This window comes from Myiozetetes cayanensis, unplaced genomic scaffold (assembly GCF_022539395.1).
Source record: "Myiozetetes cayanensis isolate MyiCay16 unplaced genomic scaffold, myiCay2020 scf1, whole genome shotgun sequence".
Classification (NCBI taxonomy): domain Eukaryota; kingdom Metazoa; phylum Chordata; class Aves; order Passeriformes; family Tyrannidae; genus Myiozetetes; species Myiozetetes cayanensis.
In genome coordinates this window covers 102,586,433-102,874,790 of record NW_026086604.1, presented here as the reverse complement: position 1 = coordinate 102,874,790, position 288,358 = coordinate 102,586,433, and the positions used below count along the sequence as shown (strand labels likewise).

Below are 288,358 nucleotides of genomic sequence, written 5' to 3'. Positions count from 1 at the left end.
ACATTCCCATTTCTACAATTGTATAATTATCATCATTTTAGTTACTATAAATCCATAATCCATTACTGTATTTTCTAAATTACTCTTGTTACTTGGAATTGATACACCCAAGACTGTGAAAGAAAAGGGAAGTGACAAAGTAATTGTCTAGCATGGCACTCATGTAAAAGAGTGCCAACTCATATAAAAGAGTGCCAGTAGGAAGGATGGAAAGAAGTAAATGCTTAGACACTCAATTTGCATGTGTAGTAACTCACTACATATGTTGTAACCCTACAAATAACATGAAGACTCTTTATATGGCAAAACGTTGACCCAATTTTTCTTCTTATCCTCCTGTTTTACAAATGTATTTGGAAAGAAGATATTTTAAAATTACATAATATTGCTTTTCAACAATATTTAGTTTCTCATACATGAGAGTATATTATTCCACACCAGAGTAGCTGTAGAAAAACCCTTCAGTTCATCCTTCAGAAACACAGCATGTATTATTTCCACATTGTGTATAGTGGTCAAGTAATACTGCTGGCCAGCAGCAGGAGAGTTGTGGCAGCCTGTGATTTGCATTTCACAGAGCAATAAAGAGGAAAACTAAGGGTTTCCTCACAGATTGAAGGAATGCATCACTCAGGCATAGCTAATACATCACCAGGTTTTATAGCTGGAGCAATGCACTGAGCAGCAACATGTTACTAGTCATATCAAAAGTGAAATTTGAAAGCAAATTTCCAAGATTTTTTTAAAAATTGTGATGCATTTCACGTGATTTTCCCAGGTTTTACAGGAGATACTGGTCTGTTGCTTCAACAACCATGCATTTTATTACTGACACTGTCCTTAAAAATCTCCTAGGATTAGTGGTGATACTTAAAAGAAGTAGTCTCCAGAAAGCAAAAAGCACCAGTGAGTATCAGAAGCTTGTATCATACAAATCTGAAGGCTTTTCAAACCACCACTATTGTCAGGAAGTAAACCGGATATTCAACACATACCACTAAAATTATCAAGGGCACTTCCACAGAAGAAAAAAAATGCAGCTTTAAGCCTTCTTCATTATACATTAAAATCAGGGGGTTTTCAGCAGGAGAAAAGATTAAAGCAACCACAGGCACCTGGTTTATTACTCAGTGATCCCCAAAGTGGCAGCCATGATGGTAACCAAAAGAAAAGAGCCTTGAACACTGACATCACAGATATTAAAAAATTAGAGACAGTCTATAAGTAAGTACAAGTCAAAACCTGAGAAGTTGTTTCCCCAGTCACTGCCAGTATAGTCAGATTCCCAATAAGAACAATACAGCCACTGAACTAATTTTGTGATTCAATGTTAACTAATAGAATTGCACAGTTTTTCTTTTACTCGTAGCAGGTTTTCATCTGTATAATTCTTAATGGTATAAGAGGGTTTGGTGGGTCTGTGTGCAGAGGAAAAACTGAGCAATTCAACTACTAAGAGATTAATGACTAAACAGAAAAAAACCCACTTAATATCTGATGAAATGCTTTCAGGTAATTTTTGTAAAAAGTATCCTCTGATCTTTTCAGCCACTATAAACCTTAGTTTTCTTTATATTGAGGCTAGTAAGGTCCAGGTACTGTTCCTAAGAAAGTGGGTTTCCATGGTATGGAGTATTTGTACATAATTTGTGCTCCCACATTACTTCCAGGGCTCAGGCTAGAGAAAAACAGACCAGCAAACAAGTTAATTTAAAATAGCAGCTTTAGCTTTAGTAAGGAAATCAATCTCTATTAAACAAGTGTGATATTTACATCCCTATTTGTTTATGGCAGCACCTATGACCTGATATATCTTATCGAGAGCTTCAAAGTCTATGTTGACTTTCACAAAGAATGTCAAGGTTTTTCTGAAATTCTCAGTTAAACTACACAGCAGAAAACTTCAAAAACCATGACTAATTTTAATGTCACACAGCTTTAAATCATCTATCCCTTTAACTGACAAATACCAATTTTTCAGCTCTTTCTGCATGATGCAAATTACAAAATAGAGTGCAGTTTTTATATGCACAAGAAATGGGATTTAGCAGGGGCTGCTCCTATCTTTCAGAGATGAAATTTCCTAAACATATGTTTTCATCTCTCTTCCTCTTGTGATCTGGATATATCTTTCAAGGAATAGGTGTTCGGGTCAAATTCTAAAAACACCCAAACTGGAACACCACCACAGTTATTTTTAGAAATGTTCTCCCTAACTCAGAAAGCCAGTGCCTAGGCTTTATAATCACAGTGACAGTATCACTGTAGTAAAAAAGATGTAGTTTGAGGACAGACCATACATTTTCCCTTCCCCCCACCTTCCCCCTCTCTTTCCCTTCCCCCTCTCCCTTCCCCTTCCCTTCCCTTTCCCTTTCTTTCCCCCTTCCCTCCCCCTTCCCTTCCCCCTTCCCTTTCCCCTTCCCCTTCCCTCTCCCTTTTCCCTTTGCTTTCCCCCTTCCCTTCTCCCTTCCCCTTCCCCTTCCCTTTCCCTTCCCCCTTCCCCTTCCCCTTCCCCTTCCCTCTTGCATTTGTAACTTCTTTTTTGTAATCAGTAAAGTGTTATGGGTCATGTGTTATTTTTATTGTGCCCCCAAATGTTCCTAATCATGCATATTTGACACAAATTTTGCACAACTCTTCTAACGCTTCTTATCACATCTGCACTAGAACATATGTTTTGGTGCTGCCTGCTGCACACCATAAAACTGAACATAAAAGATGCATTAGAACTCTGCTCAAGAGCTGTTTGGTGCTAGACATTGAAATTCATAAACACAGACTATCAAAACTTTCCCAGCAGTCTTACTGCTATTTCAGCTTGTCATACTCCAGATTTTTACTACTTTGAAAGAAAATCAACATCTTAATTTGTTTGAAAATTACAACAGAGCCGACAAGCTATTAGTGAAGGTTTTTTACTCAAGTGAGCCAATTTTGACACCTTTTTTTAAAAGCTCTAAAAAGCAACACATTGTGTGTTGGTTACACAATGCATGGTGGTTTACAGTGGGAGTGCTATTTCCAGAAACCTGCCACTCATTTTGTTTACGTGTGTGAACTGTACCTGTGGCTCACGTGGAGAGACTTATAATTAACTTGTATTGACCAATTTCAATTATGTTTGCTCAAAGTGGGTTGACATACTAAAAAAAAAAAAAAAATGCCAGCATTAAACTGCTTGATTCAAAGACAACAGAGCAAGAAAGACGAAAGTGAACATATAAAATAGGAAGGTAAGTACATACTGAATGCAGACACAATTGTTAATTAAACCAAAACTCTCCCTATGGCCCTAATCTAAACCAAAGCTCTGTCAGCAGGAACACACTTCCCTGTTAATTCTTAATCCATAAGGTCTCCCAGTTTTGCTTTCAATTCTCCATTCACAAAATGCTCTTTTGTTGCTTCCCAAGGTTTGCTTGCTCTGACATCTTCTCACCCTCAGATAGTTAGGACCACTCTCAGCCCCTCAAGGGAAATTCCTTCTTAATCTAATGATTTACCTTTCCTCTTTAGATTTCTGAAGTTGTTCCCCCCTGGACAGATGTTTCAGATGGCTGCTACCTGTCTAAGGCAGCACCAGGCAAACCCTCCTTTGCTAAAACTCCGTAGGGTTGCCTTCTCCCTGATGCTCACCTGTGAGCTTCCAGGGTTCTCTGGTCCCCACTCTGCAAGCCCCCTTTGCACACCATCTTGCTCAAGAAATCCTGGCCTCTCCAGACTCTTACTGTCCTAGGCGATAGCAGAAATGGATCCTTCCTTAGTAAGGGGCACCTCTCATGTGGGCTCACCCATTATTGCTGACCTCAAACTTCAAAGCCCCAACCTCAGAGGTTCAAAACTCCATTGAATAATTTATGGTGGCCACAGTACTTGTGCAATACCACAGACTGTACTACTGCACTCAAAGATAAAGCAAAATCCAACGACTCATCTGCTCAGTGCGGTCTGATGTTGGATACCATTCTCTTTGCTCAGAACAGCACCCATCATCAGCACAGCATCTTCCCATGGCACCAAGCAGATACTCTGAGCACTTGCAGGAAGAGCCTCTGCTGCTGCCTGTGTGATCAATAAAGTCATTGTGCAGCAAGCAAAGGCCACACATCACATGTGCATGCTGCAAGTCTGCTCTCAGTGTGTGTTCAGGGCACAGCTGATATGCCAAAGAAATGGCTGGTCCAACTTGCTATACATGCTGCTGAGGTTAATTTGTCACATAGCTTCACTCATCTCCACAGCTGAGTCAATTAATGAAGCTCTGTATTCACCAAAATGTTTATGTTGCTAATCACACTGACACTCTTATTGAGTTTCTTGATGGTTTCAGATCAACATACTCCATTTTAAATTTTTGTGATGTGTACTTACAAGCTTCTGGGTTGCTCTTGTTTGTTTGTTTCTTCAGAATAATTCCCCTAAATTCTTCCCTGTAGATTTTTACTCTCTCCAAGACAGCAGAGAACTCAAGAAGGAACACGGCTACATAGAACCTCAAAACTTCTTAAAATCCTATCTCTTCCACGTGTCAATGCCTGTGTTTGTACCTTGCACCTGTGTCTTCTTCTGAAAGGAAGGAGCCACACACTTATGTCCCATACTTCTTAAATCTTCCATTTGATACACTTCCCACCAACAAAATAAAGAGGAAGGGAAAGAGGCATTGTGCACATAAGGATTTTCAAGTGTCTGCCAAATGCAAAATATCTATCCTGGGTCCCATGTGAAGCAGCGAAAGTGGGTCAAACTTAATTTGTGGAGGAGGGAAAAAAGTAATCTTGGATGTCTTAGCTTTTCTAACTAGATCCTTACAGTTCTCCAATTTAGTGTAATTGGCCATAAATATTTGTTCCACTGCCAAACAAGTCTCCGAGTAAATCAGTTACAAGGTATTTTGGCTAGTATTACTTGCAGGTATTAGACTACCTAGAAGAAAATACAGAATTTAAAGCACTGTTTTGATCAGTTTCCATAAGCAACACCTAAGATGTGCCCATGCCTGGCTCCTGGATCAGTCAGATGAGAGATGAAAATCCCCTCTGACAAGCCAAGGCAGAGGAAAACAGCAACAGTGCCTGGTGCTCTGCTTTGAACAGGCCATCTCAGTGGATGTACTCAGAAGGCACTCAGACCATCCAGCTGTGCAAGAGGTGTAAAAGGAAAATGCAGATTGGAGCTTAACTGCCAGAGATGTGACTTCTTAGAGGCACAACCTCAACCACTGCCCTTTAGAAAAGTGTGAGTTTTGGTACCACCAAACTGAGCTTGAGTCTAAGAGGGGATCCTCAGGATTTACCCTGAACATTTAGGTAGGATTTGTGGAACCACATACCAAAACACCTGGTGGTGGTTGCAAGACCTTCAGTTCCTCTGCATCTCAGGGGGAACTAGAAATGGTCTTTCAGGGAATTCAATGCAGATGTGCAGTTAGCATTCAATAAGTTTCATATAAGGCTATTAACTCTTGAGCATTCTTCCTGCCTTCGGCAGAGACAGTCCTCAAAAAGACAGCAACAGAACACTTTCATCTCTTATGAAAAGTTATTAGACAAAAGATTAAACAAAATCAAGTACTTTCTCTATTCTGTTCCTTTGGACTGAGTGGAGATTCACAACTGCAGGTGATCCCAAGTTTAAGGAGAGAGGCTCTGCCAGAATGGCAAGGCTTTTTTAATTGCCTCTGTTAAGAAAAGGCTTAGATAATATCTGTCAGCCTCATTTCCTAGAGACAGATTAGGAGACTCACATTCAGCCAAAAGACTTTTTCCACTGCCAGGTTGCACAGTGCATTTGTCAAGACTAATTCCATTTTGTTTTGACTATTTATGTTTGCTATAAAATGACAATTTGTGTCTGAAAGAACTGTACTGAACATTTACTTTCTGAATAACAGAGACCAGGTCACTTATTAATCATTACTGCAATGGAACTTCTATGTATTTCTTATCCTCATTTTTTTCTTTAACTCTAGGGAGCTGTGCACCTGCTCTAAGCACAAACCCTTGTAGCCTTACTGGAAGCTTCATATATGGACTAAAGTCAGATCTGAATTCCTAACTAATTATTTTTAAGGCAATTCCTCTTATATCCCTGTTTTGCCTTTGAGCAGAGTCACAACTATATCTTCTGAAACAGTGTCTTCTGATATTTTCTATTAAGCTTCTGCTTTTTAAAAATAGGTATGCCAATATCTTGGTTCCCAGAAGAGACTAGGAGGCTAGTCTTGCCTCCCTCACAAATGCAGACAAGGAATATCCCAGCATCTGTGGAAGAGTCTCTCTATCAGGCATCCTTCCATAATCAATCAGCATAACCCACTGAAACAAGGAAGCAAAACCCAAAAGATTTCTTTTAAAACCTCACACCCTTCTGCTCTTAATACATTTTGAAAATTATCTGAAGGAGATAAAGCTATCCTCACCTGGTCTCACTGTCTGAGACTCAAATATTTCTCTTCAAGAACTTGATTTTCAGTCCCATCCCACTCTTTCTGGCATATACTTCAGTATAAGTTTTCCAGTAAATCACACCCAGGGATGACTTTCAACAACACTGTATATTTATATTTAATAACAAAGAAGGACCAGCTGGTTCTCCAGGGTCTTACAGGTTACAGAAGTTCTCCTGCAGAGGTCAGCCCAACATTTCATGTTTGCAGAGATAATTTGATTTCTATCCTGTTTATTCTTTCCCCTGAGGATCCAGAGTATAGCAGAGAGTTTTCAGAACATGGAAGTATTAACTGTCGCTATTAATCTTCAAAATGCCTTGCCTTCTTGCTGAGGGTTGTAGTGGGCTCTGGCTACACAGACTATGTGATGGCTCACTTCCCAGAGCTGTGCTTTTTGGCATTTGACAGCCAGAAGAGAGTCGCAAGATTGGAGGGTGACAAGAACAATCCACACATCACTGAACACACCCTCTATAAAAGAAACTACTTGGGGAAAGGGTAAGAATCTTGTTTTTTATCTCTTTGAGAGCATCAATTTATCTATATTTTAAAGAGAAACAAATGGAGCAAAGTGAAGGGATAATTAAATGAAGACAAGTAGGAGGCAGAAAACCAAAGAAAACCTGAAATATCTGATTAGTACATGATAAAATTGGACAGCATTTACATAGAACTTTAAGGAAAGCATATCTATGTTTCTTCCAAAAAATTTTGAGATTAATGTTCTTTTCTTCACAAAAAACTTTATACTCAGGCTTAAATTGTCAGTTATTATTTAAATGAAATTCTGCCTTTTTTTTGCTTTTTGTTTTGGTTTGGGTTCTTTTAAACCATAAACTGGATTGCTTCTACATGAAAATTTTTCGCACCTATTCTATAAAACCTGAAACTGAATGGTGGGGTGTTCCAAACTCCTCAGGACACTGCATTTCAGAACCATTTTCTGAAATCATTTAGTACTCCTTTTAGGGTTTCACCCCAAAATGGCTTCAAATCTAGAATCCAGCAAAAGATAGGTCTGGGCTCATTTTTAGCCAGTGTGCCAAGCTCTTACAGAGGATGGCTGGCAGGCTTCTGGTCCTGCTCTGATACTGGGTCACAGTGAGACACGGGCAAGCTCCTGAACCCAGAAACTCAGTATTGCTTTCAGTTATGATAGTTCAGATGTATTTTTTAATCTCAGAGGTAACTGGCTTCACAATTTATTAGATAAATTGTGTAAGGGTTTCAAGGTATAACTAGACACACGCATAACTACAGACCTTAATGTCTTTCTTTTACTAGAAGCTTGTGGTGCTATTTCTATCCTATCAGGCATATTACATCTGAGTCCTGTTTATATTTTTTGGCCCTTACATTAATAATAATAAAATGTAAGAGGAAATCAACAGTAAATATTTTATGTTTTGTGTACCATCACAGATGTAGATGGTACGTATTTAAGATCTTAGTCAGAAAAACAGATTATGTTTTAAGGCTCTATTTTTATTACTTTGGAAAGAATGTATCTTTCCCATTAAAAACGGCAAACTAATAGACTTTTTTGCTACAGGACATACTGTCATAATTTTTCTTTGCTACTTTCATTGGTCTGCAGCTTATACATTTAACAGTGATTTGGCAAACTGCTTTTTGAGCTCAAATTATTAAGAATCGATTTACCTTCAGCACCTCACTAACAAGAGTAACTTAAAATTCCAACTTCAATATCTGCTTAGACATAAAAGTTGCCCTGAAAATTTGTAATCATGGCAAAGTTCAAACCGTGACTCTGAAAAATATTTCTCTGCTAGGTAGCAGCTTTTCTTTATATTTTCTTAATCCCCTTTCTATTCCTTTTCAATGAGCAAAGGTACAAGATGCCTTTACTGCTCTCTGTAGCACAGGAAATACACATCACACTTACACGTGAATATTTGTGGAAGAAACAGTGTATTTTCTCCGTCAAGGTGTTTGTGCAGGAACAGCACAAAATTCCCCAAATACTTTCACAGTAGCCAGACCAGACAAAACTAGCTATATCTTTTGGATGTGGGACAACATAAGGAATATGGAACACCTCTGTGTCAAGATAAAGTTTAAACTGAAACTAGATACTGATCCAGTTAATTTTGCTTTAGTCTTTCACATGATTAGTGGTTTGGTTTTTTTTTTTTTTTTTTTTGGTTGAAAGGATGCTTCTGGCAAGGTCTGCATGCCCTAGAAAATCAAAACATGAACAAGTTCTAAGGTTTCTAACCTCTTTTTACCACTGATGCTCCCTAAGTGATTACATGCTCCAGAATTTTCTTTCTGACTACTAATTTCAAAAAATAAACTCATTTGAAAATAGGAGCACATCATGAATTCTTTGGCCTACTGCTTGAAGTCTGTATGAGGAAGGCTTTCAGACCTTTTTTGGAGCTAACACTGAGAATTAATTTAAGTTAGACTCTAAAAAAAAAAAAAAGTGAAATAAATGAGAGCAGGCAATATGACTGTGGAAACTTCACTACCTACAGCCCTTCTTTATCAGGACAAGAGACTTTCCATTACAAGATGTGTCTTCTTTGCATTAATTATTCTGATACCTCTAAGAGGGGCAAGGGTAATAGAAAGTTCAGTAATCAGTTATGAAATCTGTGCTCAGATACTGCATTGCTCCCACATGCTACAGTTGTTTTCCTAACTTCTATCTCACAAAATTAAAATGTCTACCAAGAGGTTGGACAGCCAGCCCCTGGGCCTTAACTGTTTTTTTCCCCTGGTGTCTCTCAACAATGAAGCAGCATATTTGCTAAAATACAATCTCTTACAGAATGAGCAAAATGGAAGTGACTGATTGACTAAGAAGATGATTGTGCAGGTTAATATTTGAGCCTTCTCCAATTTTCCTGTGTGACCTTGTTTAAATTACTTAATTCACTTCAGTTTTCCATAATTTAAAACATAACCAAAGCAAATCAACCAACCAAAAACCCACAAAACCCTCCAAAACAAACAATAACAAAAAAACTCAACAACAACAAAAAAACCCAGCAATAAAATAGTTCCCTACCCCACTCTCTGTGTATCTTGCCTGAAAGACATTGTAGTTTTAGGTGTGTAGACAGATATGGCCTTGGTTATCATTAAGTTTTCTATGAGATACTGCATACATAGCCCCCCCCCAAAATCCAGAATAAAAGTGTATCATATTAACATGTAGCTGTACACTAAGGCCAGAAGATGTACACGCCAATTTCTGCTTTGTCTTCACAGTTCCACAAAGCTTAAGAGCCTACCTACTGCAGGAAAGCCTTCATAAAAATTTGCCAAAACTTTATCATTAAAAGATACAATTGTTATTAAAAACAAGGTCTTCTCTAAGTGTCAGTATTTTTTGTTAGTACAGCTTTCATCACATCAAAATTGCTATGTTGCACATAGTCCAAACCTTCTAACACTGCACAGCACTAGAGGCAGAAACAGCGAGAAGTCAAAATTTGGGGTACACAAGGGCAGGGAGAGGGAGTCCTGCAGGGCAGGGAAACTCCCAGGATTTCCACTCAAGCTACCTGCACTTCTGCTACCGCTGCTGAATGGGTGCTTTTAATAGCTAACCCGGGGTAATGTGTGTGTAAATACACTGCTAATTATTCTCAGCCTTTTCATGCCTTAAACAAAACCTTCACATCTGAGAAGAAGATCCTTGAGATAACGACTTCATTTGAAATTAGTGTGACCCTCAAGCTTTCGAGAGTTTATGTTGAATATTCTGCACCCACAGACAATTTAGCACAGATAGTTTGGTCACAGAGCACAGTTTCTCTTTAGTGTTTATTGCTTCCCTTTTAACTTACCAGGTACTTAAAATATTTCTTTTAGCAAGGTAAAAGAAAAAAATCACACAAACAATTTAGAAATAACAGCCCAATTAATCTTGGTTCAGATGAAGGATTCTGTAAAATACGATAGTCAGACAACTTTAATGGGTTCTGAAAGAATTAAGCTTCAGGGGAAAAAAACCCAAAACCTATTTTAGTCCTTATTTTTCCAGTGGAGCAGTTATTTTCTCACTGCAGAGACCCAAAAATTTAGGGGATAGTTTTTAAGGAGGCATCCAGGGATTTAGCAATGCTATTTTGTCAAGGCTAAATCTCCCAAAACCTGCTGCCTAGCTGAGGGGATCAGCTAATGTATACCATAATTTTACACAGACAGCCCCGGAGTCTCTTGCTGCTGAATTATTTATCAGTGAGACTAGTTGTTTGTCAAGGCAGATAATGGGGAAAATGTTCCCTGGGAAAAGATAGATTATAGTCATGCTTTTAGATAAAAAAAAAATCTCTCTTCATACATTCCATGATATTTTTATGCTCTAAAGTTGAAAAACATTTAATAGCAGGTCTTAATAGTTTAAAGAACACTTTAAGGACTGAAAGATCTCAAAAGATGTATTTAAACTGAGGAATAGTCTGCTTTGGTAAAGAATTCTGAAATTATATGCTTTTGAAAACCTACCTAAGCACATCATTTTACTGAAGAAGTAATGATTTCTGATGAAACAAATGTAATATACTAACGCCAAAAAGATTTCGGCTTTTGTTACTGAGAGCAATTACATAAAAAAAAAAAAAAAAGAACATGTGACCGATCAATGAACTTATATATTAGGGAAGAGAAACCTTATATATAAGGAAGACAAACTTTAGTAAGATGTGTTGCAGTTCACGGTCAGGCATCTCTGAAGCAGCCATCTTTCCCAGCAATCCCCTTGACAATGCCTCAACCTTTGCTCCAAATAAATCCTCAAATGGGCAGTTAAACCCACTGTTACTTTAGAGACACACCTTTCACTGTACCACAAAGGGTATCCCAATACTACTGAGAGAAGAATACCAAATTGCAAACCCTGCTCAGACAGAAATTTGTGCATGTATTGACCAATGCCTGTGGTAACATCCAGCTTATGAATGTAATATATCATTTGCTCTCCTGTGGCCTGATCTGGTTTTGGATGAAGCCAGTGGAAAAACTCCTGCCAACTCCATTGGCAGCTAAATCAGGCTATAGATGGAAAGATACAGAATTTCTAACAAATTTCAAAATCATGAGGAAACAAGTAGGCAAAGACAAGATTATTCCTGACTACCAGTTAGAAACATCAGAAAGACCCTTAAAAGTTACCTTTTTAATCAAATGTGTGAAGTCAAAATGAAACTTCAAGCATTAGGAGCATATTTATTATAGTAGATCACAAATCAGGGATAAGCTTTAGCTACATAAACTTTTAATTAGGTCAAATCTACACATAGGCCAGAGCTGGATATACACTGAACAACAGAATTGTCAAGTGTATTTTTGGTTTGCTTCTGTATGCCAGTGTCAAGAAAACACGGTTACAACAAGATTGAAAGTGGAAACCATCACTAACTTTCAGCTGGGCTCAGGGAACTAGTGAGTGAGGTCCCCCTGGGAAAAAGCTTCTGAAGGCACTGAGGTCCATCAGTACTGGTCACTTTTTTAAGTACCACCTCCTAAGGGTACAGGAGCAGAAAATTTCTAGATGTCAGTAGTCCAGCAGACAAGGCAGAAATCCAGCTTGGCTGACCAGGAATCTTCTTTTGGAGACAAAACAAAAAAGAAAGGTGAATGCTCAATGGAAAGAAGGTCAGGTGATATGGGAGGGATAAAGAGATGCTGCTCATCAGTCTAGGTAAAATATCCGTGTGGGCAGCAAAGAGTTTTTTAAAATACACTAACGACAGAAAGGCAGTAACAAACTGATATCGGCTCATTACAGGATAAGGATGGTCACCTCACAAACAGGGACATAGACAAAGCAGTGATGTTTAAGCTTTCTTTGCCTCTATCTTCAATATTGATGTGGACTGAGAGAATCGCAGTGCTTTGAGCTGCAGCACCGTGGCTGCAAGAATAATATACTCCTAGCTTGACCATGAAGCTGTGAGAGATCTGTGGCTCCAGCTGCATCCCTAGAAGTCTGTAGGCCCTGATGGGATTCATCCAAGAATATTTAAAGAGCTGGCTGATGTCATCACAAGTTCTCTCTTGATTTCTGAATGATCTTGGGAATCCGGAGTGGTCCTAGTTGACTGGAAGCTGGCTAACTTTGTCCCAGTTTTGAAAAAGGAGGGCCCCAGAAACTACAGACCTGTTAGTCTCATTTCAATGCCTGGTAAAATTATGGAGAAAATTATTCTGGAAGATATTGAAAATCACCTGAAAGACAGTGCAGTTGATCACAGCCAGCATGGCTTCATGAGAAAGTCTTGCTTATCAAATTTGATTTCCTTTTATGACAAGGTAACCCACCTAGATGATAAGGGTAGCTAGTAGATGTAATTTTTTTTTTTTTATTTCAGCAAAGCTTTTGATACTCATAGCACCCCCTGGACAAAATGTGTAGCCCACAGCTGGATAAAGACATCATGTGGTGGGTGAGCAACTGGCTCATGGGCCAAGCTCAGAGGGTAATAGTGACTAGGGGAACATCAGACTGGCAACCCAACACTAGTGGGGTTCCACAGGGCTCCATCTTATGTCCAGTGCTCTTCAACATCTTCATTAACTACTTTCGTGCAGGACTCAAAGGGATACTAAGTAAGTTTGCAGATGGTACAAAATTGGGAGCAGCTGTTGACTGCCTTGAAGGCAGGGAGACTGCACAGAAACCTCAACAAATAAGAGGACTGGGCAATCAGCAACTGTATGAAGTTTAAAAAGGGTAAGTGGGGGTTTTGACACCTGGGATGCGGCAACTCTGGCAGCGTATACAAACTGGGGAATGAGATGCTGGAAAGCAGTGGTGTGGAGAGGGACCTGGGGGTTGTGGTCAATGGCAAGTTGAATGTGAGTCAGCAGTGCTCTGGCAGCCAGGAGGGCCAACTCTGTGCTGAGGGATACTAGGTAAAGCATCATCAGCTGGCTGAAGGAGGGGATTGTCCTGTTCTACTCTGCACTGATGTGGCCTCACCTTGAATATTGTGTGCAGTTTTGGGCAGCACAATATAGGAAAGATATTAAGCTATTAGAGATTGTCCAAAGGAGGGCAAGGAAGATGATGAAAGGCTTTTAGAGGAAGCTGTAAGAGAAGAGGCTGAGGTGACCTAGTCTGTTCAACTTGGAGAAGAGGAGACTGAGAGGAGACCTCATTGCAGTCTACAACTTCTTCATGAGGGGAGGAGGAGGGGTAGGCACTGATCTCTTCTCTCTGGCAACCAGTGGCAGGACCCAAGAGAAAAGCCTGAAGTTGTGTCAGGGGAGGTTTAAATTGAATACTAGAAGAAGGTCCTGGACCTGGAGGGTGGTTGGTCTCTGGAACAGGCCTCCCAGAGCCGTGTTCACAGCACCAAGCCTGATAGAGTTCAAGAAACATTTGGACAATACTCTTGGGCACATGGTATGATTCCTGGGGCTGTCCTGTGCAGAGCCAGGAGTGGGCCCTGATGATCCTTGTGGATCCATTGCAACTCAGAATATTCTATGATTCTGTTTTAATTTCGGTGATTCTGTGACATACAAACAGAGCTCTAATACTGATTTTGAAGAAAATAATCTCTCCAGAAAAAAAATGGAGCAGGGGGGGTTTAGGGGAAGTGGATGACATTGTTCTACTCAATAACTATCTCTCAGGCACAGGGAAATTTACCAGTTGCCTGAGGCAGGAGACTGCCAGAAACCAACAAGAAATAATGGGAAAACTTAGATGGTGGATCCTGCTAATTTGACAGAACAAGAAATGATGGAAAATACTAGGTAGCGCTTCTGACATTGGTAAGGATAAGGATCTAAGGATCGCTGGCCCTCCTACAAGGTAGGAACAGTAACCCTAACTCCCTCTAGATACCCCTTCTGTGTCCTCTATTTCTACCTCATGCTACTAAGAGACTTCAGCAGCCTCTGATGTATCCTTTACTTGGTGGCTAATAAGTACCATTTTCAACTGGAAAAAAATTTGAGTATCTGCTGATCTTCAGACTGAGCAGCAGCCTTTGAAAATACACTTGTTCAACACCTAGAGTGTAATAACTGGAGACAGAGTATAGCTGTTTAAAATGGGCTACAACAGAACAATCAATTTAGTTATTAATCTATTCTTGGAAATAGAGAAGTACCATCATATCTTTTACTTTCCAGATGACTGCTCTATTCAGACCCTGTAAGTCAGAAAGAGATCCATTTTTCCCTATGATCCTTACATTCTTCATTAAGCTGACAATCAGCATGAATTAATCAACACTTAATTTGTTCCTTCTAGGAGAAAAAAAATATTTAATATAAAAGTTTTTCTATTTTCCCTATATTCTCTAATTCTAATTCCATATTAGGCCTTAAGAGGTAGGGGAGCTTCACAGAAAGCTCTGTTCTCACACTCGGGCAAACTCTTCCCCTAATCCGACAGCTGCTTGCTGTGCCACACACAGTCAGCTTTAGCAAGGTCCTTGGTATATACTTCACTTCCAGCATATGATCTGTCTTTAATAAAGTCAGTGCTTCACTGTAATCTCAGAGACTGAGAATCTCCAGTTGGCTTTTTTCTTGTCACCCAGAAATCAAAACATGCTGATTTAGGCAAGGAAGTTCTAAACCACAGCAGAGAGGGAGGATACTCACGGAGAAGGGAAAGAGGTAGAGCAGGTGTAGAGCAGGTATAGAGTGCTTCTCTCCCTCATGTGACCTCCAAGCCCCCATCAATCAGTAATTTAGGGTTTTTCTAAAACAGAGGTTGCATCCATGTTTAATAGCAACTGATAAAGATGTGAACAACTCTTCAAGTCCTCTCTTGTACAGATCACAACAAGTTATAATATAAACTAAGTACTCTAATTCAGCACGCCCCTTCTAGTATTAACTACATATTTTGATATTCTAGGGTTGAATTAGCTCATTTTGATTGTGCTTGCAAAATCTATAACCATTTGAAAGCAGCAGCCATTTGGATTCAAAAGAATCTGTATTTGTCTCTAATACCTGAAATTGAGATGTCAACAATAAAAAGTATTATGACCACAGATTTGGTCTCAACTCCTATTTGCTCAAACCACCACCACCACCAATGGCATTGCACAAGACTTCCAAACAGAGAAATCTGAAAAACTTTGTGTAGCCTACTAGAGTGTGCTCAGTGGAGCTGCAAAATTCAGGGTTGCTGGGGTTTTTTTAAGCTTTTAGGAAATCACACTATAGAATGAATATGTAGATCATTTGCACAAGAGCACTGTGAATACCAGTGCATATATCAAATTCATCTCTTCCTACAGCTTGACACTATTAGTGTTTAGATGACGATGGCATGATGCAGTTGACACATCTGAAGGATGGGATGCCATCCAGAGGGACCTGGACAAGCTCAAAAAGTGGGCCCATGGGAATACCTCGAGGTTAACAAGACCAAGTACAAGGTGCTGCATCTGGGTCAGGGCAACCCCCAGCACAGGCTGGGGTATGAACAGAATGAGAGCAGCCTTGCAGAGAAGGACTTGGGGGTGGTGGTGAATGAGAGGCTGGACATGACCCAGCAATGTGCACTTGCAGCCCAGAAATCCACTTGTATCCTGGGCTGCATCAAAAGCAGCGTGAGCAGCAGGGTGAGGGAGGTGATTCTGCACCTCTACTGTGCTCTGAGTTCCTGCCTGGAGTACTGCATCCAACTCTGGGGTCCCCAGCACAAGGACATCAACCTGTTGAACAAGTCCAGAGGAGAGTCATCAAGATGATTAGAGGGATGGAGGACCTGTCCTATTAGGAAAGCCTGAGACAACTGGGATTGTTCAGCCTGGAGAAGAGAAGGCTTAGGGGTGACCTCATTGCAACCTTCCCGTACTTGAAGGGAGCCTACAAGAAAGGTTGGAAGAGACTTTTTACAAGAGCATGTAGTGACAGGACAAGGGGGAATGGCTTCAAACTGAAAGAGAGATATTTCCATCATTTTAGATTAAATATTAGGAAAAAAACCTGTACTGTGAGGGTGGTGAGGAACAAGCTGTCCAGAGAAGTTCTGGATGCCCCGTCCCTGGAAGTGTTCAAGGCCAGGCTGGATGGGTCTCTGAACAACCTGTTCTAGTGAAAGGTGTCTCTGCCCACAGCAGGGGGTTGGACTAGATGATCTTTAAGGTCTCTTCCAAACCAAACCATTCAATGATTAACTCTCTCTCAGCTGCAAAATAAATTCAAGTAATTTAAGAGAGAAATTGTTTCCAATTATGTATTTGTTTTGCCAATAAAGTCAGCTTTCCTTCTCTGGCCAAAATGTAAAGCATTACATGCAGATTGCATGTATTTCTACCATGCATATTCTGAGTATTGGGTATTTCTACCATGCATATTCTGAGTATTGGGTTAACATTCCTTAGCACTTAGCTTGCACAGGCTGCTTTCATTAACCCAGTGTTACACTTTCTTATCTGCCTAAAAATAGCCATTTGATTTAATTGTCAGATTTTTCAAAAGAAAAGCACAGAGAAATTCTCCTATTTGATCCAGCTATTTTTCTTTCACTTACCTTTCAGAGGGCTGTTGGCTGCCTCTGACCCCAGCCTGTATAAACATATTTATGAACCCATTTTATATGGAAACAATCTGAGCACTGGAAGTGGTTCCTCTGTAAGTTTTAGGGGAGTTGGCATTTCAGTCACAAGCAACCCTGCATGTAAAACACTTTGAATCACTGAATGCATGATTACATCTTTCTAGAGGCCTTCCTCTAATGGCAAATTGGTGTTCCATTTACAGCAGAAGGGCTAAAATGGTTTAAAATTTAAAGAGCTACCATGACTTACACCACAATAACACAAATAAACAACAAAATTTACTTTCCAGCACCTTCCTTATCTCCAGTGCTAACGTACCAAAAAATTACCAAAAACTTTACAAGAGAAGGTGCCCTACAAAAATCTTCTGAAGATATGTGTGAAAAATATAAGTAATTTTCAGCAAGAACAAGATTGTAATAGGTGCGGTAAACAAAAAAACATTCACATAGGTGGGTGGTGTGCGGGAAAGGAGGAGGTAGGGAGTAAGTTTTAAAACCCTGCCACTTGTCCTTTATCTTGTACAGCTTGCATAAGGACCTTTTGTAATTCTACTTCCAGTACACGTATGGAGGAAGAAAGAGGAGGAAAAAAAGGAAAGAAAAGGACACATCTCTGCGTCACTTTTAAATATTATGGTATTTAAGAAATTTTGTAGGAAGGAACAAGTACTATCTGTACCTGACTTTGTAGAACTTGAAGTAAAACCTGTGCAGAAAAACTTTTTATTCAGAACAAAAGCACTTAAATTTTCAAGGGCAGCCCTCAATCGTTTTAATTTATTTAACAAAGATAACTTGTGAGCAAGCAGGTGACACAACTACAGAGATGTCCTTGGGCTGGAACATTTCAGCACAGAAAGTGTCTGAAATGCTGTAAGCAAGAGGGACAAAAGAAGAGCTGTTATACTTCCTTCCTCCCATTTAATTCTTTTCATCAAAACCAGCACCACCTGTGCTGTATTATTTATTTTGACAGACCTTAACTTGTTTTTTTTCTGTGCTCTCATTTACACTGCCACATGCTCTACACACACACACACACTCCCTCTGATTCAACTTTCACTTGTTATGCTGAAACTAAGCCACTCTACATGATATTTGAAAAGTCATGGAACTCAGGTGAACACCTGGGTGACTGGAAAAAGGGAATCATTGCACACACTTTTAAAAAGGATGGAAAGACAGATCCTGGGAACTACCAGCCTGTCAGCCTCACCACTGTGCCAGGGAAGATCATGGAAAAGATCCTCCCAGAAGCTAAGGAACGTGGAAGACAGTGGAGTGATCCAAGACAGCCAGCATGGCTTCTCCAAGGGCAAATCCCACCTGACCAACCTAGTGGCCTCCTACGATGGAGTGACTACATCAGTGGACCGGGGAAGAGCTTTGGATATTGTCTATTTAGACTTTTGTATGGCCTCTGACATTATCCCTCGCAACATCCTTCTCTCTAAATTGGAGAGGAATGGATTTGACGTGTGGACAATTCAGTGGATGAGGAATTGCTTGGGTAGTCACATCCAGAGGGTAGTGGTCAATGCCTCAATGTCCAAATGAAGATCAGTGACAAGTGGTGTCCTCCAGGGGTCCATACTGGGACGAGCGCTGTTTAATATCTTCACTGATGATATAGACACTGATATTGAGTGCACCCTCAGCAAGCTGGCAGACGACACCAAAGTTGAGTGGTACAACTGACAAGCCTGAAGGCTGGGATGTCATCCAGAAGCACATGGACAAGCTCAAGAAGTGAGGCCATGGGAACATATGAGGTTCGACAAGACCAAGTGCAGGGTCTTGCACCTGGGTTGGAGCCACCTCCAGTATCAATACAGGCTGGGGGATGAAGGAATTGGGGAGCCCTGTGGAGAAGGACTTGGTGGTGCTGGTGAATGAGAACTTTGACATGACCCAGGAAAACATGCTTATAGACCAGGAAGTCAATTGTTTCCTGCATCAAAACCTGGGTGGCCAGCAGGTTGACAGAGGTAATTCTGCTCAGATCTGCTCTTGTGAGACACCCACCTGGAGTGCTTTGTCCAGCTCTGGCACCCTCAGCACAGGAAAGACATTAACCTGTTGGAACAAGTCCACCTGATCTAGTTGAAGATGTCCCTTCTCACTGCAGAAAGGTTGAACTAGATGATCTTTAAAGCTCCCTTTCAACCCAGTCATTGTATAATTCTATGAAACAGATGACAATAAACACTTACAGCACTACCCTATTCTTCGTGTTCTGATAACTAAATTAATTAGGTAGAAATAGAAGCTATATTAAAAAAAAACTAACCCTCACTAAAAAAACCCCACCAACAGCACAAATTATGTATGCATGTAAACGGACTCCATACCCTCCCTATATGTTTCAGTTTTACTTCCTTTAGCTTTGCCTGAAATTAGATTTGCACTATCAACTGTTTGTTTCACACTTGGAGACCATTTTCCCTTTCAGCTATCTGACCTCGCTCTGAGCTCCTACCATATTTCTCTATCCAACTAAGATTCCCTCATTACTATCACTAGAAAGCTGTCAGTGTACCTGCTTTTTAAAAAGAGAGGATACCACGACTTTCTTACACACACAGTGCCCTCTCTTAATTTTTTTGCAGGAGTGGTGTAGGATAATGGGGGATGATTAGCTACAGATGGTTTTCAGCAAGGGGATGGTAACGGATGAGCATCCCCAGGATGGGCAGAAGGGTAGATTTGAAGTATTAGCTGTTTACAGCTGAAGTCTAGGTCTAAAACACAAAAGTCACATTTGCTTGTACAGAGGAATACTTATAAATATATGTGAATGCCTGCAGTGCCTGGTGAAACTGGGCCTTACTTGAAAATAAACTCTTCACAGGCACAATCTACTGTAAAATGTAACAACTCTCTTAATATTTTGTCTTTGCTCAGGAAGAAAACAAATGCATGTTCTCAAGTAAAGGACTGCTACCTTGATCAGCCTCAGAAATCTATTTTTTACATAGCAATGGACTGATTGAACTTGAATAAAATCTATAAGGCTTATTCATTATCTTACACCAGATCTATGCTACCACAGCACTGCCATTTCACACCCAGCACAGAAACTGGGAATTAGGTTTTCTCTATTAAAATCATCTGAAGCTTTTGGTTTTTACAGTTATACAGGCTTGCAATGCTGGTGGTTCCATTTAGGTGAAAAGCTTTTCTCTCCAAAACCAAATTAACCTATATTGTCAGAAATGTACACAGCAGGTGTTACCTAGTGCATATTCTGCCACATTTTTGTATGGCTAAATAGTTCCCACTGTAATTGTAAGAAGCTATTATTCTCCTATTTCCCTCAATCCCTCAGTGCACTTTTGTTTTTCCAGCTTTATGTGTAGCTTAAAGGCTTTAACTCTGCTAGAAACCTGAGGAAAGTGCTAAAACATAAGAGATTCCTCAAATCAACTTTGATGGAATTAAATATTAAAGCAGCACAGTGGACATACACCTAAGACCCACTTATACTTCTGTATAGAACAGCACTGCAGAGAGAAAATGTGTTTTTCAACTTGTCTTTAAACATAGGAGATGCAGTTATGTTACTAATGTAACATTACAAATCTCAAAGGCAAAAAAATAGTGAGAGAAGTCAAGATGTGAAAGAAAAAAAAGTGTGGTTTTCTTTTAAAATACAGTTCACAAAATCACTTCAGAAAAATAGAAGAGAGAAAATACTCAGAAAGCATTAACATCATTTGATACAAAATCCTTACTGGGTTCACGTAAAGACTAGGTTTCTTTCTATGAAAATTAACTATAGCCCTCACGTAGCATTTTGTTCTTGCAAATATCCGCTCTAGCTTAATGAAAAGGAGAAACGTTAGAATAATAACTGGATGGTGCCAACTTCCCTCTTCCCCCATAGGTATTGAAGTGAAGCTCCTATGAGATGCAGATGTTTCCCACATCATAGAGCAGGTCATTAATGTGAAGATCATCATGAAAAAAAAGACTCGAATAGTGACATAAAGAAAAGTAATCTTGACTTACACTGAGGAACTAAATGTTTTGGGATAGCCTAATTATTACATTTTGGTCTCCACTTGCTGTTACTGGTCACTAAGCTATGATAAATATGAGGAACAGCTGCGACATTTGCCAAATAATGGGATTGTTTGGAAGTAGCAAACCCAGGAGACGTAAAATTGCACAGATGATGAAAGCTTTAAACAAAGTGAGTTATTTCAGCTGACTCTGTTTCCAGGAAATTCACATAATTAAATTTGTTTCCAGGAAATGGAAATAAAGGAAATGGTCCAGCTTTGTTTTAAGCTGTGTACATTTCTCCTCCCAGCCTTCAAGGAGTATTGAATGAGTTTCATTGGTCTCTGAACTAACCCACAACTCACACACCACAAAGAAATAAAATACCAAGTTAATTATGTAGCCCAGAGACATCTCTTTTTCACAGACCCTTGGCTCCTCAATAAGCTATCAATCTTTTTCTCCAGATGGTGTTGCCTCCATTCGGTTGCTCCATTGTTTCCTTTGTTATGCAAGTGGTTTCTTGATTAAAATTTGTCAACTGCTCTTCCCCTAAGCATTCTCCAAATTCAAATAATATCTGCAATTGTTAAATGTAAAAAAACCCCAAACACACACACTCACATACACAAACCCCCAAACCAAACACAAACAAGGTCACTCGCTAAAAATATTAAATGGAGAGCGGAAACATTTTCTCTCTATGTTCTCTGAAAAGAGAGAGATGTAGAAGAGCTTATCAGTAATATGCCAAAGGCCAGATGCTTATCTGGCTATCCTCTCTTTGTCTCCCTACACCTGCCTGCTCTCTGCTGTTAGCAAAGTAGATTGAGTTATCTTTTTTTTCCAGCTTTTACACATATGCATACAGTTTTAATCCTTAGATATACCTGAAACAAGCTACTGTCAAATGAAGAATTTCATTCTGCATTGTCCCCCTAATAAAAGGGGACTATTTTCACCGCTGTGCCATTCAGGGTAGTTCTCATCGAAGTGTTTTACTGGTAACCAGTAAAAGGTGACCTTCAGAAGATTTGTAGTTTTAAGTATTAGAAAGAAAACCCTTGAAATGCAGAGGGTTCTCCAATTTGTATTGAAATGTCCAGCATCTAAAATGCTGGAATGAAACTCTCCCAATAACAAGTTTCATAAGAAGTCTTTGAGAATGTTGTGGCTCTGCTTAGGGAGGAAGTCTCAGGAGGACAGCTCTTATAATATTGTGTCAGTACTGTCTCTAGTCTTGGCCAGACTGTACCAAGAACCACAACCATGTAGAGATCAATAGCAGATGAAAAAAGAACACATTTTAAACATTTTAAAATTTGAGAAAATACACAGCTGGATACTGGGGAAATGCTCAGCATTTTTTATTTATCTACTTCAAACCTATCCATTCCTCTCTGTGTGTCTATTTTCACATTCCACTCTGAAGTGAAGAAGTCATGCCACTATAACTTGCCTCTAAAATTGAGAGCTCTAGAAAAACTAAAGAAAAAAATGACGCAAATATTTGCTTCAAGACACATTTCAGATACATTTTACAAGATCTGTGTTACTAAAACTGGATGAACAAATATTTTTCATTGAGGTTCCCAACTTGGAGTTAAAGGAATGGTAATAATTTCCTTTTTGTCACTGGGAATAAAATAGAACTATGAAAGTCTCTCAAGATTTTATTATTACTGTACATATCAAGGAATTACAGCTTTTTAAGCAGACTTACTAAAGTTACTTATCTTTTCCTGTCTGTATGATTTATATATAATGCTGCATAACTGTCAAAAATAGAGCTTGGCAGAAAGGTAAAATATTTTACTTTTCAAATGCCAGGCTTATGATTTTTTTTTTGAAAATGCCACTCCCATAGTTTAATGAACATTTAAGTGACAGATTTTCAGTCCTTAAAATCAGTGGTAAAAGCCTGATTGACTTCTTTCAGTGAGAAGCTCTCTTTTCTCTTCAAGACCTCTGTGAAACACTTTACCTTCAATGTCTTATAAGTGGTCCTAAATTCACCAAATCAAAACCACTTGTTCAGTCAGGTAAGTTTTTCTCATATCCCAGGATTCACCTGTGCAACAGGCATACAGGCCAGAGCCAGAAATCTGATTTTTCAAAGGTGACTAAAGACTTAAATTTAACTTCTGATCAAAGAATATCAAACTTTTGTCTGTATTTGGAAGTGGGGAAAAAGAACTTAAAGTCCTTAAAACGGTTATGTACTTCCAAAGTCTTAGTTTGGCTCTTCTGCATTGCTAGAAACTTGTGGAAAAAAACCTGGACATTTTATGAACGCTTCTTGCTCAGACATAGTACTGGAACTGCACCGACACACTGTGCCATACGTTGATGTATCAGCCATGAACAGGGAGAAGACTGGAGGTCACAGGAACTCAGTGAACCTGAAGGGCATGATGCTGTGTGTGCTGTAGTACAGCTGGGAGCTTCTGTGGGAAGTCTGCTTCTTGGATACTGCTTCAGAAAAAGAGATGCAGACCTTTATTTCTTTTATCCCAGTTCAGCCATACTTCTAGAACTGCAAATCATTATCTGCTGTCCTTTTTAAAAAAATTACCTTTTATGGTGTTCCCAGTTTTTCAAGGTTTCACTATCAAGTCAATCCTTTCCCAGAAAGTATCTGTAATATTTCATTATGTGATTTATTTTGACAGTCAATATGTAACAACAGCATGTGCTAGCTCAAATATATTTTGAGGTGTTTTGAGGGGTTTGAACTAGCTTGTTCAGTTCAACTCATGAAGGTCTGATTTTCTTTACACTAGCTGAGTACCAGTTACAGTCTGACAAGGGAAAGGCAAAACTCTTGTCAAAAAGGCAAATTAACTCAAAGTGCACTAAGCCTCATCTGTGACACTGGTACTGAAAACAAATAATGCAAAGAAAAGTTGGGAATGTATACAGTACTACTATCACTTCAGAAAGTCTGTACCTTTATCTCTTCCCCTTCCAGAGGCTAGGAATAATTTCACTTCTAAACCCAAATTTCAGGCTTATTCCCAGCTTTTGTCTTGTGTTAAAGTAAGGGACACAGTTTACCCTTCTGTGTCCTTCTCATACATCCCTAAGCCATTTATTCCATAGGATACTAGACAGCGCCAAAGATTGTGATGCTCAAAATAGCAGTTTATGCAATTGTTAGCCCTTTAAACAAACAGAGGACTAAAAGCTTAAAAGCTTGTAAAGCCTGATTGCAGTCTGTGCCTTGAATTTGCAAAGCAGCATTAATAAAGGATATGAGAACACAGTAGAAAAATGGATCCCAAGAGGCCCTGACATGTTTGTTTCCAGGCAAATTTTCAAAAGCTCCTATGTGGGGATGTAGGATGGAAGACATGGTCTGAAATATCTAAGGTGACAAGATGCAATATGAAATCATAGGAACTAGAACAGCATTGTGTGAAAGTCCAACCATCATGGAAAGCATTAGGCTTTTAAACGAAACAAACACAACCAGAAGCATATTATTCCATCCCTAAAGTTCTGGCAGGATACACACTTGACAAAGATCTATCTAGTGAAGTACATCATCCAGTCCCAAAAATGGATTTATTTTACTGTTTCTATGGAAACTGTTTGCCTTTCAGAGCAACCAAATGAAATGAATGGTGAAAAACTACTTTGTATGGTAAATTGATTCCCTGTTCTTTATCCCATATATACAGCGCTACTTCACTTAAAGGTGCTTAGTGATTTAAGCTGTATCATATTTCTGAATAGATACTTGTACTGCTTTCATATAGAACACTAATCCTAAACCACAAACATCAGAGGCCTTAGTGAAAAGCTTTTTACCTGTATTAGATTTATGTCTGTAACACAGTCTTAATTTTGATCACATCATAAAACAGATTGTCTTTGCAGACCATCACTATCAAATGGCCTGATTTTAAAAAGTATTCTAATATCCTGGGTGGGGCTGTATATTGTCCTCCTCTGATCATATATTAAAATAAACTATTTATTCCATATAGGACTATACAAATGGAATATTGCCATGGCTGTCATGGTCTAAAGTCACGGGAGAAAAAAGTAATACAAACAATGTCTTTTTTTTTTTTTTTTTTTTAACTTGGAAAAGCTGGAAGGTATACAACACTTCCTCTTGTCTGAAACAGAGCTTGCAAATTCAATAGTTCAACTTGGTTATATAATTAACTATTTCTTTGAAGTGGATGTGATTTTTATTTGTGCTTTCTATGGGCTCCTATTTAAGCTACTTTGAGCTTCTTTTTCATTTGTCACATAATTTAACACAGAAATGCCCTCGTGGTGGTTATTCTTCTCTTTCTGCATTTGTTGAGTGCTTCATGATCCTATTATTTTCTACAGGTTCAGCTTAACAGTTGGACTAAACTTCCTTGTCTTGTATTCCTGTTCCATTCTTATAGTGAAAGACCAAGTATACTTCAGATCTTGGCAGGTCCATTAAATAAAAGAAAGAGTTCAGGCAAATAGGTTTTTGTTGAAAACTGCCATATGAAGGGACTGAGAAAACTGACTCACAGTTTCTTCATTTTTCTCTTAAAAAATAGCCAATATTCAAGTCTTCAGCTGTGTGACATTTGAGGGAAGATGAATGACATAACAAGCTTGTATGAAGAACAGCTCATAGTGGAGAAAGGAACCCTTCTTGCACACTTGCAAACTGATAAAATGATACATCAGAATGCCATTGTGCAAGCATTTTTCAATGCATAGTCAAACATAAATAGGCAAGAATCCTTACATCAGAAGTGAGCACCTCACTGAAGTTAGCTCTCACACCTTTACATGTGCCATAGAATCATTAGTCAGGACCTAAGAAGCCCAGCCTTAAATAGGCAAAAGACATCAGAGTTTCAGGTCTAAGTCCTCAATGGATGAGCAGAATGAACTTGAACTTAAATTTCCAATATCCCAGGCCACTGCTCTGCCTATTGACTTTCACATTGGAAGTATCACCTAGTCTGAAGAAACTATCCCTTCCCCTCATGAAACAAATGTAAAAGTGAAAGCACATTCCTTCCTACAAGAGGTTTGAACTTCAAGAAATTATGTTTTTTCCAAAGAGAATAAGTAATGCTTATGCTTAGAAAATCAGTCTATTTGGATTTCCTTCTCTTACAATAAATAACAGGGTACTTAGGATAGAATGTGTAGTTGCAACAACATATCATCATATTATGATCTCTTGTGGATATAAAAAAACCCCTGGATTCTTGATTTATGATCTATGTGAGCGAAGGAAAGCCACATTGTACTTACATATGTGTGTGCAAAGACCATCTTTTTTGGCAAGGCCAAACAATAAAGGACTGCATAAAAAAATGTTATTACTACAGTTTACCTAGAATCTATACCTTCTCAATGAAACCACACTACTAAACTTTTAAGTCTCGCACATATTCCCTTTACAAACAGGAATAATGGTGAGGAGTTTGTTAGGAACACTACCTGGCTCATTAAACAGAAATTAAGGGGTTTTTCACCGCTCTTGCTATGGGCCACTCCTCTGTGCTGTTTCACAAAACACTTTTAGGATGCAGCCCTTGGGACATTGCCCTGAAAAATACACTGCTTCAAACATTCATGCATCAGCAGGGACTGCTGAATTAACTCAGGCAATAGCCAATAAAACCATTAACCACAAAAAGCTGATTTATATTGAAAAATAAACTTCAGAACTCTACAGGGGAAAACACACTCCATGAACAATGAGATATTGCAGAGTGGGCTGTAAATGCTCTGTAACCGCCCCATCTGCTGGTGCAGGCTCAGGCTGCACACAGAGACCCTGGAAACTTCTGGCTAACACTGCAACAGATCAGTACTTTGGCTTGTGTTTGGGTCACAAAATATCTGGATTCAAGCATGGCTCAAGAACAGCCCTAGACAGGTGAGCCCTGGATCACTGGGCAAAAGTGCAGGGGGAGAAACCAAGCTGACTGCCTGGTTTGTTCTCAAAACCTGGCAATAATACTGACTGCTTATTAGTAAGTGATTTCATCTGTATGCATAAACAACTGCGGCATCTCCACCTTCTAAAGGAAGCAGCATGTGGTGAGTATGATGCAAGCAAATACCAGCAGTTGATCAGCCCCAGCCCACTGATATGTCAGCCAAGTCACTCATGATCTATTCGAGATGTATCGTGACTATAATCAGTACTGCTAATAGCTGTATTACTATTAGAATTATTATAGCATTTGTTAATAACCACTGCTAAATAAATTTATAAGGCATATTGTTATATAATAATTGTTCTAAAGTATAGAGAGGTGATGGGAGTTGAGTAAAAACTTATCCATATACTACCTTTGGGGGAAAAATCATGATGTTTAGGTGTTTATAATTTTGTCTGACTACTGTCAACTAAAGTGAGAGATAAGGACACATATAAGACCATGCTCATGTTTCTTCTCTGCTTAATTCTGGCCAAAGTTCCCTAGCACAAACCCAACTTTTATTTAGTATGCTTCCCAGGACGAAAGTCCCACAACGGTAGTTCACATGCTACTGATTATAAGCACTGAAAAGTTATAAGCCAGTTCTTCATGTTTATGTTACGAATGTGTTCCCCTTCTTTGTAAACACATAACAGTATGGCACAAGTAACATGAAAGCATAGTATCATACTCCTTAGAACTTGAAATTCTCAGTTGCAGAATTTCATTTTATTCAAACAAAAATAAAAGTAAAGGTGTTGATTGTTTGGGTTTCCCCCTTTCCCCCTTCCCTGAGTTGCTCATAAAATTGAATTATCTGAAATTTAATGTTGGAGAATGCACTCTTTGGAACATTAAGGCTGTGATATCTTTTCATTCTTGACAAAAATGTCAGAACAACTCTCTTCAGGCCTTCAGGTTAAAATAGGAACTTTTTTCCCTTTGAATTTCCTTATTCTACTCTGCAGCACCTTTAATGCATCAAAAAAAACCAATTTAGTCTAAAATGCAAAATTTTTGCCTTGCTTGTAGTACTCTTTGTTAGGGAAGACTCATCTATAGCTCCTTCCACTCCCCCAAACATGTGACTGCTCATCTGACTTTTTCTCAGTTCCCTCATGTTTTGTGAGGATAGTATGTGATGATGTAGCTTTTTCCATTATGTTCAGCAACCTGAAAAGTCCCAGCTTTGTAAATCTGACTAAGCTGCTGTTCACTGGAGAATCCTCAGAGTTTCTAAGGTACCTTTGGGGAGGAGATGTCTGGGACACATGGAATGAGACATGCATGCAGAATATACCAGGATTACTGTGTACACCCTGTATGGTTGTTTGTCCTCCAGCATCCAGTTGTCATGAATTGTTGCTTGGATATGCCATTTGAGCATATCAACAGTACAATGTGCCCCGAAACCACTGGACTGACTGTGGATCAGGTATAACATAGTGTGTTATAGAATCATAGAATGGTTTGTGTTGGAAGGGGCTTTAAAGATCATCTAGTTCCAATCCCCCTGCCATGGACAGGGACACCTTCCACTAGACCAGGTTGCTCAGAGCCCTGTCCAACCTGCCCTTAAACACTTCCAGAGCTGGGGCATCCACAAATTCTCTAGGCAAACTGTTACAGTACCTTATATATATTTCTCACTGGAAAATCCCACTCAAGCTCAATGATGCTTTACTAATGGTGGAAAGGAGAAGTATGGTTAGAATCATCTGATTCTAATTCTAATTGTTCCATTCTCTTGGACCAAAGACAAACAAATGGATAGGTGTCTTGTTATTGCAGTTTCCACCTGCAGGACTTGTTATTGATAAGTCAGCAAACTGCTCCCATCAGACCAAATATCTGTGCTTCCTCTGTTGCTGCTAGGAGCTAAGGGCTGGTCACAGGCACCCATGAAGACTTTGCTGCATGGACCAGCTCCAAGGGAACAGAGAACCAGTGCAGGTACCTGACCCATTTGTTAAAAATGGCTTGAGGTCTCCCTTGCCCTTTGAGGAAAAAAAAGTCTTCTCTCCACCACTGGGTGTCCTGCCTTCCTAGACAGCTATAAGTTTATCCGATCCAAAACATGAACTTGTGAAGTTGGTGGGGGAGTACTGCTGATTTCAATGGGGTTTGGAGCAGGACTGTTGGAGGACTAGGAAAAACCTAAGCCAAAAAATTCAGGAGGTGTTGTGCAGGTGAGCAGTGACCCTTTTTGGTTGCTTTCGTTTTCCAGATGAACAAAGGATGGACAAGATGATTTAAAAATGTTACTTAACTAGGCTTATTCTCTGAATTTTTTCTTCATTTTCTTTCTTTTCTCATGGTATATTTTTGTTATTGTATAACCTTGATCCTCCAAGTGCAACAAAACAATATGTGAAACATCATTCAAAAAAACACCAAAGAAGAAATAATAGAAATCCCACAGAGTGTGTTAATATGGTAACAGAACTTGTACTTATGCGTGAAGTTGGTCTGTAAAGAAGACTTCAGCTGCCTTATAAGAGTGAGAAAATGCATTTTAAGGTGTCCCTTTCTCACTCTCCATATACGCATTCTCTAGTTACATGTGTAGAAAAATGTAGAGGAAATGCTTACATTTGAGACAGCTGAGTAAAGCTTCCAGAGATGAACATCTTACAAGTGAGACCTATTTACATATGAAAAAAACAATACCAACAAACAGTATCCACCCTGCATGAAATACAAACTCTGAGTTCAGCACAACTTAGAACTATTAGAAATTCTTTTTTGAGAGGTACACCAAGGGATTAAAACTTGATCCAAAGCACACTAAAATTGATTAGGCCCATGTTCACTGCAATGGGCTTTCAATTAAGTACTGTTGGAATTGGATTCCAGAGAATGGATTCCTCTCACCATGGTCCTCTGTAGCTGTCTTTAGGTGCAGCTGTGCAACAATTCAGACTTTTGTCTTACACAAATCTACACTAATTTCCAGCTTAAATTTATCTTGTCCCCAGTTCCCACCCTGTATCCTAGATCATATTCACTGTACAGCAACATCTTCCAGGACTTTGAGTTTAGCAAAGCTGAACTCAACACAGTAAAGAATTCAGCCTGAGTTCCAGAACGGCATTCTCTAAATTGGACAATTTATTCTGTATCCCCCTCCACAAGGAAGTGTATCAAATTTTTAACAGTAAATAGCTGGTATATCATACAGTCTCTTCAACCAAATGCTAGATTTCTCATGTTTATTGGGAATCTTTATCCCCCTGTGTAGTGACTTGCTTCACCTCAATTCAGACTGTCCAACTTGTGCTACCTCCAAAATTTTCCCCTTCTCACGGAACCTGCTTCCTACTGCTCTTCTGCAATAAATCCTTCATCCCTGCATTCTCACCGCTGTTTCTCTGCAAGAAGTCAAATGAGTTTATTAACATCCTAACAACCTGCCCCTTGTTTTGTGGATGTTAACAAGGAGCCTGTAGCAGCAGGTTGGCTCGGTTTTGGTAATGGGAGGAGCTACGGGGGTGGCTTCTGTTAGAGGCTGCTAGAAGCTTCTCCTGTCTGGTGGAGCCAATGCCAGCCAGCTCCAGGATAGGCTTCCTGCCGCTGGCCAAAGATGAGCCAGTTAGGGGTAATGGTAATGCCGCTGTAATAACGTATTTAAGAACAGAAGGTTGTTAAGCAGATGAAAATTCCAACCAGGGAAGAGCAGAGTGAGAACGTGAACAGCAATGTAGACACCCATGTCAGTGCAGAAGGAGGGGCAGGAGGTGCTCCAGGAGCCGGAGCTGAGGCCCTGCAGCCCGTGGTGCAGACCATGGTGGGGCAGCTGTGCCCCTGCAGCCCATGGAGGACCATCGGGGTGCAGAGACCCCCCTGCAGCCCATGGAGGAGCCCATGATGGAGCAGGTGGATGCAGGAAGGAGGCTGTGACCCCATGGGAGGCCCAAGATGGAACAGGGCCCTGCCAGAGACCTAAAGCCCATGGAGAGAGGAGCGTACACTGGAGCAGGTTTTTCCTGGGTAGGACTTGTGGTTCCTGGGCAGGACCCACACTGGTACAGCTCATCCATGAAGGACTGCACCCCATGGAGAAGTGACCCATAGGACAGCAACTTCATGAAGAACTGTTGCCTGTGGGATGAACTCACACCGGAGAGGTCCATCAAGGACTGTCTCCCATGGGAGGGACCCCACAGGAGCAGGGAAGGACTCCTCTCTCTGAGCAGTGGCAGAAACAACAACTGACCATAATCCCTATTTCCCATCCTCCTACACTGCTGGAGGGGAGAAGGGAGAACATGGAAGGAAAGAGTGGTGGGGGAAAGGATTTTTAAAGATTATTTTACTTATCACTCTTTTGCTCTGACCCTGTTAGTAATAAATCAGTTAATATCCCCACTTTGAGTCTGTTTTGCCCATGATGCTGATAAGTAAGTGACCTCTCCCAGCTCTTAACTCATGAATCCTTTGCCATTTTTTTTTCCTCTCCTCTGTTCAGTTGCAGAGGGGAGTGAGAGGGTGGCTGTAGTGAGTACCTGGCATCCAGCCAGGGTCAACCCGCTACAGTTGTCATTTGCACAGGTGAGCTGTTCTTCACCACTTAGATCAACTGCTGCCAAGTTGCACAAGTCAAGCGGCAGTGCTTGTGAGTTGTGCTAGCTACAAGAGGAAATAGGAAGTCTTTGAGCAAATTCGATCTGGAGGTTAGCCTGAGGGGAGGGCAGCATTTTGATTTTCTGAACAGTTGCAGGGTTCTGAGATTCAGCTTTCATGGGAAGAAAACCTGAACCATTGTATTTCTAAGTGAATGAGTCCTACTCACACTAACATCAGGCTTTCTGTTAGATAGATGTCTGACTCCCTCAGCAATGGTGCTTCAAGATTCAGTCCTGCCCAAAGCAGGAATAGCTAAATGTAATCCCCATCCTTTCTGTCTGAACTCGATTATATACTTTTATATATATATATATATACACACTTATATTTTATATATATATATTATATACTTGATTATATAATTTGCTTGACCTTGAATTTTGGATTTGGGAAGTTCATCTATAGTTTAGGAGATTTGTATTCTTTGTCTTGACTGATTCAGACTGAATCTCACCTATTTGAATTGCTTGAGATTTTCTGGACCCAAACAATTTCACTTTTTTGTTTAAATAACAGTGATCAGCCAAATCCTTTTTGTCTGTTTAACCAAGTGGCTAACACTGAACAGAAATAAAGCAAGCCATCCTCAAGGAGAGAGCTTACACTTGCACCAGTTCTGTTAAGTAAAACCATGTATTTGTGCAAACAGTCATTCCTGAAATATACATAGGAAATTAAATTGTTCACCCAAGCTACTAATAATTGTGGAGGAACTACAAAGGGCAGTCTGGTCAACTGTTGAATATGGGACTATGTGAAGTGGTCATTATCTGTCCTGAGATAAAATTGATGGAGCCACCTATAGCATAACTCTCAAAGAGAGCCAGCCTAGCCACTGCATTCTGCAGTACTACCTCAGCTTCAGTTGTGATGGTGTTCTCTAAAACCTAGTAGTAGTCTGTAACCCAGGTAATTATGCCTGTCTGAGAGCAAATGTATGCTCTCTTTTCCTGGTTCTGCTGCATGCTTCACTTGTTATAGCCCATTTTAACAGCCCTTTCGGCTGCATTTAGTCTTTTGAGAAGTCAGATTGATTTTTCATTCTGGTTACTAGACAATTGCTCAGGATCCCACATTATGGACAGTTCCTCATTGTCATCTAAGCCACTGCTGTGGTGGTGGCTGTTTTGTAATGTAAAAGCCCAGCTGTCTGCTGCTATGTGATAAGTGCTAAAAATGGTACATTGCAATCCAAGCTACTGTAGCGTCGTAGCCAAAAGAGGATTACAAATGGGATGGCTGCTGTAAGGAAGGGCTATATACACTTGCACATATGCACTCCAGTGATTCTTATCAGGGGGGTGGAGAATGGCATTTTCACTTTTAAGAAATATTTCTCTCCAGAGTGTACTACTGCTACCTTGCTGCCAGTTATTGTTTCCTGGCAATGAACAGAGACCATATGCTTTGAGGCCATGACATTTTATTAATGACTCTAATACAGAGTCACCTGAGGAAAGAGTGGTGTCATTAACACGACCAAAAAGGAGTCAGTTGCTGTAGCATTGTCTCTCCACAATATTTTGTGGGAAAGTGAGGGAAGGAAGTGAAATAAAATAGAAAGGAATTAGAGCAGGAGAATAATGATCATGGCTGTCTTTACATAGCTCCCCAGAGGTGAGGCATTTGATAGCTTTTGCATGGATAGGGCTATTCCCTTCCCCCATGCAACAGCCTCCATCTGCTTATATATCACTGAAGTAGACTGAATTGCTGCAAAGAGAAGATGACATCCACACGCAAACCTAGGGACATCTGAACAGAAACTTTTGTAGCCTTGTAACTTGAACCTCAGAAAAGGCTGTAAATGCAGTTCTGCTCATGGGAGACACTGAGAGCATCATGATAGTCTTGGAGGGCTTGGGCCTGATGTGCAGCCCTGCTGCTAGCTCATGACCTAATCTTTCTGGTAGTTTTAACAACTCAGCTTTAACAACCCAACAAGCTGAAGAAGTAAATAGCAGCAAGAGAATTATTAGCATCTTTATGTAGCAGAATAATGTATGTAAAATAAGAAACATGCAAGCATGAATGTAGAAGCTTGACTTATTAACTGAGTTTGATAAACACAGATCTGTTCAGCCTGGGGAAGAGAAGACTGAGGGGACACCTCATTGCAGTCTACAACTTCCTTGTGAGAGCAAGAGGAGGGGCAGACACTGATCTGTTCTCTGTGGTGATCAGTGATAGAACCTGAGGGAATGGCCTGAAGTTGTGTCAGAGAAAGTTTAGGTTGGATATTAGAAAAAGGTTCTCCAACCAGAGGGTGGTTGGGCACTGGAACAGGCTCCCCAGGGCAGTGGTCACAACATCAAGCCTGACAGACTACAAGAAGCACTTGGACAATAATCTCAGGCACATGATGTGACTCTGGGGTATGGTCTTGTGCAGTGGTAAGAGAGAGACTTGATGATCCTTGTGGGTCCTTTCCAACTCAGCATATTCTGTGGGTATGTAATTTTACTAACCCTTGTTCATCCAGCTTCCATTGAAGCCAAAGACAGACAAAAGGCACTACCTCAAGTCAAAACAGATCTGCAAAACTACAAAAAAGTTACTTTTTTTTTTTTTTTAAATCCAGCATTTTCCCATTCACTATGGAGTACAGCTTACAAAAATATTTGGATCAGTGTATCTCATCTGAGCCCCAGTAGTATCTTATTTTCTGCAAGATGTGAGAAGCTTGTGTGAAGTTTACAGCGTGAGTCATGACAGATTCCTGAGGGCCAAGTTTTAACTCTAAGACTTCTTTATTTACTTGTTGCTATAAATAGTACAAGTTTTTTGTTTAAATTCAGACTTCTCTTTGAATGTGCTGTGCCTTTTGACCCCAAATTGCTTATCAATTCAGAATGCAAAGGACCAAGGAAGAAGAGGAAAGGACACAGTTACTTTTTAATTCTCAGCTTTTTGCTATTACAGCTCCATTCCATAGACAAACTATGAATAACAAATACAACATCAACCTGAACATTTCATGCTTCCCAAATAGAAAAATGCCATATAAAATCATTAAAGGGCACATAAAAGACCAAGGAACCTCTCAAAAACCCTGACCAACAGCAATAACCAACATCAAAGAGTTGAACTGATAAAGAAAAAGTCTTCAAAGGAGCATAACCCAGACATTGTAACAGAAACGAGCCCAGAACAAAACTCAAGGTTTGCATTTTTGCCCTCCTAGCTTGGATGACATTTTGAAAAAGGTGTCTCTAAGACAACAAAGATTTAGGACCAATACTCGCAAGACCAACAATCAATCTTCCTCCTCCCTGAACATTGCCCAAGGACTTGCTGGTCAAAATGTCCACGACCCAATTGTACCCAATTCTAGAGTCTGGAAAAGTAAAAAATCTGATGGCACAATTTGATTGTGACAATATGATCTTCTTGGAAATACAATAAAATGCAATAAAATAATTACAGATTACAAAACAAATGTCAGCTGGTTAGTGTGACACAAGGGCATTTAAGTAGCTCCAACTGCCCAAGTCCTGTTATTGCCTTACAAGTTAAAATTAATTGAAGAAAAAAACAAGAAAGAAAATAATAAGGTTTGTAGTCTGGTTATGAAATGTGTTTGGGGGCAACAGAAATTTAAGGACCGAGTTGTATTACTTAACTGAATTCAGGAGGAAGTAAAGCGAAGGAAGCAGAGCACCATTAAAAACTCTCTTGGTGCAGCTCTTCAAAACAAAATCCCTTGATGCTAGAAAGCAGAATTGAGCCAGGCAACTTGGTGGGAAGCCCTGCCAAGGTACTCAAGGATCTCATTAGAGGGAGAGAGATTAAGCACTGGGTGCACTATAATTTGGAGAAATATAAACTATGCTTTATTTTGAAGATACCCATGCTATAGACAAGCCTTTTAAATTGGGCAGTCACAAATGATAACACAGAAAATATTCTAGAAGGATGACATCAGGGAGAACTCTGAAGTGTGAGGACCTGATCTGCCCCACTGCATCATCTCCTAAGACTATGTTGTCTTGGTGCAGTGTCTCTCTCTGGCTGTGTAAACCCCACTAAACAGAATAAAAGAGAACAATTTAATTCTTTTATAGGTGCCCCCATGCAGAAAAATATGTGTAACCAGGTTGAACCGCAGGATCTCCTCACAAGCAACATGATGCACATCTCATTTTATCACTGCCTTTCCTGCAGTGACGAGGGGATCTCAGGCAGGCCATCCACTAGAATATCATAATGATAGGAATTTTGTAAAATGTCACAGACTCTCCAGCACAGCCAGGAAGAACAAAATATTTTTTGCCACGTTTTGTTCTATCAAATGATGTGTTTATTTCCAAGAGCTACAGTGGTGTAGCTGTCCATGTGTGCTAACAGCGATGCAATCCTCTCAGGCATTCAGGCAGTGCATGGAGATTTTAGCTATCAGGGGAAAGTACTTCTCAAGCTGCATAATGTATCAAAGGTTTGTTGCACTCTTTATTTCACTCTAGGATGACATAATGGGATTTTTTTTCCCTAAAGCACACACTGAGGTCAATGGTTGATATGTAGATCAGACCCTGTAAATATTCACAATATTTAGCCCTTTAAAATGAGATCCAGCTAATGATACGTTCTGAGGCATGAAGTTAATTGTTTTCACTATCTAGAGATGCAGAAACTGCCATTATTTCCTGAAAATGGCTTTTATACTTCAGATATTATACACAGTGTCAAATAGACTGTGATTTATGTCAGACATGCCGTATGTTCACCTCAGTGCTCTCTGCCCACAAAACAAAGCCCTCAGGCAGCAAAAGAAAGTAACCAGAAAGGATGTGCACAGCTGCCTTCCTGCCCTTGACAGAAAGACACACAGGTAACGACGCTTGCCAAAAAGTGATTGCCGTTATGGGGCAATGGAAAAAAATGGAATTTTCCAACTTTTTCCAGAAAAAAAGCAATTTTCCAACTCTACTGTCTCCTTTACAAACTTCAAAGCCTCATTTACCCTTTTCCCATTTTATATGAAAGAAAATTCGTGAGGTTCATGAGACTTTAATAATAAGTTACTTATGATGAAAAATAAGACTGAAAAGCTTTGCAGACTTGGTTCAGACTGTTTTTCTATCTCTAATTTGTCTAACCACCTTTGTTCAAGAAGCAGAACTAAAATTTTCCTGGGATCAGTTATTTTACTATCTGGGTCAAAAGACAGGGCAATCACTGTTTTATTGTTTCCCTTCCTCCTCCTCTATTCACTCAGGGCTTAATACTCTGAAACAACAAAAATCAAAACAAAATCCATTCAGTGTTTTTTGAACCTAAAAGACTGAAATCTCATGTAACTTCAAAGCCAATTCATGTTAAAGTAAGATAAAATACAGCCCTTAAACCTGGAGCAAAATACTAAACACACTGAACTCTGAGTGTTTATAGAATCAGAGGAAGGCAGCTCAGCTGCCATACAAATTCCAAAACTTCATATTTTTGGGAGGGTGGGTTGGAAGCCTTCAGATCTAATGAAGGATCACTAGAGTCAACGAAGTGATTGAGTTCTGATGGAAGTGAAAAAAATTATCATCAGTGGCAAAACAAAAACAAACATAAACCCCTAAAAGTACTGCTTTGTAAAACACTCTGAATTATTTAGTCGCATGAAATAGGAATGAACTTCACAATCCCAATTGGACATCAAGATTCTGGGTTTTGTTCAGATAAGGGACAAAAGACTGGAGCGCAAGACGTCTTTTCCTTGTAGAAACCCTGTGCATACCTGATAAAGAGATGGTGAGCACTACACCTAAGAAAGATCACCAGTATTTAAAACCATGTGAAGCAGAATGTTCTGTAAAACTCAGTTATCAAATGTCTCCCTCCTGTCGTTTATGCTGACATCTTTATTTTGATCCTCCCTGGCTTCCTACAAAATATATGTAGGGCCAGTGTAGATTCTGGTCTATAAGACATCTAACTTTATCCCTAACCAGACAGCCCATCTCAGAATACATTTAAATAATCTAATAAGTAAATTACAGTAATAGTCATTTGGAAGTTGTAACATGCCAACAGCTATTACAGAGAAGACCTTGATACTGTACAGTTTTCTCTTTCTAAGACGGCATAGGAAATAATTAGCTCTGTGTAGTGTGGGCTGAGATATGTGAGACATCTACTGTCAGCGACTTTACTTGCTTTGGTATTCATTAGATCTGTGAGGTACCTCTGATCTGACTAGTCTTTCCTTTGGCATCTGTGAAAATCTGACTCCAGATTCATATTGATAAATCTTTAGTAAACTTTGCTAAGGTTTTATCAGTACAGAGTCAGATTCAGGACTTCATAACAAATATTTTGATAGAGTATTACAACTTGGAGGTCTCCCGCTCACTTCTGCTGTCATTTTTACCACTGGTCATGAAATGAGAGCCCTTGGGGATGTGAGAAAAGCCCATTATCAGTTGTATTGCAGTCCCACTGTACATTAGCCTAAATACAGCTTATGTATCATGACAAGTCAATGAGACAAATCTAACAAATCTAACTCAATCTCCTGGCCTTGGCTGGGTGATCACTGCAGAACTGGATTAGCCATGTTACATTTAGATACAGGTTTCTCACCACATACTCTTTTACTATCTTTCCCTTTGCTAAAGATTAACGTCCCTATGTAGAAGACAGATAACGTGAGCATCCTTTATCAACCCCAAATCCAGCCTTGACTGAAACTGCCACAGATGACTGTGTTTTTATAAGTTAAAGGAGCATGAACCCTGAAAATAAAGCAAAACAAAACCAAACCAGAAAACAAACAACCCTTTCCCAAAAAAACACAATCACTTTGGATCACTCTATCCACATTTACTGTGTATTTGTTTTGAAAATATTCCAAAAGGGACATCGTTACTTATGCCAACATTGCTAAATGCTTAATTGCACAAATGCTTCCATCTGGAGGAAGGAGAGATTTAGAGGCTGTTTAGCCAAAACAAATTATATTTTAACTCTGAGATATGAATGCATGTGCCTGGGAGGTCTCAGCTGCAGAGTCCGATGAGTTTTTCAAATGTGGGAGTTCCTACAGCTTCTGAAGCTGACTGATGGGTTGACTGCTGCAGCAATTACCAGAAACAGTGGGCCAAATCTTCTTCAGTTCATTTGCTCTGAATGAATTGAATCTGCTCTGGATTCCTGGCACAAGAACTTCCACTCCCTTGCGTGGGGCTGTGATAGTCTCCAAAGAGTTCTGGGGCCTCAAATAGAAAACATTTTCATCTTCACAGCTGGCCATTGACATGTAGTGCTTTGTATTTTAAAGAACCTCTATTTATTTTAGATAGTATCACACTCTACACAGCCAAAAATCATTTGCTGTAACATTCTGATGTATTATGTAGACAGAACGCTTCTTAGTTTAGATATTTCTAGCACCGAGTTTAGGCAAAATGCTAAGCATTTCTTCTGAAATATTTCAAAACAAGTATGAGAGTTCACAGAACTAAAAAAAAAATCTGCTGCAGAATGTTACAATATTTAGGCATCAGGCATATTGCAGCTAACTATATACTTTTGATGCAAAGCAGACTTAAACAAGAGAAAAGGCTGCCAACACTGTTCATCTTGAAACAACCTCATCCCAAAAAAAGGATACAGTGGAGATGTACTTCCCTTTGTACATGTAGGGAGGTCAAGACACAAGCACGTACACAACATAAAATATAAATTATATACCAACAGCAGATTCAAAAACAGAATGCATGTGTCCTGATAACCATTCCTACAATATTCTCTCAAACAACAAAACCCAAATTAACCAATGCAAGAATATACATCTGTATACAGAATAAATATTTTCTAGCTGGCATAAATCAGTATCCTTCAAATGAGCAACACTACTTTGTCCAGCAGGTCCCTCATTTGGATTAAACTGCTTTTAGTGGCACTACTGGAAGGGTGACACCCAAGCTGATGTCTCCAGCTAAGGATCTGACCAGCATGTGTGCTTAAGCACTAAAGAATCAGAGCCAGAGGAGAGGAAATGAGTCAGTGAATACAAATGCTATGGTAATATAGACTGCTAGGAAGAGTGTATTTTAGTGAATTTTAGATGAACTCATATCTTCACTCTCACATTAGCCCAGGTCATTGCAAAGGACGAACAAAACCTTTAGACTTCAGATACTGTGTCTTTGCCACTCATTTTTATTTTGTTTACAACTTGATTTTATTTTTTTTTTAATTCTCCAGCTCATTCCAGATTTTGAAGTCTTTGTTGCTATGGAAACAGTTACAATGTTGGTATACTCGTAGCCTAGTGATACCTCAGAGCAGAAAAAAATAATAAGGGAAGAGTTTGGGGCAAAAATTCTTAGACTTGAAATCATAAAGCAGTATAGGACAGTTTACTGCCACCTCTTTAGCTCTCTAATTCACTGCTGACAAAAGCAGAAAGGTTAGTTTACCCAGTTTAAATAGGTGGTTTTGCCTGAAGTGAATTAGGGGAGTACTAACACAAACACTTAAACACAAACAGGGCTGTGTGCTAAGGGTTGTGCCACCTCAGCAGATGGAAATAACCAGCAGCTGGGCATGGCAGAGCTGTCTGATGGAGAAAGACCATCATGGACTTTGAGGCGTGCAAATATGCTATGTGTAACTAGCAAAGCAAATTTTCTCTGGACTGGTCTTTGATATTCATGCCAACAATCAAGAAATGGCTCACGTCCATGCTACAAAACTTTCTTAACCTTCACAATAATTCTTACTGCTTATTAAGGATAGTTTCCAGACCATGTGACTTCCAAAACCAATGCACTGGACCTTTTTGGAGAAGTACCAGTTGACCCAGGATGAAGTCAACCAGGGCCATTCATACAGTTAAACAAAACAGTGGTTTGTACCTCAAAACATATCATTGTTTGTTCTTTTTTGGTTTTGTTTTTTTTTTATCATAGCCATATGGCACTTAGCCATAGAGCACAACTATCCTGATAAGTATCCTGAAAAGAACAAAGGACCACACTGAAGAGCTAGCCCCTAATTCTCTGCACCATTTTACTGCTAGCTTGCTTACCAGCTTCAAATTCTGCATATATGATCCAGTCAATTCACGTGATTTTTGGGTCAGGGATTTATCTGTGGCCCTCCTTCCTTCAGTGAAGTAGATATAGCCATACCTTTTATATCACAGGAGCCATTAGAACATCTGTGTATACAAGTACTTGGTTTTTCCCCAGGGCACAAACAAGCTGCTGCTTATATCCTAAAGAATAGCAACCACTGAAAAACCTGGTCACAGACAAGAATTCAAATCTATCTCCTAAATGAACCTGAGGTGCACCCTGGGGAGCCACAGGCTTAGAGAGAAAAATGGAAAGGTATTTGCAAGAGGAGCTGGTTTTGCCTAGTAACAACCACAGCTATGGAGAACAAAAGGATAAGTTCAGTGTATGAAACCCTGTGGTACTATTGCAGTACACCTACTATATAAGAGGTTTAATTCAATGAGAAGATATTACTCGATGTTAGGTGGCTATGAAATCAGATTCGTTTGATAAGAACAGGAAACACATAAATTATTCACTGTCAGTTGATTATTTCAGAGAGTTTTTTAGACGGGCTCTCTGTACTTGTTTATTTGTAATATATGGAATGACACTTAAGAAGACAAATGTATCAAATCCTGTTTTCCCTCTATCTTAGTATTTTTCTCCACTAAGATTTCTCTTGGTTCAGCATTAAAATAGGCACCTTTTTCAAAGGTACCTTTCTGCACAGAAACACTTTCAAATCTGTCTGTTCAAGGGCAATGGATTTTAAGGTGTATTTATTATCTTCCACTGTATATGTCACTTTTGTTAAAGTTTTCATTCACTTTACTAACTTCTAGTCAGGAGGAAATCCCTTGAGCTTTCCTGCAGTACTCTAATATACCTAATCTTATTAACAAGTGATACTTTTTTTCTCCCAGGAAAAGAACTGATTCATTAAATCCCCTTTGACTTCATTGTGAGTTTGGACTGAAGAAGAAATATAGATATAAGTGCTGGTAAAATCTGGAAACACTGTGGAAGTTAATTCCTCTGTGACTTTAGAAGTTCTCCATCAGAAGGGAGTAACTTGGTTTGGTTGCTTATATTTGGTGTTTGACTGTCCAAATATAGGAATGATGCCTTGGACAGCAGGCAGGAGCAATTCCAGCATGCCTCTCAAAAATGTAAACATGCACTGAAGGACATGGGTCCTCTTCACATAATTCCTTTCTTTGGACTGATAGAGGGAGGAACAACTCCAGAAAAAAAGTTTCAGGAATCAGCTTGAGATACAAGCTGAACTTCTCACTGCCTGTAAGGATCCAATCATAGTAGCCTACAGAGGCTTTCTCACAGCCAGTGGTAGGTTTATTGCCATGTACAAAACACAGTTCATTGCCATGTACAAAAACCACAGAGCCATATGCACTTTCCTCATTGGACATCCACAGCAACAATCAGTTGCTTTGGAAATAGTCCTAATAGAGACAGATCCTTCTTGTTGAGTGTGAGATATCAGTGTCAGTATTTTAAAGAGAACACAACTCATAAATATCTAGAAAGCTCCATCAGTCCAAACAAAGTCTGTTCTGGTAGGGGAGGCGAGCATCTTTCAGTATCAGTTTCAAACTTATCAAAAGTACTTTCTGTGATTAGATTCTATATAACACTGAACGGTCCTGATTTTATTTTATTTTATAGTGAATGAAAATGTAACAATTATGAAAAAAGTCAAATTTGTACATTTACATATTTCATGTAATCAGGAGAAGTAGAGACTCTGTGTGACTTGTATTATGCTTGTGTGACTTTTCAGCACGCTTTCCCTGAATTAAATTAAAAGTCAAGAGCTCAATGAACTTCATACACAGGAAACACACTTATGCATGGAAACATATATTTTGCTTGAGAAGTGATTCTCATCTTGATAAGTAACACTTTGGGTATAGCATAAGTCCTCTTACAGCATCTGTCCCCTCCCAATAGACTACAGCAGGTGCCTGAATGAACATGCTAGGCTAGATAACTAGTTTTTAGTGGCTAAAATTAAGATTAATCTCACTTCAGAGGCAGAAGGCGTAAAAAATGTGAGGTTCAATTTAGGAGCCCAAAGTTGGCAGGCAAGACCTGAGAAACAGGAGACTGAAAGCCTGAGTGGCTTTGAATGTTGAAAAAAAACATCTTGCAGACCCTTTTTAAAAGTAAACTGGTTTGGACACTGAGTTATTGTGTAAAAATAAACAGAAGCCTCCCAGCCTTCTTACTAAATTAGGTTCACAAATGCTGACATGAGCAAGTTTGAAGTCTAAGAACAAGAGGAAGCACGGAAAACAGGACTTGGTGAGTCCTTGAAAGGACATTTAAGTTATTTCTTGCTTCAGAAAAGAATCATATCCTGTTTTAAATCCAGGTCGTGCTTTGCTGGACACTGGCTCTGCTTTTAACACCTTCACTATTAAAATTCCTGTAGCCTCCCTAGGCAAGTTATCCCTGATCTTCTCCAACTTTCTTGAATGCCAGGAAGATTTTCATACTGTCAAATCTGAACCCTGCTTACTGAAATTTACTTCTCATCTCTTTAATCATCTGAATACTGTATTCTCCTCTCTTTTGCAACACCCTTGTATGTGTTTAAGGAGTTATGGCACATGTTTCTTTAATCACTCCTCCTCTGGAAGAAGCAATCCTAGTTCTGTCAATCAGTTCTTGTCAAGACTAGAAAACAGGGCTCTCCTCTTGGAGCTCTCCAGTGTATGTTGCAGTCTGCTGTAAATGTGTGTTCTGATTAAGGAAATTTCATCTAAACCAAATTGCTATTCAAATAACCTATTAAGATTATTTTGTGCTATCAACTCTGAAGTATTCACTACTGATTAAAGTGACCTTTTCCATGAAGAGGAATGGAAATGCAGAGTGCTTCAAAGTCAATGAAACAATAATAGGTCTCATTCATCTCTTACTTTGTCTGGCTTGAAATTCCATTAACTTCGAAATACTAAGAAAGAAAACAGCTCTTCATGATCATAGGGGGACATAGAAAAAAGATGAAGGATAAAGGTCACATCATATCACAGGCATATGTGTCAACTCCCATTTGAAAATTTTAACAACTATGTTAAAGTTCAGTGGTATTATACAAATTTACAGTGGTCTATAAAATTGTGAAAGCAGAAATTATAATAGCAGGTTTTCAAAAGCCAGAGGGAACTGGTTTTCAATTTCTAATTGTTAACAAAGAGAAAATGTCTGAAACAATTCTGCCACCTCTCCTGAAATGGAGCTGGAGGAAATACAACTGCATCTTTAATCTGATTATAACTAGTGTAAACAAAAGAAAAAGATGAAATCAGCTACTCAATTCAGATATGTAGCGAGAAAAAAATCATTTATTGAATCCATTTGAAATCAGAAAATTGTTAGTGAAGGACGCGTTTTAAAGTCAGGAAAAGAATGGACACAACACATCAAGGGAAAGAGATGATTTCAAAACTCGTACAACCAAAGTTCAAAACATTGTACTGAGCCTCAGAACTGGAAAAAAGAGAAGTGAGAACCACAAATATTTCCAGTCTGGTTGAAACAGAGACATTTAAAGTAGATTCACTTTAGTAGAGCGATTCGCCTTTTTCTCAAGAAGCAAATAATGGAACAAATAAAGACTTAAGTGAAGAGTTAAATAAATTTTCTGAATAAATTTAGTAGCAATTGATTTCCCTTAAGAAAGCAAGCAATAGGAGAACACATATCTGATTTCATTGACATCCTTAATAAACTGTCCAAGTTAAATTTGTTCATCATTTAATGAATCATTGCATTTCCAAAATTAATTACAGCTAATTAATATGCATAACAGGCTTATTTGACTCAAAAAGGTTGATACATAAAGCCAACAAAAAAAAAATCACTGTAGTAAACAAAATTACATAGTCATCCACTGTATTTTCTTCAAGCCTAGAACACAGAATCATAGAATCATAGTATTAACTGGGTTGGAAGAGACCTCCGAGATCATCAAGTCCAACCCTTGATCCAACCCCACTGTGATTACTAGATCATGGCACTCAGTGCCACATCCAGCCTCGTCTTAAAAACCTCCAGGGACGGTGAATCCACCACCTCTCTGGGCAGGCCACTCCAATGCCTGATCACTCTCTCTGTAAAGAACTTCTTTCTAATATCCAACCTAAACCTCCCCTGGCAGAGCTTAAGCCCGTGCCCTCTTGTCCTGCTGCCAATTGCCTGGGAGAAGAGACCAATCCCCATCTGGCTACAGCCTCCTCTCAGGTAGCTGTAGAGAGTGATGAGGTCACCCCTGAGCCTCCTCTTCTCCAGACTAAACAACCCCAGCTCCCTCAGCCTCTCCTCATAGGACTTGTGCTCAAGTCCCTTCACCATCCTCGTTGTTCTTCTCTGGACCTGCTCCAGCACCTCAATGTCCTTCCTGAACTGAGGGGCCCAGAGCTGAACACAATACTCAAGGTGTGGCCTCACCAGCGCTGAGTACAGGGGAAGGATCACTTCCCTGCTCCTGCTGGCCACATTGTTCTTGATGCAGGCCAGGATGCCATTGGCCTTCTTGGCCACCTGGGCACACTGCTGGCTCATGTTCAGCTTCCTGTCAATTCCTCTTGTTCAGATGCCCATGCTCCTCCTAATGCAGCCAAACATATTGCTTGCCTGATTCATGTTGAGAGCACAGTGCTATCTCCTGCCCATTGGGCATCCACTGCAACACACAGGTTCTTTTCAGCAGCTTTTTTAGCCCATCAATTCTTTGCCTGAGTGGGACTTTTTTCAACTCATTCATGTTAATTGAACCCTGTAGCAGTCATCAGTCGGACAAAAAATTACACTGAATTGCCAGGGTCCTTTATGATCCATATAAAGTTAATGCAAAAAGAGAAGAAAGCAGATTACATCTCTGAGATATAGATATCATACTGACACACACTGATTACGTTATGCTGCTATTCTAAAGCTATGTAATTCCCTTCCAAAGCATCAACATTATGAGATCAGATAAGATCCTGGAAACCTTTAGTTTTCACGCTATGTTGAGACATCATCATTAGCTGCCACAGATAAAAAATTAAAAGTACTTACTTAAAATGTATTCAATACAACAAGGTACAAGAGAAGTTGAAATCCCACAGATTCTGGATGATGTTTTCCATTATTTCCACCTTTTCCTTTAAAGTGTGCACAAGTAGGTCCAGGCATACAGCCTACACATTAGCTTTCCAATGTTACTCTGAGAGTGTCCTGGTTAAATGCCTCCCATATCCTGTCCTTGTCCCACAAGCCATTAAAGTGGAGAGAAACATTTTTTTCCCAAGAAAAAAATTAATCTTCTTAGCAAGAAAATATTTCAAATATTGACCTGTACTCTTTTCTGCCTATGGAGAGAATGTAAAGTTTTTTCGTCACATTCTGTGTGTGTGAAGCCAAGCTTTCCAAATAAATGAAACCTGTGGATAGCTAGTAGTATTATTACTTAACAAGTAGTAAAAGACTAGGATGAAAAAAGAAGGTCTATAATGATAAAAATCTAATAACACCTGTATAAGAGATCAAGATTTGAAAAAAGCAATAGGATACAACATTTTGAAGAATTATTCCAGACAGCTATAATTTTTTAATTCATGTTTTCAATTTCACTTTGGAAGAATGGAAATATCCTTCAACTGTGCTGGTTAAAAGTAAAACCAAAATATTTGTGTGAAAAAAATGTTGTTATGGTTTAACCCCAGCCAGCAAACAAACCCCATGAAGCCACTTGCTCACTCCCTCACCAGTAGGATCAGGGAGACAATCAGAAAGGTAAAAGCTAGAAAATTCATGGGTTGAGATAAAAGTGGTTTAATAAGGAAAGCAAAAGCCACCCATATAAGCAAAGCAAAACAAGGAATTCATTCACTTCTTCCCATGGGCAGGCAGGTGTTCAGCCATCTCCAGGAGAGCAAGACCGTGTCACACCTAATGGTGACTTGGGAAGACAAACATGATTACTGCAACAGTCCTCTTCCTTCTTCTTCCCCCCGCTTTATATAGTGAGCAGGATGCCACATGGTCTGGAATATCTCTTTGGTCAGTTTGTGGCACCTGTCCCAGCTGTGTCTCCTTCCAGCTTCCCATGCACCATCAATTTCCTTGCCAGTGTGGCAGTACAAAAAATAGAAAAGACCTTGGCTCTGTGTAAGCCCTGCTCAGCAATAACAAAAATATCACTATATTATAAACCCTGTGTTCAGCACAAATCCAAAATATAGCCTTGTACTAGCCACTGTGAAGAAAATTAACCCTACTCCAGCCATAACCAGCACAAATGTATAATTTAAAAAGGAAGCTAACCTACATTGTGCATCTTGCAGTGAAAACAAAGTGGAAGTTTCACATTTTCATCTAAAACATCTTTGTATTTTCTATCATCACTAGTAAGAAATGAAGTAAAAATGTATAAAATTATCTTTAAAATATTAACAAACCAGTGGAGCAGAACCAGTAGAAGATATAAACTTTACATTTCTTTGGTATAAAGAAGATATCAGAAGTTGAAGAATAAAATTCTTGGAACCTGTAATATATGTCAGTGTGGTGTTTGTTTGCCTGACACTAGAAGTCTTACAAATGATTAGACAGGATAATGAAAGTATGCTGTAAAAAGAATTACAAAGACTTATGTAGCGTTTTCATTTGGAAAAAACATTTTATAGATCTGACAAGGAGTGTTAATTACTCTTTTTTATTAAGAACTTTTTAGGAAATACATGTGCTTAACAGTGCACTGTCTTGTTGATTGTTAAACATTCCACTGCTCAGAAAGGATTCCTCACTCCTGCCACAGAACCTAAATCTGGGTGCTGGGAAAATGCATCAAGCTAACGGAGAGACTGAAATTATCCCCAGGTTGTAATATAGACCAGAGTGAGACAAAACTACTCTCTTGAAATTAGATCCTGTAACTTTTTTCAGGAAGGTAACATCAAGAAGTGTGTGGTGTTGACTGAAGAAGGACCTAGTTCCAACAGAGCATAAGACAAGTAGCTCAACACAAGCCCAAAAGCAGAGGAGTAATTAATATGTGGGCACAGAAATACACCCTAAAACCTGAGGTAATTTCTAAGGCTTTGCTTCCTGTCTGGATAGGCGAAGCTGGAGTGAACAACAGGGTTTCTAATTTTCACAGGACTTAAACTAAAATGTCAGTATATCCTGGAGTAAGGCATACTGCCCTGCAGTTCCTGCCCAAGGGCAAAACACAAGCTTGCACTGATAGCGGTCCTCCCCTTGTCCTACCTCATAGACATCTGGTATGATGGTGGGGATGTTTTGTATATTAATGATCAAGAAATTCATCAGGAGCCGATTTTGACTACAGAAAATAAACCAGTGTCAGAATATTTTACTTCCTGCCAACAATTAACTGGTTAATGAATACACGCTTGAACTGAAAACAAAAATTAGCATTTGTCAAGACATAAACAAATAACTAAAGTAAAACATTTAGTTTTAAATTAATAGCAGTATCTTCTTGGGTAGTAGTCAAAAGCAGGGGAAAGTTGCTTTTCGAGTAAATAAAACGCTAAGGAAGGAATTTAATGAAAAAGAGGACCTAATAGAATATTACCCATCAGAACAGCTGAAGATTTGAAGACTAATGCTCTTAGTAAGCGATGCCAGAGCATTCCAGATGTATGCAGAGAGAACAGATTGTTACAAGTCAAATTAATGCCACACAAAGTTGAGTTGCTAACACTGAAAAATGATGAGTCATTAATGATTTGTAGGCAAAAATAAAAGTATGAGTGTTAACAGAAAAAAAAAACAAGCAACTTCGAGGGCTTTTTTAATGAGAGATAAAGTTAAAAAATGCAGGTGAACAAGACTTGAATCACAGTAAATGTGTGAATGAATGCATTTTAATGCTTTAGAAGAATGGTTGAGAACACATCACAAGTCTAGTAGAAGATGAAGCTAATTACAGCAACTGAGTGTGAAAAGTCTCATTGTATTATAGGAGCATAAGAAGCAGAAACCTCAAGAGCCACACGTATGAACAGTCATTTGCTAGCCTCAGCCATATCATGTGATGGCTGCTAATTCCAGTCTCAAATTAACCACTACACTTTAAACTCAGCTATTACAGCTGTCTATAAATTATAGTCCTTCAAATGCCATTAATTATGTACTTGAGATTGTGGTAAAATTCAGACTGAACAGAAGTTGGTGTATTATATGAAAAAAGCCCCAAAAACACAAGATAAAAAATAGTTAAAAATTTGTTGCTTTCATCTGCTAGAAAAGAGAATAGTGTTCAGTTTAAGTGTTCTAAACCCAAAATTAGTTTTCAGTTTTTCATAAAAAATGGACTGTTTCAGAACAAAGGGGCAATCCACAAAAATTTCTTTTCAGTTAAAGAGGCTATTTTCAGTGAAAACAATTGCTATATGAAAAAACTTTTCACATAAAAAGTATGCCCTTAAAAATATTTAAACATGGTTTTAAAAAGGAAAAGTAAACACAAGAGATTAAAAAAGCCTCTAATATTAAATATTGTTATCGTGTACAGGTGCCTAAAAATTTTTGACCAGTAGCTTCTTAACCTCTTTTGATAAGCTAAGCAGCTTGAGTTCATGGGATTCTTCATGGTTACACAAGCAAGAAATCATTCTTATTGCTTCTTTATTTAATACTTTCCAACTTTTTTCTGTAAGCTTTCAATTGTAGAGGCACTTTCTGGGAAGAAAAGCTGTACCCAAATGTTTCTCAAAAATGAGGTGGATGAAAGAAGGGTAAAAATTAATGAGTGGAAAAACAGAAAAAAAAAGTTAATAAAAGAAAGAAGTATTTCCCTCTGTGGCAAATCTCTCATTTGTCTGGCTTTACTTTATTCCACCATATTGAAGGGACCATGCATGGCTAACTGTTTTTTAGCATTCATCTGGACAAATGTAACAACTAGCAAAGCTGCATAGAAGCTGAAAGGGAAACGCCTTACCTTCTTTCCACATACTGCAGAAAGCACTAGAATACACGTTTGACAGACTAAAACTCCAGGGTTTGAAGAAAAAGGGTATTTCCCTCCCAAAATGTCAGGAAATTCTCCAAGGGCCTGCATGACCATAAAGGATTCAGATTGCATTAAACTACAGTAGGGAGCTGGGCTATCAGCTGTCATTTGGATTTAAAATCTCCCATGTGATCAGAAGGCTCTTATTCAAATAAGTGTATACATATTTACCTCACAAAGTCCAAAGATACTCAGACTAACTCCCAAAGTAGCTCTGCAATACACAAATTCATGAGCACACTCTGATGTTTAGAAAAACAACCACGATAGACTGGAGTTCTTGCCATTATGTGCAGGAGCAGATCCAGGCGCTGCTGAACGATTAGTTTGAAAAAAAGATGGAAAGAATACATTTAGAAAACACTGAAGAAAATCTTGCCTGTTGAGAAGCAACCTGGGATTCAGCTCCTGAAGAGTTATTCTCAGGTGAAAATATACATCTTGTCAGTTCCAGAACTGCCAAGTAAATGTGGTTTGTTCAGACATGCAGATTTTCCTCTAGTGCATCAGTAATATTCTTTTAGAAATTTATGTGGTGACAACTGAACTTTAATCACCCAATTTAAAATTGAGGTAATGCATTTCCATAGATTTTTAGCGAGAGAGAAAGAAATATCATTCCAGACAAATCCCTATTGCTCAGTGTCCAGTACTAAAAATTGTACACACACATCACCCCATCATTTTGTCCCTGGAGCAGATTATGCAGGTGACCTTGACCTCTACCACCAGGCACCCTGCAAGGGGTTATCTCTTTCCATGATAGCATCTTCAGTTCCAGCCAACAGCAAGCTGGCCCAGCTGGTGCAACATAGTTATGTCTACAGTGCAGCCTTCAGATAAATCTTGTCAACTTGGTATTACCAAGCATAGGGTCTGAGTGCAGACTGCCCTCCAATTCAGACTATTCATGAAGAGGTACTCAACTTCTCATGTGCCCAACTTGGCCACCCCATGTTCCCACTGCCCTGGCAGTCAGTGTTCATCAGACAAGATAGCAGATGGTCACCCTTGCAAATAGGCTAGGCAACATCTATGGGCAGTAAACAGAGATGCACAGAGCCTGAATCTAGGAGCACTCCTTGGCCTCAGGGTACAACTGGACCGTGTTAACTAATGAAAACTGTTGATAAAATCTATGAAGTTCCTGGTGATTTGTGCTATTTATTTATGAAAACTTATGTTTTAATTTCTGTTGTCCTTGGAGGAGAAATGCTGACTTGTTTGTTACATTTTCCATTATTAAATGTATGCTGGTGGGCCATCATATTTTTTGTAGTATCGTACCGTATTAAAGTATATAGGACTTGCAAAGAAAGTTGTCCACATGAAGCGTAAGGCCTTGTTTTCCTTCAGAAGCTTGCCAGAGATCAATATTTCATTTACCACAACCATGAAAATGGCAGAGCAGAGAAAGCAGAGGAGAACAACATGAAGTGAGGGTGAAGAGGAAAGAGCTCTCTGTATTGACCTGAAAGCCCCAAAGAGGGAGAAGGGAAAGTTTAGCTATTCTGGGAATTCTTAGAGCACAGGAGGCAGGTCTCCAGGCTACAGGAGCTGCAGAATGCAAAGGTCTCTGAGCTTGAACACCATTGATAGGGGATATTGTCCACACAGCAAACACTGATGATCCATAAAGGCTTTAAATACAAAATCTTGCAGAGACTTTCTGGGCTGAGCAGCCAGTCTGTACTATGAATTCTTACAGCCAGAGACATGTTGTTTGTCCCTGCAAGCATAGAACACCCATGGCATCATGCTCTATACACAGCTTAAAACTCAACTGCTTCATTTTTACCTTTCTAAGAGACAGTGTGCTTGAATTTTACCTGTGCACATTTTTTAGACATATCCATTGAAAAAAATGAAAACACAGATATGTGCAGAACATATTCTCTGATCTGCAGTGTCACTGCTAACAGAAGAGAGATGTGAAGTCGTCTGGGTCAGGCTATTCCTGGAGTCAAACCTTATTTCTGCTCAAGAATCTGATTTCCTTCCATTTCACAAATGCTCTTTCAGAATAGAATTGGATTTTGCTTTGTTGCAAATGACTGTGTACCAAAGCACATAGAGGTGTCTCCTATGAATATCTCAGAGATCTATTAGGCAGTAATAAGTTAGGCCAGGTTAGGACTTGACATCAAGAGCCATTTTCTGAAAATACTTTCTCTTCGTTTATGTCTCCATATTGCTTCTACCTTTTTAAGAGAACTTACAGGAGCACACTGGATTCTTGGGAGATACCTATCAGTGTTAAGAAAAGAAAAGTTTATTGTATTTGTGGATGACAATCCTTACTACTGCACAAATCTCCTTTTTGTCTCTCTGCCCACCCTAAAGTTTCATGTAATATTTCATTTGTAAGGAAACACAAGACTAATACGTAAGAAATAAGAGCACAACAACAAAACAAGAGATTTCATACAAATCCAGCTGAAATATTTTCATGGATGTTATTGCATAGGTTTACAAATTAAGAAATAAAGAGCTGGCAACCAGGAATAAGCTACTAATTCTCATTTCATTCCACCTTCAAGTCCTCCTAGAGTAAGACCAACCAGTAAGACAGAGGAACAGCTGATTGCCTAGAGGGGAAAAATTGCTATTTTGCATCTATGACCTTTCTTTGATAGCAGGTACTTTGTTCAATATTAACTTTTTACTGTCTAAGAGCACTGGAAACAGCAGACTCTGTAGGACTGAACAAGCTATTTGAATCCTTTTTCTGTTGAGAAATTCTGGGGGAGAAAAGAAAAAGAATTTGCCAATTAAGATTTGTATGCAGAACATACTAAAAAAAAAAAAGACAGTTTTCCACTGCTACGAATCTATCTCCAAGAGACCAAGGAAGAGCAGAGGATACACATTTCATTAGTGTAGTCTTGCATTCTTCATCATATTCCATTAAAAATTAAGACAAGGAAATAGCAGCTTCATAACAAGATCATGAGGCTATGGCCATCCATATACATTCTCATGGTCATTAAGAGATGAGTTTGTTAAAAATAAGGTAAAAATAGTTGGTCTGTAATTCTGGCAATGCCACCCATCTAACTGTTTCAAAGCAAAACTTTCAAAAGTTTCTATCTTTGCAAGGAGATGAAGGGAAAACTGAGGGAGAGCTATGCCAAAAAACTGTATGAATTGATTTTTAGGAAGGGGTGGGGGGGAGAGGGAGAACAGGAAAGGAACAGCTTAATGTTTCTAACCTTTCCATAAGTATATAGTAGAAAGGGCTGTCTGGGTGAGTCACTGTGTGGGTGACTGGCAGAGTGCTGCTGAGTGGAGGAACAGCGGGGGTGGAGGGAGATTACGCGAGCTCATTGATGACTGCTTACACAAAGAGGAATTACTACACAGCAATCGCTCTCTCGGTGGTACTACTGTCTTTCTGGAAAATTACACAAAGGCAGCTCTAGACCCTGAGCTTTTGTTCTCCTGAAATTTGTCTGCAACTGGGGTACACTGAGCAAATGTCACACAGAGGTTTAAATGAGTCAAAAAACAAACTCTTACACACTGTACCCTTTTTCCTCAGTTTCCTATATTCTGTGCAATGTCCATCAGTAGAAATGTTCCAGAAAAAATGTAGCCATTGTCCATACTACAGCCACCTTTCTAGTGACAATTTTGAAATACATTGCTTTCCAATGATAAAAGCCTTGTTTACTCTTCTTTTAAAGCTCCAGTGCATTTTGGAAGTATTTCTCTTTTTGCAAACCTCTTTTCTCCAATAAGGTTTCTATAATTCTATGATATATAGAAACCTGCAGATTAAAAAATTCAGGACTCTTTTTTGGACAAAGTTCCAGTAAAATAACATATGCCAATTTGCTTGTTCTTTTCATCCTTTCTCTTCAATCCCAGACAACTATTTGGCAATTCGATGTGAACTCAGAAGCCCCTTCTTTTTTGAGGTTTTGGTTTGGTTTTGTTTGTTTGTTTTGTTGTGGTTTTTTTTCATTTTCCAACTCATTGGTGTTGGTAAAGATTAACAAAAATGGGAATTACAGTACTCTACTGTGTAGCTGTGAGAAGATGTTCCTCAGCGTATATTACAAAAAGCATGTTATTAATTCCCAAGGTACAGAATTATTGGAACATTTCTTATTTTATGGATATAAAATATATTCTGATAATTTCCAGGTTTAAACAGGAATTGCAGGATTTATCTGCATGTACTCCAAGCTCAAAGTAAAATATAGACCTAAATATATTGGCATAATTTCTAAACCCATGAAAGTCTATTCATTCTTGCCACACTTTCTTGGTGAATTTACTCCTTGCTATGAGGAGAAAAGAACCATAAAATTAACAGAAAATTAAATATTCCGCTGTAGATACTCAGGCAAAATAGATTCATAACTTTTAAATGAAGTAGCACCTGGGGAAGCCACATTTAATTTTGGAAATAGCGCTATCTAGTACCACTTTTGTTGTTCTGACTGCTCTGCTACTTCCCTGGAGTTTGCAGCTTCCTGTGATGAGGGAAGGTCCCAAGAACTATGCCAAAGCCTGGCCAGGAAGGCAGGTCAAATGAAATGACAGCTCTATTCTGTGTGCTGGTGGAAGTAAACTAAAACTGAAGCAGTTCTAGCAGAATAAGATACCAAAAATTATCTGGGTGAAAATTCTGATGAAAATCATTAGAAATTTTGAGCTCTGGGAAAATTCTTTCTTAAGATCCAACAAATATTGAAACAAAGTTTATAGAAAATTAGAATAGTATCTGACTCAAGTCGATGAAAGAAATGGGATAAATATAATTTCAAAGGCTGTGGGATATGTAGAGCTGTTCTTGGTGCCAAAATCTCAGAGCTGCTCAGTCTGCCACTGAAAGTCCCTGCCCCGTTCCCTCCAAACTCCACCCACAAAGTCTTAAATCCTTCCCTGTTTCCTCTAATTCTTTTGGTTTTTCTGGAAGCACTTTGAAATCCTTCTCAAGGCACTTTTGAAGAGCTATACTCAGACACACAGACAAATGACTCACATCTACAATGCAGTACTAACTTGGGGGGAAAAAGCACATGTTTCATATTAAAGAGAAGAGTTCTTCCATGCACCTATCTGTAAAAGGGAATGAATAAAGCATGGAGTGCTGGGCCCTGAATTATATAATTAGTATTGTTCAGTGATAAAGGTAATTTAATTCTTAAACAGCCAAGCTTAATCCCACAATTTAATCCACTAAAGAACTAGTATCATTACTATGAAAGCATAATTTCCAGTTAATAGACCATTTTTTTCCAATTAACTTGAATCATCTCATGTAAATATATGGAATTCATATCTTCCTCATGTTGCTATGTTTATGACTCTTTAAATGACAGAAAGTTAGTAAAACAATTTTACTTCCAGAAGTGTTTCTTTTGTAAATTTCATCCCCTTTCTCAAAAGCTTTGTTTTTTCTGTTTTACACATGAACAAGCTTAGATATTGAAAAATTGAATGATCTGCCTCAAAATCACACAGAAAGTTGATGGCAGAGTCAGACTTCCTGATTCTTAGTTGACCAGGTTGTGCCTCTTCTGAATATAAGGCATTTAATAATACAACAGTCATATTGATTACCTATTACACTCAAAATGTAAATGTCTGCTGTTCCAGATGGCAACCTCACTAATCTGTTCAAAAATGTCTCAGGAGAGAAAAATGTTTGCCAGTGCTCTCTATTCCATTACTTTAGTAACAGAACTATAAAAATAAAAGCTTCCCTTCTCTTTGAGAAACATCATCATAGCCACATATCATAGAAGACTAAGTTTGCAATCTGTTGCATCCTCAATGAGTAGTGGGGAATTTGGGGTCTGTGGAGGACTGCTGGGTGTTTGTTGGTGGCTTGTAAGGGAAAGTAATTAATAAAACCGGGTGATACTTGTTGCACTGAGACATGAATTGTCCATAGGAAAAAATATTAAGAAAAATGAAAAATGAAGAAAATAATTTACCCAAAAAATATTAAATTCAACCCTCAGAAAAGTAAAGACCTTCCAGGTTTTTTTATAATATGTCTGAAAGACAAAAAAACCCTAAAAGCCTTGAAAAAAAAATTACAGAAAGACTGAACCAATACATTAAAACACTACACACAGAAGTCAGTGTCCATGATATCTTACTGCATAAAGTTTTTTCTTGCTGTCTGTGAAAAAGACCTGACTTTCTGGCTGGACAAATTTAAGTCACAGTACACTACTTTAGAGTCTAGACTGGGCTATAGGAGAGAACTGTAATTTCTTTATTGTAGTTCATCCTGATGAGGGAAGAGAACAGAGAATTGATTTGGCAGAAGAGAAAGCTCAGTACAGTTTCTGTGAGCAGCCTGTGTAACACAAATTAGTGCTATAACTAAAAGCAGTGCAGGACAGAGATGAGTTTTAGAGGCCATAGAAAGGTTTCATAGCAACTTTCTCATAGCTGACCTGTTCAGGTGGGATCAAATTCTGGAGTTACATACACTATCCCCAGGATTTCCCCAAAGGTTTGTGCCCTGGGACATCTTTTCCTTTTCCTTTTCTGCCTCTGGCTCTGAGCTGCCAGAACCTTCCTCCAATGTGCTTGGGCTACTCTTCTCTACCCCAAGGGAGGGAAACACCTTTCTTTTCCTTCCTCTGCCAAAACGGCCAGAGCAGCTTGGATAGAGTCATCCTTTAAAAACATAGTTCCTTATCAAAGGTGTTTGATGGCAGCCCTGGTATGTTTACCTGGTCTCTAAAACACAACCTAGCAAACACATCTTCAAAAGACATGGATGAAATTAGTTCATTTGATAAGGTTAGAGACTAAGGTGACAGCCTGCCCAGGCTGTCGATGTACAGGAAGGGAGCAACAGATCTAGCTGTCCAGTGAAGGTGCTGACCTTCCTGCCAGAGAGGTTTCTCATTGCTAGAATACAGAAAGGCAGCCTCAGCTGGGTTCTTCACACCAACAGTCAGGTCAGCTCCCTGGCACTCAGTGGGCACGCTGCCTACTCTAACTTGTCTGAGCTCTATGAATCTGTCTATCTTTAATCACCTAGGTTGCCAACTGAATGTATTAAAAACCAAACCAAACCAAACCCAGAACTTTGGATCTCATACACATAACAGTGCATAGAGAAAAGGAAGGAATAAAAAAAAAAAAATCTTAGGATAGAGAAAAAAAAAAAACAACAAAAACATGTAAAGATTAAAGACAAAAGAAACATCCCATCAGAAGTCACCAAGACATCACCAAATATAAGGAAATTTATTTAGTAAGAAAAAGAATGATAATTTTCAAAATACAAGGCCACTTCCAATAAGTTCAGTAAATTTTAGAAATCTCTAACAATAATTACCAATTTAACTTGCTTAGGTGACTCAAGGAAAGAGAAAGTAGCAGCAGGGTAATTTAAATCATACCTTATCAAAGTCACAGCATCAAACATAGTATGTATGCTAACAGCCTGTCACTTCTTTCTAATACACAGTCATTATTAAACTAAGGAATATTTAATTTTAGCTACAGGATATAAAAGTTCTTTCATATGCGTTTGCTCCTCCAACAAGTTTAAAGATTTCACCTGAGCATTTAAAGTGGTTCCCATCATCTCTTAAGGCTTTTTGTAAAATTTCAATGTATCACTCAACTGTGTGTTTTTATTTTTGAGTGTTTACAGCATCTTCAATTTGAAGAAAGAGTACACAGTAAAAATATAGACTAAGAACATTCAGATCATTATTCACACAGCAAACCAATACGATACATTCTGTGGGATGCTACTGTCAAAATTGAATCATGTAAGTAAATTATTTTAACCCCTCTTTCCAAGACCAGGAAAGGAGGATTACAGCTTAGTAAACAAATGATTCCTAAGAGAAAAATGAAGAAGGAGAACAACCTGTTATCAATCACAGGATGACTACAAGCCAGTGATTGGATTTACTGTGGAAAATGACAGATAAGTTCCTTGATGTAACTGGAAAGGTATTTTCAGCTAAAAGAGAGAAAAATTAGCCAGCATCCTGAGACATCTGGCATACCAAGTGTCATTAATATTCAAGAAGAAAAACAAAAGGGAATGTACAGTGAAGAAGTAGTGGAGAAGGGCAATCAGAAATTCAGACAAAAAGACAAGAAGACAAGTTTTCCTGCAAGAGGAGACTGCTAATGCTCAATTTTATCACATGGGAACTCAGATGAAATATTACTGCTTGCTCTGTATGTCTATGAAATTACGAGATAAAAGTCAGGTGCATAAAGGGGTGGTAAAATTGTGTAACCATCAACAACTGACTTTCAGACTAGTGGGTTACATCAAGAGGATTCTGGTCTACTCTGGGCCCAAGGCTTGTCAGATTTACCTCTGTGATTTGGAAAGGATATGTAAAAAGTACTCATTTAATCTGCAAGTTAAAGAGGTGACAAGAATATTGCAGAAGAGGAAGAAAATTCAAAGCTATCTTGAAAATGGAAGAATTGGCCTGGGATAAGAGGATTGTAATTCAGTAAGGGAAATACAAAGCTCTGCACATAGGCAGGGATTATCGGCTGTTTAAGCACCATAGAGTGGTGGTGCCATGACTGGCAGTGATATTGCAGATAGGAACTAAGATATCATTGACAATCACAAGCTACACATAGGACTAGAAATTGTTTAAAAAGTCCATATGGGAATGTAGCAGGAGTATTTTCTGTGAAATGAAGTTCTTTACCAGTAAGGCCTCAGAAGGAGTACAGTTAATATGATTCAGGAAGGACACAGTTCAATTAAAGGGAGTCTGAAAGACACTAAACAGAATTTTTAGACACCTAGAAAAAATATTGTATGAGGAATAGCTGAAGAATTCAGGTTGTTTAGTTTAGAGAGAATTTATGAGAGACATGACAATATTCCCTAATGTTTGAAATGTAGCTCTAGTCAGAATAGGATAAATATTTCCTACTTTCATTAAAGGTGGAAAAAGAAGAATGGAATTTAAGAAAAAGAAAGATATTTAGCACAGATATTGAGAAAAATGTCTAGACTAGAATAGGGAAGTATAACGACAAAAGGAGTTTATGGGTACTGATACTCTGTTGCTGGACTGCAAATTTGAGAATCAACTGTCAAGAAGAATGTAGATAATATTGCTATCTCCAGGTATGGGGATGAATTCCCCCTCCTTCCCTTCTGCATTCAGCCTGTTGTCTCAGGAGACTGCAGCTCTGCACCCTTCAGCATTGACTCATCACCAACCAAATTCAATCACTATGGAGTAGAAACATGTGGAAGTCATGCTTGGGTTTGGGAAAGATCTGTATTAATTGTATTAGTTCTGCAGACTGCTGGCAGGTAGAGAAGAAAGATTTCCTCTGGACTCTTCAACACCATCCTTGTTATATTTATTTGGCTTTTCCCTCATCTACCAACACCTCAGCCTCTGCCAGAGCTCTGGATGAAACAGCCCTTCTTGAGAGCTCAGAGCCCAGGAGCACTGGTCCTCTAGGCATTAGTGCTTGCTGCCCCCACTCTTTCTGTGCCACTGATTTCCCCCCCAATGACAAATCCTGTCACACCAGCTGTGTCAGCATGTGAACCTAACTGCTTAGCACCATCAGGAACTCTTTTGAGGGCACTGACAGAGTGCAGTGACACAGGACACACTTTTCCAAAACAGTGAGGCTGGTTAGTACTCCAGAAAGCCCCTGAGGTGACAGTGCATGAGCATGCTTATAGCTGTAATTAGCCTTCTTTCTAAGACCTTCATTATTGCTGTGGGGACAAACTCCAATTCCATTAGCAATAGATTTTTTGGTTTCTCTCCAGTTCTCACTGTGATATCTGGTCTAGCAGATCAGTGTCTTTTGATCTTTTTGTCTGGCAAAACAGTCCTGTCATCACCCTGTGGGGAGTAGAATCCTCTCCTACAGCAATAAACCTGGCTATCGGAAGGGATTTGAGCAACTGTTTTGGTTTTCCTGACCCCCTGCTAGAAACTCCCTTTCAATGCATCTCATTTGCACATAACCCTTTATGAAAACGCCCACGCAGTGGCATGCCTCACAGTCATCCAAACAATATTGATGTTGCTTAGTTCTCCACACACCCGTTTTCTGAATTGATTGGGCCAGCCACCATGGAGCCAAAGCCAGTTAACAGCAAGGATCGGAACAAGAAAATTAGAAACGTTTTCCGGGTTCTTGCAATGCATATTTTATTTCTTCAACGTCTTTGGTTTTGACATGCAGGGACAAATTTTCAGCTGGGAAAAACAGTGGTAATGTGCTGTCCTCAGAGGAACAATAGTGATTTATATCAGCTGAGGACCGGACTAGAATTAATAGAAGAAGAAATAGAATCAAATTCTAGTAAGTCTGCACACTGAACACTAAATCTAGGCAAGTTTAATACCGGCTAGTTACAACAGTACTAGAGACTTTTTACTCTACCAATCCAGTCAACTGTTTCCCAGCCTGGATGGGCCACCTGCAGTAGGTGTCTGTGCTGAGAGAGAGCCTAGGTGGAAGGCGATGCCTCCCCAGCATTCAGGTTAAGCACTGCCCCAGTCCAGAACAAGAAAACCCCAAGGAACACAAATGAAGGCATCCAACAGGACTCATTCATTTTTTCCCAGGCATCTGTCAGCAAACACCACTGCAGCTCTGCTAGCATGGATAGACCCAGTGGTGTCATATATCCCTTTTACATGCGCTATTCTTTCAGCCACAAGTGCTGAAGAGCTTCTTTGGAATATTCAATTATGTTTCTCTGTCCACGATTTAAAGAACTTGTGCAGGAGACCCATAATGCATAGGAGGTGTAGTCAGAGACTTCGTTTAGAAGACAGATTCCCTACCACGAATGAGTTAAATGGTCTGCAAATCTCTGATTATCTCCAGATCATCAGAAAGGCTGATACTCTGTTTAGGTCTCTTTCCTATGACTTCAGGATTCCCTTTATTTTGCCACATGATTTATAATTATTTGCAGAAGTATCTCATCTCCAAATGGATAATGTTACAGTTTTGTGCTAATGGCATCCACCTTCCAGAGCAAACAAGATTACATGGACAAACTCTCTATTCAAATGCATTCTTTGTCATGGTTGGATCTACCTTGAACTTCATTTACAAACTAGATCACCATACTAATAATCACTGCTAAGAAAATTTTCTCATTACTATGAACTTTCTACCCATCTGGGTGAATTATGTTTTTTCTCAAGGACAAAGCATTTTACAGCAGATATTTTAGCAGGTCAGAGATTTCCAGTAAAACTCCCAGGGTTTGAAATCCCTGATAGTAGCCTGGGGAAACACTTGCATCAATATTTTTTATCAGATAGCTAAGTATTTCAAAATGAACTCATCCAAACATCCCTGAAAGGTTAATAACAGTATAATTAAGCTAGTGAAACATGTCAATCTGCTTAGCTGGTGTGAAAATGAACTACACTTGACTGACATATATCGTGCAAAAGAAACTGAAATAGGAAAGGGAGGCACTGACACTTTAGCTGCAGTGAATGAGAGTAAAGCCTGTTGATATGTTGATATAGCTACATGGAACACTCAGAAGGAATTCAAGACTTCTTACAGAAAATAATGAATTAATGGAAAAGGCATTGTAGGGTGTCCAAAAGAACACAAAGCAAAGTTAGACTGTCATGTGTTTAGCAACAGATGTACGGCTAACAGCTAAAACTGCAACTTTACCTGCAAATAACGCACAAAGGGCGCTTCTATAATGTTGTCTGCCTCTGTATGTTGAGCTTTTGTGTCAGAAGTGCCAGTTAAGGGTCCATCCTGCCAACCCTTTGGCAGAGAAAAAGAATTAACGAACAGCAGCCTCCTCTGTTTCTCTTACTCCTATAAAAGAGAAAGTAACAGCATCCACTTAAGCAAAGCCTTTTTTTCTTGCGGTGAGGATAGACACAGAGACCACTGTTCTCCTTATTTTTTCCTTCGAATGAACAGTGGGAAAGTTCTTCCCACTGTTCCCATTACCGTAGGCCTAGGTGGATGTCAGACAAAAAAAAGAAAAAAACGGTGACTATGACTCCCTGGTGGGTGGTACAGCAAGGAACAGTGTTGTTCAGCCTACAAAGGAATAGGTCCATGTCTGTGGTCGAAGGCCAGCACTGCTGTTCAGGTTTGACATACTCTTGCCAAATTGCTTTTGTTGCGGAGTACATTTGGTACAGGTAGCTCGGGTGCAGCCACAGTGCCAGCCGCAGGTTGAACTCTGGGTGGCCAGAACCTGAGGCAAGAGCACGTGAACTGGTGCAGACCCTTTGCACAACAAAGGGGACCTGTGGCACAAGGAGACACAGCAGGAGCCAGTGACTCAGGAGAAAGACCTCAGACATTGGTATGCATAGACTGTGAGCGTATAAAAGCCTGGGCTTTCCTTAGTTCAGAGTCCCTCTTCAGAGGCACCAGCTCAAGCTATTATTCAGTTGTGGCACCAAGATAAAATTTCTTGAAAGAACCAAAGTCTGAGACTGCCACGGGAAACCTGGTATCAAACCACAAAGGAAACAGTGGTGACAGTCTGACAGTGTGAGAGTGGTATGCGTAGGGAGTCAAGTGGGGCACCCACTGGCTCACAGAAGCCACCTGCTGCAAAGGGACTTCAGTCACAGCAGTGAAAGTCTCAGATGGTTGGGAGTGTGACTGCCAGAGTTAATGGACACACAGGAAAGTTACTTTAATAGCTTTGCTTGGTGGAAAACACAGAAATAATTTATTTGGAATGTGTAATACCAAGAGCTACCATGCAGTCAGGCAGTGATTGATACTATGCTCTGCAATACTCTTGCACTTATGTCTAGACACCTGGGACTATTAGTCTTTACCTAGTGACAGTTTTCCTTATGCTAACTGAGGCTAGGGAGCAAGGATCTGACTATTAGTGTAACAAATGTCCTCTGCACAGCATGTCTTCTCAATCCCAAGTTAAACTCCACATAGGTAAAACTTGGGAGTCAAAAATTTTGGAGAGCTATATTCCTAGCCTTTTTAGTGGAGTTTTGCTGCACAGTACTCATTTAATCAGGGGAATAAATTCCACCTTCCTCTCCCGTCCTTCATTCAGATTTCTCACCTACAGTCTCTGGAGCAAAGCTTGCTGTTTCCCCTTGTGCACAAATGCTACTTTCTGTTGAAGGCACCTCTTCCCCTCTCGTGGAGTCAGCTTGCAGGGTTTAAAAAGCAAAATAGGACAAAATATTTTTATGTTTAAACTGTGAGACAAACTTCTGCTACCAAATAATCAATTGTACCTAGTCAGAGAAGGTTAGCTTGTTTCATAATGATTCCATTCTCTGGAAAAGCACTACCCATCAAGGTATCCTGAAAGTCACCTGGCAGTAACTAATATCTTCTTATTACAGTTACGTGTTAATCACAGTAGTTTAGCACTTTGCCATCTATCTATTTGTTCTGTACACATTTCATGTCTTTTTCTGTTTGCTCTTCTCCTCTAGAATCTTCAGTACAATCTTCAATTTCATTGAAGAGGTTGCACTCCTTTTTCTTTCACCATGTAACAGTGGCATTCAAATTGCAGCTGGGAAAAAGTAGTATGCAAAAAGAGTTATTACTGAAAAAGTTCTGCCAGCACTCTCAACTAGCTCTAACATTAACTAGATAATGCATTGTTTTTGAAGAAAAAAGTATCACAAGAGTCTAAAAAGTATATAGAGAGTTTTAACAGATCACTAGAATTCAGGTGGTGTTTTACCAGTCTGGCTTCTCAAACACTGCAAAATAGTTAACTGCTACAAAATCAGTAGAACTATGCAGATTTACATCAGGTGAAAGTTGGCCTTCCCACATCCAGAAAGCTGTAGGTTTTTTTCATACAGGTAGGGAGGGAGTGTAAGTCTAAAAATAACAGAAAAAGGGACCAAATACAGATGCAACTATTCCACTTTTATATCTTCTATATCAGCAGATTTCTTTAATAACAACAGTTAGCATTCAAGAAAAGATTAGGAACTGTCCACTCAGTGGGCAATCAAAACCAAACAAAATGCAAGCCAGACTTGTAGTTTATCTACAGTATCATTGATAATTTCTTCTGAGGTTCATGACCAGAGAAAAAGTCCGAAACACAATCTTTAGTATTTGCTGCAAAAGTGGAAATAGAAATGCTGCAGAAGAGAAGACACTGTGTAGTAGAGAATGAACCCCTGCACTCTGCAGAGGCTGGTTAAATTTTTACTCTTACTATATGCTCCCATTTCAGCAATTCATGGTATTATTAGCTGAACAACACATAAACAGATATATAGATTTATAAATTAATTTTTTTTAGCTAAGGTGTCTGTCATTTGTAATCAGTTGTTTATAACAGTGAATCTAAGAAATAATAAATTGACTGAATTCTTGGGCCACTGGAGCCGTACACTTTGGTCATATCTGATATTAAGGTGACTTTCACCTCACAATCACTTATTTCTTTGTTGCTGAGCTCCACTGGCAAAAGTACAGGTCCCGATTATGTGTTCAATAAATGCTGCTCATGACTTTGCCTAGTAACTATCCTCCTGACCTAAGTAGTAATAGGAAAGAGACCCTCAATAGCTATGCCTCTCTCTCCATGTGGCAGCTTACATGACACAGATTTTTTTAAGCAAATACTTTTCCATTTTCTTGTTTCTCACTTTACGATCTCCCTTTATGAACATACACCTAAATTTGGTACTTTACTCCCTCAGTGGCTACTTGAGACAGACACACTTAAGAAACATTGCATCTGTGAATTACATGCAAGTTGCAGCTATTAGTATGTGATTTGGGAAGCAAGGAAATCACTGCTGTCTACAGCAGAGAAGGTCCCTTTCTAGCTAATGTCAGCATCTTGAAATTGACTTGGTTGCTGCCCAGTGGGCAAAGAATTTATTTTTCAGACCTTTGATCAAATTGCACGGTATCCATTGGAATTAATTTCCGGATGTCAGTAGCACATTCAGGTATTCCTCAGCTTCCACTTATGTAGGAGATTCAGGCAAACGTATCTGGCTTCACACTTAGCCAGCCAGCCATCAAGACCTCATGTCCCCCTCCCTTCAGGAAGTACCCTCTGCCCACACTGCATGCAGGTTACATCTATTTGCTCTCCCTGCCCACACTGCTAAGGCAGCTGTGTCTGTCCAGGAACTGGTAATCACTGCGCAAAGGAAAAGAGCAAGTCCAGGGTTCCACTGCTCCTTGTGTTTTCCTGTGGTGCATAACAAGGTAGAGACCTGGCCAGGCTAAGAATGGAGACCTTCCCAGAGTTGTTAGATGGTCTGGGAAGGAAAATCTCTAAGTTTAAATATTCCATGCAAGATTACCATCTCTACACAATACAGCTAAAGAGTTACTGGAACCAGAAGGCACAGATAATGAGAAGCAATATAGAACCTGAATTTACTGGCTTATTCTCTGTATTCAGCTGGCGTCCTGTCAGATCAAATACTCTCCTCTATACCAAGTGCTAATACTCAAAAGTCACAGCACAGGCACATCTTTAGCAGCTCTTGTTCCATGATTTCACTTAACTAAAAACTGCCGTTGGACCCCACAGGCCATCTAATTCATCCCTTCATCCTAAAACTGAATAAATTCTTTTTTATTCACAACAGATGTTTACACAACTTGTTTCTAAAAATAAAAAATTTACAGTAAAGTATAGTTTCCTGAGATTTACTATTTGTAGTAAAAAATGATCCCTGAGATTAACCATTAGTAGATTTGAATGATTACTGAATCTACAGTTGGCTGGTTGAGACTTTTGTACCTCCATTAAGACCAAAAATTTTCAAATATTTTTTATCTTCAGCTTAGAAAGTTGGGGGAAAAAGCTGAATGCTTCACCTTAGCTTCACACTTCCTTTCTCATCAGTTACTCTGTTGCATTTTCCACTTTCACATCCACATTCCATAAACGTTATTTTAAGGGAGTTATCTGCCATTAGGATCAAGAGAAGGGGTGAGTACAGTTTTTAATTAATGTATTTAGACATTAGAAAATTATCTTTCTGGCCACTCCCTACTGTTGTCATGGTTTCCAAGCACAGTGGTGTTATTAATGTTCAGTTTAACACTTCTAATAAGTACCTGCTGTTCCCTGTTGGTCAGTGTTTTCTGGATTTATTTTTTTCCCTAGCAAAACATTAACCGAACCACAGATTGCAATTAGAGTTAAGAACTATTCAAAATGCGACCTACCTTTTGCACTTCATTTAACATTTAATTTTATTTTCAAGAAAAAATCCACTAATAGTAGATAAGAATCAAAACAATCTCTTAAGCCACAGTTCTGAGCATACATATTTCTCATAGGGGAGACTAACTAGTAAGAGGGTAAAAAAACCCCACAAAACAAACAAAAAAAACTCTGCCCCAAATTGAAAAAACAAGTTAAAAACAATACAGGCAGAGTTATTATTTCATAACAATGAAATGAGACAGACCTCTCTGAGTATGAAGAAAAACATTCTCTTCCCCGTGGAAACAACAGGAATTGGAGAGGGACAGAATAAGGATATGAGAGCATTTTTTCAAGCCCTGCCTCAATGGATTTCAGGCTACTAGATTTACTCACTAACTTCTTCCTTCATGACAGCATTGCCAACTTAAGACAAAAGTTGTCTATAAAAAAGAATCTTGGACCACCCTTCTCTAAATGAGCGTCATCTTAGCCTGATGAAAAGTATTATAAAGATCAAAACTGGACATTTCCTAATAAATTACTTTTTCATTGGAAAATGATGGTTCAGTGACACTGAACTGTGTTGCAAGGAAAGATTTGTTTGACAATTTTGTGTAAGAATCAATTTAAATGCCCTATTTAAACAAATCATTCCAGCAAATACAAGGAAACCATGCTTTTTTCTTGTGTTAGAAAACTCTGATTTCTTTTGGGATCACTCCATCCCTCACAATGAAATATTTTGGATTCACTGGGGCCACAGTTTCCAGTCACTGGGTAGAGTAATTTTGGCCAGTTCTGATCTTTGTGCTAGTTTAAATTTTTGAGGTCTTCTTTAAAGGACACTTCTGCCAGGCTTACATAATGAAAGGCTTTGTTACGAGCATTTCCACTAGTGGTAACTATTCTCAATTACCCTCACTGCTTGCACACTGCATTACCCATCCTGTGACATGAAGCACAGCGAGCATAAATGAAAGCTGCTAACCCCGGATAAAAAAAGTACTTATTCAGAAACAGACTCAGTAAGACTTGGGGTTTTTTTCATATTCTCTCTCTCTTTTTTTTTTTTTTTAATTGTACTTCACTGTCTGTTCTTTGTTATCAACTTTTGAACCTACTGCAAAATTCAAGAAAATATGAGCAAGGAGAATGACTCAACCTTATTGAATTCTTCCATTTCTCATATAAACAAATAGGTAGATTAAAAAGAGGTTATTTTAGTCCTGCAGTCAAGGAAATTGTTGGAGTGTGAGGGTGCACCTCATGAGGCAGCAGAGAATCCTTCAGGCATTGTCATATGCATTTAACCACAGGAAAAACTTAAAAACTTCAGTCTGAGCTTCTACCTTCTTGTTTGACACCTCAACTCAATGAGCTTTGGGATATAAGACTTTGTCCATAGGATTCTACCTCCATAACTCCACTGTTCATGAGAGAATTCATAAGGGCTATTAAACATTTTGCTTTCAGTTATTAGAAAACAGTGCTTGAAGTTACTGGAAAACAAGCTCTTCTTACATAGAAAAGCATTCTCCTCTGACAAACAGATAAACGGGGAAGGGAAAAACATCAGCATAATGCTGATGTGAATAACTTCTGGTGACTTTTAAAGCTATAATGATTCCTCCTTTATTTGCCTCCCTCCCAGAAATAGAAGGAAATTACAGCTTTATAGCTGCAGTAAACCAAGCAACAGATGAAGCTGTGCTAGAAATGGTAACAAGTGAGCTGTTCCTGTGTGGGGACTGGGAGAGCAGATTCAGATTGCTGACGTGTGTTCACAAAGTGAGCGTGGAGGGTCCTGGCATGCTCCTACCCATGGAACAAGCCCTGGCCACATCATCTGGACAGGAAGGAGCAGGTGCTGGAGCTGACTCTTGCTCACAGACACCAAAGCTGAGGAGATGGAACATTGCTTCTGCTGGCAGCAAAATAAAAGACAGAGCTTGGTACTTAAAAAAAAAAAAAAAAATAAAAAGGTGGTGACAGTTAATTTATTGCTCCACTGAAGAAATCTACCCCCGCATGATCAAGACCACATATCAGGATGAATGTTATGGACTTCAGGACAGGCTGCTCAAGTCCAATGAGATTTTGTGACCTGTGCTGACTTGTTTTCATTTTCTGAGATATATCTGTCTATATATTTTATATTAAAACATGTATATTCATAAAACTCATACATTATATAAATTATGCATATACATAAATATATATATATATATAAAATGTATACAAAAGAACGTGTTAAAAAGTGTTTATCTTCTTGTTCCTTGGATAGTGAACTTTCAAAGCACAGAAAACCTACCTGGCAGAAGAAAAAAAATCATAGCTTCCTCTATGGCCCCGTATATTCGTATAACCAAATAAAACACCTTTGTATGGATGTGCATCCAAGGAGTTCTCCTCACTAGAAACCTTGTGTTTATCTCAAGTCTCTGAACCAGATTGTTCTGTTCATCACTTTGAGAACTGTCAGGAGTTAGACACCTGGATTATTTATGTGGGGTTATTTAAAGTCTCTTGTAGAAAACCAAATATATTCTTTCCCTTTCATAATCCTCAGTTGAAGAATAGTTCACAGAAGGTGAACTAAGTCTGTCACAACTGTTGTATTCTAATTACATCCTGGACAGCATTTACCCTAGCACATTTTCTTCAAAATTTAAAAATTAAATGACTAATTGAAATTTACTAAATGCTTAGGTGATATTTCATGACACGAAGTGGAATTCAGCTAAGTCTCTTGTCTGAACTGTTCCACAGAGCTGAACAAAGTGAAAATCAGTAAGCATTATTTTCATTGCTAAAGCTAGCAGAGCTGACAATGCATTGTGTGAACTTGTCTTCCCAGCAAGAATTTGCTATTTTTCCAAAGGTTCTAGATGGACTGTGATATAAAAAAATACTCTTACAGATTCAAGTACAAGTGAATAGAAAAGTGTGCACCAGTTAAGCTTTTTGTCAATTTTTGTCAATTTTTGCAGTTGGCTTTTTGTAAATAGTTGCATTATACCAAGATGAAGATGTACACTCCGACCATAATGTCCCTCTTTTAGCATGCATCTCCACTTGTCCTGATTACATGAAATATGTAAATGTATGTTAATTATGTTTCACTGTGAAAGAGAATGCAACTGTTATAAAAAAAAAAAAAAGTCTAGGCTTTTTCCAAAGAGATCATTGGTTTTTAGCCTTCAATACAGGCTATTACTGCTGAAAGCTGATAAAGTGATAACTATAATCCTGGTCCCAAGAAATGCTGAGTCACCTCAACATAGAGGGGGGCTACACCCCACAGCAGCTCATCTTTAGAGATTTCTGAATAAAGAACAAACAATCCAATTCCCTCCTTGACAAGATGGATCTGCTTCTCCCTGTTAAAGCTATATCTGACACAAATATTTGTTGTTGAGGTTTGTTTTGACAAGGAAAGCTTGCATGACATCACAGATGATGCCTGTGTTTCTGTAAATCTATCAGGAGCTATAGTGGAGGGCCTTAAAATACAACCTCTGCTACAGCAGTATAATCAGGATCTTGAATAAAGTGATGAGTTCAGTTTATATCTCAAGTTTCAATTTTTTTAAACTTTTTCCTGGATTTGTTACTTCTCTTACCACAATAAAGGTTAGAATAATCTGAAGAGCACACAGGCATGTTTGTGTGTACGCACACTTGAGAGGCCTAATTAAAATAGCTCTGCCTTCTGTGCATGAACATTAGAGAATAATTTCACACCTAAAAACCTAATTAAGCAGTTCAGCCAAGAGTTTCTCCCTTCAGATGGATAATTTCAGTTAGATTCCAAAGTCACAGAAGAACCTGCTTGAGTGTGTTCAGATTTGACATGCATCTTGTGCCTAACTATGTATTTCTAACTTAATACAAACCCTCAGTCTCAGAGAAGATAAATATGATATGGTTATGCAGACTATAGGTTGAAACATATTCTGCTTGGAACTAATTATGAGCAGAAAAGTGACACTGGCTAAGTGAGGAAAAAACCCAATTTTAACAGAAAGCACTCATATCATATGCTCAGCATCATTAGGGGGAAAAAATTGCCACAAAGCTTTGTTATCTTTCTAGAAAATTAAGGGACACCAAACACATTCACCAACCCCAGACTTTCTGAAAGGTATGGGTAATTTGATTGTCACATAATTTCTTTCCACTTCTCTAAATTACAACATAATAGAATAATACAGAGGTAGAAAGCATTGTATCCCTTAGAGTTGGCTTCCATGCTAAACATTCCACCTTTAAGACCACATTTTGAGACAAGGGCACACAAGAACTGTCCAAGGTCAACAACTGATTGCAGTAGTTCTATGAGAGGAATCTTTACACCTACTACCTGTGTGAAGTATTTTTAAACAGTTTGGCTTAAGATGCTTTCAACTGTGACTCAAGAGAGAACTGAAATCCCATTCTGAGTAGGAAGGAACCCACAGGGATCATCGAAGTCCAACTCCTGGCTCTGCACAGGACAGCCCCAAGAATCACACCATGAGCCTGAAAGTATTGTCCAAACACTTCTTGAATTCTGTCAGGTTTGGTGCTGTGACCACTGCCCTGGGGAGCCTGTTCCAGCACCCAATCACCCTCTGGGTAGAGAACCTTTTCCTAATATCTAAACTAAATCTCCTCTGATACAACTTCATGCCATTCCCTTGAGGCCTGTCACTAGTCACTGCAGACTGTCTGGTTCCAGTCCACACCAGTGCAACTAACAATTCAAGAGCAGACATAGCTCATTAGCGATGGTGGAAAGGTAGAGCTATGTTGAGTGAAACAAGTCTGAAAGAGGTCTGGGCAGTCCTTCACATGTATAAAACTGCAGTCAAACAACAACACCTTCAATAGTGTCCTTCACACTGGACCAATACAATCAGTTTGACAGGGCAGAGCATCATGCATGGGAAGTTGCATGACTTTGGGATCAAGAGAGTAAAAAAATAAGGTTAGATATCATCAAAAATTTCTGATTAAAAGTCCTCCATTTCTAACCACAACCTCCAAAATTATCAGTAACTTTTCTTTCTGGAAAACTTTATGGAAAGCCAAACCTGACAGCATATTCCTGTAATGGAATATGATGAAAAGTCAAAATCCGAATAAAATTTCACTCGAGCTGATCAAAGTGTACAAATTCCTTAGGAATATTTCAAGTAACTTAGTTTCACATGGAAACTTTTTGGGGTTCTTTTTAAATTAGGACATTAATAAATTCCAGTCTTTCTAGGAAAATAGAAATTAGGGAACATGTGTTACACCCCTATGACTGATATTTAAGCTGTCATTTCTGATATCTTTGTGAGTTCAACTGTAAGAAACGAGAAATATAATACCTAGTCTTTACCAAATTCTTTATGTTAAGCAGGAAATAATGTTGTCACACAGGCTCTTTGCATAATTTTAAAATTAGAGAATACATGCAGTACAAACGCAATATGTTTGACAAAAATATTGTAACATTTTGTTGCAGCTATATTCCCCCCACTATGATTTCTCACACATGGTATTTTGGAGGAAACAGGAAGGAGTGTTTTTTCATTCAGCTTGCTGCTGCAATTCAGCAGCCCAGATCTTCTCTGAGATTACACTTTTGAGCAAGTCTGTGCAAAATGGCCTCAAAATAGAATTCTTCTCTTCCATATTTTACAAGTGGTTTTCAAAATTACAAATTACAGCACTGCTGACAGAGGAAAGAGGTAAATACAGGTTGACTCAAATATCTCGTCAATGAATTTGGAGACCCCAAGTCTTCATTAGGACTGTCTTGAATGTAACCATCTGCTAAACCAACAACAACCCTGCCAGCTCTTGCCTGTATAAAATGTAGGTACAACAAACTCTATTTGCTTATGAGAAATGGTAGAACTTTACTTGATATAAAACCTTCATGTCACTGAAGAAATGTGTAGTACAGTACAGACTGTTACTACGTGTTCAATACATGGCCAGTGGATTCTCAACACGTTTGCCAGGTGTTTACAATGATTGATCAACAAACTTGGATCTAATTCACAGCTACAGTTATAGCATAATCATATAAGAGCACTTATTTCACAGGAACCCTCCCCCAGAGTGCAAAGAACAACTAATACTCAATATGCAAGTTCTCCCCATTAAATCTATTATTTCATGTTATACCCTCAGGAAAAGAGTTTGAAACTCTTACTGAAAGTTTCTCCTTTTGAATTGTCCAAGAGATAACTGTAAAAGCAGTGTTTCATAACTACTATTTAACATACATACATAATTCTAGACAATGCAAGATACTATTTTAAATTCCTATGTTAAAGGAAGGATCTGAGAAGGAAAAATAAAAGTCCTGACTTGCCAGGAATACAAGACACGCTGAGACATTAAATATCCAGATATTATTTTTTAAAAAGGTAAAAGGAAATTACCACATATTTTACAATTGCAAACAAACTGATAGCTGTGAGGGAAATACTTAGGGAACATGCAAATTATAAAATCAAACCTTTTTTAATGCTTATTGGTTTTATCTTACTGTGTTTAATAGAGCAATGTTCTCTATCAAGATTCAAAGCTGTCTGCCTCACTGTTCAAAAATACACTTTCCTTAATTTCCTTGCTTTCCAAAATCTGTAAGAACATTGTCTTTAGTACATAAAATAAATAGCTAACGCTTATCACACTCTGATGGCTTTTTTAGTTTGCAGCTGAATGAATATTAAGCCAGTGTTTCTATTATGCCAGTGTATTTTTTTAGATGTTTTTATAGTTATCTTATATTGGATTTTTTTTTCCCAAGACTGTAACATAATTTAAGATATCTAATCCTGACAAGATCATGCCAGCTCCTTTGAAGATGGAAGAGGATACTTTTCTAGATTCCAATTATAAGATTGACTGACTGTAATAAGGTTTCCTAGTGAGATTTATACACAATGGTAAACAAGGATTGATTATTCTGCCATATTAGCATGGTGATATAACTACTCAAGCGCTGAAACTAATTTGCTTACTTTGTTGATTTTGACACAGATAGTATTTCACTATTAGTTATTATAAATTTTGCTAGTTCAGTTAAATAATGTGAACTACTTAGTTTTAGTGACAAGTTTTCTTGTTTTAGTGAAGATTTATAACCTGAAAGTTATAAATGGAAGCTGATGTTCACTTGTTTTTTGGAAGGCAGCATGCAACCACATCTTCTGCCTAAGAATACCCAGGATAGATAGAAAGCCATTGGCCTGACAGCCTGAGCTCTGCTAACAAGTTTGTTTCTCACTCCACGCTAACAGGAAAGCATCCAGCACACTAAACACACTTTTTTTTTTCAGTAGTAGCTATTTTTTCCACAGTCCTACCTCTGGCTTTTATTTGAGTGTTTCTGAAGGGAAAGAGGCAAGAAAGAAATAACACAAAGAACATTTTCTCCTCAAAAAGCCCATCCAAGTTATTCTGAGGAGCAGCATTGTTTTTGAAGGGAAAAAAGCCCTCCAAAACAAAATGTGAGCTACAGCATGTGATATCACAGTTGCCCATTATATTTTTTCTACCAAAAATGTCACAGGACTGACCAATACTAGCATAAAATAAATTCAGTTGAAAGAACAACAGGAATAACATTTACCCCCAGGTGATGTCAATTGACTGTGGAATACAGCCCAAACAACAATACTTGTATGCACACATAGATGTTTTAATTTCTGTGTAACAGTTCCATCATCTCCCTTAATAGCATTAGTTACCATTCAGCTAAAACTTGTATTTTCAAGGACTAACACTAGTATCTAGGCTACACCAGTGCCACACCTATACCAATAATCCCTGGTAGAGTTGCCCTGTTGAGTAGGGAGTAGAGGAGAAGTAAAACCTCTGAACAGAAAACCTGCAGCTTGGGAACTCCATTGTGTTTCACTCAAGGTGATGGTGGAGAGTGATCATTTTTCTGTGGCACTTGCACACATTCAAGCAATTCCACTACACTGGATGCATCTGTTTATTGTCTGAAACATTGGGCATTTTTTGTGTATTATTTTTGTGTAACATACATAACCCTGCTCAGGCCCTCACCCTTATACATCCTTGGCAGGATCTGAGGTATGCCACTTCCCAGAGCATCATTACACCTTTCAGACAGTCTGGAGATCAGGTTTGTCTCGTGATAAGCTCTGAGAGAAACCAGCTCTGCACAAGGATTACCTCTCAGGTGAAAATGTTCGCTATAGCTGTAAGAAGCTGACAAAGGAAATGGATCTAATCTCTTCCTGCTAGCAAAGGCATATCAGGAATCACAAAAAGGAAATTAGCCACTGTTCAAAATCTCAAAATATCGTCTGCTCCATGGCACCCACATGATGCAAATGTGTGATTATGATTGCCTCCCTCAATTGTGAGGAGGACAGCAGTGCAAGGAATACTCTGGGAACTTACTTTCACATCTCTGCTAATTGGCACATTGTAACCTAATTAAGGATCTTTTTATAGGAAAAGCCTTAAAATTTTCATTCAAGCCTTAAGAACATGAAAAACACAGAAAGTACCACTAAGATGTCCTTTAACAATAAATACGAACTAATTAAGCAACTTACTGAGGCAGTCAATCTGCTGTTAGGATAAGTCCAGTTAGAATAATTGTGACACAGAAGTGTCTGGTGTCACAGCAAGTTCTTTAAGACATGACTGCATTCACCACCAAAACAGTAGGGATTATTTCTTCACATATATTTAGGGATAGATTTGGTCCTTATTAACAGTACCTCAATCTAAGGAAATGAGGGAACATAACATTTTACAACCTGGAAGAGTTGTAAACTTGCTTTTTTCAGGACAAATCCTACAGTATTTCCCTTTGCTCTGTGTCTGCACCTACAGCAAGAAGGGCATGAAGTCAGCTACATCTCTGGCACTTGATGGGAGAGCAGGACAGAGACCAAAGAAGGAGACTCTTTCCTCACCTATCATGCAATTGCTACTTGACAGGCTAACATCATGGTGTTTTGTGTCCCAGGTACATACTGTGGTTATTAATACCTAAAATTATCATTTGAGTGAGAAAGAGGAAAGATCACTAGCTGAATATGAAGACTGAGTAGTTTTCATGTGCAACTCCTTCCTTTCCTACATCCATGTATCTCTCCCTCTAAACATACCAGTCTGCTTTCATTACCAGCATCTTTCAAAAGCAAGAGAGTGAATATTAGGTAACAGAAGGGTGGAAAACATGTATTAACATGTCAGTTTTAGCTAGCTCTGGAGTATGAATGCTCTGTAGAAGTCTTAAATTGGTTTAATGAAAACAGGTCGTCCTTAGCAAGTCAGAGATCCTCCTGTGGTATCCCCAGTGGGAAAGATCTCTACATATGCCCCTGATACACACACACTTTTTAGACACCAGAGAATCAACTCTAGGAGTTCTGTGGGAGGTGGCAGGGGAAACTGAAATTTGAAATACTGTGAATCAAATGCTGGCACTGGGAAAAAGGTCACTACTGAGTATTGCATTAGTGAAGACAAATAACTTCAAATGAACTCATAGTTCACAAATGCATTTTCGCCTGTTTTACTTCAACTAAACTGATTTTCTGAAGTATCAGAGGAAAACAAGCCTTGAAGGACATCCATGCAAGGATGGTGTGCTGCAACATTCAAACACAACCCCTACTAAAGAAGGGAAGAATGGTTACATGCCACCATCCACACTGGAAGTGAAGACCTTTAAATTCAAAACTGATTACTGTTACCTGTCTTTGACATGCTGTTGTATTATAGAGAAAAAATAGTCAGCTTTCTGAAGGCAAATTGACTCCGTATCTAAAGAAATCTTCCAAAAATTAGGCAGGTTAATTTTTTACTCAACAGAGAACTTCAAAAGACTCCCTCCTGACTCAGATACCTCATCCCAGAGCCTTTTTTGTGGACTTTTAACTTCCTCTAAGTTGCAGAGCCACAGAGTCTCTCCCTGTGAAAGCCACTCAGATTAAATCATAGCACCAGGCAGTAAATGGTCCTTCAGTGAAAAGCCCTCTCAGGCTAGTCCCAAGAATAAAGCAGACTTAAGAACACTACATTGTGTTTGTTGGGGTTTTTTAACAGTACTAGATGTAGATGAAGAAATTATAGTGCTGAATTATGTGAGAAAGCACTGTGGATTTCCTGCAGCATTCATTTGCTGCGTGACTCACAGTTCATATATAATGGGGGGGGGGAGGGTGTGCAAGGAGGAGGTGGAAAGTGGGGAAACCACTAACTAATGAAATATTTGTGGCTGTGACAGGTAGCAGGAAAAGCCATAAAGATAACTATCAGCCAGGGAATAGTGCTACCCATACTAACAGCTATCTTACTACCAAATGAGACAGTAATTATAAAACAGGCATTGCAAAAAGCTTAAAGGGTAGAAACACAGACAGGATGATAAGCGTAAAAGACAGTTCATCTTAAAAGGAGAGGGAGTTTAATTAATAACAAGAGGAAGCACAGCTCAATTTAATTTGTGAGTAGGTGGAAGTAGTACAGAAGTGTGCTGAGGAAGTAATTTGATCCAAGTTACAGAGACTTTAAAGATGTATGCCATATTTGAATATGGAGGTATTAATTGGAAGCAAACAGTGGCCTCTTCCTTCAATGTAACACTTTGGGAAAAATAATCTGAAATGTTGTATCAGAAGACATGAAAACAGAGATTAGGTCAAGTTTATATACCACTTGGCAGAACTAAATACTACTCTACTAGGTTGTCAGGCAAATACAATGAAATAGTAAAAACCACTCTCATAAACTGAGTTTATTGGAGACATACAGCAAAAACTTCTGTTGATCTGTCTTCGAGGAGAGAAACATCAACTCACAGTAAAAGTTTTCAAAATAAGGATTAAATAACAATCATTTTAAGAATCAGAATCTACAGATCCTAAATAAAATAACATTGCTTATTATTCATTATTTGAATACGGAACCCATAATAAACCCCACACAGCACTACTGGCATTCTCAGAGGCCACTAGGGAACATATTTGAACTTTTTATAGCTACAAATTTTGTTATTAAAAGTGAAATTTGCATTTAAACATGTTGGGTTCATTTGTTGTTCCTCCTCCTTCGCTGTATCTTTGTACTGATCTTTTTTAGAGGAACACATTAATCTAGTGAATTTAATTTTTATACAGCTTGTTTTTTAAACAGAACAGTTTTCCTAAATAGCATGACTCAAAACTACTAACTGAAAACCAATACTCTCTACTGATATCTTTATCTCACACTACCAATAAAGGAAATAATATGGCTTATGTACACAGTACTAAATTATTTTAGTTTGGTGTCCACACTGGAGAAGACAGTGGAAATACAAAAGAGAGAAAAAGAGGACTGCAGAAATGTTACTTTGTGATTAAGAAACTTAATCTATTCAGTCTATCAAAGTGAAGATGGAGAAGTAATTTGATCCCTGTGTGCCAATGCTTTCACATGGTGAAAATGTTTAATGGCAGGGGACTTGCTGACTGTGTTAATGAGAAGGCAAGAAAGTTAAATTTGCTATATGCTAGAGCTACACTGAGACTTAAAAGATGATGCAGCCACCCAGCAGCCAGGGCAATTGAACATTTCAGTCACAAATTTTGAGTTCAGCTACAGTGCATCGGTGAAGTTTTCATATTTTGTCCCATTTGATTTCATGACTTGAAATATCAGTTTGATGTCAATAATTACTCAAACCAATTTTAATCTTGAGCTATAGGAATGTCACTGATTAAAGGCTACATGTTGTCAATAGGGCAGATTTACCATCACAGTGGGAGAAAGGTTATTCTGCTTTAAGAAATGAAGAAAACATACTAGAACTAAGCTTTTGTGGTAAACTAGGCTGAGATCATGAGGTGAAGAAATCTGCATCACCTCACTCCTACTCTTGTGTCCACATTAGGACCATAACTTCAGTAAAACATTAAGCTTTTGTGCTTTAGCCTGACAACTCTAAGATTCAGGGGAAAAAGTTTACTTCAGGGAAGATGGCTGGCTTCTTGGAGAGTTACATGATCTCTCTCAATTTGGGCTTATTTATGCGGTCTGAGCAGAAGCAGACCTCTGTCTGTCATCAATCCTTTAGTCACAAAGTTCAGTTGTCTTGAGAAATAATGTATTTGCCAAAACAGAAATCTGATCAAAAAGAGGACCAGCTAAGGAGAGAGAAACAACAACAACAACAAAAGCTTAACACTATAAAGTCCAAATTTGACAGTTCCGCATCTTCCAGCTTTCACGACCTCCTTCCCCACCAACAACACAATCATCCTGGCAGCTTTTTCTGTTCTATGCTTCCAGAACACGTGACCACCTGCTGTTTCCTTCTCTCCTGTGCCCACTGTACAAGTTCAGACTGTTTCTAATGTCTATCTGCTCTTACACAGTTCAGTAACAGCAGGAAGAGCTCTGCTCTCCATCAGACATTTTCTTGCATTTGTGGAGCAGGCAAGTTGGAGACCTTCACACTTGGTAACGTGGATGATCAACAGGGTCTTTTCTATTTTGGCTAGCTGAGATACTCTTTCATCTTTGAGTATGGAAAGAAGAACAAGTGACCTCCAAATATCCTGAAAGTACATGCTCTCTCTCTTACTACAGGATACCACTTGTAAGGATTTCATGTGTCAAAGTACGTTGAATTACCTGGTGAATATTTCCAAAATATGAGTGCATCTGTCAGCATCTTTGCTGGTGGAAGCAAGGACTGAAAATACTTTTCTGGGAGAAAAGTAAGGCTTGTACTCTCTTTGCTGTTTGCTCTTATTACGTAATATCCACTGAGTTCGCAAGAAAACATGTATTCATCATCTCTTTAAATATTCCTCACAGTTAACTGAACTAACTCTAATGAATAATGTTGAAACTGTTCTTGTTCTGCTACTCAAACTGATTTCAGATGGCTTTTCTTAAAATTACCCTCATATTGAGGATTGTTTCCCAAGTTAATGCTTCATTAACTCAAGACATAAAAAACCCAACAACAACTCCCAAACTCATGGTAAATGCAAGATCCATAATTGCATGGATTTCATACCCTACATTTAACTGATCTGTGAGAAAATACAGCCTTAGAAGTGCCATGAACCTGTATCTAGTAGTGATCCTGGGCAGTAAGCTTGCTCTGCACCCCTTAGCTAAGCCCTGAAACAGCCAGGTTGGTAGTGGTGAAACCAGTCTGCTGAGGGTACAGGTGAGTCGAGAGCCCCAGGTGATGGTGACAGAGGCAGGGCAATGTCCCCATGTCTCATCAGAAAGGTGATCTAATCAGACTAATTAAGTGCAGCCACACTGTCTTGTGCAGTAACATGAAGCGGTCAACCAGTGCACTGCCTGTTTGAACAATGAATTCCTGTAACCAAGGACAACTCCACATGAATTCTACCCACTGCATTCATGAGTACAGTAAACAGAACAAGAGTAACACCAGTTCTCCCCCCTCTGGCCCGGAGGAATTTATAAGCAGTCCAACCACAAGAAAATTTGCTGTATAAATATATAATGTATAAGCAAGATAAGGAAATCAGTGAAAGGACCTCTCCAAAATATGATGACGATAGGGACTACAACCCAAACAAAGATTTTTTCCAAGCCCAGCAATGCTTTCCTGGACTATTCTTTCCCTCTAGCTGTTCTTCATCATAATTGGCACATTAAATTAGTTTAGCGTTGAAAAGGTAGTTATCTGGAGCTCAGGATAAACAAGCATTGAATGTAAGTTATATTATAATCAATGTATTTTAAATAGCCCCTTGTTTGCCAAACTTCATACCAAAATATCTCATTTGTCTCCACCACAAATTGAATAAGAAAGCCTCCAGTAATGTTTTGTAGACTGGTCTTTAGTTTAATGACACTGAAGTTTATAGGATATGAAAAGACTGCTTCTTATTAGGTTAAATGAGATGTGAACTACTCTTGTTGCATTTGTCAAATGTTTGGAGTATTGTAGCAAGAATCAATTAATGGCAGAAAATATATGAATTAAAATCATTCTGCTAAAATTAGACCCATGTAATAATTGGTGAGAAAATAGCCTGTAGGAAATATCAAAGATGGACTGCCTCTTTCCATTAATAAACAAAGGAAAGAGCATCCAAAAGAAACAGAAGATTTCTAACTTATACGTGGATGAGATGATCACATGGAGAGAGCAGCAACATTTCTACAATAGAGAAAATAAGAAATTACAATTGAACTTTGCTTGGCATTTTTCTTCATGCTATTCTGCCACACCCTATGAGGTAAATACTCTTTCTCTCATCTCTTGCTCGGCTCCACAGAAGGAGGCAGCGCACTTCCTTACCTAACAAGGCTGATCTTCTCTAGCAGATGGAGAAATTTGCCTATCTGTAGCACTTCCTTTGGCCATATCTCATATGCCTCAAACCTATAGGTCTTTGCATTACTGAGTAAAAGCATGCTCAGGGCAGGTACCAGTATTGTGCTATTCACGGTGTGCCTTGGGATGGCAGTTACAAAGCAGAGTAGCGATGCCAAGAGACATCTCCATGTCTGACAAGAACAATGAGTACCCTGCAGCAAAACACAAAGACAGCAAGAAAAGAAAAATAAACTCACGCTAGACATTGCTGTTCTTTTGTTCATAGATCAGGTAAAGCCCACAGGGACTTTGGAAGAAGGGAGAAAGATAACCTAAGAAATTATTTCAGTGTCTGTGCATCTGGTTCCAGGAATAACAGAGAGGGGATAGGATGTTAACAGATCCTCTTTCTTCTTAGGCTTTTCTGCTTCCAGGCAATCTGGAAATTACATTCTCTCTTTATACTACTCTTGTTTCCATTTCCTGCCAGAACCAGGAAGTGGAGTGCATGATTTATTTCTTTGGCACATCTTCCAAGCAAACAACAAAAAAAACCCCAACCTGCCAAGTTAACTATTGATTCTGTTTCAGCTTATTCTCCCAGAACAGCCTTACAACTCTTAGCATAAAATATATTTACTTCACTTGTTTTTTATGCCTTGAGTGAAAATAAACAAACAAAAAGCATTCCAGGAACAGCAAAATCAGTGAAGTCGGTATTCTAAGAGGTGAATATTTCTGAGTGGATTTTCTCATTTGGTGACGGATGAATGCTGACTCTTCCTCCTCCATAAGAAGGTTTACAGGGTTTTTCTCCATCACCCAGCTCTGAATTTTTGTGCCATTTGCAGGATTGTAATTGTTTTTAAGACCTCTGCCCCTCTGCCAAATGCCACTAGAACTGACCAGTGGTTCAAAAATTAATTGCAACAGTCTGACAGACACATACATAGGTAATGACTCCAAAAACCTCATTTCCTTAGGAAACTGAACTAAAAAATAGTTAAATTTAATTTAGATACCTGTCAATAAGTATACGACTTAGTGGAAGAGAAGACTAGAAACAAAATAGGAAAAGATTTCAAGAGTAATTCATGATTTGCCTGGTGGCTGAAATGGACATACATCTGTGAGCCTTGCAAATAACCTCTTTCACCTCAAAACAAGCAGTTGACACCTCTGAGAGCTGCATATCCCAGCTTCTTACCTTGACATAAGCAAAGGATTGCTGGCTATTGATTCCATTAATCACAAATCCAGATTATGAATAAAATGTCATCTTGATGTGCTGACAGCTTCCACTGAGCTTTGAAAAAGAGGGATTAGAGTGGGACTGCAATCATGACAATGTAAGAACTGTATCAAGGACAACATGCAACATTGCCAGTGCTTAACTGAACTGCAAAATATGTTTCATGCTAGGAAATAGCTCCATCTCCTGTTCTGCACACAGAAGTCCTCAAAATCCTAATTTTAAATAATAAGTAAGAAAAACCCACTTCACAGCTGCTCTTGCAGAGTCTGAAAAGAGAAAATAAAATTCAAGCTTATGTCTACAAAATTAATTCTCTCACATGTGCACATTTAAATACCCCCTTTATCTGCTGGGATGGAACATAAGCAAAAAATATTCAAGTAGCTGCCAAGAGAAAGATGTTCCTATTTGTTAAAGCATCATATGAAATGATGATGTGGGATATTCTGAGCTCCCCCCTAAAACGTGTCATATGTTTGGAATATAAATCTGTCCTATGTACTACAGTGCAGGCTTTGTTCACAATTTTGGAGAGTGCTTTAAAGCTTTTGCTCCATAATGTGGCCAACCTTGGGTGCTTTTCCAGTCTCTTCAGTGACACAGTTATCCCACTGGATACTTAGACGAAGTGAATAGCATTTTTCTCATTAATCTTATGATAAAGGAAAACTTGCAGTCAAGCAAAAACAATTAGGAAACTAGGGTGTGGTACTACGCTCCTTCCAACAGAAAAACATGTTCTCATTCCATCTTCTGCTGCACTACTTGCCCTAACACAAACTGGAAAAAAAAAACCCAAAACAACCTGTATGGGAGATACATCTTTGAAAGGATGTACTTTCAGCAGAGGCATAGTACACAACTTCTTGTGAATCATTACTTTGAAGACTGCAATCACTAGTGATACTACCCTGCAAAAGCAGGGTAAAAATCACCTGTGACATTAGGATGAAGGCAATAGAAACAATCTGATTTAATCAGATTGCAGGAAATATTCTTTTAAAGTAGCAAATAGGAACAGCTCTGCTGCCCATCAAGCAGCCTGTGCTATATCAGTAACTAGAGTGACACAGACAGCCATGCAGGACAGCATCATTTCATTCTCCTACCAATTCACCTGCAAGAGAGGACTTTTCCTATCACTGAGAGAAGTGGATAAATTCTCCTTCTCCCCATTCAGGATGGCAGAAAGGAGCCTCTATCCACAGCTCTGGCAGGGAAGACAAAGTAAGCATTTGCAGACAAGACTAATTGACAGTCTGCTTCCATGACTGGGAAGGTGAAAGCTAAACCACATGCAGAATTCAAGACACTGATAGGAAAATGCAGTTGTAGTAAAGAACAAAGGGACTCAACTGTGTATTACAGAATGGAACATCAATGGATTTGGCTCAGGAGGATTCAGATAATCCCTTTCAAACCCATCAAGAAATTTTAAAGCTGCACCCCTCCTCTTGAACAAGGCAGTTTCTTGGTTCGTAAAGCGGTGCTGCAAATGCAAAGAGAGAAGGAAAACTCAACCTTTCCCATATTGCTGGGCTGTGAAACCACCAGATTCATCATTCTTTGTAGTGTAGGGGTTCGTACGGAACTGTGACCCCATTTCCATTCATACAAACTCCCCACTGCTCTGGTACCCGTAAGACATCTATACTTTCAGAGCATTAGCTGACAACCAAAACGTGTGTTTCAAATATTGACAGAGGTAAATTTACCACAGCAGATACTTGACTTCTAAGATCACAGTGAAAGGTTTCACAGCTGTTGAGTGGCTCCTTTTGCTATTTCTGTGCTAACTACCTTTATCATTTGCCTTTTACAGCCTCCTTTTTTAATATTTGCATTTAACCTATACCAGAATAACACAGCATTCAAATAGAAGGCAGCTGATTTATGAATGGGAGAAGCTGGAGTATTACAGAGGTTAGAAGAAAGAAAAAAGACCCTAAAGGCTTAATGTATTTGTCCATAAATTGCAATGGAGTGAGAGGCATGCCAGTCATTCTATACTTCTCCTTCAGCCTGCTGGCAAAGGGAAGATAACTTATGCTGAGCATCTTAAATCTTTCAAGACAGGCAAGTGGTGCATTACTTGTACCTGGAAACCAAGTACCCCCTGCTGGGAGTTCATATCCTCTTTAGGAATTGTATCTCAAGATACAGTCTGCTTACTGGACAGAGATAGACTTCGCAACTGCTCCTGGGAGTAATGTGGGCTGAAATCCTGCTTTGACCCCTTACAACACTCATACTAAAGTTCTGTAGTAGCATGGGAGCATGAACAGGGGATGCAACATGAGTCTGTTCTATACTTTTTTGTAGAGCTCAGTGTGGTTGTTGGTCTATTTCACATTAGATGAGTTAGCATGATAAAAATTTAACTCTGAAAAGCTAGGAGGTGTGTGATTCTGGTGTCACACAATGCATTCAGACTTTGACATTGAAAATAGCTAAGATTGTTTCACAGACTTCTTTTAAGTGCCCAGCACACAGCATGAGGCTGGTGGATCTGTAGGGAGTATTTGTCAAGTAGGTGCCCTCTGAAAATGAATGAAAACCCAGCAGCTTTGATCACCCACTTGTAAAACTGCAGTATTGGTTGATTGTATTCCACTGCATAAAGTAACATTTCTCCTTGCTTTCTTTTCACTTTAAGTATCAGTCTTCTCAGCTAAGAGCTCCTCAGCAAGGAAATCAAAGCAGCACAACAGCAATTTATGAGCAATTACCTATTCTTATAGGCCTGTGAAGGAGGACCTTGATATGTGTTGCTTACCTTTGCCTGTGTCATTTCAGATGTTACAAGGCAAGCAGAATGGCTCTGCAGTGGGAGATAGTCTCCATTCAAATACCACTGCCCAAGGTCTCTGGCAGCAAATCAGTTTTGAGTGCTGCCTTTATAGAGGATTAAAGGAGAAGGAAAATGTTTTTTGCAGCTCCTGACAACCTTCTCTAAGAGTTGAGTGCTACAATAAAACAAACAGTTTTATGAGAATTTCCTCAAAGCAAAAATCATTGCATCACATAAAGCAAAAGAATATATAAAATTTAGCATCTTTAGAATAGCAGCATGGTCTGTCTGGACTCCTTTCTGTTGAGACGTTGGGTTTTGATGTCTCTCTTTGAGGAAAGCAAGGACATACAAAGGCCAGTTGGGGATAAATCAAGAGAGCTGGGAAAGAAAAGGACTGCAGTTGCATTGCTTATTAGTATTTCCCAGAGGAGTACAATAGAGCTGTATTGCCAACCTGTGTGCTCCAGGACAAAGAGGTCTGTCACATATGTCAAGGCAGAGCAGGGCAATTTCAAACTGAGCATATCACCACATTTGAAATCAAACTAGCATTCTTCTAGTGCCTCCAGAGCATACCAGACTCAAGCTCTGATCCCAGGGGCTCACCCCACCTCTCCCATGTTGATTGTACTGCAGTCTATTTTGCTGTTCCCGAAGGAATGACCATCTTTTGTCTGAGACACTGATCCAAGATTCAACAGCTTGAGCTATAATTCCTATCCCAGATGATCTCTAAGAGGTTTTGGGTAAATCACTTTATGCCTTTAGTTTAATCCTCCACTGCGATTATTTGCACTTACTTTCTCTGCCCGAGAGCTGGCCAAGCAGCGTGAAGACCCGATCTCTGTGACTACTGATACCTCAGAGCATGCACAACACCAAAGTGACAGTCCACAAAACTCCCCCAAAGTGACAGGGTGCTCCTTAGATCAATCCTGTAACAGTACCCTTGCTGATTATCTATGGCTCTCCCTGGGTAGATCACTCAATTCCACCAGGTGAAACCTACACTATATAACAGTTTTTCTTCTGCAGGTGAGATTTTGAAAGAGCTGCTATTAAGAGATGGTGTATGAAACAGAGCAAAAGAACGGATCACTTTGAATGACAGATCAGAATACACATGGGTATAGCCCTATCCTGTAAGTGTGGTGAAAATGTTCTCACCTACAGAAATAACAATTCTTTCAGCTCCAGGTTTTTAACTATGAAAAATATATCTTACAAGTAGAGTTGGTTAAGTAGTTCAAATAGCTAAACTCTCCAGTGTACAAGGCTATCATTTTAGATAATGAGACATTTCTCCATTTTCCAAAAGGTTAAAGACAGGCTCTATAAATTCTGCATCTAGCAGCCCAGGGAGGTTTCTCCTAATAGCCCCAACAGCCATCATTTCATGGTCTGGAATGCATCAGGATCAGTTAATACTGACGAAGTGCAAGGCTTTGTGTTTAGAACAAAAGTAGGAGCAGGTAAGGCTTCCTGACTTAAAACTGCAAAACAGCTTGTTGCAAATAAGCTACAGGAGGGAAAAAGAAAAAGGAATTGACTTCCACCAACTACAACGACACCAGTAAATAACTACTACAAAACAGTTACTGAGAGAGTAATGTCCAAGGTCATTTTTATACCATACATTGCATAAAAGGTTCACCTCTGCAAACTAGACCCTATGGGCCGACCTGTGTTTCTCAGAGCAGGTGGCAATGCTGCCCTTTAGGTGCCGGCAAGCCAGAAGACATGTGCCTCGGCCATCTGGAGCTCCGTCAGCATGCACTCATGCTGGAAAAAAAAATGCACAAAAATTTGCATGGCTGATTTTCTGCTCCATGCTTTGGCAAGGACAGCAGAGATGAGCAGCCTTGCCCTGCTGACCATTTGTGACAAGAATTTACTTGGCAACAGAGACCCTCAGGTGGCCAGATGAAACCAGCCATCTGTCAGCTGTGAGTCTGTGGCCAGCCACTGTATGAGAAGGTAAAAATCAAAACGGGAAAAAAAAAAAAAAAAAGGAAAGAAAAAAAAAACACAAAAGAAAAGAAGTCGAAGAAAGGACAGAGAAAGAACAGTACTATCTGTGCTGCAGATATTTATTTTTCCTTATAACAACAGAGGGCGGTAGTCCTCCATGCTGTCCACAGGCAGTCCTGGCCCACTGCAATTCCAGCATGACACCTGGAGGTGCTCAGTTCTCCCAGCAACAAGAAGTAGCAATTGTATTTCTAGGGAGTAACACATTTTTATATGTACTACCTTACCAGAAGCAAAAGAGGCAAGAGGACTAATGGTGGCTCCAGGCAGTTAAACAGACACCACTTCTCCCTTTTTAAATGATGAATTTTTTTTCAGGTGGAAATGCAGAACTATTTTTACACAAGCATACATTCACAGAAAAGCCATTAAAAAATACACCAGCCCTCTAAGCAAACTTTGAGGTCTGATGCAGTAGCAATCTTCCACCATGGGACACAAAGGCTCTTTCGACTCCCCTTCCTCTAGCCTTTGAGCCCACTAAGAGGGCTGTGCATATTACGTGGCTGAGAGACCATGCTACTGCCCAGAGCACCAGGTAAATTGTCAGCTGTGGACAACAGAAACTCCACATTGGTCTAGCTGATCACATTTTTCTTGAATCCAGTTCCCTCTGGGGAACCCAAGCATTGGACTCAAAATGCCATCAGGATTGAATTAAGGAAAGGACACCGCATCCTGAAAGGCTTTAGGCTTTATGAAAGGAGGAGGTAGGACTTCATGACTTAGTCTTTGACACATAGCCCACCCTGAAGAAAGCCTCTCAAGCATTTAATTTCATTTCTTGATCTGCAGACAAAAGCGACATCAGGTCATGTGCTAGAAGTTGTGTCCGTTGTTGATGTAAGAAAAAAAAAAAGAGGAAGGGCAATAAATCCAGGCAGATCTCCTGCAGCCCCTCTGACACCAGTGTCAGTGCCTCCTGCACTGCAGATCAAGCTTTCTGTCCTTTATAAGATACCAGGGAGCAGGAAAGCACAACCCTATGAAATGCAGCAGGGCAGAGTGTATTCCCACATCTGCCATGTAAAAAGGTAAGCCAGAGTGAAACGTTCAGTGCATCACAATTGCTGTGTTGGGCAGGCTGTATTTGAGAGGAGAGTCTTTATATTAGTTACATAAAGGATCCCAGGGCTGTGGAGATGATCTGCCTTATCCAAAGCTACAGGGTAAGTCCAGGACAACAGCAGGAACAAAACTCGCACCTCCAGAGTCCCTAGTACCAATGCCATACTGCCACATCCACTGGTACTCTGTCCAAGAACTTCATTTCCGAGCCATGACAGAATAATCAAGCATTTCCTGCTCACAGTATAGGCCGTATTTCAGAGAATCTGTGTGGCTCAGGTCTCCATGTGGCAATTTCTGCTCCAGTGAGACTGACTCTGAATGGTAGATCCATAAAAAAAATATTTTACCTTAGTTCAAGTTAGCCCCCAGCTCTGATATTCAGGAAAACATTAAGTGACACAATTCTGGTCTCGGTTTCAGCAACATTGACATTTTCCCTGTTAGCTCCAGAAAGTCACAAAGGCAGTCAAGCCCTGTCACTGCCAGGTGCTCAGGTTCTAGCTCAAGGGAAACAGGTAAAACACTCCCTGGAAAAGAAGAAATTTTGATTCAAAGTGGCAGAGGGACTGAGGCTCACAACAAGCTCAGAAGACAAAAAAACAACTTGTGATCCCATGTTGCATAAAGAGATCAGTAGCTACTACATATATAATTTATGCTGCTGAATCAGCTGTGTCCCAAATTTGCAGTTTTAACTATTAATGCAAATAGAAAAAACCCACATTAAAACAAAACACCTATATTTAGAAACAGTACCAGTCACTGAGTAAACAGATCATTTGGGCAAAGCTTTGAAGTGGTCAAAATTATTAGGTCCTATATTTTTAATGGACAGGAGTCGTATTTGAAATCAACCAAAGTTTTGTTGAAATAATTGGCATAGCTCTTTTCATTTTCAGTAAGCATGCTAGTTATCAATAAATAATCAAGGTGCCATTTATTTAAAAACGTATTCAACGTCTCTTCCTTGGAAGCCCCATAGGTTAAACAAGCAGCTCTACTTGCCTGTTTGCTTCACACTCAAAAACCTTGTGTCAAAGTTTAAAGACTAGAGTGGTGACCAAAGTACATCTATACCTTCCCTCCCCATCTTCCCCTGCCAAAGAAGTACCGTGCCAATAGAAACTGTAATTTATTCATGCTTTCTTCAGAAGATTAGAAGTGCACTGAAAACTTTCTGTGTTGAAACTAAGTAACCACATTGAAAACACTATTTTTCCCCCAGTCAAGTCTATACTTTCAGATTTTGTTGAATCTAGGTTTTCAATGAAAGCTCCAAGAAATGCTTTTTTAAGGAAAGAGTATGCATTTGTTATGGAATTTTATTTTTCTTAATTGCATGAAGAGAAAAATTCTATCTCTGCCAGACAAGGGGTGCTTACCCAGTACAGTGTGCTTACATTTGCAGCTGGACAGTCTGTTTGCACAGTACGGCAGCCATGCCCAAAATGCTTCCTTTCTTGCTATTTCAAGACAATAGAAGAAAATCATCATTATGGTTGTTCATAACCAGGGGCTGATCTGAGAACTCTATACTCTGTTTATGACGGGAGGGAACAGATAGGTGCAAGAGAGTACCAGGATTTTTCTGTAATCCATAGAAGGGCCTAAGCAAATAGTCTGCCACATCTACAGAATCAGATATGGGATCTTTTTGTTTCCATTCCCCATATCAGTTGGTGATAAAGCTTAGTTTGACTGTTGTATCAATACAGAACTGCAAAATCTAGACTCCTCAAGTTCAACCTCACTTCCTGTCATGAATGACCATACAGCATTGATTAGAACAGCAAAATACTATTTCCAGAAATGATACCCATATTTACTATAAAGAGAAAAATATTTTGAAGAGACTGTATTCTCATCTAGAGGACATAAACAACCTGATAATTAAGGTTGAGATTTTCCCTTGTAAACAAAGTTTAAAACCAGCTATTTGAAGATGTTGCACCGTTTAATTCTGGAGATCAGAATCTGGTCCTCCTATAGAAAGTTCAGGGCAGTTTTTCAAGCTGTCTGTCTGCTTCTGTACACCTCACAGGCCAGATCAGTGAGTACCCCAGCACTCAGCTTCCACAACCTGAGGGCTTTGCAAGAGCTTGTTGTGGTAGTCTGTCAAAACTCTATAGCAACTATTCTGATCAAAAGGTAGACTGAGACTGACTGAGCACAACATCCAAATCGAGGCCCAGTTCTTTATGTCAAGGGAAGATATTCATATATTAAGAAAAGAAATAGGAGGGGTCAGGAAAGGCCGCCTAGTTATGTCATCAGATAGGAGGACTTAAAGTTTAGCTTAAGGAAGTACTATTATTATTATTACCACAGTATCAGATTAATTTGTGGCCTTGTCACATACAATGGAGAGTGCCAAAACAGTCATGGGGGACAAAATAAATTACATCCATAGCTTTTAAAATAAAACTGGTGTAACTGAAAGAGAAAAACCCCTCAGTGCATGGGTGGAAGGCAGGACATCTCTGGTAGCAGAAGGATCACTAGTGTTGCCCTACACATAATGTGCAGTGGTTGCTGTTGGAAGCCAGGGGGGAGATTGAATGGATCCACAGTGCTGACCTCAGACAGCAGCGCTAAGGGCCTTTTGCTCCACAATATCATACACAGGAATCGCTCAGGCTGCAGTGGAGATCTTTGCACTGGATGCCATCCCTGACCTTTTCACAACCATCATTCCTGCAGCACTCTGTCTGCTAAGGATCAACAATGGAGGAGGGGACAACTTAGTCAGGGACACAGCAAAGCTATGCCCTGACAGTGTACCTGTTAACTGCAGGGACAAACAGAGATGGGCAAAAGCCTCAACCCATTCTAATTATGGGAAATGTTCATTTTTCTAAACAAGCAGCTGTGTGAAACTGATGAAAGTCTCTTTTTAAGAGGGAAAAGATGAGACATTTCATTTCAAGATACAATACTAAACATATCTTTACAGATTAACATCTTTGTTGCCATATGATTTTTCAATGGCTTTTCTTCTATTTATTTTAAATTTGAGATTTTGTTTCTTAAGGTCAAAAGCACTCAGTTTACACAGTTATTTTTAGCCATGCTAGGCAGATTCACTGAATTATTCCATGAATTATTCATAGCACCAAGAAACAGCTTGGGCATTCCTATGATATTTGAAGACAATGACAGCTTCTCACATTTTTGCTGTGCAACTGCAAATCCAGGCTCCAGCAGGAGTCTCCCAGGTTTGTCAAGGGAGGCCAGAAACGAGCCTGTCTGTTTTCCTCTGTGTTCAAGTGCTAGAAACAGTGAAAATCAGTACGATCTACTACAGAGAAGACAAAATATCCTGTCGCAGGGATTGTTTTATTTTATTATGATTTATTGTGTCACTCTTACCTGATATAAGTTTTTATATTTGTGTTTTCTGGGCTTAAAATAAGGCCACAGCTACCAAAGCAGACAAAAGGTCCTCAGAGCAGAGAAAGGAACAGCAGAAAGGAAATTGCTGCTGATTGTTCTGGAAATATCCTTCACCCAACTTACTAATTACACACTCCGTTGATCATGTATAATTATGATCTGAAAGGAAATTCTACACCCTAGCAATTTAGCTGGTGTTTCTTTTCTAAAGTCAACCATTTCCACTCTAATGAATCTCAGTATGAAGCAGCAAAACCTTGGAGGGAAAGGCTACAGACACAAAAATGAGTGCTTGCTGTCTCATTAACATTTTACTTGCTTGGCTAGGAGTCCTTTTGTTACAGGAAGCTAAGTGGTTTTATGGCCAGCTCTCCTGAATCTGTAATAATATCCAATATGAGTGTAAGTGATTTCTGCTTTTAAGCCACTGAGCCTCTAAATAATCTCCACTAAAGCTAATGTATCCACAGTCAATGTGCAGCACTAGCTAAAATACAAGTAATTGCTGCCTTGGCCAACTCCATAGCACAACTCTAAACCTGACATTTGGCAGCTGTTAATATTTATATCTGGATGGATCCAACCTGTCAGATATGGTCTTCCTGAAAGCAAATGTGTGTCTGGAGCTAAAGTTTTCTTTCCAGTCAGTAAAAAGTTAATGCCAGACTGAGGTGCCCAACGCAGGTCTAAGCCCACAGGAAACACAGAAGAGAGTTTCCTTGCACAGATAGAATGAAACATACCCACGACACATAGATATTCCTGGTCTTTTTTTTAAGAAACCTAAAACCTAGGTTTATCACAAGCTTTAAGAGTTTTAGAGAACCACCAGGAGTACAAAGCACTAAAACCTACACTTACAACAATTCTGAGAAATTAATATAGCAGATATTTAAGTGACATAAATTACTGTTAAAATTCCTAGTGTAGTGGATTCTTCATGACTGTAACCATCCGAAACTGCTGCCTCATAGCTCCAGAAATAATTCATGTTATAAAACCAGGTCAAATATGAAAATGAAAAGAGAGTCACCTCTAAGTGAATGGATCTGTGTGACAAATGTTCTTGTCCTGAACCCTGCTCTCACCTTCTTAGTGGACAATTAGTTCTAAACAAGAAACAGATCAGATGAGGGTGAAAAGTGTGGAAGAAAAGATGGGGCTGTAGATCCTCTTCCACTGGCGATGTAGGCTGTAATGGAGGTGGATAAGGAAAAGACAGCAGTAGAAAGGTCTAAAGGGAGAGGACTAGAATGCAAAGACAAGCACAGAAGTTAAAACAATACAAGTCAGTAATTAATATTTCCAAATAGGACTGTTAGTTGTTCTCTTCATCTTTCCACAGAAACAAAAGCCAGTTTGGTTTTTAAAAGCTCTCTCAGATACACATTATTTCAATTCAAAGACAAAAGCAACATGGGACGCAGGCCAAGAAGCCAGTAGCCTTAGAGAGGTGAAGCATCAGTGCTCTTCAAACGCCTAAGTACCAAGGAGAGACCTCTCCTGCACCCAAGGGTAATTCCTATTTGCCCAGAAAGCACCTCTCAGGGAAATGTGCCTCCTGCTCAGGACTTTATTTAACCCATCCCTACAACAGATGCCTTTGGGCCATCTCCTTAAAGGACAGGGCCAGGCATGCGCAGAGCTCCTAAGGGGATCAGTGCTGTCCACTACAAGAACCTCATATAAAATTTCCTACTACCTTCAATGGTACTGGAACACAACCTCTCCTTAGAGAATTTAACTTCTGTGAGCTGACTTATTCCAAGACAGGAGAAAACTGATTTTTAGTAGAGAACAGTTTCTGCTCACACTAGTGTACATTAGTTTAACTCATTTTCACCATTCATTATGTTGCTATCCCTTGGAGATCTTATTTCCTCTCCAACTGTATTTATACTTCGTGGTCTCAAGTCTCCTCTGTCTGAAAGTGTGAAGTTTTGTGGAAAATCAACGGAAGACTGCCTGTCATCATGGATTCTTAACAGCTCAATTCAAACTTGCCTTATGAGCTTTGGGTTGAAGTGAATACTGCTAGGTTACTAGCACAAAAGTATTGTCACTGTGAGAACTTATTTTACTCAATAAATCATTACTCGAACAGCAGAGACTAAGTGCCAGCTTGGTCCCATGTACCTTTCCTATCAATCACACAGGCCAGGTGTTTGAAACACTGAATGACCTTGTGTGCTTTAGTTCCAACAACAGCTGGGAAAACAAATAGTCTCACAGAGACCAAAGAAAAATCTGACTAGTAGCCTGGGATTGTTTCCAGCAGTAGCAAGTAACAGAAGATTGCACAGATAGGTAAGGTAGGAGAAAAGGTAAAAGATCGGCAAACTTCTTTCTCAATTTAGCTCCATTTTGTCAATCTGTGGCAGGATTTTGTGAGCATGGGATACTCAGAAGGGTTGAAAGATTTGGTATAGAAAGCAAATTTAATTTTCACTGTTTGAAAATTGAGTGTCAAAGTTTTAGTTTCATTTATTATCAGATTTTCACTTTACCTTGTTTTATAAAAGTAGAAAATCAATGAAAAGCATTTTTTAAAATGATGAGATATTAAGAGCGAGACATGTCTTGTTGCTAGAATGGGACAAAGTGTCTCTGTACATCTGCCATACTTAGACTACAGTTTTGAATTTTTTGCCAGGTTATCCAGACCTTGTATTGCAATTCAGGCAACAAGACAGAAGTCCTAGAAGAGTCCAGCATTACAGGGCAAGAATGGAAAACATATTCAGTGTGTAGAATGTAGTCTTTCTTATTTGATTTCAGGTATTTTCCTGACACAATAAGCAGCATCACATGAATAAGACCTTACAAAACACTGCCTGAGACATATACACTGAGAATACAATTCTGATTCACCCTTTTGTTTATTGAGGGCTAGAAACCTCAATTTCAAAAGCCTGACTGCATAAAATTGTGCAGAAACCAATAAACACATCCATAGCAGGTCTGATATGAGGTTTTATCAGACACCAAGAATTTGTCACCCACAGTTTATCATCTCAAAAATATCATCTGGTAGGACTCCCAATGATAAATTTAAAGACCTTCTACCACAGACATCCTACTACAGCATCCCAAATTGTTCCAGCAGTTACACGTTCTCACAGAAACAGTTGTGCCATTATTTGCTACTGATATTGACTAGTTTCAGATTTCAGTTTTTGGTCTATCTTTCAGAAAACTTCCTTAATTACCCTGTTGTGGGTCAAACCACAAAAAGGTTGCAAAACTTAACCCTTCCCAGAGTGAAATCCATAACTGAGAGTAAAATGCATTAGCTTTCCTAATTACCCCTACAATAGGTAGGGGTAGTCTCGTGACCCAAAATGATACATACTTCTGGTATACAATAGAAGACCAGTCAAGAGTAAATTTCTGAGGAGCCACATCTGCATCTCTGATAGCTAGGAATTAGCCAACACTGGCTTTTGAGGATCTGTCACCCCACACATACCAGGAGAGATTCCTACCCCTAAAAGTCAGTGTCTTTCCTGACATAGAAAGAGCTATGGAAGACTCAGCCTTTTTCCAAAATGTTTGCAAGAGTGGTGGTGACTGGCTTTTCAATCAGTTGACGAGGCGTTCATATGGGAATCTGAAAACTCGAGTTTAAAGCCATCCTCACAGCAGAGAACAGAGGAAGTTCACATTCACAACACCATCTTCATTTTCAAAAAATGTGCCCAGCACTCATATGTATTGAGATCTATATTCCAATTTTTTTTCTCACTCCCTGGTCTCTCCATTCTTGAATTGTTTCCTGCGAAGTGACACAATTTCAGGAACTGGGCAGAAAGTGCTTCCCACCACCAGATAGCCTTGTAGTTATAGAACTGTCCTAGGAAATTAAATCATAGTGACCTTCAGTCCTGCACTTCCCAAGCAAGTGCACAACTTGATTGCAAGTTACACTAATGCAAACATCCCTGTATTTAACATGGAGCCCAGTGCTGGGTACTTTCATTGGTCATTCTTACAGCTCTCGACAGTGATATCTCTGGGGCACAGATATGGAGGGGATCAGATGACGAGGATGTTAGTCAGACCAAGACACAGGCTAAGCATCGTTCCCTTGCCAAGAGAGAGACAATTCCTATCTAGAGTCCTGAGAAGAGCTTAGAAGCCAAAGAGGGAAAGTGTCTGTGAAATACAGGCATCTGCAGGCACTACAGCAGATAAAAGGAGGTTTTAGAAGAATGCAGGTTTAGATGTAGAGATCTGAATTCCACATGCATGCTATATATCAAGCATTTTAGTAGCTAGAGACTTTATAGGTTCATGATCAAGTCATCCCTTAACTTTCCTCTCGGATTACCTAAACAGGCTGACTTCAGGTTTAGTCTTCTTTCCTATGCCCTGTTCTTGCAGCTGTCTTTGAAAATTTAAAATGTGTGAATTTACTGGGGAAATAGAGGCACATTAGTGCCCCTGTAAAATACGTAGCACCAAAATCCCCAGTGGACACATTATTATCCTTCCAGCTTTTTTTTTTTTTTTTTTTTAATTAATTCTGTGTATAGCAAGATTTTCAAGGCTGGAAAGGGAGCTTGCATGTATTTTGGTGACTTTTTTCCTCCCTTTGCATAAAACTTTTTTTTTTTGTCAGAAATGAAGAAACCATGAAGTAACAGATATCACTTCCTCTCAAAGTGTATGAAAGGACATATGTGGAGTTTTCTAGCTAAAAAAACAAATGGGAGCTCCTAAATACATTCAGTGATGAGAAATTCATTAAGTGTGTTATTTTCTCTGAAGTATTTTAGCATTAACTTTGGCAAGCTTTGCTATTTCTATCCCTTTTGTGGCATATGCAAATAAAATGTGATGATCCACAAGAGAAACCAAGCCTACTTTTCTGCTAAGACAATCAACTTAATGTGCATAATTAGTGGGAGAATATTAGTAACATTAATGCTTAATGACTTAAATCTTCTTTGTATCATATTCTCTAGTTTCCCCAGCTTGCTAAATAGAAGTTTATTTATTGTCTTAAATTGTCTTTAAATTAAAGGACATTTCTGAAATGAAATATAATAAGATTGCAAAGAAGGAAAAACCAATCAAGATAATTAAAATGAAAAATTGTTAGAATCATTCACTTTCACCTGCATTTGCAGTAGAGTTGAACTAAGAGTTTCTAATTAAACGAGAAAGTATGTGAAGTGTGGTTCAGCTGATTTGCATTTATGGAACTAGAAGAAAATATTACCTTATTAAAGTGAGTTTCAGAGGAAATGTCATAGCACAGAGGTTGGCCTTACTTGACTTTCTAGTAGATTATGCAGTCATTTATAAATTTGACTGCTTCACAGAGCCAGCTCCTCTGTGGCTCTAAATCAGCATAGTCTCACTGAAGTTAATGAAACCACATCAATTTATACCAGGTAAGCATCTGCCCACTAACCCTTTGAATGTATATATTGCTGCACAGAGCAAAATTCAGCTGCATCTGCCACTCTGTACACCTGAAAAAGATGCCAGTGAAAGATGGTTTAATGCTGCTGTGCCCGAATAATCAATTTAACAAAATTCTGCTGCTTGGACAAGGGCTGTAGCACACTGCCTGCCTCTGCTGATATACTCCTGCAGATACATGCATGAAAACAAGCTAGGTGATATTTGCTGGCCACGAATACTGCTGCTCTCAGTGCTGTACACAGCAATTGTTAAAACTACCACAGTTACCCCAATTCATGGCAGACCTGAATCTGCATTAGCCCCATATGTTCACAGGCAGGAAGGAGAAGGGCTTTTGCTGCCCCTCACTGGTGTGATGCGCATTCCCCTTCATGGTCAGATCTCTCTGCTTTGCTACCTGCAGTCCCAGCAGTGAGATTAACACAGCTACATGGTTGCAGTAAAAACAGGGAAACCAAACCCTCTTTCACTGTGAGGAAGCAGCTGCTTGTTCTTGCTTTATAAACATGGGCTAGCCAATGGTTAACCCTATATTGCCCAACCGCCTGTGTACATATTCCTGATACAATATTATTGAGGGTATTCAAGGTATTTCATCCTGATTAGGCTAACCTAGGACAAATCTCATATTTTAAACTCCTGAGGCAGGAGGAAAGATTCTAAGATTCAGATACCGTATTTCATCTCACAGATGGAGTTAAGCAGAACTCTGTGAGCATCTGCTGCAACATCATAACTACATCAAGATTATAAAAATGTAATACTTGATGTTGGCAGAGTGTTCAGTATGTCTCTTTAAGAAACCAGGGTTCAGTCTACTGAAGAAGCAAATGCTATTGCAGTTATTTACGCTTATATTCCCTATAAAAAAAATTACCACTTCTATCATGCCTTTGCTAGGAAAAGCACAGCTGGTTTTGGGATGCATTCTGTGGTCAGTGATGCAGTTGTCAAAGTTGTCTTACATCAGAGACAAAAACAACCTGCTGGCAGAGACAAGAAGTCAACCCAGTAGAAGATAATCAGAGAGAGAAGGCTCATTTCCAGCACTGCTTCACTCATTGCAGCTACAGGCCTTGCAAAACTGTCAGGAAAACTTACCCGATCAAGTATAAACTTTACTCTACAACTCACTACCGGTGATGATCACTAACAGTGATGACAAAAAATATTAATGATATTTAGTTCACCCGTCAAGTTGATCACTCAGGCCAGATAAACAGCAACAGTTTTGTGGTGTTGTTTCAGCCAGCAAACCCAAATCACAGCCTCATCATAGCATCATATCAAATAATGTAGGGGGTCATTAGGAGCTGTTCAGCCCAGTCTTTTTCTCAGCTGCCACGGGCCAGCAGGTAGCTAAATAGCTCAGAAGAGCTTTTCTATTAAGCACATGTGTCACCAGGTTAAATGACCTTCTGGTCCTATTTGTTTCAAAGTGCAGTAGGCTGGCTTCCTCTTGTTTGTGTTTTAAATCCTTTCAGTTTATTGTTAACTGTGGAATTACAAGTGTGTTTGAAAAATCCATTTTACAAAAAAAACATTTCTTTAATATAAAGTATGCAAGAGTTATGTTGATTTTCTGTGCTACTTGCCACAGGAACTCTTCTACATGCTTTAAGCAACCTTTGTTAAGATTAATTATAATATTCAATTCTACCAAACAGGTTAATTACAAATAACATGCAGCAACTATCGCAGCACTGATTTATTAAAGTGAGGAAGGCAAGAAAACTCGTGAGGCATGTCACTTAAAAGCCATCCCCCCAAAGAAAATTGAGGAAGTGGTGCAGGTACTCCTCCTTTTGTCACTGTCATTCAGCAGTGCTGCAAGGCTGTGGAAAGGAGGAAAGACAGATAAACAAGGAGAAGGAAGGAAAAAAGGACAAGGAAGAGACAGGCTTCCAAGCATGTTTCTTGCTTGGGCTGGGAACATGCATCTTCTAGACTATTTTCTCTTAGTCTCTCATGGTGTTACAGATTGCCAGTGACACAGGTCAGTGTACCAGCACACAGAAATTCTTACTGGAGGAGATCAGTACAGGACACTTTTGGAGCCTTGTCCCGGATGTTGGTGGTGAGGTGCCTGGTAAAGCAAGGAGGGAAAAAGTGATAGAAGACAGCCCTGTGAGCTTGGAGGAGGTGCTAGAAGCCCAGCGCTTGCTGAAGACTTGTCACCTGGCCAACACAGGCTTGACACATCTGTGGATGCCAGAAGTACATGATACAAGTCTCCATGCAGTGCAATGTGTGCTTGGGCATGGAGGTCATTTGTCATCTGGTCTAGAGAAGGTTTTTGTCAAGTGGCAGATTTTTTAAAGTATGTAGGTTTTCACAGGTGGCATTAAAGCTGTGATTACAGCCCTTGGACAGCATCTTTATGTACACCCTTAGTGTCTATCAAAGCCACACGGAATGACTAGAATTACCATTGCTAAAAAAGTAAAAAGCACCAAAAAACCCAGCTTTCCAAAGCTCCCAGTACCTGAAGTACTCAAACATCTTGTTGCTCTAGGAAAATAGACACCATCTCAAAATCATTTGAAACCTAGAAAACACACTGGAAATTGCTATTACTATAGATATGTATGTGTATACTGAAATGAAATTATACCCACAGGAAGATGTTGAAGGAAGAGGATGCCTTCAAGAGAAAAAAAAAAAAAGAGGAAAAATAAGAAAATTCTGTATACACAGAAAAAGGTATAGCTTTACCAAAAATTGAGGCCACCTATTTAAACTACAATGTATTATCCTTCTTTCTCAAGTTTCAAAGGAGATGTTAGAGGAAAAGATATCTTGAAGCCCTTTCTAGCATCATTTTCTGTGAAGCAAAGAGCATTCTTTAAAAATCCAAATTATCTGGGATGCGTGTTCAGTCTGTGGAGATGTTGTAAGGTAGTGAGCTTGCTTTGGGTGCAAGTTGATTCCATGTGTCCTTGGAGAGTAGGAAGGTATACAGAGAGAAGTCAAGATGGCCAAGTTCAGCCTGTAGTGTTTCACCATACAACCTTCCATCTGGCATCACCTGACAAGATATACTGCTCCAACCATTTGATCATATCTACTTACTCTTCTAGCTGCATCTCTACTGGTTTCCTACCGGCTTTGCACAGCAGCATGATTCTTTAAAATTTATAATACATTTCCACGTAACCTGCTATGAAATGGAGGAGGTGGAAGAGGGAGGGGGTATAAATATAAACATATTATCCCCTTAGATTTTCTGTACTTCGATAATCTATGATGATCACAAAACATTATAGGAATCTCTAAAAAGACTTACTACTGAAAGACCATCATATTAAAATGGGTGTTATATTCACAGCTGTGAGCTCATTAGTTTGGTTTGAGTTTTTTTGTTGTTGTTTTTTTTTTTTCCAAATCTCCTAAAGCATCAAGCAAACTGTACATTAGAACAGATTTAGTGAACTTCTAATTTTGTACTGGAATGGTTATTACATAGTTTAATCCTAAATGAAAGATTAGGGAAATCTGCAGTGAATTACTTAGCGTCAGGATTACATGAATCAGTAGAATGCTGCAGCACTTAAATAACTACACTTAGTTGTACTCTTGTTTTTTATTTCTCCTAGCCAGACTCTGCTTTGGTTTCTCAGGGAGTGTATCTAAATGTGCATGGAATACATTGAACTTCTGTCTTCCAGAGAATCAGATGTTGATTCTCATTCCTATCCCTTCTCCGTAACTCAGCATTACGTGCTTGATCTTTCTCTTTTTTTGTTACAAGTACTATAGCAATAAAGACAAACCAGAAACTCAAATAGGAAATACCTTGTTCTACTTTTAGTGTCTGAAGTTTCAGCAGGATTCCTTTGAATGCACTCTTGAATGTAACTGTCAAGGAAAAGTGTTGTTGACAGCGTGGTATCTCTAGTCTTTTTTGAGCATTATCTGTTCAGGTTCAGGTTCAGCAGGACAAAAAATAGACTTGATTCTATAGCTATGAATACAAGGAATGAGAAAGCAAGAAGAGTGGATCATTATATACATGAGGGAAATGCTATTAAGAGAACTTCTTCGTGTATGTATCAGAAATAGCTTCCTGTTGGAAAGAGATGTAGATATAGAACAGAGAGGTGGTTAAAGAATATCATTATAATGGAATGCCTAGATACAAACACACTATCAAAATCTGTTTTTGAAAGCCTAGCTTGGGACAATACTGCACTGATTTGGCTGGCTGGATCATCAAGGTAACTAGAAGATTAGACATTTCTAACCTTTATTTAAGAGAGTTTGTACCCTATTGCTACTAAAAGCAACAGAAGAACCTGCAGTGATTTCTTCCATGTGAGTCAGGTTGGCTGACTCTGAAAGGAAGAAGTAGGGGTAGGGGAGAGAAAAAATTCCAGGTGTAACACAACACTGGGACTTGCAAAGTCCAAGCCTTTGCACTGCAGTTCCGTGATCCCCTCAGCTCTGCTGATGCCTCTGTTTATGGGATCATGCTGTGAAATCAGGTGAGGAAGCCAGGCTGTTCCTGGAGAGTAAAGAAAGAAAATCTATATTTTGCTGGCATTGCTCAGGGTATCCAGCTGCTACATCAGGGATAGATGCAACTGCAGGGCTAAAAATGGCGATGAATGTCAGGGTAAAAAAAAAAAAGGCAGGGAAAGATGGAAACTATGAAAGATGGCTCTGTCACCAAAGGCAGCCACATGGAAACTGGAAAAATAGGAGGAGAGCAGAGAGAAAAGAAGCCTTTTGAGGAGGTGAGATGGATGCGTGGATGGATATTCAAGGAGACAAAGATAAAATGATAACTGGAATAAAAGCTTTTTAAAAAGGAACTTGGGACCATAACAAGTAGAGGTGAATGACATGAATGGATAAAGGAATGTCCATGTACCTAGAAAAATGCTGGCCAGAGATGAAATGAAGCAGCAAAATTAAATTCTGGAAGTGATTGGAGTAAATTATACATTATATATATCTGCGTTTTTGCACCAGGACATATCTTACATGTACTACTAGTTATGAACATGAAAGTGTTAAAAGTCCTCATTCTTCTAACTGTTCCCTCTTTCCTCCGATACCCTCTTTTCCTTCTGGTTAGTTCTTTAAGACTATCTGTTCTTTGTTCTGCTCCAAGTCTTAGCTTTAAATCTCATGCTTAGCCCTAAATCCTCTTATTTGATATGGTCATCTGTGAAGTTCTGACTTGTGGCTTTAAGGTTTTAATATGAAGCTATTTTGTGAAATACATTCTCCCTGTATATCAAATTTATCAACACTGCTAGGAAATTCTTCAAAATTTAATGTTTGTGACTACATACTGGTGGAAAAAGTACTGGCTAGAACTTCCCTCTCCATGTTTTTGATATCTACTACTCCCTGGTGGATTTCATCTTTAGGAATGTCCACGGATAAAGTGTCATAACTGTCCAGTCAAAAGGGAGATTACACTGTCAGAATACATTGTGTTGGCTAGAGTGCTGTAATCAGGAAATTGAATCAATACATGACCTCTTGCTCACCATGAAGATGTCATTGCATCCACCGTAGCAGAAAACACCTAACAGGTTAAAATATGCTCAGATAAACAACTTGTTAAATAACTTTGAATACTGTTATCTTAAACTAGAAGCATATGTATCCTCCAGACAATGGAAAGAAAAAGGAAGAAGGATAAAAAGAAAAAAAGAAAAAGGAAGAAAACTTATTGAACTAAAGTTTCCCTGAATTTTTCATTTAAGTACTATATGTTTCAGCTATGGCTTCAGCATTAGCACTGCTGCTGTCATCAAGACATTAATGGTCTAGCTCATGGAGGTTTCCTTATGCTGCAGGCTTACAGATCTAGAAAGATGCTAAAACTTCTTGAAGCAATGCCTCATTCTTTCTGTATGTCCATGAATCCTAAAAGGGGAGACGTGAAACAAACTTGGAAATTTGGCTATTACACGCTAATTAGAATATAATGATGGAGGGAGGTTAACTCTGAAAGTTTTATTTAATTCATAACTTTGCTTCCAGCTCTGTACTCGGGAGTAAATTTGCTTTAATAAAAATACCTTGCAGTGTTCTGAAGAACTACAGGAGTTTAGATGAGGCTACCTGATACTTTCTCAGAGAAAAGAAGTCTGGTAGAAATAACATGTGGGTACAATACTCCTGCAAGTTCAGGTGAGTTTGAAGGTGTCAGGAATTAGCCTTTGCACCTTTATAAGATGAAAATATGCAGGGAAGTTTGATGTTGCAAATTCCAAGTTCTTAAGAAAAGCCTTTTTCAGACCCAGCTAGGAGGAAACGGGCAACTAAGAAACACAGTTCACAACTTATCTCCCAGATCCCTGCTCCAGTACCTAGTATTTACTTTGATTGTGGAAAGAAACCTATCACTTCAAATATACTGCAAAGATCTTGAGTTAAAAGATCACCTGTCCTAAAAATCAAACTTTATTACTAGTACACAGTCTAGGATCCCAGGTAGGGATGAATTTATAGAATCTTGTCAGTTGAGCTATTGATTTTCCTTGTTCACCTTTTTAAATAAAAGATTTTGTCAAGTTGGACAAAAACATTTACATTTCACCTAAATAAGCCCCTTCTGCAGTGACTGATAATCCATGTGACACTAGACCTTACCTAAAATTAATACTGTCCCTACATGACCCTATAACCTAGTAAATTTGGTTGACTTCATATCCCTTGTCCAAATTACTTTACTCATTCTGAAGTTTAATACCTATTGAGGTGGTGTTATCAACTGAAATTGCAGGGAAACATAATTAGCCAGGCTTTTCATGGTAATGTTTTATTGCCTTTAGAGATAGTGTTTCATTCTATTTATGACCACGAACACAACAAATCTTACAGGACTGCCCTATTTTGGTAATTGTTTGAGCACATTGATTTCTCACTAGTAATATTGCTCAAATGATATAGTTCTGAAGAACACTGAACAACAACAAAACAAATCAAGACAGTTATTACAGCAGCAGTGTTATTTATTCACTACTCTCCCCACTTCCCCAGTAAAAATAACATTCTTTTTGTTACAGACCAGTATGACTGCAGAAGTGATTTTACATGCCCATCGATTAATTTCATTTCTTTGTACCAATGTAAATGCAGAGTAAAAGCTTTGATTATAAAGACAGACCATGAACAGAATTTGGTTCACAGTATAAAAGGGGTCATACATGACAAAAGGTGCCAGATAACTGACACTTAAGTTCCAGTTTACTGAACAAACAAAAAGCTGTTAACATAGTCCACGATAAACAGCAAGCAAAAGTACAAGGGCATCTACGTTTAAAAGCAAGGTCATACTTGAGGTGAAAGAATTTGGTTAATTCTCAGGTTTTTAAATATCTAGATAATCCCCAAAGATCTTTAAACTGGTTAATTCAATTGGTTGCATGGTGCCTGAAATATATAACCTTGCACACTGTCTCTAGTACATGACTACAAATATGGCTAATGAATAATTCCAAAAACTATTTCTGAAAATGAATGCATTTCTTCACCACTGAGGTTTTTTTCTTCACCACTGATGGAAATACGTTGGGAAGTCTGGACAGTATCTTAAATGTTTCATAATCTGTATTTTTTTCTGAAAGAAGCAGTTCCTAGGCAGTCACTCAGGGACTTCACAATGTACCATCAGATGAGCTATATAAATCAAGGAAAGTTTAAGATCTAAAACCATGGAAATAAAATACAGTTCAAATCATAAGAAGTGGCAGGACATCTTTCAAGTACCGATACATTGTGTCTCAGTTGTACAGAAGGATGATAACACATGCAGAAATAACATAATTCATTAGCATCAATACACAGTAGTAGGTAGTAAAATTATTCAGAGCTGTGGTGTCATTAATCTCTGCCAAGTCATGCAAATGAAACCGAACCAAAATGAAACCAAAGACAATATCGCAGGAAAAATCTAACTGGAGAACATGCCAAAGAATATGAGCTGTATGAAAAGCACATTGTTGTTAGTCTCCTGAGCCAAGTAATACTGTCATTTTAATCATGGCATAACATAGGTTTGTAAGGCCATTTTATGCAGGACATGGTATAATCTCACATTCAACCTCTTTCCATTTGAATTCCCCAAGAGGAAGGAAGGTTCAAATGTGGTCAGATAGGCAGAGAGCAAAAGGTCACATTTCTCAGGTACACTGATGCAATATTTGGAGCTGCAGTTGACCCTGGACAAAATGCTGCTTAGGAGGTGTCTGCTGGTAGTCAAGACAGGACAAGATCTGGGGCATGAGGTAGATTTTGCCATAGAAAGGTGGACCCATACAGAAACAGGGTTTGGTGTAAACCAGAAACTTCAAAACAAGTTGGAAATTGAGAGTTGGTAAGTTGAAGTGGATCCATAGTGATTTGCCAAGTGAAACAAAGGTGGTGGAAAAACAGCACAAAAAGCAAAAAACCATACTAATGTTCAGCTTAAGGTACCCAGAGAAGTAAAAGAGCAAGCAACTGTACAGAGTTGGGACCTCAAAGGGTGAATGGGCTTCTATTTCAACATACTGAAAATTAATCTGCTGGCAGCAGAGAAGAGATTAGCAACACAAAAGATAAATGTTAGACTGTCATCAGACTTTTGAAACTCGTTGCACACATTCCTGCTGTCATATTTCAGCATCCCATTAGAAATCACTGGTATTAAAGGCCATTTCAAAGCGAGACCTTCCTGAAAGTATTTTAGAGCAGTACTGATCTTTCATGATGACAGGGGGAAAACCTCGATTCACTCATGAGACTGCTCCTGCTTCAGCTTCTAAATTAATCTGGGACCAAATGCCCAGACAGACACACACTGCTAATGACAGAAGCCTTTTGCTTGTAAGAAACAGCATTTTTTTCTAATTAAAAAGAAACCCTGTGCATGATATAAGGAAGAGTCTGATTACCTAAGAGACTGATTCAATAGTTAGAGCTGTTGTTGTAGCAGCCATGGTATTCCCAGAAGTGGTATTGCAAAGAACACCAGTTCAGCATTGATTACTGTACACAGACATACTGGATACTACCATCCATCCCATAAATAGGAGCCTGGTTTCTTAGTCAAGGAGATCTCAGAAAGATGATTATCACTCTTATTTTTAGTAAAAAGGGAAAAATTGAACCCTGACTCCCTCTGGTTAGTTCCAAAGAGAGCATTTTGCTTTAGTAGGAAAAAAGTGATTAAAGACTTCCTGCATCTTGACAATCTGTGAACTCAAAAGTGATGGTACAGAATTTGGGTGTCATATGTTTTTCTTCAGGGTTTTACCTATAAATACAATCTAACACCCTTGCTATGAAAATTAGAAGAGGGCTTTGATTTGAAAAAGAGTATGATCCAATGATTTAAAGAGTCACACTGATTGGGTCTTCTAGGCCTTGCCACCTGAAGTTTCTGATCCCTATGTGACTGTAGATCTGCCTTGTGCTGGTGTTTATCCCATAGCACAGGGAGGCAGAGTAAAAACACCTCTATGCATGTGAACAATGCATGAAGCCATTTCTTAACCTCAGTATGCTTCCATGGAGATGCAGAAATCCAGCAAGCATGGAGCCACCAGAGAAGAAACATTAGTCTCTTAGTTTGATTCCATAGTAATATCCTGCCATTAAAAATGCCTTTTTTTTTTTTTTAGTGTGCTCCTAGCTGAAATATCTTTTAGAGCTTTTATTGTTATGGGGTAATCCCACTTTAACCTCCTTGTAACTCTTCCCAGTGTGGGGAAGGGGGAAATAACAATAACAATCAAAATTTAAAAGGAAAAAAAAAAATCAGTTGTCTGGCTTTCTTGTCTCCCTGGATTCCCACTGTCATGGATGAAGACTGAGAGACTCTTCCAATTGTTCATGCAGAATTGGAAGCTGATTTAGCTACACAGTGTGACTTTATTAGTTTTTTTGGATGTTATCCCACTAAACATTCTATTTTATTTCCAAGAATGCTGTCCTTGCTTACTCCCACATGTTTTATATGCCTCCTTAGGTGCTGCTTTTAGGAGGAATTTCAATTCCAGCCTGTGTGCAGATGTAGCACCAGCTCATGCACAGCACAAGTTTTACTTTATAGGCAACCAAGGAGATTTGCTTGCAGGAAGCTCTCTGTCCTGCCAAAGCTGAATTGTTCTCTTCTTCCTCCTTGGCAGCAAGAGGCTGTTCCCATTTTTTACATTCATTTTAGCCTTTTAAATCCATTCATTAGGGCACTAGTACACTTTCTAGGAAAGCACACTGGGCTCAGTGCTTCATGGAATTCTTTACTCAAGTATTCAACTACATAATCAGTCTTGCTTAATAAAAACTGACATATTAAATCCTGTTTCTGCTGAAGTGCACTGCACTGATTATTTGATTGTAATGTCAATAAATCAGTCACCAAGTTAAAGAACAAAACAAAACAAAAAACCCCAAAACAGCAACAAAACATGAACAAAATAATTAAGTGGTGAAGTATAAAAATTCTAACATGGGGAGGAAAGAAGCACATTAAAAGGCCTGTAATGGAAGTTGGGTCTTGTTCAGTAACGAGTGTGTTCTTACCCTTATTTGCTCAACAGCAACAAGGCAAGCCAACCTCTTCCACTACCAATCAAGACATAAATATGTAGCAACAAGGATTCCCACCCTGGGAATAACTGCAAGACAAAAAACACCAAAGATTTTCAGCTGGTGTAAAATTGGAAGTGACATATACCACTTTGCAGACAATTACAGCCAAGAAAGAGGCAGACCTTTTTCCCCTGTGTTAGTAGCTTGCTGAGGTGCAGTTACTACCTTCACGTATCAGGGTGAAGATGGATGAGACACAGTCTTTGAAAGCAAACAGAAAGTGTATGAAGGATGTTGCCCCTTTAAACAGAAAACTGCTAACTATCTGTCATTGCACAGCAGAGTGATGAAGTAACCAGACAACTCCTGGCTTTCTTCATAGTACAGAGTTACAAGAAGAGCTTAGACTTGAGGTTAGCATTGAGAGAAAGAACTCAGCTTTCCTGAGCTTGCAGCAAACTGCTAATTTTTTCCTGGACTGTAGTGGGAAAACCTAATATTGTAATCATTTGCAGTCAGTGCAAAACAAGTGTTGATAATGGGGTAAAGAAGAATTACTGATCAGATCTCTGATCTTGAATCTTCTAATGAGAAAACAAAAGAAACAAATACAAGCAATCTACGCTGCCCACATGCTTTTGTGCATCTTGAAAGAAAAAAAAGGTCAAAAAATTCAAGAGAAGGAAAAGGCTTGCACAGAACCCAATTCTTATTCAGTTTCTTTTCAAATGGAAAGTTGCAGCTTTCAGTTTAGGAATGATTCAGTATATTGTTTATAAGCTGCAAGAAAAGGTTTTTCGTGCAGAACCACTCAAAAAAAATTAGTTGGCACCCCAGCACAGTCTGATTCCCACCCACCAAGATTGCAGCAGAGCACTTAAAGTGCATGAGGGAACATCTGGACTACACTGAACCACATGTCCCCATAAGGTCAAGTAGAAGCTGGACACTCAAAGATGACAGAAAAAGACTACACAAAACTTTTTGTCATCACCTGAGTGGCTTTTCTGCAGCGGGTTACAGAAATGCTCACTAAGAACTACCTGTCACATTAAATTCCCTACAAAGAAGGGAGCTGACTCAGCTGTATTTCCTCTAGTCTTGCACATCACACCCTCCCAGGGTTTTCCAGGTAGAAGTGCCACCATAGTGTTTCTCCACTCTGAGCCTGAAGCCCAATAAACACCACCTTGCAGCATTTCACCCTGCCTCTTCATTGGTGGCACGATCTAGTGCTTAGACTACAGCTTAAAGAATGCTAAGTCAAGAGGGCAACCATTCAAATGGATATTCCCACAGCAGTCACCTTAGTACTCTCAGCCAAGTGGGACAACTGTCTGAGATTCTACAGAAACATTTCCACAGACATTTTCTATATCCAGGTTTGTACTTGTCTGTCAAGAAAGTTTGCTTTGCAATCTTTGCTTTTTCTTAAAAATTATTTTCTTAGAACCCTTGAGACTTGCTCTAGGAATTCTCAAGGTTTATCTGAATAGAAATCTCTAGGAAACCTGTAGCTGGTGCCAGAGTCTGGCTTACCCCTTTCTTTAATGCTGTAGTTTGAATTTCCCCTTCCTGACAAATTCCAGCTGTATAGTTTCTCCTCTCGAACATATACAACAAAGTGTATCCACTTTATCACTCGCTTATCAACAGGCCATTCCCAGCTAGAGGAATTTCTTCAAGAAGCATCATCTTACTAAACACTTTATCTAATGAACTCTTGAAGATATAATGCCTCGACCTTCAGCTGACACTATCATAAAAAGCAACTCCTGCACAGCTTCTACAGTATTTATCCACCCATTTCCTTGGCAGTAGACAACAAAATGATGTTTTTGACCAAGGGAAATAATAAAAAAACAAGTTCCCCCTCCTAGATGTCCCTTTAAACTTGGAGTACTTAACAGCATGTGTACTAGTCACTTTGAGCACCTCAGGACACCTTCTATACACCTACAGAAACAGTAATCACTCTACTTTGGAATGATATTTGTAATCAGTTGTCCACTTTTCCCATGTCATCATGATTAACCTATTCACCAATATTGTATGTCAGTAGCTTTCATTATGCTGGGTACCTCACTGCAACAGAGGACCCACTGAGACCTCCATTACACTTACAGCATGGAGCTAAGGTTCTGCTGACTTGGTTCTGAATCCCTCCTGCAGTAATGAACTGTGACCATTTAGAGCTTATTTACAAGGAAATATTGCAAGGACCACAGGAACCTAAGATATATAGGCCACAAGTAAACCCAGAGTCTGAGAAGGTCTTGCTCAATCAGTACTCTTTATGAGTCATCCTAAAGGAAAACAGCCAGTTCAACAATCTATGGTGACAGATAGTAACTGAGTTTTACAACCTTACACCAAATTTATGAGGAAATAACTTCCAGTACCACCCCAAATTGCAACAATCATGTTTCTTCAGATTTAACTTTTGTCTAGTAATTTGTTCTTCTGATGGGGCATTGTATCTCTCACATTGTACCTCTCACAAGCCTGACCACTCCTCTGCAGACACCCAGCAGACTGTTTCTGTGCCCTAGACAACTAACTGCATGATAGCAGAATACTTATGCCAGTTTTGGTTTCAGATCCATCCCTTTCGGTACAAAAACAAGAGTCTCTGAACCGCTTTCCATTGCATAAGCAAGTCTTCAAGAGGTTTGTCCTCAGGCCTTCTTTCAGTTACAGGCAGGATTTTAATGACAAAGCCTGAATAATCGGCAAGATCACGTTGGAAATAAATATGCAGATAGGCCAACATTTTTCTAAAGAAGTTTAAAAGTTAAGAAGTTCAGAAGTTAAGAGATTGACACTAGTGAAGTATCAGGTTCGTTATAACCCAGTAATAGAGTCTTCACACTGTGAGCCCAGCCACTTACCTATATGACAGAAATGAGCTGGCAGTTCACATGACTGGACTGCAATAGCATGCTCTGAATCCTGGGATCATTCTGTGCAATGCCCCCTGAGAGTGACAGCAGTACATACAGAGCTTCTTTTCACATGGAAATAACATGGAGCAAAGGAATTGCTTGCCCAAAACTCCTTGTGGAGAAAGAGCCTAAGAGCATCTGTCAAACCTGGTAAGTCTCTAATTATTTAACTACAACCTTAGGTGTGACATCAATGAACCTGTAAAAACAGGATCAGAAAACAAAGTGCTCTAAGACCTGTAAGGAGGACAGGAAAATCTCAAGGCACATTTTTTCCTGTTTTGTATTAAAAAGGGCCCAGATAATTCTTAAGAAGTGAGAAACCTTTTTCTTAGCAAGATCAGATAAGCTACTTGAGTACTATTAGCCCTCAGGGTAAGCAAGGCAACACAGCTCAACTATATGCTCTTCCTTTGCAAGTTAGGCAATGGTAAATTACCGCACATTTCCTGGTGACCAGGAGTGCATGTACAGAAAGTTGCAGCCTAGTTATAACTCATGCTGTACCCACTGAATGTTTAGTCACAGTTTAGATATTTTCTGGTATCTTGAGGTGTTATGGACAGTGTGAGGTGCCCATGAGCATGGCAAGTCCCTCGTCATACAGGGAAGCTTCTTCACTCCCTAGAACTCACTCCATCTCCTTGTAGTTAAATTAAATAAATAGAAAAAAGCTCTCTGTCTTCAGGAACAGATTTGATGGCTTGCTCAGCATTATAACCCTTACATAAATTCTTTGCAAACAGAAAATTAAATTCTTAAGCCAGTTATGCTGATGCCTTCCGTAATATTTGCCATTCCATACATCATCACAAGCTAGCTTGAACTATATCTGTGACATTTGGAAACATAAGCAGGTAGCTGCATTATCAAGCACTCCTTACATTTGGATTTTGCACAAAAGAATGCTAACATGTTTCTAAATATGTGAGGAAAAAACAAAAACAGTGTACCATGATTTTTCAGTGGTTTTAAGGAAAAAAAATGCCTTTCTTCAATATTTTTTCTTAGTTTGAGTTCTGTAAGATTTTTTCCTTTTTTTTTTTTTAGGCATTAGATTTTTATACTACCTCTAATTTTCTCAATGTAAATGTGAAACAAGTGAGTATTTCTACATAATAAACACTCAAGATAAATGTATTATAGCAATTCATCATGTTGTAGTGTATGTTCTATAAACTCCAGGAAATACCATCATCTTAAATGCATGCTTCGTTCAGGATCCCAGCTCATTTCCAACACAGGAAAAAAAAAGATGAAATCATAAGAACTAATAATCAAAGACACTTTTATGAGTCTCAGTGCTCCTGACTCTCCAAGTTCTGTAACAACAATAGAAACCCGCTTAGAAAATAATGATATTCTCAATATTTCTTTTTCCTGTGGTTGCCATTTATATAGTCCTAAGGGTACTGTCTGGGAAAATAACAAGAGCTACTACAGAACAGCTTGTTGTCAGCATTGAACATGAGCCTAAGTGAAACAGAGATCAACATGAAGTGCACTTTAAAAAGCCTATCTTCAGACCTCAGGTATATGCCTAATAGCAGAAATTCTTCAAACAGCTGGAGACATCCCATTCTTCCTGCTCCCACATCACCCCCTGCTTTCTGCAAACTGAATTGAGGCAGCAACCTTTTAAGCAGGCGCTGCATCTGAACAGTTAACACTTTCTCTACCTCTTTCTTTCTGCAACGTGGAAGATTTAGAAGTAGTTTTAGGGATACCAGGGCTAGAAGAATAAGTGGGTAGTGGACACCTCTACCAACAGACTTTCCACATGAATGGCAGATGATTATTGTTATCTTATGTCAGATGAGTCAGACAACTTAACATTGAATGAAACATCTACTGCATAGGAAGTTTTTTTATTGGGTGGGTCATGAAATATCCCCTGGATGGCACATGCTATTAGTGGCATTGGATTGCAACTTATTTTATTCAGATAAGCCATTTAAGTTTAGGCATATAGTAAAATTACACTACTGTAAAACTGATATATCTGGGAGGAGAAATACTGTTTGTATACTGCCACTGACCTATTAATCACACGTAGTTAACAGCTATTATCATTATTATTATTTTGGGATGACCTAATTGCAGCCTTTCAGAATACTGAAGGGAGCCTACAAGAAAGATGGAGAGAGGTGTTTTACAAGAACATGTAGTGGCAGCACAAGGGGGAATAGATTCAATCTGAGAGTAGGTTTAGGTTAAATATTAGGAAGAAATTCTTTACTGTGAGAGTAATGAGGAACTGGGACAGGTTGCCCAGAGAAGCTGTGGATGTCCAGTTCATGGCAGTGTTCAGTTTGGATGGAGCTTTGAGCATACTGGTCTAGCGGAAGGTGTTCCTATACACGGCAGAGGGGTTGGAACTAGATGATCTGTAAGGTCACTTCTAATCCAAACCATTCTATAATTCCATGATTATTTCACATGTGATAACTTTTTTCTTCCATGTTCACTGAACAATACATTTCCTTGTAATAAGTATAACTCCTCAGGTTTCAGACCTATGTCTTTTTGGAGAATAGGTGGGAGAATATGCTTACTACTACCAGGAGTATATTTTGGAGCACAAGCTATCCTTGTGTTATTCAGGAAGTGAGGCAAAAAGTCATTCCACTTAATTCCACCCCACAGCCCTCTCTGCACAGAGGCAATAAATTGTTATACATGCCGTAGTCATTCTGATACTGCTTTCGCTTAATCGCTTGGGCACTTTCAGAAACTCTACATTAACCTTCAGGGGTCAGTTCACTTAATGAGTTGGATAAACTGTTTCATCAATTTGCTTTCAATTGATGAAAATACAAAAATAATCTTTGTGAATTCATGAGTCCTTCTGTGCTCCTCTTTATGAGCTGTAAAATAGATAGTTTATGATGCACTTACAGAATTGTTTAGGTATGGATTGCTAAAGCCTTAAGAAGGGAGGTGGATAAGCATGGAGGAGTGGAACTGAGTTTGTGGACATAAAAGATGCAGCATTTTCCAGGTAGCCTTTTACTATTTGTTAGAATACTGCAGTAAGTCAGGTACCAACCCTTTTTTACATTTGTAGCTCCACATAGAAAAGCAATAAATTTAATCAAATTTGTACACACCAATAATGGATACTGGATTCAAACCTCTCACTTGAAGGCAATATCATTTCTAGTCAGTGTGAACTTCCAGGCTTCACCTTGCACCACACTCCTCATCAATGTGCTTCTTGCAGCCAACTGGACTACCCTCCTTGCCTCTTCGGTTCATGAGATGGACTCCTTCCTTGCATGACTGTGTATTAAACTCTGATGCAGCCGTATTCTACCACATAGCATTTACATGGTCAGAATAAACATAAGACACAAATGGTACAGCCAGTACATAATTTCTGGCAATTAGCCATGTTAAAAAGGTTATAGTTGGACATGCCGTTTTCAGACAGTGCATTTTCCTCATAAAGGACAAGAGAGACTAAAAAGACATCATCTCTGAATAGCAATACAAGTAACTCCTACTGACTTGTCTCCAGGGGAAACAATATCTCTCTTGATTGCAATATTTCCTCCTAAAATTTGTGACTCCACTTTTCATCAACCAAATGCTAGACTTTTCCTTGGAGTTGCAAACAATTTTGCTTGCAACTCATCCCTTCAATTCAGTCTTAAACTGTTGTTGTTTCCAGTTTAATAGCGCATCACGTTAAAGCCCACAGGCTTCAGATCAACTAAAACACTGAATATGTATATATAAAAAATCAATCCCCTGGCATTTCCACTTGACCACAGCTAGTCCCCATAACCTTTCATCCAGTATTCAATTATGATGAAACTAAGAATTTTCCAGAGTATTCTCTTCCTTCATCATTAGCAGTACAGTGTAAATTCAGATAGAACTCTTTCCTCCAGGTCTACTGTGCTTAACTGTCTCAAGTAGATTGAATAAATTTCATCTGAGTACTCTCAGTGCCTGTGTCTCATGCTTTTCTCAAAAAATGGGAATGAAAAATGCATGTATAAAGGTGCAAACCTGGACCTCACTTAAAGTATATACGAATATGATCTAAGATTCCCCTAAAAATTTTTCCCATGGAACCTGTGGACTACCACTGAACAAATCCCATCTTAAGACAGAAACATGGAGCATGCATTAGTCTTATTTGTTTATCTGTATAAAAACATGTTTACCGTCAAGTTACTGCCTAGCCAGTCACAGGGCTGCATTAACACCCAGTAAAGAGTTTTACTTATTGCCTGACCAGAAGATGGCCCTATACAGCCACGTCCAGAGGACAACAGCATTTTTCTACTTTCAAAATTAAGCAGGGACAATAAGCACACCTGGGGACAAAAACGTACAAGAAACAAGAAGTTTCCTCACTTACCTCCTCCTGATGCCTTAATTAAATATTGTCTTTACGAATTACAAACTCTGAAAGCTGAAGGCCTCTCCAAGGAGAAAACTTCTCCCCAAACATGGTCAATGAAAACATTCTCCAAAACAATATCTGAAGTTTTGCAAGTAACATGAATCCCAGTCAGAGAGATGGGTGAAATTAAAACTAACTTGCAGAATATGTTGCTACCGAGCCTACTTTTTTCTCACTGGTTTCTGCCTGCAGACCTAAGTTTTGCCAATTTTGCCTTACAGTGAATTAAATTTACTCTTCTCTAGAACCATGATGTTGACCTACTAAAATTTTGTTTCAAATGAGCTGCAATCAACCATAGGACCTGGATGGAGGTCCCTGTTCCCAGGGAGGGCAATCCATACAAAGGCTGAAGTCACCATTCATATGTTTCAGAGGTGTCAAGGACACCCCATGGCTCATTCACTGATCAGTTGTTGATCAATGCACTGAGATGTCTGGAATTTGGTATGGGATGATGCTATTAGCCAGTCCATCACTGGCAGCAGCAGGTTATCATTAGAGTCCTTTAAGCAACTGCATTGAATTCAGAATCCTTTGAAACTCCCGGCTTCAGAAGTGGAACCTTCAAAGACAAGGAGCTCTAAGAGAAGTATATCTGCAGTAATATCTGGCTAGATTTTTTTTCCCTTTCTGAAAGCATATCAGTTACCATTAGACACATGTAAAGTATTTGGGAGGAGCAAAACTCAAAGTTAGGGCACAGGCGCTACACAAGACCTAGATGGACTAGTTTCCCTGATTCAATATAACCTTGAGTCAGCTTTTTCCTTTTGGCTTTCTTACACAGCCATGGCCTGAACACAAATTTTCTTCTCCCTACCACACTGCCATTTCAGGTTGATGCATTATGGTATGGCCTCAATTCCCACGTTTCCTGAGAGAAGAGAGGGTAAGAAGGGTCTCAAAACAAAGGACAACCCCCCCACACACACACCATGTTCCATACAGGTTAAAACAAGTCATTTAGTTAACATGTCTACATTTTGAAAAAGCTCATGAAACATCATTCAAGTAGTCACTAGCAGTATATGGGGGAGGGAAAAGAGCTTATACTGAGAAAACATTCATGCTCTTACTTTTTATATTACAGAGTAATATTGAAGAAACTACAGTCAACGATGGGTTCCTAAAATTTACATTTGCAGTTAAATGAACGCACCACATCTAGGGACATTCTAACTCCTTTTTCCACCATTTTCTTATTCTTTACAAGCTACTAGAAAGAGTACTTTTCAAACTTAAAGGAAACATTTCTTACAGCAAAGTCAGAGAGAGGCAGGAGACAGGACAGCTCACATATTTCTTAGGAGATCATAACAAGGGGGAATAAAAAATCTTTAAGCTTCATTAAATACATAGCATATAAAAAATATCCAAGTTGGAAATGCCTACCAATTACATGGCCAAATTAAATACATAGATAATTGGCACAAGATAATTGGTACTAAGTTAAACTCCCGTCTAAAGGGTTATGAAACTGCAGATGGGAGAAGTGAAATGAGGAGGAGCTGTAAAGTTAGCCCTGATTATACTTTGTTTGACTTGACCATCTGAATAGCTAATCCTTTGCTAACATATCTGTTCTCAGAGATATCTCATTTTCATAAGGCTGAATCAGTTTTTTCCTAATGTCATACGCAGGATGGTTTTGATTTGATCTCAGGTTTGGGAGGTGGTGGTGGGTTGTTTTATTCTGCCTCAGATTAATGAATCTTTAATCACATTGATGGGGAAAAGTTAATAGAAAAATTAATGAAAACACAACATCAGTGTCGGTGATGTGTAATGAATAATAATAAGGAGAACAACAGATGCAGCCTGGTTGATGGCCCAGTTTAAAATACTTCATGCCCAATTACAGACACACTCATTTTCTATAAGACGGACAGTGGGATAAGAAACAGACTATAATTTTCTGCTTTATGACTGCTATATATAATACCTAAGGTCATAACATGGATGATTTACAGAAAACAATAATTCTCATAGGACAGATGTATGATAAGGAGCCCTAGTTCTCACCTGACATGCAAAGGTACAACAAGGAGGAGCCCAGGTAGCCTTGTGAAGGAAAAATACCAAGATGAGTCTACTTTTCTAAAAATCACCACAAACAAAAGAGTTTTTCCTTGAATGGCATCACCCAGATGCAGGTTTCCTTGTTAAAGAAGTTTGGGATACAATAATGTCCTGCACAGCTACATACTCCCCCTTTTCCAGTCCTTCTTCCCTCCCGTGTGGACTATGTTGGTCCCTGCTTCACCTTCACTACCTTGCTTGCTCAAGGGAAACATGGCTAGAAAAGAGCCAGCTCAAGGCCCTTCATTTTGGGACATCCTCTCTTGGATGTCCTAGACAGCTATCCCTTTTACCTGGGCAGAAATACAGTTCTGCTTTACTCAAGGAATCACAGGATCTCCATTTTGTCTCTCCTCCACAAAACCCCTTTGATTTAAATTAAATAAAATAAAAAAGCTCGACACAAGTAGAAAAACTAAAAAAAGGCATAAAATGAACAATGATCCAAAAAAACCCAACCACCTCCTCATGAAAGATCCAGACCAAACTATTCAGATCAAAATACAGCAAAGTACAAGATTGTATTTCGACTTCCAAAGTTATAACCCATAATTTGAAAATTTTAAGCCAAATGTATCTGAAAGCCAAATGTATTGAAGACAAAATTCAATGTGTGTTCTTTACTCACATTTTCACAGGGCTCTGTTCAGGCTTTGGAAGGATGGTTGTAGTGTTTGTTTTGAGGGTTTTATTGATCCAACTCAAACTAAAGCTTAGTTCAACCTCTGATTAATTGGTATTTTTGAGTGAGTGAACAGTGTGTTGGGAAACCTCTGACTGGATTCTACTTCATAGCATTATTTAGGTTAGAAAAGGCCTTCAAAATTCATCAAGTTCAACCACTAACCTAACACTGCCCAGTCCACCACTAAACCATATCCCTAAGCACCACATCTACACATCTTTTACTTGAGACCTTTACACAGCAGAAGTTCAATATAACTTTAGGAAGAGGTTTATGACAGACTATCTGAGTGCTTTAAAACAGGTCTGCAAAATGCCAAAGATCCTGCCTATTAGTTTCTTCCAGTACAAATTTGTATAAAGGCAGCTTCTCAGATTGCTCCTGGTATGTATTGCATCTGCCTGTTTCCTGCACAGGGTGTAAACATCTCAGAGAAACAACTATTTGACTTATTAAACTCATCTGAATAGCACTGAAGTGCAAGGTCACAGTTTTAACAAGGTCTTGTTTAGAGGCTCTCCCTCTTATTGATTTGGGTAGAACATAAGGTCTGGGAGTAGAGTCAAAAATAAAAAAAAAAAAGCTCAATATAACTTAGACTAAATTACTTTTGCTTGCTATCCAGGGCAAAAATACTATGAGGTCTGAAATAAATCAAGTCCTATTTTATCAGCTGCCACCTTAATCAGTCTGGATGTGTAAAGTTATTAACTATATATATGGTTATTGTACCTAAATTAAATATTCTGTATTGTTGGGAGAATAATTTTCAGATTCATGGACCTGTAAATAAACATTTTTGAAAGGGTCTAGTCAGAATGGAGTTTCATACATTTTTCACTAGGTGCCCTACAGGTACAGAAGATAACATTAATAAAGCCTTAAAATTATGCATTATCAAAATAGGGAACATACAAAGATTGCTATCACATTATCTCACCTAGAAAAAGGATCTTACTACCAGTTAAACAATAACCCAGCCCCTGCAGAGACCAAAGGAGAAAACAGGCTATACTGAATCAGAGCAAAGTCAATCCAACACTTAATGTTGTCTCTGACTGAGCCCAAAAGGAAACACTTTAGGAGGAATCTAAGACTGGGAAAAAATATCCTGTATCTACTATTATGTTTGAGGTTTAATGTTTTGTTTTGGTTATTAAAAAAAGGCAGCTTTAATATTCTCTTTGTCCACTTTGCTAATCTCGTCTCTCCTAGCAGGAAGTAAAAATTACAGGAAGAGCCAAAATTGCTTAAAATGCTTAAAATTGAAAACTCTGTTTTTGCTTTGGCCCTTGTCTTTAATGAAAAGCTTAGGATATTTACCACTCACACACTTAAAAAAAGAAAAAGAAAAAGAAGGAAACAAACAAAAATCCCAAGATCCTGGCAAGCAGAAAGAAACTTCAGATCACTGCAAGTGAGCAGTAAATATTGCTCATGAAAAGAGAACATAGCATTTTTTTACTGGTCACTAAAAGTGAGAACTCTTCTAGAAATGACAACTTGCATGTTTATGTTAAGCACATATATTGTTCATGATGCAGCCATGAGTCCTATTTAGCAGCCATCCTTCAGAATTACCTGCACAGACACTTCTGTGTTGCCAAGCCCACCAGTCCATCACAGCTGCAGCGTATATCCCATGTATGCAGACATCAGTAACCCTTTGCGGTGGATTGCTCTGCCCAACAGCTGGACTGAGTCAAAATAAAAGGGAGCAAGCAGGTAGGGCCTGTATGAGGCAAGATCTTCAGTGTATCACAGCTCAAGGACTTAGGAAAGAGGGTTGGTCTGAGTGTCAGGTTATACAGCAGTAGAATTAGACCTCTGTATTGACATCTCATAAAGGCTGTAATAGGAGAACTGGGGAACTAGAAGAAAAGGCAGAGTTCCAACTTTGGTGAGATGCAGGGAAGAGCTTTTTAATATGCAGGAACTTTGTACTACCACTGCTCACAGTTCAGTCTCCCCAGCATGCAAGTTATCCCCTTCAAAGCATTTCACAAATGCACTTTCTCTGTTCATTAGGGTAGGAAAAGCTTATATCTCTCTTAACCAACATGAAAACCATTCCAAAATAGTCACAACTTCTCAGATACCAGAACTACAGAAAACAGTAACAATTAGAATTAGTACTCACCAGTACTAACTCCCAGAGCTCTTCTCTGACCCCCCTTTTACTTTCTTCTGGGGGAAGGAATACAAGTCATCAGGAAGAGCAATTATACTCAGCTGCCCCATCACCACCACCAATAGCTGTTAGTAATTCACAGCCACTGTCCATCAAAGTCAAGACTTAATCAGAGGTTATCAAGGCTAAGCCCCTTGAAAAAAACAGCAAAACTATTAGGAATATTTATGGAATATAGACTTTGTGTTTATTAGAGTTTGTCTATGAGGTATATCTGATCAAACTTTTAGTTCATGAGCAAAAGCATGACAATAGAATAAGAAGTTTGTTCATCTCTTATTTTGGAGCATTACTGTAAGACTGGAGTGTCAGTGTGTAGGGACACTGACCATTTGCTGCTAGCTAAATCTTTGTTCCCTTTCTCAGTATCCTGTAGAAGTGTTTGTGGAGCAGAAACCACTCAGAAAACAACAGGGTGCTGCATACAGGTCAACTCAGCTTGGGAAAGTGTTTGTGACTTGTGAAAAGACCCCAAAAAAAGTGGGTTTGGACAAACAAAACCACATGGAGTGGATACAGGCTCCTGACATAGCTTTTCAAGTCTCAAACTTCCTAGTTCAGTTAACATGAAATGGTTTCCTCAAGGTATCTGAAACATCAGCTATGAAACAGTCAGCAAAACAGCGATTTGGATCAATCCCTGTTGCTACAGGGGCCCCTCCACCTGTGCTTAGCACCGGCTCAAATCTCTCTGTGCTGGTCACCTCAGAAAATCTTGCCACATGCTTGGAGAACAGGAGGTCTCAAAGCAGTGGATGGGCACGGCTCCGAACCACACACACAGGGACAGGGGGACAAAACGTCTATATGGTTTTATAGTCATCCGTGAATGAGAGCAACAGGCTGACACAGTCCTTTGGACAGGTTTCCTTGACGTGGGAGGTCCCTTTTGGGCTCTATTTCCTCCATTTTCAGGCTTTGGTTTGTTTTTACATGAGAAAACACTAACACATCATGATGCTTAGCTATTCCACATGCTTAAAACATACCCATAAGGACACTGAATTTGGTCATGGACCCCACAGAGACACTGAACGTATGTGTCCATATGGGAGCACCATGGAAAGGTGACATGAATGAGCTATCAAAGAGTGACATTAGGATACAGGAGATCCTGATGAGCCCACTCTCATGCTGTTAAACTACAGCAAACTGAGGACGCAATTTTCAAATACAGCCTCCACAGGAGACTTCACATGCTTTATGTTTTTCAAACCTTGCCTTGTTGAGGAAATTTAATTTCACAATAGACCTGCTGAGATGGGGTTTGGGAGAGAACCTGGTGTTTTCCAACCCTTCCTCAGGTGTGTACATTCATGTCACATCTTTGTTGGTCCTTTCTTTCCAGAGGATCTTGGAGTGCACTGCATCTGGGTTCACAAAACACAGACTTATTTTGCTATGTCTTGCAAGAACCTGGCCAAAAATTGCCCTATTAGTGATATACTTCTTAAAATCTCACATACAGTATAGGTAAAGTGGGAAAGCCATGTTTCATTTTCCATCCTGTAAGTGACTGTCTGCTTTCTCTGCACCACAAATCTAGGAAACCAGGCTGCTGCTGCTGCTGCTGAGATGAACACTGGGGCATATAGAGAAAAAGTTATTGAGTCATGGGCTTGGATCCACCAGCTCTTCTCGTCCCATTCTCCTGCAGCCATACAAGGGACAATAAGCCCAGCTTTGGAAATGCCTTACCCCTTTACTGTCTCTTGTCCATACTCAACCTTTTCCTTTAGCAAGCAAACTCTGGATCTGACTTTGCTTCCATCCTATGTCTCGTCTTTCTCTGTGAGGGTAGTTGCAGCAAAGCCTGAGTAATGTTTAACATTAGTGTAGATGGAACAGCTGCACTGGCTTTAAATGGAGCCACATGCTCATCTAGGCCAGATAAGCTCCTCATCCTGCATTAGTACCACTGCCCAGGATATCTCCCAAAATGATACCTACCCAAAATGACCAGTCCTGCTGCTCTAAAAATTATCACCAACTGACATGTAATACAGTTACATTTCCCTACAGGGACATCCCTTTCTCTGGCTTTTTGCTGTCTTATGGGGAGGGAAAGAAGGGCAGAAGAGCCCACAACATATATCATGATGTATTTAAGCTGAAACATAAGTACAAACCTTCAGGAGGAGAGTCCCTTTCCAATTAAAGGTACTTCCATTCTGCTTTCTGCATGCTGTGTCTCAGTTTACCTGTAAAACCAATTCAGAACATTCAGAATGTTCTGAATACATTGTCAAATGTATTTCAGAATTTCATGAATTCAGAATTCCTGTGATTTCATAGGAGTCAGGAGACCTGAAATCTGTTCCTATGACTGCCACTGAACCATGGCCTTAGTGGGGTCATTTCTCTTTTTATTGTCCTCTTTCAACTTCTTTCTGAGATTAAAATCCTTCCTGGAGATAATTTCACAAACCAGCTCTGCTGCTGAATGGAGCCATCATTCTCCCTTGCCTTACCCACAAAGTCTGCAAAGCTGGGAGCAAACAATGGCATTGATTGGTTAAAGGAATATGAGGCTTTTTTCTCATTTTGGAACTGCTAAGCGATAGTGTTGGGAGAAGGACAAAAGCAGAGAGTAAAGGTTCCTCCTCACTGAGAAAGCTTGTCCTCCCTCTTGACTGACAGGAGCTTATGAAAAGGCAGCTCACATGTATGGTCTACATCAAGAAGAAGCCTCCTAACTTGCCTGATCTGAGCTGCTCTCAAACTGTCCCTCACAGCAAACAGGCCTGGACTACATGATTTATACATGATACACTCTTGGAAGAAATATGGAGCCACAGCTGAGTTCAGATAACCATGTTCATGCACCTTGAAAACAGACCAAATACTTTCTGGTGCCTTACAAAATACAGTCAGCATCTGGAGCAGGCTGACAGGCTGTTGAGGTGCATATCCTCCTCCCCATCCTCTCGTCCACTGAAGCACTGCTGAAGAGGGAGGAAAATGAACAAGCACAGGGGAAACCTGCTCGAAATTAGACAAACCTAAGATGTACTTCAAAGCCTTCACAACACCAGACAGAAGCAGTACAGTTCAGATGTATTCAACATAATGTTAATATTCAGCCTTGTACCCTAATGAGAAGCAGTGTGACATTATTTATTCATTTTAAAATAATTTATTTCTGTGATGTTGAGACTGAACTATAGCTTTAGCAGGATCTTATTTTTCTTACCAGCTGTAATGAAGTTGCTTTTGTAGGAGCACTCTCCCAGTTGTAATGAGCTGCCTGTCTCCTGCCACTACAATCCAGTGAGAGAAATAAGACCAGCTGAGAAATACTTTATACTTTGATCTGTCTCAACAAATCAGTTCAAGAGCTCTAAAACAGAAACCCCAGGGAGAGGAAAGGGGAAGAGGAGAAGTTCAAGCAGGGAAGTTTTAAAGCTATATTTGATTTGTTTCACTAGAGCTGTGGTAGTTAAAAAAAAAAATCAGATCTGTCCATCTTTTTTGAGATTTGTCAGCTCTCTCAGGCCCTACTATACTCTCAACTTTGTATAACATGTATATATATATATATATACACACAGCTATATATATACACCTACCTATATATGTACACACCTATATATATATATATATACCTACGTATATATATACACACTTCTGACACCTTGAGAAGTCAGGTTCTACAATCCTATAACCTACCCAAGTTAGATTTCTCCAGTTGCCAATATATCAACAACCCTGTTGTTTCTCCTCTTAGGATAAAAAAAAGAATTTAGTAGGAAAGTACAGTTCAAGCAGGCAGGGGTGGAACCACACAGATTTTACTCCTTGTCTTTGAAGTTAAGCTGCTCTGAATAAGCAAAGCATGAATCCTACCTCTGGGATTCATCCTGCACCTTCCTTTGCAATACTGGGGATGAGGAATTCATTACAGCCTTGAGCATGTCTCCTAGTTTTAACAGCAGTTACATGGAAGAAGTTTGCATTTTGAACTCTTGCACTCTTTTTGTTTTCTGGGATTTTTATTTTGCAGTCTGCTAACTTTCTTCATGATCTTGGTCAAACCCCTTCACCCAAGTGGTTCCATCTGCTAAGAAATGATGAAGCTAGTCTCCTTATGCAGGGAATATACAATGAAACATCTGGGGAAAATTATCAAGAGTTTGGTACTATTGGAGAGGGCTTCCTATAGGATCAGCACTTCCCCTGAAAGAGGGTAGAAATTTTAAGACTTTTAATAAAAGAGAACAGGAAAAAGCAAATTTCAGTCAAGAAGCTCCACATTAGCAACATCTGACACTATCATCATTTTCCTGTACATCAATGCCACTACTGCTATTTCTAGATACCACCATGCACTAGAAGTTGAATTTGTGCACATAGATGAACATAGATGTGAAAAACAGTGACACCTTAACGCAGGCTCATGGCTCTGCCTTACATTAGTATTGCCTTGTGTAAAACAGGGAATTGTAAGGACTTTGCAAATGTGATCACTGAGATGGCAGTTTTCCTGTCCATCTGTGTTGTGCAATGGACAACTCTACTGCACACATTCAACCAGAATGCTCTTTCAAAGAGACGTGCCAACTAAAGTCACATTTAGTATCTTGTGTATTTTAGCCAAAAGCTAGCTCGAGTGTCAACAGCATGTAAGATAACTTATTTTATGGGAAAAATATATTTTCCAGTGCAATGGCTGTTTTTATACCTTTAATACCACATCCTGTTTCTAAGACCATTTTGTAGCTATGACAATTGTTTTAAAGAAAAAAATAATTAAATTGAGTTTAGGGACTGTGCATTTAAAATATATAAAATTCAGGGATAAATTCAGAGGTGGTGTCCATGCTTGAAAAAATAACTCTTCCCTTCTCTTCTAGTTGATGTTCAATGGTGGACAGCATTTTTTGAAAAATACACAACTGTGAAAGCACTCAGAAGAAGGAGAAAATACAAATGAGTGGGAAAAAAAAAGCACTCAAGTACACCACTAAATTAGCTAATTATTTACACATGTCCACATTCCTTTTGGTGTTTGCCACTATTTCATATCCACTGACAGCAGAGACATAACAAAACTGGAACACAACACAATTTTAACTAGCTAGGTTTTCAGAAGGACTTAATGTCAGTGTAAAACAACTTCCATACATGTCCTACCTCTTTCTGTAGAATCATGATGGAAATGGCAAGGATTAAAAAAAAAATGCTGCTACCTTATATAGTAGCATCTGGTGCATTAAACACACGTGTTTACCAGCGCCACTTTTACACCTCTAACTTGCAGTCCAGCATTTCTGAGGGATGTTAAGTTAGTGTTCTCTGAACAGTGGACTAAGTTTAAAAGCAAAGAGAGGCATGACTGCACCCCAGCAGTGTGCCTGTGCAGGAGACTATCAGGCCTGCCTTGCCACCAACCCATCAGGACACTGCTCCAGTTTGGAGGAGAGCATGCATCTCTGGGGAGAATGTGTCTACTCTAACTGAGATTGGAAAAATAGTGCTGGTGAAGTTGTTCTGTCCCTTCCCTGGAGTGACTGCCTCTCCTAAAAGCTGAGCATGTGCAATATTTATACTGGTCATATCTGCTCACTTCAGCCCTGGACTTTGCCCAGCAGTTTTGAGTGCTGGCTGGTAGGAGGCAATACCAGTGCCTGCTGAAGCCCAGCTCCAGATTCCAGTGCCACTGACACAGGGTGCTCTTAATGCGACTTTGGCTGCCATAAGTAAGCAAGAAACAAGTGCAGGATTAAGCGGCACAGCAGATTACTGAGCAGGATGCCTGCTTTTTCATGACTCTGAGCTTCACAGATGCCTGGAGGACTTGGTCCACACAAGTGATCAGAAGGTCGCATAGCTGCATGTCTGGGGCCATCGGCATTAGGCACTATTTGAAAGCTAAATGTGGATGGGAACCAAAGCTGACTGACAGGAATGTGCATCTGTTGAGGCAGTTGTGCTGGCAGATGATATTTGTTGCTATCTGAAAGCCACTGACAGTGTGGGTCTCTGCTGTCAGGGTCTTAACTCCTGCGTAGGCTGGTGCAGGACCCAAATCCTCTCACAAGCTGACAGCCACCATTACGCTCTGAAGCTGAGAAGCCAGACACAGATAAATGACTGTTTTGAAGAAATACAGTGGTTAATAGGCTGAGAAATAGAATGGGTGTGACCCTTGGTTTTATGGGACTCAGAGACCCAGTGCACTGAATTGAAAGTCCTTGCTCCGTTATCTGTCAGCAGCAAAGATCACATGCCAGCATTTCCCCTTGGTCTTCCCTTAGCTCAAGATGTCACTAATTCTGAAGAAATAAGTCATTCTGTGAGAGAGCATCACAGACATTCAGGCCTTTTCTCCAACTACTACCCATGACACACACTGCACTGATTCATTTAAAAAGGCTATGTTACACTTGGTGGCAGAAGAGTGTATTCTAATGATAGTTGGCACAGGGCATTGACAATCCAGTAGTTGTCACTGCCGTACCTGGAATGATTTTTGTGCCCTGGGTATCATTTTTCCCACATCTCACTGTATAGAAGTTGGATGTCAAGCTGCACTAATTATACTGGCTCCCCTAGTGTCAACAGAGAGAGGAATGGGGACGTGCACAGACTGACTCATGCCACCCTGGAATATTGCATCCTCACAAATCTCTGTAAAGGATATGTCTCTATCATAAAAAACTAAGGATAAAGCTCTTCTTCTAAATGAAAGCAGCAGCAGCAAAAGAGAATATTCTTTGTTGCTAGAACAGGTTGGGAATCTCAAATGGTGACTTTTTTGCCTGTGTTTCTCTTGTGAGCTCAAAAGATTGGTCCTCTCCCAGAGAACCAGTCCCATAGGGTGGTTATTACCATCTGTTTCATCTCTCTTCTGGATCTCAAAGTTGCCAGAGCATTAGGCTTCCTTTTTCTACTGCTCTTAAACCTATTTCTGGTACTAGAAAGCCCTCTCTGGCACCCTGTGTAGGGCCACAGCTGTTTTTTTCATGCTTCTGCTGTACAAAGACCACTGCCACAGTTTCGATAATATGCACAGAGAACAGGCAGCCAGGTATGACTTCGTTTGCAAACCGCACTGGCATCACACTGATCTCTCACACTGGTGCTGGTGTGTTTCCAGAAGCCAGCACAAGTGCAGGCTCCTCGTTTTAGCCAGCAGCTTCAGAGACTTTGCCACGCTAAGCTCCAGGGGCTCAGCACACTTTCCTGAAGCACACAGCATCATTTAAACTGCTCAGAACCTCCTCATGTGCTCCCAAAAACTAGCTACCATCACACCTCTCTCACTGAATCTGCAAGCCATTTGTTTCCTGTGTAAGATGTTTCAGAGACTCTTCATACCTGGTTCCCAACACTGTGAGCTTATTTACCTGGAACAAAACTGGACAGCACAAAGAGGAGAGAAAAAAGGGAGAAGAAACACTGTAAAAATTCAGTTACAGACACTGGTACCTGTCTCACAGCATCCACAGAGCTCATCACACAAAACTGAGCAAAAAGACCCTGCCACTGCAGCTTGCAGTCAGGTATTTCTGGTGCTTTTGAATGCAGAAGAAATTGTCAGGTTTCAAAAAAAAAAAAGGACTTCTGTATTTGCACAAAAATGTTTTAAAAGAGCCGCTGATACCTTTGTAGTTAAATGTCACCCTCTGTTTTTTCAAAAGCTCATGCTTATAGATGAGAAGAGGGTTATTCCAGCAGGGTCCTGTGTTGGATGAGTGGTTTGAAAAAACTGCAGCTTCCTTTTACACATAATGTTAGTTACTCTGACTAACAGACATTTTGTGCTAAAGAGATACATACATCTGTTCAGAAAACTAGCCATCCCAAACCCCCCAAAAAAATTTGATCCAAAGCCCAATTATTTCTTAAGGAAAGAGAGACAGTACTTCTAGCCCTGCGTCACAAACATCTGCTGTAGTGCAAGACAGCTTCCCAAAAAATACAGCCCCAGTCCAGGGGTGCATGGAAGCACACGAATATATAATAGAACAATGCTCAGATCAAAATTTTTTCTGTGCTTTATGAATGCTTCATGTCCAGAGCTCATTCCACTGCTGTGTGACAGGTCCGATGTCTGCAACATCTTTATTCACACATCAGCAGTAACTTCTTCCACCACACGCTAACCACATATAGTCTTCAAGTCCCAACGGACTGGCAAGACATAATCTGTTAAAGAAATACTTAAAAGAGTCCTTGTTATCCCCCTCTCCACCTCAAGAACAGCAGGAAGGATCCAGATTTATCCATGCATCCAGATTTACCCAAGTGTCTTCCACATAATTTTGACCCCTTTGTAGTTTCTGAAACACACCCTGGTAATTTCAGCCTAGTAGAAGATGACAACGAGCCTGATGACACGTGGTTTTCTGATATCCATATCAGTAAAAGAAGCATCAAGCTGTGTGTAGCCCATAGTCATGGGAATATGTTGCCCAACAGGCTCACGCACCCAGTAGGAAGCAGAACTGTGGATGCCTGAAGCAGGACTGAATTACAGCACACTGTCTGTCTCAGTGTTTCATCTGTACAGATGAAACAAAATGAAAGAGTGGCCTTTAATGCACACAGGAGCTCGGTTCAAGTGCCACATGTGAGCTCCATGCAAATGCATTCCTGCTTGCATCACTTGAAAGAAACCTCGCTCAACCTTAAGTGTGGCCAAGACTCGACCCTCACTGAAAATTTGGCTCAGGGAGATTCTGGATGCTGGCCAGCCTCCATTTTATTTTCATTTTACTTAATGTTAATATTAACTGAGAATGTATGCGTGAATTGGTCTAAACTATTATTTAGAAGAAGCTTACGAATATGCAGCACTTTGCTTTAAGGTCTGACCTCCTGGCATTTACAATGGGTGTCACAGTTTGAGAGTTGAAAGTAATTTCTTTTGTGGTTTTTATTTTATTTTTTTTCCCACTGTGGAAATATTCTCTAATGTATTCTAGAAGTTTTTTATCTCAAAGGCAGAATTTGTCCAGATTTACCCACTAAGTTTTGATCTCAGTGTCAATTTGTTCCCTCCTCGGGAGAATAAGATCATTTACTGTGCAAATAACTGCATGAAATTTAGCATAGAAAAGGATTGTACTGTTACCACCCATCTCCTGACATCTTGTTCCATGTCTAAATCATGCCCTCAATGAATCAACAACACTTAGTTTGGAATAGAGGAGCATAGTTATGAGAAATTTTGTAAAATCTTTGTTTCAACTGAAAGGCTTTAGAAAAATCCAAACAATCCATTTTTCATAATCACAAAAATTTTTACTCATATGCACAGAATGCTTTTTCCCCTACAAGCTCCACCTGGCATAGGATTTGATCTTGGTGAGACCAGAATTAATGGGAACTAAGTAGAAAATTTACAATCTTGTCTATTGTCTACTATCAATTCAGACGTTCTTCCTATCACGCTCAGAAGCCAATGCCCAAAAAAAAAAAAAAAAATTATGGAAGGAGTTCATGTACATCTGTTTTCCATGCAGATAAAAGCAGTGTTTCCTGATGGCAGAGATGATCTGTCACAGATTTGCAAGCAAAATCTGGCTATGGCAAGTGCCTTGATTCACACCCTTATGATTTATCCTTAGGGTTAAAAAAACCCATGTAGCCTTGGGATCTGTGAAGCCTGCTTTTTATCTCGAGATATACAGCACTCTTTGAGGTGGCCTTTTTAAAACATTTCTTTAGGGATATATTTAGTAGAGTTCAATGGATATAATTTCTCTACTGGGGAGTGTATATCTTTGCTATACACTACCTTCATCTTAACATTTCCTTTTTACAAATGCCTTTTGTAAAACTGTACCCACAGCATAAAAGGCAAAATTTTGTGACCTATTTTTCCAAATCTATTCCTTAAAAACACAAAGATGAACTGAGATATAGTGCTCCATTAAGTGTACATTTGCAGCTCATCTCTCCAAATGAAAACCAGGGAAGAATTCAATACTGTTTTTCAACAACCCATCCATAAGTTTAGACAGAACACCTGTTATTCTTCACCTTGATAGCTAATCTCAGGTCCTCTCTTGCAGCTTTTTTCCTGCAATTCCTACATCAATTAACCCCTCTTAAGTCGATGAAAAAATACTGTAAAACCCACTCCTAGTAGCAATTACACCTGAGGCTTGGCAAAGACAGGACTTTTGACATGAAATGAGAGATTATATACCAAAAGCCACCTGAAAAAAAAAATTCAATTATTATCAAGTGAAGCAAACCACTCTTAGCACAAAAGCATTGCTTGTGCCTAATTAACCTTTACAACAATAATGAACAATTATATGCTACAAAGAAGAAATGAAAGATGATGAAAAGATCATGAAGCATTTCCCACTGGAAGGTTTATTTCATTATCAGTGTGCTATTACATTCTACTTTGAATAGCAGAACAAGCAGCTGTGTAGGGTCAGTCATAGTTACTCATGCAGTCAGGGGCATCTAACACTAAACAAACTGAAGAAAATTAACCCAAAGTTAGCCTCACCTTCTCCTTCTCATCCTTAGAGTTTTTGTTTTGTTACAGGATGGACTCTGTCAGGTGACATCAACTTTTATTATTATTTATAATTATTATTAGCTTATTAAGTATTGGTTAACAAATACTGCTTTATGGAACTGCATATTTTATCGGGTCAGATATTCATTCCCAGTCTAATACTTATCTGTAATAGTTTCTGGGGAAAGGCTTTCTAGATGGGGCAATGATATGACAACATTTCTTCACACTTTTTCTGCCTCTGTGGACTTAACACTGTCTAGCTGTATTTAGCAGCTTTCAGTACAAAATTTTTCTCTAACCATGTCCACTTATTTCAGAAATGGCACCTACATCCTGCAGCAAAGAATGCCACAGGTTGCCTATGTACTCAATGGGGGGGAAAGAGCTCTTCTTATGTTTCCTTTGTTTGGAGACCGCTGGTTTAATAGGCAAAATTTCTTTTATGTCCCCTTGTCCTTATATCAGGAGAGATAATGAGGAGTCATCCCCTTCCACAGTTGGTGGGATATTGTAAAAGGAGCCAGAAGAGTGGGGTTTGATGCCCAACTCTGATGTGTACTGGAAAGTTGTATTTTCAGCAGTGTGTAAGCCAAGGTCTGCAAAACAAAGCAGTACAGCAATAGTTCATGCCAATTACTGAAGGCAGGACCAACCATCTTCAGAAACACCGTGTGGCATTAAATATTTAACCATCAGTCCACTGCCTCAAAGGCTTACTATAGCCACTCTTCTGAAGAATGAAAGGAATCAGCAAGGAAGACAGTCCATTCTTAAAGCAAACCAGGGGCAGAAATTCAATAAGAAATGGCCATCTTTTGCCCTATTTTGGGAACTGGGCATCCCCCAAACTGCTGCATCACCTGCACTATGGTAGGTGCAGGCAGTGTGCATTCAGCGACCTTCTCGTCCAAAGGGTTCAAGGTATTTCTATATTCTGCTACACAGATATGAATCATTAAGGCTGGAAAAGACCTCCAAGATCGAGTCCAACCATTAATCTAGTGGCACCGTGTTCATCACTAAACTACATCTCCAAGTGCCAGATCCATACATCTTTTGAACACTTTAAGCATGGTGACTTCTCAGCTTCCATGGGCAGCCTATTCTAATGCCTGACCACCCTTTCAGCGAAGGAATTTTTCCTGATGTCCAATCTAAACCCTCCCTGGTGCATTGAGGCCATTTCTTCTTGTCCTATAATTGTTACCTTGGAAAAGATACCAACTCCCACCTTGCTACAACCTTCTTGAGGCTCGTAGGATTGTGGTTGAAACACCAGTCGAGATTGCCTCAATGTTTGCCCTAAGCTGGCCACTACCCCAAACTAGATGGTAATGCCCTACACCTGTAATGTGATTTTAGATAACATGAGCTAAGCAGGTGTGGAAGCTGTGAGCATTTCTGAAGCATAGTCTCTGGGTTAAGCATGGGTGGTATAATTCTGAAGACTGAGGAAACGAGTCTCCCTCTCCCTCACCCATCAAGAGGAGCTCTGAGAGACAACACTCCAAAACTCCAAGCCCTGACTGGGCATCACTCTCCACTGAGCATTAATGGAGGGAAACTGTTTTCTCCATAACTAGCCCAGAGAGGCAACACAGGCCACCTTAATGGTGAGGATGAAAGACACGACTTGTACATTTAGGAGCATAGGTGAAACAATGGTGCTAGGCACTCAATGGTCATATCAGGAAGGGTGCCCACATTACAGCTCAGGGGGTGAAGATGCTCTGGGCATTCTGCAGGGTCCCCGCACATTTCCATTCCTTGCTGCTGGGATAATTTGTACAGTCTTCCTTCAGTATAGGAAGTTTTTCACACAGAGGTAAACAAAAACATAAGAGAATACAGTTTTAGGATAAAATCATTGACTTTTTGGGTAGCACAAAGGGCAAAGCAGTAGCAAATGGCATCTGGCTGCAGATGCACAGCCTCTGCAAATGACAGCCCAAATGAATTAGACCCATCCAAGGGGCTGATCAGCCTCATCTAATGCAGTCAGCTTAATTCAGGATATGCCTCTTTGGTTTCTCAGTGCAGTATCAACTTAAAAAAAAAAAAAAAAAAAAAAAGTAGCAAATTAAATATGTATGGGGCCTTGGGAGAACTTTCCATCAGCTATACAACATAAAAAGAAGGAGAAAGTAATATACAACTTAACCAGGAAAGCATACAGTAGGCAAAGGGAAAATGCAACAACAGGAGTGCCACAGAGTAGATGCCTGAGTCTGCCAAATTCCAAGGGAAGACTAGAGAAAAACAAGCCCACAGTGACAGAGCATCCCCATAGGAGAAGTGTACGTCCTGTAAATAATTTCACTGGAGCTGGACTCTGAGCTCATGGTGACCAGCTGATAAGTTGCTTGAACTACATTTGGCCAGATGAATCTAACAGCACCCCTCTTATGGAGATTACCCCTAAATATTTCAAAAGACTACGAAAAAAACATTGAGCTTCACCTACCCATTTTTGTTGCATGTATTTGCAGGTCACTTCTTTTTACCTCTTCTTCCCCTTCTGACAATGCTGAAACATCTCTGATTTAATAGCAGAAGGGTGCTAAGCAATCCAGCTAAAAATAATTTTATTAATGAAAGAAAGGTTTTGGAGAAAGACTTAAAAATATCTTATGACTTAAACATAAAATTAGAGGATAATTTTTGTGCTTCACTTGATATAGAAAAAAAATTACTTGTCTTCAAATGCAAATGCTTCCAGCAGAAAACAAATATATCACCACGTGCGATGTCTCCCCCCATGTATATGATACTTTAATAATTAGGGCATTCTCCATAGCTGAGGGAGAACAGATTCAGTTTCCTCATATGCCTAAGGAGATTCAAACTCTTTGGAGAGTGAGACAATCAGAGGACATAAGCCATTGGTGGGTGGCTGTGACCTCCTCCCGCAACTGCTCAATTTTACATAAAAAGCTAAAGTCTCATTTTAGCAGGAATGTACATTATTGTTCAGGTAGGTGCTGCTGTCACAAGGCTGTGAGAAATCAGCCAGCAGGATCTCTGCTCCCACAGCTAAGTACATGTTTTATACCAGCTGGTCATTGTAGCAGCAGAGACAGGTAAACTGTGGGAAAGCATGGCTATGGTCAGGCATAGGATATGCTGTTTGCTAAGGGCACGTGACCAAAAGTGGAATAAAGACATGAGGAAAGTCTGTCTTTACAGAAGCAGGACTCCTAGGCTTTCCTTTTTGACTCTCTTCCCCATCTCTACTGAAAGCATCTACAGCTCAGCTTGCCATCGATCTATGATGCTGAGGGCGGATTTTTTTTAGCAGTCAATTCATTCATTTTTCCCTGACAAGTAGAAAGATTAATAAGGTAACAGTAGTGCTTCAGAGAAGAGAAGAAATAGGACTTAAATATAGTGACAACCAAAGCATCTCTTCACTCCAGACACTGGGTGCACAGAGATTCCTCCTCCCTCCCCTCTCGTTCAGCCTGGGCACACACAGATCTGTCCTGCACAAGGTCACCTGCAGGTAGGTCCTTTCTGCTGGACTGTGGAGTCTTGACAGAGAAGGACACCCATTCATTCCACTGTCAGTCATTCTGTAGCAGCAAATCCAATTACGTGTAACTATAGTAATGCTAGGAGAGAAACCTCTGTAGTATATAAAACACTAAAAGGAAATAAGCTATACAATGCAGGGCATCTGAAATGAGAGCTCAGGGTCACAGACAAAATTCAAATGCAGTATCTTGATTTAAAAAAAGGAAAAGAAAAAAAAAATCAATCAGCAGGCTTTCCCAAGGCATTTCACCTCTAATTGAAGAGTGAATTGTGTTTACTTAACTGCTCATGCTCTTGACTGTCTCTCAGCAAATGAATCATGATTACACTACATAAAATTCAGTGTTTGGCTTTCTTATGATCCCACAGGACTGGATTCCACACTTTTAAGACACACACGTACAAAAAGACTGAAGTCTGAAAGATATCTGTTCATTGTACAGAAAAGAAAAATGTTTGTTTTAAATATGGGAAGTAGCCCCTCCAGTTCTCATTTCCACAGCTGAAGTAGAAAGTAAAGGTCAGCTATCTTAAGTGTAAAATAAAAGCTCTTTCACATTCACATTAACAATGGCCCAGGGCCTTGTAGTCTGCTGTAATCTTGGGTGGACCTAAAATTGTATTATGACACATACAGATTTTATACACAAAAGGATCTCAGTTTTTTTCATAATGCGTATGGCTTATTCTGGAGTGCTCAACTACTACCTATTGTAAAAGTGTTCAAAATTTATCAAAAATGCAGTTTAAGTAAACAACAACACCGGCTTTTGTCTGATAAACACATTTGTGTCTCAGATGTTGTCATCACTGAATCAAAATGAAGAACTCAATGCAGCATTTATGAATCAAAACCAATTAATCAGAACAAGCAGAGAATTTGAGCGAGGATGGACACAATAATGAGAAACACCACTGGAATTGAAAAAAAGGTCTAAAAATTTCTGGCAAACCACTGTGTTTTAAAAGCCAAACACCCAAATATATTGTTAGTCCCCTTAGGGTTTAGTTGAACACAGTGGACCAGATTCTTGGGCCATTTTCTTGTGTCAGAATGGTTTACACCTGGAGTACCGATGACTGGGCAGAGTATCTATGTAGCAGAATTGCTGGGTACTGTGGTTGCTACATCAGTAGCAACTGATCTTCTATTCAGTGGATGGGATATCTTGGGACAACTATGTCTTCTAATATACAACTGTTGTATGGCCTCTTGGAGAGGTATGGCTTAGTAGAGGCTTGTAACAGTGGCAAATTGTGTTTGTGACCTTACTGGTCCTCCTAGGGATTGGTAAAGTGCAAACTTAGTTTAAGATGAACTGGTACATTGTTCACTGACTACTTCCCGTGTGGCTGCACTACAGTTTCTCAGTGGCCTTAACTGTTATGGTATACATGCTGAGATACATACAGGTATGTTGTTTTCTTACCAAACTCCTGTAAGCCCGTTAAGAACCATTCCCCCATTAGCGTCACCTGAAACAAGACAATGCAGAACCAAATGGAAGTTCACTCAGAAACAGACGAGACCAAGCAGGTGGTAGAAACATGACCTTCCTCCATGAGGTCAAATAGCTTTATTGTGATTAAGCACTACAATACAGTATATATCCATAAAAAACTCTATAGTGTATATAAATTATTCCTTATTTCCATTCAGTAATTCTCTTTTTGTTTTCTCTTTTTTTTTTTTTTTTTTATTTCCATTACAGCTTTGGTACAATGTGATTTTTATTATATTTTTAAATACTTTTAGCTTCACAAACTCAACACAAAGTACAAAACTAATCCGAATCGGGGATATTACAATCTACACAGTGGTGTTCAGTGGTAGGAAAAAATCTTACCTCAATGAATTCATGTCACTAGCTAAGCTATAAAGGCATACCTAGCAGACATGACAAAAATATGCACCATTAACCAGCAAACATTTTTTTTTCAAAATTTATTTTACTTTTATTTTTTTTTACAGATTTTTCCAGCAGCAAATCACTTGAGCATAGTCAGTACTTATGCCCTCAAACTGTTTATCCTGTTGTGTTCCTCTTCATTTGAAGGCCATGATTTATTTGTCAAATAATGCACCGCTATCCTCATATATCCACTTTAAGCCACAGTGTCAGTACTTGACCTGCCACCCTGCATTGTTGATGCTTGCACAGTTTGTCCTGCAGCTGGCAGAAATAACTGGAACATTATTGGAGGGGCAGTGTGGGGCAATCAACCGTAGGTTGTTCTGTGGGGCAGGAGGTATGACATTACAGTAGACAGGCATCCCAGTGGCTGTAAGTGTTCCTTGACCTGATTGATTAGGTAGCATGATTGGTTGTTGATATGATTGTTGTGGCAATCCTTGAGAACCCTGGGTCATTGGCACCTAGGTAGGAATACAGAAAGATGCAGGAAAAAAAGAAGGTAGCAATTACTAAGCAAATTAAAGTAGGTTCCCAGTATCCCTATGTTCCTTCTAGCTGAATTTGAGTATACTACATGTTCCGCCAAAATTTGTAATTTTGTGCTGCTCAGAACTGTTCTCATCTTGAAGATTTTTTTGTTAGAGAAGGGTTAAAGAGAATTCCCTCTCCTCCTAGGTCAAGGACGTGTCTCTGTTATGACCTAGTGGACTATGAATTTCTGGGATCAATGCAAATGAAAGACTTGACTCTGCTATATCTAGGCCATCTAAAAGGTCTAAACCTCTAACTTGATCATTAACCTTTAAGACGCATTTTCAATACAGTCATTCTGAAGAAGTAAGGGGAATATTTTACCCACAAGCAATTCCCCCATTTCCATCTGGGTTGCTGTAGTGTTTTCAGAGAAGCCAAGGGAAAAGCTGAATGGCTGCTCAATCATTTCAATCTATTAAAATGAGTTAGATGTCATTTAGTTTCTAAACTTTCCAGAGGGACCAGGAGGAAATGTAAGCACGGGACACCTTTCACATGCTCTTGGCATACCTCAAAGAAACTAGGTATAAGGGGTGGGGAAATAAGTCTGGGAACTTACAGACCTGGTCAAAATCAAGACACTGCCTTCCCTCTCCCCAGAACCCAATAAACAATAATCCATCTGGCTACAGCTTGTTATAGAAGACATGGTGAGATCCTTGGCAGGAGTCTCCACAGATGAGTAATTTTTAACTCGATCAGGCAAAGCCCTCAACTTCATTACAGGAAACAGTACTGCACTGGCAAAAAAAAAAAAAGAAGAAATAAACAATGTTCTTATTTTTTTTTTTAATTAATTTTCTTCACAGGAAGAAGTCTAATTCCTTCATTCTTTGTGACATTTTACGCTCACTGCAGGCTGTAATAAATAGTTCATTTGAAGTATTCCCAATTCAGAATTAAAGTCAGGAATACTATGTTAACAGGAAGCAAAGAAACCGATTTGACTTCGGACATGTTTATCAGGAGGCCTCCTGCCACACACTGTCCAAATGAAGCGTTGAGTGACACAAAAACTTAATTCAGTTAAGCACTCTCCAAGAAAAGCAGTCTTTCCTTAGGGTTCCTAAGTACCTGATAAGACGACATGGCTGGATACTGCACCATCATGCCTTGCACCTGATTTCCCTGTTGATTATTCATCAGGTTCTGGCTTTGGGGCGGCTGCTGCATTCCCATGAGACCCTGGAACCCCTGCTGCTGGTTTGGCAGGACAGACTGGTAACCTGGAACAAGAAAGATGTCTTCAAATACCCTGTTGCTTGCAAGGGCAAAATTACAACTGTTCTAATGACAGCAAATGATCTCATAATTTCTCCTTGCATTAGTCAAAAATTAGTCAAAGCTCATTTCTAGAGAAGCGTTAGTGGAAAGGAAAATTGAAGTGCAATAAACAAATTCTGTGAGCTGACAGCTCAGGCAGGCTGAACAGGCAGCACACCTTTGTTATGCTCTTTTACCCTGTGGCAGAGACCTCCTTGAGGGATGTCTGACTGCAGTGCAGGACTGTAAATCCTTAAAGAGACACAGGATGCTACTGTCTTTTGGCTACTTTCTCAGTGGCAAAACTCCCATCAACTTCAAAGACACCAGTACTTGGCCTTCTTAGTCTAATCTGACAGTTTCTTTCAGGTCACATTTCTTATCTTACCCTCATATCTTTCTTGTAATGCTACTTCCTAGCATGATGTAAACAGAGAAGGCTTTATTTTAATCAAGAAGAACATCTGTATGCACACTGGCTCCTATTTGCAAGGGGTTTTTTATGTAATTAGAGTATATTAAGGGTCATATTCCATCCTACTAGTTTCATATTTGTCAAAGGAGGAAAATCATAAATTAGAGAGTGTTCTCACCATTTTTCAGTAGGAACACTGCTGACACACAAGTGCCTGCACAAGTATGAGAAGCTGATGCTTCCGTTTTAACCTATTACTAACTCTGTGTTCAAAGTCACCACAGGATTGCAGGTTTTCTCCTGGGACAACCCTTCTAGGACTAACTGAGAAACGGGCAGAGACTGGATGATCTGGAGAGCCAAGCTGCTAATGAGGTAGAAGCGTGGATGGGAAGTAAAGCACAAATGGTGCGCCGCTCAGCAGCAACATGATCTAGCCTGAGAATGAGCATAGGCAGATGGAAGTGGGCTGGCTGGGTGATGCTAATATTTAGAGATGAAGAATTTTGCAGAAAAAGTAGGAAAGAAAAGGAAGATGCAGAAAGATCCTGTCCTTGAAAAATGTGGCAAGCCATAAGTATTATAAATCTATGAATAATTTCTCTTTAAGATGTTTCTTTAACACTCCCTTTTTAACATGCAGTTATGCAGTGCACTATTAACTCTGTAGTGATGTTCTTAGAATAAGCATATTTCAGACAAAGAACTACCAGAAGGAGCAACTCTGTGTCATCTTTATATGAAAAATGTGTCACGTCTGCTCAATTTATATTCATGAATACGATACATGGTTCAATATACCTCACGAATTGAAAATCATCATCTGGGTATTTCTTCATTATGTAAGAAAAATAAAGCAACAATGTCTCTGTTTCTGCTGCTCTATTTTCAACTGATAGCTTTCCTTCAAAATCTGTTCTATGTCAGAGAAATGTTGGGTATTTCTGATCAAGTTTTTGGCATTAAAGATGCCTTTACACAGATATGAGATTAATGCCTCCAGTCAATTGAGCAAATAATATAAAAAAAAATTCCATGAGTGATTAAGTTGGATGGGATATAGCATCAAACATCTCCCAAAATCACTAGATTATTATACATTCAAATTTGCTCTTTTCCTATGCCCAAACACAGTGTCAGCATATTTTTTAGTTGTAAAAATTACCAACATCAGAAGTGCTGTAACTGAGTTTACAGAAGGCTTATACAGCAATAACAAAATTGCAAGTCCTTTTCTGCTCCAGTATACCAATTATAGGGGGGAGGGATACAGGACAGAAATAAAAAATTTAGCACTACTATTCTGGTATTTGCAAGACTGGAAGTTTAATAGAGAGGTGTCAACTGACAGCAGAAGCAGCAACAGATAATTCATCTCATGCCACTTGTGGTTGTTAAAATAAGTCCCAGATGTGTAAAGAGCGATAGATGGATGGTGGATCGCGGATCAAGTGACACATTTGGAGACTCTAACTGAACATTGGATTTGGGCTCACAGAATTGGATCGTGATGCACTGGCACAAGGTGGTGGATTGGAGTTCTGCAGAGACAGACAGACACCACTTGGGTCAACTAGAAAACCCTTCCATTATGTCTAGTAAATATGATTGCATTACCATTAGTCAGACTAGTGCTAATGCCCTGCTGTATGTTTGAATACGCAGCGCTCTCTCCCCCTCAGTTTCGTGTTTCACATTTTCCAAATATGACAAATGTATTACCCTATACAGACATGAGTATCAGACTGAAACAAAAACTTATGGAAATGTTGAAGGAGCTACACTTATGACAAACATGTAGGCATGATCTCATAGGGGTATTACAAAAACACAGAATGGCTTTGGTTGGAAGGGACCCTAAAGATCATCTAGTTCCAATGATACATGAACACACACTCTCCACCCTGAAAATCTCCTCTGTATTATCAAACACTGCTTAGTACATGACATAACCACTCCATGTTTTAGGTACAGGAATATGAAAAGGAGATGGGCTTAAAAGCTGAAGTCTACTAGGCTACAAATTATTAATTTAACAGTCTTATTACTCTTCAAGGACTTCAGGAATTTCTCCTGCACATAGGGCATGGGCACTCTTTACCCCTGTCCCAACACACAGAGTACTGCTTGCAACCCTGAAACTAAGACCTTTTTCCTACTCCCTCTGTGAGCCCTTTGCAATCCTCTGACCACACAGAAAAGCATCAATACAAAGAGAAAAATACCTCCCATGCACTCTAACATACTTCCAATTTGATCCAATGGGAGTAAAGAGGTTGTATCCTGAATCCTCCTAGATTCACAGGAAAATAGGTCACTTTTTAGGTCCAGAAGGAGGTACTCTTGACTATTTATTCCCCTAACTTGTGCGTAGAAACAAGGGATGTTTAATAAGGTTATTGGCATGCGTGTATTCTTGCAACAATGCTGGCTGTCACCTCTTCCTTATTTAATATTCATGGACTTTTTTATGATCAGTACCCTTTGGAATGAAATGAAGTTAATGTCAGACCTTGCTGCAGAACCCCAGTATAGCATTTAGTCAAAATCCAATGTCCTCTGCAAAGTTCTACAACCTAGGTAAGGCTGCTTCATTTTACCTGATAGCAAAGCCTGATCCTTTACTGTGTTAAATATATAAAGAAAAATCCAAGTTCATCCATTCTATTGAACACAAAACTCTGATAAGGTACAAAAATATATTCCAACAGTACAGAGGGAGTACAGAGTATTAAAAGGTGAATTAATTTTTTTATCTATAACAAGCTCTATAAGCAAGAGAAAAAATGCTGTGACAAAACAAAGAAGCCAACGTCTGTTTTGCTAAATGGCTTCTATTTCAGCACAAATACAAGTGGAAGAATTGTTATTCTACATGCCAATCCATTTGGACAAAAAGTTGTTAATATCAGAAACCAGATACTCTGGATCTCCTACCACCACAGGCCAAATTCTACATGTAACATTTGAAAAAGTCCTTCACTGTTTATTGTGTTATGTCTTCGTATATTTCTGCACAGTGCCCAGGAAAAAGAATGAAGGTCAGAGAATTGAGGCTAATATCAACCTTTCAGCAATGCTTGTAAAACTGTATTATTATTATAGCAAAATCTATTTTTTTGTTTTTTAGGGGGCACAGACCATTAGAGAGTGCTATTCCCCCAAAATTACTTATTTTGTACACACACAGCAGTTTTAATCCTCAACTTAGCTCTGCCATGCTTTTCACTTTACAGTGAAATGAAAATAATTCAGTTTTCTCAAAAGTCTGCAAAAGTCTCAAACCAACTGCAGTGCATGAAAACCCACACATTACTGGGCAGAGATGGATGTTTTGGAGCTAGAGAGGTGTAAGGAAATAACTGAGAACTGGAAGTGGCACCATGCTTATGCAGCAATAGTTTTCTTTGCACTTGCTCTTTTACTCATTAGCTTTCATACTACATACAGAGAAATCCTTAAAAGCCTCTTTACTGTCCCCCGAGAACATACATACGTGGGTTATTTTCTAATGGCAGTACACATCAGATGAACCATCCTATTACTGCAAGCTCCAGGGCCTCTTTACTGCAATTATATCATCCTGCTCTATGTTATCTCTGCTACAAAGGAGGATTTTTTAAATCAGGGCAAACATGAGAGACATTGTTAAACAACCAGAGGAACATATCGTGCGCAGAATTTCAATGAATGCCTCAGAGGAAAGATGAGCCTTGGATTGCAGTTGAAATGGAAGAGGCTGTCATACAATCAAGGTAATACTCTGAACCTTTACAGTCTGCATCACCATGCTGAAAGTCATCTAACTTTAACATCCCAGGGAAGAAAGACTGCATGGAAGACCCACAAATGTTTTAATTTCCTGGAAGCTCAAATCACAAAATGCAGTGGTCTTACACCTCTGCCAGTAGTGTCACTCAGAGTTGTAATTAAAGCATGTGTGGTGCTCTGCTGGCCTCAGCACAGACACTTCAGGAATGGCACACCCATGTTGGGTGCCGTTCATTTTAGATTTGAAGCATGTATTAGTAAGACAGCTTTGTAATACGTGTATCAGCACAGCTAGTAAAGAGTAATCAGCACTTTGAGAAGTGCAGCAGTCTGGTGTTGAGTCCCTGAACTGCAAGTCTTACTGTACTCCTAACTCTTCAACAGAGTCCTTGCATCCAAGTGCATCCAATGCAAATACATAAAATAACAGTGGTTTTGATGGGACATGATTTGAGAGCTCACCTGCTTGCTTTCCACTTCACTCAGTGTAGTGCCACCCAAAATGCAGGTAACCTTGGCAACATAGTTCAGTGGCTTAGACAAGAAAAGCCCAAGAGAAAGTCAAAAGGGAAACCTCAAGCCAGGTGATTGAGCCGGGCGAAATGCTACACAGATGTGGTCATGCTCCTGCCTGCTCTGCAACTACTGTAGTGCCTTTCTGGTTCCCTACCTCCCTCCCTCTTGCAGGTCAAGACCAGCTCAGCCTTTGCTGCAACTGCCAGGAGCTCTGGGAAGATATTGAACTTGAGCTCCCATGAAAAAGCCAAGGGGAGCAAGCACCACCTCTTGGTGCGAACACAAGGGAATACCCTGCAATGTCCTGAAAACAGTCTAACAGCAAAAGCTTCTGCACACAGATGGTTATTACCTTTACAGAAGACTCCTCAAAACTGATCAGGGCTGAGAAGAAAGCTACAAACATGTTCCAAGCTCAGAAAGTGCACCTCTTCCTGGAAGACCTAATGAGCTCACACTCTGTTCAACTTACTCAAAAGACATAGAGGCATCTGCAAGTAGATAGTTGTGCTGGTTTTGGCCAGGGCAGAGTTATTTTCTTTCTAGTAGCTACTCTGTGAGTGAGTTTTGGATTTATGCTGAAAACAGCAGGATAATCCATGGATGTTTTAGTTACTCCTGAGCAGTGCTCACACAAAGTCAAGGCCTTTTCTTCTTCTCATACCACCCCACCAGGGGGAGGTTGGGGGTGCTCAAAGAAGCTGGGAGGTGACAAAGCCAGGACAGTTGATCCCAACTGACTAAAGGGATATCCCAGACCATATGACATCATGCATGCTTTCTACTTTTCTGATTCTCTCCTCCATGCCACTTGAGAGAGTGAGTGAGTGAGTGGCTGCATGGGGCTGAGTTGCTTGCTGGGGTTAAACCACAACCATAGTTCTGCAACAGAGCAGAAAATGGTATAATAAAATTACATGGCTGGAAGATAAACCTAGAACTGTTGAGATTAGAAATAAAATTTAAAGTTTCAACAGACCCTGTAATTAACAAGGAGGCAATTTACCCAGAGACAAAGCACATTTTTATCACTTGAAACCCCTAACTAAAGGAGGGACATCTTGCTACAAGATATGCATCAGTTTAATAAGAAGTTCTGTGAATAAAGATATTATCAGAATGTGGTCTTTGTCCAGTATTATTCAGAGCATTAAATTACATGTTCTAGACTTGAAATACTTAGGAAAATGTTAGTCAGCTCTTAATGCTTTTCATGTCTTCCAAGAAAAAGACTAATCTTTTGCATGTGAGACAGGATCCTCTTCCCAGTCTCTCCTCCCTTTGATCATATACTGGTAATGCCACCCAGTTCACTTCACAAGCACCGTTCACCCGTGTACTGCGGATATTCTAAGGGATATTTCTGGCCTATTTTAGTTTACTTTGCCCTGGCTGGAGTACTGTTCATCAGTCAAAGTAGACTTTGTAGACTGAAGAATATGATCAGTATCCGTTCTCACAATTTTGCTAGGCTATATTTTCCTTTACTTTTTCAAATAAGCTATGGGCAAAGTATTAAAGTGGCTGCATGTAGCTTTTACTTTATAATCATAGAAATTTAAAATGCCTGTGATAAATTACTAATCAGAGACGAAGAAATGCCATTGTAAAACTACAATTCAGTCATACATGTTAGTATGTTTGGTAAAGTTCTGACAAAAGTTATTACAAAAAGCTTTGAGCTGGTCCATCTCAAAGGATTTGCAATACTGAAAGGAAGAAAAAAACTGAAGCAAGCTGTTCAGTAAGATCAAACAATGTCTTAGAATCACAAAGTCATAGAATTGATTCAAAGAATTGTTTAGAATGGAAAAGATAGCTAAACTCATCAAGTCCAACCATCGCCCTGACACTGTCAAGTCCACCACTAAACCACATCCTCTAAAGCATCACAAAGAACCTTTTGATTCTCAAACAGGCCCTAAATGTTACCCGTAAAACAGAAGGAAATATAGGCTAATTGGAGAACCTTGCATAGGATAGTTGTCCAAGTTGTGGAAGCTGCATAATGAGATCCCTTCTCAGCCCAAGCAAGAGCAGGAATTCAGCCAAGGGCAGCCAGAACAAAGCCCTTTGATACAGAGGTCTACCAGTCCCTCCTAATGACACTCCTTACCTCATGTGAGACTCTCAAGTACTGGATTGCCACCAGGTGTTTCACCTCCTATGTGGACATCACAATACCATCCCTATGCACTCTTTCTCTAGAGAAGCACTTCTCCAAGGCACTGTGTTCAGACTGGCTTCTCATGTCCAGGTGCTACATGCTAGAATTGGGTGCACATTTAATTGCCTGAGGAAAATGTTGGGGTTTTTGTCATTATGTGGTTTACCATTATCTGGCAAGTTTTACTGCAAATGATGGAATAATGTCTCATAAAACCTTAAACTTAATCTATAAGTTTAAGCTGATTTTGATTTTAGCCTCAACTCAAAGCATCTTCAGTTCAGAAGACTACCACAGAGGACATATTAATTAATGTCTCCCTCCTATTGTTATTTTCTGTGTGAGTTTGGAGATTTAAACTGCACCTTGTGCAGCTGGAATCCAGATTACTTTGTAAGCAATTTTGTAGTTTAAGCTTGGACCTAAAATTCAAAACATGCTGCAAAGCAAATCTACTGTAGTTGATCAATCCACTCCTACTCTGTCTGCTTCTCTCTGCAATACACTTAAAAATGTCTTGACTTAGTAAGATACTTGAACTTTATATTCTACTTGAAGAAATCACAGAAAATTTATTGGTATGAAATGGATACTGTCTGAGATAGAAGGACAAATACATAATAGTTAAATGCTAAAATCCGTCCTTTCTCCTCAAAACATAAGACCAAGCAATTATTTTATTTAGTTTTCACATACATACAAAGGAAAAAAACCACTAAGATTACCTATGCCTGAAATAAAGGACTCTTAAGAAGCAACAGAAAACTTGGAGGTATGAGGTAGCTTAAAACACACATAAAACAGCACATGTCAAAAACCAAAGCAGCACACAGAGTCATTTCCCCACAGCACTTTGCAAGTTCAGACCCTCACAAAACAAGAGAAGCCTTTTCACAGAAGTGACTCACAGCTTGGCTTCTTTCATTTCAGGTAAAAGCACATCCCACTCCAGCAGTACAGCTTGCAGGGGAAACCACGGGGTATTACGTTAGTTTTGTTTTCAAAATTTAAAACTAATGACATCGATTCATTCAAGTTGCGCAAGATCAAAACAATTCTTAGCTAATGGTGCTCCAGTAACATTCACTGAAAACACATAACCCTGTAAATGTATTCCTAAAGTGATTACAATGACAGCGACTCCAATAATTCCCAGCAGAGCTGGGGTTATAAAACTGCAGGATGTTGAACTTTGAGTCTTGAAACATAATTGCTGCCAGAATCATAGCTCTCGGTCCCTAAATTGTCCATAGCTTTGCTAAAAAAACGTTCATGCTTCCTAACCTGGTAACAGATCAATAGCCAGACTTGTTGTCAGACTCACAGAGAAAGAGCCATATTCAGCTGCATTAAGAAACTCAGCAAAATGTATATGCGTCAGAGATATGAGCTGGTAAGATTTATTATCACAAAAGAAAGAAGAAAAATACTGGATAAAAGACAGTTTGTCTATCTTCCCCACCCGCTTTCTCTCTCTAGTTTACAAAGCTATAAATCCCACAAAATGAATAGTGCAAAAATATCTTCATCTAGCTTCAGAAGAAGAAATAAAATTGGGAAATTTCCTGCAGTTTTGGATTATTTCAGAGCAATCTATTTGTTGGATTTGGTAAAAACTGCTGCTGAAAATACTCTGATATAATAGAAATATATATATATATTTTTTTTTTTTTTTTGGATAAAAGCTCTGAAATGTGGCAAGTTTGGTTCAACTGAGTAGGATCTGTCTTACCTAGCTGAACTGCTCCTCCTTGTCCCCTTGCTTTATTCTTTCTCAAAAAGCTATATGAAATCCTGGGTTTACTTGTTTTGCAACCCCGGGGGCTGGAAGAAACCCAAAGCACAGAGCATCTGAAGCATAGCTGGTTTCATGTGCTACTTAGAAAATGCTGCCAACTGGGGGTACTTCTAAGCTGCTAACAAAATGGAAAAAAAAAAAATTAGGGGAATAACACAACTCCCCTAGCAAAGTAAACCCTCCCATTTCAAAAGATGTGTAGGATCAGAGCCTCACAATTTTTTTTTTTTTTTAAACTCTGCTTTTCCTACATAAGCTAGAATAAGATATTTCTTTACAAAAGCTAAGATAGGATGCTTTGTGCACACTTTTCCTTGAGAATAGTTACTCCATTAAACAAATGAATTTATCTGGGAGGTAGAAGGCCCACTATTGAGGTGATTTAGATTATGGCAATGAGAAATGATGAAAGTAACACCACATAGTACATGTAAGATTTAGAGCTTCTTATGCCACAGAAATATCCATTATCTTTTCCTTTACCCTTTTGCTATGATGCCAAGTTCCAAGTGTTGGCGGTGAGGAGTAGCGTTATCTTTTAAAAAAACATTTATATGCATGCTTGCTGTCCCATGGGGGAAAAACGTTTTGCAAAGAATGCTGAACTCTTACTTAGTGCCTCCTACTTCATCATCCAAGCAACTACCTTTAGGGCAAATATACGAAATCACGGATACAATGAATTTATGGATCGCCTAAAGATGCATACCCAGCCCACAGTTACTTTTCCACACCTGAAAAGAGTCAGTTTAAAACTCAGTGACCTCACTACTAAGTAAAAAGGTCCAGACAAGTAAGAGGTATGATTAAATACTTTCATTATATAACTAATGAAATCACATACTGTAACATCTTCTGAGACCAAAATTTTAATTAAGGCAGGCTGGCATTTTGGCTTCCCCCCTTCACACCCCTTATGTTCTAGGGGAACAGCAGGTAAGGTCAAACAAAAAGCTTATGTGATAAAATTGCATGAGAGTGCTCCTGGGAGACCTGGCATTATTAACAAGAACATGAAGAAGGGCACAGTTGAGCAGTTCAAAGATAAAAGATTGCATTCAGTTTACTTTTTGGTATCAATTGGAGAACCTGAGAGAGCTGTTATTTGACAAGAAATATATATAAATAGGCATCAAAAAGAGCTTCGAATGGGTAAAAATACAGGAGATTCAAGGCTGTAGAAATTATTTTCTTCAGTTTAAAATCTGGATCCATTCTTTTATTTCTCTACACAAAGGATTTCCAAATTATAGCGACAACTTTAAGAACTTGCTACTAGTAAGTGGTTGATGTTGAAAATAAACCTCTTCTTGTTGAAAACTTAAAACCATATAATTATATAATACTTTAATAACTTATTTTATTCTTGTTTCAACACACTTTTCTATTTTGAGATCTAGTAGCATTGTTCCTGCTCTTCAAAAACTATGACAAATATTACTTGCCCTTCTCCTTGAAGACAAATCTGAAGATAAACAGAAGGGCACCTCTTACAGGCATGGTATGTAACTCCAAGCTTCTATAAGATTCTGAAAAGAAAATTCTATTTTTAAGACAAAATCCTTCTATCTCACTTCAGTAAAAAAATAGAGTGAACAGCCAGCTGCAAGCCAAAATAATTGCAACACAATAATGCAGGGCTCCATTACAGCAGCCTAATTCCGGCAAAGCAGCTGATCCAGGATCTTGGCACTTGCCCAGACCCTGGAGCCTGACTTAAATGCATTAACCCAGAACATGTGCAGCTGTTTTGGTAATCTGAGGCTTCTGTATTTTGTTGGAGAGCAAAAGAAAAAAAGAAAAAAAAAAAGTCACTCAGGCAGCAAATGACACAGGTGAAATAGAGAGAGAGGAGGAAAGTATTTTATGCTTCTGAACTAAGTTAATCCATGGAGCCACATGAACCGGCTCAACAGCTCTGGGGGCATGGCATTTCCTTAGGCCAGTACAATGAGCAAGGGTTTACACTGGAGTGTTGTAGATGCCCAAAGCCAGATGAGGTACCTCCAGGGAGAGTACTACGGGACCTGGAAAACATTATTCTGAGAGGGGTGAAGCCTTCTCAACCTTACAGAGTTAAGCCTCTGAAGGCACATATTGCAAGCTGGTGCATGGTTCTCATGACAACAGGGAGGTCTCAAATAGCTGTAGGGAACAGTAAAGTATAATCTTTCTGCTCTCAGCCCCTGCCCGCTAATCCTGACGATGTTAAGGAGAGTTAACACAGATCCATGGACAGGCCAATAGATAATTCTGGAGAATTTGTAGGTTGCTCTTAAGAGAGCTTCACTGCTTAAAACAGATGCAAATCTAGTCATAGCCCTTACCGTGGCCATAGACTGTTATCCTGATGAAGTCTGCTGCAATTCCTCTTTATGAGGTTTTTGAATAGCTATTATACAACTAAAACACTGATGTAAGAACTTATTAGTGTTGATAGTAAGAGTCCTTTGGCATATGGTGTGTCATAGGTCATGCTTCACATTGAAAAGTGGCATCTAGAGAGATGCCCTTGCCAGCAAAACATTACAGAGTTCTCATCTGACTACATAAAATTACGTTCAAGACTCTGCTCAATTCTAAGTGTCCATACGTTCTTGCAGACAAACAGAATTTTCTTGAAAGCTGAGATCTGCAGTAAACTGTGAAGAAATGATGCATGCATAAACTATTTTACTACTATTATTTTCAGAAATAAAAAACCCAAAACAATAGTTTTGGCTGAAAACTGCAAAAAACTCCTTCTCTTTTCCAACTTTAAGAACTTGCTACTAGTAAGTGGTTGATGTTGAAAATAAACCTGTTCTTGTTGAAAACTTAAAACCATATAATTATATAATACTTTAATAACTTATTTTATTCTTGTTTCAACACACTTTTCTATTTTGAGATCTAGTAGCATTGTTCCTGCTCTTCAAAAACTATGACAAATATTACTTGCCCTTCTCCTTGAAGACAAATCTGAAGATAAACAGAAGGGCACCTCTTACAGGCATGGTATGTAACTCCAAGCTTCTATAAGATTCTGAAAAGAAAATTCTATTTTTAAGACAAAATCCTTCTATCTCACTTCAGTAAAAAAATAGAGTGAACAGCCAGCTGCAAGCCAAAATAATTGCAACACAATAATGCAGGGCTCCATTACAGCAGCCTAATTCCGGCAAAGCAGCTGATCCAGGATCTTGGCACTTGCCCAGACCCTGGAGCCTGACTTAAATGCATTAACCCAGAACATGTGCAGCTGTTTTGGTAATCTGAGGCTTCTGTATTTTGTTGGAGAGCAAAAGAAAAAAAGAAAAAAAAAAAGTCACTCAGGCAGCAAATGACACAGGTGAAATAGAGAAAGAGGAGGAAAGTATTTTATGCTTCTGAACTAAGTTAATCCATGGAGCCACATGAACCGGCTCAACAGCTCTGGGGGCATGGCATTTCCTTAGGCCAGTACAATGAGCAAGGGTTTACACTGGAGTGTTGTAGATGCCCAAAGCCAGATGAGGTACCTCCAGAGAGAGTACTTCAGGACCTGGAAAACATTATTCTGAGAGGGGTGAAGCCTTCTCAACCTTACAGAGTTAAGCCTCTGAAGGCACATATTGCAAGCTGGTGCATGGTTCTCATGACAACAGGGAGGTCTCAAATAGCTGTAGGGAACAGTAAAGTATAATCTTTCTGCTCTCAGCCCCTGCCCGCTAATCCTGACGATGTTAAGGAGAGTTAACACAGATCCATGGACAGGCCAATAGATAATTCTGGAGAATTTGTAGGTTGCTCTTAAGAGAGCTTCACTGCTTAAAACAGATGCAAATCTAGTCATAGCCCTTACCGTGGCCATAGACTGTTATCCTGATGAAGTCTGCTGCAATTCCTCTTTATGAGGTTTTTGAATAGCTATTATACAACTAAAACACTGATGTAAGAACTTATTAGTGTTGATAGTAAGAGTCCTTTGGCATATGGTGTGTCATAGGTCATGCTTCACATTGAAAAGTGGCATCTAGAGGGATGCCCTTGCCAGCAAAACATTACAGAGTTCTCATCTGACTACATAAAATTACGTTCAAGACTCTGCTCAATTCTAAGTGTCCATACGTTCTTGCAGACAAACAGAATTTTCTTGAAAGCTGAGATCTGCAGTAAACTGTGAAGAAATGATGCATGCATAAACTATTTTACTACTATTATTTTCAGAAATAAAAAACCCAAAACAATAGTTTTGGCTGAAAACTGCAAAAAACTCCTTCTCTTTTCTAACCTCTCTACCCAGAAAGACATACTTTGAAAAAACGCAAAGTGCAACATTTCTTACAAACATATTTTCACAAAGTAATATTTTTTATGCAAAATGGTAAATTTCTGTAGCTCAGGTACAAACTTCCACCTGGTATAAATTCAAATCCTTACTAAAAAATTTGGCTAACTGAACTCTCAGTATGCATGCATACACACACATACACGTATCTATATCAATGCTCCAGCTAGCGTTATGCAGTAGTCCGGCACAAGGCTACCCTGGGGAGTTCGTATAAATAATGGAAACACTCAAGTAACATCAACTCAAGATAGTCCACTAGAGAGACTTTTCTTTCTGATTGCATCAGAATGATCTCTTCACCTGAGTTAGGTGGCAATATGATCATTTTCCTCACCGAGAATAACATGCCCGGCCTTTCCAAGGACAGCAGACTTAAGGCTGTTATTTCCAGCCAAAAGTACCTGCAGGTGTGAGTGACAGCACTCAAGATACAAGAAAATAACAATAAATGTCCCTGTTACTGATCATCTGCAGGGCTACGTGAATTGACTGTGCACAATTGCCCTGTGCTGAATGCAAAGGGAAGCAGGAGATGGGTTAATCCTTTGCACGTAGAACAGGCTGGAGGCACACGTATAGTCAAGTCAGTGAAGCTCATTAGATGAACAGTACCCTGTGCAATACTGCCTACATGTACCTGTGTCTGTGTTTGCATTTTGTTATAAAAAATAGTTCCTGGCCATACCATAACAATTATATGTAGTATCCATTTGTTTTTGCTATCAAATTCCTAAGAACTGTGCAATGAGACAGCTAGCCAGCAAAACAAAATTATGAGTCAAAAATAGCACAAATACAAAACCAGCAGGATCAGATTTACCATGCAAGCTGTAACCACAGATTCACTGAATTTCAGCAGATTGATTTCTACTAGTTTGATTTTCTGGATTGACCCTAAATAAATAATGGCAGGTCTGGGCATACAAATTGCTGAGTGCCTGTGCATTGATCTATCTATAACTTTGCACTTGATAGCAGCTTGATATCTTGGTATCAGCTCTTGACACTGCTGAAATATCTACAAGCACAAGCTCAAGGTGAGCCTCCATGCTGTGAAAACTTCAAGGAATAGCTGCAGTCCCTACACTGAAGATGATGCATTTCTAAATAGTCAAGACAGCTGGAGATGGAAAAATAAGCACCCAAGAGAAATAATTTGCCCAGAGAAAAGGAGCAGAACTGCACAATACTTTAACGGAAAGTACACCAAAATTGGTGTGCTGAGTGCTTACAGTCCTGTTTTGAGCAGGGATTGCTCAGGCAGGCTACTGCTCACCAGCCCAGTCAGAGATGATGGTCCCTGTGCTCTCACTGCCTCTGCCATGCTGTTTGTTTCCACACAGCTCCATGTACAGACTCCTGTCCACATCCTGTCTATTGGAGGAAGGCTGCAGTGTGCTGGTAATGCACAGTTCACTGTACTGAGTTGCATTTTACTGTGGGCAGATTGGGTTAAATGACTGCTAGCACCATATACCTACCGATCCCTGCTTTTCACCCTTGCAAGCTGGGCTTTGTTTTATGCCTCAGCCTCATAAACACAGTTTTCATAAACACAATATCAACTGTAAGTACTGCCTGACACAAAGGCAGTGCTACTGCCTGATGGCACTCATCCTCCCCACTGCTTCTGCATACACCTATAGGTATCAAATCACTGAGCAAAAGGACTTGTGTTCGTTTATTTACCTATAACATAAGGACACTACGAGCTATGGGCTACATCCTCCAGCTAGATGCAAACAGACACAAGGATGATACTGAAGCCAACAGGACGCTGATGTAGCATATGTCTGCCCATATGGGTCCAAATGCAAAAATTTAATCTTTTCCAAGTGCACCCATGCAGAACACAATCCAAAGACTACTGGGGTTAGCAATCAACCTTAACCAGCTTTGTACCACATTAGAAGCACTTGCCTGCACCACACTGATTACTCTGGCCCCTAAACAGCAGAGCCCTTGAGCATTTGCTTAACTTTTAAACATATCAGATAATTTCTTGATCTTAGAGTAATGATTTCCAGGCTTGAATGGATACACCTCTGGACTGAGGGCAGGGAACTCATCCCCTTGAAGGAGGGGATCTCCAGTGGCAGATTTGATTATTTATTCCAATAAAATTCAGTTCTACAATATATGAAACCAATTCATTTCTCAACTCTCTTTCTACACAGCCACTGCTTAACCCACAAGAGCTAAAATGCGGCAAGACTGGACCGAGCCTGCATTCATGCATGGACCAATGCACATATATGTACACATATGAAAGAGCCATTCGAACAAGCAGTGGCTACATACCAGGAGATACTGGCAAATAATAAACCAAAATGCAATCAGGGAGAAGTGTAACCTACTTTGATTCTGTGGCATAGACACAGGGTGCTCCCCATCGTGTTTGCTTTGTAATTACCAAGCCTTCTAGATTACAGCAGACCCTAGTTTACATCTCTTGTCTTTCTTAATTAAAAAATGCTTTAAAGAAATTGGGTTAAGCCTTTGCTAAAGCAATCATTAAGACCCTCCCTTCCCTTTTCCCCCTGAAGTGCAAGGCAAAAGACCTGTAAAGCATCTACAAGTACTTTGTATTAGCCTCTGTTCTAGGCATCCACTCCATTCCAGATCACTGCAGAAATGTAAACACTAATTGCAATTCTGCCAGAGGTACAAAAGCAATACATTTAATGACTGCACTACAGCTGGGCTGTATCTTCCAGCTAAAGCTTTTTCCTTGGAAGGAGGTGAACAGCGAAATCTACAGATGCAGTCACCCCAGTGCCCAGTTAGCTTTCCCTGTGGCCAAACCGTGCATCTTACCAAGAAGAGAATAAATGAGTAAAAGCAAAAAATGTCTGAAAAAGTAAAAACATTCCCTTTTGACATTCCAAATATAACACTACCAATTTCTAACTCTCCCCCTTAAAAAAAAAAAAAAAAAAAAAAGGAAAAAAAAAAAAAAAAAAATAGCAATTCAAAGCTTTTGTTTCATCAGGTTTGCTGTGGGGGGGGGGGTGTGAGGTAGGAGGCTCATTTCACAGGAATTTGAGTTCTTGTTTTAATTGGCCAAGGAATCTGCAAAATAATTTGTTCACACAGTTTTATAAATCAGGCAGCTAAATCTGCAAAGCCAGCCTCCATATTACAGGGAAATGCATTTTCAACTCTTGCATTGGGTGGGCAGAAAAATATGAAAGTTAAAAAAAAAAAGAAAAAGAAGAAAGGGGAATGAACTGCAGATGTAAACTTTCATCTTTGCCTTTACTAACAACGGATTTAGTGTCACTTTTGAAAACACGAGGATTAACACCTGGAGTCACATATTCGTTTTGTATTCACAAAAGAAAGTAATAGAAACTACACTCAGCAGCAAGCAGCAAGCTTTCCTGTACAGCTTTGCCAAGAAATCTGGGCCCAAAGAGAGCAGAAGAAAGAGAAAAGGGAGAGGGAGGATGAAGAGAAGAGACTGCTTATTTTTCCCATTGATTCCCAAGTCTCTGCCGAATCGCACAACAGGCTGACAGCAGTGCTTGGGAAATGGGCAGACATCAGCCCCCCGAGTCCCTGCCTCACTCGTGCCATTTTCTGTGGGCTTGAGAAAGCCTGTAATCAGGCCTACGTTCAACAGATGTCAAAATGTTTAGCCAGAGCATAGTTTAATTCAGCTACATGAAAGAAAACCTCTTTATGCCCTTGCTCATCCCTAGATTTCACTGCACAGCACATTAGCTGGAAAACTCCCTCTATAGCTGGTCCAGTGTTATTGCTGCAAAAGGGTACACGGGTTAACTCAACCAGGGCAACAGCCTGAGAAGGCTGATCTGCCAAAGCAAAAGCATTTTATGCCGACTTGTTCTGCAAAACCCATAGGATGAGTCCTGATCCCCTTATCTCCCCTCAAAGTATCTGCAACTGTGCAACTGTGCAACTGTAAATGATGCAAAAATTTACTTTCAATAGCAAAAAAAAAAAAAAAATCCAAAACATAGCACAAATTTAAATGTAGGAAAGTCTTCTGAATATTCGTGCTTTGTGGGTCTCTCCAGGGTGATGTCTGTTCTCAGAAATCACTGGGGCAGAGCTGCTACAGAGTGTTTGCTATTACATGGCACACTTAGTATTTTGCTACCCCAGCAAAACTATGTTTACAATCTTCATGGCCAAAAGTATTTGTAAAGTCTGAATTCCTGATGGATGCCAGCTAAGCATTCGGAGCTATGGAAAATGCACAGTAAAGACCATAAACATATGGAGTCTTCAACTCAGCATAAATACTGCAGATCAGCCTGGGTGTGTGGTCAAGGTAAGTTCACAAGCCAGCAGCAGAACTTCTTCCTTGCATACATCATAACTTTTGATAGCTTTTTGCTTGTCTGGGACATAAGTACACTCTGAGTGCATTATTTTTTCTGCTTATTAGTTTCCTCATCTGTAAAGAAAGGTTTTGAGGAGTGACACCTTCATAAGCCATTTTGAAGTCCAGCAGTGATGAGAAGTGCTATATACTCAATTGATAAAGTCAGTGGAAAAACACCTGATCTTCAATTTAATCTATAGTAAAAAGACACCTTTAAGTGCTGGATTTGCTAAGAGTTACACACAGAGCTTCACATAATTTTCAACTGAATGGAGAACTCTACTTTGATCCAAAAAAGATGTTCGGGGGGTTTTTTTTGCCAGTGCCTGCAAGGGTATGGCCAAATTCCCAAAGCCTGAAATCTGTCAATACTGGCAGGAAGGTGAGGAAGAGGGCATAGAAAGAGACATTTGCCAGAGCAAAATCTTAACTACAGTCTCTGATTCATCAAATCAATATGAATGAACATTTTCAAATTAAACTGGAAGGGTTTGCAAAGGCTTTGCAATGCTTGCTAAAAAGCAACTGCCAGCTCCCCAAGCTTAGCTGAGGTGTGGAGTGGTGTATTCTGTGGGAAGAGCAGGTTTCTTAGTGCTTTTATTCACAGAAGCAGGAGTATCTTCCATCCTTAGCTCCCCTTATGCTATGAAATGATCTATGCATGTGGGCAGGAGCACAGACGTGTTTCTCTACATGCAATCATTGAATTTAATGCAGTACTATCATCCAAGTCATCCTTAGGCTAAAATACTTGCTTCTTGCTTACATGGTCTGGATAGGGTAACTGATTGCATATAGCCTTTCTAGGGTAGCTGAAAGTCAAACCACAAAGCAGCTGCCAAAAACGTCTCTTCATGTAAAATTTACAACATGAATTTCTGAAGTGGTAGCTGATGTGCCTAGCCAATTGCTGAAAATGCCTGTGTAGCTAAAATTTTTGAAAAGAGAAAATCACAGGATCTGCAAACACATCTGCAAAACGTTCTTTAGCAACTACTGCTCATTCTGAGTGCAAACTTTGAGAATAAACACTAACTTCTGTAAAAGGACAAACCTAAGTCATACCTTTAGACTCATGACAAGGAACTCAATCTACACTTAAAATCTTTCCTTACATAGAGGCACTGTTCCATTTTAAACAATTAGCATAACTCCTTCAAATTAAAAAACAGAAGAATACAGTCTTCACATTTTAGCAAATATATCTGCTGCAAATAAATAATTTTTTAATTATAAAACTGACTACTTTATAGACCTTGTTCTCATATTCTGGAATAAGTTGATGCATCAATTTAAAAAAAAAAAAAAAAAAAGAACTTTTTTTCCATCACAGGAGAAGTCATGGCAAATTGGTTCATAAATATTCACTGGTATTTTAGGCATGGCCATAAAAAGGAGACATTTTACTGGCTGTTCTAGAAACAGTGCATTTAATGTCAGAGCATCACTGAGAAAGAGCTGAGAAGAGTTTCTTGTTGCAGTAAAGTCCTAAACCAGTCACAGGTCACACTCATAAACAGATCTACCACTGTAGAAGGAGAAGAAAAATATGATGGATAAGCCTGTGTGCAGAGCTTTCAGCAGCATTACCAGGCCCCTGCCTGGTGGGGAAGCTGAGCTGGCAGATGGGAGCAGTCCCACTCAGCAACCCTGGGACAGGGATGGGACAGGCAAGCAGTTTGAGCACAGCTGGTCCTTGCCCAAGTGAGTGAGTCTGGCTGCTGAGACACAGCTGTCCCCCATACCAGCCCATGCCTGAGCCAGGGCACCGTATCACAGCTCTGAGTAAGTGCTGTTCATGCTCCCAGTTCTTTTCGGTGATTCAGGGGAAGGACTCTGGGGTCCGGACTGACAAGGCTTTTTATTTTTATTTTAAATCCACACAATTGATTAGTTTGGTGGATATTCTGCCCAGATAGTAAATAAAATCTATGAGGTAGGGAGGTTCCTCCTCCCCAGTGTCCAACTCCATGACCTAGGATTGCCATGTAGCTGCTCTTCCTGATACACTGCAGAGAGGGAGAGGAAAAGAGCTACAAAAACTAAGCTACCCCAGCTGCATGAACACCTTAGAAGAATGAAAATTAACTAATAGAAAACAAACTGCGAGTGTTCTTAGAGCTAATTATTAATAAAAAATAATAATCACAACTATAAAATATATCCCATAAAAATTCTCTTCTTTACAGAGCAAGGGAAAGTTTCCATGTAAAAATAAAATAATAAAATTGGGACTACTCAAAATTGTATGATAAAATAAGTCATGACACATTACAATTCACACAAATAAAAGTCCAGAATAGTATCAAGACTATAAAGCATGAACATAACATATTGTTCTGGGCAAGTGATAAAACTGCTCATAGTGACAGCTGTGATTTATGGAAGTAATTCAAATACACTTTGAAAGTATATTAGCTTCGCCTCTGCCCACAGAGGGCAAATATTAGCAGGGTAGGCTATGCTGGTGATAAATTACATACCAGCAAGAAGTGAAGGCAACTGGCAACATCAGATGCCCAAAGGCCCTGAGTTACTGTGATAATGTGGTTTTCATGATAATACCTCACATGCAACGGCATCTGAGCACCAAAAGAAACACATCAAAGCCATATTTTTGTTGGCTCTTTGGAAGATAACATAATGATAGTGAAAGTGGTTGGGACTTCCCCGCTAAAGTTGACATCCAAAGCATTTACAAATTGGCTCTGGAACAAAGTTTGGCACAGAAGATCACAGTTTAGATGCTACCTCTTAGGTGGAAGCTGGAAAATAACTGCCTCCTGCTTCCAGGTTGTAGGCACTGAAGCAAAGTGCAGGCTGTGGACCTACAGGCTGTCAACCTACTGTAGACCTTGCCTGTATCTGCCGCTGCACAGCTTTGACAGGACAGGTAAAGTGACCCAGGTGCTGCTGTGGCTTAGCTGTGCTAATACCCAGAATGGGATGGGGACTTGGCCACACTGGGGTCAACATAGCCATGCTGGCACCTGCATCACCACTTCTGAGAGGGAAGCAAGTTACTGCGCACACTTTGTTCACTGATGACACCAGTTCAGTCTCACAGAAAGAGACTGATGGGAAGAAGGCTCTTCCCATGGCTCAGAGTAACACCAGAAAAGGAGCACAGAAAAAGCATGATGATAAAGTCTTACCCCAGAGCAAGGTTTTACTACTGTAAAGCACTGAAGAATTATTTTAAGACACTTTGGTCTAAATTCTACCCTCTGACGTACTAGCATAGATCAAGGCTGACTTCACAGTCAACCTGTACTTCAGAAGGTGTCCTTTGAAGAGAGCACATCTGTGGACAGTGCTATAGAGAGCCCCACGGCAGGCTCTTCTCATACTGCTAGGGAATTTTTAATAAATTGTATCTTCTTCCAATTATTACAGTCCTTCAATTCTGATATGCTCATAAGCACATCTTTGTGTCTTTACAGCTCCTAAATTCAGAGCAACAGGAGAAATAATTGACTAGGCCAAAACACATCTTGCCATGGACTGAAAGAACTTTGTCAGCAGTTATACTGTTGTCATCTTATCTCCAAAAGGTTAAGCACATTTAATGAAGATGCTGTTTCTGATGGGAATTTTTAACTTTATTTAATCCGAAACACTCACTTGGGAAGTGAAAATGAATATCTATACCATTTCTGTGATACCCATTACTGTACAACCTGAGGACCTCAGACATACTGCATACTTACAGAATGAATTTGTTTAACTTTTAGAGAAAGTTGGTCATTTCTGGAGTTTATGCCAGTAAATGTCCTAGAATTGCGTTTCTGTATTTACAGTCTTCAGATGAAAAATGTCCTAGTGACACCGTAACTGAAATGATATAAAACACCTATATACAGATTGATTCTTTAAAAGTAAGTGAGCTAAACACTTTCTCTACAGATGGAGGCTTGGAGAAATTGCAAAAGTGACAAAACTAAATAGTTATTTTTCCTAATTTCCCCAAAGCATATAGGAAAGAAGAGCTTGACACCTTTTTGAACCTGTCCCCTTTGTAGTTCTAACATAATGATTAGAAGAAAGAACTTTTTTTTCTTGAATTGAAATTTGGGGCACTATAGATAGTACAGCAAATTTCAGGCTGTTTCTTCCATTTATTTACAGCTCTGCAGCACCGTGATTCTGTAGAAACATTTGCAGGAATTGAATTGATTGTGTGTTAAGCCTTAGTCTTAATAGTTTTTTCATTGCTAGCTAATGGAAATATGGATTCAACATTATTTTAAGCTTAATGCAGTGTAGAAGAATTAGTTTAGTACACTGTAATTATGATTTTTTTTTTACAACACAATAGAAATACAAGGCAGAAATAGATTTCTTGAAGCAAAGGAGAAGAATGAGAGCATTTTTGTTTCTCTGGTAACAACAACATGGATATTGAAAATGTAACAAGGAATTTCTCCCCATTTTCTCGTCTATACCCTTCAGATTCACATTTGTCACTTAAATAAAGGAGCATTTGCAGCATCCCTCAAATTCTACCTTACCAAAAGACCAGAAATATTCTGCCAAACTTCACCTCTGAGCAGGAGAAGGATTCTCCCCTCTCTGCTTCAAACTGGGTAGAAAGTAGCAGTAATTGTCACAGCCTTTGTCTTTATTTCAATGACAGAAGAAACAAGAACACCCTTCTCTGACCCATGACCTGCTTGCAGCTTGCTGTCCTGAAGCAACGAAATAACCCCCACAGCATTCCAGTAATTGTAGTAAAAGTGACCAGAAAATGCTTATTTATATTTCTGCCACAACCTCTAACCCAGATATCCTTGGTCCCCTGGAAAATTTCACTCTTAAATAGGTTCCAAATCTACCTTCTTCCCAAACACCCATTTCTATGTTGCAGTCTTTGAAATGTCTTTCAGGACACTTCCATGGAAAGTCAGTTTTTCCATGTAGGCACAGATGCTATTTTGTGTAAAGAGCTCAATTTACTGTAAAACCATTGCTCTACCTCCATCTCCTCTGACAGCTTCCCAGCCTCTCTGGCCACAGCAGCCAGTGTAGCTGCTGCAGCTGCAGTTCATTTTGCTTCTGAAGGAAGAACAGGAATGGTGTCCTGGGCCTCTAAGATCTCATTAAAGAACAAAACCCAGCATCTTGTAACACAGTGTGATGGACTTATGATTTCATGATTCGCTTTGCAACGAAACATTAAACAGAAAACGCCATCAAAAGGAAAGGGGAGGAGGAGGTCTCTGAAACTTGCTGAGGTACATAGTACCCACCACCTCCCTTCTTTTTTACTACATATTCAATAATACCTAGCCATGGTTCTACTCAAGGGCTCTAGCAACCACAGCAACACAAACAAGTTAAGATGAAAACTGGAAATGCTCCATGTCGGGTTCTTTAAGTCTACAAGGAGAGCAGTAGCAGGTTTCCCAGGCCTAAGACAGTGGTTCTGGAAAGCTGCCATAAATGGCAAATACAGTATAAAAGATGAAATTATTTTACCACCTGCTTTTACATCTAGTAACTCTAAAACATCTTTTTCCAGTGCTGCTCTTCGAGTGGAAGGAAAATTCTGCCTCATATTATGTTCAATTTTTCAGTTTCTGTTATGTCAAAATTGCAATCTTTTGTAACAAGAAGACAAAAGCTTCTTATTCTTCTTGGGATCAATATTACTTCTCAAGCAAGGGCAATTGGTATCTCCTTGCTAAGGCTCTATTGTAACATACTGACAAAATAAAAATACAATTCTAACTCAGTAGATAATAATCTGCTTTTCAAGACCAAAGGCTGAACTAGCCAGGATGGAAAACCTACATACACTTTAGTCATGCAGCACCATTCTCTCCCAAGCTCTGCACACAAATAAGAACTCTGATGGTGCAGGATGGTCTGCGCAGATGCACCTGTCCAAATGTCAGCTGACACTAGTAAGTTAAGGCCCAAAGTAAAGAGAAGTCTCACACTCCCCAAGGTTCCCTTCACACTAGCCCTTCTTTTCCACAGCGTGATCACAGCAGTTTCACTGCCGAAGGACCCTTTGGCAGGGAATTGCAGCTATTCCTAAAGCTGTAAGAAAAAGCTTGAGAAATAAATCTGCATCAAACCACACACAGACATCTGTACAGAGACCAGCAGATACCTGAAATGAAAATCAAGCATTCAAAACTGAGAAATTTGTCATTGCTTGGCTACAGGTGCATTGTCTTTAAAGGTCACACTTCCAGCTTTCAAAAGTGGGAACACAGACATTTGTGTCTGTATGGCCTCAGAGAGCACTAGAATGGCATGGCTAAATATTCAGAAATTAGGAAAAGCCAATGCAAAAGTAGTCCTTACAACCTTAACTCCAGTAACTTAGGCCCATATAAATGAGATACAGCATTTAATTCCCTAATAATCAGCAACAGAATTTGCCCTAGAACCTGCTGAAGATTTTGAATGAATTTGGAAAATGCCCCAGCAGAACTTCTAATCTTCGTATTTCCTATGTTGCAAGCCACAGGAGGACTTCAAAATGGTTTTCAGCATGACAGCTTATAAAGACTTTACCTCAGCCCTTACACAGGTCTAGACATTCAAGAGCACAGATGGGTTGGTAAACATTGCTTAGCAATTTTCTCCAGATGGATCCTTTGTGAGCTGTGGAAAAAAATCCTGTGAGAAGTATGCTGAGTAGGCAAAGTAAATTTCAAAAGATTAAGCCTCAATGAAATCTGCATCTGCTTTTACTGGGACACTTCAAAAGGGCACTCATCTTGTCAAATGTTACCCTCCTGCCCTGGGGAGAACTGGTGCTTGAAGCCACAAGTTATCCTTCCTCCTTGTTTAATCGCATGAGGGAGTGCCTACCTACTTAGGCACGTTCTCCTCATGCTCAGAAGGCACACATGTGGGGCTTTTGTTAATTGTATAAATCATGTTCTTCTTTGGAAAGGAACATATGGACACAAGACATACTGAATAATAAATTGGAAAAAATGCTCCACACAAACTTATCCAGCCTAGGGGTCATCCCAAAGCAATGGTATTTAAGGTGTTAAAAAATCAGCTGCTGGCCAGTTGGGACCCAAATGGAATTCACTGTGCCTCAGGAAGCAGTATCACTCAGTTCCGCTCTTGATCTTGCCTCAGATACAGGGAAAAAGTCCTTATTCAGGAATCCTACTGTGCCAGATGGGGCTCGTATCCCTGACATGATTACCTGAACAGGAACGGGTGTAAGTATGTGCACTTCAGCGGCCCACAGCTCCACTGCAGGAGAAAAACAGGACAAGTCAAAAGACGCAGCTGGTTTTCATATGAAAGCAGCCAAACTGGGGGAACCATTTAAATAAGTCTTGCCTATTTCAGCTTTCCTTCCATCATATGGTGACTGCTTTTAACTTCACAAAACTGTTTTCAAGGAAAAATAAAAACTTAAGTACTTCTTAAACAAGACAACTGCCGGTACTAGGAAGTCCCCAGTATTCATGCAACAAAAGGCAGCTCTTGGGCTCAACAAAATTCTTCCCAAGGACACCAGTGGTCCCCAGGCTATGTTTCTAGTATAACAGATACACTGAGTTGTAGAAATAGCAGGTGTTTAGAGAAACAAGGTTTAAAAAAGACAGATTCAGTATCTTCTTCTTAATTCTGTCCTTCTTTAGACACTGGAAAGCAATAGAAAATTCTTGGATAGACACTTTTTGAGCAAAGGTAAAAATTCAGCTGATAAATTAAATTCTAAAACAGTGCTTTTACTACCTTCACTGTGCATCAAGACTAAGAGAGTTTCTTCAGCAATTCATAGGCATCCTTGGAAAATTAATCTAAAGGTATCCCTAGTTTCAAAACCACTAGAAAGACTTATGACCTTTAACTAAGGGACTGAATAACAATTTGGAACATTATGGCTTTTGCTCATTTACAGCACAAGCCAGCTATGAAACTATACCCCACCTAACTGTTGGACTTCTGTATTTCACTCCAGCAAGCTAGTTCTTCAGATTTCGGAAAAGAAGTCAACACTTCAAAATTAAGCAGGTGGTTTTCTGAGGGCTGATTCCTGTAATGGACACTCAAACATTCCCCCCTTTTCCACACCCAGAATCCCTCACCTTCCCTGCAAATATCCTTCTCTAACCACTAAGTTCTATGGACCTTGCACTAAACAATAGATAGGTGGGAGATTTTTTTAAAAGTAAATCTCATTCCCAAATTCCTGGACAAGAAGATAAATGACATATTCTGGCATCTACAAAAGTAAAATCCAAAATCAACTACTTGCACAACAGATCCACCAATATTCACCGCTGCTCCATCACCAGTATAGTGTGCACTGTGAAGTCCTATCTCTCAGTGTTATAGATTTCTCACCAACCCAATAGAGACAAAAATCACCACAATCACATTTCTTGTTAAGAAAACTTACCAAGATTTTGAAAATACTACAGTATAGTATAAAAACTGGGTTATCACTTGTTTGATCTCCAGATTAAAGATCTCCAGAGTGAAAGCTTCTGAAAGCACTGTAACAGTGTTGTAAAACAGATATTCAGCACAAGGTTTTGGCATTTACTTTTGTGCTTAGTGAGCGCAGCATGATTAGAGCTCACTAAGTACTGATGTACTTGCACACCACAACATAATGAAAAAAAGATGAAAGAAAAGGTGTGAGGCCACTTAAGGGAATATCAGAGAATGGATTTGGTTTAGCAGCCCATTTTGTGTGCCATCGTTCACCTTGAACCACCCAAGTCACCTTCTTGGCACGCAGTAGCCACCAGAAGTGTATTAAAAGTTAAAGAAATCTAGGAGAAATAAGAAATTCGGCATTTCTTTTCAAAGCCAACATTGCTATCACTCAGCAAAGCACCCTGATGGGATTGCTTCACAGAAATACAACTGCTTTGCTAACTGGAGACTCAGGCTTTTTTCTCCTCATATTCTCAGTTGCTATTTGATGGATATGCTGAGTCTCTTCACTTACAGGAGGAAACTCAGGAAAAGAGTTCTTGCTGATTAATTACAGCCTACTTGGAAACAGCATTTTACTAGTCAATTAGAAACAATTCTCTAAGGCAAATTGTATTTCCATGTGCCCACACCTGTTTCTCCAATAAATCATATCATTCTATATACACAATGGGCCATATTATGGCAAAAATGGCTGCCAAATGCATTCCAAACACCACAGAAAGTCATGCAATGCATTAATTGGAACCAAGTAGAATGAGCAGACAGAAATTGAACTCACTGTGCCCTTCTCCAGGATTCAAATTGATCAGAAAACTGATCTGAGGATTAAAAAGACTACACATAGGCAAACTAACTAAAAGTCTTATTAAAAATAAGTAGCTCTGCACTTTCACTTTCGTCCTTGTAATGGAACAAGTAAACACATCAAAGTGGGATAAAAAGGGGAAAGAAGGTACAAATGTTAGTTCCATATCGCCTGTCAAATTGAAACGTACCATGTCAGCCTTTGTAGCCATTTGGTTAGTCTCAAACTTGAATAGAAGAAATGAAGAGTGTGTGGGCAATTACAAATTACATTTATTTAAATTTTATAAAAGAAAAAAATCTCTTCAGTGTAGTTTGTAAACATTCCATAGCTCACTATCAACACACAGACAAAATGGATAAAAGCAGATGAGACTTTATCAATGTGAAGTTTCCACCATGGAAGTATAAATATGGTTCACAGGAGACATACATTACCTCAATGAAATTAGTAGGACCAGTGTGAAGACTCAACAATGTCCTACAAACCCACTAGCATTGCTAGCTATGTTTCCCAGGCACAAATTTCTTGTTTCTTATATTGCCAAACAAGATTTTTGGAAAATAGAGATAAGCAATTCAAAGAAAAGCAGAATAATATTGCTTTATTTTACTTAGGAATATTTTCTTCCTGAACGGACCCTGACATAACAAATTCATGGTTTCCCATTTTTATAGACCAGTGCTGAGGCATGTTTCTGGAGTAGAAATCATAGAATCATAGAATAGATAGAGCTCAAAAATAGAGCTCTTTTCACTCCTGCTTTTTTTTCCCCCCTCATATCCTTTACCCTCTCCTTATCAGAGTATCCTGTGCACTGCTCCACGATATGAACCGATGACCCATATCATATATGTTTGATTGATCCTTTCACTGACCAGTTTCCCCTGAGCTGCCTGAAAAGTCCCAGCGTGAAGGGAGGTTAACAACACTGCTTTGGGATCTGCAAGGCATGCATGGGAGCTGCATGGGAGCTGTAAGGAACGGCAGTGTGGCACTGAGGGGTGAGGCTGAAGTCCCGTGAAGCTGTGTGGGCAGGAGAGAAGCTCAGGATGAAGCAGCTCTCAGTTGTATCTTGAGTCTCCTCAGCAGCTCACCACAATAGAACAGAAACTTTAAATGAAGTATACCACAGAAAATTCCGTGGAAGGCAGTATGGATGCCTTCCATAGAATTTTGGTGCCCTAACCGAGGAGCAGGAAATTATTCAAGAGATGTTAATGCACTCATGCACCTTGGACATCACCGTCTCCCCTCTGTAAAACAAGTCCTATCATCAGAGGCTCTATGTGAGTTATAGCTGAGAGAGCACAAGAGCATTTGCCTATGTCAACACTGCAATACAAATCATTTGGTGATAGCTTGGGTATAAAACTCACTTTGCGAAACCTTCGTTTTCACTCTTTTATGCACAAATCACAAGCAAATTCATACTTTTCTGGAACAAAGATACATTGGGAAACCTAATTCAGATTTCTAATTCCTGCATTAGATGATAATTCTATTTCACCAAATTACTTTTGCCTTGTGATGTAGCTGCATTTGTAATTATTTATTGCCCAGTTCAAGGTTAAGTGAAGGAACAGACTCACTGAGATCCTGTATAAGCCCCTATTTTTCACAATGTGCTACAGAAGATTAATTGCTTTCTATTTCTCCAATAGAGACAGAATTAAAATTGCCATTTGATACAAACTATTAATCCAGCAATCATTTTGAAGTACTACATTGCTTGTTATAATTTAATACATTTCCCTCTTTTTCTTATTCTATGAAGTAGTACTTGGCAACCTTAAAAATTCAATTTGTGCAGTTCTCCTTTGTAAGACCTGTAAAAATCCAGTCTTTTGCACTCCTGCAGACTCGGTACCTGATGAAAGGTAACTCTTAACAAAAGGCAAACTGGAAATGCAGCATTGCTGAGCAAATGCTATTGAAGATGTTCTGTTTTACCAGCATGCTACTTGGAAGCCCTGAGGACAGTGCTGAAGCACATAATAAATTGTTTTGATAACACAGGCTGACAAAAAGAGCAAGGTTACATATATATATATATATATAGCCTAAATATTTGCTTGCTCAGAAATGGCTTTTTTTTTTTTTTCTTCATTTTTTTCCCTTAAACGATGCCTCAGGGCTAAGGTCCTTTAGAGGGAAATTATTCACAAGAAGAACAGTGTTGTTATTTACAGGTAAAGTCCACTACTCACTTCTTATATTATCAGTGGGTTTTCATTGTGTAAGCATATGTAGGGAACACCAAGACTGAAGACAATGAGAAATTCAAGTAGTTGCAAAATTACAAATTAATCCAAACAGTAATATTTAGGAAAACACACTTAGGGATCCTACCTGTACAATCCCAAAAGATGCTTACTGTTTTTCAGCACTCAGGGGGAACTTTGGGTGTCCAACTTTTTGCAGGTGTGAATGAATAAACAGCTGTCCCAGTAATAGCTTTTTCTTTCCCTTTCTGATTTACCTAAGCTGTCTAAGGAACATTTTTAGAGATGAGAAATAGCTCTGAATTGGATAGCCATTATGGTGGTTGCCTTAACATTCTTTTAGCTCCTTGATTCAAGCTCTCTACTCTGTCCTAGGAACAAAGAAGAAAATTTCTTCATATATATATACACTATTCTCAGCACAGAGGGCCTCAAGACTAGCTGCAGCTCCTTGGTATGGCTATGGTACAAAAACCATTATTGCACAGGTTGGCCTCTTCTCCTTTCCTTGTTCTTAAGTGTTTACATAACGGCAGTCAAAAGACTACTTGTAGCCCAAAGACCATATCTGTAACCAAGACATCAGGATCTGGGAACTGCATTGAAAATAAAAATAAATTAAATATGTAAAAATGCAGAATGAAAAGCTGTGTTAAAGTACTTCTAATCTCAGCTCTTTCCAGAAAAAAGGCACTATATAAAAAGGAACTCCAGTTCAACATATTGAGTAGTGTGCTTTTTTGTCTCTCCATTCTGAAAATTACATTCCTGATGAGAATATAGTCGTGTCTTGCCATTAACACATAAGCAGAAGCAGAAACAGAAGCTCTATTTGTCAGTTCTGGAGTGAATTAACATAAAATGACTAGCATTTACAGCTAAGTCTTTAGACCGGCAGACAAGGCCAAGGAAAGAATCACCTCTTTCATTTCTCAATCTACATCCCATCAGGCATGAAAGAACCCTCACCAGAATCTGCTGCAAGAAAACCTGTGTTTATCCTTATCATTCATAATGACAAATGCCAGAGATACCCACTGGAAGTGAAACCTCAGCAGGGACTATGTATCACTAGTAATAAGAGAAATAATTAAGCTGTTAGAACCAGACAGTCAGACAGTAAATTCAATTTTTTTTTATTTTATTTTCTGTTCAATACCAATGACAGCTACCAGCCATCATGCATTACAATTAGCTCATGCTGCAGGAATGCTATCTGCTCTGGTGCATAATGAGCGAGCTGCAACAGAGAGCAGGACCTGGGGAAGAGGTGAAGAACTATTTGGAGAGGTATCAGGTATCCTTGCCAGTTGCTAAGGAAACCAGCTCCTTTCTTTAGGAAGACTCATGGGCTGCCTAACTCACACATACATTCTATCAGCCTTATTTCACTTGCAAACAAACAAATGAGAACTTTAAATAATTGCTCCCTTGCTACATAAATTCACACATTCTATACAACTAATAATGGTGAGTCAAAATAAAAATATCCTTGCAATTGCAGAGGGATGCTGCTCTTGTGGATAATTTAGGCACACAACAACCGCCTGTAACAAAGGCTGAACAAAATTCATGTAAAGACATGGGACTTTTTAACATATCAGGGCTGGTCAGCAGAACACCGCTTCAGTTACGGGGATGTCATTCTTGAGCTCCTCTGCCCTAACAATGAACACACGCTGTGGGCCCTTCCTCCAGGCAGCTCATACTCACACACACACTTCTTCTACTGCATCCCAACCTAAATAAGTGTCCTGTTCTACTGAGTTTTAAAACTGCAAATTGTGCTTCGATTCTTAAATCCACAGTCAATAACAACTGTAAGGTAAAACTCCCTCCTCTTCTCCTTTCCGCAGTGCAGATCTTTGGTGAACATTCAGAATATTTCTTCAATTATTAGCAGAGACTCAAAAGCCCTCCTGCACTACTTTACTTCTTTGTCCCATTGCAAGCTTTCATTTGCAGAAAAGTTGCAGAAAAACGGGGCCCAAAGCCTACAGACCTATTGTGAACAGCATGTCTGAAACAGAGATGGAGATGGTCTCTGTCTCTCCAGACAGGCCTTCTAGCATTTCTGTCCATCGTAGGGTTCCACTAGTTCTACCAATGGCAGGATGGTATCAGAAAAGAAAAAAAGATAAAAAAAGAAATGATGAAATCTGTCTTTGCTCTCAAGCACTACAATATAAACCTCTCAATTATTCAGTGCTGGAAAATTCCATCACAAGTAGTAGGAGCACTGCACATTGATCCGACTTTGAATTAGCAATAGAGATGTTGTAGGACTCTTTTTGGCAAAGAAAAGACAGAAATACAAACATTCTTTGTAGACATTGTTGAATACCTTAGTGTTCCCTACATTTTAGTGAGGCCTCTGCAATTTTTACAGAGGCAATTTTGAAGTTCTATCCAATGCACAATGCTGTTAGAAATCTCTTCTCTCTCTGTTGTTCCTGTGCATTGACTGACATGAGACTAACACATACTAATTCTCTAAAACAAAACTAAAATTTTAAAAATCTATATCTTACTGTGAAACCCTCGGAATTCTGTCAGAAATTGCTTAGATTTTAATTAGTATTAGACAAGTTGAACAAAACTTGAGAAGCCTTGAAAGAAAGCCACAAATAAGTGCCTTATAAGAAGCATAAGAATCTTGTGGCTTCTGAGCCTATCAGTGTTCTCTTCCCTCAATATTTGCTCTCTCTTGGTGTGAATACTGAATAATTAAACAAGTCATTTGAGGAAGAACAAAGCTTTTTGACAAAAGTGATTTTGATTGTTAATTTTCAGGATCAAGTATGCTGCAGGGAGTGTGATAGTATTAATTCTGCTATTAATTTAAATTACAGATATTCTGTAAAGCTGAATGCTGGCTCAGTACTGCTGCAGCACTATTGTTAAATGTCAGAGAGACAAAAGGATTTAGTGTTTCAAAGAGTAGAAATTCAAAAACTTTTAAGGTCCCATCGTGGGTCTTCCAGCAAGCTTCTCAAAAAGTCTTGAATGCAATATTCAGTCACAGAATCCTCCTCCAGCAGTAGAGGAATGAAATCCAAAGTGCAAAATTTCAGGTAGTAAACTCCCTATGGGTAGCTAATAGGTAACACTGAGGAGATGGACAGGTCTTGGAGCTATTCTTAAACATACACTGTATACAACAGTGAAAGACTATAAAAGTGAGACCTTAAACTTGCAAAAAAATAATACAGAGTATATAACCAGAACTAAGCCAGTTTCTTGCTTTATGCCCTTTTTTCCCCACACTCTTAATTCTCCGCTCCTTTAAACCTTTAAAAAAAGCACTGTAAGAAAGACAGAGAACATCCCTGAACAGCAGAGATCCCAATGAGCATTTCCTCTGCAATGTACAAGCATGACTTAAAATCTCTCAGCTGAGCCATCTGCCTAAAGCTGGAACCAAATCATAAAATAAAGTGGGGAAAAAAACCCCAACACACACACACATGCACACAAAAAGAGGGCTTCTTTTCTCCAGATGTGATTTAGGGGGAAAAAAATAAATCTCAAGAGCAGTCCCCTAGGTTTGCTACAGGCGACCCTCAAGGCACAGCCATCACAAGTCTCTAAGGCAGCTGGTAGAAGTGCTGAGCTCTGCCTTACAGATGCTCTCGGGCTGAAACACTCTGCCTAAATGGAAGTGTGCTTGTAGGTAGAGCTTTAAGTTTCTGAGCAACTTAAACATAAAATACTCGGACAGAAAATAAGAACATCGTTGTGGATCGCTTCCAGATCACAATTTTGAACTTAGTCCTACTGCAATTGCTGCAAACCCCTTCTTGATTGGGCCCTACTATTTCTTGAAATTTTTTTTTAATTTCAAAACCTTATATCAATATTAATGAACATGGCACTACATCCTAAGTACCTAAGCCATTAGGACTTTGTCCCTCCCATTCCTGTCAAGACTCTGTAAAAAAGAGACGCACCTCCCTCGCAATGCTTTCCAGGAGAGCAGTATCTGCTGAAAAAAATACAGCACTGAACACAGATGGACACCTTCTGTACAAATCTGTTTCAATAGCACAGTAAGCAATTACTGTTAGAGAAACAGTTTCTTCAGATAATTAGATACTTAAAAATTGAAGTTGTTTATGTTTATAGAAGAAGAGAAATTATAGACGGAATTATGCAAACAAATCTATCATGGACCATGAGCTCCTGTCAGGTTGCTAATGAAGGCAGAAAGCAGCAATCTTTCTTTATAAGGTTCTCTAATGACCATGAGAACAAACCAATTCTTTTTTTTTTTAGTGCTGCACATTTCCCTTCCCCCATTTTTTTTCTGGTGAGTATCAGTTTATAGTGATAAATGCTTTCAGAAGACAAAGAGGATGAAAGAGACTTGAAGATAACACTCTTCAATTATGCTGACACTGAAATGATTAAATTAAGCAAAAAATTCAGTATTTCATTGTCAATTTGACTCTGATTTCTACCCAAACAAATTTGTGGACTCTGTTAAGGTACATTTTGTCTTCGCTTAAAATTTGCTTCAGAGATGCATTAAAGAGACAATTACCTCTTTTATCTTACTGTAAGCTGTAAAGGCTAATAATACAGTACTCCATCAGAAATATTACCTTTCCTTCAAGACAAATATTTTCTGTTTACAGAAGATCCATGTATACTGATTAAGAAAGGATTCTACATCCAGGCAGTGTTCAGATATATACTTTTCCTCACATCATGTAATATGTTGAAGCTTGTTCATTTGTGAACAGCAGCAAGAACAGTTGCACATCCCAAGATAATACTCATGCATTTATCCAGCTCATGCTTATGAAGCACTTCAGAAATGAAAAATCCTCAAAGTGCACAGCATTTGCTGCGAGAAAATAGAGACACAGATATAAAATAACACATTGTTGATTTCTATTATCATGATAAAATAAAAATAATTACTGATTTATCATCAATACATCTCTATTTTTCTATTCAAACACAATAACTAGGATTGAAAGCTTTTGAAACTACCAATATAATTACTGAAGGAAAAAAAAAAAACTGATGATGCTAGATGTGCAATTTACAGAATACTGCTATATGCAAACACAGAAATAATATTCTCTTCTGTGAGGTTACAAAACCGGGGAATTCACATTTGAAAAACGAGCATACTGTTTTTGAGAATACCTGCCTGAAAGTACCTTAAGAATCCACTTACGATGTCCTACAAATGCCATGGTGTGGCAGACACCAGCTCAGCCTTGGCCCCACTTAATGGCAACACTTTGAAAAACTTTCCATTGAGCAGGACTGGACAAAAGAATAGTGCAGAACAAGTGTAATGAAGAAGAGCAACAATGGTATGTATCTGAGTGAAACAAAACCATTTCTGTTTTACAGACAATGACACCACGTGGTCAGATGCCACATTTTGGCTTGAAGAGAAATGAACATAATTCAAACGGCAGAGGTTTTTTTAAAATCTTCATGGATGACACTGTCTGTACGAGGCTTCTGCCAGAAATGGGTCACTTAGGTTATCATATAAGCTAGCACTTAAGTAAATAAAAATAAAAATAGAAAAGGTAAACAAACACACAAAATGTTTTCATTCTTCTCTCCAAATGATTTATTGTTGCCAGAGCTCTAATCTAATTTTAGGTGAGCTCATCTTTTTTTCTGCCCTAGAGCCATTTTAACTCAATATTGCTCTCCTTCCAGAGCCATGAGAGAGTAAAGGCTCCCTCAGCCACCACAGATGCTGTGCTGACATTTTACTTTAGCTGTTCACTGTAAAAGTCATCAATATTGCCTCACTCCTGAAGAGACCTTTTCTAACAAAAATGAAAACAAATTGCTGGCATTAGATCAAACTTTGACCTCTGCATCCCAAAGAGGGGAAAGTGAGATCTGAACTCTTTGCTTTGCAAGCTTCCCAAAGCTCCTCCAAGAAGGCAAAGTTTTTTTATTTTAGTAAAATGTTTTCAGAGCTGCCAAGTTGAAGCTGCTTCCTTGCTCATGCTGTCAATATGAGCTAGCTGGCAGGTACAGGCAGCCAGCTGGGGCTCCCATGGGCCTGTCTGAACCACAGCTGTCCTCTCTCCGAAGCAGCAGCAAGTGATGTGAGGTCTTTGGGGAAACCATTTTAGAAATCATCTTTTTGTCCGCCTCCTTTCCATCTGTTCGCTCTTCCCATCCTCAGTATTCCTGCCCTGAACTCTATTTCACCAGCACTATTGTCCTTCATATCTTCTTTTTCCTGTCTCTGTTTATCTCTGGCTCCTCACGTGCTGATCTAAAGCCGTGTGGGAAGGAAAACTACACTCCAAAACACTCGCTTGTGGATTGCTATTTTCCTGCCATATACAAGTTTCTACAAAGATTTAAAAGGATTTTTTGGTGTGATTACTCTGCCAGGTTTCCTCAAACAACTCTCAGAATATCATTTTGAGTTCATCTTCTAATTTCTATCACATTTGATGGAGAGATGAAAACTTCAAAGATATGACACTTCTTCAGGTTTGTAAAAATCAGTGTTTTGAAAGAAGAGAGATGCAACCCAGTTCATCTGCCCTGTCAACAGGCTGCAGTAGGAGCCACAAGCTATTTGCTTTTTAGGTGCCACCAGTCAATCTGCTGTGGTGGTGAAACATCATCTCCTGCCCAGCAAACAGCTACTAGGCATCTAAGAGGAGCCAAAAGAGATGAGGAGTTTGCAGGTGAGCTGAGGCACATAAGGAACAAAATGAATGTGTGTGAAGAGGCTGATGGTAAGAAAAGCAGATGCAGTGATGATACCAGGCATGAAACCATCTGAAACTATCAATGAATCATTTGGGTTTTTGGTGTCTCAGCGCTCACAGTGTACCACCTGCAAGAAATCTGTTGCATATGCTTTCCTATAACTTTAAATTCTCCTATTTTATTATTTATTATGTGACATATTGGAAAGCTGTTTATTTTCCAAATTCCAAGGGCTGCAGTTGAACATAAATCTGAACGATCCTTACACCATCTGTAGGAAACTGCAAGCTTCATCCTGTCACATAGATCACATGCTCAGACAATGACTATGGGAAAGGATGTATCTGAGGCCAAAGGGATGAACCAGCTTGCGGAATTGTTCTCAGCCAAGACTCAAGATCTGAGAATAGCTAAACGCTTAAAATCATCACCACGGCAGGGAGTCTAAACAGTAGTCACAATGTTTTCATTTTTAAACATGAGATAAAAATAATGCTTCCAACTGAGTAGGCAGCTGAAAGAGCGAATTGCAGGAAAAGACTGATGCGCTAGAGATTGTACACAAACTCTTTGACTCATGTTTTCCAAACATGTAAGGAAAACGATGCAGTAAACACTGAAACAAAATTAGCATTTGCATCTCTGCATTGTCTGTACTCAAACATAAGAGCTCCTGTGCTACCATAAATCTTTAAAACTATGATTTCCTCAAGATCAAACAGCTGGATCTTTTCCAGAACATCACTCGTGTTTCAGACCATCTCTTGTGGGCTGCACTTACCATAATCTCCACTATGCTATGGATGTAGCATTAAACTGATAAATATGGTTTTATAACCACAGAGTAGATACAGATAATGTCACCTAAGTTGATTTGCACTTAGGTTCACAGACCCACTATACAGAGATAATAAATATGATACCAGACTGTCAGGCAGGAGAAGCTAGAAGAGACAGATGACCTTTGTGCAATACTTCACCCTCTTCTCTCTCAGGAACTTATAACATGAAGGTATGAAAGCAGACACAGTCAGTCACCACTGACACCAACCAAAATGTCACCAATTTTATTAGAACACAGAACAGCATAAAAAAAAGTAATCAATTGCTTAGTTAGAGCTGTGTTTGCTGTGTCTTTGTCTCCCTGAGTGCCTGAGAGAACGGAACAAAATTGCCAGCAGTCACATTATGGAGACAGGTTGACAGGCTGGATGACCCCATAAGTCTTGTTCACATCTCATGTCTGGGCTCTTGACTTGCATCTTAAATGATTTTCATACCAATGCCTTTGCAGGGAGTCTGCTTTGCCATTCAGAACGTTTTCTGCCATACTGAGATCGAACAGTGAATGCTTTGTCCTACCTGGCACGTCTGTAATTGCAAGCCCTACTGGGAAAGCAACACCCTCCCCTTCACCTCCCCCACCATACACCAGGACTTTCTGTTTGAGACACCCTGCAAGGGGAGGTATGTACTAAAGAAACAGACAGTTAACAACTTAAAAAAAATCTCCAACACCGGAATTGTTTATTCCCTTGGAATGAGAGGACTCCCTCAATGCCACAATTCCTGTTCTCCCACAACACACACCAACCCAGTTCTCCCCACGTCCCTCTTACTCTGGAGTCATCCGGAGTGACATGACACAGCAGGAAAAGAGACCGGTTCACTGTGAGACCTGCTACTCACTCTCTTACAGTGTAACGGCCCCCGTTCCAGCCGCACATTGCTGTGGGGAGCTGGTCCCCACGGCCACCAACCACACAGACAATCCCGCCGCTCCTCGGGCTTGGGGAGAGCAGAAGGTGGCGGAGCACGACTGGCCCTTTCTGCATCATTGCAGACCTGTCCACTAAGTAGAGTCACACAAACATTTGAGGAGTCTCCATGATGATGACGGGCTACCGCAACAGTTGACTTGAACATGCAATGTGACCGCTCACACCAGTTCCCTTCTCAGCTCCCTTTGCCCCGTCTCACGGAGCATGGACACTGAGGACATGGCACTGCATGCAGGACAGCAGGGGCGGAGAACGCAACCTCTGCTCTTCCATGGCTTGGTATGCCCAAGCAAAACATTTCCTGATTTGTGATTTTCATCGTATTTTCAAACAGAACAGTGACGAGCTTTCTTCTCCACTGTTCAGTTAAAACACAACCAATAGTTTTCACCAGCAAAGGCACGGCAAGCAGCTGAAGAAAACAGACGTACATACCTGCTTGCTGTGCAGTCTGTGGGATCTGTTGACTCCGCTGTGCGCTGTACTGAACTGAGGCAATGGGTCTGTACTGCTGAGTTGTTGAGGTAGGGTACTGACCAGATGGGTAATAATACACTGGCATCTGCAAAGAAAGAGAACAGCAGCTAACTGTAAACTCTAAAGATCAAAGATTCATAAAATAAAACTGGAAGAGGAGCAAGAGTTCAAGTCAAGCACATCAGTGGTAACATGAATAAAGAGAAGTGGTTTGCATCATCTCACATCAAGAATCACTGCTTGCTTCCAGCTTTGCTAGGAAAAGGGCTATCAGTGGCCACATTTCTTTTCAGATAATTCAAGAAACAGGAAAAACAGAATTTTAATTGAAAGAGACAAAAATCAGACAGAATTCATAAAAAGCTACCTGCATATACCAAAGAAAAATATCGCAGTAGTATTTTATCACACTAAAATATCAAAAGCTGCAGAAAAATGGATGCAAACAGTACCTTCTATATCAACATTACATATACAGACAGCATGTTGAACCATTAAATGAACTCTAGAGAAAACAGTCTATTAGAAGCAAAGAATGGCCTAGAGTAAAAGTATTTAGAAGTGACATGGAGACCAAGATGGAGTGTGTGTGTCCCCAAACACTTGTAAGAAACAATTATTAAATTCACGCATCTGGTTAACAGCTACATCCTTCCTTACATGAACATTTCTCTCTACAGCCTCTCTTGCACTTGGTGTGAAAACAGTTACAGTTCAAAAACCAAACAGTTGTTTTCTTGAAGGAGCTAAGGGTAGGCATTAAGTCAGCAAGTTCTGCTATTATTGTCATTATAGGGCAACTTGTACTACATCATCTTATCACATAGGTGAACAAGCAAGTTTGAGGGTGACTGAAGCTAAATATTTTTCCTGTACAGGCTATATCACTGTTACTGAGACATTAGAGCTAAAAAGTTTTCAACTGACCCTTCACAAGTTCGAAGCCCTCAAACTTTTCATTTTCAGCTGCCACGGATGCTGTGGGCACCTAAAAGTGTTTGGCAGCACACGATATGAACAGACTGCAGAGGGGCACAAGCTCAGGAGAACATTGCTTCTCTTGCAACTTCTGCCACAACCTGTCAGTATTTATTAATAAGTCATACCATTTTTTTCTTACTTTTGTGTAGCATTTATCCTACTCAGACATGCACACAGAATCATACCAAATGCTTTTATTTTTTTCATACAAAAACAAGAACTACTTTTGCCACTTTTATTTGCATGGAAGAAATGTTCCTGGAACAGCTCATTCAACTTGAACACTTATGAAGTGTTAGCAAAGTAAAGGTACCTACATCCTTTTGCATACTGCTAGGAAATCATAAGAGAGTTCAGACATTTTCCTTGGAAATTTTACAATCTCAGATGAGGAAAAAAAAAGGCATAGACACAAAAGACTACGCCAGAAGAGGTTATGGATGGCTACTCGGACAAGTAGAAGACTACTGAATGGGTAACTGTAGTAGGAAAAGTATTAGGATTAACAAAGCTGGACTTGGTGGTGTTGCTAAAGTTAACTCCCTAGACCAACTGACAGTCAACAGCATCTGTCAATCAGGAGGCTTAATACCCGTTCCTTCTTCAAGGTCTATTATTTTTTTCTTCAATCAATTGAATTTTTTTTCCTCACTCTGCTAATACCATATTCAGAAAAGTATGAGAAAAACAAGGTTTCGATCAGAAAACGTTTTAAGCTCACCTGACAATACCAACTGACACCTAATGGCTACAGCCTGCACTCAAGTCATTTGTTTTGTTAAAGACTAAAGCAGAAAACCAAAATGCCTTTGTAGAATGGACAAGACCATTATGAATTTGCTTCTCTGCAAAGTAAAGCCACAAGGGACAGGAAAGCGGACCCAGACATTTAAGGTGCAAAATCATTCTTTAAACATCATAGCAGTGTAAACTGTGGATCAGGAAAGTTTCTTGTGATAAACTCATCTTGTGGAGAGCTGATTGTTCTCAGCAATGCTTTACTACAGTAGACTTAAAAGAAATGAGAAGACTCACTCTAAGTCAAATCAATGCAAATAGTTAATCCTTCCTTGGAGCAGTGGAACAGAATAGACATCCTTTCAAACATTCTTTATTTTCTATTCTACAAACTAAAGAATATTAAACCCCCATGGAAATATTCTCATTTTTCCTGCCAGCATCTTAATCTTACTTAAAGGATTTAAATTTATTTGATTTAACCTCAGCTTCCTCACTTTCCTTGTGCAGACAAGCCCCCAGATATTTGAAAATACAAAAGCATTTGAGAACAACGAGAATTATCTCTTGGGAAATGATTCTGTAGGTATTAACTTTAAAATATTAAAGAATATAGGTTGTGAAGTGAGGTTTATAGCTGAAAATGCTGAGCACAAAAACAAATATTTTACCACACAGATAACACCGCAGAGTTAGTCAAAGGGCTTTCTCCCTTTCTCTCATTTTCTCAGTTCATTGGAATACATTTGTTATATAAGCCACTTAGAAGCTTATTAGAGTGCAATCTATCAGCATGAAAAATGTTCGTAGCAGAAGGGTAAAAAAAATGTATTTCATTTATAAAGATTAATGGATGAATTTGCCAGTAATCATGCACACATGACTTGCAAAGAAGAGGTTTGGGTTTTGATAGGTTATACTGTGGGGTAGATTTTGTTTTTTTGGTTTAGGGTTTTTGTTGTTATTGCTTGTGGGGGATTTTTGTTTGGTTTGGTTTTGGTTTTTTTGAAGAACTTAGACATTAAAAGAAGGGCTTGGTATGAAATATAGACATGGTCTAAAATAGGTCTTTTGTGCTTGAGGGGCTTGTAAGGATCCATTTTCATTTATCTTGAATACATCTCTGTGCCAGTAGTTGAAACATGTTATTTGTCCTTTCTGATTCTACTTTAGTGAACAGTGGAATTAGAGGGATCAGTGGTAACATGTATCACTTACATCTCCTACTCTGATCCTCTTGAATATTTTAGTTTCTCATTACATCAGTGTTACTAACACCTTTACTTATGTGCTCTTCAACAACAACAAAAATTACATTTCTGTAGCAGGCTACCAACATGCCAAATTATATTTGAATTGCTTTCCCACATGAAATGCACAATCTAACCTTGGACCTTTTGCTTGCAAAACATACTTCCTTTACAGAACCAGAAAGTTTCCATGGCATTAACAAGCATGCCAAGACAGATATAAAGTTATCCCAAAAATAAAATTAAATTACCACAAAAAAAGTGCTTCTAAGAGCATAACCTAAGTAAATGCTACCTTCTTTAGTTTAAAAGCATAGTCTCTTGATCTTAATCCGTGACACTGTGAAAAATCCCCCCTTTTTAATAATTACCATGGAAAGAGTTAAATATCGAATACCTTGGATAGTCTTATATTGAAGGTAAATACCTTCCCTTTTTGTAGGCTAATCATTCCACTGTGTTCTACTTTTTCCCTCCTATTCAGTACTTTATTTAACTTAAATTTTAACAGGACTGGGCACGTTGCTTCAGAAACACTCAAGAAATGGCATGGACAGACATTACTTTTTCCTGCATCTAATGTGCTTTGTCTATAGATGACATGCAGAGACTCCATACAGCACTGGCTTTCCACTTTGTCCTGTTTACATGCAGTTTGAAACCCATTATGAGGCTGAGTGTCTCTTGGGCTGCTCTCTAGCAGGACCCCTGAAATTCATTGGTATATTTTCTCATTGTAGGATCAGGAGTCCACAAACCTTTCAGGATAATTTTACTTTCATAAACTACCTCCCTACTGACTTACATCTTGATTCAGCCATCAGACAGGTATTCCACCTTCTCTTAACATTGCTGATATCCAGTAAGGTTTGGATTAACACCTTCATCCAGATGATTAATGATGCTGATACTATTGCTAATGCAACAGCTACAGTTGCATAAATGGGAGTGAAGAAGGCAAGAGAAACTACAGTGATGTATGGACATATGGAGGTATCATTTCTTCCCAATATCTAACTGATTGGGATCAGTCATTCTTCAAGGGTTTTTCTCATTCCCCCTCTCTCCCCCCATAACACTTACAATAACAGTAACAAAAAATAATGGCTTGTGTATGACAACTGTACTCCAATATAATTTCCCAAGTTCATCAAGGAAAGACCTGTTTATTTGCAGTGACTCCCCAACTTCCTTCATAACAAGTTTCATAGAGGAGACATGCTATGAATAAAGATTTTGTCTTACAGTAGCTATAAACTCTCAAGGAGGAGGCTTCTGCAAAGAGACAGCTAAAATTAATGATGACATAAAATTAATTCAGGTGAAAAATCCCTCAACATGTGTTGAGGCCTCTCCAGGCCTCTCCAAGAATTCATGCCATCTCACTTTTGGACATCATTTTGCCAAAGAATGAGACAGAAAATAACTTTTAAGGGAGGATATCATTTCCCATTGGCATAATACTCCCATTTTTGCCATGTCTTCATTTGCAGAGGCAAAGAAAAGCACCACCGATAGAGTACTGCAAAACAGAATGCTGAAGCTTGTTAAAGTGTCTGGGCCCATAAGCACTATAGAAGATACACCAGAAAGAGAAGAAAATTGAAAATAGAGGAAGTAAAGATGTATGTTTGAAATTCGTGATATAAAGCAAACAGTCATTTGCTGCTAAAAGTCCCTTTCAGCAAAGCCAGGGTTTTGGCTTTTAGGTGTGATTTTTTTGTTTGTTTGTTTGTTTTGGTTTTGGTTTTTTCCCATTGGCTGAACAAAGATAGATTCCTCTTTTCAGGTTACTAAATCATGACTGTTGTGATGAATAGTTGTGATGAAAGAAGAAGCATAAGAAACATAAGGGGTCCTTTCACCTCTTCTTAGGCATGTCATTTCAAATCCAGTCTGTCTCTACAGACTGGGAGAAAGAAACTTGGAGAGTAGCTGTAGAGACACATTTAACTGAATTTTAATATATTAGATAATAATTTAAATGCAGTACTGCTGTGTTTGTAGACTTGGAGAGCATTTCTTTCTCCTTGTTTCAGCTGCCAAAGCAAATGATCATACTGACAGGACCTCCACCCAAGTTTTCACTGCTATTTTTTATAACAGCATACAGAGCATCACAGCCAGCCTTATCAGCAATGCATTTACAGGAACTAATTAGCCATTAGAGTCATGCCTCTTTTTCACTGGTATAAATTCAATAGCAACATTTAAGATATAAAAGTGCTTTTACATTGATTGCATTGCATTGATTAATGTATCACATAATGTTTTGCTTCCATTACCATCTTTATTGCTCTTTTTTTTTAAGCCTGCCTCAGACCACCTGGCTTGGTGTCTGAGAGAAGACTTAGTATTGCATCTAAGCCCCAAAGAGTAAAGCCAGCTGATTCAGATTGACAATAGCCACCACCACAGTGAAGTTGTGCCACGGGCAAGACAAGGAGTTGGGGTCTACCTGCACAGAAAGCTGAGCTCTCAGGGCAGAAGAACTACTATTTCCCAAGGACTCATTCCTCTTTTATAGGAGGCATCCCCTATTTTCCATACATGTGCTACAATTAGTATCCAAACCACTGTGCCACATTCTAGGACTGAAGTGAATGAATTAAAACTAAAAATGTCAATCAGAATTTCCCCTCTGTGCATGTGGATGCAGAGAGTGGCTGCCCTCTTCTCCCACCGGCAGACCAAGGCCACTGCGCTTTCATAGGATAGGGACACAGCCAGCAGGGACTAAACCTGCCATGCCCTTTTCCACAGGTATCTGACAAGGATTGTTTGGAAGAGCAACAAGCTGGAGATGAATGGTGTTTGCGGATGCAGAGGAAGATGACAGTGCTGAATTTCTCACCTTTCTACATCCCCCAAGGACAAACCATTCCCCAGTGAAATAACTGAAGTTGTTACAAAGATATTTTTTTGCTCTCAGTAACTTTCCACTTTGTTACTGCACAGGAGGAAAGTACCCCTAAGTACCATATTTGGGTTATGGGCAGAGACACAGTGGCCATTAGACACACCAGTACTATATCAGTCCTACTGCAGCCTGTACATGAAAAGGCATCTCCTCTTCACTTGTCCTCTGAAGAAGTTAATCTGCGCCAGAGCAAGTATTAATTAATGAGGGAAAACAGCTTCATCAAGTAACACTACACCATACTGAGTAAAAACTCTGCACCCTGTAGCACACGCAAGGGTGAAATCCAAGGCTCAAGCACAGGTAGGCAAGACCTGTGGGCAAACCCACCAACGCAGCCTGTAGAGAGTCAACCGAGGTGGGGTCCAGCAGAGATCCCAGGGAGAGCTGCACATCTGGTCTCACCCACAGGAGTAAGGAGGCAGCCTGGGGTCCCCCATCACAGCAGGCAGCACCGTGCTGCAGCCCCCACAATTCCCGGCAAACCTCAGCCGGCAGAGCTGGGAAACACATCACTTTGTCTGCTGCAGGAGACAGCCTGTAAAAACGGAGGTGCTCCCATTTATCTGGTTCACTGGAAGTGTCGTGAGGTTTGATTAAACTATGTTTGAAAACGCTGAGAGTACCTGGAGGTTGTACATGAGGACTGAAGCCTGGACAGCCTCTACTTACTCACTTAGAAAGGACAATCTAGGTGGGGAGATGGATACACCAGGGAATTCTGCCTTTAGTTCGTTTTTTTCTTTCCTGAATTAAAAAAATCCCACTGCATTTGGCAAACTATGAAATATCTTTTCTAGTAATATTTTCCTTTTTTTAAAAAAATCACATTATATTGAACTGCAGTTCCCTTAAAACATGCTCTTGGCAAGCCTTCTCTAAGCAAAAATAGCCACATATTTTCTAACCACTGAAACTATGTATGTCACAGTCCTCTATGGGATGTCAGCATCCAGCAGTCTTCAGATTTCTTTTATTGTTAATTAGTTATCTAATTAACTAGACCTTCAGGTCGCTAAAAACATTGTAATAATAAAAATTCTTCATTCTTGTGCAATACAGAATTCCATTCACAAACACAAATGGAGATTTTAAGTAAGTAGCAGTAAACAAATAAAGAAAAAAACCCCAAACTAGCAGGGTTTATACTCATTTACATAAAAAGAAATGGTGAAGTTTTGTACTTTATTTTTATATATTTTCTTCCAAGGACAAAATGAAAACAGGAGAAATACTATTAATGCCATTTAAAGTAGAGTTTAAACAAAGTTATCTATAATTGGATAAAGAAATTTGTCTTTTTAATGTGTACGCCTTGAAAATTGGCCAGAAAGTCATCTGTGCATTTTACTTCTTGACAGTAATCACTTTCAATATTCTGTAAAGGTACCCAGGAGACAAGCAGAGATGTTTGGTAGTGAACAGTAAAACATAATCAGTCTTCAGGAAGACAGTTAAAATTACTGATCTGTGACATCTCACATGTTCAAGTCAATTAAATATGATTAATGACTACCTGGGCTGATGTGCATGTTGCTCTTTTGGTATATATACAGGGAAAAAGGACCATGGATATTTACTCACCCTCCTCCTTCATATTCATGTGCAGATGTGTCCTGGAGTACAAACACATGTTCAGAAAATGTTTTGAGGATAAGGAAGGAATTGATGAAACCCAGGAAATGATAGATGCTTTGCAAGTTTACTGCTGCCTAAAAATCTGCTAAGCTCTTACCAGGGGAAGGAAAAAAACCTAGAATGTTTATGTTCTCTTTCTGATGCTACAATGAGCACCATGCCAAACTGGTAGGGAAGGTTTTGCCTACCTGAGCAGGTGGCGGTGGCTGTTGCACAAAGCCCTGGGGTGGTGGCGGTGGCTGCAGCACTTGCTGGGATACTGGTGGACCTGAACCTGTAAAGCCTCCCGGGGGAAGCTGTTGACTTGGGGAAGCCATAATGTAACTCGTCTGCTGGGCAGGCTGCTGCAAGATAGGTGATGGGTAGACAGGACCAGAAGGCGATTCAGGGTTGTCTCCCGATGATTGACGACTTAAGCTCATCTGGTTAAACTGTGCTGTCATGTCATCTCGCTGCAGGGCAAAAGGCAGTAGAAAATGATGTAGACATGATGTCTGCAGTAGACACACAAATTAGCAAAACAAAACAGGTTCAGAGCACGAGGGGAAAAGGAATCGCTCAGCTCAAATCCATGCCAAACTTTGCATGGATATCTACAGAAATGGAGCCAATTAAAATCAAAATCACTACAAATGCTTTGACAAATACTTCTAGACTGCAAGGTAAATATCATCATTTGGCACAAAAGCCAATTTTGGCTCTTACTCTGCCCCCCTCACCTTCTATTCCAGAATGACAAGTGAACTTTACAGTGTTCAAAAGAAGACATTTTAAATACAAAGGGCATGAAAATAATAGTACGAATACCTCTATCCCCAAACAGAGAATTTGTCAGCCAAGCACATGGTGGTAATTTCACCTGTGTTTCAAATTGATCCCAAGAGGAATTCAGTAGGATTCAGGTGCAGAACTTTCCCTTTTTGGACTGTTTTGAAAATCTAAGGTTGTAAACATAGAGAAGACTAAAACAAGCTAAGCCTTATGTTGCTATTTTAAGGATTTTTTATGCTGCGTTGGAAAGAAATAAGTACTTTATTTGACTGGAAGGGGAAAAAAGAATCTATGGTAGGATGAACGTACCAAATAAAGTCAATGGACCTAAGTTTCATTACATGCTGGTAATAACACAGGCACTCTGGACAGAATCTATTCAGTCTTGCAAAAAGAGTCATACTATTAAGTGCTCTCAAGTTTATTCTGTGAAGGTCAAAGATTTACAAATGTGCTTCTATGCATCTTCATCTATGCCCATATCATAAGACTTTTAAATACTCAATACAAAACTCTATTGTGTGCTCATATACAGATTACAGACAGGAAATAAGCACTATAAAAATCCATTTTGCTTGGAACATTCATGTTATTTTTTAAAAGGAGACTCTTCAGTTTTGTTTGCAGCCTGGTGGTGTTCATCCTCCAAAACCATCCAGCACAATGCATTTAATGTCAGGAAACTTCAAAACGTGTAAAAAAAAAAAATTGCTTGTGGAAAGCACTGACAGAGACTGCACAGAGACTCACCCTCCCAACTCTGAGAGCAGATACCATGGATCAACACTTTAAACACTCCTGACAGATCACCAGGTGGTATATGATAGTAATGCTATTAACTTTACTATCATCCTACACTCATATTCAGGCACATAAGTTGTCTGTCTGAAGGTGTTCCTTTAAAAACCTAGGTTATTTGTTACCTGAATGGCAAATGATTGCAAACAGATTCTATAAGAAACTTCACTGAGCCAGGAATGCCTCTGGATTTGCACAATAAAGAACAGGAGTTTCAAAACTCTATCATTTATACAGTGTTTGTATAATGTAATATATATTGAAGACATTAATTCAGGTGAAGTTGCACTATTAACTTAGCCAATAAAAATATCAGCCTTCTTATGACTACCTCTAGAACAACCTGATATTCCTGCAACACACTTTTCAAGAGAAATAGCAGTGACATATGCAACTTTTGTTCAGCACGGAATAATTTTTATTGTCCTTTAAATGGTACCACTCATCTACCAGGCACTAATAACACTATTTTATCTGCAAGGATCCACTCAGCTTTGTTTTTATCTCTTACTATAACTACATGACATCTCTACCTTGGGGGAAAAAAAAACCAAACAAACAGTCATAAACAAGATTACTAGAGCAAGAGAGAAAAACAACAGAAAAAAATTTTGTAGTGCCTCTTAAAATGTCAGCTTCATTTTAGAACAGTATAATCTTGGCCCTGTAAGCACCAAGCCAGAATCAGACTCTAGAAGAGCACTCTACCTATTTTAATTATACATGTCCATTGGTGCACTGTCATGATGTACAGCTTACCACACCTTCTGCAGCTGGTTCACCACTACTCTCTTTCCCAAGGTCTCTGGTGTCATCAGGAAATAAATCCAGGCAAGGGATTTAGTATACAGATAAAATAATAAAAAATAAAAAATAATGATTTCTAGAGGTCTCTTCTCCAGTCTTTGTGGAAGATAAAAGAGGGATAACCTAAATCTCAATTATTCAAGTTAGCAATTTAAGATCCCTTGACATTAAGTGACAAGACATAAGCTTCTATCACAGGCACAACAAAATATTTTTCTTGAGTCTCTGCTAACCACGTAGAGAGCCCTGCTCCTAACGTCATCCTTCAGGTTAGCTAACCAGAATCAGTGGGAATGTTCTTACAAAATGCTTGTCAGTACCAAAACCATTAAGGCAAATGGGTATTTAGATAGGGTTCTCATGTGGGACACCTGTCATTGCAGTGCTCCCCAGAGGCTCTTGGGCATAGTCATGCTCACATCCCCAGCTTCAAGGAAAGAAAAAAGAAAATGTTCAGTACCACAGAAAACTGCTGCGTTGGAGAGACTGGCAGGAGATGCTGGGGAGGATAAGAAACTGCTGGATACTGGACTGACTGAGAAGATGGCTGCATTGTCTGAACAGGCTGCAAAGTAAACACAGTGAAAGACAATAAATTCAACCATTTAGAGGAGATAACCACCATCACCACCACCTTTGTTATTGAGAACAAAGGTATCAATCACAGCTCTGAAAATACAGGTGACTCATCACCAGCCCAAGTACAACAGGTCAGGTACTGCAATTTTAGACTTCATTTTAGCCTTATATCAAACAATTCTTTATTACAGATATTTCTGCCTCTTTTCACATATTTGATGGATGTTGGATTAAATAAAGCCAAGATATATCTTCTTATTACTAATGTGAGCCAAAGCCAAATTATGATTCTACATTTAATTTACGGAGATAAAAATGGAAGAGCAGCACAGTATAAGTGCATATTTGAATTTTGCTGTTAGTCACTGATTTAACTCCGAGTGTGTCATAGGCAAAGGAATAATGATTATAAAGCTGCTTTGTCAGAACACAAGAGTTTTTTAAAAATTATGAAGAACAGGCAGTGAATTATCAACAGACAGGCCATCAGCTTTGAGCAGATGTTTATCTAAGCGAAGAAACAATTTTCCACAGCACTATTACCTTGGAATAGCTTTAGTATTCCTTTCATTTTAACCTCTCATATAACTTCTTACACAGGTTTGGTACTAGTCCTGTCTTCTAAAACTGTGAGCACCAGATCAAGTAATAAAAGCCATACCCATATAAATCCAAATCAAGTAAAATCAAAGCAACTACACTGAATTTAAACATTGTATTTCTGGGTAACCTAGGATGAAACTATGCCAAATTATAAAGCCGCACAAGAACTGCAGTAGATCTTGGCTGCTCTGTGACTAAACACGATACAGGATTCTTGCTTGAGTGGTTCCCTCTGCCTGCTCTGCTCTGGGAGAGTAGACATGCAATCCACAAAATTAAATTTGAACCAGATCCAAAGCCTGCTGCCCATGCTTGGCTACACCTGGCCACATGCCACAGCCAGCCCAGGGACCAGAGAGCTGACACACCATGGCACTGTGCTCAAACCACTCTGCTCTTTCCCTTTCCTGCTGTGGCTCCGGAATTTCTAGCTCAGAGCAGGGTCATGGCAAGAACATGGGGTGCAGGCAGAAAACCACCAAGTTGGGGCAGAGGTGATTGGAGAGTGGGTTACCCATAGATTGGGTTCAATACAACTGGACATGAAAGAGTTTGTAGAGCCCTTCATTGTACTTTGTTCTTTGACTCAAACCCACTGTTGTCAAAAGGGTCAGAGAAAGGTCACTCTTCGGAGAGAATTATAGGTTTCACTACTTTGAAAATGAATGCTTCAGTTTCCTCTTATGGTGAATTTTGCAAAATAACCTTATGTAGACATACACCAACTCGCTTAACAACTCTTTTGAAAATAAAATCATCCTTTACATAGAAAGGAAAAACTAATCTTCTCTATCTGTTTCCTCCATGTTGAAAAGCACTTCCTGACATTTTTGCCTAGCTGCATTCCTCCCTCCTATCCTTTAGGTCATTCTTCATATTCCTGAGAGCTCTTTCTTTTTTCCAGTGGCCACCACACCTACCTGTGTGACAAGGTGACTTGCCATTTGTTGCTGTGGCTGTTGAACCTGCTGAGGCTGCTGGGATGAAGGCTGCTGCTGAGACTGTCCCACCATCTGGCTCCTCATCGTCTGCTGGCCGCTGGGAGGATTGTATATTGCCGGTGTCCCATCAGGATTTACAAATGGTTGACCTGAAACAAAACACCCTGCATTTGCTGAACACTTTAAAGAATATGTTGTCTTCTGTATGAAAGGATACAGTCATGCTTTAACTGATCAATCTTTAGCTGACCTGCTGCAACAGTAAAGTGCTCATCACTCTGAATGCCTCACTGCCGTAATTACAGTATCAGCCATCTTTTTTTTTCTTTTTTTTTTTCAGGCAAGACAGAGAGCAGATATTTGTTTTGAAAGGATGATTTTCCAAAGAATGGGTGGAAAGTTACTATGGCTATAAGACAATTAATACGCTCTTGTTACTTAAAGTCATTCAACGATGAATCAATTAACATTAAAATTGAACTATGGAGCAAATGCTAAACATAGGGAATATTCAGTTACATTTTACTCTGACACAATAGCAGTCAAATGCACACAACTACTTCTGACACACTGTAGTTTGTAGGAAAGAAAAAAAACCCCAACCCCCCCGTTACTTATTTACACATTCCAATTACACAGTGATATACTTTTGAGAGCTGTGTCCTATATAACTAGAGGAGACAGTGCTCAAGTATTCAAGGAAGCAACAGTTAAGAGGTATTTAAAAATCTCTTATATACAAGAAAAAATTCTGTCCAAAGCTCTACTAAATTGTTGAACTCACTTCACTTCATATATTTCAGATGGGGGAAATATCCTTGCAAAAACTATGCTTGTTTGAAATAATTAAAAAAAGTTTACCCAAGTCATTGTCTTGCAAACAAAAAAATAAATGGTATTTCTGTGTATGAAAAATGTTTTCCATGACCTCAGTTCTCTTTTCACTTCTATTGGAAATCCGTAAATCAAAGGAATTACAAATGTTTCCATGAGAAAAATTTTAGCAATGATACCATAACCATTGAAGCATGTAACTAAAGTATGAATATGTGAGATGAAAATGGAGATCTGGAGGAATTCAGTGACTCAGAGCAAGAGTGAAACAAAGAACTTCTGATTTGCACACTACAAAGCATCTCTACCTGTTCTATCTACTCCACAGACTTTCAGTTTCCCCCTCTTATGAATCACAGTCAGAAATGTCTGAGGAGCACTGGCTAAAGAATCTTGCCTTCTCTCTTTCTCTAGAGCATCAAGACTTCCTGGGTAAACTCGCACTCATGGTGAGAAAGGTCATGACTGAGCAGAAGAGAAGCACAAGACAGTTCTGTCCACTGGTTTCCTGAATCTTGCTGTGAACACACTGGGCGACTATGGCATGGACTACCAAGATTTGGGAATCTCAGGCTCCAGAAGTACTTTAGAAGACTGAGAGGGATAACAGCCACCCAAAGCCTGTGTCAGATGTTCAAGGGAGGCCAATAAAAAGAATTTCCTGTGGCTCAGTGAAAGACGACAGAATTGAAAGAGAAAAGTCCCAGCAATCCTTTTAAAGATGGGGAAAAAAAAAAAAAAAAGACTTGTCATGAAGAAATCTTGAAATAAGAAACGAAAAGGAGAGATCAGATGGTAACAGGGAAGACACTTGTAAATTATGAACTGTGGCCCTGATAGAAGGGCAAAGATTGCAATGTCATTTAGTGGAGTGAGAATGAAACATAAATGCTCTTAAATTGTCAAAGGGATTAAGCAGGACGTGTCAAGGAAAATCCTTTAAAGGGTAAAATAGAAGCAGGTGAAATGGAGAGCAAAACAGCACCGCCACATAAATGGTTCTTTGCCAAAGCAAGTAAGAAGCTTGTCTATCATCTGGGAAAGGAGAATGGTAAAGCAGAGGAGAGGAAGTAAAGGAAACTGCAGACATGGAAAAGAAAGTGTGGACTGCCAGCACCTGAGAAGGAGCAGAGAGGTATAATCAGAGCAAGAAGATATTGACAGCATCTGTGGATGCCATTAGAGGCTTGCACAGCCAGTGACTATGTAGTGTGAAAGGAAGCATAAGATCTTTAAAGGACATAGCATTATGATCAAAAGAGACAAAAATACTGGAAGTAGCCACTCTGCAAGAGAAAAAAGAGCTAAACAATGGCATTACATAGGGAAAGAAAATCAATTCATTAAAGGAAACAAAGATCCTTTTTCCTTTTCTTTAAACTGTCTTCTCTTCATCTATGTTTCTGACAGCATCCATCACTTTGATAGTCGATCACAGCATCTAGCAATCTAAATCTCCTCCCTACGGAGCTTCTTTTGTAATGTTACCCTAATAAGATGCAAAGATTCTGAGCCCAAAGAGTGACAAATTTGCAGCATGTATTTTGCTGCATGTAAAAAACACAGTGGATGCTGAAGTATAGTCTGACTTCCAGCACAGGCAGCAGCATGAAGCTAGAAGCACGAGACAAGAATTTTAAGCTTTTAAAGAATCCTCTCCCTCTGTTTTCTTTATTATGTACATATTTACAAGGGAGCCACAGAAATAAAACAGAGGGTTTGAAGGAAACACAAAATCATATATATGCAAAAATACTTGCTCCCTTAACATATATGGGGCTCTCAGTGATGCCTCTGCAGACAAGGAGGCACACTGGGAAGAAAGATGAGGTGCTCTGGTCTAGCGACAGTATTGACAGACATTATACCTATAGCAGAAAAAAAGACTCCCCAGGTGCCAGGGAAAAATATGAACTAGCTGCTGCAAATTGCTAAATTGACAAAACAGACACAGGAGATGTCCCTCTTAAACTGCTCTTCCTGCTTTCAAGTGTGGTGAGCTCCAGTCTCTGTCCTTGCCATGGCCAGGAACAAGCACAGTCTTCAAGCAGCAGCAATTCCTTTCATTTGTTTCTCAGTCCTGTCACCTGAATTATGGATGACTCCTGTCTGGGCCTGCTGGGTTTTATATGGAAGTGGACTGCATAGCACACAAAATGCTGTCTTCTGTATTGACCAAGAAATTTCAGTGTTGCAGACAGAACTGAAAACTATGGGAGTAACAGAAATGAGCAGATGAACACATTGATGGATTTTTTTTCCTTGCTGACAGTATCAGGCTCTCATGACAATAATGCAATAGCTAGGAAAAAAGTACACTTGAATAGTAAAGGCTTTAGAAAAGTAAAGGTTTGTGCAAGTTACTAAGTCACCGCTCCGGAAGGAAATTCTCACATTTGAATCTAAACAAACAAGAAATGCCCTCTGATTTTAAATATGCTGATATATATTGATCAGCCCCAGATAATGCTATCTCTAAATACCTGCTGGATTGGCTCAATAGTTTGCCAAGGCTGTGTTTTTCATAAGTGCTGCAACTTTCTTGACCAAACTATGACCAAAACAAAGTATTCATAGTACTGGACTCACAAATAAGCTTTAGGCATTTGCACTGAAATACTGAAACACAGGGATGTAATACACATAAAATACTAGTAATAAACAAAAATTCCCAAAGAAAAAGCTCCTGGATGCTCTATCAGGGACTTCGAAAAAATATTTTGGAGTTCAACCCTCAGTTATTATATAATGGAAAATACATTTCACCATAGGCTTTGTTGTTTTAAACCTAGCATAACTCAGCTGAGGTTAACAGCAAAGCTAGTCATGGTCACTGAAATAGTCCAAATCACTTAAAAAGCATCACAGTCTCCAACTCCCCAAGCCTTTTTAATACTGACAGTACAATACCAGTGGCGAGTAATAGTGTAATATGATCTGGACTTCATCTAGACCAAGGCAGTAACAAATTGCCTTAAACTTTCAGCAAGCACTGAAGTTCAAACTGAGCAGTTGCCAAAGCATCCACAGCTCTTGGGTGCCTGCAAGCACCTTGTTTGGGCAATGTGGTGCTGCTAACTACCAGGAATTGAAGAGTTACAGCTTTCTCTTATCACAAAACTCACAATTTAAATACAACTGCTAATTATATAGCTCACATAACAAGATTAGTTCTGAAGTGCAAATTCGAAAGCAGTCTTTAATCCTTTTGAAATTCTGCTGTTAAGCACAATCTATAAGAATTTGACATTGTGCTTCGATTGCACCGTATCTCAGCATGCTCAATACAGGAAAGCATCTGTCCTTATTGATGCTAATGGTATCTCAGAAGATTCACAGCCAAGGAGTGCCAGGACTTCTGAATGATGAATATACTGTCTGGGGTGAAGCAAGTGTGTTTTGTATCATTTCCCACCAGCTATGCCTCAATAGCCTCAGAAAGCTAGTCTAAACTTTGCCAGCAGATTTGAAAAAGACAACTTGCAAAATGTCATTTGGATGTACATTTGCTCCATAAAATGCCCCCAGGAAAATATGTCTAGAAACAAGAAATTCTCCAATTCCCCAGCTGACATGAGAAGCACCAACGGGCAGTATCAGGCACAAGAGAATCATACTGACCTGTGTGCGGGTTGAGAAGGATACTGCCAGGCGGTATCCCTGCAGCTTCAAGTGGAAGAATGATATAGCTGGTGTTGCTGGGGGCCACCTGGCCACTCATCCCGTTCTCAGGGTAGGACACACTGCCTGAAGAGCTGACTGTTACACCAGGGACAAGAGATGCACTTTGGAGAGGCTGATGTATTCGTGACAGTGATCCTGAGGAGCCAGCACTGCTGGAAGACTCTGAGCCTAACAGGGAGACACAACCACAGCAGGAGAGGCGGTTACAAGGGACCCCAGTCCCCATCAAATAGGGTACATGCACGAGGAGTGCCTTCACAGAGGTATACACCACTCCATGCCCAGCTAGCAGCAGGGTTTTCACTCCCTACTGAGACCAGTATCCAGTGGTAATTTTTACAGCTTTAACGACCGCTTTCCTCCCACAAAACCTGCTTCCTTCCAGCCAGTAAACAGACTTAGCAAAGATGGCACAAAATGCTCAGCATGTATTTATAATGCCAAAGTACTGGTTCATAACGTGTAAAGACTAAACATAAGGTTTATAAATAAATTAAAAAAAAAAAAACCCTAAAGACATAACACAAAAAAACACCAAAAATTTTCTGTAAGAAAAAAAGCAACGACTGAGTTATCAGTCAAATAACAAGGTAGCTGGGCAATATACATATTAATTTAAAGCTGTCTAAGATGCTACCTAAGATTTTTGCCACTTTGATTTGTCAGCACCTAACCTATTAAAAATGAGCTATTAGAGAGCATCCAAAGGAGGGCAACGAAGATGGTGAAGGGCCTTGAGGGGAAGCAATATGAGAAGCAACTGAGGTCACTTGGTCTGTTGAGCCTGGAGAAGAGGAGACTGACAGGAGACCTCACTGCAGACACAACTTCCTCATGAGGGGAAGAGGAGGGACAGGCACTGATCTCTTCTGTGGGGTGACCAGTGACAGGACCTGAGGGAACGGCCTAAAGTTGTGTCAGGGGAGGTTTAGGTTGGATATTAGAAAACGTTTCTTTACCCAGAGGGTGGTTGGGCACTGGAACAGGCTCCCCAAGGCAGTGGTCACAGCATCAAGCCTGACAGAGTTCAGCTTTGGATGATACTCTCAGGCACATGGTGTGACTCTTGGGGATGGTCCTGTGCAGGGCCAGGAGATGGATTCAGTGATCTTTGTGGGTCCTTTCCAATTTGGCATATTCTGTGATTCTGTGAAATCAAATGTGCTAAACCACATTTGTGCCTGGAAGAATGGAGAGATATATTATTTTAAAACCCAAATATGATTTCCAAACTTTTGAGATACTACTTGATTAGATTTCAATTTGCTTCACATAAAAAAGACGAGAATCTCAGAGCATAGAGCTCAGGTGACTGGCTTCCTGAAAACAGGATGTTACGGATGCAAAGTATGTTTTAATTGCAACTTCTTTAATTTCACTTCTGTGCACTGTCTATTCATCTAACCTTCACAGTGCCCACCTCCAGGTATAGACTAAAAACAAAGACAGAACTCAGACTTCAGTTTTAGCAAACTTCTTTGAGGGCAAATTATATCCTTTCCGATATGAGATACTGTAGGTGGTCCCTGCAGTAGACTGCTTAGAGCCTCAAATTCATTTTCAGTCAAATCCCTATTGAAATTCATTTATTTCCTCATATTTAGAGAAATTAGGGCAAAGCAGGTTTCTTCTGAAGAAATCATACTAGCATCCTGTTACTTAACAGAGGGTATTTTCACAGATTTTACAGTAGGTTGCTGTGTAAGACACATTTGTTACCTATCTTCAAACTTCGTATTCATACAGCATCTACTACATAGACAGTCCTCTTTGTGAACTGTGCACTGCCATCACAGGACCCTAAATCTGCTTCTCCAGTATGTAATCATGAAAGTTACAGAGATTTCAGAAGAAATTTTTAATTTCTATAAGTACTCTTCAAATTTGTATTAATTGCTACATTTTTTCCCCTCCTTGTAGACTGAGGTTGGAAATTTAGAAATGTTATTCCTGTAGGTATAGTTTTACTTATTGGGTAATTTCAGATCTCAGTGTTTCTACAAATTGCAGAGTTATTCCTGGAGGCCATCTTCATCAAGCTGCAAGTAGTATTTGGGAATTTGGTGTCTTCCATGAAATTGTAAAAGCAACTGCTGGAATTTAATTTTCCTTCTACATAAGTGACCAGGTTCTTCCCTGTATTTCCCTAGCCTCTCAACATGCGATTCATGTTGGTTCTTTGAGTTCTTGCTTTATTTTCTCCTCTTTTCCTTCATCTTTTGAACTCAACATGTTAGAAAGCTACCTGGAGATGGTAGCGGTGATGAGATTTCACAAACCTCCCATTATTTCTAAGCGTGTAAGTAGAATCAAGCCTGAGTTCAGGCTCTCCCCACTTTTTGAGCTATTCAAAAGAAAGGCTGTTAGCATAAAAGAAGACTACAGCTCTGATATTCAATTGTTGTGGTTTTTTTTTCTTTCCACCCCTCTCAGCTATTTATATGCCAGAATCATGGATTGATCTATACCAGCTTCTGAATTATAAAAGCCAGAGGACTGCAATGAATTCAGATGTACTCATCAAATGATTGGCAGAAACACTGGCAAATCCTCTGAAGCTATCACCTCATATTGGTCAAGCTGATAGCTTTGAAATATCTGCCATAAAAGACCTGAGATCTGCTCTCCCATGTCAGTAGATGAAGCCAGTGATTTTGAAAGAACACAAATAAGTCACAAAAACATATCAAGAATTTTCTGACTGTTTGGGAAAAAAAAAAATCCCAGAAATCACTGCTTTATCAATTTTGTCCCCATTTATCCTGTACAAAAATGATCTACTTTATTTTTTTCCATCACTATAACTTATTTCCTATCATTTTAAGTCTAGACCTATTAAGTCAAGTAAATGTAAATTCCAACACTAATGTTTGGAAATTAACACCAATTAATCTTATCTTTCTAGCTCTGATTAGTGTTTTCATGCTGTCTAAATCTGGAATAAGAAGTCACCACATAATGAATTCAGTACTGCAGAAAAGGGAAAATAATTGAACTATCGAACTTTATTCAGACTCACATTAAAGATGTCTTGCTAAAGATTTTGGAAAGGAACTTGGTCTAAATGAGATTTTTGTCCCCATTACATAATACAACGTCTCTTTTTTTCAGTATGTAATGATGCATACTTCTTCTAGATTATTCTATAATTTTCTTGCTGCTTCACAGTTGACATAATAACCTTCACATTCTCATCACTTTCCATTAATATATTTTTTAACTATTCTGAGAGATACGGAAGTTCAAAAAGTTGTAAAAGAGGGTTTGCAGGGGAGAGAGCATGGCAGTACATTAATTTCCCAACATTCTAAGCACTAGTGAGTGATGCAACATGTCTTGCACTATTTTATTTCAGTCAGCATTCAGTATCTGATAATTTTGAACATCTCTGCTCATCCCACCTTCCAAGTCCAAGGCAAATTTTTCCTTTCCTATCAACTAGACTGTCAAGATCTATCCACTACTTAGTCCAGACAGTCAATTTTTTCAGGAACAGTAGAGTGCTGGAAGTATTTTTGTCTTGGATATAGTTACTTGGATTAGAAATATTTATTTGCTGTTTCTGTAATTCACTTTTCTCTGTACACCCACATATTTAGTTGGGGGTTTTTTTTATGATAATGGTGCATGCTCATGTGAACATGATTATTTCTCTGCAAGCTGTACTTCTAAAAATAAAACTGATGTTTCAGCATAATCAGTTGTTGGGAAGATTATGACTGGAAGCAGTTGGCTCGTGACTTATTGCACATACATCAATATTCTGACAGTTTCTATTGGACTTACCAGATCCATCAGGCTAGTGCCTGATCCAAGAAAACAATTAAAAACTAGAAATCCAGTTCCAAAAAAACCACCACCACCACCAACAACAAACAAACAAAAAACCAACCAAACAAAAACAAACAAACAAAAAAAAAACCACACCAAAAAACCAGACAAACCCAAACTAGGAAGGTTAATGTATTGAAATGCCTGCATATAATCATCTTTCCCCAACAGGAGCAGCAATGAACACCTAACAGGAGAGATTAGACTGCATCTCCAATTACTTGGAGCCCTGCCAAAGAAGTTAATGATCCCTACAGACCTGTATCAACACAGCTAATATCCCAATACAGCCAGCTTTTTGTAAATGAGGGGGAAAGAAATACACTCCAACAGATGTGCATTCCACTGAATGGAAAGCACATTAAGAGAAGCTAAAGGTGCAATAGTTATATCCCTTAAGTCTTCCAACAATTATTTAAATAAGTATGTAGATACACAGAGAACATTTCTTTGAAACACATCATAATAATCTATGGTAAAACCTGTGGCAATGTGTCAGTGATGGTAACACGGTAGTCGATGAGCTACATTTTCACTTCTTTGATGCTACAGACTGAATAGGTACATCTTTGTCTGCCTGCATGGACAACTTAGCACTCTACATGCTTAGTCAACCCTGGAAAGTCCACTATATTCCTGGAAATCTAAACCAACCAACATTTTCTTTGATGTCTTAAGCAATAGAAATACAACTTGATTGCAATTTAAGTTATTAACTCCCCACTCAATACTGAACTACAGTTTAACACATCTCTGCATGTGTACTACACTTCAGAATAACAGAGAAGAAAATTTTAATTGCAAAATATATACTGTGTTTTTCAGTAGAATAAGGTTCTCTAAACAATCAACAGGTGCATGAAAATAACCATCAGAACCATTAAGATAACCATGTAATGGGTTTCAAACAGCCCCTTTTGTGAAGTTTGCAAAAATGAGGTAACATAATTCCTACACTAAGCTCCAATTCCTGTGCAGCTGAATGCAATTAAAGTCTAAGACTAATTGACACTGCTGGACTCTACTGCAGAGAACAGCATGTTCTATGATCTCTTGCCTAGGGGGAAGCTAACATCTTTCTGTGCTTCAGCTTCTGCTTGCTTACTATGTATCATTAATTACTGATTTATGAAAAGTTAAGGTTAAGGGCAGAACATTTAATTTTGATGACAATATTAAAAGTGATCCAGAAGGACTTCAATACTAATATTGCATCACTGTATACACTCTCAAAGGCATTTGTGAGCCTTCTTTAAAAATCCTGAAACTTTTAATACTCTATGCAGAAGAAGAGTGTTTAACAATGCTTCTGTATGACTGCCACATATATAGAATAATTTTCACATTTGAAGAGGCCACAAATATTTTCTATAATTTAGCCAGTGAAGAACATTTTGACCAATGACTAATTTTGACTAATGACTTCATACCACATTCATATATACTATATGCAAGACAGAAATATTTTAAATTTATTACTGTGAAATGTAAAGCTCTTCAGAGAACAGACTATTCCTTTCTGGAGAGGAGAAATGAGATGGAATTAGTACCTATCAGGCTCTGCCACACTACCAGAGAGGTGTGCCTAATGTTTGTAGCAACAGCTCTGCAATTCCATTTCAACTCCTGTAGTAAAGACAACAAAAAAATAACCAATATCACTCAAAATCAAAAACAGGATCAAGATTTAAATGTCCACTGAGATACAGAAAACCAGGGCTACCTATGGCCAGAGTACAGAAGATATAATGCAAAACATGCACAATGAAGTGTCACTTGGTACCTAATGCACCTCAGAAAACAAATGCAAATAGCACATAGGGGCTTTGACAGCTACTGTATGAATGCACTCAGCATTTTTTTGGTGAAGTGAAAACACTGCATCAAGGTACATTTCCCCATTATTTTCTGAACAGTCATTTTTTCCTGCTTTAATGCCATTCAATAGCATTTCAGAAAGAAGGACAGAACTAGTGATTTGGATAATATTTCCTGTGACTTTTCTCAGGCTGATTGACTGTTTGACTTTGTGTCCTGGCTTTGAAGATATACATTTGTTTTGACATCCAGTCTTGCTCTTTTTCCCCACCTCTTCTTTTTATTTTGTTTCTTTTTTATTCATCCTGTGCCTGAATTTAAACTTTCCAATTTAAACACCTTCCTTACAAAAAGTCAAAGCACTTACAAAAGAACATGAAATTTTAATACCACTGTTGTTTTAAAAATGTATTATAAGAGCTTTCATTTGAAAGCAATTTGGGGTTTAGTGCATACAGAGTGCAGATGCATTTACAAGTATTGGCATGCTTCAGAAGTCTCTCCTTTAATACATTTCCTAAGTGCATCCTTTATTATGCTTGATTTTAACACTAAAATGGCTACTTAAAAATATTATTCTTGCAATTAGATGTCTCCTTCAAACTGGATTTCCCTGACACCATTTTAAATGCTCTTCACCTCTGCAACACAATGCCGCAGAGAAATACATTTACCTGCACTCTACAGAAGGTGAACGACACAAAAAAAGTATAGCAGGGACCTGTGCCTCCTCCCTAATTGATACACATTAAATTCAGTTCTAATGCAATGGAACGATTCATGGGTGTCAAAGAAATGTGGAGGTAAAAACATGGTCTGCTGCATACTTCAAGCCCCACTGTATAGCCTATTCAGTCTACATTCAAACAAAAAATACACAAGGGTATTTTATATATATATATACGTAGTTCCAAAACTGCGTACACACTGGAATTGCACACTGCCTTCCCTGGGGTATTTCCCATAGGGAGACAGAATGCAGGACTCACTTCTTGGGGTCATCTGCTGCCTTGGGGCCCATCTTGGGCACAGTGACCACAAAAAGACAGTTTTCAACTCTCAGAGAAGCAATGGGGTGGTGGTGGTGGGGACAGAACAACTATCTTGGACTTACAGAGAGATATTTTGGCCTGTTTATGAAACTGATTGACAGTGTCCCTTGGGAGGCAATCCTGAGGGGCAACAGGGTCCAGGAGGGCTGGACATTCTGCAAGAAGGAAATCTTAAAGGCACAGGAGTAGCTTGTAACCATGTGCCAAAAGACAAGCTGGCATGGAAGGCAGCCAGCTTGGCTCAACAGAGAGCTTTGGCTGGAACTCAGGAAAAAAAGAGTTTATGACCTTTGAACAAGGGGAAGTCTAATCAGGAGGGCTAGAAGGATATTGTGAGGTTATGAAGGCAGAAAATTAGAAGGGCAAAAGCTCAACTAGAATTTAATCTGACTACTGCTGTAAAAGATAATAAAGAATGTTTCTGAAAACATATTAGCAACAAAAGGAAAGCTAAAGAGCATTTCCATCCTTTATTGGATTTGGGGGAAGCAAAGTGACAAAGGCTGAGGAAAAGGTTGAGGTACTTAATGCCTTCTTTGCCTCAGCCTTCAATATCCAGAGCAGCTGTTTTCTGCGTCCCCAGTCCAAAGAGCTGGAGGACAGAGACAGGGAGCAGAATGAAGCCCCCATAATCCAAGGTAAAACAGTTAGTGATCTGCTACACCACTTAGACACACAAGTCTATGAGGTCAGATGAGATCCACCCAAAGGTTCTGAGGGAGCAGGTGGAAGTGCTCACTGAGCCACTTTTCATCACTATCAGCAGTCCTGACTCACCAGAGATGTCTCAGTTGACTGGAAGTTAGCAAATGCGATGCCCATCTACACAAAAGGCTGGAAGGAGGATCTGGGGCCTGTCAGTCTGACCTTGGTGTGAGAAAACTTATGGAGCAGATCATCTTCGATGCCATTATGTGGCATGTACAGGACAACCAGGGGATCTGGCCCAGCCAATACAGGTTTATGAAAGGCAAGTCCTTCTTGACCAACTTGTTCTCCTTCAATGATAAGGTGACCCACTTAGTGGATGAGGGAAAGGCTATAGGTGTTGTATACTTGGACTTTACTAAAGCCTTTAATGCTGTTTTCCATAGCACCCTCCTGGAAACTGGCTGCTCATGGCCTGGATGATTGCACTTTTCACCCTGGCTGATGGCCAGGTCCAGAGTAGGGGAGAATGGAGTTGCATCCAGTTGGCAGCTGGTCACAAGTGCTGTTCCCCAGGGCTCAGCATCGCAGCCAGTCCTGTTTAATATCTTTATCCATGATCTGGACAAGGGGATCAAGTGCACTCTCAGGAAGCTTGCAGATGACACCAAGATGGCAGGGAGTGTTGATGTGCTAGAGGGTAGAAAGGCTCAGCATAGGAATCTGGACAGGCTGGATCAATGGGACGAGGCTAATTTTATGAGGTTCAATGAGACCAAGAGCCAGGTCCTGCAGCTGGGTCACAACAACCCCAGGCAACACCACAGGCTTGGGAAAGAGTGGCTGGAAAGCTGCCTGGTGGAAAAGGACCTGAGGGAGTTGGTCAATAGCCGGCTGGATATGAGCCAGCAGTGTGCCCAGGTGGCTAAGAAGGCCAATGGCATCCTGGCTTGCATCAGAAATAGTGTGGCCAGTAGGACCACAGAGTGAAATCTGACCAACTCAGGTTTGATAAACTGGGTGTAAATTAAGTACTGTCCATAAAACACTCTCAAGCTGAAAGAGCACTAAGTGCTAAGTATTGATTACCACATGTCCTGGACTATATGTATCAAATGAACCAACCTGATGGAATCATCTGAGGGGCTCATTATTTATTATGCACTTTTACACTGGAGTATATTGAGTAGATTAATGGCATAGCTTGAAATTACTTAGATCCAGACCCTGTGACTCACTCATATGTTAATGCACTCATTAAGTTAATGCAAATAAATGCAGAATTCCCACTAGGTTCATAGTCTGCTTAAATGGTGCTTTCATTTAATGGGAACTAAATGAAGAAATGGAGAGATTGTGGGACCTCTGTGAATCCAGCATTTCTGCCTGCTTCCACCATAGCCTCATCAGCCAGCAGCAAGACAAGGCTGTTCTCCAAGATACAGATGGTCTGCATTTTACCAAGGACAACAAAACATTCTTGGATTTCTCATCAGATAAATGACATTTAACTATTCACAACTTAAAAATATTAAGATTAATAAAAAGGTAACATCTGTGCTTTCTCTGAAAGGATTGCCACCTTTTCAGGCTACAAGTGCAGATGGTATTCAAATAGGATGTGCACATACTGTACTCCAAGAAAAGCCTTCCTCTCCTATGATTTCCAAACCTTGGACACCATGCTTTTTTCTTGGTTCCTAAAAAGTCAATACCAGGTACCCAGATACTAGCATCTATAGATGGACATACACATCTCCTGTGTACAGGAAATACAGCTGTTTATGTATTTCACCACCTAGTCCAACCATAGGGGTGAGACTACATGTTCTCTGAAGGTCCCTTCCAACCCAAACCATTCTGTGATATACCCTACTCAGACAAGTACCAGTACAGCCATTTATTATCACGTAACAAGGACTACTGTGAACCCAATACAGTACTAGCTACCTGTTTTAGACAGTTTGCCGGTACTTCTGTTACTTGATGAGCTATCTCCTCTCGTCAGGACGGTTATCCCACCGAAACTGGCTGTCTTTGTTATGGCTGGCTTCAAATTTCGATTTGAGCTGTCCGAGTCCGTGCTGCTCCATGGCCTCTGGTGGTCTGCCCACTTTAATTCATTCTCTGTACTGCTCTGTCGACTGCCAGATGTCTTCCCGATGCTGTCCCTATTACCCCTACAGACATGAGGAAACAAAGACTTATACACAAATAAAACCATGTCACAGCAGAGTTTATCTTTGGGTACCCTGCAGTGATCCTAATAAAGAAAAAGGAAATACTCTTCATTTATGAAAGCATGTTTGAAACAGGGGACTTGACCCCCATACTCGTCTGCCTTCAGCATATAAACAGTGTTATACTGTTTTTATATGCACAGCACTTACCACAGTTCCATTTTTGCAAATTCCCTAAGAGTACTTCACCAGATGTGGCTGACAGAACACTATTAGGCAGCACTGACATAGCATTTCTGTTGTCTGTTGGGAGTTCTCTTCTCTCAGCAAAGCCCTCACTGCTTCTCATTTTTCTGTGCATCCCCTGTGATGTTTTTCTCACTGACTTCACCTGCCCTCTACCTTTGTCTTCATACCCATTCTCCTTATTTTTATTGCGCCTTGCTCCCAGTCATTATCAGTTCTGTGAAGTCATCCAAAGCCTCCCTAAACATGTGTCCTCTCAGTGTGACCCCAAACTCCTCACTGCTAACGCTCCACCTAGAGATGCATGAGTTGGTTTGCTTTATTTCCCCTCTGCATACAGTTGCGAGAATCTTGGGGCAGAGCCTGTCTGTCCTTGAACAGTGGCACGGCACCCAGTGCAGTGTGAATAACAACTGTCACACTAAACTGTGACCAGAATTTGGAGGAGAATTTGGCTAATTTATGGTGAACTTTTGCACTGTACTGCTAAAATGTCAAAACCAGAATGCTATAACAGCTCAGTGCACCATGACTGTTACCCAAGTGATGCTCATAATGCTGTCTTTGGAAGTCTTTTAGAAGACATTTTCCACCCCTCTGTCTTATTTTACATTATAATAACTTGCAGGCTCAAAGCTCTTTCTACAAATCAAAAAAGATGGGATAGTATCTATTTTTTTTTTGTCCCCTTTGTCCTTGTGAACATAGCTCCTGCTTTTTATTTGGAGAACTTGCTGGGCTGTGTCACTTGGGACATGAAGGAGCAGCACATCAAAGATAGGATCAGGTTGTTGCACTCCTTGCCTGTGAACCCAACCTCTCACAGATGTGATCAGCAGTATAAACCTGTTGACCTTTGCTAGATCCAGACTGTGGAACGGCATGAAGAGAAACAGCAATAAAGCAACAACACAAAAAAGGAAAAATATTTTGAAAATAAATCATCCTAACATTTAATAGGAAAGAAAGACACCAAAGTATATTATTTAAAGACTCTTTTGTACTCTTGTGCTCAGAAATTAACAAGTCTTTCATATTTATATTCTAGTGGAGAAGAGGAAGAGAAATGGAATGCTTTTGTATTCTGTAGCTTTTGGTTTCACAAAATGTCTTTTAGTTCCCCAAACTCAAACAGATATTACTTATTAAGAGTGCCTCTGTGTAGATGCATCCTTACTCCTGCATGCCCACTTCATGACTCTCAGGTCATCAAGCCTAACCCAAAGAAAGGAGAAATGTGTTTTTGCCTGCTGCCTGTGGTCATGGGATGCAGCAGATGCTCCAGCACTGTTCCTTATTTGGTGCAATCTCTCCATCTCCTCTGTGGCTGCAGTGATAACATGCAGGGTTAGCAACCATACATCAAATATTCCTTTTCTCCTCATAGTGAAAATTCATGTAATATAAATAAATATACGTTTGAAGTGACACAAGCTGTCACTCCTACATATGAAAACCCCAATGCATACAGACATCTAATGATCACCTTATTTCTGCAGAGCTCTCCCAACGCCTCAGTGGATGAAGGACATGCTTCTGAAAGTACACATTCCCTCTGCCTGCTCTGCTTAAGACTTGTGGTAACTGACTGACTTCTAAAGCAACTTGGCATGCTCAGCTCTGGTTGATCTGAACTGAACCTGTGAGAGTTCATGATGGGGGAAGACAACCTTTCTAAGACCCACAGAAGAACACTGCCACAACCACACTGGGTCTTCCAGTGACCCAGTGTGTCGACTGGTAAAAATGTCCTTCATGAAAACAGGGACTGACCCTTACTGAGATCCTGTAGCTTGGGATGCTATTTGTGATATAGGATACATCTGAATGTTCTCTGGGCAGAAGGAATTGGAGCTGGGAAGACAAAGTTCACAGAGAAAAAGTTTCAAAATATAGCTGCTTTGGCTGATGGAACTTCAATCAGTTTCACCTCAATGTGCTATTACTTCAGCTTTTAATAAACCAACCCAAGGAAAAAAGGTCACTCTGGGCACTAGTCTATGAAACGTGCCTGTTGTATACGCTCCAGCAAAAATGAGCTTCCACCAGTTACAGCCACCCCCAAATTGTGGCAGTCTGAGCAGCTGGGCCCCTGGAATCTCATATGGTTCCTGAGACAGTGATCCATAAAACCAAAGTAAAGTGTCCTCTTGTTACCTCTTCATTCAGAAGATGGGATGAGTGGGATAGAACTCATTCTCCATGTTCATTTCCAACCAGAAAAATGACATACCCACACCAGTCAAGGCCTCCTTTGGCAAGGACACAGACAGAATCACAAGTGAAAGTTACTGGGAAATAAATATTAAATAAAGTCATACAAACCTAAACAGCTGTCTTTTCTTATGGGTATCATTGCATATGCTACTGTCTTCCAACAGCCTACTGAAAAATGAAAAGAAAGATTATGCTAACAAACACGGTAATTCAAATTTATCTGATCTGTAAATCTAGATTAGATTTCTAGAAACATCTTCAACTTGTGCTAGATTAAGTTTCAAAAAAACAAGGCTAAAATATCCCCCTCCTCCCTCTCCCATAACTGAGCACAGTCAATTGAACATAGGAAACATCAGCCAAGGAGGCTGAAGGCCATTTAGCATTTCTTGTTACCAAGCAAGGTAATTCTCAGAAGCCAAGGAACCATACATCATTTCCAAAGGAAAATTCATAAAAATATCACCTAATAAGAACATTAAAAATGCAAGCCAGCAAAATACTGCATATGTGATTTTAAGTACTTGCTAAGTCACTTGGAAGTCTCTGCAGCTCAGAGAAATGCTCAGGTTCTCTGGCAAAAAAGAAAGCCAAAGCACTTAAACCCATACCTAACTTTCAACACAGCAGATCAACAGGATTGCTCATGTGTGCGGAGCCAAGTACAAGTTCAAGTGCTTCACCTGATCAAAGGCTGTAGGGCATGAAGCAAGAAAAAGCAGTGTTCTGAGGAACGCAGCTGAAGCCTCCCTCAGGACAGCAACAGTTCAGGCAGTACAATTTGCAACCTGGCCTTTTAATGGTCTCCACTTGGGTAATGCATCCTCACACCAAGAAAGCAGGTCAGTCAGCTCATGGGTTTGAGCACAGCAAACCACGTGCAAATACCAGAACTGGCCACGTTCTCCTACACAGGGGAGGCCTGGCTATGGAGTTCATGGTTTACCCCATAAACGTACCCACCCTACCCTCAGCAGCACAGCCTCTGAGGGCTTTTCATGCTGACCTGGAAATGTGAACAACTGTGTCATGTTTGTTGTCCCAATCTTTCCTGAGAGGAGAAAGATAGGTTTATGGGACCATCAGTTTTTTTGCTTTCTGGGTTCCTCTGTTGCAATTTTCATTTTTTTTCATAAAACGTATCTCCATAGTCACAACACAGAAGAATCAGCTGAGGAAATATCCTTGGCTCTCAGAATATAAGGGGGTTAGATAACAGTGCCCATGATCTCCTGAGAGCCTTCCCTTATTCCATTTACAGAACTGTCCATCGGAAAAGCTGGTTTGTACCATTACTGTGGAGTCAATTTTTATGGGAACATCTGACAGGTGTAAGGATGGACAGAGAACAAAATACTATGACAGATAGCCAGATAGCCTCCCCTTCTTCAAGGGAGTGGTAAACAGTTCTAAAACCTTCACAGGACAGACCCAGGCCAGCACTGCCCAAACACTCACCAGTGAAATTCCCAGTTTTGGTTAAAATCCTTATGGCAGCACAGTTTTTAAGATTTTCAACACAGTTAAGCAACTTATGGCTGTTATGGAGCCAACATTTCACACTTCACAGATTCTTAAAAACAGTTTATTCTTCCATTTGCTTCAAGGGTATTTAACATAATAAAAATAACATTCACAAGAACTACCACACTGTAATGCTAAGTAACAGTGGGCTCAGATATCACCGTCTCATTACTGCAGTAGCAAAGCAGGTTCAGCCTAGGGAACTTGAGAGCCTTCAAAAGCAACAAGTAATGTCAGCACTGCTGCTCAGCCTCACAGGAGAGCAGGTTAAACAACAGAAATACAGGTCCGGTGTTTCATAAATACCATCACCCAGCCACTGCTAGAGTGCTTTTTAAAGATCAATAAGTTAAATTCTAAAGGCACTCCAGAGAGAGAATGGTCATTTGAAACGAAAGCTTAGGTGGGCTCCCCCTCTTTCCCACAATCTGTTTTTTAAACTGAAATGCAAAGCCTCAGGAAAGCAGCAGTAGTAATACCTTATCTGATACCATATTGCAAGGCAATCTCTTTTACCCCCCCTTAAAGCACAAAAGCACTTCAGATAATATGGATTAAAAATATGCTCAACAGTCTTCACGTTAGGAAAAATAACTATAGAACTATAATAGATAAAATAATAAAAGAAACAGCTAAATTTAACACACACACACACACACAAGCTATTTTTTACCTGTTTTCCACAAAAAGGTTTTCCTGGGAGCAAACTGACTGAAAAATAAAAAAGGCATTGTATCAGACGCTCTAGATATGCTCTGCTGTTCCAATTTCTTCTTGATTTTAGAATTACCTCCCCTGCTCAGGCTTAAGGGGATTTCAATTCATGCATCATTTGCATTTGCAGAAGACAAGAGGGGGAAAAATGGTCAAGAATAAGGTCAGGCCAGTAAAATAAATTCCATGCATTACAACACATTGCCAAGGAGGTGTCTCAGTTTGAAAACAAACTGAAACTTCTCAGTTGTGGGATCTAAAGAAGGCAGTATGTGCAAAATACTGGCAAGTTGAAGAGAAAACCCATATTTCCTGCATCACATAAGGTTCCACTGGTCTGCCCTACCATGTCAAAGTAAGACTGCAGGATAGCACAGAGCTGCAGGTAGAAAGGACAAACAGGAGGAAAACATGCAGAACTGAAAAAGTTCCTCAAAGGGAGAGAAGCTACTGCAGTACTTAGAAATAGTGTGTGATTTCACATTTTACAGTTGGAGAGGGAACACTGAGATATAAAATGATAATAACCTTCTTAATAATAATATTAACAACAATCATAGTCTATCACAAAAAGGTTCCCTGCTGGAGGACTTAGATTCCAAAAAAAGGTGCAGGGCTCAGAAGAAGTAAATCCTATGGGCAAGTGTATAATTCTTTTAGCATTACTTAATTTTTATGCAGAGAAATGAAGCTGTACTCAATTTTCCATGAATAATTCTCCCTCTTTGATTTTTTCATTTCCCTCCTATTTCATGTTCACTACACAAAATGCCTCATAGCTGTCACTGGATTATATCTCAGTGAGGTACAGAAGAAAGAATAGTCAGTGCTTGCACTGAATTTAAACAAAAGGCTAGGCAAAGGGAGGAGGGCATCAGAGATCATGCCCATTGCTCCTGTAACAATGGGATTCAGCTCAAAGAATAATGAAATGCCATCATTAGCTGTGTCAAATTTTAATGGTATGCGATATGCACAGATTTTGGATGTTTGTTTTGACAAGGGTGAGCTAAATGACCTACTCAAAAGAGTGCTGGTCAACACTAGAAGCAACACCCTGCTCATTCTTAGTGCTCCAGCAGATGTCTGGACAAAGTTTTCCCTTGGTACCACAGCCAATTTACAAAAGGAAGGAAATCATCCCTGAGATGGTAATGCAATTTCTCATTAAATCTGTAATTCACCCACCCAGAATCCACATTAGAGAACATCTGACAGCTCCATGGGCTGCCCAGGCAAGCTTCCACCCTGCACTCCTGATAAACTTGCAAGGCTCTCAGCTGCATCAGTGGCAAGTATATCTCTCCTCAGCACAAAGCCTCAGGACGCCAGGAGCAAGTACTCCATCGCCAGGGACCAAAATCCACCAGCTACAGTAGCCCTAAGGTTTCACCCCAGGCTGAGAGAGGACAAAAACTGTTTCATCTAAAATCACTGGGACCCTTTGTACAACTATGACATTGCATCTTCTCTTGTTTTATGTACCTTACTCACCAGATTTCATTAACAAATGTGGCTGTGCAGACTTCAGCGTAATCTAACTACCCACAAAAGCACAGTGAAATCACCCATGGGCTTGTACAACACCAACTGTGGGGACATGTCTTCATCTTGAGGTACCAGGATGGGCATCTGTGCACTGACTTCACTGCAGACAGATTCCAAAGCAGCATTACACCTACTCTTACAGAAAAACTTAGCTTAGACTAGAGTTCTGGTCTGTGTACCCACAAAGTTACAAAAGCAAAGGGGCATGAACCTGTCCAGATTATTTCTTTTTTTTTTTTTTAAGTTTTTAAAGAGACTGCAGTGTAAATCAGAACAAATATTTGGGATTTATATTTTATCAGGTAAATGGAAAGGTCTGCTTCCTTTTCAGTGTCTTGATGTGAACCACTATCAATTGCATTACAGACTTAAAGACAGAGTCCATAATAACTCCATTCATCTTCCTGGCTGACAATGCTGACAAAGGGCCACACAATCCCTGGAAACTATTTTGCAGTATACAGGTGTGAGGCTGAGAGGCAGAGAAGACAAGCACTTTTTAATTATATTATTCTTACTGTTAAAAATCAGATGGCTAAGCAGCTCTGGATAGCAATTGAGTTTACTACAAGGTCAGGACTCAGTTTCCAGATCTACAGCATCAATAATGCTCAATTTAAAGCACCAGGAAGGCTGAAACACACAGCATAGCTGTTGTAAAAAAAAAAATCCTTGAAATACTTGGCTCTTGTATAGCCATCAAACAAACTGACAACAAAACTACAAAAGAAAAAAGTTATGTAAGATTACCTACAAATTAACCTCCTTGGAGACCTCTGCATGCAAGATATCCATTAGGGTGCTCTGTATGACTAATTGTCATTTATGAAACGAGTATTTCACTTTTCCAATTTCCAAGAACCTTTTAAAGTCTCCACTGGAAAACGTGCATCAGCTCTGCCAGTGCATTAGGTATACTGGGGGTTGCTGCTCATGTTTTTAATTACATTACCCAACACAGATAACTATTAGCATGCAGCAATATCCTGCAGTGGATACCATCAGGTAATCATTTTCTTGTCAGTTAACAAGATGTGGTAAATCTCAGGTTTCCAACTAATACTTATTACTTGATCTGCAGCCACAAACAAAGGCTCTGTAGAGCAGTACAGGAGTTTTAGTACCTACAGGTTTATGGTAGCCAAAACCAGGCATACCTTTGATTTGTTTTTATTAATTTTTTAATTAATTTTTAAATTAATTTTTTATTACCACTTCAAGTACTTATTTTGTTTTTTTCTATGATAAAGTTTCTCAGTGTTTTCTTAAGTAGAGGAATAATGACTTACTCTATCTAAAGGACCTGATTCTTTAAAACACATTCCTTAGTCAAAAATAGCCATTACAATTAACAACAGAAAATAAAAAGCACTATGTATTTCCTTTAATAAATTCCATGTGTACCATGGACAATTCTACCATTTGTGTAAGTAAGAAAACATCTACATTTTTCAGCAGAATACACAATGATTCTCAGAGAATACATTTATGAACACTGAGTGTTCCTAGCATGATTCAGGCTCATGAGGTTATACATTGCGTTAACCTTGAAGAATGAAATTTCCCCCATGTAATTTGATTGCTAGTCTTTAAAATCAATTTTCTGCATGCTTAAAAGCCAAACATCGTGTATCATTCATGCCCTCATTTGAGATTCTCTGTTACATCTACATACAGGGAAATACCACTACATTTTTTTTTTTATTCCATTAGGTTGTTCTTTGTCTTTCTTGGACAAATACTTTACAATTTCCTAAAGGCAACTAAAGTAGTTCAGACAAGAAATCTCTCTGCAAGACCCAGATGCTCCAGGTCCTCTGCTCCAGTGCATTTGGCTGTGAAGTTCATAAATTGTTGTAAAACTCAGTTTCTAATAAAAACTTTTTTTTAAAAAAAGGAAAGTTGTAGGCTTTGCAGTTAAGCAATAACCTCGAAAATAGCTTTGAGCATAACAGAACTCAGGCAATACTGTCTTACTATTAGCAGCCTGAAAAATGTGAGGTGCACTTTATAGTTCTTATTTCAGTGAGCTGGAATGATTTATTAACTATTTATTTCTTCACCTATCCTTTTATTAAGGTATCACATTAACATGCTTCTCAATCCCTGCCACTTGCTATGACTCCTTGCTATGACAGGAGTCATTAAAATCTCCAGCTCTCCTTGTCAAAATTTGTGATAGCCAACACAGCAGATGAAAAACTTGCCAGAAAGTATAATTTAAACTGACTAATAACAGACTAATCATCATAAGGACTGTCATAATGATGGTATTACTCATGAACATATTTATTTTGTTAAAAACCTTCCCACTTGGAAACGAAGAGATCTGGTGCACTAGAATACTGCAAGATCAAAGGAAGGACAAGCAAGTTTTGTTGGTATGTGGGGTCCAGGTTAAGACATTTTTCACAGACTTTGAAACATGCACATAATTTTTTGCCCCTGTAACCAGACTGCCTTTTCCTCCTAAATTTTGTTCCAAGTTCTGACTTTTGGGCAAAGAGTTTTATCCAAAAATGTTATCCAAAGAGTTTTGGGTACCTCGAATATGTTTAAGAGAGGGAGTGTCAGATGCAACATGTTATGGCAGTAATCAAGACCTTCATGGCTGCTCTTTGGAGACCTCATGCAAGCTCTCTTCATGCATACTCCAATTAAAAGTGAAGTATCTATAATCCATTTGCTAAGGTTCATAAGCAAGGCACCGATAAAGGCTTGACTACAACAGTGAAAACAGTAGCGAGATAATAAAAATAACACTTGATTAATCTTTTCCTGACTCTCTTTCTACATCTGTAATTTACAGGGTGACAAGGCTTAGCTACCTACCTCACATAAACCTGGGGAGAATTGGATTAATTGATGATTGCAGAGGGCATTAAAACTTCAAAATCATATGTGCAGTAAATGACTATCTATAATAGAAAGCCATTTCTCTCTTTACTAAAATGGGGGAAAAAAACATTGTCTACCACCACAACCACTGACATCATCCTAAAACAACTTGTATCTCTAAGGCATCATCCTAAAAACACCTTGTATTTCTGTAAGGAGTACTCCACTCAAAAAAAAAGCTCAGCTAAGAAATATATTCCTGTTAATATTATTGTACAGCTTGCTGAAATGAACTGCACTGTGATGCTCACTAACACCTGCAATTGCAGAGAGAGAGAGCAAATGAGTGGATATGAGAGAGAGAGGGAGAGATATCTAACATTGCTCATCTTTTAAATGCTCACTCCCAATCCATTTAAAATGCCTGCCACAAACCACACTTAGGTCCTGCCACTTGAAGATGCTAACCCAATGGATCACAACAATCTACTGCTGTGGGCAGTTAAAATGCTCACTGCTTGCCTGTTTTTAAAACTCAAGTATCTAAAGACAACAGCAACAATACACTGTGGAGCCAGTTTCACAACACTTTTCCAGACACCTTTGTTTCTCAGCCTGGCATTTCTAGATGCTGCTTGTAATAGAAACAGCACTATTTTGGCAATGACTGTCCATATGGTATTTTTTAATATTTTGTTTCATCTCAATTCTGCTTCAAAACACAAAGATTTTTTGGTTTTGCACAACCTCCTTTGAAATATGCCAAAACCCCAAAATTTCCTATAAGAAACTGTTTGCAAAGAAGCTTTTGCAGCTTTTGAATAACTTAGTAAGCCTATAATGTGTATAGACTGTGACAGATCCACACGCTGAAAGCAAAACATAAACTGAAGGGCCTCTGCTTTCACTGGAATTGTCTCAGTCAAGAAATAAGAAGTGAAGCTAAAAACATTTAGATGTAGCTAGCTATTTACTAAAGAGTAAAATTACTTAACACAAATGAGACAACACACACCTTAAAAATACACAGTGTATTCTTCTAAAGAAAAATAATGTGGACATGTGCAATTCCAAATCCAAATAATAAATACTATTAGCCCTGCAACATATGAACAGTTTTAATTTAAAAGGACACTGCCAAATATGATTTTCAAAAACAGTTTTAATTGGGTTTATTTCCATATTTCTAAGTGGCAGAACTCCCACTGAGATGCGAGATAAAAAAACTACAGTATTATAGCAAATTATGATTTTCTTCTTTTTTTTCAGGAACATCAGGTATTGCTGACAGATGTTTCACATTTAAATGTTTTCCTCTAGAAATATACCTTGCTGTGCAAGTTCTGATTTTTTTGTAAGGGCAAAAATTATGATGTCTGTTTCATTTTATTCCTTTCACAATATAATCACCAACAGCGTGACCAACTTTCTGATGGCAGAAATACAGTTCTTTAATCAGTCATTTCAAAGAAACAGTGCAACTCCAAGTTTAAACTCCGCCTTTTCTTTGTTCTCAGTGTCTTGACCTACAGCACTGGTCCAAAGAAACAAAAACCATAAGGAGGTTCTGCAAAAGGACACTTTATTTCAAATTTAATATAATATAACACAGATATTTTCAGTTATTGAGAGTGTCCATTTAAATTACTGCTCTTTGGTTAGCAAAAGAGAAGGAAACAAGAAGTGAACCTAGACAACATGAACATGAACATTCAAAGAAACAGGATAAGCGCTCCCCAGACAACATGCTGGGCCTGATCCCTCCTCTACCCTTCTCCCTGCAACACTCTTCACCTCATTCTCAGAAACCAACTTCCACACCTTTTAAATTCCTCTTGGACCCTCTGCACTAATCTGCTTTCCCTGTCACCTCCAGCTCCACAAGGCAAGCCCAGCTGCAGTGTTGGTGTAGGAGGGGGGCAAGACTGTCTGACTACCGGCGAAGGTATGGCACTAAAGAGGCAATTAAAATAACTACTCACATCTTGTGCAAATATTCTCTCCCTCACTCTCTGATATTCCTCTTCTCTCTCTTCAATTGATTTACTTCGTCTGTCATCTCTAAATGGAAGAATTCTGTTTTGCTGAGCAGAAAGAAAACCAGGAGGATTATATAAGTTGAGCTGTTAAAAACTGCCATTAAGTAACTGTCATCTGAGAATAATAAATGTTCACTCAAATAAATGAAGCACAAAAATGATAGCTGTCACTCCTGCATGGAGCACCCTGCTAGACTGGGCACTTGAGGATTTCCAGTTAGATACTGCATATGGGTTTGTAGAGCAGGTGGCCAAAATGAGGCCTTCTGCACAGCTTTTGGGGACCTGCCATCCTAAAATTGGGTGTTTGCACCCCAAGTCTAAGTGCCATTTTCTCAGCTGCTAGCATTTCTTGATTCTCCTACCAGCTGTGAGGAGCAGGAGGGCAGGCAGTGGTGTGCCACCTGCGAAATCAAGGAAGAAAAGAGGGAAACTAGGCTGCAAGAGCTAAACTGCAAACCCTAGAAGAAACCCACAAAGTCTATGTGTACAAGGAGAAGTCCCAGACATTTGGTATGACAGTTTCAACCATTTCCACACTGTAAGGAATACTCTACTTCAGTTTTGCTGGGTAAAGAAGGGCCATTTGTGCCTCTTGGTAAACCACAGTCAGAAAAATGGCTGTGCTGTGGTAAGAAGAAGAGAAGATGACCCCCCAGGACCAGGAAATGCTTCATTGGCAATTGGGTTTCAAGTACTGCTCCTTCTCCCCCTGCACACCATCACTGGGTCAGATCAGTCATGCTGCTTTCCTTTGGCTGATCCCCATGTTCACCACACCCTGAAATTGCTTGGGGTTTGTTTTCAAAACCAGCTTGGATGCAGCACAACTGGCAAGGCTTCTATGTAAACTGAAAGTCAAGGAAAAAGAGGGTGAAAAAAAGAAAAAAGGAACGGAAAAATCAGTCCTTTACTGAAAACATGAAGGAAAATGGCAATGAGAGACTCACTGGTAGGTCCCTCCACAAATACAACCTAAGCAGAGAAAGCATATTCTGTCTTCTTACCTGTAAGAATTTTCTCATAAAAGCAAATCATGTCAGAACCCTTTCAGATTATTTTTTTGTTAATATATTCCACAGACACAGCTTGCACTGGATTGAAACAGCACAACACCCGCTTTTAAAGGCAGCACAAACACACACGTTTCCCTGGCGCTCCCTTATTCATCAGGCTCACCTAAGGTAAGGTTGTGTTATGGCACAGGCAACACAGAGGGAGAATGTCTGCTACGGTACATGCACAAGCAAGTAAGTTACACAGACAGTAAAAGGTGGTGAAGGCACTGGAGGAGGAAGGGAACTAAAAGATGAACCTGATTTATTTCTGATCAAAACATAATTTAGGATGGTTTAAAAAAAAAAAAAATCAACCTGGCCTCACCATCACGTTTGTTTGGGGCTTTTTTTCTGTTTTTCTGTTTGGGGCTTTTTTTTTTTTCTTTCCTTCTCCTTTATGGGTGGGCTACATCAGTTTATCACTGGTCCATACTGAAATTCAACTGTGAGTGGGTACAATGGAAGGAGGGAGCTATTAGGGAGTGTAACAACTGCCATAGTTAGGCAAGACATTGAGAAATGCGACTGACACAGCCTTCCACACAGCCCGGAGCCACCGGCATTCCCCCTCCCGTGGGCATGCAGCAAGTCCTGCGCCAAGCAAGCCACCCATGCAACCCCACACTGAAGCGGCTGAAGCGGCCACGCTGGGGCTTGATGCCACCCATGGTGGTACGTATGCCAAAGGAGGCGGGGAGGGGGCAGGAGGGCAGGGGAGGAGGAGAGCAACAACAAAAGAACAACAATAACATCAGTCAGCCCACCTTCAAAAACAGAACAAATTTCAGCAACTCTCGAACCGAGAACCAACCTGATTGTCTTCTTTATCAATACTAGAGTTATCTCGCTTCAAGATAAATCGCTTCTGGGATTCTTCACCTTTTTCATCTTTTAAATGTTCAGAAAACCTTTGCTCTGGTCTGCCAGCAAAGTAAAACATAGCAATAAAAAAATCTTTCTTTTGGTTTTGCTTTGATCTTTATTTCTCAGTGCTCTTTGTTTTCACAGAGGCATTCAGCGCAAAAGCAGTTAACATTTGCAGTCATGGTGAGGTGCTGCCTATAGCTGTCTGAGGCTGCTGTATCGCTGCTAACTGTTATTGCTATAAATAGCTTTTGTTGTTGTTGTTGTGTAGCAAGGAATGGGAATCCAAAGTCTCAGTCACTGAAATATTTAGACTCTCCTCACTGTGACTGAAGGACAGGGAAAACAAATTACCATACTGTATGTTAATTTGCTTCCTTCAGTAGCTTGGACCTCTGGCAACACTGCCGCTTAGTGAGGCCTGACCGTCTTTGTAAGTAAGGAAAAAATTGGTAGAAATTGTAAAAGACAAAACACTCAAGAGTTTCCTCACTGTTAATAAGCAAAACCAGTAAAAGGAGGGACTGGTGATGTTTTGCTTAAGCTAAATTTTACCTCATCAGCATTACGTGGGAAAAATACTCCAGAACAATCATAAGAGCATCAATCAACTCATTGATTTAAACTCATACTGACATTTTTTTTCCATTTATCTTAAAAGCCAAACCCCACTGGTTAAAAGCTCAACATTTTCAGGTTTGTATGGTGGTATGATGCTGTTCCATGTTCTCACCTTGTGCAAAAAGCAGAATCATATATCACCTCACATTGTGCAAAAAGAGAATTTTAAGAAGTAACTTTGGTGACTGAGTTGGTCACTGCCAATGCCTTATAGCTGTCGATAAATAACATTCTGGCCTGCACCACCCCCAGCGCCAAACCTGTAATGTTTTCTGCTCAACCAAGATCAATAGGGTGACCAATGGCCTCAAGTACTGAGCTAAGATTCATACACTGCTATCACCCCACTGAGGGGCTGCTGTGTACGCACAAACTGTTTTAAAAACAATAATACATGGTGGGGTTTCTATCAAGCAACACAAGCCTTATGCAACGAGCTGAAAGAGCTGCCAGCACCAGTACTGGTAGGAAGAGCTCATGTCTAGAGACCTACACAAACAAGACAACAAGCCTTCCACTGGCATTAACGGAGCAGTGGGGAAGAAATCAAAAGGTAGAATTTAAAGTCAGTGATTTTGTAAATTAAAGTCCTCTCCAAACTTTAAAACAAAAAACTCAGCTTCATCTTATTTCACAACAGAAAATTAAACCAGATGTTTGAATCAGCCACCATTCTGTTGTTAGGGCATTATGGATTTCAAATCAAAATAGAGCACATATTCATGCCATAACTGCAGTCCATACCAAAAATCATTGTCAGATGTGCAAAAAACATTTGTAATAAACTGTAAGAAATTCAATACTAAGAAACACCATCTATCCTGCCCTCTTTTTCTCTATTAATTTAGAGGACTCCCACTTCTGCTCACAATTTGCATTTTTGTGACAACGTGATAAAACATATGGTCCTGACTGCCACATAGTTTGACAATTCAAGAAACCTCTGTCCACCACCCATAGCTGCTAGCACTAACATATAGGGTCCAAGTCAGCAGACTCTCTGGATGCCTACTAGCCTTCTTTTGGGAAAACCCAGAGGACCATGGCTCTCTGCACAATTTTCTAACCTAATGGGTCGTTCATTATGTTCCCTTATAAACAGAAAGGTTAAAAAGCCCCATTAATGGATTGCTAGGTGGGTTGCTCTCCTTTTGCTCCCATTAATGAGCACTATGCCTGCACAGCCAGAAACAGATTCATTCACTCAGATATTCTGCTTTGACAGAACTATCTGAGGATTGTTATTTTTCTGGTTTTACACCCTAAAGCACAAACAAAATTTCTGCAATTGTACTATCAGTGTAAAATTTAGAGGTGTAAAGTATCTGCTGAGCATCTAATAAACTATTTACCAAGCATAATAAATAAATGAGATTTTAAAATGCTGAGAAAAAAATTCAAAAATTAGAGAGAAAAAAGCTTGAAAAAACAATTTGAAAAAAAAGCCTCTTCTAACTACTACCTTATTTAAACAACAACCTGATTTTCATACTTCATAATTCATTATTAAATCTCATTTTCATTTCATTTACTAATTATAAAATGTTTCCACTTGTCGTAAGAGAATAGGAGTAGCATGAGATCAAGCCACGAGTCAAAACTAATGATTCATTATGTGCCTGTTAATAAAATTAATCTACAAACCCAGTAGGTGATTAATCTTCGGTTGTGAAAAGACATTTGCTTGGGCAGAGAGACTCTGCGAATGTGTAGAGCACTATGAAGCACCAGGGCATTAACAGCACCATGAGAAGGTCTTCTTCTCCCAGCTGTCACTGCAGCTCTGGGTCACTGTTACCAGTGAGGTTGCAAAGAGCATGACCAGCTCAGTTAACAAGGATGCAAAGCCGGAGGAAAGGCTATCAAGTGAGAAACAGGGTATCACAGCAAGAAATTTCTTCAGGTGTGCCAACCTGAAGGCCTCCCTCAAACACTAAAAATCATTAGTTGAAAGAAAGGTAGACTATTTTAAAGATATCTCTGCAAAAGTTTGGGTCTGCTCCCCTGATGGAAGTGGAAGCCAGTGCAAGCTCCACATTCCCAACTTTAAAGTTCTCTGTAACTGTATTGTGCATTTTCTGTAAGGAAGCAGAGACCCTGTGGTTATTCCAGGGAAATCTGTTACATTAGTTTATGAATGCGCAGGTCAATCTGCTTAAAAATGAAGAAAATAATATGCAATTTTGAGTAAGATGCAGTGTAGTGTCAATATACTAACACAGTATATAATTACAATAATACAGCAGATACAGTGAAATCATCTCATGTGAGTCCTAAATTATTAACTCTTCTGAGATTTTTTTAGCTGATGCTGCTAGTAGCAGTCAGCACAATATACAAAATTTTGTTCACACACATAAGGCAGTGAATTTATCAAGATTATTTACTGGCATACATTAAGATCTTATTGTAGTCAAAGCATGGTTTACAATTACTGTTACAAACCCATTAAAAAGAATTAGAACTTATTCACTATTGCCACACTGGATACCTAAATTACATCTTCAAATCTTAACTCAGTTTAATTTTAAACATGGGATTTCTCTTTTTGAAGAGACATTGAGAACTTCTGAAAGCCATGCTTACTTATAGCTAACTCAAGTATTCTTCCCTATTTAGAGATCTTCCAAATAACAAACAAACAAAAACCCCAAACAAAAACCAAAGAAATCAAAAAAACAACTCACAATTTGTGGGATGACCCTGGCCACACCCATCTACTTGGTAACAGTCATGTGCAAGGAAAAAGGCATGAAAATGCATGTGTACAAGGAGTACACATGCTGCGTACCTGTATGACAGGATTTCATTTAGCCCATTCAGTATTTCATTTATCCCCCATGTCTGGAATCAGGGCATCACTCGAGAATCTCAGGCCCTACTACTCCAGAAAACACTTTTAGGTCAATAGGATTTTTGCAATTTGGGGACTCTACTGAGAAACCGAAAAGCATGACCCAGTTATACCTTAAAGGCTCAGAAACCAACCCTAAGGAAGGAGGAAAGCACACAGGCTAAAAAGATGTAAAGTCTGGGGTGGTTTTTTCTTTGTTTGGGTTTTATTTATTATAACCTTTTGATCATCCAGATTTTTACTGCTTGATGGTATGAGTGGAAGCAAAACATCTGTGCCCTGAAAATACAAGTCCACAAAACTAAAATTGCAGATGAACTCATTTCATATTTCCTAAAAGCTGTCAGGTACCTCAGTTAGTCATCTTTCTGGCAACGTGGTTCAGAAGAAAACGCACAGCACATTTCTTCCTTCCCTGTAAAGCTTTCCATCAGGCACTACAAACATTAAAGTGCTCAGTGCTCTTGGGTGCACATCCTCAGGCAGCTGCTTACCCATCTTCTTGCCCCCCTTCTCTCCCCTTCAGGGAGCCAACTTCAGTAGGTGTTCTGCAGCACCCCAACATTTTGCCATGAAAAGCTTCCCAAAACTCTCTGAGGACCTGCAAACTTCTGCAAAGTCTGCTCCCATCACTAAAAATCTTTGGAAACCTTTTCTTTATCTATTCTCTTCCACAATGAAAAAAGAGATCACTTTCTGGCGAGTGATCCATTTACCCAATGGCCAGACACAATATGTAACAGGCACCATTAGTCCTACTACATCGTTTTTTTCCTGATTCAGGAACACCTCTACATACTTCTGTGAAATACCAGATCCAGACTTGGGGAGAGTACCCAGGTAAAATCTCAGAGCAATTTTCCCATTTCTCGTGGCTCTGCTCCTTCTCAGGTAGCCAATGATCATTTCAACTCTTTCAGACTCATTTTTGTGTTGGGAGGTCATTTGAAGATATGGGTGGAACTTCTTATTTCTGTGCTTGCAATAATTTCATTGTGGGGGTGACCAAGCACTGGCACAGGTCGCCCAGACAGGTGGTGGAGTCTCTATCCTTGGGATGGTCCCAGATATCATCTTGGGCAACTGGGTCCAGGTGGTGCAGCTTGAGCAGGGCTGGCTTGGACAAGTCAAATCCCCAGAGATTCCTTCCAACCTTAACCATGCTGTCACTTTTTGAAATGCCAAGTCAGATATATAGTAACAAATCCATAGCAGAACAAACCTCCATCAGCTACCTTTTAGGTGGTCTTTGTGTCTGTTCTTTCTTTTGCAAGTCGGCCATTATCATTTGCCTTTCTGATTTTATAGTTCCTTAAAAGCCATCTGCAGCCTTTACTTAAGCAAGGCTCCAAGGCACTTTTTCGAACACATTGCTTACAGTGAAGTCTATATTTTGGAAATGGGAAAGCTGAAATAAGCAGCAAAATATTTCTGTGTGTCAAAAAGTTTTAAAAAAATGAAGTTTTTTGATAGCATTATATGATTTTTTTTTCTTACTATCATTACGGTGATTTTAATGTGAGCTACTTCCATTCACTTCAGTAGAGTTCTCCTCAGTTTATCTCTGGATGATAGAAAATAGAGTTCAAGCCTCAGGCATATTTTTTTACATGGACTCTTTCAGGAGAATTCCCCATTACATGCTCATTTAATGCTTTTGATTCTGAGTCAACTCTTGTAAGTAGTAATGAAAAAACCCCAAACCCTAACTACCTTAACCAGGTATTCCCTATTTAATCAAATAACAGATTTTTAAAACACATTGCAAAATGGTAATAGCTATTAGGATACATGACTAAGGAAGGAACAGGGCACTTCCTTGAGTCTGCAAAGCCAACTAATGCAGTTTCATAGACTTCTGTTTGGATAGGAGATAAGAAGTGAAATACTGTGGGGAAAAAATCTGCACTCATTTAAAATAAGTTAATTAGCTTATTAAAAATAACTGGCTAAGAATCAGGAAACACAGATAACACATCAAAAGGACAAATGGAAAGAGACAAGCATGAGCTTTTGAATGTTACAGTTCTGCAGACTCAGTCACTGCATTAGCAGAGCACATAAACAGTCTGGTATTGTCAGGGCTGACTTATACACAGTACATAAATCTTTATTATGAGGCATATGTTTCTGACAGCACCACAGCACACAGGCTGTTGCAAGATGTCTTTCAGAAGAAGCAACAACCTCACCATGTGTGGAAAAGATGGGTTTGGCAGTACAGCACCTGATGTAGTTAAAAAATCTAGCAAGCGCAGTAGTGTATGTCATCTGCAAAAGCCTCACAGGTAACAGCCAAGTAGCTGTCTGAAAGAATGCAATACAGGAATGCAAGTTCAAAAGGGGAGATCGCTGTGGTATGCAGGAGCCAAAAAAAATGAACTTTGCATTTGCGATCCAATGTTCATTTAATGCACATAACAGGGAACCGCACATTAATATTCCTCTCCTGAATGCATGGCAACACAAAGTCAAAAATAGGTAGGGTAATGGGGCTAAGAACAGGAAAAACATCACCCAGGGTACTTGCAGAATCATCATCTGGTGAACAAAATGAATAACCAACAAAAATGATCTTACGCAAGGATGCCATCAAGAAAGCAATGAGATGGTGGGAGCCAGAGAGAAGCACTGCTGCTGACAGGATTCAGAGAAGTTGTGAAGATTTAGGGCACTCTTAGGCAGGTGTTCTGATGGTTTAACAGTGTTTTCTTGTTATTTGCACTTGTCTTTAATTAAACTGACTGCTCAGTCCAACATCATGTTGGCCTCTATTTTGAAGGCATGCTGTGACACAGTATGGTGGCCTTTCTTTCTGTGCTAGTTTGTGAATATCTACTACATCTGCCTGCTGTGTTTGCTTTTCTTTTTTTTTTTGTTTTAGGCTGAAGGCTCTCCTAGGGCTCTGCATTACTACCCCAATAAAACTGCGTAAGCATTACTGTCTCTTTGCTTTACCTCGAGGGCCAAAACTCTATTATCTGCACTACAAATGCCTGTTTTGATAATAGAGGCATAGGAACGTATTCTGAGAGTTTGAGAATTTACAGAACTCGGAAGCAAATATTATCATGGTCAAAAGCCCCCAACTTAATGAAAAAGGCAGAAGTCGAGCCCTACAGGTTAAATTATTTGATTAAATTATCTGAGAACAACATATTTCAAGAATGAGAGCCTAAAATTACACCCTTCAAATAGGTTCCGTGTATTTAAGGGTTGATGAATGCTAAAACACAGTTTCAAAAAGCTAGAGTGGGAATTTAAATACAGATAATTGTTAAAGCACAGTGCAGTTATATTATCACAACTTAATACTTAAAACCACTCAAAATGACATTGCAAGCATTTGAAGGTAAATGCCTCATTAACAGATTGCTGCTTTTATCATGAGTCACTAAGAACTTCTGATATGATGGTAAAAGCACATTAAAAGCCTTGGGGGGAAAAAAAAAATCAACCCTGACAAGTCTTGTCTGAGGCACAAGGAGGAAAAAGCCCCTCAAATACCAAATGATAAATTTTCCCCATTTTAAGACTACATATTCTTTAATACTCTTTTCAGAACAGCAGCTGGACTCCAAACATGTTCTGTATTTATTATTAAATGGGGATGTGGAAAGTCACAAGTTATTTTCACAGACATTCTCCCCCTCTAACTGGGGTTGCAGATAAGTCTAGCAGGGCTGGAAAAAAAAGAGCTACGAATGCTTAATAGAATTACTTTTCCTTCAGTGACTATCAGGTCTTATTCTGTCACCCTCATCCATCTTTCAAGATGCTCAGTCTTAGTACCTCTGCATACAACTTCAGTGGGGCTGGCACCAGTAGTGTTTCTTATTACAAAAACCACAGTGAAGCTGAAGGCTGCAGAATGCACACTGAAACTCTTCCATGCCAAGTTTTTCTGTGTGGACTAAGCAGAGGGCAGAGGGCCAGTTACTGAAGGATTTCAAAGTATACAGTATATATACAGTATACAAAGTATATATATATATATACTTTCAAAGTATACAGTATATATATAAGTATACCTGATCCAATGTTGAGGTACCATTGCAGAACTCACAACCCTCATAACCTTTCCTAAAACTTAATTCCAGAAAATCATCCTGTTTTAAGATATAGATACAAAAACACAGTACCTCTTAACTCCCTAAGCATCTGCTTGAGTACAAACTTCAATATTTTGCCCAGTATCTTGGGGCCAGAAGATGGGCTTTGAAAACAAGGGAGAAGCCTGCAAGCCAAGCCACATGCAAATACCACCCCTTCTGCTAGATGGGGCAGAAGCATTATGTCCTCTCCTAGGCAAGGACCATTTTAAGAGCTTCAAAGTGCTCTGCTGTCCTCCTGTGATCAAACTATGATTATTTCTTTACTGAGGGACCTGCTTCCTCTGCTCACTCTCCTCAAATGGATTTAATTCTTGATATTCAGGGTGCCTATTAAGACTGAACATCTTGCACAGTGCCAATTTATTTCCAGCTAATAGAGGCTCAAAAGTGATAGCATAGTTTATTATGGAATTCATTAATATCTGATTTTAAGGATGGGGCATATTCTGTAAGTGGCTGAAAATTACAGTGTTGCATAACTGCTGTGATCTATTTAAAATTACACTTTTCTATTTCAGACGTTCAAAAATTAACAAGGAACAGAGAGAGAAAAAGGAAGCAAATTCAAGACTTGAAATCTACTGATGAAGGCAAGATGGTTCACTAAAAGACAATGGGCTAATGAAGAAACTATTATTTCTTTAAATGTCCCATGTATGCACATTAATACCATAACAAATTCTTGTGCTGTCTTCTGCTTCATGCCCATGAACATTTTTGCCCTCTCCAGCAGGAAGACTTATGGATCAGAAGTCATCCTCTGAACAATCACTGGCCCAAAGAAGAGGGCCTGTTTTTAATAAACTGATGGAAACAGCCTCACAAGGCTACCCTGGAAACAGCAAGAAACAATGGACAAAGATTTCTCAAAACTCATAATACTTTTTATATTTCTATGTGTCCTATTTCGTATATTAAAAATGAGGAATGCAACAGAAGAGCAAAAGGCAATCATAAAACCAATTTGGACCACCTCTAAAATTTACTTGCTTAACTTTCAACACCTTATTTCTAAAATGCTCAGATTTAAATACATTTCTTCCCCTACTACCAATGTACCGTTATCTCTGAGGAAAGCACAGGAGCTATCTCAGATTTCAAGATCCCTCTCCAGTGATTTGAAAGTATAAATGACCAAACAGCATCTTGATTAATGAGCACTTTCCTACTACAGCTTGAACAAGCACAAGGATTAATTACTTATGCAAGAAAGAGCCTCCCTCAACCAAATTACCTACTTGCTATTCCAAAGCTTTCTCTTCCCGGACAACCTCCCATCTCCCCACACACAGCAGGTGACAATAACCTTCTAGGTTTAACAAAACTTACACTATACATTGGTGTGATTGCAAAGATTAAAAAGAAAAGATATAGAGAAAAAAAGTACCATAAATGTCTTCTGATTGATGCTTAACTAATATTTCATTACAGTATAGAACAGCTGTAAAAAGCACATGTCCACCTTAATTATAAACAATTTAATTTTAATAAATTACATTAGATGAAAATTTAATATTGGAGCTATTAGAACTGGTTCATTAACCCTAACATCTCATTTGGAGAATAAGTAATTTCTATGTGTCCAGTATATGGTTTACACTGAAGTAAGAATGAAGCCAGTATTTAAGGGTCAAATTCAGCTCAACTTCAAGTGTACCAAGTATTTATGTTTTTGCTTTTGTATCTTTCATGTAAAACAGTCTTATAAGTAAAATGGCATAATACTTGCTGAGGAAAAAAAGGCTGTCCTACTCTCAGTCTCTGCAGGATGAGCATCAAGCAGTGAAATAATGAATGTGCACAACCTCAAATAATGCATTTATGGAAAGGTAGCAATTTTATGACCAGTACAAATGTTTGCAGCATAATAGTGATAATAACTAATAACAATAAGCTAATAATTCTACCAGTTATTAGCACATGTACACCCTGAATTACTTCTCCAATCACCATGTGACTGGATAAAAGGAAGTCAATTATTCCATGTGGCTCTCTCCTGTGACAATAAGCTGAGGCACTGCAGAGGAAAAGTAGGCTCAGGCCACTGCTGGAGGCAGCCATTTCCTGAGCTTCAACTGAAAATGTCTAATGCCCTTTAATGTGTTTCTGAAGCATTTTTCGGGAAGTTCCCTCCTACTTCTCGGATGTGAAAGCCTTCCACAGCTCTGGGCTGCAGCTCAGAGTACAGTGTGAAAGGACAAAAAGGAAGTAAAGGCTAAAACATAAGCATCACAGCAAGGACTATCAGGACCCTGGTTTCTTAAAACCTAAACATAACTGCTATTGTAGTGAAAAAAAAGGTTTTCTTTCTAATCATGGGCCTAATTTAATCCCAGACTGAGATAAACAGGTTATTTTTGTATGAAAAAAGTCAAGAAATAAAAAAAAAAAAAAGGTAATTTGTTACTTAAATGTTACATTACAGTGTAGCTACATAAACTCATCATTTTTATTATACATTATTCTTTTATTAATGCTCTTACTAAATTATTAGTGTCATAATGTATTAGTTCATCTTAAAACAGAACAAAATGTCTTGGCCAATTACAGTGTTATTTCCCAGTTGCACAGTTTCTCCACATCTACTATGCACCCTTATATTTCTCTATACATTTGTAACAGACAACGTTGTAACACCAATTAAGCAACAGCAATTGTAAACCAGAGTTAAAGTCTGGATATTTCCAGTTTCTGTTTATTTCTCAGTAGCCAAGGAGCAACTATTCTGTAGCAAAGATGAGAAAGAGTTAAATACAACAGGAGATGAAGGAATGGAGCTGACTCCAAAGTCCCTTGAAGAAAACAGTGCAAAAGTCCAATGAAAATAATAAAACCAGAAATAAGGGTGTTCATGTAAGTTTTCATGCATCGTGAGGCTCATAAAAGCAATTCTGCTCTCATGAGATCATTGCTCTGTGTATACATGCGATAATTAAGAATAGCATAAGGTCCTTAAACGAAGATGGAACAATACCATTCAACAAACCATTTGCCAGATAACTATTCTAGTTTACAACAGGGCAGGGAACAAAACTGTTCTTCAAATGCTCTGGCAAACACTGAATTGCTTTGACTGAGGTTTTACAAAAAAGATATTCGTGTTCAGGTATACATTTGTCACTATGGCTAAAATGTCCCATCTTTCCCATCAGCAAACAACTGCTTAAAGAAATTAAGGTCATTTACACTGAATACCTTATTCAGTCAAGAGGAAAGGCATACTTTTCTGCATGCTTCAAAGGCTGTAACATTTGGCATCTCAAGGAAGTCTTCTTGGCACTTCAGGCCTAGGGTAAAAAAAACTACAAACTATTCCTCATTGAAATTGCCACATTCAGTGAATGCCATTTTATTGATGTGCCTGTAGGATCCTGTACCGAAGTTCAGATTCTTAAGTTGGTGAAATTGTCACCTCTACTAGCATAGATGTTATCTACAGCAAGATCAGTCAGTGTATGCACAATAGAAACCCAAAGAGAACTTTTCTTCTTTGCTTGTGATTCAAACCACCCTTATACAAAGGAGGCAGAATAACACAGATTATATGTCAAACAAGAAGGCTTTGGAGGTTATTCAAAGTACAACTTATACATTATGTCTCCTTCTGCTGATACAGTTCATCTCTAGATCATAAGGAACCCTTGTAATACACATAACAGCTTAGCATTGCCTGAAGTTTTTTATGCACCTCAAAGGCACCAAAACACCTTCCAATAGGGCCAACATTATGTTAAGAGAGTAGGAAGAAAAACAAGTATCACAAGGATTATAACTCACAGTGTTCTTGAGGGAAAAAAATAGTCAGAACCGAGGATGTGAGAATTGGTATAAAGTTCAGAATAGGTATGTTACACCCTCAGAACATATGAAGATGTCTAAACACAGCATATATATCATAAGCATCCCACCTGCTCATTCTGATGAGCCCTGCCACTCACGCTTATGTAAAAAAGTACATGAATGCATGTGTGGGCTGTGGTACAGACATGCTTGTCACATGGCTGATGATCTCAACCAAATGAAAACCCTTTTCATTTATCAAGTACACCAAATGCACTTCCCCTACATTTCTCCACCTATCTATAGATAATCAAATGAATGAATATGATTGAACTGATACATCTAACAACACAAACAGTTCTGCAAAAATCCTCAAATTCTTCCAGTTGTTTGATAGGAATTATGAGGAATATACAGAATAGAAGATGGCCCATACACATTTTTTGACTCCAAATAGGGATGCCCTGTCTAACATATTGCCACAATTCCAAACTTCTCTTTATATCACATTTCACTGTTTTAAGTTCCCCATACATTTCTGTATATCTTTAGAAAGATGACAGGCAGATACAGATGACAAACAAATATACATTAGAACAGTGACACAAGAACAGTTTCATCTGAACAAAGCAGGCTTCTCATTTTAAGTAGTATTTGTGTTCTTTGACTATAAAAACAAAACAACAACAAAATTTCCTCTATCATTTACTGATCAATATTTTTCACGTATAGTGCTGAGAATAAGATTTCAAAAATGATTTAGTTAGGCAGGACTTTGTAAGAATGAGACCATGAAAAATTATATTCTTTTACAGTATTTATCTTTTTTTTTTTTTACTTACTTTAAATTTCAAAATCATATGAAAAGATAATTTGTTTTTAAAATCCACTGTCCTGTAATAAGTGCTAGAGTACAGAAACTTAACTTTATTAAGGTCAAAAACCACTTGGGTAGTTGAGGTCATCACTGTCTTTTAAAATTTAATTTCATTAAAAAAGCTTCAAGACAGTATGACTTGTTCACATTCCAATAAAATTAACAAAAAAAGAGGCACCTTAAACTCTTCATTATAAATCCTCTTCTCACTGCCAAATTACCATTATTGTCGGACTGTATTTTTAAGAGAGACCTCACTGAAAGTTCATGAAAGCTAGTGTTGTACTCCCAGAGACTTAAGTTCTAATGAATTTTTACCATCATTTTTCCCCTCTCTGTAAAGCAGCACGAGTGACCAGAGAAGTCACAACCCTCCTTCCAGCTGCAACCTCTTAAATAAATCCCAAACCTCCTTAAAGTGGGTACTTTACAAGCACAGATTCATAAAAGTGGATACACATTGCCCTAAGATAGTCATTTGACAAAAGGACTGAAATGCCCCCATCTGGTCCATTCACATCCCAAGTGCCCCATTTGACAGACTGCACCACAGCACCTCTAAGGGAGCATTGGTACCAGATTTTTCCCAAATAGCCCTTTCATCCCAAAACCATTAGCTCTTTTGACACTTGTACCTCCAAGCACCTGCAGGCAGTGAGCACGGGAGGTCTCTGCTGAACAGAATAAACACACCTCACTGCCTGGAGCCAGGGAAGAACCCATCACCTGCAAACCTAAGCAGAAATGTGACACAAACTCTCACTCAGCCAAAGAGGTACACCACAAGGTGCTTATTCAAGACCACGTGGCGACTCTGCAGAGTCATATGTTCTTCCCAAACAGGCACACGACCAAAGAAGCCACAGATAGTACAGAATTTACAAATTCTTGAATATGTAGGACCATTCTTCTCTCTCCACAGTATGTAGCTAAAGCACTTTGGAAACCACGTCATAAAGAGATAATTTATTGCCAAAATGCAAATCTTCATAACATTTGTCTGTGGGGCCTCTCCATAAATTCACATAAAGCCATCAAGGCTCAGTCTTACAGCACAGCATAACCACGTTGAACAGCGTTTCAGACGCTCTTCAGATTCTTCCGTATTCTGGATACTGTCCAAGTAGTAATTAATAGAGTCAACACATTCCCAGTATTTGGTGTTGATTCTGAACCACACAAAACTGTCTCCTCTGAGAGTAGTGAAATGCAGAACACATGAAATCACATCAGACGCTTTCAGATGTGGAACTTACACAATATTCGCTGCGGATAATAAAATCTCATCAGCCCTTATTCATGCTACATAATAACCCGCTATTTTCTGTCAGAGTCAGGGACATTTAAAAAAAAAAACATGCCATCTCCTCCAGTTATGAAAAGAAAGAGCCACTTCTACAAAGCTTTATTTTATGGCAATATCAAAATAATGTAAATAACACACTGGAAGCACCACAAGGCATTATGAGCTTCGCATAATCCAGTTACCTACCACCAATTCACTGAAGAGGGAAGAAAACTGCAGCTTCTGCGATGCTTACAAAACAACTGTACTCACAGAAAACAGAGGGCCAAAGCCCTATGTTTATTTCTGGAAGATCTAGACAGGAATCAGAACCAGTCTGTCTGGCCTCACCTCCAGTTTGCAAGACCACAGCTGGAAGGGTCATTCGATCCATTATACCCCTGTAACGTCCAGCCTGGTGAGCTTACCCACAAGGATGCCAGTTCATGCCTGGCAAATAGGCTTGCTTGCTCACTCCCACCATGTATGTAGCCACAGTTTCACCAGAGCACTGGGATAAAGCTTTGACTGCTGAAGAAGGCTTCAGTGTCCTCTCCACAGGCGCTGCGCAAGCACTTCCAGCAGCACTTTCCAGTGCTGCCTATCTCTGAGATGATGGCCACACAAAAGAGCAAGGCATTTACAGATATTAATGTGATTGCATTCTATTGTCAAGTCAATCAGGAGAAGGCAATGCTGTGAGGAAAGATCTGTAGTAGTTGGTGCGCACTGCTACAGCAGTGACACAGATGTGAAGCAAAAAGGGAGAACTTTAAAGAGAGAAGAATGCCTAAAAAGCATTCAAATATGATTGTTTTGCTTAAGAGGAGACTATTTTTTTCCTTATTTACACCCAAAACTGAACACCAGTTTGCTGCATACCCAGCTTTTTCTTATTCAAATATAGCCCTTGTGCAGGGGCAGGTATTACCAGACCCTGAGGCTAAGCCTTCTCAGCCTGTGTTTTATTGAACTACTGTAATTCTCTTGACTTCTGAAAATCAAACCTTTAAAAAAAAAAAAAAGTGCTGTTTTATAGATGCCCAAGTATCTCAGGCATAGCCCAGGAAAAGGATCTAAATTAAACTGTCCATGATCTTAATTTATTTCATACATATGGAGGATTTTTAGGGTTCAGTGAAATAGCAAGTACCAATGTTTTTGGCTCAGGTTTTGATCCTGCAAAATTAGGTAGTCCCTCTACCCTTCTACAGGACAAGCTAATAACATTTAAAAAAATACTCTCTGCAACATGATATAAATAAATCTCCTAACTACTGGATATATAAATGAAATAAATGTTTTCATTTCTCCTACTAATTGAATACAGGAAGTACACAATTTTCAAACTGGGCTTTCCTGTTCCAATACCAGATACCAGAACTTCATTACTCAGTTGTAATTACTTCCTCTTCATTATGTAGTTTATAGGTAGAGAGTGAGAGGAAGGCTACATTTAATACACGTATGGCACTTGGTAGAAAAAGCGATGCTGATTGGGCAAGGACACATTATTGCACCTTTGCTGAATTAGCCAGGGACCTTCATATAAAGTTTTTTCTGGTTCATGGAGGAGCATATAACGCATGCCAGCACAAGTTTAACCTGCCAGGAATTTTCCAATACATTTGAACCATCAGAAGGAATTTAAATTTCACCGAAAAACCGTGGTCAAACAGTGAGATTTGAAGAGAAAATATAGTGGAACAAGGAGGGGGTAAGGAGAAAAGGGAATGAATGGTGGCAGCTGGTGGAAGGGAACCATATCCTAAATAATCAGGCTGGGCAGAAAATGACTCTTGAAGCAGGGAGAGCCAGAACAATGGAAGAGAGGCAGTCTTCCAAACACATCTGGGTTATTTACAAGTACAGCCCTATGGTATCAGGTGACATATAAAGCAAGGAGATTACTTCCATAGCAAAGTGGCAGCACTAAGGAATAAGGAAAAGTAACTTTCCAAGATACTGTGATAAGTTTCTTGTAATACACCAATAAGGTTGATTTCTCCTTATATATATCATTCTATCCTTGTATAACCTCAAAATGAGAGCCCTGTCTTCCCCTTCCACCCTAGAAAACAATAAACAGCACTCACTCTTGCTAAAAAAATAAATTAAAAAATATATATATAAAAAATTACACCACGCAGTCATGGTACAAACCAGCTCTTGTACTGTGAAAGGGAACAAGGAAAAACACACCAGTGTTACACAACAGTAGCAATACTTACATTCTTGTATTGCTGGTCTTGTTGATAATTACAGATTTTCCAGTCTGATCCACATTGTGATCCATTCCAAAGTAAGCTGCCACTCTGTGCACTAGCATCCTCTGATACGACGACATCTGAGGGAACTTTTTATAGTGATTACTAGAAAGAAAGGAAACAAATAGCATTGATAATTACATTTCCCTCTGAGCTATAAGTAGATGAAAACAGCAATACATTTGATAATACAGTGGAGAGAAATCTAATCGAAAATTTCTCCATTGCACATTGACATATAAATGTGCACTAAAGGAAGGCTGGAGGGGAAAAAAAAAAAAAGGAATTATTTTTACATTTTCTATAAGCACATTCCCATGTGCTACATTGAAACAAACAAAGCTCATGCTTCATGGTACCTAGTAAGTATTCTGTGTGTCGGGAGGAATTCATCTGCTGACCACCCCACATACACACTCATGCTCCCTGCTCAACCAATCCTACAGATTTGTTGAAACACTGGCAATAGATTTCTGCCTTTCTCCCAAAGGTCAGATGCAGGATGATTCTGGAAAGATCTTGTTTGGCAAATACTTCTTTTTTCTCTATTACTGACAAAATGCTTATTTCCCGTCAGCATAATTTCTTCCTCTGCGGCTATTCTGACTCTCTATTTTTAAAGCTGCAGAAACATTTTATTATAAAGAGCTAATGATAGCAAGAATCCCTCCACCCAAGTTCATTTTTATTTTCCAACGCATTAGAATAATATAGCGCAAAGGAAGAGCCAAGAGATAACAGATTTATTTAGTGTAGATTATTCTCTACACTAAAAGCTTTAATTATATTTTCAGACCTAAATGAGCAGAGTGCAGTGCAATTACAACACAATGAAAAGCAAAAGGTTTTCATTTACATCTACTGTATTTTAAGCAGTACCACCACGTGTCAGGAAATAAAAGCCTGCTCTTGCAGCATGCCAGTAACAGCTCTCAGGAGCACCGTGGTCCATATGAGCGAATCCTGTGCACAACTCACATTGCAACACAAGCACATGATTTAATAACCAAGTGTGGAACTCGACTTACTTGTTGTCACTAATAAAATCAATAATTTCCTGTTCCATTTTCAAGAGTATCATTCTGTCCCTGCCAAAAAGAAACACAAGGATTTGTACCATCAACTATCAATAGACATTTTAGAGGAAAAATTAATATATCAGCATTTGAAAGTGTATCATATTTTGCAAGCGTTGTCAGTCATCTTGATTAAAAATGAAACGTGCTTTACCCTGGTTCATCTGGAAAAGACTGCACCCTGCTTTGCTGCAGCTTCGCTGACATATATGACAGATTCTGCTCTTCTCTGAGCTCAGCTACGGTCTGAAAGTGCTTCCAGCCACAACAGGCTGCAAACTATGTGTTGCATAGAAAGATCTGACTGCTATGGATAGCTTTGGTCCTTTTCCACCCCTTTTTTGATGGAAAATGAGATTTCCAGCTAACCTAGTTCTTTCACCACAAGAAGAGCTGCTACCCACAGAAATTTTCAACTTTTTGCCTGAGACATATCTTCCATAGGGCATTGATTTGCTGCAAGAAGATTGGACATATCTAATCTAGTTAAAGAGTACAACGGAGAACAACACCTTTGAACTATGGCTCCCAGGAGGCAATGCCACAGTATTTCTCCGTCAAAATGCTCTGTTTTCAACTGGAAGGTCTCAGATATTCCTTTTCCCCATCCTCTCCTGCCAAAAACATTCAAAAATTTCTCCAGCATATTTCCACACATTTCTAAGCTTGACAGAGTCCCATCACTCCTTAGTTCTTTTGAACTTTCTCATTTTGCACAGATAAAGTGATTGAAGGACCTTCCACCGTCTATACTAGAGGTTATGCAAGCTGTTGGGTACCCAATCATTCCCAGTTCTGTGGTTGCAGAATTGCATGGTACCTATTTAACAGATCAAACTGAAAGGAAGGATAAAAATCACAACATATAAAAATGTTACAGATCCTTCCTTAGATGTTTAGAGGCAAATTTAATGATGAGATGGGCCTGTAGCTCCAAATGAAAACTATGGGAATATTAGGAGCAGAACTTGGCACTGTGCACAGGATTTTAATTGTGTGCAGCACAATTAAGGGAAAGCTATTTTATACTTATATGGAAATATCCAACCGCAATAGTTATAATGTATTACTGCAATCACCACATAGAGCTGTATACAAGAAGGTAAGGACAAAGACCAGATGTTACTGAAAATGAAATTAAGCAATGGGTAACTGTATGGGGGAGTAGAAGCTGATGACTTTTTATAGCATTCTTCTCAGTTAACAGGCTACCTCCTCTACATTTTCCCTCTTAGCAATCTTCAGAACAAATAAAACACAGTGAACAGTGATGGGAAGTTGAAGACTGCCAGCTATAATTTCAGAAATGCCAGCTCTAACACAGGAAATACCTACCTGGGGTTATTCTTTAACGTGTTAATGAGAAACTCATGCAAATCTATGCCTGTTGAGTCTGTATACTCTTGGCTGCAATCTGAAAAATAAAAACAAACACCCTCCACTCATTTATTTCATTTCAATAGTTACAATTAAGCTATGCTATAAATCAAAATCCATTTTCCAGCAATAATCTGAAAGCATATGCTCTGAAAGTGCTCATTTGGAGTTCAGTTTAGAGGGATCTATGTTCTGAAGCATCAGGGGGACATTCATGGTTCCTCTGTACCACTCCACTGAGAACACAGCACCAAAAGTAAACACTGAAAGAAACGGCAGGTTATTTGGAAAACATGGCAAACCTTCAACCCCACTCAAGACTCTGAAAAGTTCTTCCTTTAAACAACTAAAAAAAATCCTTAAAATGAGGAAAAAAAGTTCTATTCATCAATGTTTCTTTGTATCACTTAATAAATGTTGTACACATAAATGGAATCATGCCAGTGAGAACTCTATTTGCATTAACAGACTGAAATCCAGTGACGCCTGGGAGTGGGCAGGTAATAGGGATGCGTGACAGTAGTCAGAATTAATTTTTCAGCATTATCTTCTGACTCAAAAGTACAGACAGATCGTCAGGTTGGCATGAACTGTGAGAGCTCAGTTGGAGCCAAATGACTATTCACACCAGCTGCAGATCCACACCCAGGTAGGCAATGATTATTTTGAGAGATTACACTGCAACTGTATACCATGGATTAATAAAAAGATTTAAAAAACAATACCAAACTTAGATACAAGATCTTTCCTGAATAAGTCTTAGTAGGTGATAATACTAGATTGAGATTGAGGTTGAATGTCAAGGATGTGTTTCCTTAAAGCATTTAAGATAAATACTCCATGAGAGACCAGCAATAGTAAAGAGGATTACTCTCCACTGCCTACACTGCACAAGTTACATGCCAATATATTATCATTCATCTGGAAAAAAAGTATATTAGTGTTGTAAACTTATTATATAATCATATATATATTTATATATTTACTCTCAAAGCCTGATGTTTGTATGAAAAACACTCTCATGCACGTACATTTCAGGTTATGAATTTTTTCAGTATGAAAACACTCCTACTATGTATTTATACACAAATAAATATATGCTTGTAAAAATATACAATCCTTTATACAACAGAAATCATAAGTATTTAAATATTTTTAAGTTCACCTTTTGATAACATTCTGATCTTGGTTTTTTCACTGTTTTTATCTTTATTTTTATCCTTCTCTTTTTCTTTCTCGGAGTCATCTTTATTATATTTATCTTCTTCTTGTAAGCTAGGGAAACTGGAAAGCTGCAGTTGGATTGAATCCTGTTGGGAAAAAAAGATAGATAAATTATGGGTCAGATTCAGTGAGCTTCCAATGGCTTCCAACCTGCAGATATTGGCATTAAACTATGTGTAGCTAGAAAAGTTGAAGCCAGATACATTTCTTTCCTATTTGAAAAATGTGGGTTTTTTAGCCAGGACAGTAACGACATCTTAGAGGCCAAATTCTACTGGTAAGTAGGTTTTTTTTCTCTAATATTTGAATACTATAAAATGTTAGTCTCCCTATATTAAGGGCACTATATTATTCTCCCCTTCAGTGATTCTCATGTTAAGAGTTATTAGAACAATGAAATACATTTTATATGGACTTTCTTAATTAATTCTATAATTTAATACTACACGTGTTAAGTGATGATCAGTGGATAGATATCTGAAAAATATCACTTTTCCCCCTCTCTAGAAAACTTGTAGGTTCATGTGAACTGTTCTGCACACGTAATTGCAGTATCAGCTAGACTGAGCCTTCTGGGTCTGATAGCTGAAGCGTGCCAGCAAATTATATACTCAGTTGTATACAAGAGGAATTACTAACTTATCAGATAGTTTACGTTTAAAGACATACAGAGATGTGCCTTTAGCAAAAGAGGTGAAATGTGCACTGTGATTTTTCAAGCACATCGTAATAAGTGAACTTCTCAGCTCACAACTTTTATCCTCAAAAAGTCAGTATTTCAGAGACTATGAGTCCCTTTGAAAGCATGTTTCAGCTTTTAAAAGTTAATTAAAACTGAGAATTCAAGCTGGTTTGTATTTTCTGATTTCCCTTAAAGAAATTGGTTTTCCCTGCTTACAATATTATTTTATACTGGCTTTGTTTTAACAAAACCCAAATAGTTTTCTTTAGAAGTTACCACAGCACAATCTACATATTTCAAGAAATCTTAATCTGGTTGGACAAAATTGAAGGAAGCATACGTCTGTGTTTTATTCTTTTAAGAAAAACAAAAGTGTTCAAAATAATGCTATATGCTTAAGTAGTGTAAAAAGGCATGTTTGAAGTAAGCTGTCACAAAACCCCCTGGTAAAGCAATCTTCTTTAATAAAAGAGAGTCCGGCATGCCTGACAACATTTTAGCATTATGTTGATAAAAACCTAATTCACCGATACTGGAGAAAATTGGAGTTTCTTGAATGCTAGTAAATTCCCTTCCTTCACAATTTTTCAAAGTATACTAGCATACAAAAAGATTAATAGAAAACATTAAAGTAAGGGCTGGGTTTTTAGATAAAGTAAGGGATGGGTTTTAAACAACCAGACAATTATGAATTCAAAAAATGCTTCCAGTAATTATTACAAATTTTAGGTTTTTGAATTCTTTAAGGAACTACAAATCAGCCATCACAACACATGTAAGACAAGCTCCTAACAGAACGGGTTATCAGCATAAACATGCCACAGTAAGACAGAAATTGGTAACTTCTCAGCTGAATCGTTATTGACTTTTTGCAAAGTTTGAATGTTGCACAAAAGACTTGAGATGAAAAGCATTGTAAAAGAGAAACAAAACCCTGGGCCCAAAATTTAACCTGACCTACCATCCTTAATTCCTACTTCTGTTAGTTTTGGCTGACAGTATTGTCCAGAAATCGAGCCTACAGAGGGAAGGAGTGGGATTCCTGGTCATTTGAGGTAAAGCTTCATAGAAAAATGTTTCCTAACCTTCTCAGTTGTGCTCAGAAGACTATCTCTGTGCCTGCTTTCTTTCACTTCAAATGGCAGTTGAATTTCTCTTCAAATAACAAACTTAGGATCAAACACTGCCAACTGACCCCAAAGGATAACTCTTGATTCTCTGCACTGCCTGCAGCAGAGTGACTGTGCTGCTAGCTTTTCAACAGGAGAAAAATGTAACTGGCCATGCTGTTCCCAGGATATTAATCCTACGCTTCACAGTGGTTCTTAAAAATGCACATATGAAAATGATGGACTTTACAGCCATATGAACACAGCACACATATGAACATACAGTAGATACTGTTTTACATGTAACGTAATACTGATTTATCTGCACTAGAAGAAACACACAAAAGGGCTGTAGAGTCGTGAAAGCAAGCTACTGTATATTTTCTTAGATTTTTTTATTGATTTTTCTCAATAATAAAATACAATGTTAATAAATACATTGATACAAGTATAGAGAACAACAAAATAAATATTCAATTTGCAATAATACACTTCTTGGTCAATAGTATAACATTAAAGGCAACATTTCTTTTAAGTAAGGACACAGCGAACCATCAGGTAAGCATTCAAGATCAAGTAATACAGGTAAACAATTTTTTCCTTATACAGGAAAATGAAGGCAAGTATTCAAATATAAATACAAACATCAAGTCTGCAGTACAATCCATACTCAGTAGTTCTGGCAATGTACCGTACATTCTCTGGTAGTAATTCCCTGTGGTTTGTAAACCAGTAAGATAAAATAATAATTTTAAAATTAAAAAAAAAAAAATCCAAACCTAAAAACAAGCTATTTCTCCTCTAAAGTGAAAGCAAACAATTTGGTTGGCACAAAACTTCCTGTATCCTTCAGCCAGCCCAAGGAGGAGCCTGCAGGTCCAGCTTTCCATGGCAAAGCTGAGCCACATTCATTGGTAAAAGATCAGTGAGAGCAAAAGGGCAATTCCTATCACATTAATTACACCAAGCCAATTGTGTCTTTAGGAAACAGATGCTGGGGTCAAGGGAGACATTTCACCTCCCATAAATATTTTAAGACAGTCAAAGAAATCTTTGCCACAGCTGGTCAGTCAGGTAAGATCAGAGTCTGTGTGTAACAGGAACTCTGCCTGGTGTAAGGATAGGGATTTTGCCTCATCACCTGCCAGTCTCTCTGACTTTTAATACAGGTCCTGTGCAGTACATTATAAACTACCAGCAATGCTTAATACAATCTCTTTATATTGTTCTCCTTTTCATTCTCCATTAAACAATAGAAAATACAAACAAAATCAGAACAAAAGCCACGCATTTTGAGTAACGCAAGTCAAGCAGAAAGCATTCTACCTACAACAGAACAACTGATAAAATAACCTGCTCATCTACTGCATAAGCATCATTGTAGAGCAGTAGAACATGTAGATGTCCTGCTGCTAAACAACTTGGTTTTTGGTCTTTCAAAAAATTTATAAAAATAGAAAAACCTCTCCTTATTTATGAGCTAAGAGGAGAGAAAGATTTGTTTCATTTCAAGTCAATAGAGGAAACAGTGAGAAAGTACACTTAAATGTCATTTTTTATTTTTGTGCTAAGCTCACAAGAAGCCACTTGCTCAAGCTCTCTTGATAGCTGGTCTCAACTGTACATAAACATCTCATACATTATAGGTGGTATTCATGACATTTTGAGTTTAGATTAGTTGGGGGTTTTTAAGCCTTGCTCTCACTAGGCAAGCAAAGAGGAGTAACTGAGGCTTAACTTTTGCTTTTTGCAGTACTTTTTGAAGTTAGTCTACAAAGACTGCCACCAATGTTATTGTCCGAGGTGAGGGGTGCAGAGGACAGAACTTCTAGCAGCTGCTGGGAATACAACACTACCAGTACAGATAAACTCAAATACACAATTTTTGATAGAGGATAATTTACACCAAGAGTTTAGAAAACGAATGCCACTCAGTAGGAAGCATCCTTGGCTCTATCAATGTATTTTAGAGAGCGAAGGACATTTGAATTTTACGTGAAGGGGCACACTGATATGAACTGGAGTCTTAGAGGAACCAGAAACCAGAGCATATTCATAACTGTATTTGGTGCAGCCTCGAAAGAGATAGCCTTAGAGAAAAGAACATATTAATATTCTTTTTGATTGTTACTATTTTTTTAAATTTTAAAATCTGAATACTTTTGAATTCTTTTCCATTTGCTGAAATTTTCAGGGGGTCTGGAAAAAAAAGCAAACAACACCCTGTGATATAGTATAAAACTAAGATTTCAAAATAAAGTTCACGCTAAACCAGATAACTCCATAAAAACATGTTCATTGTTGGATGTAATTTTTTCCCCCAAGAAAGACATTGTTAAATGCCCAATTAAGTAACACAATCATGCAACTGAAGATGGAGGTCAACCATGCAGCTAACAGCAACAATTGCAAATGTACCTGATTATCATGAAGATTTTCTGCTCCCTGACGAGGGGACGACTCTTCACACACAGCAAGACTCCGGACAAGTTTTCCTTTAGCTCCTGACTGAATAAGAGAGAGAGAAAACAAAACAGAAAACACTACTACTGACCCCAAGTCACATAATCTGTCCACATCAGCTGTTCCTAAATATCCCAAATAACAATTAACCACCCCGTCAGCAAGAATGTATTTGCCTTCAATGTGGATAGAGAAGGATTCTAAGCAGCAAGCCATTTGCCACAGGGAAGGTGGAAGGTTTCTTTTTTCCTTTTAATCATTTCTGCTACAGTTAACTCAGTTCTACCAAAAAGTGTTACAGTAAAGAACAGATAATCCAATACTGAAGGTAATTTAACATAAACTCAAAGGTTCCTTTTGTCATTTGGTTTGTTGTTTTGTTTTGTTTTTGAGGATCCCTCCCCTTCTTTTAGTAGTACTATATCCAAGGAACATGGACAATAAAATGTGCAGGTGTTATGGATCTGCACTTGAAAAATTAAAAGAAGTTTTTAGGATTTCACTTGTTCCTAGAAGCTCCTTCTGATCCCTGCACCCCCACTCTCCCCCCCTTAGGGAACTCAACAATCTCTGCTTCTTTCTGTCAAGATTAATCCACTAAAATAAAATTCTTAGAGAAACATTACTAAAGCAAAAGGAATGTACCTTTTCCTTCTCCAGTGGCACATAGAAGCACACATGCTGTCTAACACAAGCACACAGTAAGCCCAGTAGCATAAAAGTATGATGGATAAAGTGAAGTCTGACACATTATATTTAGAGGCAGTTGTCTGTCTTTGTGCAACAGGAATATGGGGTAAGGGGTAGAAAAAAACCCACAGCATAAACAAAAAAAGCATTCACCACACAAGTGTTGAAAGGCTACCATTTCAATTGCAGACAGACATTTAATTGAAATTCTTCATCCTATTGTGGTATGCAATTCCAAACAGAGATGGACCCTTACCTTGGATCTCTTTTTCTGCTGATTTGCACCTCGTTTCTGGGTATAGCAAAAAAAAGAGAAGCAGTTATCACTTCAGTGGAAAATGGGCATGACAAGAGCTTTACCAACATATAGACTCAATCACTTCTAAATGACATTTTAAATCAGTTTCTGACTGCAAAAGTAACTTTCCCAAACCCTGTTTGGAAAGCAGGGAAAAATCAAGAATCATCTCTGCTCATTTTTATTCATTTTATGAACAGGTATAAACAAAAAAAACCCACACTGCACAGTGTTCTGTAATTTTGGATATAACAAAAAGGTAAGAAAAAGTATACTTAAGTAAATGCTCCCCCTCTCCAAATTCCTCTTAAATTGTAGAGTCTCCCTTTATTTTTATATTTGATTGAGCAAAAAGGATTAAAACCCCCTCATCCGATAAAGTCTTCTTATCAAATTACCTTCTTAGGCTTTGCATAACAACTTTTTGTTGGCAGTAACACCTACAAACCAAACCACATATTAAGTAGTTATTCATTAGTATTACCTGTAAATTCATGAGATCAAGGTAGTTTTCTAAATCTCAGTGAGGTAAAACAGTCAAATATTTCACTAAGTTTTAACACAGATGTCTAGAAATGAACTTCTCAGAAAAAGTAATAACAAGGACAACAGCCTAAAGAGCTTGAAAGGTGTAACAATTAACAGGATTTATTTTATAGCAAAAAAAAAGAAGAACCCAAAATAAAACCAAACAAATAAATTATTTAAAAAGGAAAAAAACAGAAATGGTCTCAAAATCGTAAAGAAAAAATAGGGGAAGTGTAGGCAATGAAAGAAATCGCAAAAATGGAAAAGGAATGGTATCACATTGATATTTTCACAACCCCATTCGTTATTCTTGTCTTACCTGCGGCTCTGTCTTGGAATCGCTGAGCTTCTCCTCCTCTACTTCTGAGCTTTCAGACTTATTAAGAATACAGTTGTCTGGATTGGCTTCGGAGATGGCAGTCTCCTGCTCTTTTGCAGCTTCCTCTGCTGTCTCCTGGTTCAGTTTACCTTGCTCAGACATTCTTCCAGACAGAAATTAAAATAACAAGATTTGGTGACCTGAAAGGTCAAGTTATCACAACACAAACACACACATAAAAAAAAAAACCACAGCAGGTGAATTTTTTTTATTATTTATTTCCTAATTTCATTTCCTTTATAAAGAAATTAAAATATGCAGCTCATGAGTGGAAAACTGCGTATGTCCTAGTTGAAGAGATGGACTGAATCAACAATATTGGGTAACAGCAGAATTGTGCCAGGTTAAGCAAGCAGATCGCCAATTAAACAGTCTTTGTGGAGAGCAGATATAAGGCAAGGTGCTGTGACGACCCAGCCCAGCCCCAGGACTGTCAAGGTGCAGGCAGAGACAGTGAGGTACTCTCTGCTACAGGGCTCAGTGGCACTAGGCAGGAATGACCCATTCAGACTTCTAGGTGTATGGCATCTCAGTGCTCCCCTCCTCTAATATTTTTTCCATTTTTTTCCTTTAATAAAAGATAATAGCCAAACAAATACAAATAAAAACCAAGCGTGAGCAACAACACTGTTTTTAGCAATCAAACATGAGTTTTATGCATAGCAGAAGCCATGGTGCTCACTACCACTTTAAATATACATACATATATATATATATAATTTTTTTAAGAGCTAATCATTCAATATAAACATAAAATCTATATTTGGTTGTAAAGTTCTCAGGGTCAACATTTTCAGGGATCAACCCAAAAGCTCCATTATTAAAACTCTAATCCTCTTCCCAAACCCCATATCACTCTCCAATACTAAAGGAAAATCCTACAGGAAGCTCTTGGTAGGTACTTCTAATGAAGATATCTTAACTGAACCACATTTATTCTCAGCTCAACAGATTGTTGTATAGAGGCTTTAAAAGCTTTTCAAAGTTATAGCCTATTATTATTTTGTCTCTCTTTTTCTCTCTCTCTCCCCCCACCTCCCTCTTGAAGCCTCTCCCACTGATCAATTGTCAAATCCAACTCATGAATAATTTATCTTTTCTTTCTCCATCCATTAGGCTTAAGAAGCATCTTCAGGAAAAACAAATGTGATTGAAAAACGGAGTTATTTCAGAAAGGGTCTTTTGCAACACCTTACCATTTCTCAACAACTAAACAGTGGCTATTAAGCAAAACCACATTTTGTCGTGGTTTTTTTACAGTTTGAAATTAAGCATTCTACAGATCTGGTATCACTTACCTTTATTTTTTTAAGCTGTGTTTTAAAAACTTAGCAAAAGTAAAAACTTACTTTTTCCAGTTTTTGCTTTCGTTTTCATACAAGCAAATAAAATTTCCTATATAATCTTCCTGTTTAAGAAGGACTGTGGATTTCACAAGATATGAAGCTACATGGTTCACAAGCAAACTGACTGGAATCTCAAACTCACAAATTAGCTCACAATAAGGCAAGTCAAGCTTCAAGTTATTCATCTTCCTTCCACCGGTCTCCCTAAGAGGGCTGATGATACTGGCTATTCTACAGTCACAATTGAAACTTGAACCCTTTAACGAAAATTCAGAACACGATGAGTGGCAAGACCTTTAACTGGTTTGTTAAATAATCCTTAATTCGTTCCGATTTTCATCACGAAATGCACACACACTCTTCATGAGCCTGCAGCTCATTTACATGCTTACAGAGTGTTCAGAAAAACAATTACAGTCATATCAGCTGCACCAAAGAAGCCATTTACCTGAAAAACTGCTATAATTCCCACTGTCCTTCTAGTGTCTTCTGTTGCTCTTTGCTGGTTAAGTCCACACAAATGATCAACGACAACGTGAGTCCCATGTCCCCATTAACAGTTCAGAGGGCCAATCTCCATTCTGGTCCTTCAGAGAGCTTGACGCACCATAGTCAACCTGGAAAAGATGAAAAGTAAATAACAACATCGGTAATGATCATGGCACAAGGATGCAATAGACAGGACCAGATTTCTAACACTAATGACCAGCTTCAAGTAAATCACTTTCACAGCTTGATCCAGCTCCACCTGTCTCAAAACTGCCTGCTTCTTCTCTAATGAAGGCTAGAGCCGGCTGTTCAAGTCATAACAGCTCCTACGCAAGGAGCTAAAATTAACAATTGCATTATGCGCTGAAGATTACTCATTTCAATTTTAACCTTTTTTAGTGAATTCCAGCACTGTTCATTAAAAAAAAAAGAGCACATATATACATATTTATATATAAGCTCATCTGTTTGCTTCAACAGAAATCAATGAGGGTATGAGGAAAAAGGATTTTCCTACTCTTTAACTATGGTTTCTGCTCCAGTTAAAATTTCAATAGTCAAACACTATTGAAAAAGAAGCTAGGTGGGTGCTTTTAGAGAGTGACCTGCTTTACCAGCGTAGTGAATGGAGATGTTCATTTATTAAACTGAATAAAAGCTGAAATGATCCAGAATGGGAGGAGGAGGAGAAGGAAAAAATCCTATTCTTTGAACAACAGCCACCAGAAAAACTTTCATTTGAGCCACTGTGTGAGAAGGGAAAAGCAGACCTCCGGGTTATGGCTTGGAAAATAAACCTAAAGAAAGTTGCCTCAGCAATGCAATTTATGCTCTTCATCAGGATTGTGTTTGCCAGCTGAATAGCTGATTTAACAGAAAATGAGCATTTTAGGATGGCTTGGACTGATTTACAAGCCATGGCCATGTGCTGAACTGCCTTGATAAAACAGGCACCTCTTCTCAAGGCTTGCATGTGAGTCACAGTTGAAGCAATCAGTGCAGGCACACAAAAACAGCAAATAGGAAGCACGAATCATTCTATTCGGGAGGAGGGGAGAAAAACAGACAACAGTAAAATCAAAAAGCCTGAAAATCATCTCATGTTGTTAGACTCCTTGTTTCTGTGGTATGTTTTACACTGTGCATGATTGCAATTGCTGTACAGCATGTGCACTGGAACTCACCATGTGAAAAGAGTTGGATTTGATGAGCCAGAAATGGAATTTAGCCTTTAAAAAAAAAAAAAAAAAAATCGAGTCCTGCTCTCTCTGTGGGGTCTCTGGTGCACAGAGGAGACCAGCAGGCAGTTCTATAAACTACCACTGCCATCCTGCAAATTTATATACATAACCATATTTCTTTCCCTCAAACCACTTAATAATTTGTAGAGAGTCACAAAAACTAAGTCTTCCCATTAGCTTTTTGGTATTTCTTGCAGGACTTTCTTGGAAATTTTATTTTATTACAAACATAGGATCACAATGGGAATGGAGGAACAACACGAAAACTATGCCCAAGCACTCAAGTACATGCAAAAATATTTCATGGAAACAATGCTCAGAGACTAAAGAGTGAATAATCCACTGACTGAAAATCCTTTCCTCATAACCATCTTCCATCATACTTCCAAAAGAGAAAGGGGTGAAAAAAGAAAAATCAATCAAAGCCAATCACAAAACAAAAATCCTAAAGAAATGCAGTGCATTAAAATTTCACCTCGAAAACAGCCAGCCAGGGAATAAACTATTGCAACTAAAACCCTCCAAAAAGAACAGAGACACAGATATCTGTACCAAAATCAGGACACACACACACACACAAAACAAAACAAAAAAAAAACAAACAAAAAAAAAAAAAAAAACCAAAAGAAAAAAAACCCACACAACAACAACAACAACAACAACAAAGACAGGATTCTTCAGCGTGACCATGTGTTGTGAATTAACTATTCATAAGACAAACAAATAGAGCAAAATCAAACAACAAACCAACCCAACCAACAGTATCATATACAGCAAGTGAAGAGATCTGCCAAGACTTGGTCTCGTGCCACAGATGCTCAACATCATCTTATCATGCTTTACCAAATACATATTTCTTCATAAAATAAGTTCCCCATATTGTTACACTTAAGATCTCTGAAGCCAACATAATTTTTCATTGGTAATGTACAAGAAGACCATAGAATCTTAAATTAAAACAACAAAAGCTATCCATAAATTTCCCCAAGAATGCATAAGCAAGTGGAAAATAATCTTACAACGTGCAGCTACCACCCTCAAACCTGCAGTGACAATGTCTCTTGGGATGATTTTTTAAAGAAATCCCTCATTATTATCTTCTGGGAAATAAAAAGAAGGGAAGAAGTGAAACACAAAGCAGTCAAATCGAGCTCTCCACCTTCCCTCAATGTAGATTTCCTCCTCCTACATTAGGCAATTCACAAGTGATGACTAATCATTTACATACTACAATACGTAAAAAACACTTCTGGTTGTTTGGGTGGGTTTTCAGAGGGACTCAGATTTCTATAAAATATTTCTGTGAGAGTATAAATAGCAAAAAGGAATCAGTGAGAAAATAGCCATTAAAAATAAAACATTTTTACTGAAAATATGTCTCTGTTTCTTTTATGTTTCCAGAATATCTGGTTATTCGGTGATGAACGCACTTTTTACCATTGTTAGTGCTGTAGTGACAGCACTGATGTGGAAAAAGATACTGGATTATTCTTTTCCTTGTGCATCAACAGAAATGTCAGTGATGACTTGACTGACAAAAACTTCAGTACCGAAGTGACGCAAAAGGCTGAAAAAATGCACTTCTGTTTTTGATCCTCAGGTAGAAACCACAAAGCTCGTTGCTAGGCAAAAACTACCTTCCTGATTTGCAAGCGAGCAACATTTCATAGGGGTGGTGGGATCTTAGAAGAGCTCTAGAGAGCTTGCAGCAAAATTTCAGCCCCTAATTCCTTAAAAGCAACTTGAGTATTGCTCATGTCAATGCAACAGAAAATACAGGGGCCCACCAAGTCACCTGTGGGTCCACTTTAATGGGAATATAAGCACCAGCTGCTCAGCATACACTGTGGGATGGAAACACTGGTTTTTTTGTCTTAAATTGATTTCTTTTTAACAGGATTTTCATTTTAGAAGCTGAAAGTACTACTGAGCTTGAGCAAATACAGTCAGAGCTCAAAGAGAAAGGGATGGAAGAAGGCGTGTATGGTCACATACATTCATACAACACATACCACGCAGATTCCAAGAAAAGTCTGTGGGAAGGAATACATTTAATTTAATGCAAGAGTTTAAAGACTATACTCACAAGAAGAGCTGTCAAAAAAGCAAAGAACAGAAAAACAAGCAAAGACATTAGAAAACCCTATGCAATGAGCATCTGAGAGCTGACCATCAGCTGAAATTAAAGAGAGAGACATCTGACAAAACTCTTAGAGCCCACTGCAGGTGAGCAAGCCCTTTCTGTATTATATATTAAATGTTTTGATGGTCTCATAGGTGTCACACGCTGAAGAAGGCATTTCAAGATTACACTCCCAGTCTCAACATGTCCTCTCTTAGGGAGGAGATGAGCAAGCTTTAAGGCCAAAGAGCATAATCTTAACTGAGAGCAGGCAGCAGCAGGCAGGACTGAGCCCTGACAGAATGAAACCCACGAGTTTTTCTTCAAAACAAGTCTGCTAAGCATAGAGGTAAAAGCCATTTCAACCTGAATGGATCCTGTTAGTGCAAACTAGCTGATGCTGGCCGTATCTACACACCAGGATCCTTCTCATCCCGTAGTGATTCTCCACTCTCATGAATGGTTTGCAGGTAAGACCCCGTGAGCTGGAAGTAGAGCTGTCAGTCATGATTTCCACTATGCAATATATACCTCATTTATACATGATAGGTTTGACTCATTATTGCCAACTCACTCATCAGACTCCTGGAGACCACTGGAAACAGACCAGTATTATCGTAAGATTATCAGGAGACTCAACCTTCAATGTTGACAAACTCTCAAGGCCTACAGCATAAACTTCCTGTCATTTGACATTTACTTAAATATTCTAGTTTCTACCATCCAGCAAATCTAAGGGAATCTTGTCTTCACGTTGTCCCCTCTCCATCATCACTAAAAAAACAGATAGAGTGATTGACGACATTTTCTGCTCCTACATGCCACAGACATTTGCAAGTAAAACGTCATTTAGACTCATCCAACAATGGCACTTCAGCAGAGACTGTCAGCAGACACTACTTTTTTTCCCACAGTTACAGAAACATGAGCATCTGCGTACAAGCAACAGCACAATGCCCACCGACCAACCTTAAGCAGACCAGTAATCCATCATCAGTGGCAACGGTGGTCAAATTTGATGAAAACAAGGCAGATTGAAATATATTGGACTAGATTTGAGACCTTATGCAACAACCAGTTGTCTTTTAAAAGGCAACTAGATGATATAGAGCAGCAACCCAGCTGAAGCATCTGTTTTGGAATGGAACTGGCTCTCCTCCCAGTCTGCACGTGAAACCCAGTATTTAAAAATTACAGCAAGAACGAGAAGAGTTTAACAACCAAAGAAAAAACCCAGAAGCAAATCAGCTTTTTGTGGTTTACACTCAATTCCTTTTTTCAAATGGATCCTCTTGTTCCTAACAGTTTGCCACCAATATTTTTCCACTTTAATCCTCTATCAGATGACCTCATGTCAATGCCATCATCTTCAGCCAAGTAATAATGATGTTCCCTCCAGCTTGTTGTATTTCTGCAAAGCTAGAAGCTTTATCCAAGAAAATAAATATAGATGGCCTTTAGGGAGAGTCTACTTTGTTTTAATACTTTAGAAAAGGCTTGAAAAAAATGCTCTTTTATCTGTCACAATGATCATTTGAAGTTTTCCAGGATTAGCATGAAAAGATATGAGGCTTTGAATGATCTGGCTAATAAATGTCAATCACCCAAGTTTAGTAGGAACTGAATAACATCCAAACTTTTAACAAGCTAATCAGCTGTATAAATCAGCACCACTGGAATGAGTTGTTTGCTTTAGCCCAGCCTTCAACACCGCCTCATGCATTTCAAACACATACGCCAAATTGCATCTCATTCCCTGACAAAACCTGACAAATTTCCCTAAAATCAAAGTCATTAAATTAACTGGTCTCAGTTAGGTGGTGGAAAATAGCACAGCAATTGTGACTCCAAATACAGGGACAGAATGGTTCCTAGCCTTCCTTTCAACGCACACAAGTCTCCATGAAACACACAAAAGTCATTTTCCTCAAATCCTGTAATGAAAACAATAGCCATCATCAGAACATACACAATTCAAATGGAAAGAAGGACTGAAACTCATCTTCCCAGATAATCAGATCTATTTCTCAGCTATCAAAGATAATTATATCACAAAATCCTCTTAAGAGAACGATAGCTTTATTTTACGATTAGAGGGGAACTAGGGAGAACACTTTAGTAATCTTACTGTAAGGATGTTCAATAATCTCACTGCCTTGCCAGGACATATTCTCCATTACCCCATTGTACAGATCAACCACTTTGTACACTTTTCTTATTGTGCCAATAGTTGTTCTTAGGATTAATTAGCTTTCTCGATTTCTCAACAGTTTTGTCTTTCTGTGGGAAATAATAACAGTGCATCACCTCATTATTTGTTGTTGGGTTTAAAGAAGCCCATTCCTTTTAATTGCCAGTTAAACAGGTCTACACTACTACCATTACTATCTACATCTAGTCTATTTTTTTTAATCCACTGACAGTCTGCTTCAATGTTTCCTCCCATTTCACCAGGACTGCACTCTGGACACAGATGTTCTTCCAGCCATCAACATGAAGTGGTGAATGCAGTAGAGGAGCTCCATTTACACAAACACTAAAGCCAGTTTAAAAACAGTGAATAGCACAAGGACATCTCAGAAGCAATACTATTGTTTCAATACGAAACAATGATCAACAGCACAGCACAAATGAGTCTGGCTTCCCCACAGAGGGGTCTCAGTAGCAGTGAGGGCAATCAGAGCTACTGCAGGGTCTGGGAGCCATCACATACTGAACTGATGGGGCTAGAGATACCCAGCATAGGCTGAGATAATTAAAGCAGTTTGTGTTATTTCATGATGAACTGCTATGCATAATGAAATCTGGGAGAATATATAGTTTACATTAATTTTAATTTGAATAGAATATACACATATAATTGAGTTTAATGCAGAAGTCCTTGAAACATTTTTAGTTTCTTTAATTCAAGTTATCCCTAGTCTTTCTTCCTCTGATGCCTTGTCTTTGCCATTTCTATTCTCTCAAGTAACTATAGATTAAGTCCATTTTGCTTAACACACAGGTACTACAAGATAAACTTATTTCTTTACTCAGTTCCTCCTAAAGCTCAAGGACTTGACTAGAAAACCCAAGCATCACACAGCTGCATTTTGAGCATATATGCCTTTGAATAATTCAGCCTAACCAGACTGCAGGTAATAAACAAGCAGCCAGCTAAGCCATCTTTCCTCAATCCCTAATAACCAAACACAAGCCAGCTGAGTCCAAGGAGGAAAAAAACCCCACAACATCCCTAAACAAAAGAAAGAAACAATGTAGTATACTACTAGCACAGTATTTTAAAATACATAGCAATCAGAAATTAGATGGACCATAACTTATGACCAATTACTTTACACTTCTCCTAACATCACCAGAAGGCATAAGCAGAATGAAAAAGCATCAGGAACCGTCCAAGTATCACTGAGTCTCACATATGCTTATCCTGATATTTTTCTTTCCCAATTTTTATAATATCCCCTATATTTCATCCTGCCATTTCTTGACAAATTAGGTGCATTTTCAACAGCACTAGCTTAATTGGCAAATCCTGAAAGAAAGTAATTGCTAGGAGCAAAGCAGCATTACGCTGATGAAACAGACCCGAGCTTAACAACTAGAATTGCCATAGCAGACAAACACCAACTGCAAAACAGCAAAGAGCTTTCAAATAAGAAGTGAAAGGAAAAAACCCCACATTATTTCCCTCCAAAAATCTCTTTTGATTATTGGAATTAAACATAGTAGGTATTCCTGTTTGTCCTAATACCATTTTCTGAAACAAAACCAGCCTGCAGCAAAAGTAAAATTCTTCGTTCCAGAAAAAACCCACAAGCCATTAAAGTTAAAAAACAAAACAAAAAAACACCCATCATACAGTATGAGACATTCCCCCACACACTTTGCTGCTTAGAAAAAAATGCAATTATATTCTCCATATTCAAAGACAATTTGTATCAAGCTTGTTTTAATGCAGTAAGTTTTCGAAGCTCATATTCCAACCAAGTCTCCTCTATCAAAGCCAATAAAGGCTAGATACACCCTTTGAGAGCTTCCAGTCCAAAATTACTTTATGCTTTTTAATATATCATTTTATTAAATTATCTTTAACAACAATGGCACATTCCTAAAATTTTTTTATTGTATTTATTAGAAAATATATTGGAATACAAATTATTTGTTGATGACTTCTTTTGAGTATTAGTAGAATTAGGAAGGCAACATCCAGAGAGAACAGCTTACACTAACAAAGTCTAATCAAGTACATTTATTTTGCTATATACTGTTCTTCTGTCTAAAATCTTAGATGATGTACAGACAAGATTTTCATAGCTTTCAATCAGGTCTGGAGATCCCTCATTTTAAACTTTGTCACTCCTAAGAAGGACTATATTTTCACAGCGTATCCACATCCCCTTTATCTCACTCTTTGAAGACCTTTCGAAGAAAAAGAAAATTAAGGCAGAGACATTATCATTCTGTCCTAATACTATAGAGGAACTATAAACATATATAACAGATATAAATATCTATATAAAAAATGTATATTTTATTTATTTAAGCTATATATCTTTACTTTTGAACATACGCATATTTGTACTTTATGAAAATACATTAATCCCATTTTGTTGGTTGAAATTTTGTCTGGTCTCAGGTAATTCAGTTAAGAAATAAATAGCACATATTAGAAATAGAAGCCTGAAGCATGCTAAGGATTTTATTCAATACTTTATATTGTCATGGTTTCAAAAGAAAATTAAGAAAAATGCCAATTACAAGTTAGAAGTCAAAATGCCTAATGATTAAATGCATGTTATAAAAGCTAATAAAACCATTACATATTTCTGCACAATGCTCCAAGCACTGAAATGCCAAATATCTTCAACTTTTGCTCACCTGCAGAAATAAAAAACAAATCAAGGTTGACCTTTTGTCAATGCCCTTGCCACCTGAAAAAATAGAGATCCTCCCTCTACGTTAAAACCCATCCTAAGGTGTGTACTGATATACATCACAATTCCTCCATAGAACATCATTGCTACGCATTGCAATCGATTCCTGAAGAAACAAACAAAAACCTTCAACTATAAAATACCAATCAGGTATTTATACTGTCACACTAATGGCCAGAGAGAGGAAAAAATCCTCTTCAGATACAGTTACACTAGTCAAGAGAGAAAAGGCAGAAGCTTAGGTTTACAGAACAGGCAATGCCAGTTTACAGATTTGCAGCTTCGGCTTGAAAAGATCTTGCCAGAAACCCTGTGGTTTCTACATAATGTTTTCCTTTTCCAGTGGGCAATTCCAGGCTCCCTGTGATACTCTGAACAAAAGAAAAGGCAAGAAAAGTGTTTCAATGTCTGATTGTGTTTTTCAGGGAAGAAATTATGACATATTTATGAGAAAGAGCTAAGCACTTTTGTTAAAAATGTAATTGGCCACTCCACATATGCCCAGCCTGAAAGCTTCATGATACACGAGCTAATAAAAGAGAACTAAACATGTGAAAGAAATCAAATATTCAAGCCAATGTCTCCAAGGAAATGTGCTATTAAATTTTAGCTGGAAATATTTATATATATATTTAATCCAAAAGGACATTCAAAAAATAATAAAAAAAACAGTAAGGTTTTGAGTACTTTAAACCTTGTTATACAGATTGAAGTCTCCACAAGTTCAAATATGATTTTAAGAAAACTTCTATAATATCAAAAATTGTGTTTACCTGCTGTGAAACAATCTGTCTTACTTGGCACTAAAAACCACTAACTACATCAATGATCTAAAAATATGAGACTTAAAATTCAGGAGAGAGATGTGGGACCAAAGCTCTTCAGCCTGCAATACATTTCATTTCCATTGCAGAACGGCCATATGATCACATTTTTTGTATTGCTGTGCTCAGTACCAGAGAGCAAACAAAAATATGATTATCAAGCACAACATCAAAATGGCAGAGGAGAATATATTGTATGAATTCTGAAGAAGAAAAATGGGGGTCGTAGGACTTTACTGACTATGACAAATTGATATCTACTGGAGATACCTTTACTTTAAAGAATCTGTATCATAGAGCCGTCTTTCCAGACTTGTGTCCCAGTCTGGCCCTTAAATGACACTGTTAAACAGGACCTTCATTTAAAAGTTTTTGGAAAAATAAAATGCTTTCATAAAAATTCAAGAAGATGCCTCTAAGATTTCAGAATTTAATGAGTACTTTGGAAATTCAGCTGCCCTGAATTCTTTAACTAAAATTTCATATTGGCTGCTTATGTATATCATAGTGGTCCAGTGACTCTTTTTTTTCTCCATCTAAACATTTTTTTAAAAGTCCATCTGTGAATTAAGTATTTTTCACCTATTTAACCATATTTTGAATCTAGGCTGACCTTTCTCTTCCAAGAACTGAAACCATCATGTTGTGTAAAATACAGTCTCGTTAATTACTTTTTCATGTGTAACGCTATGCTATTTGAGCCTCAGGATTTATCTTGATGCCTTCAAGATTTTCAAAGGCTGATGAAACATGAAACAACTACGAGAAAGGGCAACTCAATAACCACTTCTGTCATTGTAAGTCCAGTTCTGAGGAACTGCGATCCTTCTTGCAAATGACCCTTCCTAATAAAGAGACCTTATCCTTTGCATGTTTCATTGTAACACGTCAAAGTGCAATAGCAAGAATTTATGCCTTTTTCTTCTGATATTAAGAACTAAAAGGCCTGAGAACTTTCCACAGATGACAACAGAAGCAGTAGCTTACTGTATGCTTTGCTTAATTTATGACACTCTACAGCAAAACAAATCTTTTGCATCTAATACAGATTAAAATTCTGTATCTGCTGCACAATTTGAAACACTGAGAAGAGGGAAAGAGAATTGCAGTTTCACACAGAAGAATAAAGCAAAGTAACTATTCCACAAACAGTATTATAAGTGCTACAATATTCAAAATCACACAATTATGAAATTTGATTTATGATTAATCATTTAAAAAAAATAAAAATCAAACACCCTCTCCTAAATCCCTAGTAGATATATTCTGTTTGAAAATGTGACTAAAACACCCAGTGAGTTGTTATGTACTGGTGCCGACTATAAGCAAGCTTACAGAAGCATGTGTAAATAACCACATGCTAGTAACTCTGCTAGAGAATCACTTAACTTTCAATTATGCATGACTTTTAAACAAATCCATATGACTGAGTGAATATTTTCACTCTCTTATGGAAATGAAAAAATTCCAGCCAAAAATACCAAAACTTTTGTTGCCATAAGAAACATCTTTGTGACGAAACGAGTAATCACCTGACAATATAAAAGTTATGGAAATATCTTAAAACAAACTTAAGGGAGGATTTGAAAAACTAACTCTGTAACAACATATATTTGGTATTAACTTCAGCTGCCTCAGAGATTTTACTTATTTTCCAAAATAATTCCATTAAAATAGTTGTATCTCTGAGAAATGTATCTCTCTTGAATTCACACTTAAATTTCACACTTAAAATTCACACTTCCAGAATGTCTGCTGAGTTTCTTTATGTCAATCAGGATTAACTGGGCTGAATTTTTTCCTTTTCCTATTGCCAAGGCTTCTATGCCACACAGGTGATATTTCACAGCTCCTACAGTTTATCATTGGCTTTTATACGCATGTACTACATATACATAATAATCTCACAAGTTTCCTTTTCTAGAAGCCCAACAGAAAAGAAAGTTAGTAAAATTATTGCATACCTCAAAAAAATAAAGTATCTAACAGTAAGTTCAGTGCTGGAATTAGATCCATAGCTGTCATGAGTCAGAGAACTTAAGGGTACTGTACAGGTTGTCCCTTAAATAGCAAAGTAACTTATCTTTAGAAAATATCATTTAGGAAGCACCAAGCACAGGTCCACCAGCAACTCCTGTAACTACATCCTTCAGTCCAACACATTAAAGGTTCAACATTACCAGTAAAGCTAGGTTTATTCAAGTTGAGAATTGTGTCAGAAAAGCCCTGATCCTTCAGAAAATCCTGCATGCACAGAGATCTGAACCCACCTCAAGCCTACGATCGTTACATCTAAGGGATAATTCTTGCATCAGAGAATTAAATGGACAAAACCCCAAGGAACAGTAATATTTCTCTCTTCTTTCTACCCCTCCTCTGAACCTTTTTCTCCTAAAAGAGCTGTTGAGTTAGACAGTCAGCTCATGGAAAGCAAATGTACAGTTTAGGACCTTCCTGCTAGTATATGACCATAAAAATAGTTGGGTTTATTAACAGTAAACCTCATCTTGACCTATAAACAAGGAGTCCTGAAGATGTGCCCACCAGATCTACTGTCTCACAGTACACCTTTCAGCACCACTTCAAGACTATTAGCATTCAAGATTAACACCTGTGAAGCCGTGCAAAGCTGTAGTTGCTTTTAAAGTCTAATTTGCCATTTTAACTAGAATTAACAAATAAAATAGATTGTGTCCTGTTTGGTGAGGGAAATACTTTTAAATTTGTGTTTATGCAGTATCCTCTACATTTTGACAGGAGCTGCTTGGAGCTCCCATAATAGAGGAAACAAGTCCACCAGCCAATATGATGTAAATATGCAGGGGACAATACAAGTATGTTTAGGGACAAAACCAAATATCTACTAAAACTGTAAAACTCCTATTAGCATTCTATTAATCAGAATACAGACTAAAGAGTAAAGAATAATAATAAATATAAAGAGTTTTGAACATTCATTAACCTCCAAGGACACCTGGACACCAAAATATCACAGACCCTTATAAAAATTACATATCATAGGATACAACTAAACAAAATTTCTGCACTTGAATTCCAATTATAGCAAATTAAGCAAAATCATTGTAAATGAAATACCGGACTGTCAATTACAAATTATCCTGCTGCTCTGTAAAAACTCCTCTTAATTTAAATAGGTGTCGCAAGAGGAGGAGGATGGTAGAAAACCTGAAGAATTACGGTAATGCTGACACTGAAAATGAAACTATCTTCTTCAACTGAGCAGAAATAATCAGACCCCTTGCATCACCAGTCTTCCTGGTTTTGTACATTACATATGAAAGTCTTCATCTGTCTGACAGCTAAAACATTCAAGCATTACAATCAAATCAAACAGGATAAAAGAAGGATGAGACTGAAAGCAGGCTAAAAGGAGACGACTTACTGCTCAGGAGTCCCACCACTAGACTAGTGAAGACAGCAAGACTTGCTATGCTGCCATAGCAGCTTGGTGAGGTCAGCTTCAGCAATCAATGCAAGTTTACTTCTGCTCAGTTCAGGGGTTTAATAACATTCCTGGTATCTACATGGTGTAGCCCTGGCACAGAAACTGTTAATTGTATGGCAGTAAGAGAATCAAAGGCTTGCTAGACTGCAAAATGGCATGATGCTACACATCAGCCAAAGAGAAAGGTAATTTAAGTATCCTTTTACGTGTGTCTAGGAGCCAAGAAAGTAATATTTCAATCTGTTTGTCTAAAAACATTTATCAGAGATCATTTGGAATGTACTGAGATGCAACGTGGCTGTAATGGAGCTCACCGGTTTAGCCTTTTCATTTCGCTACATACTGTTATTTATTTCTTCTTGTATCAGTTTTCATTAAATGAAGGAGAAGGTTGCTATGCAGTGTTCACAGGGATACCAGGATGGCATTCATGACCTGATTTTTATCACCAGTGGGCAGAGAAAAAAATTTGCATGCAAAAGGAAAAAAAATACATTAATGTTACATTTCAAAAGAGATTTTAAAAACACAGAAGTCAAGATTTTCAAGGTGGTGGCTCCCACAGCATGCATAATGTGTTATAAAGAATATTCCTTATTGTTATATTCTATGTTTTATGCAATTTAGCCTAGTTATGATCGTTGTGGGAACCATAAGCAGCCACCCTGACAGTTTCATTCTCAACTGCAATGTTGCACTAATGGAGTTTTGGCACTTAATTTCCTTGTTTGTTTCAAAAATGAGGGAGGAAAAGAAAGGAAAAGATACAAGGAAATAGGGTAAGAAAAAGGAGGAGGAATATTATCATTTCTATGTGTTGTAATTATTTAAGCCCATGGTGATTTTGGTATTTAAAAAGAGCTGAGAGCACCAAGTATTAGGACAAGCAGTACTTACACTAAAATGCTTCTAAAAGCCCATGCAGACAAATCTGCTATCCCTGGTATTTATTACTCTGCTATGGAAAGTGCAATGGGCACTTACACCAAGACTGTTAGATCCCCGTCATTGTGTCCCCAGTTCTGAATGCAGCCACCCAGGAAAAGACCTGAGTCTCCTGGACAACTTAAACACCTTACATTGTCCATTAGCAGGCCATAGCAAGGCCTTCTCTAGTCAAAAGGAAATTCTTCAGTCTACAATAATATGATACCAAAAATAACAGTAAGTGACAATGGATTCTGAAGACAGGCAAATTCAGCACAAAGGGAAGCAATGTTTCCTCTTTCCTTATCCCCACTAGAGAGATAAGAAATGTATGGCCTAACCTATCTTCATAAGGCATACAAAAAGACATTATCTTATAACTCTTATGACATTTGCTGCTGTGAGTGAGTTATGCAGTTTGCATGTTTATTACTTTCCCATACCCATTTCATCTTCTCCATACAGACAAAGCCTGTGAAACTGCACAACTCTCAGAGCAGCAGGACTCAACTAACCTTTTAAGTACTACTACAACAACTCTGAATACTAATCATTACGACTTCTAGTTTCAGAGATCATTCTCAAAAAAAAAAAAAAATCAAAACCAAACAACAGAAAAAACCTTCACACCAAAAAGACCCCAAAAAAATCAAGTAAACAGCCTCACTCCCACCTAATCCGTTCTTGTTTCAAGAGCTTCGCATTTATATATGGAAGTTTTGCAGTTCATCCCCCCAATCCTGAGTTTCCCACCCATTTAACTCAGAGCATTTATTAAAGAGCAAAAAATTCTAGTCACTGGACAAGTCTTTCTTTGTCTGTTTTCTCCTATAAAAGTATCCAGACACACTATTGCTTCTGGAATTTCAAATTTCAGAGCCACAAAAGGCTAAGAATCCCTGATTTTATTGTATAAGTTTATTTGAAGAACAAGAAATAGAGAGGGAGTTTGGTGCTCTTTCATTTTTTTTTCCTTCATCTGGCTTTTTTCAGTCTTTATCTCAACCATTACCATCTTAAAGCCAGACAAGTTTTAGCCTGTCTCTACTCTAACTGGATATCTGACAATAAAAAATCTGAGGCTCTTTACATTTGTCTATGACTGTGGCCAAAGACAGGTGCTAAGGCTGCCAAGTGTAATTGCTCACATGTTACTTTATGCCTAATGTTGCATTTTTTTGTCATACAACCAAAGGTCAGAATTTGAAAGATTAATCGTCTCCTAAAGATATTATCGGATAAAACTGCCTAAATTTTAACTGCTAGGTTCAACAAAGGGTCTTTCTTCTTTCTTGGAAACCTTCTTTCTGGGAAATATTTAGACCTTACAAAATCAAAATACCAAGGCACTGACAGAGGAGAAAAATACTGAGACAGACTGAGCAGCCTCCAGCATCCATACTGGTGGCTTGACAACTCAGCATGGAACAATGAGGCAGGACCTGTTGGAGTGTCAACTGAGTGAAATTTGTTCTAGTCATACTAGTCCACCAAAAGCATCACCTCTTACATAATACTCAAACATACTTTAACAAAACTTCTAGAAAACCACTATGTCCCAAAATATTTACCTATCTACCCAAAACCACTTATAGAATCAAGTTTCATTCACTGTAAGTGGCTTGTCATCAATTTTACAAAATCAAAAAAAGAATAGCCGTAGCAGGAGAAAGGCAATGATGTGTCTTTTCAATGATGGCTTTAAAACACCCAGTGAAGAAGCCCTAACACTTGTAAATATTCTGTCTAGTGTGTGCAATTGTGATCTACTTTTTGAAATTGGTGAGATCAAAATGCCACAATGAGAAACGTTCGTATTTATCAGGAATGGCCCAACTCTTGGCTATCTTGTCATCTACCCAAAAATCTTTCATCTCTCACACCCTGCCTACAATCAGAGTATGACAAGACTATTAATTTTCTGAAATCTCTGGCATATAGACATATTTATACTTAGGACAGCCTAAGAAATGAAGAATTTTGACATTTCAGTACACTGCCCATGCAAAAACGAGACATATTAATTTGCTATGTACATGGCTGCCTAAAAACATTCTTGTCCTCTTATGATATCGAGAACTGAGAGTATTGGCAAGAACACTGGGCAGTATTTAAAAACCAAGAAAGAAAACACAAAGTAAAACAAGCATTTCAAAGGTATTCTTACTCCTGTAACTTTCCACAAATCAATTAACTACATTTAAGTTCACCAATATTATAATAAAGGTATCAATCTGAAGTCATATATTCATTGGGAAATGCTTTCTCACTGACTGTTGGGAAGAATCTGACTTATCTTCTTGAAAAACTGATGATACAAATGCATGTCTCCCATGCTCAGCTGCATGAATGTGTATCTCTGCCTCTATTTCTCCATCTGCCTCCCTCCTACGCCTGTTCAGTGCAAAGGACCCTTTTTTCAGTGTGTAGGACTAAACAGGGAAGAGTTTGATCTTGGTCTAAACTCTAATCACAACTGCAAAATATAACTCTTATCAATATTTCATAAGGGAGACTAGAATCAGTCTTTTAAAACAATTTGTAACAATTTTTTACTCCTCAAAAGGCTTTTCAATATAAAAACTTCAGAAGCATGAAGTCTAAGCACAGAGATATTAAGAGAGGCAGTTCCAATATTTTTGGTGGGTACCACCACTAGCATCATAACATAGACTAATCCCTGGAGAATGACAATACACTTGAGTGTCCAAGCATCATTCATAGAGCACTGTAAAATGTCTTGCATAGCACTGGTAGCGCACGCACTGCTAGAAGACCTTCTCTAGAGGATATTCTTTCCCTTCCCTTCATTATCAGATGCTTTTCTATTGTCCTCTGTACTGTAAGAAAGATACCTCAAATGTTTAGCTTCTGGATAGACACTTTTTTTGGGTTGCCAAGAGTTCAAATGCAATAGGAGAAACCTGTTTCAATTTCAGTGGAAGTAATTTTCTCCGTATGTGAACATTTAATATCTTGTAACAATTGATTCAAATATCAGACTGCATTGACTCCTCGCCACAGCAGAATTAACAGTATTCCAGCTGAAGTTGTGATTGGCAAAGCTACTGTTCCTATCCTCCCACTCCACCATCCTGTGTGGCTGCTGGCTGTAATTCCACCCATGTATTACACACATCGTATTAAGGGCCTCGAGATCCACTTAACTTCTTCTATTCTGAAAATACTTCCACTGAAATTAAAGCTCTTCTCATTTAAGTAGAAACACTGAAGAAATTACATGAGCGACCTGACAAAACTAACCAAAACATGACAAAGCATTCTAACAACTTTTACAAGCTCTCTCAAAGTAAAAATCTCTGCATAATTTTCTTTTACATCCACTTCTTCAGTTTTATAATCCATTATGAAAAATGCTTGTTGACTTATTATGCTAAATATTTGTATCAGTCCAAGTATGTGAACCAGTACTGTACAAGAATGAATTTCATATACCTAGCTGAAATCACTGGCAATTCACAATAGGGAATAATAATAAAAAAAAAAGATAAGAAAAGAACTACATAGTAATTTAGACCCTGAGGTCTGAAGGGATAATTTAAGTACATTAAATTTATTTCTGTTTCAAGGGACACAACATAAAACTTCTTTCAATGGTCTTTAGTTCCTCTGCCAAGCACTTCTCTGAGTATGTTCTAAACTCAAAATTACCTCCCAGGAGAGTATCTCAGGTTTGAGCTTTCTTTCATTGTTTCTGGGTTTGCCCCTATATTATAGATTATTGGTTCCAGATGTGAATTGGGGATGGTAAAAAGCCTTACAACCACCACATTTTTGTTTTCTTGGTCCTTTAGGAGATTCTCTAGGAACTGAAGGGAGTCAATTTGTTTTTCATCACAGAATGTCTCTTGAGCAAGCCTGATCTCAAGGACATACCATAAAATGTACAGATCTTTTTCTCTCCCAAAATGTTTGTGGACCTTTCTTACTGTACTAGTTTTGTGAAATCACTGAACATTTATGTGATAATTTCGAGTTTTTAAATATCTTTAGAAAATAAAGAAACAAAAGAGCCTGATTGGACCTGTCTTTTTAAAATGAAAAGTGGTATTTCAATACAGATCTTGGAGGGTTTGGAGTATTTGAGGTGGTTTTTTTTGTAAACACCAATATTACACATGTGCAACTGGTGTGTACCTATAATTTTTAAGAAACAGAAATGCCATTAGTTTACCTGGTTACATTTAACCTAATCATATTTTATGCTTTCCTTCTCTCTTCACTCTCTTTTACTGCTCATGACCACAGCGAATGCAAAAATTTAATTGCAGGGAAGTACAGCTAAGCTAAGTATTGCACATACATCCTTGTGAATATATGCACAAGAAACCTGAGTATGAGTAAAACCAAGGCAAAACAAGTCACTGGAAAATGACTGCAGCTGTATCTGTTTTCACACGGTTCTGTGAAAGCTAATGTCAGCTGACTATCATCCTACTGGGGACAAAGGGGTAGTGACGTCTTGTAACCACTGAAAAACACATGTAATTTAACACTGAAACTCACAACTGTTTTAACAGATCAGACCTAAATTTTTTTGCAGCATGAAGTCCTAAAGAAATACTCATGTTGACTAAAGAGTGACACATATGGAAGACTATTTATGCTTCTGACATACTCCAAGTATAAATTTACTGAATACAAGTGTTCTTTCAGTTCCTTAGACAATGGATATATGTTCTCATCAGACAATCAAAAAACCAACACAACAGTCTGTAGCTTAATCTGTACTTCACCATAGTAGGAAGACATTGTCTTTTGGCTCTACTGGTTGATATAAAAGGTTATATCAGGCATTCTTCCCTTTCAAAGAGCAAATTAATGCTAAATACACTGATGTTTTACTGGCACCACAGGCTTGGTTCTTTACCAAATCTAACTAGCCTCTGTTTTTTTCAAAATTTAAAGTGCATTAAACATTGTCAACATGAGAAACTATTAAAAGAAGTGAACAAAGAACTCTGTATAACAAGAAAGCTACTCTTGCACAGATCAGGGAAGACCAAATAGGTATAGGGATGCTACCTGAATCACAGAGGTGTGGGAAATGGGCAATCTCATGATCAGAAATATCACAAAATTCGAAGCGACTCAAGGGTAGAGAATCAAGTCATTATTGAAAGCAAAGCGAGAAATACTGGCTGGAGCTAGCTGCTGCAAGAAGAAAACTGTAAACTTTTAAATAGTACGAGAAAACTTGGAGATTAGAGAAGCCCAATGCTCCAGGGCAGCTGGAAAATAAAAAGGACAACTGCTGTTTTGAATTAAACCCTTCTTTTATGTTGAGAACAAAACTGGAAAAACAATTAACACACTTGTCCCAGCCACTCATCAAAGGCTTGTACCTCCCTGGATAGGAGGATGCAAACTCTGGCACCCAGGGGGTACCACTGCCCAGCTACTCCTCAAAATGAACCCACAGCAGCACTGAGAAAGATTGTAAAAAAGCCTGAAATGTATGGGAGGAAGCATTTATAGGAGAAGTAAGTGCTTTAGTAGGAAGAAAGCAAAATTAAATCTTTACCTAAAAGCCACTGATTTAAGCAACAGCTACATGTACAACTCAGTGACAAGAAAAACTGGTTGCCTCAGTCACAAACTTCAGTGGTGTCCAGGCCACATCCAAGAGGGAAACTGTGATGTTATAGTGGATGTCAGTGGAAGCTTTAAACGTAAAAGCCAGGACCTCTCACACATAAAGAACCCAGCAAACCAGACAACACCTGGTTTTAAGTCACTTCTGTATTCCAGCCTCCTGAAAAATCCTGTCAAGTGAAAAGTAACAGTTTCTAATGCAAAGTAATAATCTCAAGATAAAAGTTAAAGACCAAGCACAGATGAAAAAGCCAATTAAAGTCTTATATACCCACACAATCATTATATCATACATTTTCTTAATACACTGAAAAGGCTATTGAGAAAAAATATTTTCATTCCAACAATAAAACAGATAATTAATTTTTAATACTAATTATTTTAGATTCACAGCTGCATCAGGAAAACGAGTGAGTTTTAAAGATTGAATGGAACTTAGCATAGGTGATTATAAATTATTGTTGCTTATTAAAAGGGGATGACCTTTTATAAACATTCTATACAAAGAGAAAATAAAGGCACAAGAGGGGAATTCACATGTCTATGACAAAATAGGTCATGTCTGCTTTGTAACTTTTTCAAAAGCTTCCCTCTCAAAATGTTTTGTCTATTAAACTTTGACCTGCAAAATAAAAAGCTATGTAAGTGAAAGCTGTATGCAACACCTAAACCTGGAATTTTTTTATGTGTTCTTATTACTTGCACGTATCATCCTCTTCAAACAATGGTACTTTTTTGTTTGGTTGGTTGGTTGGTTTTTTTAAATCTATTCTGGCAAGGGCTAACCCTGAATATGTGCTATACATAAGCACATATTTCTAGACTTAGGATATAAAATAAACCAGCTGAGAGAAACCTATCAATTTTTTCAAGCTTTGCCCCAGGTACTAAGACTCTTAAATTTTAACATGGTTGTGACTTTATTTTCAAATTCTGTTTATCTTGTACCTGTTCAAATGCTTCAGTGTTATCACCTGCTCAAACTGAAACACATTATCACATGATTTGACTGGAAAAGAATCAATAAATAAAGGCAGTAATGCCCAACACTGACAGCAGAGAGTAACTGCAGCAATAGGAAAGTGTCTTTATATTTGCTGCAGACTGCACCCAAATAATAACTGTAACTGAGCTAACTTATTAAGTTATCATAACTGGATTGTATCTGCCAATAAAAGCCCTACAGAGGCAAAGTGCATACTCCTATTGTGCCGGACTAAAAAATGCCATCATCTCTAATTAAGAAGGAAAAAAAAACCAAACACATTCAGGGGAATGCAAGTATAAAAAGTATTTCCTTTCAGATGAGGACACCGAGCAATACAGAGGTTAAATGAGCAATGAAGTTGGTCAAAACAAGAGCTAGATGGGTAACCAACATCCCCTACTAACCCCCTTTCTCAGGTACACGTCCATCACTCTCCAGCATCTTCCATTCTCCAGTACTCCCTTTATAACAGACACTTTTGTTGCAGGTTGTGAATGTGTGCACATGAAAATGAGCCCTAATGAAAATGAAGGCTATTTAAAAACATTATTCTGTCTATACATGAAGATGCAGGGCACATAACAAGAAACCTAGAGCCTCAGCATTTTTAGAATAATAAAAACAATCAGGAAAAACCTTCTTTCCTTCTTTTGTATGATCAACTTCTTGAAGTACATTACAATTAACTGCAGCCTCTAAATAAAATTGTTTTAGAAACTACTACAGGATAGCAGGTAGGAAAGTGAAAGAGCAAAATAAATGCTTTTATTTATGCATAACTCTGTCTACAGGATCCATTTTGTTATAAATCTTATTAGACTGAAATATCACTTGCAAGTCATTTATAATAATGGCTCAGATTCATTACCTCCTAAGAGAAATGAACTAAGAAACAAGCAGCATGCAAGTCTGCATCGTAAAACTGACAATAAGGGAGGGGGGAAAACAGGTAATAACATCAGCATCCAAATAGTAAAGTGATGGTATTTTAGTTACCTACAACAAATGCAGTATTGAAAGTGGACTGCTATTCTTCACATTTCTTCTACTGGCATGATTAGCACTGACTGCACTTCTCAAACCACCTCTTCATATTTTACTTACAAGGAGGAGTATTTCTCTGGGGTGTCTTGAGGGTTGACTACATCAGCTGCACACCCATTACAGCACACTATGGAGTATCAATGCAAGCTGAACAAGGCAATCAGTGAGGGCAATCAGCTCAATTTCACTTCAAGCCAGTTTTCATTACCCGACTTAGAATTCACTCCCAGTGCTTTACAAAGCCTTGCTGGGAAGGTTCACTTATACCATGGGTTTTATCCTCACTGCCTCCCACATATTACAGCTGCCAACAGTAGGGACATACTTTGGGTAACCGCAGTTAAACACTGGACAGCTTGCTTTTCACTGAGTAGTGCAAATGACGACAAAAGTGCATCTTTTGTTTAAAAACAATTCATTTTCTATTGTTTTCTTCTTCTATTTCCTCCCCAAACTAATCTTTGTTACAAAGTCGCACAGTGATGAGACATGGCTGGCTGCCTATTCTCCTTCCAGAGGGACATTCATACTTAAAGCTGAATGTGAAGAAGGGAAATTTAGTGCTGGATAATAAGTTCAGGAGGAAAAACAAACAAACAAAACCCCAAAATAAAACCCAAACAGAAACAAACAAACCTATCAAAACAAGCAAACAACTCCTCCCCAAAAAAAAAACAACCCAAACTAACTATAACAATGGGAATTTTTATTGCTCTCATATCTTTCTCCAAGTTGCTGTCTCATGATAGACCATTCTCCTCTTGAAAAAGCTTCATCCTTCTCACTCAAAACACACCCATTTATCTGCCTTTCCTATTGGAAAATGTATTTTTTGGGAAAGCTGGTGTTTATTTGTGAGGTTATTGGTATGGCATACAACTTACCAACTTTTACTATCTGTAGCACCTGAATTTGTAGCTATTCCCACTGTCAGAAAGGTCTGTTTTAAAGACGTAAATATTTTTAAAAGCCACCACTGAAAAAGAATAACCCCAAATTATCCAAATAACCTCAGGCAGGCATTTGGAAGTATTGAAAATCTGTCCCTTCCTGAAAAAACAAGAACCTCAAAACAAACGTCATACTTTTTCACTGACTGTACCACAAAATACTTCAAAAGGCAGCAGCCCTGTTTTTCCACTAGTAACTTAGTGAATGCATCCTCTCTTGACAGACTAGTTAGCCAATTTATAAAAGGATCTCCTTTTGTTTCTTAAAGTAAACAGGCATTTTATGACTATCACACCCATCACCTACAGCCTCTGCAGAGCTGAGAGGAACAGGTCTCCAATGGCCCATGACCACTGGCAGACTGTTTCCACATGCACACACTTCACAGGCATCAGCAGCAGTCAAGTGTCATCCTCCTCATTTTAAGCTTGGGAATTTACTCATTGGTTTTTCCCACATCTTGTTTTTACCAGAATGCCAGAAAAATGTTGCATCTACAGCCATTCTACTGGGCTGAAGAACATATAGCTTTGTACCACAAATAATATTACTTTTCTAGGAGCTTCTCTTAGCACATACCAGGATTTCACCTGTTTCAATGTCTGAAGTGCAGAAGAAAGACAAAAACAAGTGTTATGCCCTTCTGTCTTCAAAATGCAATCCAATTGTTCTGTCCGCTGCATCGGAAAGGCAGTTAAGCAGCAGAGCAATAATACAGTCATTTGGGGAAAATTCCAAACAACAAATGTTGGATCTTGAACTTAAGAGACCACAAAATACGTGGATGTACATTCTGGAAGGATCTTCTAGCCACACCATCTTCCTGCTACAGAAACAGAATCCTGCTGCATATTTCTCTGATTTGCAGCAATGGGATTATATGGACTAACATTTTCATGCCTTTATTTGCAAGGATTAAGATTAGAGAATTAAGTCAATAAAAGCAAGAGCTTTCCTTCAGTCAACTTAAACCTAGGCTATGTGAAAAAACTAGTCCTTCTCACTGCATTCCAAGTCTGTGGTACTACAGACATTTGTAGCCATGCTTTTAAAAATCACAAATCATCTCCTTAGCAAACAACTGAACACAAGAATTCAATTATCACCAAGGAAATAGAGAAAAGCATTGGCACCATTATTTGTGGAATAAGCAGCTTGTTAACTTGACATCCTTCTCAAACATGGAATGATTCCCCACAACACAGAATTTTGTCTTTAAATGGTAAGAGATTTCTTCAATCCATGAGGCTTGAGAGATAACTAAGCTGACTCTCCACCAGCCTGGAAATTAACCCATTAAAAGAAACAAAAAAAAAAAAATCAGTTCATAACTACTATACATCATCTGTTCAGACTACTGCCACCATGCCTTTATTAGGTTTCAGAATATTTAGAATGTTACTTTCATAATAAACTGACAGAGTACAGTGAGCAATTAGTGAACTAGGCACAAATGGGAATCAGATTACTGAAAAACAAATAACCGAATTAAATCCATAATTGGCAGCTGAATACAGACACTTCTCCTGTCATATCTCAGCAACAGGGAGGAAAAAAAGCAAAACAAAACCACCACCACCACTAGATTTCCAGGAAAAAATAAATTTCAGTTTTCAGATGATGTAGCAAACCATGCTCCTTCAAACACACCAGTGACAATTTTCAGCCAACAGTTCTTTTAATTCTGTCTTTAGAAGGAGTTTCTATATATGCATTTCACAAAAATGGATTATTTATTTAGTATAGGTCCTGAAATGTGGACAGCTAAATGCCTTAGTCAGTAACTGCCTTTACAATCAATCAGTCTCCTCTGCTTTTGACCAGGCTCTGTGGCCATGCAACCATTATAATCAAAGTTACAAGAAGAATATGTAACCTTCAGCTTTTAGTGCGGCTTCCAAGCTCACTCAACAAGTGTACAGGCATGAAATACAAAATAATTCTCCATACAAGAACTCCAGTCATTTCTCCCTCTTTTCATTGTACAGTCCAGGTAAACTGCACCCAACGTAATGCATTAGGTGCTGTGCTGCTCATGCCACAGACAGCAGTCCATCTGAAAGGTCAGAGAGCCAACACATAAAAAGTCTCTGACAACAAACACACTGTCAAAGGCATTTTGTTTGTGTCATTTTCATAACACTTTATTTTCTAAGCAACTGACAAATACTAGATTTACTGAAAATATTACTAATCCCAGAAAAAAAGTTAAAAATTACATAAATAGATGGAGAGTACAGGACACAACATTTTCCAGGAGCATCAAACATATACACAATTCTATGGAGCTACTGAATTTGGATGGAGGCCCCAAAGGAACCCAGATCCACTGATACGAGCTGCATACATGAAGAAGTTCAAAAGCACAAGGTCTTTAAGATTTCAGCACAAAACCCTTTGTTTCACAGATGCAATCAGAGCAGTTTTGGCACCCCCTCCTTAAAAGATACCAAAACAAAGTCCAAGAAATCTGGGAACTGCCTTATTTTGTATAGTGATAGTATGCTTAAGTACCATGTTTTATTATAAACTGTCCAAAAATCTACAGAATCAGATAATTTTTAAAATTGCAGTACTATATGGTTAATAAATCGAAGGTTTCAACCTTTTCAAATGAAGGCAAGTAACTGAAGTAGACAAAGGCAAGAAAAAAAAAAGCTAGAGAATGTGAGCAAATGATGAAAAACCAAAAAAAGTCAGAAGGGTCAGTTTAACAAAGTAAGATTTGCATAAGGGGTACAACTTACAAAAGCAAAGATCCAGTACGGATGAGGGTCAGAGGATGGTCAGAGGACGTAAGAAGAATAGAGACCACTGATGCAAGTGTGGAAACAGACAGAAAAGAGGCAAAGACAGCCATGTTAGGGACTGCATGAAATACATGTATCAAGAAACAAAACAAGAAAAGCGTTTATATTGGGACTGCAGTGAATTCCTCCAATATTTATCTTCCTGCACTTTCGGCAAACTTTAAGTCAGGAGGCTATGGACCAGGTTTTAGGAGGATCCCGTGTTTATATTACACCTAAGGATTTAGTAAATCTCATTACTTCAGTGTGCTTTACATCACATGTTCTTCTGTTGCCTAAAGAATTTAACATTTGCTTCCCTCCACATTTTTTATTTTCTCTGCAGAGGTTGCAAAGCTACCTGAAATTATTTCCATTTTCCAATTTTATGATACTTAATAACAACAGCACCTCAAGTTACTGACCCCAAAGTAAACCATCTGAGGTCAAGAACAGAACCCCAGAATTCCTTTTATTAAAATAATCTATCTGGCAGTGAACAGACATTGAAACTGCTTGTACACACAGCTGATGCTCTGAGGAGCACTGTTATGCTACACCATCATCTGTCAGGCTCATTCCAACTACCAAGCATAGGTAATAAATATTCTCCTGGAATGTGTCATTTATCTGTGCAACAGAAGTACGTGGGTCACTTACACTCCTCTTTTGTTATGATCGCCGTCAATGCACACTTAGCAAACACATGCCCACGCCATAGAATTCACTCATAACATACAATTGAATTGCTCGGTCTGCTGTCATTTTATAGGCAAGTCAAAGACTTGGCTGTTACTGGAGTTGCTCTCTAATTAGGACCAATTTCATTTTTCCACACATTGAAATTGTGCTGTTTAATCAATAAAATGTTTTGTTAAGAAGTGCCGATATTTTATTGTCATGTTTTCTGACATGCTCTTATACTGATGCAGTTTTATTACAGTTGGCTTTGAAGTGCCTGACAACATTAATAAAGACATGACACAAGTATATGTTATCAAACAAACACAAACAGGAATAGATGACAAAAGAATCCACATTTTGACACTCAATGCCTGGACATTGAACGTCACTGTAATGCAGAAAATAGTTAGCAGCAATTCTTTGAACACACAGATCTCTAAAAAATGATACGTAGAGGAAAGATTGTAATTAGCCTTCGTGGGGACAAATTATGTTCTCTGTTCTACTTCCTGAAAAATAAAAACCCTGAGGAGTAACAAACACATCAAAGAAATACGTGGCTTTGAAAGAGGTAGGTGCCTGCCGCATCTTCCTCCCGCATTGCGGAAACCATCACAAAGAACAAGTGGACAGGGTTTCTGCACAACTACAGTCCCACAACTATGCCTATATGGTTACCGGTAGCATAACCACAGGTAGCTAAAACGCTGCATCAATATTTGTGTCTCAGTCTGATCTTTTCTACCAATCCTTCTCCATTAATAGAAAGTCCTTTATGGAAAGGTGTGGATTTATGCAGTAATAGGGCACATGCTGCTATTTCAGTAAATACCTGACTAATTTATGAGGTACTGGCATGTCATGAGAAGAGCTATGAAGGATACAAACCAATTTATTCTCATAGAAGAACTGACTACATACTAGAGAGTCCAGGATCTTACGTGCCTCCCTAACACTCACCCACCAGCTTCTTGCACCGACATTATGCCAGGTTAAGAAGTCTCAGTGTATACTACTGTGGAATTGCCCTCAGACTTTTGGCAACAGTTTTGTTATCTTCCTTTCTCTCCTCCCAGATATGTGGCAGAGAGGAACAATTCTGCAACAGCAGAATCAGAAGACGCAGATCATTTACAACCCCTGTAACCTCAGATTTGGGGAGATTAAATGTGATTGCAGAGGAGTAGTCAGTTTGTCCTGATCCTCCATGCAAAGATATGGGACCACATCACATGCATAAGGAATTTTATTTTTTTTAATCAGAAAACAAATGATACTGAAAAGAGGCTACACATCTATATCTTTTCGCTTGGTTATCCAAAATTCCAATTACCCTAATTTTCAGTGAATATCTCCTGAAAGTCCTACCTCCCTTTGTTGTCCTCCTACTTCTGTTGCCTCAGAACCTGATTTCACATCACAAGCAGTACTAGTGCCACTAATCCTCCACTATGCCTCTTACCCCACCACTACCTTATCTCAGCCTCAGATTTTGAGAGGGTTACTTTAAGAAGCAGGTCATTCAAGGACTTCTTTCAAATGCAGTCATTTTCACCAGTACATAGATTAAACAGAAGTTGCATTATGCCTCAGTAATTATTCATTGTCTTCCGTATCTAACAGGATTCTTATGCTGCTTGACTTAGCTCTTGTCATTAGAGTTCACTCCATTTTGCTGCTCTGAAGCAGAACAGACTGCTACACCACAGTGGAAAAGCATATTGAGACACATAAAGCTGGTAAATTTGTTTTGTTTTCCAACTTCTGCTCATTGTCTATGAGTTAAAGTTTCCCCAAAATTTACACCTGAATAAAACATTGTTTCGTTAGCATTTCCTCACAATAGCACGTTATGAAATACAGCACCTTAAGATGCTCTAAGTCACTCATTTTGCTTTCCTTTTAGATCTACATTCAGAGTTTTCCTTTTTTTTTCTTTTTTTTTCTTTTTTTTTAATCTTTTTTTTTTTTTTTTTTTTTTTTGTTTTGTTTGGTAGGAGAAACACTGATTTTTTCCTAAAGGAACAAAAATTGAAAGCATGACAGTTAGACCTTCTCACTTCAGATTTCACAGCTCATAAAGTACACAAATTATAAAGCTATCAGACATTTCCCAGGCTTACATTAAAATCTGTAGTCAGCCCTTAGAGTGGACCAATTTATTTGATGTGTTTCTCTTAAAGCTTTTATGACACCATAAACATTTCTGACTCCATGACAAATACTTTATAGCGCATTAAGCAACCTCATTTAAACTATTCTAAATGTTATGCCAATGGCAATGTATTTAGAAATGGAATAGTCACTTGAAAATGGAAAAACCTTAAGGTATAGTTTGAACCACCGCAATATATGATTTACTTTTGTGCAACAGAGGGTAAACCATTCCAAATACACTTCAGTGGCATGAACACCCAAAAAGCACATAGTTGGCGCATTCTTCACAAGCACATAATGCTGCACCTATTTCACGAGAGCATCAACACCACTAAAGTTTGCTCCCCAGTAAAACTTCCCAAATAATTCAATAAATGCTCCATGCTAATTAATAACAATTTCATTGTATTCATAAAATGCTTCTAATCACTGCAGTTTATCTTCATGAGCTTCATTCTACTGAGAAGCCTTGCCATCCTTCTTTACTTAGGCACAAATTGTGATAACTTCCTTCACAGTAAAAAAAAGCATTACTTTGTGAGAAGGTCTTCAGGTCACCAAAACCAAGATGCATGTACTCCTTGTGAAGAAAAGTAGCACAGTCTGAATCTTATGTATTCAATAAGGAAAACTTACAAAACGCTTTCTGTATTGAAGACACAGTTAAACTTCAACTCATAAAGTAATAAAAATACAAATACTGTAACACGATTCATTACTGATGAAATTATTAGCTGTTCAGGCATGCTTTTGATGACAGAATTCAAATCCTAGAACATAAAACTGGCTCTGATGATTTTATGAATCCAGTAAAAATCACTACTGTCTGGCTGTAAAAATTGGGATAAACAGAAGCTTGAAAATAGGTGATTCATGTATTTTTGATTTTTATGTTTCAGCATAGATTGCAAACAGAAGACAAAAATTTTGAGAAATAAAAAGCAGAGTATTTAACTGTGTAGAAAAGGGTGTGGGGGTATTTGTTGTTTTTTGGTTTCTTTGTTTTATTTTTTAATGCTGATTTTTTTTTAACACCATCCAGCTGACCATTTAAGCTTTTCTTTGAAGTGAAGGCATCCAATTTAGAGGAAAAAAAGTTTTATCAGTTGGAAGATTTACTAAGCTCCTAGAATTTTAACACAGGCTCGGTATAAACAGCTCATAAATGAATCATAGATTGCCTAAGACTAAATTATGAATATAGTGGAAAGCATTAAATTACAAAAACACTTTTATAGGACTTTGCTTTCTCATGGTACTACTCTTTGTTATCTGTGACTCTTGGCCTTAAAAGATCAAGATCAGACATCTGATTAGGAGAATGAAGCATGCAAGTGTCCCAATTTCCCTGTGAACATTTTCTTTCACTTATAAAAATGCACTTCTCGCCTTACACACTTCAGCATATGCTATGTGAATGTCTGCCCTAAAAACTGCCTTACATGGTTACTGCCTCCATACATTGTCAGTAGCTAGAAAATACTCTAAATCCCCTGCTTCAGAAAGTCATTGGATATCCAAATCATAAATTTCAAATTCCCAGCTGTCACTGCCTAACTATGCCTTCTGCATTTCAGCTTAGTCATGATATATGACATTAGCACTCTCTCACACTTCATATGTTCCTCAGCATTAACCAAACAACCTGCTTAGTATTCCTTTTGACCATGCTTACCACAGCAGCAATTAATTCATCTAAACAGTCATCATGAACTCACTCCTTTAAAATGTAATTTTGTTTACTCCTTGTTTCTGTATTTCTCTCTGTATTTAGTTCACTTTTTCCTCTTGGCAACAGGGAATGTAAGTGTAAGGGGGGGGGAGGGAAGAAAAAAAAAAGTAATGTAACATTTTCACGTAACAGCTTATTACCTATTTAGGACTCTAGAATGATACAAAGTGGTTTAAAGATCCCACCACATGACCAAAAAGTTATAGATTTGAAGGAAAGGAGACCTTTTCTGCAGTATCTTTTCCCAAGAAACCATACAGAAGTTTACTTAAGGTGGATTACCAGAAAGCCTGGAAACAACAGTGAAAAAGGGAGAAGCAGCAAATATCAGCAACATCTCAACAAGTGGAAGAGCGCAGCTGTCGCAGGACATTATGGAAGTGTTTGCTTGGGGCATTTTCCCTAAGAGTGACACAGAGCTCCAGTACTCTTCCCCTGGAATTAACGCAATTCGTAACTTTGGATTGCGTATGCCACACATTAAGTGCTAATATAGATTATTTATGTATTCTCACATTTGAAGACAAACTAAGGAAGAACACAGAAGCATATAGGGAGCACTCTTACATAGGGTCACTGGCAACGCATCATCCAATTTACCTACTGTAAAACCACTGTATGAGAGAATGCGGAGTCTAAAACTGGAGTTACCTCAAACATCTAAGCAGTAGCAAAGTCCTATAATTAAGCAGTTTGGACCTTCAGTGACAAACAACTACATACTTGGCAAGAAGCCATCATACATGTTATTTATTTAAAAAATCAGTTTTAATTAAAACAGAAAGTATTGTAGTTCCATAGTGTAGTGTCTTTTTTATTTCTCTAATAAATTGTGTATGTGTGCACACTAGCATACTCATGCAAACCACAGTGGCTGTTCCACCAATTTGGGTTTAAGTCTCTTTCTTAAGACAGAACCAACAAAAATATACCCCGTCCACGAACCGTAATCAGTACGTCTACATGAATTTATAGGCATGTTTAATTTATTTACAAAAAACCCAAACCAAACTAGACATGACTCATTCTTTGCACTTCTTCTGAAGTTACATCTTTGCTAGAAGGGCATACCATTAAATTACTATGTAATAATGAAATATTTTAATACTTACAAACAAACATGTAAATTTACTTGCATCTACATGTTTCTGAAAGTCAGCATTTCAGGTATGAAGTGGAAAAATTAGAAAACAAAGCAAATACCAGCAATTAATCAGGGAGACTTATCATCCAAGGGTGACCCACTTATAACGCTGGAGACTGGAATAGGTCCCACTTGATGACTGTCAAAAACTAGATGCATGACCTCAGATGGTTTGCATAATTTATCTGCAATTCAATTTACCCAGCCTTAATTGGGCAAAATCTAACTTACCTGGATTGCAGTTTGTCATCAAAATAGAGTGTGTCCTAGAAATGCATGTTACCATTTAGATACAAAAGTATTCAAACACAGTACTTTAAGACTCCAGAATCAAGTGCTCTCCATTGGAATATACAGAGTCTTTGCCATTTATTACTTGTTTGATGAATGTTTCAATCTTCTAGAAGAAAAAGGGACCCTTTGCTTACTACCTGCTGAGAACATTAATACAGAACTTCACATCTAATAAATGAATGAGCAGGGGACAAATGGATTTTGCAAGTTTATTGCATGGTAGTTACATTACTTCTCACCTGGCCAATCTTTAATGATATTTTTGAAACGACATTACTTAACAAATAGCATTTCCTTTAAATAATCATGTACCCTACAAGCTGTCTTTAAAACTAAGCAAAGAAATTAGGCTGGGAGCACTCACTGGATCAAGCCGCTCATTTGCGAGTAGTCCCTATAAACAAGGATTTTCCAATCTGCCAAAATAATTTTCGTACTGTGAAATTAATGCCATCAAAATTGATAACACCACTCAATGTAAGTTACAGATCTCTGCTATAAGCAGAGAGATGTTATCATCAGTTGGTGTAAATCTACGCTGTTCTTGAAACCAATGGAACCACATCAATTTACAGCTGCTGAATATTTGTCCCTGTGTCTGTTTTTAGCACTGATAAAACCACTGAACAAATTTTAAAGCTCCCATTGACTGTAGCAAGACCTACGCCTACAGGAGGCAAGACAGACTATAATTAAGCCATCCTAGAATTAGTGCACTTTCCCCCCTCCCATTCATTCCAAGTTTAAAGTTAGTTGTTAAAAATCATAACCTATGAGGAAGCCAAGAGCACAGCGGATTTTAGAACTTCTTAGATTTTATGTAATCCCAGAAATTCTGTTTAATAACAGTGATTTATCAGGCTAAGTCCAGTTTACTGTAATCATGCAAATAACCCCCATAAAGCCCAAATGAAAAGCAGCACCATCAGGAAAACATGATTTGGCCCACAGTTTTCGTCCAAGAGGATGAAGTTTCAAAGTGACTGTTGCACTGCTGTTCTCTCCCTTATAGCTATAATTACACCTGTGTTTAAAATCTCTTTGCATTTCTTCTACCACCCTTATGTAATTTTTCCTTCGTGGACACGATGTGGTGCAACAGTCGTCTAAGCAATCGTCACTTGCACACTTAACCCTGGGGCAGTCAAAAAGACTAGAATATAGCAGAAAGAAATAATTGCTTGAAAAAGGATTTTGCAGGAGGGGTACTCAGTTGTCTCTTAGACCACCATCCTGTAAAACTGCAGGCAACACAGTTGTTTCATAGAAGACATCTTTAATCAAGGCGCATTTTTCTACATGATTCTAAGTGTATGGATTCTCGCAGTTAGCTAATAAACATATTTCTGACTACACTGAACTAAATAGGGCAGTTTTCGAAAGTATCTCCATGCATCTTGCCAAGTGGCATACACTGCAGTTATCTATAGGTCTTTTCCTTTACACATAAATAGGAAGAGATTTATAGCCACTTGCATTCTGTAAGCATTGCATGCAACAATGATTTTTAATAGCAACTGAATTAACTTTTAACTACAAGGAACAAAAACTCAACACTTCTGCTTCAGGAGCCTACTAATAAAAATAGTTAATTATTAAAACTGGTTATCAGAAGGAAAAAAACCCTAAGATGTTCTTTAGCACTCCTCCATTGTAAGATACTTCAATATTAAAAAGAATTAAAATGGAATATTCTTCAACTTAAGCATACCGATACAGAATCAGATTTATCAACAACACAAAATAATCTCCTACCTACAGTTTGCTTCATGCAACTTTTTGAAAAAACATTTTAAAAAAATCCTCCTAGACACCACAAAATTGTTCAATTTAAAATCAGATAATCGATCACCTTTCTGTAAAGCTGCATTTTCTTCCTTTAATGTAATAGAAATATTTGAGGGATTTCCGTTTTTACCTTTGCATTTTTCCTTTTCCAATATCCATAACCAATCATCGCTCTGCTCTTCCATTATGCTTCATATATTGCAGAGTGAGAAGCATCTTCATTAAATAGTATTAAAAATAGAACACACCCGATCTCCCCACCGGAGCATGCTCTGACAGTGCTGATACCACAGCTTTCAAGGTAACCATGCCCAGCTGGGAACTCAGAGGCAAAGTCAGTGCGAGATTAGCAATTTGCAAGCCCAATTGTGCACACAAACTTGCCTCGATCCGTGACGAAGACTGCTAAAACAAAAATCAGCGTGCAGTTAAAGTATACAGCTGAAAAGTAGCAGGTCAGTTTACAGTACGGGTTGTTGTTTTTTTGGTGATTGTTTTTTTTTTCCCCCCTCCCCATCACCCTCAGCTTCAATTGCTTTGTACTTGCCTAAAACATATATATGCTATTTAGAAGAAGGCGCACCGGGCATGCATCTGGCTCAGCATTGCAACGATAGAGAAGTCAAACAGGTGATGCACAGACACTTGTGTCGCTCTCTAATGTCTTTGTTTCCCCTCCCGGCACATTTACAGCGATGTCACACGGCGGCGGGACGAGTTTTAAGCCAAACCGCACACACCTGGAAGCGCAGAGACACACCTAGCACGTAAAAATGCACCCGAAATCTGAGCGTGTTCCCCCCGCAGGCTGACACGGTAAATGAAGGCAAAATAAATAACAGCAATTAAATAAGGCTGCGCAATGGCTGCGTTGGATGAGCATGTCTGGGTTAGAGTTACAAGCAATATCGTTTGAGACGCACAGACAAGTAGGCAGAATACACCAAGCGGAGTAACATAAACTGCTTTTTTGTGAAAACAGGACACCTATGAATACGCCTGTAACTCCCGAACCGGGACCTTCCTCCACTGCATGCAAAAAGAGATGCTAAGGAAGCACCAAGTAAATCTGTTGCCTTCAAATCGCCACCCTTAAGAACAATGCCAGTCCAAGCAGCCCAGGCTTGCCCTCCAGCAAACACGGCTTTGAAAGCGGATCCCTCGATGCCGTTCACAAATCAGCGAGTAAAAGTTGAGATTTTTTTTTCTTTGAGTTTGATCCGTTTTAGCTAAAATGACAGCTGAGAGGACGGAGCTCTCCCCTTCCCTCCCCCTCCCCCCGCAGCTCCCCTCCCCGGCGCTCGTCTCCCCAGCTAGGTTCCCGGACAGCGGCCACCTCACCTCGGCGCCGGACCCCGACCCGCCTCAGCTCCGGCCAGCAGCGCCTCTGGCGATGACCGGCCGGCGGCCGAAACTTTGGGAAGCCGCCGCCCTCCGCAGGGCAGACGGCCCCGCGACCACGCCGAGACCCGCAGCAAGCCCTCCCCGCCCTACCTGGCTGTCACCACCGCTATGCTGCCGCTCCGCAGTCCCGTGCGAGGCTCCGGCTCCAGCACCGATAGCATCCTGCCCCGCCAGACTATGAGCGACACCCTTTCTTCCTTTCTTTTCCCTCCCACTCTGATAAATACCGCATCTTAGAGCCGGAATCCTGCAGCCGCTATTAATAATTGCACATCGCACGCAATTAAGGCAAGCCCCGGCTGCATACACAGCTCCTGTTTCCCTCTCCCTCCGCTCCACATTCTCCAGCCGCCCTGACCTCAAAAATTAAAAGATCACGGGGAAAGGGGGGGGGGGAATGGGGCGAATGACTCCAACGAAATGACAGAAAACATGCTAAAAGGAAAAAAAAAAAAAAGACAAAAAAATCGCAACAACAAAGAACATCACACCACACAAATGTCGACAGATTCTGATTTGGCTTCTTTGGGTTTTGTTTTCGGGTTTTTTTCGTTCCCTTTTTTTTGTTTGTTTCGTTTTGTTTGTTTGTTTGTTTTACCTTGCCTGCAAACGGGATCTGCCCCCCAGCGTCTTGGCGGCTCGGGTTATTTTTTGTTTGTTTGGTATTTTTGGTTGGCCGGTTTGTTTATTTTTTTGCTGCGGATACGCTGCTGTTACAATACAGTGCGTGTCTTCCTGAAAGACATGTTCTCTTCCTCCGCCTCCGCCGCGGGAGGAGATCCGCCGCCGCACCGCGATGCTGCCCGGGCGCGGTGGCCGCGGCGGCGCCGCCCGACCCGCCGGCCGCCTCCTGCCTCGCCCCGGTCCGCCGCCGCCGCCTGCCTCCGCCCGTCCTCTCCCGGCGCCCGCCTGGATCCCCGTCTGGCTCGCTCCTCTCTGCCTGTCCTCCGTCCTTTATCTGCCGCGCTCGCCGGCTGTACTGTCTGTCTGTCTGCGAGTCTCTCCCTTTCTCTCTCTCCCCGCCCACGCAGCGTGGTGCGCCCCGGACCGCAGGCAGCGCCGCGCTCCGGCTCCGCTCCGCGCCGGCTCCGCGCTCGCTGCGCTCAGCGCCGCCGCCGCCGCCCCGGCTGGCGCTGCCTCGGCCGCCGCCCGGGAGCGGCCGGCCCCGCCGCCATGGCGCTGCCCGCCCTCACCCCACCCAAAGCCCCACGCAGCGCCCCGGAGCTGCCCGCCAGGCCTCCGCCTCTGTCTGCGTGTGGGGTGGCTCTGTCTGTATGTCTGAGTGTCCGCCCGCCCGTGTGCGTGTGGCTTCCCGCACGCCGGCCCCTCCAGTCACACTGATTCTTCCCCCCCCCACGCCCCGCCATCCTCCACCAGCCAAACCCTCCCCGTCAGCCCATCCCCAGCCAGGAGCAGAGACAAAGCACCCGAGCGGGGCTAATAAGGAGGAAGCTCGTTAATCCCCTCCGAGTCCTTGTTATTTGCTCCCACCCACTCCCCGTCGCCCCCAACACACGCTCAAACACACCACCTCACCCTCCCAAGAAAATAAATTATTAAAAAAAAAGAGGGAAGGAAATGGGCCCTTGACTCCAGAGGACAGCTTTAGTGAAGGTCTGGGGCGGGGGGTGTTTTAATTATTATTTTTGCTGGTGAAACCGCGTTGATCAGCCGAGCTGCTGAAAGGGGAGGGGAAAAGAAAAAAAAAAAAAAAAAAAAAGACTGCAGCAGATTTTGGGTAGTAGCAGATAAGCCACTGAAAATGGGGCACATGATCCCCTTCCCCCTCCCCTGCCCAGCACGACTCTATCTAGGATCTGGCTTGACGATATTTCTCCTGGAGCCTCGCTGCACACCATCAAGGCAGAGGGAAACAGGCAATTCACCAGCACACGCATTTCCAATACATAAAACCCCTGCTATCCATTTAAAACCCGAGCCTCGTTTTACCCAATTGAATACATCGAGGCATTCATTCCGCACCCAACCGAGAAAAGGGCATTTACCTCTTTGCTAGGTGGCTATTAATATGCAGTAAAATTATAGCTGTACAACGCCAAATGTAATTGCCATAGATCATTTAGAGCAGATCCAGCAATTCAGCTGCTGGAAATGCATGTCTGTGAATAACCATGCAACTGGTACAATGCCCTCTACTACAATAACCTGAAAGGAGACAGAAGTGTCTGGTACTAGCTGCAATTAGTAATCCTATGGATGAAAAATAAACAGTCAATAAGTACAAAGCAGCAAGGTCCTATAAAATATTGCAATCATTTCTGTCTACGGCGATACAAATAACCCAACTCCCACAGACAGACAATTCTATTTAAAATGCACAGTTAAAAATGCACTTCTTTCATTATGTGCTTTCAGAAAGTCCTAGTTATGAAAGACAGCTTGCTACGATTAATGAACATAGTAGAACTCGCGTACCAGTAAATATGGACAAATATACAGAAGGCTGGGGGGGAGGGGGGAGGGAAATGTTTGCTTTAGTAGGTATTATCCTGGCACCCCTGGAATCCCTCTTTCCCCTCAGAAGCAAACACCTGCTTTTACCGGGGACTGCTGAATGGAATCAGACTGGAAGAATACAGGGAGTGATGAACCACAACAGGGTGTGCATTAGCTGGCTCTTGGTGCACGCCTCAACTGATCAGGGGCATTCAACCAGGCACACCAAAACCTGTTCTGCTAATGCACCTCCTGATGTGGCTTCCTCCTAGGATGGTCGCGTGTGGCTCCATCTACTTTTAAATTCTTTCTTTAACATATTCCCATGCTGTGCTACAAGTTCCATCTGAAAGCAAAGACCAGCAGAAAGGCTATAAATGGACATAGGCTGCTACTGCTGGTGACAGGGCAAGGACCAGCTCTTTTCTCTTTGCCATTTGATGTTTCAGCCATCTCCACAGTGGGCCAAAGTTAATTTTCCAAAATGGCTATCAAAACTGTTCTGAACGTGCACTGAAATGCACAGGATCTCACCTGGCTGTTGCGCATCATTCCTACCCTCCCAACAGAGTACCCAGGTAAGTGAGAGAATGCACACTGCAACAGGACACAAAAGCAGTACTTGCTCGTGCCTTCACTTTAGTGACTTGCAACTCACCTCCAGGAGGAGAGGGGGTGAGGGTAGTGAATGTTTCAGAACCTTGCTCCAGTCACTAGACACAATGAACGTGTAGAACAGCCACGTGTCCACAGCTTGTCTCCCTTCGCTGAGATACTGGAGTGCCAAACCTATGCGTCAGATCTGTAAGTAGATAAAAATTAATGCAAGCTGTAGTCTGGCAGTTCGCTCTACCTTCACCTGTGTGACAGGATGTGCTTGGGGCAAGTTACCAAATGTCAAAAGATGCCAGCTACAGCAACACCAAAGGAAATAATCAGGGGAAAAAAACCCAGTATCACTCCAGTATCATGCAAGTAGTATTTCAACTCAGAATGGTGAGCAGCATCAAATACAGCATATGCAAATATGTGAAATTGCCTCCCTTTGTTGAGAAGTCACCTCAGACCTTCTTGTTCAGATACTAACCTGACAGAATATGCAGACTATATGCCCTCTTTCAGGACTTTGCAGAAAAACAACCCACAATCATTGCACAATCATAACTTCGAAAAGGCAGCAAACTACAGCAATGACTCGCTGCTGCTTGTCTTGATTTGTAAACATGCACAGGGATAACTGTCCATTTAAGCCTGCTGAAAGTCAGCAAAAGCTGACTTTCATGTGTGTTTAAGCAGAGACAGAATTCGATAAACTCTTCAGACCTCTGACATCTTTTTCTGTTTAAGCAGCCAAATTTTGAGGGTAATCAAGAAAATAAAAAAGACACAGGACTTACTTCTACAAATATTTTCTTGAGTAAAGCATTTAATTAATGAATCAGCAGCACATGCTTTCTAGGACTCTGGTATTGCCAAGTGCCCTTGAGCAATAGAACCACATGTAGTGGTGAAGCATATGTGTGCTATACGTACACAAAATTCCTACAGACAACACCAAACACTTCAGCTCAGAGTACCTTCAAGGCATGACAACAGATTATATTACTTGTTCACTGTGAGTGCACTTTTTAACTATGATATTTCAATTTCACTTAGAAATCAAGAAAATCTTAATGGGCTCTCAAAAACCAGTATCTGATTGGAAGCATGAGATATCAGACAAACATACAGAGTTTCTTGCAGTTCTGCAGTCACAGGAGATTCCTGTGATAGAAGGAATGGAGTGTTACTAAATACATTAATAAAAGCTTGCATGACTGGTTGCAGATTTCTGCTGCTTCTAGTCGTTTCTCAGTGAAAAAAACCCCTAACATATGAAGTCTATTTTGTTTTGGAGTTATGGAATGGTTCAATTTGAGACACAACAGTATGATAAGCTAACTGTTGATGGTTTTTATCATAATTTTCTGTGGAAGAGATCAGTTTTATGGGGTTTTAATTTATTTTTAAACTTTTTTTCCTTTTTATGTCCTACATGTTACAAACAAATTAATCATGCATAATTTGCAGATGGACTTAAAAATACTGTGCTTCTATTTAAAGTGGCACTTTACAATATGCAAATATAGCCAAATTGCTCCAGTTTTACATACTTCTCAGGAAGAGCTGAAATATTTTTCCAGCTACAACATCTCAAGTAAAGGAAAATTAACCAAGCAATTTGAGTAAAGCGTATACTGGTAGCTCAGATTTGATAAAAAAATGAAGCTTTATGCTCTTCCCAATGAATTCAGTAAGAATTTTGCAATGGATTTCATTAGGATTAAGATCAGGTACCTAAATCTCAGACTCTCTCTTTGGAGGAAGATCAATGAACAACCCTTTAAAATATAATCTGTTGCTAGAGGGGCTGAGGAAGCTTTTTTTTCCACTGAAAGCAAAGCATCATTTCTTTGTGTTTGACAATTCAAATCCCCTCTTAGTTTCTTTTAGAAATCCCAAAGTGTTTGATGTGCCATATATCTGTATATCTTGAAAAGGATATTTCGGTATGGAGTTCCTCACCCCACAAAAAAAAAAAAAAAAAAAAAAGATGGCTGATCCCCCCTAAGAGAGAAACTGTAGCTCCTGCTCAGCTGTGACTTTCAGAAGAAGAGGAGTAGGAATTTGAACTCTGGGTTTGACAGCTAGAATTGGTACAAGTGGTTTCCCCTATTGTGGCCTTTAATTCATGTTTACAGGCTGGAGGAGGACTGGGAATCTTTCAGGTCACAGTGTTGGAGAGGTAGTGGACTGTTTCATGGGCTGAAGGGTGGCTGGCAGCTCCAAAAGGGATATTCCAAAGTAATCCAGAGGCCACACAAAGGGTTCAGCCTGATATCCTTCTGACTCAGTTATATTGCTGACAACACTGAAAGAGCTGTGGCAGGTTGAGAGATGCAGGCAGTGGGCAGCTCGCTGCTGCTCTGGACAGAAACACATCTCTGATATAGCAACTTAGCACAGCAGTATTTTTTATAATAGGTATGTGTGGTGTATACAGTGGGACAAAGCTACAAAACATGCAGTGGTGAGTAACAGAAAGAGCAGTTAAGGATAGAGAGTCAGCAAGAATGTTGTGAGCTTTGGTATTAGGATGGGACAGAGAGAGAATGGTGGGAAAAAGAGGAGGAGGGAGAGTCCCAGGTAGGGAATGCAGTGAGTTGGTTATCTTGAGATCGGTGATTCATTGTGGGGAACGTGCACTACCTGCACATATTAGAGCACTGTAGGGAAGAAATCAGGCTGAGGAAATTCTGAAGTCTTCCAATAGGATTTATGAGCTTAATAATCCAATGGTTCAGGGTCACCTAAGAGCCCAGGAACTGCTTGTCTCAGAAGTATGAGTGGCTCTAAGGAGACATATGACAAACCTAGCATCTGCAGGAAAGTAGTTACAGTCCTTGCATAGGAGCCATAAGAATCACAAACAAGTTCACTAGCACAAAACAGTTTCCCATCAAGATTATATCAAGAAAAGTCTTTATTGCAAGCCTTTGTCTAAAGCAAAGTATAAAAGCATAGCTTTCCTCCCAACACACAGTGTCCAGAAGACAAGCTTGGGTGACAATTTTCAGCTACCACAATAAGATGTGGCTTTCAACACAGGTGCATGGTGCCTCTCTCACTGCTGAAACATCACTAGACCTACATCTGCCCTTAAGGTGCCCTGGAAGAAGGGAAGCTGAGGGACTAGGGAACTTCATGGGTGAGCAAGTGGATCGAGGAAATGACAGAGTGGGGGAAAGAAGAAAAAAGCAATCTCAAGAGGAATCCCCACTTACCTCCTAGAAATCCTGCCAGATCAATAGTATTTAGCATAGTCAGTGTGACTCTACTTTGAACCATCCTACTCAAAGATCCCAACAGTAGCAGAAGCCCTACAGTAAGCAGAGAATAATTCCTGCTAAGTCATTTGAAAACCCTCTCAAGTTCTGTTAATGATGATAAAACATGGCCTTTGTTATACAACTGGGAGTCTTAGAGGTTTTTCAAGGAGCTATGGGTTAAAATCCTACTGAGGTTATCACCTTAACCTCTTTGCTTTCACTCATTTGGGACCAGTGTTACTTTACTTAAGATTCTCAACCAAATATAAGTTTAATGAGCATTTTGCAGTGTTACATCTTTAACATTTTGGAATCAGTTTTTATGTTGGCTACTGGGATGCAGAAAAGAGACAGTAAAGAACAAATGACTGCTTATATAAAAATTAGGTACATTCAACATGAAGTGATGAGGGCAGTAGGAAATCCCACAGTGCTGTAGTTCATAGACAGAACACAAAGACAGATACTTAAGCTTCCAGCATTTTGAGGTCTTGGACCTCTCAGGTCTTGGAGTCTTAAGAATAGTTATTTCTGTGTCACTGCCCTTAAAATAATACTGTTCCCTCAAATTTTCTCCAGCTGCCTCCTTTTTGTTTCGCCTTGCCTTATCCACTAGACATATTTAAATTTTCCTTTGTTTGGAATCTACATTTTTTCACGCCCTAAAATTATAGCCTTTGCAATGTGCAATAACTGTAGAAAGTCCCTTCATTGAAAGAGCAGAACATGGTACAATTTTAGCATCATATAATTTCCTGCATAATTGTTAAATCATTTTCTTCCTTTTCTCCCTCCCCCTCTCTTCTTTTTTTATTAATTTTTTTTTAAAGGAAAGAAAGATTCAAAATGCATATCCAGAAAGAGAGACAGACAGAAAACTTCACTGCCACATAATATCGTGCTACACTGCAGCTCACATTTACTGCAACCACCATCTTACATCAGTGACAAGACTTTCCCTGTGTGTTGCTTCGGTCACTCAGCACTGGACTCTGCGCTCTGAAAGGCACTCTCGGTTCACAAATGTAAACCTCGTTGTGTGTTTGTGACGTATTCTCAAATATCACATCATAAAAATATTAAAATAAAGCTGTTCATAACATTTTCCTGTGCACCATCTGGGCCTTGCAAGAAAGCTGACATTATCTGTCAAACTAAAGATAACCACATTTTCTCTCTTTTGTATCGCTAATGTTTGTCATTGCAAATTTCACTTTAATGCTCCAATTACATTATGACATTCTTAGAAACTGAATGGCACTAATGACTTTCATTATTATTTACACACTTCCGTAATTATAAGGCTCTCCCTCTCATTCACAACATGTTCTCCCTCATAACACTCGCTCTGATATAAAGCTAATGAATTTTAAACTTTCTATTACATAAAAGCCCATGATTAATTACCCAGCTTCCCAAACTCTTTATGATGCACAATACAGGGCTCTCCTGCAGCGATGCAGGACAGGGGGAGAAGTATGGAACTTTTATTCTCTCCTCTGTGAAAGTAAATAGAGAGATAAATAAAGTATCTTTCTCTTTTAAAGTGGCGTATGCAAATTTAATTGAAAACAAATATAAATCAAACCATTCCTCAGGAGAAAGCTAAATATCCCTTTATTAGCTGCGTGTAGTAAACAGGATATAATGGCTATTCTTATCATCTTTAATTTTTCATTACAAGAATTTTTTAATCTAGTTCAAGCAAATGAGATGGCAGAAGCAAAAATACATGGTTTTTACATAAGACATTTAGTGTGGTACGCTGTGTCACCAAGATCAACTATTTATGTGGTTTTAATTATTCAAAATACTGGACTCCTTCACTGATAAAAAAAGACAAGACAAAAAAGCCCAAGGTTGCACCAGCACCACACAAGATGAAGGGCAATTGTGACAAATATAAATTACTGCACTTCAGACTGACAAAGGTAATACAATAAACCAGAGCCTAGAAGACTTTGAAAGACATTGTGGGGGCACTGAGCAGCCTATCAATGAAATTCAGAGCTCTCTAAGCACTGATATAGGCTGCAACCTGCACAAGCTGTACATGTCTCAATGCCTATACTGCCAAGAGAAATTGGATTCCTGCAGGCAAAGGTAAATGTACTGACAGTCATGGGGAGGGAGAATGGGTTAATTAAAAAGTGTAGCTACTCTTAGCCCATTTGCTGCCTTGTAAACTTGACCTTAAGTTTACGGGGAACCTGTGCATATAAAAAATTTATTTCGTGCTGTTCCAAGGAAGTTCCTTTTTTATGCCTCTCCCCAGTTAGTAAAGCAGGAGTCAGTATCAATGCAAATACATGCAAGGAATATACTCCCAAATGGGATAAAATCTCATCCTGTCAGGGCTGAATTGATGGATATCCAGCTATGAATGACATATCCTTTTTAACCAAGAATGGTACACCTAGAAAGATGAAGATTCATTTGCCAGAGCCATTTACCTCCATGCTGCCTTTATATTAACTCCTACTGATGATCTGCTGCTGGAACAGATAAGAAAATTTTCTTTGTTGTGAGAAAAAACAAATTTGGTTTGTTTTCTTTTTCATGCCTTAAAAGTGTAATCAGTTCCCAGTGTCACAGAAAACCCCAGAGGCATATTACATTAAATAATTCCCTGAAAGGTCAGTACAGCACAGTGATACAGTGTAGCTTCAGCCTTGTGAAAATTCTAAGGGATGATATCTATACTTTGGTCTGTATGGTCCTACACTGCAAATAACTTGAAATTTTCTCCAGTCCTGATCCAAGGACCACAGAGTTAGCTATATGGTCATCCTACTGTCTTCATTTAAGATCTTATTCCAAGGCTGCTCATCAGCAATTTCACGTATCTGAGTTATGAAACTCTCTAACATCAGAGAATGTTCTGTAGTTTAAAAACAAAACCCAAACTTGGATTAATCGAAAATCAATCCTTCCATTCTCTTTAATGTTGTCTTGCATGCTGTTATGTTACAAAAAGTTATTAGGAGTACATTATGAAGCAAAAAGTATAAAACACTCCTATTATTTCTTTAAATCCATAGCTAGACGCCAAGTTTTAGAGGGCAGGCAGGCTTTTGGCAGAAATTTAACAAGTAGCAGACGTGGAAGAAAGAGACACAGATGCAGAAGGAGAGTAGGTCTCAGAATAACATTACTTTTCTGATTCTAATAAAGTTCCTTTGCTTAGCAATCAGGAAAAAAAAAAGGCAACTTCTGGGCTATTCCAGCTTTGATCAACATGTAATTCAGGGATTCACTATTTGTCCTCAGACATTGTACAGCTGCTCTGCGTAAATAGATTGAGTCCTCCTGAAATCTGTTTTTCTCAAGATTCATCTGCTTTCCATGGCTATTGTAGTTCATCTTCTGTTGCTGACTCTGAGGTCAAGAGCACTAGACTAAGATATCTATAAGATATGTAACTTTATATTCAAAGCCTCCCAACATTTTGGGCAGAAAGTGTCAGGCTTTCACAAGGAGCTAGATTATGGTCCTCAGTCAACCTTTACATGCCCATAAAGAAATTTCAGAATGTACTAAAAAAGTCCTTTGAATGGCATTAGAAATGTCCTATATAAATTTCAAATATTGGACCATGAACCTAATTTTTGTTTTATTTGCTGATGGTTTGTGCTGCAGATAATCTTCCTTAAAATATAGTGAATAATGAACCACGGTAGCTGCTAACCTAGATGACTGTTTCTATGTTCTGTGTTCGACGACTCCTTCATAGTTTTACGATGTTATCCAGGAATAGTTCTACTCTAAAGAAAACAGTGTAGTCCTTGGACTTCTTCATGCACTAACTATTTGTAATAGCACTTGCACAAAAGAAATGCGACATCACAGAGTAAGACATAAACATAATAAAAAAGTTGAGGTAATCATTATAGAAAGATTATAAAGCAACTGGATAATGTTCATAATAATGTCAGGACTGTGACTAATAGGATGCCTAATTGTACCTATTAAGTGACACAAAGATTTGCAGTGATAATTTTATGGTCCATTCTTAGTGCAGACAAAAATAGGGATAAGTTTACAGCCCACAGGATCAACTGATTAATATGACAATTAATATAAATATGTTTTAATGACATATGGCATTATCCCTATGCTATGTAGCTTTCAACAATATTTTTGTTTATTGTAATATTTGTATCATGAAATTCTAGCTGTTTAAGATAATTAAATGCGTTTATATCACCATATTCCCCCAAAGATGAGTTAGACATAGGCCCTCAAGATTTCTTATGAAGAAGAAAAGATTTATTAAACAATTTGAAAGTGAGACAAGCATGGCAAACAGAAGTCTTCTTTCAAATCTGTAACTCTATTACATGGCCCTGTGATCCACTCCTTATATGAGCATGTGAGGCATGAATCCTTCTTCCCATCCTGTCTTTTGTGTCTAAGTCAGGAGAGCTTTCAGAAGTAAGTCACGGAGAAGGGAAGTGCTTCAGAAGCCTGGGGATAGGGCAGAGAGAAAGGCGAGATGCCACTATGAAAATTAATTAGTGGTGATGGACAGTAATCTGCTGAAGCTTGTTCTCAGAATTGATTTTGTTGTTACGCGCTATATGAGATCTCCACAGCCCATGAAAGATGAGCCACACATCACCCGAGAAAGCTGCATGTGAAGCAACATCATTAAGCAGAAGCCAGGTATTGACTTTAAATATTGGGGCTCTGATCCTGATTCTACCTTTCAGTGAACTGATAATTTTGAGAAATTTAACCTATCCCCTGGTGCCTTTGCTTATTCTTCACACCTGCTTTTTCTGATCTTTCTTCTGGCTATTGTAATTCTGTGGGAAGTACTATCCATCATTATGAACTTCTGTCATGGCAGTCTGCAAAAATGTAACCTCCTACATCCCAATCTGAAAATAGTCTCATTCGAAGACAATGGGAATTTTACATTGATCTTGGCAGCAATCTTGTTTGCCAATAATATCATCTGTATGTATTCTTTTGAAATGTTTCATATTGATTAACACAGTTTTTAAAAGCACAAACAATAAATTATTCATTTTTATTTATAAAGTAGTTATAGTAAGTGTTTATCACAGGCAGAGTATTTTCATACAAATCAGAATACTTAGAAAATAAGCCAAAAAACCCAACAAATCAGCTTTTCCCAGTAGTATGACTGTGACACCTTTTCTATAAACATAAACAAAACTGGGAACCTCTTTCCTGAAATGCCTCAGAAAAGAGATAAGCCTTGCAAACAAAGAAAGCCAGTGAACACCCTAAAAGACAGTGCCTTCATGGAGAACATGTTACTATCAACTCTCCTGCATTAAAGGCAGAAACGCCTCTGACTATTTATCATACAAGTATATTGGACAAATGATACTAAATCTGCAGGAGTAAAATTACTAAGCTCACCAATTTTTGATAAAACTGCACAGCACTTGAGGACCTAGACGAATTTGATTCTGGACAAATCAAGACACACATTTGGAAACACTGTAAATAAGGACCTTAAGTCATCATACCCTGCTATGGAGAATAGCTCACATAAGGGACGTGAATTTTGGGAAAAAAAAAAAAAAGATGCTGCAGTAGACTATTAGCTGTACTTAGCTGTGTCTATCATTTTTACTGTTTGTACAATACTTTGTACAGTAAACTGAATTTTCTGTGTACTGCCTTTCTCCTACCAGGAGCTGGCAGCTTTTAAGCTTGACTGCAAGGTTGGGACAGGTACCCAGCCTTGCATATCTGAGCATTACAGCCAAAAGTGTTGTGCTAATTTCCAAAACAGTAGCAGGGGAGTCATAGCACAGCCACCAGTAAAAGCAACATAAACCCCTAAACAGCAGAGCTCTTTCCTTTTAATTGCAGTGCCCAGCAATTTTTTTAAGGGTGAGCATTTGTCCAGTGTCCCCTGTAGGCCTTTTGTCAGCTTCTGTGCACTCTGGTTTGTTTTGCTGATGCTCCTCAGCAAACTTGATGATAGCTGGTAAACGCATAAATATCTACACAACCATTTGAGAAAATCATCAGAATTAACATCAGACAGTGTTTCAATGCCAGTCTCCTCCATGACTTTTATTGAAGACCTATAAGGAAGGTAGACAACAGCGGCCTCATGTTTAAAGCAAGATGCCATGTCATGCCAAGAGCTTAAGAAAATATAGATTTCCCAGTGACATAGGACTTCACTCACAAAGCGTGAAGGTAGCACACCTTGTGGGTCCTCAAGGTTAATGATTTATGCTGTTTGTCTCTTCTCCATTACCTTTTACCTCTAGAAAATGAACTATTTCAGGCTTTCTTTGCCCTTCAATTCCTCCATGTTCCTCTCCTGTGTCCCATGCACTCTCCTTTCTCATTTTCCTTTCCCTCTCTCCATATTCATGCCAGAGGGCATATCATGATGAGGTTCTCTAATCAATCGTCTGACTCATTGCCTTATGGCAGAATATTGCCATGGCTAATGACTAATATGACTGCAGGATTTCCAAATGTCATCTTATAAGATCTTACAGACTGCCTATTAACTATTTTTTAGCCTTGCCAGGATTAGCTGTGTAGCAAAATAAAACAGTATGATTTAGCACAGTAAACTCATTTCTTGACAGCTGATTTCTATTTATAGGTATAGCCTAAATAAAACAGTTTAGGACAAAGTATTTCTAAACTGAGAAACGCTCCATTTATGAACAGCTTTTCCTATGATACTCAAAGTGTTTATTTGCACAGTGAGTGACCAAACATAGTGGTTGAAACTTTCTACTTTTTGAAAGATAGCAATTGGATATTTACATTCATGTAATGATTCATTATAAAAGAAGAAATCTGTGAAACTGCCAAGACAAATAGTTAGATGTATTGCATTTGTTGATTTTTATTTATGCATAGAAAATACTTTTCCCTCCAAATTACAGTTTTGTGATGAGGTAAGGAGTGGCATAGCACATT

The 288,358-nt window shown here is 39.0% G+C and overlaps 1 protein-coding gene and 1 long non-coding RNA gene across 20 annotated transcripts; both read right to left on the bottom strand.

Moving 5' to 3' along the window:
* Positions 1-134,470: 134,470 nt before the first annotated feature.
* ARPP21 (cAMP regulated phosphoprotein 21) lies at positions 134,471-278,358 on the bottom strand. Of its 19 annotated transcripts, XR_007630874.1 has the most exons (22): positions 275,698-276,059; positions 240,954-241,122; positions 239,100-239,299; positions 238,211-238,246; positions 237,220-237,309; positions 232,952-233,096; positions 231,745-231,823; positions 230,362-230,421; positions 229,298-229,438; positions 213,482-213,590; positions 211,556-211,657; positions 205,147-205,184; positions 203,058-203,117; positions 200,254-200,486; positions 190,895-191,125; positions 186,419-186,588; positions 184,777-184,881; positions 182,129-182,392; positions 174,372-174,498; positions 136,454-136,605; positions 135,943-136,119; positions 135,160-135,306 (listed from the first exon to the last, which is right to left on the bottom strand). XR_007630874.1 is itself a non-coding variant. In XM_050331887.1 (21 exons), the coding sequence occupies exons 3-21, from the start codon at positions 239,259-239,261 to the stop codon at positions 135,049-135,051; spliced, it is 2,562 nt and encodes an 853-aa protein (XP_050187844.1). In that variant the 5' UTR covers positions 239,262-239,299; positions 240,954-241,122; positions 278,215-278,358; the 3' UTR covers positions 134,471-135,048. The 19 variants fall into 19 exon arrangements, 18 of the variants coding, with proteins under 18 accessions (XP_050187844.1, XP_050187949.1, XP_050187821.1 ...); XM_050331887.1 differs by lacking the exons at positions 135,943-136,119; positions 275,698-276,059 and adding an exon at positions 278,215-278,358 and having other exon boundaries at positions 134,471-135,306; XM_050331992.1 differs by having other exon boundaries at positions 134,471-136,119.
* LOC126648712 (uncharacterized) lies at positions 136,729-152,627 on the bottom strand. The gene is made up of 2 exons (XR_007630884.1): positions 148,110-152,627; positions 136,729-146,613 (listed from the first exon to the last, which is right to left on the bottom strand). It is a non-coding gene; the product is annotated as an uncharacterized LOC126648712 (long non-coding RNA).
* Positions 278,359-288,358: the final 10,000 nt, after the last annotated feature.

Bases quoted from the DNA above. Each gene is read 5' to 3' on its own strand.
- ARPP21 (XM_050331887.1), bottom strand. From the start codon at position 239,261: ATGTCTGAGCAAGGTAAACTGAACCAGGAGACAGCAGAGGAAGCTGCA. The intron at 211,658-213,481 runs GTTGGTTCTCGG...CTTTCTGCTCAG, and splicing joins TTGATAAAGAAGACAATCAG to CAAAACAGAATTCTTCCATT. The intron at 136,606-174,371 runs GTATGTACGTCT...TTCTTGTTCCAG, and splicing joins ACAGACTGCACAGCAAGCAG to GTTACCAGTCTGTCCTGCCA.